A 288,358-nucleotide genomic window follows, 5' to 3' on the forward strand; every position below is an offset into this window, starting at 1 on the left:
TTGCTTCAAACTCATTCTCCTTTTTTGGTATGAATGATTCCAGTATTTAACTAATTTAAGTTAGAGTAATGAAGAAAAGCATATGGTAAACAAGAGTCTTAAGGAGCTCCGGCGGCACAATGGTTAAATGCTTGGCTGCCAACCAAAATGTTTGCAGTTTGAATACACCAGCCGTTCTGAGAGAGAAAAGAGCTGGCGATCTGCTCCCATAAAGATTAAACCCACTGCCGTCCAGTTGATTCCAACTCATAGCAACCTCATAGGGTTTCCAAGGCCGTAATTCTATATGGGGGCAGACTAGCCACTGGTGGTTTTGAACTGCTGACCTTCTGGTTAGCAGTCAACCACTTTAACTGCTATGGCACCAGGACTCCTTTCCCATAAAGATTACAGCCTAGGAGATCCTATGGGGGTAGTTCTACTCTGTCATATAGAGCTGACTTGATGGCACACAAAAACAATAATCAAGAGTCTTATATACAGCCAAAATATATGGAAAAGTAAAATGAGCCAAAAGTAAGATCAGCAAGTTAAAATTTGTGTAAGCTTTATAATTTACTGAACTGTTGATTCTCAGGACACTGGTGAGGGAAGATATCACTATGATGATTTTACTCAGCAGAAGAGGCGAGTGAGGCTCAGAAAGTGGAAATGACTACTCCCAAATCACTCAGGCTTGGAGAAATTGGGACTCAAATCCAAATTGCATGTCCTCCCCATTGTATCACAATACTGCCTTGTAAAAACAGCAATTTTGGGTTGGATTATCATATGAATATGCTGAAAACTTTGCTGTTCAGGGTACTGGCAGTGCTGAACGCTTGGGGCTTTTGGGTTTACACCTGTCAAAGAGGGGTGCTTGTGTGCACCCTAGTTCTGAAATACTCAGCCTTCATTCCTCTCTTCTAAGATAGAAAAGATTTAGGTTTATCTACAATGTAGTGCTTAAGAGTACAGACTCTTGGGCCAGATTATCAGCTTTGCCACCAAATTACAGCTGACCCAGGCGAGTTAATTAACCTCTCTGGTCCTTGTTTTCCTATACCGTAAAATGGGAATGATAATATCACTTACCTCATAGGATTGCCGTGAATATTCGCCAGTAGCTACTGAGTCAATTCGGACTCATGGCAACTCATGTGTGTGAGAGAACTGTGCCCCACAGGGTTTGCAATGGCTGATTTTTTGGAAGTAGGTCACCAGGCCTTTCTTCCGAGGCATCTCTGAGGTGGACATGAGCCTCAAACCTTTTGGTTAACAACCCAGCCTTTTAACCGTCTGCACCACCCAGGGACTGCTTCGAAGATCAAATGCATTTATTTACGGAAAATGCTGTATAAACTTTAGATAGTACCATTCACCAAGCCCTGGTGGCACTGTGGTTAAGAGCTCAGCTGCTAATCAGAAGGCCGGCAGTTCGAATCCACCAGCCGCTCCTTGGAAACCCTATGGGGCAGTTCTGCTCTGTCCTATAGGATGGCTATGAGTTTTACTGGTAGTACTATCCACTGTCATAAACGCACCTATAACATGCTTGTGAAAACCTATGATGGATGATAAATCTATTATAGATGATAAAGCTAAGAAAAGCCTTGCTCCATCTCTGGAGAGCAGAACCCTAGTATAGTCCTTTTATAAATGCACATAATGGAGGCTTACAAACTCTTTACATTGAACTGAGATGAATACCAACAGAGCTGTTAAGTGGTAGTCCCGGAACTTTTAGCCTCAAGGTCCTAATTTTTCAAGTGTTTCCAGACCATCTCACTTGTCTCAAAGAGCGAGAGGCCACGAAAAGGAGGAGTAACCAATTCTCATAAAACTCAGGTAAGAGTAAAAACCGTTCTGAGAAACCGTGCAAACTTTATGTCCTGGTGCCTGACATTTAGGTCACCATGTATATCCTCTGCATAAAGCCCCGGAGGTGATCTTCACCTTATTGCGTCAAAACCCCATCTTTTGATACCTAACAGCCCTCGGTACTAGATAGCCCTCCGCTGTTGTTCTCAATTTTCTTACTTGCTCCCATTCCCAGGATGTCAGGAGATGCCCACCTGCCGGATCGATACTCCTGGGCAAATTGAGTAAGGGTGGGACGCCTCACAAGGTGATCTAGGTCGGGGAAGAAAGAAAGGAGACTACAAGCAATCAAGTTCGGTAAAGGAAAAGAAGCCCTCAACCCAACGAGCAGGTGACAGCCCCTCAGCACCGGCTCTTAAAGGGGAACGGAGAATTCCCACCCCAGCCCAGTCTCGGCCCAGCCCCGCCTCGCCCCGCCTCCGCACCGCCCCTCCAGCGCCAGGCCCCGCCCATGCCCCGCCCCTTTCGACCCTGGGAGCGTCTCAGCGCCCAGTGTTGGCCCGCACAGCGCGTGCGTAGTTCTTAGGGCGTCTTAGCACTGCCGGACTCTAAAGTGAGGGAGTGTGTCTCCGCAGACTTTGCTGCAGACTTCGATACAGCGGCTTTTCGTGCTGTCCTAGAGCTGGTTTAGCCTTTCTTGGTCCCGACAACCCCGATTGTCTCTCCTTGATATGGTTTATGAGGTCATGTTTTAAATTAGGCGATCCCCGGACAGCCCGACTCCTGGCGCGGGGTCCTTGGGCTGAGCCTTGGGGCGACAGCCGAGGAGGCGGGGTCCTTTCCTGGGGCGGTCGCGCAGGCAGCGGCTGCGGGAAGCCGGGAGCCGGGCATCATGTACTACAAGTTCAGTGGCTTCACGCAGAAGCTGGCGGGAGCATGGGCTTCTGACGCCTATAACCCGCAGGTACGGGTCGTGCCGCCTCAGGTCGGACGGAAGAACTGGCGGCTCGAGCCCTCCGCTCCAGAGACTTGCGGAGCTGGAGCCGGGGAAGCTTCTGTCGGCGGTTCGGTTCAGTCCTCCCGTTCCCGCCGGCGCCTCTCCACACCGCCTGCCTCAGTCATCGAGGCCCCTCTTTCTAAAGCTGTTCCCCCGGCAGGGCTGGTCCTGCGCGGATGTTGGGCCTGGCACCCGGCATGCGTCAAGGTGACCCTCGGGGTCGTTGCTTGTGTAAGCGATGTGGCTCGTCGGACCGGCGGGGACCAGAATGTGACCCGACGGGGGCTGAAATTTCGCCCCGTCGCTCTTTTCTAGGCGGTCCGACTTTTCGGTCTCCCCGACGCCCCGTTGCTATCCTCGTGCCACAGCCGGAAAGGCAGCCTCAGCCAAGCACGAGATTGAGGGCGGGGATGACGGCACCTGGGGAAGGCATAGGTTAGGGAGAGGCAGTGGCGGTATGATCCGGGTTAGGAGTCTCAATGTGTGCCTTAAAATGTCCGGGGGAGCCTGGACTAGGTTACAGGCCACGAGCACACAGTGTCCCAAGAGTGAAATGGTTGAAGAATCCTCGTTATTTGGAAGGTCAGAAAAGGTCATTCAGATTCTACCAATGGGAATCCAACCTGAGTAGTGTTGTGTAGAGGAAACCCTGGTGGCGTAGTGGTTAAGTGCTACAGCTGTTAACAAAAGGGTTGGCAGTTCAAGTCTACCAGGCGCTCCTTGGAAACTGTGGGACAGCTCTACTCTGTCCTATAGGGTCTCTATGAGAATTGATTCGGTGGCAACAGGTGTGGTGTGTGTGTGTGAGTGTTGTGTAGAGATGAGGGATTTTAGAGTCCCAGACGATTTGGACGCAAATCCTGGCTATCCTGCTTTAATTATGTGACCTTGTACGACTTAATTTACTGTGAGCTCAGTTTCATGTAGGGCAGTTTTAGTACAGATTAAATGAGGTGTGTGTCAAGTGACTGGCAGTCTCTGGCAGGTGTTTGGTACTGAGAAGTGGTGAGTACTCTCCAGAAGCTGAGTCGGAACTAATGTGTTCATTCCTCAGCCTAGTAGAGGATCCTGGGAAGGTTTGAAGCGATATGCATGTTGGAAAATGACCGGAATAGTAAGGGGCACAGGTGGGGTGTAAAGAATGCTCCATTATTGTTGCCTTTCCCTCTTGTAGGACCCAGCAGCTTGCCCAAGGGGAAGGATATTTAAGAATAATTCCAATCTAAGATTAGATGTGCTCTTAACTAGGATAAGAAGGGCAGGTGTTTTTGCGAGAATGTGGAGAAAGGATCCAGGTTTATAAGTGTTGACCTTGTGATGATTTGCCATGTCTGGTAGCTGGATTTATAAACATGGAGCTCACCAGAGAGATCTGGGTGTCTTCTGCCTATAGGTGGTAGTAGAATTTATGGTGGAGAGGAGATCACCCAGGGAGAGCGTATAGGGAAGAAAGGTGGGACCAAGATATAACTACAGAAACATGAACGGAGGGTAGAGGTGGAAAATTTATCAAAAGAACAGTCCAGGATTAGGAACCAAATTGGTAATGAGTTCTAAAGAGGAATTTTCTGTATTGTTACAATGATTTCTTTTACAGATTATAGGAAAATAGCCATTTCTATGATATCTCCTACTATAAAGAAAGTGTATTTTTCAGGCCACATATCCTAAGTATTACAGTTTGTACACTCTGTAACCCACATCTCTGTGAACCTGTAGGGCATTACATCACCTTCAACTTTCCTCGTAACCCTTTCTCGGCCAATTCCTGCCCACCTTCCCATTCTGACCTCTGTCAGCATACATTCATTTTGCCTATATTTGAACTTCGCGTAAGTGGATCTGCATAGTATATACTCTTCTAATAGGGCTTCTTTTTCTCAGTATAATGTTTTTGAGGTTCATTCATGTTACATGCTAGTTCCATTTAATTGCTAGGTAGAATTTCTTTGTATAAGTATACCACAGTTTAGCTATTCTGTCTGTGGTTGTAGAAGCTCTTTTAATAGAGCTTTAACATAATCTAGGTTCATTGCATAGTAAGGAAAAAATAAAATTTTGCACTAAAAGGTGACATCTTGAAATTCGATTGGCACTCTAAAATTGTATAACTAATAGTAAGGTGGAGGTTTTTGTGAAATTCATTTGGTACAGATGGGGCTTTCAGATTTCTTGCACATCTTGAGTTGTGTGTCTCTTGAGAATTTGAGCTTCTTACTTGAGGATTTCTTAAGCTATGTTGAAAGAAGTGATATTGTGTAAGCTTTATATGAACTGTAGATTTAGGAGTGGTTGTGGCAGATTTCCCCCCAAAACTTTGGTGATTAAGAACACTTCATCTTCTTCCTTGGAAACATTAGCACATTGTGAATGGTAGATGTTTGTAATTTACAGTATTAAGTAACATGAACAGCTTAACATGCATTGAATAGCTTAGTATGAAACAGCTAGTTCTGTAACAGTAGCACAGGTACCCCCAAAAAACCCAGTGCCGTCACACAGGTAAAGATTTATAAATCAACTTGATGGCAAGTCATTGTTGGAAGGATTTTTTCTACTGATTGAAAAGCGTTGTCTTGTTATCTAGTGCTGCCGTAACAGAAATACCACAACAGGATGGCTTTGACAGAGAAATTTATTTCCTTACAATAAAGTAGGCTAGAAGTTCAAATTCAGGGCGTCAACTCCAGGGGAAGGCTTTCTCTGTCTGCCTGTGCTGGAGGAAGGTCCTTCTCATCAATCTTCCCCTGAACTAGGAGCTTCTTTGTGCAGGAACCCTGGATCCGAAGGACATGCTCTGCTCCTGGCACTGCTTTCTTGGTGGTGTGAGGTCCCTCTGTCTCTTTACTCACTTCTCTTTTATATCCCAAAAGAAATTGGCTCCAATCTTGTAGATTGAGTCCTGCCTCATTAACATAACTGCCAACTACCCCCCTCATTAACATCATAGAGGCAGGATTTACAACACAGGAAAATCACATCAGATGACAAAATGGCTCATGCAGTTATAGAGGCTGGAACATCCCAAGTTTGTGAGTCAGGCTGGAGGCTTCTCCTGATTCACATAGCCATGGGGCCTGGTGAACCCAAGATCTGAAGATCAGACAGTAGGGCTCTTGATCATAGTCTGCAAAGACCAACAAATCCCAAGATCAGTAGGCAAGACAGCGGGTAAGCTGCTAGCTCAAGTCCCAAGAACTCGAGGTCAGATGAACAGGAACCAGCTGCAGGATCCAGAGCGAGCAAAAGCCTATGAGCCTTGCCAGAAAGTCCACCTATGTTGCATGCAGGCTGTGCCTTCCAGGGAAACTCCCTTTCAACTGATTGGCTAATCACAGCAGATCCCATCATGGAGGTGATCACATTATATGCAATCTCATGTAGAGATGACCCAACCACATCATCATACGACTGCCAAACTACATCGAAACTGCCAAATTACTGAGAATCATGGTCCAGCCAAGTTGACACACAACCTTAACAATCACAAAGAGTTAATAACTTTTTATCATTTAAAAAATTTTTTTGATAATTCTTATTTCTCTACCCTCCTCCCTCCACCCCAAACCTAAAAAAACAGCAGAGAAGGAAAACTTTGGCCCAGTCAGCTTTGGGTAAAAAAAAAAAATCATGGTTACTTTTTAAAAATCTGGAGCAACTAAAATAGACTGTTAGCAAGAATTCAAAATGTGGTTGGGATTGAATGGCTCTTAGTTGGATTTTGAGATAGTGACTATGTAAACAGCCAAGAGATTTGATATTAAAAGTAAAACCTGTGGTTCCTATTTGATCTGTTATCCACTTATTTTAAGAACAGCTTTTAATTGTTTTCTCACTGAAGCAGGAGGTTCCTGTCGTCAGTGCCAGTTTACATGACTGGTTCTGTACTGTTTGGTTCTACACTGTGGTGACGGTGTTGCCTTCCTTAACATGTATTTGTACGCTCAAATATTTATTGAGTGATCTCTCTGTGCAAGTTGTTTTTCTAGGTCTTGGGACAAAACAGTGATCAAAACATAACAAAATCCTGTCCTCATGGAGCTTCCATTGTAGTAGGAGGAGATACAGTAATCAAAGTAAAACATCATATGTTAGATGGTGATAAGAAAGAGGGGTAGGGAGCTGCAGGAGGATGGGGGAGGACATGCAATTTTAGAAAGGGTGGTCAGGGGAGCTCTCACTTAGAAGGTGACCCGTGGGCAAAGACCTGAAGGAGGCAAGGGAGGCTTGTGGGTACCTGGAGAAGTGCGTTCTAGACTGAAGGAATGTACCTGCTGTCTGAGAGGTTTAAGGAGCTAGTCCAGTGGGCCAGAGCAGAGGGAGGACTGACGTAAGGGAGTGGGAGATACATCTCCTAGAGCCATGAAAGCATTGTAAGAACTTTGGCCTTTATTCAGTGAGCTACGAATCCTTTGGGGAGCTTGAGTTGAATAGTGAGTGACATCTCTGTTTTAACAGAATTGTTGGTTGCTGTATTAAGAGTAGTTTGCAGCAAGCCTGGAGGCAGGGTGGCCAGTTAGGAGGCTTTTGTAAAAATTCACGTGCAAGATTATGGTGACTTGAAACGGGGAGGATTGGTAGAGATGGAGTGAGAAGTGGTCAGAATATACTTTGAAGGCAGAGCCAAAAGGATTTGCAAGTGGGTGAGTGAGAGATGGTTTTTGGCCTGAGTACGTGGAAGGATGGTGGTGTCATTAATTGAGATGTGGAGGAACACGTGAGGCTCACAATTATAGGCTGAGGCAACAACAGTTCTGGAGGTGGCATGTTGTTCGCTGCCATTGAGTCAGCCCTCTGACTCAAGTGGACTGTAATCTAGTGGTGTCAGAAGTCGCCTAACTTCAGGAGGAGGGAGGAGAAGAACCATGATCATCAGCCCAAAGCTGATTCCTATGAGCTGGAGGTCAGACATACCTTCACTCTCCAACTTTTTCACCATTTCTGACACCAGCTGTCTTCCCCACAATACTCTCTACCCCTGCTGGCTTCGATAATTTGTTGCAGTGGCCACACAGAATTCACAGCCGTATTCAAGATTACGTGAGAAGTAGCAGACTACAACTTGGGATCAGGATCAACTTGGAAGTAATAGGAACAATTCAGGAGACAGGATACAGTTCTTCATCAGGATAACTTCCAAACAAGATAGCTCTCAGCTCCTTGGCTGTGCCTACAGGCAGCCTCTGCTACTGGGCCCATCTTGGCCTGGCCTCTGGTGCTGCTGAGGCTAGTGTTACAGCTCATTAGCTTCGCTGAGAAGTGCCCAGAAGAACCCCACTCAGCCAATAAGCCTCCTGCCCAAAGGCGCTCACCTCCTGCCCAGGAAGCCCACTGCAGCCACCTTGTGCTGGTCTCCTGGTTCCTGCCCTCTTGCATCACTGCCGTGCCATCTTGCTCTGACTTCAGTGTTAGTTCTTTCTCTCCTGGGTCTAGGAGTTTCTTAGCTCAGGGACCCTGGGTTCAAAAGGATGCGTTCCGCTCCGGGCTCCCCCTCAACACCTGTGGGATCAGCCCTTTTATAAGCCTGTTCCTTCTACCAAGACCACAAACTGACCAATCCCCTTGGTAGGCCATAGGCACTGTATTTGCATAGTAAACTGCTTGATCCCTTTGCAAGATTGTGGCCTAGCAAATTATCTTGGCAGAACTACAAACCTAGAGCCAGAAAGGCCCTATATAAAGGGAAACCCATTGCACTGCAGGGACCCTGTGGACAATGGAACAAAATGGACTGTTGTGATCCATAGGGTTTTCACTGGCTGGTTTTCAGAAGTAGATTGCGAGGCCTTTCTTCCTACTTGTTTTAGTCTGGAAGCCCTGCTGGAACTTGTTAAGCATTACAGCAACGTGCAAGCCTCCACTGACGATCGGTGGCGTTGCATGAGGTGTGTTGCTGGGAATTGAACCCGTGACTCCTGCATGGAAGGCGAGAATGCTACCATTGAAGGACCACTGCTCTCTGAAGAGGTATAGGTGAAGAGATTTTGCCTGGATCCCTTCCTGTAAAAATAGCTTCCTGGGCAAATCCGCTCTTGAGAACCCTAAGGGCTAGTGATTAGCTTCCATGACTTTGGAAACATGGACTGCCCTTAAATTTTCAGGAGGTTTAATGATGGATAGGTGAAGAACCTCACCGCCAAATTCATTCCTTTTACCTTTGGGGCCAAGACAGCTAAATTACTGGTAGTATGGCACATTAAAAACGTGTGAATTTGAACCCCAGCTTCTTTATGGAATCTCTGAGCTTTGCTTTAATCATCTGTAACATGGGTTGATAATACTTCATTGGCAGGGTTGTTTTGAGGAGTAAATTTAGTGACAGTTATGAAGATTGTATAGGATCCTAAAAAAAAAAAATTATAAACAAAACAGGATGTAGGATTTTAGAGAGACTATAAAGGTATAGGAAACCCTGGTGGTGTAGTGGTTAAGTGCTACGGCTGGTAGCCAAAGGGTCAGCAGTTCGAATCCGCCAGGCGCTCCTTGGAAACTATGGGGCAGTTCTGCTCCATCCTGTAGGGTCGCTATGAGTCGGAATTAACTCGATGGCACTGGGTTTGGTTTTTTTTTTGGTTATAAAGGTGTATATAGAAAAAGATTGCAGGGGAATATATGATTCGTGCTAATTGATGAGGTAAAATCATGGGATTATAGATGAGTTTTTAAAATTCTACATCCCATACTTTTCCAGTATTATAAATGGAAATATGTAAAGTTGTTAAGATGGTCGACTCGCCTCTCTTCAGATGATAGTGTTCAAACTGCAGTGGTTTTGAATCGTTTGATGGATGAATAAACACAAAGCAGTTAGGTGTGATCCCTTCAAAAACGCTCTCGCATTAGTCCTGTCAAAACATGAATTTAATTTCAAACCATTTTTGGAATCGGGGTAGGAAGGTTTTTTAAATTTTTGCATTCAAGGGGAAATGATCTTTAGGAGAAAATACAGTGAGCTCACAAAATGACGGGGTAAGTGTCTAAAATGCTGCAGTTCAATAGATAGCCTTGCTATCTCAGTAGTTAAAAAAAAACAAAACTACAATCCGGTTGCCATCGAGTCATTTCTGACTCATGGGTTACAGAATAGAAATGAGCTCAGTAGGGTTTTTAGTGGCTGTAATCTTTGCAAAAGGAGCCCTGGTGTGCAATGGTTAAGTGCTCGACTGCTAACCCGTTGGCAGTTTGAACCTGCCAGCTGCTCCTCAGGAGACAGGACCTAGTGATCTGTAAAGATTACAGCCTTGGAAACCTTAAGCGACTGAATAAAACTGCCCCATATGGGGCACTTAAGGTCGCCATTGTTGAAATCAACTCTGTTTCCAGGCCTTTTTTCTGCGGTGTTGCTGGGTGGGTTCGAACTACCAGTCTTTCAGTTAGTAGTTGAGTGCAAATCGTTTTCACCACACAGGGATCTCTCTCAGTAGTTAGGACCTGTCTTTCCCATCTCTTAACTCCTGAGTCTCTGACTGTGTTAAATACCAAATGTAGGCTAACAGCTTGCTGGCCCAGCTTTCCCTTTAAATGGATTGTTGTTTTTAAGTAATAGTTGGTGATGGGGGTGATTGTGGTGGTGGCGATGGTGGGATATGGAAAAGCCAGGATGCTGGTCTTTAGAGAGACTTGAGTTTCAGAACTTGGCTGTATCTTTTAGCTGTATTGATCTTAGGCAGGTTACCTTCTCCGATCTGGTTTTCTCCTCTGTGAAATGAGAATAGCAACGTCTTCCCAGAGTTGTTGGCAGGATTAAATGAGATAGTGCATGTAAAACGCTTGGTGTGATGCCAGGCACATTCACGGGCTCAGTAGGTATTACTGCTGGTCCATAGCAGTATCAGAATGGCAGAGATTGTGCCTGTCTTGTTCACCGTGGATTTCTAGTTTAGAATAAATGCTCAGTAATCTGTGTTGAATGAGTGCGTGCAGCACAGAAAAAAGGCCACGGTTCATCCCCGTTTACCGGACTGTGTAAGAAGAAACAGAAGCCAAGTTTACTGGAATACCTTTTTGTTGCCCTGTTGATCCTGATGCCTACTTGGTTGGAGTAACATTGATGTTTTCAGTATGTGATCTTTTTAGAATAAAACCGTTGCCATAGAGTCAATTCTGACTCATAACAACCCCATAGGACAGAGTAGAACTGCCACATTTCAGGGAGCCGCTGGTGGATAAAACTGCCGACCTTTGGGTTAGCAGCCGAACTCTTAGCCGTTGCACCACGAGGGCTCGTCGGTTATATGTCAATTTGGATTTCTTTGAAGAGATTAAGAACCAGAAGCAAGGGGTTTCTTTTTTCATCTTTAAAAATGAACAGACTAGGCTTGAACTCTGCTTTTTAACTTGAAAAAATCATTTTCCTAGTTGAGTTTAATACCAAAGGATGACTTTATTTGTCTGTAGCTCCTTGTTTTAATCTGCAGGTATTTGGGGAGAACTGACTATATTTTACGCCTTCAGCTAGAAAACCAGAGTTCCCCTTAGCTTCTTTTTAAGCCCGTGTGCTTGTCGCTCCTTTATCCTTGTACTTAGGGAGCTGCAGATACCAAATCTGTGTTAACCCAAATCTCCTTAGTTTAAATTTATTGAGTACCCGCGGTGTGCCAGACACAGTTTTAGGTGCACGTTTGCTACTTAATGCAGCCCTTTCGGTGGTAGGTACTGCTGTTCCTGTGATCGACATTTCACAGGTGGGAAAACTGAGGTTTCCTGTGTTGTTTTTACCATATATTTTCTCAGCATACAGCTTTATTAATGCTAGAAAGTTCAGTTACTTTAATTTTTTTTGAAGTTAATATTCTAATTTTTTAAAAATAATTTTTATTGTGCTTTAAGTGAAAGTTTACAAATCAAGTCAGTCTGTCACATGTAAACTTATATGCACCTTACTACATACTCCCATTTACTCTCCCCCTAATGAGTCAGCCCGCTACCTCACTCCAGTCTCTCCTTTTGTGACCGTTTTGCCAGTTTCTAACCCTCTCTACCCTCCCATCTCCCCTCCAGACAGGAGATACCAACACAGTCTCAAGTGTCCACCTGATACAAGTAGCTCACTTTTCATCAGCATCTCTCTCCAACCCATTGTCCAGTCCCTTCCATGTCTGATGAGTTGTCTTCGGGAATGGTTCCTGTCCTGGGTCAACAGAAGGTTTGGGGACCACGACCGCTGGGACTTTTCTAGTCTCAGTCAGACCATTAAGTCTGGTCTTTTTATGAGAATTTGGGGTCTGCATCCCACTGTTCTCCTGCTCCTTCAGGGGTTCTTTGTTGTGCTCCCTGTCAGGGCAGTCATCGGTTGTGGCCAGGCACCATCTAGTTCTGGTCTCAGGATGATGTAAGTCTCTAGTTTCTGTGGCCCTTTCTGTCTCTTGGACTTACAGTTATCGTGTGACCTTGGTGTTCTTCATTCTCCTTTGATCCAGGTGGGTTGAGACCAATTGATGCATCTTAGATGGCCGCTTGTTAGCATTTAAGACCCCAGACACCACACTTCAAAGTGGGATGCAGAATGTTTTCTTAATAGAATTTATTTTGCCAATTGACTTAGAAGTCCCCTTAAGCCATAGTTCCCAAACCTCTGCCCTTGCTCTGCTGACCTTCGAAGCATTCAGTTTATCCCGGAAACTTCTTTGCTTTTGGTCCAGTCCAGTTGAGCTGACCTTCCGTGTATTGAGGATTGTCCTTCCCTTCACCTAAAGTAGTTCTTAGCTACTATCTAATCAGTAAATAACACTCTCCCACCCTCCCTCCCTCCCCCCCTCATAACCACAAAAGAATGTGTTCTTCTCAGTTTGTACTATTTCTCAATATCTTATAATAGTGGTCTTACACAATATTTGTCCTTTTGCATCTGACTAATTTCACTTAGCATAATGCCTTCTAGGTTCCTCCATGTTATGAAATGTTTCACAGATTCGTTACTGTTCTTTATCAATGCGTAGTATTCCATTGTGTGAATATACCATAATTTATTTAACCATTCATCCGTTGATGGACACCTTGGTTGCTTCCAGCTTTTTGCTATTGTAAACAGTCCTGCAATAAACATGGGTGTGCATACATCTGTTCCCGTAAAGGCTCTTATTTCTCTAGGGTATATTCCGAGGAGTGGGATTTCTGGGTTGTATGGTAATTCTATTTCTAGCTTTTTAAGAAAACGCCAGATAGATTTCCAAAGTGGCTGTACCATTTTACATTCCCACCAGCAGTGTATAAGAGTTCCAATCTCTCCACAGCCTCTCCAACATTTATTATTTTGTGTTTTTTGGATTAATGCCAGCCTTGTTGGAGTGAGATGGAATCTCATTGTAGTTTTAATTTGCATTTCTCTAATGGCTAATGATCGAGAGCATTTTCTCATGTATCTGTTAGCTGCCTGGATACCTTCTTCAGTGAGGTGTGTGTTCATATCCTTTGCCCAATTTTTGATTGGGTTGTTTGTCTTTTTGTGGTTGAGTTTTAACAGAATCATATAGATTTTAGAGATCAGGCACTGGTCGGAGATGTCATAGCTGAAATTTTTTTCCCAATCTGTAGGTGGTCTTTTTACTCTTTTGGTGAAGTCTTTAGATGAGCATAGGTGTTTGATTTTTAGGAGCTCCCAGTTATCTGGTTTCTCTTCGTCATTTTTGGTAATGTTTTGTATTCTGTTTATGCCTTGTATTAGGGCTCCTAAGGTTGTCCCTATTTTTTCTTCCATGATCTTTATCGTTTTAGTCTTTATGTTTAGGTCTTTGATCCACTTGGAGTTAGTTTTTGTGCATGATGTGAGGTATGGGTCCTGTTTCATTTTTTTGCAAATGGATATCCAGTTATGCCAGCACCATTTGTTAAAAAGACTATCTTTTCCCCAATTAACTGACACTGGGCCTTTGTCAGATATCAGCTGCTCATATGTGGATGGATTTATATCTGGGTTCTCAATTCTGTTCCATTGGTCTATGTGCCTGTTGTTGTACCAGTACCAGGCTGTTTTGACTATTGTGGCTGTATAATATGTTCTAAAATCAGGTAGAGTGAGGCCTCCCACTTTCTTATTCTTTTTCAGTAATGCTTTCCATATGAAGTTGGTGATTTGTTTCTCCATCACATTAAAAAATGTCATTGGAATTTGGATCGGAAGTGCATTGTATGTATAGATGGCTTTTGGTAGAATAGACATTTTTACTATGTTAAGTCTTCCTGTCCATGAGCAGGGTATGTTTTTCCACTTATGCGGGTCCCTTTTAGTTTCTTGCACTAGTACTTTTCTTTGTATAGGTCTTTTACATCTTTGGTAAGATTTATTCTTAAGTATTTTATCTTCTTGGGGGCTACTGTGAATAGTATTGATTTGGTGATTTCCTCTTGATGTTCTTTTTGTTGACGTAGAGGAATCCAAGTGATTTTGGTACGTTTATCTTGTAATCTGAGACTCCTCCGAACTCTTCTATTAGTTTCAGTAGTTTTCTGGAGGATTCCTTAGGGTTTTCTGTGTATAAGATCATGTCATCTGCAAATAGAGATAATTTTACTTCTTCCTTGCCAATCCGGATGCCCTTTATTTCTTTGTCTGGCCTAATTGCTCTGGCTAGGACCTCTAGCACAATGTTGAATAAGAGTGGTGATAAAGGGCATCCTTGTCTGGTTCTGGTTCTCAAGGGAAATGCTTTCAGGCTCTCTCCATTTAGAGTGATGTTGGCTGTTGGCTTTGTATAATGCCCGTTATTATGTTGAGGAACTTCCCTTCAATTCCTATTTTGCTGAGAGTTTTTATCATGAAAGGGTGTTGGACTTTGTCAAATGCCTTTTCTGCATCAATTGATAAGATCATGTGGTTTTTGTCTTTTGTTTTATTTATATGGTGGATTACATTAATGGTTTTTCTTATATTAAACCAACCTTGCATAGCTGGTATAAATCCCATTTGGTCGTGGTGGATTATTTTTTGATATGTTGTTGAATTCTATTGGCTAGAATTTTGCTGAGGATTTTTGTATCTATGTTCATGAGGGATATAGGTCTGTAATTTTCTTTTTTTGTGGTGTCTTGTTTTGGTATCAGGGATATGCTGGCTTCATAGAATGAGCTAGGTGGTATTCCTTCATTTTCTATGCTTTGAGATACCTTTAGTAGTACTGGTGTTAACTCTTCTCTGAAAGTTTGGTAGAACTCTGCAGTGAAGCCATCTGGGCCAGGGCTTTTTTTTGTTGGGAGTTTTTTGATTACCTTTTCAATCTCTTTTTTCATTATGGGTCTATTTAGTTGTTCTACTTCTGATTGTGTTAGTTAAGGTAGGTAGTTTTTCTAGGAATTCATCCATTTCTTCTAGGTTTGCAAATTTGTTAGAGTACAATTTTTCATAATAATCTGATAATGATTCTTTTAATTTCAGTTGGGTCTGTTGTTACTTTAATTTTTTTGTTTCGGTTTTTGATCCCGAAACACAAGTTTCTTACAATCACGGGCTCTTCCAGGTTAAGATTTTTTTTTTTTTTACTGTGTGTCTGGGGAAGTTTCTGAAGTTCACTTTGGGGTAAGAGATTCCATGTTAGTACGTCAGCTCACCCAGAGGAGAAGAGGGACAGCCAGGTTTGGCGAATCTCTAATCAGAAGTACATATAAATTACAAATGTTTCCCTGGATTATTAAGAAGACAGGCATGATGGATATTTCTGGAAGCTCAGATTGGGCCTTTGCTGTTCTTGTTTGCTTACCCTGCCGATCTTAATGGCAGGGAGTTCTTGACAAGCTTTGCTTTGGGAAAGGGAAGCAGGGTGCTGAAAGTTTGAGGACCAGCTAAAGCCTCGTAATGCAGAGTTGGAGAAACTGGCCTCCCCTCATGGGGCTGGGTGACTGCTTCCACTATTCCAGACAGTCTGCTCCTTGAAAGGCGTGTTCAGGTGCCCAGGCATACTTCTAATTTGACATTTGTCTTTCTTCCTGCAGGGGTTAAAGCCTGTGGTATCCACAGAAGCACCGCCCATCATATTTGCCACACCAACTAAGCTGACCGCCGATTCTGCGTATGATTATGCCGGGAAAAATAAAGTCCCAGAGCTGCAAAAGCTTTTCCAGGTGAGCAGGGCAGCCTATGAAATAAAGGGGCTTAGAAACCCCTTATGAAACTGAGTGCTGATCCAGCTCACTATCCATCTCTCCTCTTTTTGCTTAATCAGAACTTCCTTGGTCTTAGCTTGAGCCATAAACTAGTAGAACTCTATGCAGGTGGAAACTTTTAAAAGAGGGGAGGATGGTTAATTTTCTCATTATTTAAGAGTATGCTTTTCTAATTACATATGTAACTTTTGATCATCCACTGGCGGGTGAAACAGTAGCATGTACAGTGACACTGAATAATTCAAAAGGCATATATATATTTGGCTTTTTGGTACGTGTAGTGATTTTTGGCAGTACGTTTTCTTCTAATTGTTTTTTGCTTGCTTGATAATTAAAATTCCCCGAGGCATTGCTGGAACCAGAGGAAGCCCTCTTGGGTTTGCGAGTCGACAGAGGGAAGGCAGAATTGGAATTTAAAATATTATTCAAGTTAAACCTAAAAAAAAAAAAAAAAAAAAAATAGTTAAATCTATATACAGATAATTGAGAGGTTAGGCCCTGACTAGGTCTTAGGTGCCATGGGGGCGGCAGTGGCAGTTACTGCTGTTGCTAGAGGCGAGCTCCCTTTCCTCAGAAATGGCTCCAGATTCAGGCCCAGCTTAGGGATAAAAAAAACATGCTTATTTTGATCACTTTAATCCCTTTTTATCTGATAAGTAAGACTGGAGAGGGTCTTAAGATACAGTGGGGGAGTGTTTTGGAGACTGTGTGAAATAATGGATTAAACATCTGAGAGTCTTGTTAAACGGGTTTAACAGCTTAACGGAAAGAAGGCAGTTGAATTCAGAATGGACTCGAACCTATCCGTTGTCCTGGCGTGGTCAGATTTCATCCACTTACGATCAGAAGTCAGATGAAGTGTTGAAGCGAAGGTGGAGCGTTTCCTGCACCTGCAGCCCTTTGTTCAGCTGCTGAGTGCCTTCGCCCTGAAAGATTCCCCGGTGCTCCTTTCCTAGTTAAGCAACTTGTGGGAAATTCCTTAGAAATTTGAAATTCGTGGCATGGGTGTTGCTTGGGGCTGCATTTTGGAATGACTTTGGACTTACTAGCTTTAGCTACGTTTATAAGAAAATACACCGGCATTTCAGCTGGCCTTCTGATGGATTAGGGCTTTTCCCACTGCGGTATGTTGATGGATTCATTACAAAGTAGAGAAATTTGTTCTTTATTAGCCTAATATTGTAAATTTTTTGTCTGGGAAATGGTGCTTGCTGTTACCGCCTGTGTCTATGTTAATTCTTTCCTTCAAGAAGTCCGACGGTGTGCCCATCCACCTGAAGCGAGGCTTGCCTGACCAGATGCTTTACCGGACCACCATGGTGCTGACGCTGGGAGGGACCATCTACTGCCTGATCGCCCTCTACATGGCTTCACGGCCCCGCAACAAATGAGCTAGGCGGCAGAGGAATTTTTATTTTGCATTGTTTCTGATAAAAGTTTTTTTTTTTTTTTTTAAACTCGGGTGGGCTACCTAACATTTTTGTAAGAAAAATGGAAAGATTATGAAAATATTTTGGTTTGTTTATGAAATGCATATGGTCTGCCAGAGTCCATCCGACTGTTAAAACTGATGCTTAAACAAATGATGCTGCTCTGTGCCTTTGGGCCCCTGATTTCCCTGGAGGTGTCAGATGAAGGCTGTACACATGCTCCTTAATGGCAGTCTGGGCCGAGGTTGTGTTTTAGAGCACGGGGTGCAGAAGCCTTTCTGGATTTCCATGTGACCGAGGAAGGAAATCAGAAGCCAAGACCCGAGGCATGAAATGAAGGGTGTGAGTTAGTAGCCACCTTGGGGATTTTTCCATCTTGCTGTACTATGTTAATGGAAATTATTTGCAGCCCGCCTCTATTCATGGGCAGTTTGTTTCAAAGGGGTATTTGCCTCATCTCAGATCCTATTGAAATTTTCTGTGTAATTGTTATGTATTTATTCCACCATGGGAGCAGAGAACACCTGTTCAGTGCTGCACTTTAGACTGAGGTCTGTGTTCTTAACGCAGCTGTGCCACACATTCTCCTTTAACTCGTGAAAATGTTCTGGCTTTAAATCATATTTTGGCTGTGGAATAAATACGTGAATGAAAAATCTGTGAAGTTTGAAGTTCTCTTAAATAACCTTTCAGAATAATTTCACAACACTAGAAGTGTCTTACACCTGAGTCTGATTTCTTTTTTTCAGTTAGGCACCAGATAATCTTTACAAAATGGTTCCTCAGAGTCAGGTAGCAGGAGGCTGATGGCATATTGATGATTACCATGTGATTCCATGTAAGAAACCTGCCTGCCCCGTAGTGAGGTGTGCCTGTAACACACAGTTCATTTCGATGTTAATTTTCTGTGCTGTCAAGATTGGTAGACTTCACTTATCCCTATTTTAATGCTGAAAAAAGGTACAATTTCATCATCTATAAAGTGGTGGTCTGTATCTTGCCGTAGCAAAGAACAGTGACTTCTCACTGAGGATGAAATAAGATGTTTGAAAATACCAGTAGCACTGTTTGGAAGCCATTATTTGTCTGTACAGGTCTAAACTTTGTTCTCGGGTGTTTCCCCCAAATTTCTACTTTGAAAAATTTCAGACTACAGGCAGATTGCAAGAACAGCATAACGTCCATCCGTATGCCTGCATGGAGATTACCAGTTACCAGCATATTGCCACCTTGGCTGTTTCTCGCTCTCTCACGCAGTGTGCGTGTGCACACACACATACATTTGGTTCAGCTGAATCATTTAAGATTAAATTATGGAATTATAATAATTCAGCCATAAATACTTCAACAAGTTTCTCCTAAGAATAAGGACATTCTGCTACGTAGCCATAATGCATTTATCACACTCAATAAATACAATAGTGGTAACAGTACTTAAACTACATCTACGATGTAGTCTGTGTTCAGATTTCCCCACGTATCCAATAATGTGTTCTTTATAGCTGTTTTTTTAGCAACAGCTTTATTGAAATATAATTTGTCATTGTATTTCATGCAGCTCACCATGCAATTCATCTGTTTAAAGCGTGCAATTTAGTGGTTTTTACTATAGTCACAGAGTTTTAGAACATTTTCATCACCCCAAAAAGAAACCCCATACCCATTGGCAGTTACTCCTCTACTATATTCCTACTACCCGGTCCTAGGCAACTTTCTGTCTCTATGGATTTACATATTCTGGGTATTTCATATAGATGGAATCATACAGGATGTGATCTTTTGTGACTGGCTTCTCCTGCTTAGCATGTTTCTGAGGTTCAGTCACATTGTAGGATGTATCAGAACTTCATTTCTCTTTATGGCTGAATAATATTCCATTGTGTGGATATACCTGGAGTCCCTGGGTGGCACAAATGGTTATGCACTTGGTTGCTAAGCAGAAGGTTGGTGGTTTGAATCTGCTCAGAGGCACCTCAGAAGAAAGGCCTGGCAGTCTACTTCCAAACAATCACAGCCATTGAAAATTACGGAGTGCAGCTCTGCTCTGACACACATGAGTTGGAATCGACTCGATGGCAACTGGTATGGACATACCACAAATTGTCTATCCATTAATCAGTTGAATATTGAGGTTGTTTCCATTTTTTGGCTCTTGCGGATAATGCTGTTAGGAACCTTGGTGTACACCTTTTTATGTGGACATAGTTTTCATTTCTTGGGCATACCTAGGAGTGGAATTGCTGGATCATATGGTAATTCTGTGTCTAAACTTCTTAGTAACTGCCAGACTCCCAAATCAGCTGTATCATTTTACATTTCCACCAGCAGTTGTAGCTGGGTTTTTCGGTTTTGTTTTGTTTTTCTTTTGGATCTGGGATCCAGTCAAGGATCACACTTTTCATTCAGTTGCCCTGTCATTTAGTTTCCTTTTATCCAGAACATTCCCTGAAGTCCTTCATGACATTGAATGATTTCAAGAATCCAGGCCAGTTTTGCAGAATATCCCCCTAATTTAGATTTGTCTTGTTGTTTCCTTGTTGATTCAGATTAACTATGACTTTTTTTCCATAGATGATGTGGTGTCCTTATTATTTCAGATGGCATTTGATGCCAATTTGTCCCATTACTGGTGGTTTGAAGTTAGGTCACTTGGTTAAGAAAAATTGTCTACCAGCTTTCTCCCTTGTAAAGATACCCCTTTGTAATTAATAAGTCACCTGGGGAGTGATACTTGACCCTGTGGATATCCTGTCCACTACAGACGAGGGCGCAGTGTTAGTGTTCATTGCAATTCTTGACTGAATCAGTTATTATGAAGGAGGATGTGAAAAAGTGGTTTTCTGTTCTGTCATTCCTTCTACCTTTAATTGTCGACATTTTTATGCGAAAATGAGCACCCTCTTCTCAAGTTATGTATATGTATAGCCATGTCCATCCTTGTTCATTCTGATGCTCAAATTTACCACAGATTTGGCTCCTGTGGCCTAGTGTGATGTCCCTGTTAGTCTTTGTGTGCGTCCTTGCGTTCTGACACACAAGGTGCTTTCCATGAACCATCTACTTCCTTCCAGATATTTCATTAGTGGGCAAGAGCAGAACTTCTCAGGTGCTAGGGATCCAAAGATGAATCGGATTCCCTTGCCCTTGATAAGTACTGTGATGATGTTTAAGGAGATTCTGTTAGAAATTATTTTCGGGTTGTTCAGGTTGTCCCTCAGTTGGTTAGGGTCCAGAACCCACCTGGCTGAGATCCTCTTGGTACTGAAGCATTCTGCTTTTAGCCCCACCTGTTCTTGTCCTAGTGACCGGTAGGCTTGGTTGCTTTGGAGCAGGCTGCCGCTGGGTGGGGGAAGCCTGGCTGTGGCTTCTGGGGAACTCGTGTTGCCCCTCGACAGTAGTAGGTCATCCCCTGTGGTTTTAGGGGCAGCATCAGTTGACCCCTGCTCCCACTGCACAAGCTAGAGCAGTTGGGGTAGCTCAGCCAGGTACTGAGGCTGGAGGTCATTTATCACCTCCTCTGCAGTCAACAGTTGTCGTTTACATACCCTTAAATCATGGGAATCCTGAGTTTATGTGGCTTCCAGGTGCCCAGAGGCCACTGCAGGGTGCGTTGGGACAGTGGGTTGAGAGCAGATGCTGATTGCTCAGGGCACCGAGTTTGTTGGAGCTGATTCCAAGGGAGCTGATGCAAAATACTAATGGAAAGTGGGGCAAGGTGAGAAGCTGAGAACAGCATTCTTTAGATAATAGTTTTTCCTCAAGCTCTGACAAAACCCCCTGGGAGGTCATGCCTCCCCTGCCCTGATCCCAAGTGTTGACCTTGTCCATGACGCTAAGGTGTGTCACGGTCACGTGGCTGGGTGGAAACCCCAGGTTCTGCTCGGTGCGACTTATCTCAGCCAATAAATGAGAGACCGAGGTGGGAGACTAGAAGTGCACCTTTATTTTGTTGCGCAAGGAAAGGAAACGGGGCTGCTGCCACCAAGACTGCTCAGCGTGGGTGAGGGAAAGGTTCATTTTAAGGGTTTTACAAGTTTATACCAGTTATGTCAGCAACATCCTTAATCATACTATGCAGGTGCAGTGGGGTTTATGTATAACATCATGTGTTCAGAAAACGACGGTTAAACTCCACCCAGAGGTGGGGAAGTTACTATGTATGAGGTCTAAAAGTTATCCTGAGTGTCAGCATGGCACCTAAACTGGTTTCTGCCAATTTCCTCTAGTTTTGGGCAGCAGTTAAGGAGAGGGGAACAGGATTTTAATGTAAAGCTACAGGATGTGCCAAGCAAGCTGCTTGAAAAACCCAAAAAAACCAAACCCACTGCCGTCGAGTCGATTCCGACTCATAGCGACCCTATAGGACAGAGTAGAACTGTCCCATAGAGTTTCCAAGGAGCGCCTGGCAGAGTCGAACTGCTGACCTCTTCGTTAGCAGCCGTAGCACTTAACCACTACGCTTCCAGGGTTTCCAAGCTGCTTGAGGCAGTGGAATTTTCTGCAGCCTAGGGACTTCTGTTTTAGTCACATGGCTGTACCTCAGGGCCAGACTGGAATCTGTGCCAACTCCAAATATCACATTCTGATGGAAGTCACTGCTGAGGCTGCCTCAGGCAGCAGGAGATGGTGGGATTGGTGTTCAAATGCTGGGAAGTAAGTTCCGAAGCTGAGGCATTTCCTGAGGAGACTGGCCAGCCAGGAGGCCAAGCCAGGGCTGTTCACACATTGGAGCTCTCCTAAGGGGAGGGAGGAGTCCGTGGGTGGTACATATGGCCGACCCACTTAGCTGCTAACCAAAAGGTCGCAGGTGGGAGTCCACACAGAGATGCCTGAGAAGAAAGCCCTGACAGTCTGCTTCCAAAAAACGAGCCATTGACAACCTTAGGGAGCGCAGTGCTACTTTGACACACGCGGGGTCACCATGGGTCAGAACTGACTTCGAGACGACTGGTTTGCTTTGGTTTGGGGGAGGGGGCAGTTAGCAGAAGAGAGTGGTAGAGCTGGGGTAGGGGTCTTCTGGCCCAGGGCCCACTTCCGGGTCCTGGCTGTGCCAGGCTTTTGCTTTAGTTGCTGAGGGAGTGGAGCCCTAAGCCAGGAACTGGGGGAAAAGCCAAGGAAGGAGGCAGCCAGGTGGTTCAGCTCAGTGAGGTCCCCTGTCCTGAGGAGGGCCCTGGTGGGTTATGGAAGTGCCTCGCCAGTAGGGTGGGTGGGAAAGACGGAAGATGTCCCAGAATCCTTAACACCTGGCAGGCCCCAAGCCCATCTTCCCCTTTTCCCCCACGCTCCTCTGCTTAGACCATAAACCACATTACACAACAGATTAATTTGAAAATTGAGTTGCAGCAGAATGAGTTGATGTCAGCTTCAAAGTTCAGTGATGTTTAATCAGAGCCATCCAGAGACTACCCCTGCTCCCAGGAAATCATTCTGACCGAGTAATTACAGAGAATAAAGATTAGAATTGTGTTTCTGGCAAAGCTCTGTTGCATTCAGCATCTCCAAAGCATGAATTCCATTAACCTTCCATGAACCAACGTTAAATTGCTTTTAATTAGTTGTCATTCTAATTAGAGTCACACGGAGGAGCCTTTGTTTATACTTGGTGTCTGTTCCCTTTTCTTCTCTGGAATTATGTCCTCTTGAAACTGTCATTTGGAAAACCATCGTCATAACCTATGTGTCCGTCCATCGTGCTGAGTCGGGACCTGGCACTGTTAGGCTGGGGATTTGTCCCATCTTTACCAGCACTCACCTTTAAAGCACAAATCATTCATTCTACATCACTGTGTGACAGACTCTGCTGGGTGGTGGGGACACAGATGACCTTGCCTTGCCCTCTTGAGCTCACGGAGTGCAGCAGGACCAGCTGGGGCAGGGCCAGGATGACTGCTGGCTCCCCAGGAGGGCTCGGGGAGGAGTGTGGGAGGCTCCCAGGGCACAATGCTTACACTGCATATCGAGTGAGGTGGGTTACCAGGGACCTACAGTGCGGAGACATGTGACTGAGAGCATCTTGGCTGTGCTGAGAGGAGGTGGGACCAGGCGAATGGCAGGATGCCCGTGAGAGGAAGGCTGAGGCCCACTCACAAGGAACCGTCTTGGGGCCAGGCCAAAGAGCTTGGGCTGTGGTCAGTAAGTGGCCATGCATGTGGGTGGCAAGAGGTTCAGATTTTCTTTGGTTCCTTGAGCCCATGATAGCAATGTGCAGAGGTAAAAGAGTCAAGACAGTTGGAGTAGTTAAGAGTAACTGTGAAGAGTCCAGGTGAGAGATAGTGAGGACTGGGAGCAATGGCAGTGGACATGGAGAGAAGGGGACTCCAGGGATGTCAATGCAGAATGAACGTGACTTGATGACTACTTGGATATGGGGAAGGAGTGAGGAGGGCTTACGGGGTGCTCCCAGAGTGCCTGCCAGCTTGGCTTCTGGTGAGTGGAGGGGCAGAGACTGGAGCTAAATAGGGCAGGGCATGTTTTGTTGGAAAAACGGATTCCGTTTTCGATGTTGAAGTGCTTGTGAGATCTCTAGGCAAAGAATTCCAGTAGGCATTTGGGTCTGGAGATAAGGCAGAGGGTCTGGACTGGCGGTGTAAATGTGAGGGTTAGCAGTATGCTGGTGACAGGGGAGACCATGGGGGTCTTACATGGGTCAGGGAGGTATAGAGGGAGGAAATGGAATGTGGGTGATACCAGTACTTCAGGAGTGGTAGAGAGGAAAAGACTCTGTGGTGGCTTATAGAGGTCCAAGAACAGAAGGAATGCAGATGTAATATTGAGTGAAAGAAGCCAGACGAGAGAAAACATACTGTATGTCCATTTATATGAAAGTCAAAACCAGGAAAACTAATCTTCGGTGATAAAGGTTAGAATAGAGGTTCACCCTGTGAGGGAGCCCTGACTGGGAGGGCAAGGTTCTAGAGTACTAGAAAAGTCCCATATCTCCGTATGTATGTTTGCTGACCCTCTATTTTACCTAGTTTGATGTCCTTCTCCAGGGACTGGTCCCTCCTGATAACATGTCCAAACTACATGAGATGAAGTTTGAAATCCTTGCTTCTGGCTATACTTCTTCCGAGATACATTTGTTTGTTCTTCTGGCAGTCCATGGTATATTCAGTATTCTTCACCAACACTGTAATTCAAAGGCATCAATTCTTCTTCGTCTTCCTTATTCATTGCCCAGCTTTCGCATGCATATGAGGCAATGAATTACCATGGATTGGGTCAGATGTACATTAGCCCTCAAAGCGACATTTTTTGCTTTTTAACACTTTAAAGAGGTCTTTTGCAACAGATTTGCCCAATGCAATACATCCTTTGATTTTTTGACTGCTGTTTCTATTGTGGATCCAAGCAAAATGAAACCCTTGACAACTTCAGTCTTTTCTCCATTTATCATTGATGTTGCTCATTGGTCCAGTTGTGAGAACTTTTGTTTTCTTTATGTTGAGGTGTAATCCATACCGAAGGCTGTAGTCTTTGATCTTTATCAGTAAGTGCTTCAAATCCTCTTCGCTTTCAGCAAGCACGGTTATGTCAATGCATATTGAAGGTTGTTAATCAGTCTTCCTCCAATTCTGTTGCCACACTCTTCTTCACATAGTCCAGATTCTCAGATTATTCGCTCAGCATACAAATTGACTAAGTGTGGTGAAAGGATACAACCTTGATGCACACCTTTCCTGACTTCAAACCACACAGTGGTTTAATAGAACAGAACAGAAACTTTGTTCTGTTCCAGCCACAGCCTCTAAGTCCAGGTACAGGTTCCCATGAGCACAATTAAGTGTTCTGGAATTCCCATTCTCCACAATGTTATCCATAGTTTGTTATGATCCACACAGTTGAATGCCTTTGCATAGCCAATAAAACACAGGTAAACATCCTTCTGGTATTCTCTGCTTTCAGTCAGAATCCACCTGACATCAACAAGGATATCCCTTGTTCCATGTCCTCTTCTGAATCTGGTGTCAATTTCTGGCAGTCCCCCGTCGATGTACTGCTGCAGCCGCTTTTGAATGATCTTCAGTAAAATTTTCCTTGTGTGTGATATAATGATAAAAAAATAATAATAATAATAATAAAAAATCATTGTAGTGTTCAATAATTTACTCGTTTTGTTGGATCATCTTTCTTTGGGATGGGCACAAATATGGATCTCTTCCCGTCGGTTGGCCAGGCAACTGTCTTCCAAATTTCTTGGCGTAGACGAGTGAGCACTTCCAGCATTGCACTGGCTTGTTGAAATATCTCCACTGCTATTCTGTCAAAAAAGGATAATGGTGACAGCTGCAGAACACGATGGATGTAGTGTCACTGAACTGTATGAGTAAAAATTGTTGAATTGCAAATGTTACAAGTCATGGATTGAATTGTGTCCCCCCAAAATATATGTCAACTTGGTTAGGCCACAATTCCCAGTGTTGTGTGGTTGTCCTCCATTTTGTGATTGTAATTTTATGTTAAACAGGATTAGGGTGAGATTATAACACCCTTACTATAAGGTCACATCCCTGATCCAATGTAAAGGGAGTTCCCATGGGTTGTGGCCTACACCACCTTTTATTTTACAAGAGATGAAAGGGAAGGAAAGAGAGAGTGGGGACCTCATACCACCAAGAAAGTAGTGCCAGGAGCAGAGCGTGTTCTTTGGACCCAGGGTTCCTGCGTGGAGAAGCTCGTAGTCCAGGGGAAAATTTATGACAAGGGTCTTCCTCCAGAGCTGACAGAGAAAGCCTTCTCCTGAAACTGATGCCCTGAATTTGGATTTTTAGCTTACTTTACTATGAGGAAATAAATTTCTCTTTGTTAAAGCCATCCACTTGTGGTATTTCTGTTGTAGCAGCACTAGATGACTAAGACATTATATGTATTTTTTCCACAATTAAAAAAATGGGGGCGGGGGGGGAAGACCCTGGAGTGTACATGGTACCAGGAGAGGGTAGGGGTTTCAAGAAAGCAGGCGATCACCATGTCACTCAGTGGTCCATGGCCACACTGTTTGGCTGGCTTTGCAGAGCGGGGGCTGTGTTCTTACAAGGCCTGCCCTCCTCCCTGCTGGCCTGTGAGCTCCTGGGGGGACCGTAGCCCTGTCGAGTGTGACACAGCAGACCCCGACATGGACCCCGCACATGAAGGAACAGAGATACTGTGGTGAGGTCCTCTGGCCCAGGGCAGAGTCCGTACGCGCTTTGCCCACAGCTTACCTCAGTGCAAATGACCCTGTCTTTGGCTTCCTGAGTTCCCTCCCAAACGCCTGTGTTTCAATTTGATAATGCTTAATAAAAAATGTAATTAACTAGTATAATTTAAAAGAACTTGTTTCTATTTCAGTGTGAGGGTTTCCCATAGAAACCACTTCAGCTTTGGTGGCTGTGAATGGCAGCTTTATTAATGGAGCCATCTGCAGGCTTTCCTAGCTTCCTCACAATCTGTTGTGTTGCTCATTGCTTCCAGCGCAAACACCGTTTATTGTGATGGGGGCCCCCATTACCTGGAGGGGACAGCCTTCCCTGTCCCCTCATGCGAGGACAGCTTCTTTGCTGTGCTCCATGGACGCCAGCCTCCTCAGAGCAGTGGGAACAGAGCCCATGACCCACTGGGATGCCTCTCTCCTTTGGATAGGAGGCCTGGGGGCAAGAACCCTTTCACATCGTTCAGACTGAGACCAGGGATGGGGCCTTGGGGCGGCACAAACCCAGAACCCGGTACAGGTGGTGCCTAAACTCACCTAAACCCATGATGGAAAAGGCTTTTACAGAAATCAAGCGTTTGCAATTATCCTAGTTGATTTATTGGGGCTTCTCATTGCAGCCCTTTGTTAGGTTAAAAAAAAAAACAAAACTCCAAACCAAACCCATTGACCTTGAGTAGATTCCGACTCACAGCAACTCTACAGAACAGGGTAGAACTGCCCCATAGGGTTTCCAAGGAGCAGCTGGTGGATTCGAACTGCAGACCTTTTGGTTAACAGCCCAGCTCTTAACCATTGCGTCAGCAGAGTTTCCTTCTGAGGTCAAATTCCTCACTTTTCCCCGGGAAAGGTCTGGCTTGTCCAGGGCGGGGTGAGTGGGACTGAGCTCCGGGGTCATGTGAGGGCTACGGGGTGCTGTGAGGGCTAGAGTCCCTAGGCATTCTTCCAAGAGAGGACTCTTGGCCCAGCTCAGAATTAATTTATCTTACAAATGAAAATGTCAGAGCCTGGCAAACATTCCTGCTAATGATTCTGGTGATGAGATATCCGTGCGCAGCAAATAGGAGGCCACCCGACAGGGATTTTTGCCGATGAACCGTGGGGCATCTGTTGGGGAGGAAGCCTGACCACCTCCTCTCATTTCTGTGGCAGTCTCACGAGGGGCCTGCCAAAGGAGACTCCCATGGTTGTCCTTGTCATTTTATTAATTCTGGACAAGCACCTCAGGGAAGGCTGGGGCCGGATCGCTTCGGAGACGAATTCCAAGAAAGGAGTGACAGCAACGCCACTCGAAGTAGAAGAGTCAGAAGCAAAACGAGTGAGAAACAAGTAGGAAGGAGAAGAGGTACGGAATGCCCCAGCAGAGAGGGACAGCAGCGGCAAAAGCCCCTCTCCTATCTGTGGCAGGGGACTACAGAGTTACGTTGTTACACATGGGGACTACAGAGTTACGTTGTTACACATGGACCACGTGTTAGGTGTGGGTGTGGGTGTGGAGGGACAGCTAACCAGAGGATGGATTCTGAGTGCTCTCAGCCCCTGCTGTCCCAGATGCTGAGCTTCGCAACCACACCTCAGACCTACAACCCTCCTTGCCTGGGGCCCCTTTACGCCCACACTAGAGCTAGGGGTTCTCCCACATCCGCCTGGGGTGGAATCACCTTGAATTCAGGCAACATCCCAGCTTCACCATCGGCAATGTTTTGTTTGGCCTGTAGGTGGAGCACTCTTAAGTGCACCCCGGCAGAAATAGTACCCAGAAAAAAAAAAAAAAAAAAAGGACTTGGCTGTATTAACGGGCGTTTTCTTCTGCATTTTTCCTTCAAAAGCATGAAGGGAAGGTAAAGTTTCTACATCATTGTTTTTAACTTTATTTTGAAATAATTATAGATTCATAGGAAATTTCAAAAATTATACACAGAATTCTGTGAATGCTCCTGCCAGCTTGACCCAATGGAGAAATATAAGTGTACAGTATCAAGACCAAGAAACTGACATTGGTATATAATACTGTGATCTAGACTACAGAGCATATTAAGTGTTCATGTTTTGCATGTATTTGTGTGCGTGTTCTACCCAATTTAATCCCATGTAACCCCACGTAGATTCTGTAACATTATCACAATCAAGATACAGAACTGTTCATCCCACAGAGCACTCGCCTTTATGGTTGCATCCTCTCCCCTCCGTCCCTGCTCCCTTGTTCCCTATAGTTTTGTCATTTCGCGAATATTCTATAAATGGTGTCATACAGTGTGTAACCTTTCGGACTGGCTTTTTCCACTAGGCAATAATGCCTTTGAGACCCATCCAAGTCTTGCATGTATCAATAGTTCATTTCTTTTTATTGCTGAGTTATATTCCATTGTTGAGTTCTACTTAATTTTTTAAATATCAAAACTTAACCTTCTTGATGTATCTATTAGAGAATTTAAGCAATGGCTGGGTGGTTCCAGTAGAGGACCCATCAAGATTAGTAGGAATAACTTACTTTTCCCATTCAAAATCATATACTACATATAGCCTGTAGTTAGAATTTTCTAATTTTGAGGGAACCTAACCTTGCTAATCTACTAACTCTAAAATATACACGGCTTGTTTCTCCTTTCTGGACTGTATGCCTCATGAAGGCAGGGGCCATGTCTTTCTCAGCTCTGGATTCCCTGCTGAGCCCAGCACAGTTCCTGACACTAGGCAGGTTTTTAATACATACTAGAAGAACGGATGACTCCTTTGGGTCCTCTACCCCACACAAACTCCCCAGGATTCAAACAGGTCACCACTTTGAAGGTGGCAGCAGCACAATACCCTTTTATTGTAGAAAGAGCAGTCTGTAGGGGGAAGAGGGCTTCCTTTATCTGAGAATCCCATTTAGTGGAAAGAGTTCTACAGTGTACAAATTAAGAGGGTGCCAGCTTCTGCCTGCTCCTTTCAATCAGGTTACCAAGTCCCTCGGCCCAGTGTCTGCTCAGTGGGCTTCGCTGTGGACGGGGTCTGCGCAGATGCTGGCTCCTGGGTATCCTGTGACCTTCACAGGATGCACTCTGGCTTGGTGACTACACATTCAGTCAAGAATGAAACGAGATGGCCAGCTCTGAAGGCTTTGCTTGTTACTAAAAAGTTCATTTTTTCCCCGAGGTCGTTTCTCATGGCCTGTTTGTTTTCAGTTCCTTTAGTGAGATCTTATGAAAGTAAACTTCATTGGAGTTGAATCTGGCTCTGGAGCCGATTTTGCTTAATCCCACTGAGATGTTTAAGTCATCATCTCCAACAGTCATCCATATTCATTTCTGTCAATGGATGGCTCCCTAGGAAAAATCTATTTTCAGGACTGAGTACATTGCTGAAAGGGAAAGGAGACATCAAGGCCTGCGGCTGGACGTGGGGCTGGCAGAGCCCCTAGGCTTGTGACGGAAAGTGGGATGGGGAATAGGGACAAAGTGGAAAAAGCACTTGGCCAGTGACAGAAAGAGGCTGCCACGCTAGACTCCGTGAAGTGGAAATTGCCCAAAGCTGAGAAAGCAAGGGAGCAGCATCTCCACACAAACAGGCTTGAATTGAACATTAGGGACCAGGAGGTCTTACGCATCTGACGGTGGTCGGAGCCAGCAGCAGGGGCAGCAGTTACTGGCAGTGATGCCACAGCACAGCAAGAGCCTGGAGGCGCCTCTGCCACTCCCTTTGGCTGTGGGATAGCAGGGCAGGGGCTTTGTGTGGAAGAAGGGCCCCTTCAAGTTTGTGACACTGTGGAGTCCAAAAGCTGCCTTTCCCAAAGTCTAGTTTTTCTTTATGCTAGTCTTAAATTCTCCCTGCGACAAGTGTAGCCCATGTCTTTCCTATTATTAATAATTACTAATGATTATTCTGGAACCCTAGCGGCCCAGTGGTTAAGCATTCAGCTGCTAACCAAAAGGTTAGCAGTTCAAATCTACCATCTGCTCCTTGGAAACCCTATGGGCAGTTTTACTCTGTCCTATAGGGCCGTTATGAGTTGGACTCAACTCAATGGCAACTGTTAAAGATTATTCCGCAGTAAACACAGTCAACTGCAGAATGGTGGTTAGCTGCATGGATTGTGGAGGCCGGAGGGCCTGGCTTCATATCACATCTGTCACTTGCTGGTGGTGTGACCTGGGCAAGTTACTTGCCTTCTCTGTTCCTTAAATTTCCTCATCTGTCAGATGGCGATAATAGAATTTAGGATTGCTGAAAGGGTTCAATAAGCTAATACATGTAAGCACTTAAGTGCTTAATACTGTGTGAGCCATTATGTTGAACCACATTTAGTCATTTGGATGTGCCATATTTTAACTGTTGAGTACTTAGGTTATTTTTTGTTTTAGGCGCCCCCCCTCCTTTTTTAAGTTTTTGTCCTTGGAGACACAAAAGTGGTACTCTTATAAAATTCTTTAAAAAAAAGTGCTCAGGAAGAATGAAGAACAAAGACACAAGGTAATTATGAGCCTAAGAGACAGAAAAGACCATATAAACCAGAGACTGTATCAGCCTGAGACCAGAAGAACTAGATGGTGCCCAGCTACAACCGATGACTGCCCTGACAGGCAACACAACAGGGAACCCCTGAAAAGCAGCAGAGCAGTGGGATGCAGACCCCAAATTCTCATAAAAAGACCAGACTTAATGGTCAGACTGGGACTATAAGGACCCCGGAGACCATGGTCCCCAGACCTTCTATTAGCTCGACAGGAACCATTCCCAAAGCCAACTCTTCAGACAGGGATTGGACTGGAATATGGGATGGAAAATGATACTGGTGAAGAACAAGCTTCTTGGATCAAGTAGACACATGAGACTATGTTGGCATCTCCTGTCTGGAGGGGGGATGAGAGGGCAGAGGGGGCAGAGTGGAAGGACTGTGCTGTCTCATTAGGGGGAGAGCCATTGGAGTATATAGCAAGGTGTATGTAAATTTTTGTATGAGAGACTGACCTGATTTGTAAACTTTCACTTAAAGCACAATAAAAATTAAGAAAAAAAAAAGTGCTCAGTTTAACAAGCCATGATCTTCTGAGGACCCCACTATGGAGACAGAAGACACAGAAATGAAACAGGTTGACATTTTCAGAGATGATGAAACTTTCCTCTGGGGTTATTTGAGTCTCTCATTGTCCCTTTGGCAGGGCATTTTGTCGTCTTTTCAGGTTATTGTAGGAATCTACTAATGAGCTTCAGGTGTCCTTGGAACAGGCAAACCAGTCAGTACAAAATTAGTAACATTATCTGAGCCTGTGAGGAGAGCAGAAGCTGTCCCATTACAAAGGGCTACATTTATTTTTGGGAAAAACACCTGGACACCTTTCTGTGGTCCCTGAAGACTGCAGTCCTGGGCCCCCTGAACACAGGCTTCCCCAGCAGGACCTGGCTTCCGCAGGGGGTAGCACTGAGGCCATGACAGCGACACAGGTGCGCGGCATCACCACAGGCAGGTACCCGCCACTCCTGGACTGAGGCTGACACAAGCCCTCATGCTTCCCCTGACTGCCTTTGTAAAATCTCTGTGAGTCTCTACTTTACCTCCTCACTCCCTGTTTTTAAAGTGTAACTGTCTTTCTCCCAGTGTAATGAAAGCAGCACAAGCTTCCAAGTTATAAAACCTGAAGCCTTGGCCTGGCCATTACCTAAAGAACCATGGGCCAATTACTAAATTTCCGGGCCATTTCCTCATCTGTAGGGTGACACTCCCCACATCACTAAATAGGAGCTAGGGTGTTGGGTGCAGGCTCGGCCCACAGCAGGTGCTCCTCCAATGGCAGCTCTCCTTGATCCAGTCCTATACATCTGCCCTGCAGCCCATCGTCTTTGTCTTAAAAACAGGTCCGTGTGCCTACTCTCTTTACAACAACCTGGTTCCTTCTAGAAGTTAACACCAAATGCCTCGACGTGTCCAGTATCTAATTCACCAGTATTCCCACAAACGTGCTCCTCTTCTGGATTTCCTTATTTCCATCACATTGTTTAGCGGGCTTTTCTGGTGCCTGTGGGCCATTCTGGTTCAGATTCAGTGAGAGGAATTGCTATCCCAGGGCAACCTCTCATGGGTTATTGTGTCTGAGCTGCTGTGCACACCTAGTCACCAAAGATCAACGAGGCAATAATGAAAACCCCATCGCTGCCATGACTCTAGATCATCCAAAGTGAAACATTAGAGAAAGTGTAGACATGAAATAAAATAAAACTAAGCTATTTTCCTATTAAATGGAAGCATAATTCAGAGGTGATTTCCCCCAACATTATGAGATGGAGTTTGTTACTAACAGAATGATTCTATCCATAGCAGTGGCAGTGGTCAACCAACAAATGTCTCCTTCGGAACGGTCATGGTTTCTGGTAAGTGAACAGTCATGGAAACCAGCACTATAAAGGAAGAGTTAAGACACATTTAGGGAGACAAAGGAAACATTTTGACTATTTTATTGTTTAATCTTCAAAAATTTCTGCCATGAGACAGGAATGCATGATAGAAATGGCTCAACATCTTCACATGGAACACTTGGATTCATTTTCATTCACAAGTTTTTCTAAAAACATCTAGAATTTCATAATTCTGCCCACTTCCAACCATTATCACAGATTTAATTGACCATTAGACAGTAGTTGCCAGCAACAGATAGCTGGAACGCTTTCTGCATATTAGTAGTGTCTTTTGAAACTACCACCCAAGAGTATCACAATTATCTCATTGTTTTACATGGCAACCCCAAAGGTGACTGATGTCCCCAAAGAAACTCCCTCTTTATCATGAAGAGCTATATCCCCCAGGTACTTAAAGAAATGCTGGTCCTTCTCCTGGAACTTGTTTATCTTACAGGATTTTTCTTGTAGGGAACAGCACGTGCTGACTTGATGAGTTCATCACCGTTGCTAACAGGCAAATACAGAGGCCTGATACTTACCAATGCTCTCTGATGACCATGCTCACAACGTACTAAAAACAGACGGGTTGCTTGGAATCTATATCTCCTCGTCTGAAGAGAACTACTTTGAGGTTTTGTTTTTGAACAGTTGTAAACAAAAGGAAAGAGATATACATGGACATACACCTATACACAGAGATAAACACTGAATAGTTTCAATGTGGTGCATATCTTATATAGAGATAAACACAGAATGCCTCACACGTTCACACATACCCGCACCCGTACATACAGCGTGTGATATAAATGTCCTTGGGAGTTCACTGGAGTTGTATATTACCAAATGATGATGATACCTGATCTGCATTACTCCTGAGAAGATACTAGAAGGGAATGACAGTCCTGATGCACTGCGGAATGGCACAATCACGTAAACACTTGCATACTTAAGACTTCTGAACTCACCCGAAGTTTCTAAACATGATCCAACCAAAAAAAATATCAAAACAATGCAGCAAGGTAAAAAGTAAATCAAAACAGAAATGTTTTTATATTCGAAGTATAAACAGGAAATGCATATTTGTCAGTAATTATTTTTAAAGTAGGAAACACGTACTTAAGAAAAATATAAGTTGTCTGACAAAACTTAAAAAAAACAAAAACAAAACTTTCCAATGCATAATCATATACGCATTGCCCATAACAGCAGAGGATAGCCACATTAGAATAGCAAGGCTTATAGCAACTCCGCCAGAGAGAAATTTACTATATATAGCAAGTCTGTTAAGCATGCAATTTATAAAAAAAAAAAAAAAAAAATCACCGTGACTGTTAATCACATTTCCATAAAAAAGAATTTGCAGTTTGTTGAGTATCTTATCCCTCAATATAATAAAACTGTATAAAAATTATAACTAAACCAATGAATTTCAAGCACCAATTCAATCATTTAAACTTCCTGTATTTATATTTCTCCTATTATTGAGGGGACAAATTATGATGAAGGCTAAACTGAAATTAGCCAGGTAGTTATTACAGCTTAGTTTTACAGGCATGTGGTTTTCCCCTCCCAATTACTTGAATGCCAAACATTTGAAAATGTTTAGGCCAGGAGGGGGATCCCTGGAGAAATCCGTTATTTCTGAGTTATCAATGGTTTAATACACACTAAAAGCTCTTTAACAAACCAAGGCGTTCTTAGTTTTAGGCTTAAACAGATTGGCACCTAAGAAATTACAGGACCATTCCTCATTATGGCTTGGAAAAGCAGCACCTATATAGTAGACTAACAAGCATATCTGGCTACCTACCAGTAGTGTAAGAAAACGGCATTAGGCAACACCATTGCACATGGCAATACTGAAGTTTTTCTTAATTAAAAAATTTCCTTTAGACACTTGGGCTGGAGGATAGATACCTTAATAAGAGCACATTTTTTTTTTTTTTCTGGTTTCTTTTTCTGCATCAGGAGAAATAAAAAAGTAGCACAGTTTGAGCCAGTAGATGCGTAACAGTGTTTGTGATGCCTCTGGTTGTTCCTGAAGAAAACACGTTCAGATAACAAGGGGGTTATTTTAAATCAACACAACTGCTGTTTGTTTCCAGTATATACATCATACCACTTACATACACAGTCATCTCTGAGACAGAACTAAGGTTTCAGTCTTTTCCTACTGTTGAGTTTGGTTCATTTTCAATGCACACCAAACCGAACCTTCAGAGAGACTGCATTGGAGACTGAGGATAAGACGACTGAAGAAAACAATCAATGCAGAAACCAAGCATCTCGATCAAAGGCAATCCTCCATGACTTCTCATCCTGTTTTCTGAACTCCACCACAAAACGCATGCAGCCGAAGGAGCGAGCCCCCTGCAGTCACGGTGTTAGCACAGGGGTGGGTGGTCTTGTGGGCCCTCAGGAAGCGTGGCCTCGCTCTGCTCCTTGCTTGTCTCCTGGGGAGCCACTTCATCGACAGGCTCCCCGAGGTCTTCGCTGCCCCCTTCACTCTGCCCTTCACTGTGGTCTTCGCTCGGCTCCACAGTCTGTTCCAGGCTGTTCTCCAGAAGTGTAGGAGAACTGCTGATTCTACTTTCTTCTTCTACTGTCTCATTTATGGGCTGGGACGGAGGTGGCGTGGGAGTATTAGATTGTGTGGCACTCTCAATGGAAGCGACGGGAGCTTTGGTTAGAGAAGTATCGGCTACAATCTCATTCTGAGGCAAAGGTAACTTTTCCACAAGTTTCCACTGAATGATACTCATGTCTTTGCCACCAGTTGAAATCAGGTGACTGTCATTATAAGTAAAACTGACATTGGTGACATGGCTGCTGTGGGCGCTGTACTTGTGACTGGGAGCCTACATGAAATAAGCCAGACAAAGGAAAATTAAGCTCATTCTTCACATGCCTGCTTACAGCAATGGAGGCGACTAGTTAGGGGAGGTAAGTGAGCTTGTGAAGCAGGTGAAGTCACACGAAAGCCACAGTACTCAAATCTGAGGAATAAAGGCGGCAGTAATTTCCCTTTCCTGGCTGTTTACATAGGAGAAACACAACCTGACTGGACAGGCTGTATGGGTAAAAACCAACCACAAGTCTGTCTTTCCTGAATGTCATCTTGGTATACTAGTTAGAGCTTAGGAACTATTCTACTGGGATGGCTTGGGGGTGGGGGGATGACTAGGTTGGCAGGATCACAGGTGACTTAGCAAACAGTTCTATTAGTATTATGTTGATCGTGTGTAGAACAAAATATTTTAATATGCTTAGAAGACGTTTAAAATTGCCAAAATATCAAAATAAAAAACAACTGGACAACAAGCAAAAAGGAGTAAATCATCGCCAGCTGGCCCTTCCCAGCCGTCTTCTCCTTACCCGCAATGAGGAAGGAAAAGACAAGTGAAGCCTGCCTGGATGCTCAGGCGTGGCCCACCTCGCTCTACACACCGCTGTATCACAGAGAGTTAAATCAGTGATCCCACAGATACTTTCTTGCCATTGCCAAATCACCCAAACGAAAGGTCCTGTAACGTTAGCTTCTATCAAATGAGCTTACCTTTGGTTTGGAGCAAGGATACTGAAACAGATGAACTTTGCAAAAGTCATCAGCGACAGCTATGACCTTCCTGTTGTGGGACCGCACCAGTGCGTTGATGTCTGTCCCATCGGATCCTTCTGGCCAGACACCTTTGATATGGAAATATGAGGTGTAGAAAGAAAATTAGCCTGAAAAATATAACTGCAGCGCTACATACGTTTGATTTTAGAATATGATTGACTTTCATCTGTGTTCATTCACACTCTTTGTTGCAGACGTTTCTCTTACAAATTTCTCTGCGACTCAATACTGTTCTTCATTCAAATGATGGAGTTTTATTCTAAAATTTAACTAATAATAAAATTTAACCAAAGTAGCCTCAAGACGGAAAACATCCAGACCTAGAGTACTTAATAGTAACCAGCAGGTGGTGCTAATAAATGTAGTGTCAGCTTGACTCACTTCAGCAACAGGCTCTTCCTTTTTGAAGTTTCAGTTGGAGGGAAAGTTATCAGCTGCTTCTACAGTGAAGTACAAAGCAAAGCAAGAACACTCCAGAGGAGACTCTAGGTAAGCTGTGTAAAATCTACACAAACTTTCACTGCTCCCTTCTAAAGGAAACCTCATGGAGACTTCTTCTTAAGTAAATACACAGGCCATCTGCTAGCGTAGCATGCTGTCCCACAGAATTTTCCTGGAGGTATTTACGGTCAAAGCTAAGACATATCAAATTTACTTCTCCTGAATCATTATGAGGCACTGGTGGTCATGTTCAACGTAACTGGCACAAAGCCGCATTAGGCTAGATCAAAATTATGGGACATTTAAGAGTTGAGATGTTGGCCTCCTGTGGCTGAATGCTTCTCTAGGACAAAAATGGTTTTGGTAAATTTACTAAAAACAAGCCAAGATATTTCTTAATTGACATCTCTTAACAACTAAATAAATACTACCTGCTTAAAATAACCAGGTAAGTTATCAGCTTTTTGGCCACTGCTTCATTTTACTCCAGAATAGTCAAAATGACTTTGTTTTTCAGTTTCTTCCTATCCTATCAGGATTCTCCATCTCTACAGCAGGTGTGTTTAGAACAGTTATGTGTTTAACAGATTATTTCTGTAATACACATCTGAACACAGATGTTCAGATCTATGATCAGGCTGGAAGAGATGGCCCAATTTTCAGACGGCAGGAATATATCATTCAAGGGAAAATACTGTACTGCTTTAGGTACTGGTGCCAAGTCCACACCTGGTATTATAATTACTGAGTATAACATCTCTTTTTAATTCTTTGCAACCATGGCTTTATTATATTAACTTCCCATCTTTCTTCTAAACTTTTCAGAGGATACCTAAAGACTGGGAAAACTTAGGCAACTGTTACAGAGGATAGATTTCTAGCAACGTCCAAAACATCAGATTACGAATGATTCCCAGATTTTATCTTTAAATAACACTGATTAAAAAAACCTTCATGTTTTGACAAATGGTGCTGGGATACCTGGCATCTACAGGCAAAAGAATGAAATTGGACCCTACCTCATGCCATTTGCAAAAATTCACTCAAAACAGACCAGAGACCTAAAGGTAAGAGCTAAAACTATAAAACTCTTAGAAGAAACCTAAGTATAATAAACTTTCATGACCTTGGATTTCTTAGATACGACCAAAAATACAAGAGACATACCAACATGAAAGTGAAAAGACACAGAATGGGAGAAAATATTTGCAAATCATATATCAAAAAGAGTCTTGCATCCAGAATATATAAAGAACTTTTACAACTCTATAATAAAAAGACAAATAACCCAATTTGAAAATGGGCAAAGGATCCAAATAGGCATTTCTCCAAAGAGGATAAACAAATGGTCAATATACATATGAAACGGTGCTCAACATCCCTGTTTTTGTTAGTTGTCATGGAGCTGGCCCTGACTCCTAGTGATCCCATGTGTTAGAGGAGAACTGTGCTCCGCAGGGTTTTCAATGGCTGATTTTTTAAGAAGTAGATGACCAGGCCTTTCTTCAGAGGTGCCTCTGGGTAGACTCGATCTATCAACCTTTTGGTTAGCAGCTGAGTTAACTGTGTGCCATAACCAGGGACTCAACATTATTAGTTATCACAGAAATGAAAATCACAATGAGTTACCACTTCACACCCACGAGGATGTCTATAATAAAAAAGGTAATCACAAGTGTTGGCAAGGATGTGGAAAAACGGGAACCCTTATACATTGCTCCTGGGAATGTGAAATGGTGCAGCCACTCTGGAAAACAGTTTGACAGTTCCACAAGAGGTCAAACGAAGTTACCATGTGATCTACCTAAAATGAAAACACGTCCACACAAAAACTTGCACGAGCGTTCATAGCAACATTAGCCATAAAAACCAAAATATATCAACTGATGATAAATGGATAAACAAAATATGAAAAATCCATACAATATTATTCAGCAGTAAAAATCCTCAAAATAATACAAGCAAACCAACTCCAAAAGCATTACATACCAGGATCAAGTGGGATTGGGCCCAGGAATGCAAGGGTGGTTCAACATTAGAAACTCAATCAATGTAACTGTTGTCACTGTTGCTAGGTGCTGTCGAGCTGGTTCCGAATCACAGTGACACTGTGTACAAAAGAATGAAACAGTGCCCGGTCCTGTGCCATCCTCATAATCATTATGCTTGAACCTACCGTTGTAGCCACTATGTCAAACCATCTCCCTGAGGGTCTTCCTCTTTTTTGCTGATCTTCTACTTTACTAAGCATGATGTCCTTCTCCAGGGACTGATATCTCCTGATAACACATGCAAAGCATGTGAGACAAAGTCTTGCCATCCTTGCTTCCAAGGAACATCCTGGTGTATGTCTTCTGAGACACGTGTTTGTTCTTCTGACAGTCCATGGTATATTCAATATTCTAGGCCAGCACCATAATTCAAAGGCATCAATTTTTCTTTGGTCTTCCATATTTACTTTCCAGCTTTCACATGCATATGAGGTGATCAAAAATACCATGGCTTGGGTCAGGCACACTTTAGTCCCCAAAGTGACATCTTTGCTTTTTAACACTTGAAAGAGGTCTTTTGCCCAATGCGATATGTTGTTTGATTTCTTAACTTCTGTTTCCATGGGTGTTGATTATAGATCCAAGTAAAATGAAATCCTTGACAATTTCAATATTTGTTCCATTTACTATGATGCTACTTTTTGGTCCAGTTGTGAGGATTTTTGTTCTTTATGTTGAGGTGAAGTCCATACCAAAGGCTGTGGTCTTCGATTTTCCTCAGTAAGCGCTTTAAGTCCTTTTTGCTCTTCAGTGTTGTATCCTTTGCATATCGCAAGTTGTTAACGAGTCTTCCTCCAATCTTGATGCCATGTTCTTCTTCATATAGTGCAGTCTCTTGAATTATTTATTCAGCATACAGAACGAATAAGTATGTGAAAGGATACAACCCTGAAACACACCTTTCCTGACTTTAAATCACAGTGTATCCCCTTGTTCTGTTCAAATAGCTGCCTCTTAGTCTATGTACGGGTTCCACCTGGGAAAAAAATCAAGCGTTCTGGAATTCCCATTCTTTGCAATGTTACTCTAAAGCTACAATAATCAAAACAGCCTGGTATTGTATAATGATAGATGTATGGACCAATGGAATAGAATTGAGATTCCAGAATTAAACCTATACATCTATGGTCATTTGGTTCTGGACAAGGGTGCTAAGTCCATTCAGTAGGGGAAAGAAGAGTTTTTAATAAATGGTGCCAGGAAAATTGGATTTCCACATGCAGAAGAATGAAGCTGGATCCATACCTCACACCATATACAAAAACTAATTCAAAATGGATCAAGGACCTAAATCTGAGAACTAAAACCATAAAACTCTGAAAAGAAAACAGGGGTGTTGCTTTAGAACCTAGTTTTTAATAACGGGTTCTTAAACATGACACCAAAAGCACAAGCAGCAAAAGACAAAATAGATAAGTGGGACCTCATAAAAATTAAATACTTTTGTCCATCAAAGGGCTTTATCAACAAATTGAAGAGGCAACTTACTGATTAGGAGAAGATTTTGTAGAACCATGTATCTGGTAAGAGTTTAATATGCAGAATATATAAAGAATACCCACAACTTTAAAAAGAAAAAACAACCCAATCAAAAAATAGGCAAAGGAATTGAACAGACATTGCACGAAAGAGGATATATAAATGCCCAATAAGCACATCCAACCAAAAAAACCAAATCGCTGCTGTCAAGTCGATTCCGACTCAGAGCGACCCTACAGGACAGAGCAGAACTGCCCTATATAGTTTCCAAGGAGGGCCAATCTTTTGGTTAGCAGACGTAGCTCTTAACCACTATGCCACCAGGGTTTCCAAGCACATGACAAGATGCTCAATGTCATTAGAGATGCAAATCAAAACCACAGTGAGATACCACCTCACCCCCACTAGAATGGTTATGATGCAACAACAACAAAAGGGAAAATAACTGGTATTGGAGAGGATGTGGAGAAATCGGAACCCTCACCCAGTGCTGGTGGAAATACAAAACGATAGAGACACTGTGGAAAAATTTTGGTGGTTCCTCAAAAAGTTACACACAGAACTACTATATGATACCACAATTCTACCCCTAGGTATATACCCAAAAGAACTGAAAGCAGGAATGCAAACAGAAACCTGTATCCCAGTGTTCACTGCAGAACTTATCACAATAGCCAGAAGGTGAAAACAACCTAAAGGTCCCTCAGCAGATGAATGGATGAACAAGACGCGGTACATCCATACAACGGAATACTACTCAGCCCTAAGGACAAATGAAGTCCCGATACATACTGCGACATAGACGAACCCTGAAAACACTTCGTTAAATGAAAGAAGCTACTCACGAAAGATCACATATTTTATGATTCCATTTATATGAAATGTTTTTTTAGTCCAGAATAATCAACTCCACAGAGACAGACAGTAGATTGGCTGGTGCTGGGGGCAGGACAGAAATGAGGACTGACTGCTGAAGAGTGCAGGGTTTCTTTTCGGGGTGATGAAATGTTCTAAAGCTAGATGGTGGTGATGGCTGCACAACTCTGTGAATGACTAAAACCACTGAACTGTATACTTTAAACAGATGACGTTTATGGCATGTTAACTATATTTCAATAAAGCTGTTATTTAAAAAACACCCTTATAAGTTTAAAAGCTTCAATTTTCACTTGGAGGAAAAGATTGGAAGGGTCAGTATTAGCAATTTGCACTATTATGTAAATTCCTTTCCTTTTAATTATCTTTTATATTAACTGGGAACCAAAAGTCTGTTGGATTCTGGAGGGAACAAATCCCATATTGGCTCACTGTTAATACATTTAATTTCTCTGAATCTGGCATTAATAGTGGTAACACTAAAGAACACATGTAGAATATATTTCATTTAAAAATTCAGGCAAGTAAATATTATATAAAAACCTCACAAAGCATCTCATCACAGCAGGTGTTGTGTCCTTACCAAAGACGTGAAAGCCTAGCACACAGGTGTACGTCGTCCAATCGATGTCCTTACAATCTGACCGATTCCTGATCAGTTTACAGCCACTTGGAATGTCCCCTTTAAAGATAAACACAGAAAGTATAATCACAGTGACAGTGAAAGTGTGTTTGGAAACTACATTCCAACTCATTATAATCCATACACTGAAAAACATTAAGACACATTCAAAAAGGAAAAGAAAGTGTTTACTTTTTAACAGCGTTTACAGAACTACAGATTGCTTCCCACTGAATTTGTTTTTTTAAAAGCATAACTGCCCATCCATTATACCCCTCTTTGCCTCTATTTTTTTTTTTTTTTGCCTCTAGGGAAGTTAAGTCCGAAACCATTCTGCATCAGTCTCAACAAGGAATTTCTTACTGCTATATGTGCCTTCGTTCTACACCATTAAATTCATTCATTACTTTCTCGGAGAAGTGAACGACATTGGAGATTCTCATTACTTAGCTCGAAGTAACAGATGCTTTATCAGGTTACAGGGGCCAGCAGGCATTCTCTGCACCATTCAGATTCCCTGCAACAGTCCATCAGTGCCCCCGACAGACAACTCTGAGCCACATGTCATCATTCATACTTACAGTAGAGTATCTCATAGTCTCCCGAGTTAGACATTATGTACTTGTTGTCTGGGGACCAGTCAAGATGTGTGATATAGCTGGAATGTCCCTAAGGAGTAACAGATCCGTTGTTAAGAAGCAGTTAGAGTTTAGAATGATAAATACTTAAATAGTTAGTCAATGCAGTTTCTTGAGTACCCATTTGTTTGGAATTCCTAAAGGTCAGGGAGCAGTATTATAGCCTCTAGAACTGAACAAGACCTACAGCAGGTCCTTAGCTATTTTTAATTCTGTCTTTTTGGGAGGCGAAGATGCACGTATATGAAGAAACCAGTGATATATGGAGTTCTGGCAGAACTCGGGAACTCAAGGGACCTCACCACGATGGAGATGCTAAGCACTCAGGTCTTGGCCTCTCCACCTAGATCCAGCAACAAGCACCTACTTCTGGGGCTGGAGTCTTCCAGGAAAGACTGTCTCTTACACTTGTGTCTTAGAGGACTAAGGACAGTGCCACACATGCCATACCCTCAGGCCTTATTTCAAGTCACTGGTATCCCCCATTGGAGTGACTCTGCTTTTGAGAATAAAGGATTAGTTCCAGGTTGTGTACACAGAGTAGTTCTCCCGTGCTCCCTCATGGCACATCTCAGGGGCTGAGGAATGTGGCACTCGTACTTGGACACATGGAAGTCTCCTAAAAAACTCCTATCTTCCAAGAATGTTCTGGGGAAAAAGTCACTCAACACTGCACTCCTTCAGAACAGCTAGGCCCAACATAATCATCAGAATCCTCAAAACATTGCCTCAACGGGAAGACAATGATTTGTTTCTGCTTGGGTCTTACTAACACTGTGGGAATTAAAATTGAAAAAACAAAACAAAAAGCCAACTATTAAATGCTACATTTTGTTGACTTCACATGTAAGCATTTGATTATAGACTATTTTAGATAAATTACATGGGTCTATGGTTCACCAAAACCAGTTGAGTCTCAGGCATTCATTTTTACCTCCTGTAGTCTGTGATGAAACAGTTCAACTTCTATTGTACTTTTTGAAGTTTTAGCTTTCTGCTCACATGATTTTATTTTTTAAGTTAGTCAGTTCATGTCCCCTAGGTATGGTTTTAATATTTACACAAAGTTTTCTTATTATTCCAGTATCCTCTGAAGCCTAACGCAGTGTCCTAAAACCCTTCTGGAATTACGATCTCCACCACAGTGCTACACTTAAATGAACTGGTTCTGTGGATCTGAGAACTCTGAGGCTTCCTAAAATCACTAGAGATTAGGTGGTATGTTAGAAAACGGGTTGGGGGTCACTTCCAGGCACACACTGGCTTAACAAGAAGAACTGATTTTCAAAGCCAGAGAGACCTATGTGGTTACCAGAATTTCCTGAGGAGGCAGGAGATGGGGCTCACACAAATACTTTCCCTAGTGCACCTGAGCCTGATGCCTTGGCTCCGGTGTCTGGAGAAGCCGTGAGGAGTTAACCAGATTTAACCAGATTTAGTCCTCCAAGAAGTATTATTCATTCCAATGTAAAAGTACTTAAAAATATTATCTGAATTGTTATGAAAAGCCTTTAATAGCATACTTAGCAGAGCCACAAAAGCACTTCATATATACATTATATTCCTGTAACTCACATCTGTGTTGGATATAGAATGTGTTCAGAAGGTACATCAAGTATTCTCAAAAAGGATCCCTGGGTAAGAGAAGTGCTCGATCGTAGAAAAGACCTTGCAAAAATTATCAACTCATACTGGAAAACGAAGTATTTTTTCCTAAGTAGGTGTCCAGGTGTCCCCTCGCTGTCTAGAGCACTGTTACCCGACTGAACAATGGTGGCCATACTGTATCATCTGTACAGTCCACTGCAGTAGCGGCTCGCTATCTGTGGCTTCTGGGTGCCTGAAACGTGGTTGTGCTCCCAGGGAACTAAATTTATGAACAGAAAGCTGTGGATTTTAGCTGTTACACTGGATGATGCAGACAGAGAACAGTCCACACTTTCTCTACTGTTTGGAATATCCTCCTTTTATTGTACAGTAAATTCCACATACACATAGCTCAGTCTCTGGACTCTCTTCTGTTCCATTGGTCTATCTGCCTATTCTCAGCCAGCTGTGGTAGTTTTGTGGCATATGGAAAATTTCAGATGCACTTTACAACTACTTTAGCAAGCCCACAAATATCACGTTGAAAACTTAAAGGAGACTGCATTACATTTAGAGAACAGTTAGTAGAGAAGAGACATCTATCAAGCTTTTTCATCTAGAAACTGTATGTCTATTTTTTCAGCTTAGTTTATGTCTCTCAGTAATGTTTCACATAGCTTTCTGTGCTTTTTCTTGCTGTGTTTCTTCCCAAAGCTTCTACAGTTTTCTGATGCTACTGTGAATGGGATTTCTTTCCATCACATTTTTGATACATTTTTGCTGATTTGAGGGAAAGCCAATCCTTACTTAGCGACTGACGTGTAGAATACAGGCTGCCTATCCAGTCCACATTCTCCCCTTTTGTTAAGTGCCCAGCCTGAAGACTGTACTTCCAGCCTCCTTTACAGCTCGAGGAAACCCTGGTGGTACAGTGGTTAAGAGCTACTGCTGCAAACTAAAAGGTCGGCAGTTCAGATCCACAAGGCGCTCCTTGGAACCCCTATGGGCAGTTCTACTCTGTCCTTTAGGGTTTGCTATGAGTCGGAACCGAATGGATGGAAACGGGTTTGTTTTTTTTTTTTTTTGGTTATAGCTAGGGGTGGCAGAAGCCACTGATTGGGTTTCCAGAAAAACTTAAAGAGTATCGACTTAGCTGGGAGGAGTGCCTTTTTGCTCTTTGCTCTTGTCCTTTCTGCCTGGAACTAGGATGTGATGAGTGGAGTCCCAGGAGTATCTGATGATGAGGAGGATGGAAGCAACATACTAAGGATGATGGAGTGCAAAGAAAGAAGGATCCCGAGTCCTTGATGATTTATCTTAACTGAGAACAAATCCTTATCTGTTTAAGCCCCAGGGTACTGCATGTAATTCCCGTTATTATAATAGGGATCCTGCTACTCACTGAAATTCTGCATTAGTTACACGGTTTATTTTCTTGGAGATTTCTAGGTAGACAGTTATGAAGTCTGAAATAGTTTTTCTCTTTTTGGTGCCTATTTTCTGTTACTAAAGTCTCTGCAAAAACCACTTTCACTAGCACTTCTCGTCTAATCTAACAGACTTTGTAATGCTTTTTAAGTACATCATTGCAGCTCTAGTATACTCTCTCTCCTGGGCTAAGATCTCTGAGTAGCACTGTTAAAGGTACACAGGAGTTTGAGCGAAAGAGAAAGCTATTATGCTAGCACTCAGGTGTGGAATACAGCAATCTTACTTAGCCCTTGAGGTCAATCAAAACACTTCAAATACTTCAAGGAAAAGGCACAATTACCTATAATTAGAAAACTATTTTTTGCCTGTCACAGATGAATATTAAATGCTGAAAAAAATCCCTAGTACGAGCCAGGGCTCATCCAGTGATTAAGAAAAATGTACAGTAATAACACCTACTGTTTACTGAATACTGTCTCTATACAGGATATTAAGTTTAAGTACTTTGCATACATTATCACATTTAAATCTCACAGCAACTTTAATAAGGATGGCCACTTAATAGGTGAGGAAATTTAGGAGGGACAGAGATGTTAAGTAACTTTCCTGAAGTCACATAACTAAGAATTGGTGGAGTCAGGCTTCAAACACAGGTCAGAGGGTTCTGGACCAAATTACGCACAGCATTTAAATTATGCTTATCTTCTACTCATTTCTGTAATAGCAGAGATGAGCAGAAAGTAATTTAAAAGAAGTACTTTAAGAAAAGGAATTTATAAGTATGCAAGAACCTTTCCAGTACATTTCAAATAGTACAAGAAAAGCTGACATGAAGAAATACATTGTGCTGAAAGTAACAGAACTATAAAACCTCTCAGCACCAGCACTGGAAGGGATCTCTGAGATAACCTATCAGTAGTTTCCAAATTCTTTTCAGGTAGAAAATCCTCTATCCTATTAATCTTACTTGAGAAGTCCAAATGTAAAGCAAATAAAATCTGATCTACACCAGCCCAGTTCAGCCCCACCTCTCAGTTCTTAGGCTTTGTAAGACACAAGTTAAAAAGATCTCCTGAATCTAAAGGCTTCCCAAAACTTTTGTCTAGCCACTGTTACAAAACCATATTCTTTACACAGTCAATAGACAACCATGAATCCTATAATCCAACCCTTTTACCTAATATTTACTAAGCATTAAAAAAGCAAACAACAAACCAAACCTGTTGCCATCAAGTTGATTCTGACTCAGAGTGACCGTATAGGACAGAGCAGAACTGTCCCATAGGGTTTCCAAGAAGTGGATGGTGGATTTGAACTACCACACCCTTGGTTAACAGCTGAATTCTTTAACCACTGCGCCACCAGGGCTCCTACTAATTTTTTTTTTTTTTGAAGAGGAAAATTCTCATGAGTAGCAGCAGAAAGGAAAAAAAAAGTGGGCGATAAATTTTAAATGATATGGAGGCCTGATGGTGCAGTAGTTAAGCACTCAGGCCATTAACCAAGAGGTTAGAGGTTCAAACCCACCAGACACTCTGCGGCAGAAAGATGTGGCAGTCTCGTTTGGTAGAGATTACAGCCTTGGAAACCCTGTGGGGCAGTACTACTCTGTCCTGTAGGGTCGCTATGAGAATTGACTGGACGGCAACGGTTTCATCTATGCACGAGGAACAACATACCACAGACGAGGTTAGGCAACTTGGAGTATGTGCTGGAGAGGATGTGGAGAGCCCAAGGGCAGCAGAGAGACAGTGTGCTCCCAGGGGCAAACACAGGAAGTGAGAGGGCAGAGAGAGGCCACAGACAAAAATGAAAGCCTACCATGCATCAACAGTGCATAGGGCTGGCTCCATTCTACCTCGCTTTCCCCTTCTATCCCTCTGCCAGCCTGCAGTGGTCAGGCTCATGAAGAGCAAATTACTTCCTGGAAGATGACGCGGGTTTCTTCAGAGATGGGCCAGGACCAATGCCGTGCCGTAAACAAACCTGTGTGAGAAGGCAGCCTTTGCCATATACGAGCAAGTATAAAAGCAGCTCCAGATGAAAACCTGCTCATTCGCTCTTCTTACATGGCTCTAAGGCTAGCACGTGTGAACGATAATCCACAGCAAGCAAATACTGAGTGGGGCTCCATCACCTCGTTGCGACTGCTTTCACAGGGAATGCAATTTATGTCTTTCAGCAGAATCCGGGCTTGCCAAACTGCTGTGTCACAAGCAATGACCTAATCACTGTATTCCAGTGACATAACGAGTGACTAGTCTAAAACACAGGCAGATATACCAAACTAGTTGGTGTCCATGGTTCAGAAAAAAGGCTTCCTGTTTGCAGATTGGGATATTTCAGAAATAAGCAAAATGAAGTGCCTTCCCCTTCTCTCTATACCACTTCAAAATTAAGAGATTCCTTGAAGTGTTACTTTGTATTGCACCTATTTCTGTTTTGTTTTTTAAGTGACAGATTGTGCAAGACTGGAACTAACAGCAAGGCCTAGAATAGGAGAGAAAAGGGAAGTGAAAGACGACTATGCCAAAGGGCCCTCGGCTGGCTCTTCCAGCTGAGCATTTCCAGAGCTCTACGGAGCGATCGGAGACCCATCAAAGTCCTGACTCTGTCTTTATCACCTTCTCTGTGTATTTATACTGTAAAGTAACTGCGCTAATTGGGATTGGCTTGATTGGACATGATAAACGAGCTCTTGGTTCAGCTGCCCCACTTTGCTAATGCATCAAATGAGGAAGTCGACCAGGTAATGCTCACTTCTGTCCCTTTATATGTGGAACATTTTATGGTTCTAAATGTAAATAATATAACTATCTTGAGATCAGACTTAACATTTTTAAAGAATACACACAAAAAAATCTCCAAATTTCCACTTTTTACTAAGTTTTTTGAAACACTGAAATTTTAGGTAGACAAGGATTAACTTCAGGAAGATATCTGGGTCAGTAGAAAATGGCAAGTTTCAAGGAACAGAAGAGCAATTTTTTGTGTTTATAGATGTCCCCTGCCTCAGTTGTATGCCGAGTCAGTTCTGACTCATTGTGACCCTATGGGACAGAGCAGAACCGTCCCACAGAGTTTCCAAGGCTGTCACCCATGGGAGCAGACTGCCAGGTCTTTTCTCCTGGGGAGCTGAGTATGAACCGCTGACCTTTCAGTTAGCAGCCCGTGGAACTATTGTGCCACCAGGGCTCCTTGGATGTCCCCTAGCCAAGCCAAGCCCACTGCCTGTCAAGTATGAGTGGATGCCCCCTAAACCTAAAAACCCAGTACCCAAGGAACCTGGAAATAAGATCAGGCTCTGAGAGCTAAATTTTAGAATGAACATACAATAAATCATAGTGGAAAGGGCTAAAGTAAGTGCCACAATGGCTCCAGGGGCAGCAAGTCTGGAGTACAACCTGACCCATGTGTGAATCTATCCAAAGGAAGGGTTAATCAGACGGGGGCGATAGGGTGGTCACAAAGAAAAGGGTGCATAGAGGCAAAGGTCGGCAGTGTCCTGTGTAAAGGGACCTGACCTGCTGTGGCTGGGGCACCAGATTTGCTCACCTTCTGATTATACTCTGATTTCACATATACCTAGCCATGAGGGGGAGAATGTGTTGGCTGGAGGATAGTCATGTCCCCTTGCATTGGCATTTACATATCTTACTTTAAACGAATAAACGCATCTCATTTGGTATCCTGAGGCTTAATTACAGACAGAAAACTTGGATGGCCAGAGGAAATTAGAATTCAGTTCCCTTACGGTTATAGTTCTTACATAAATTGATACTCTGCTTTATAAACAAGCTTTGCAGAGCTTGGTTGATAGAAATCCAACCCTCTGAAATGGATCTTCTCTTGTTTCTTAGCCTACAAGGTTGTGAGCAAGGCCCTGGCCTGTAATGACCTCATCAGCCACAGCCACTCCCTAGGGACCCGTGCACGGGCCAGCTGCTCTCGGCCAAGATGTGCCCCTTCGTATCCTTGACATTTCCACGTAAACTGATGCCAGAAAGAGGGACAGGCTCCAATTGCTTGGTGACAATTTATTAGAAGGACATTTCCTTAAGTTCCAAGCCCAGTACATGCTTCTGTAGCTACAGTGGTCACTAAACGTTGACTAGTAAACGGGGAAATGACTGGAAATAAAACAGAAAATCGCATTTGTGTTTGGAATTCTGAGAGTGGTTCCAGGTGCCGCATTTTAACAAAGGTCTTCGTAGCAATTCTATAAAGGAGGAGCTATTATTAGCTCTAATTTTAAGATAATTAAAATTAAGAACTCAGAAAGGTTAATTAACTTGCCTAAAGTCACAAACTAGTAAGCGGCACGGCCAGCATTAATCCAGTTTTGTCTGTCTTATATCAGAGCAGACAGTAGATAAAAGCAGTTAACATGAGACTGTAAGACCAGCTGGTGGGTGGAAGCAGACAGCAAGGAGAAGTGACAGTTGGAAGCAAACCACAAAACAAAAGATAATTAGAAAAGCAAAGTAGTTGAGCCTTTCTTTATAGCTTCAAACGGTTCTATAAACTTTAACAGTTCCTAAGGGTATTTCCAAATAATACTTTGAAACACTCAAAAGACAAAAGCTGCCTAACTGGAGAAGGCCAAGTCTCATGAAATTGATAGATTTGCCATTTCTCAGCACTTCCAAGGTCATCCTGATTACCCAACGCCGCACAGTGCTCTGTTTCCTTTCTTGATCAGTTGTTACACTGTCACAGCACTGTAAAATACTACACATAATGCAATCTCTGAGGCCTTATCAAAGTTTGCTATTCTAGGAGTTAGAAGAACTGGGTTCACATCCTGGATTTATCACTAAGTTAAGATGTGGCCCAGGACAAATGAAGTATCTTCTCTGGACCTCAGTCTCTTCATCTGCAAAACGAATGCCACAGTCTATTCCATCTGTAAAATTTTATGATCTCCTAAGATTAAATCATATTTGAGATAATTTGTTCATTCAACAGACACGGATTTAACGAAATATTTTTAAAAAGACTGAGATAAAATAATGTAAAAAATTTGGTACCTAGTGGAGTAAAAGGAGCCCTGGTGGTGCAGTGATTAAAGCGCTCAGTTGTTAACTGAAAGGTCGGTGTCTGGAACCCACCAGCTGTTCAACAGGAGAAAGATGTGGCAGTCTGCTTCAGTAAAGATTTAAAGCCTTGGAAACCCTATGAGGCAGTTCTACTCTGTCCTATAGGTTCACTATGAGTCGGAATTGACTTGATGGCAGTGGGTTTTGGTTTTGTTAGTAGGGTACCAAAAAAACCAAACCTGTTGCCATCGAGTTGATTCCAGCACACAGCGATCCTATAGGACAGAGTAGAGCTGCCCCATAGGGTTTTCAAGGAGCAGCTGATGGATTTGAACTGCTGACCTTTTGGTTAGCAGCCAAGCTCTTAACCACCAGGGCTCCAGATAATAGGGTAAACTTCAGTAATCTGTAAATTCCTCTCAGTGGGACATTTCCCTTGATCATGGCGCACAACGAGGCACTGTGTGCTATTCCATATCACAACTATCACGCTGAGAAACAGGTTAGAAAATGGATTTAAATTAGTGGATTATGATTCATAACGGGTGGCCAAGGCATACATGAGTATTTTGGGTAAATTCTAAAACTTTGAGGTTGCATGTAGATCAGTGCATAAATGGGCTGGTTTCTGCATATGGTATGTAATATGCAAAAAACCACATATACAAGTCTCTTCCTTGAATAGTAAATGGCCTGGTGTTTACTTATATATAGTACAAAACACATTTCAGATCCATACTGAAGTTTACTTTGCTTATTATTAGATGTACATGCTTCTAAAATAATTCTTTTGTTCATTCTCCTAAAATTATTTTGTGATGAAAACGTTAGAGGATCTGTGCCACTAATCCATCAAATGATTTGCTAATCTCAAATTCATTTCCTAACGCACAGAGCAAGCCACTTCAGTTTTCAGAAAAATAACAGTTAATATTTATCGAGCACTTATGATTTGCCAAGCACTTTTTTATTCTAAGAACTTTACATGCAGTAATTCGCTTCAATCCTGTGAAGGAGAAACTACTCTCGAGCTCACTTTATAAATGAGATGCTGATATAGGAGGTTTAAGTAACTTGCTCAAGGTCACTCTAGCTTGTAAAAGTGGTGAAGCAGGGATTCAAACCCAGGCAGTCTGAGCCAATCTGTGCTCTAACCACTAAACACACTGCCTACCTTTCCCATCATGTCCTCATTTTGACTGTACACCTCTTGAGGACACAAATCTTACCCATATTTCTGGTACCTGGACTATTTCTCTAGTGTCCAGCAGAGTACTGCCAGACAGTGAGTACTCAGCATGTCTACAGAACTGAAGCTAATCCTTATCCTATAATGATAATCTTACCAAGTTAGATACGGGCAACAAATGAGAGGAAACATTACATGCTTCTGTTAACTCTTAAATGCAGAAAAATCTCCATATAAATTAATTGTTTCATTTTTAGTGGTAGAGAAATGATACAGGACATTGCAGGGTGTGTGTGTGGGATGGGGGCAGGGTCGGCAGGGACATGGAACATTGAGATTAAAAATGTGAGAGACACTTTCATTTCTGACTCACTCTATTTTCACAAAAGTTAGCCCAAGAGTTTCCTATAAATATAGCCTCAGTTTAAGAAACCACCTTAAAATTAGTCAGAGAGAGAGAGAAATTAAATTCTCACCAAAAGGAGACTCCTTTCTAGAGTACACAGGCAGTCAGAACACTCCGCTGTCGGGTAACCTCAGTTTTCAAACACTGAGATTGAAGTTTACAACAGCTAACGACAGAAGACAGTGGGCATGCTGATGTAAACATCTGTACTGGGTTGGACAGTGTTCCCCCCAAAAGAGCGTCCCTGGCATCTCAGAATGTGGCCTTATCTGGAAACTGGGTCTTTGCAGACACACTTACTTAAATTTAAGATGAGGTCACACTGGATGAGGACGGGCCTTTGATCCAGTGTGACTGCCGGCCTTACAGGAAGAGGAGAGTACACACACAGGGAGGAAGGCTATGTGACCACGGAGGCAGAGATTGGAGCGATCCGTCTACAGGCCAAGGAATGTCAAGGACTGCCGGCACACCCAGTAGCTAGGAAGAGGCGAGGAAGGATTCTTAACTAGAGCTGTCAGAGGGAGCATGGCCCCGCTGACTTCTTTGGTTTTGGACTTCTGGCCTCCAGAACTGTGAGAGAATACACTTGCTGTTTTAGGCCACCAAGTTTGTGGTAGTTTGTTACAGCGGCCCTAGGAAACGAATACAACATTTAACTCCCTTTTAAACATCAGTAAAATTTTACATTTTTTTTTTTTAACTTCACTACTTACAGTGCACTTTCCGTATCTGCTGTATTTTCTTCCATTTTCTGAGACTACATAGAGGTAAATAAAGTTGTCATGAGATCCTACAGCCAAGAGGGTACCATCTAGAATAAAACAGGAAAAAGTGTTGAGTAGAGAAATATACTGACAAATTTATTTCCTGTTACTTTAGCGGACCTATACCAAATGAGGGAAACCCTGGTTGCATAGTGGTTAAGTGCAACGGCTGCTAACTAAAAGGTCAGCAGTTCGAATCCACCAGGCGCTCCTTGGAAACCCTATGGGGCAGTTCTACTCTGTCCTATAGGGTCGCTACGAGTTGGAATCGACTTGACGGCAACGGGTTTGGTTTTTTGTTTTTGGTTTATACCAAATGATAGTTTACGAACGTCATTAAATCTCATCAATTTGACCGTTATCTGGCATTTGGTGAAAGAGTTATTTCCCATCTCCCATCACTCAGAGACTTCTTGAAGAATAGCTGGTCACCTAATCCACTACGCTGTGGGCTCCACCCACAGCTCCTGCTAGTTAGTCAAAAACTGGCCCCTGGATTCACAATTAGGCTAAAAGGGACTTGAACCTACTTTTATGGATACAAGTACACAGTATTCATACAGCAAACTGAGTGTACAGCTGCTCATTTCAGCTGAGCACATAGGATCTTTCCAACTACAAGAGTAGGTTCTCTTGGGCAGGGACCATGATCTCTTCTTGTATGGTCTCCTCCATTGTACCTACAGTGGGATTTCAATTGCTATATTTGCACTGGTTATTTTTTACTACAGCACTGAAAAAGTCAAACAAAACAGAATAACTTTCTGCTTCAAGGTAACTCCTGCCAGGCTTATTAAAAAAAAAAAAAATTATAGTTTGAAGCAAATACTCTTCTATCCTTGGACCCCATGCTGACCCCAAATTATTGGAATATACTTTCAAATATAAGACAATGTCACTCAGACAAACTCCAGGGAAGAGTGATGTGAACGAGAAACTCACTAATAAGGGGGAGAGGGAATCAGAGTATTATTATGGAAACTTAATGAACATTTTGAGTAAAATACAAATAATTATTCAAACAAAGCTAAAATGAATTTACCAAATTCTCATAATAAATTGCTAAGCATTTTATCTAACACACCAGTCATTACTATGTGAACAGTAACAGTCTAAACAGAATTCTAAAGAACTGGAAGGACCTATAAAATGTGCCCATTTTGAATATTACTATAACTTGTTTAATACTCTCTTATACACAGAGAAAAGGCTGCTAAATAGATGTAACATCAACCTAATACCTTCTCAAAATTCTAAGACTGTGCAGTTCAAAAAAACAGGCTTTGACTGCACTGTATCCTGCTTTCAGTTGCAAATGCAGTTGTAACAGTTTGTTCTAAATTTATGTTTGCTTGATGATTTAGAATGTTGTTTTACTTTAGCAGTTCTTTTGCAGTTGCCCGCGGCAGATTTTAATCTGATGTTGGGGGAAACATATTCAATACCGAACAACTCTAGAGATGAAAAAAAAAAAAAGTAGCCAGCTTTATCAAAGCAGAAATATGCAATTACAGTGAAGAGCTGTGAACGCCAGCCTGGGTGGCCCATCTGCCTACCTAGTGAGTAGCGCATGACAGAGAGCTGCTCGTTCCCGTCTGTGTGGATAGAAACAAGATCTCTGGTCTCCGCATCCAGAACAAACCACCTGTTACGAAGTAAAAATCAAAATCTTCTTCAGATATAAGCATTTAGAGAGAGAGAAAGGCTTTTCGCCATTAGAAAAAAACATTAATAGCCCTTGAGTCGGGTATGTTTTTCTCTTCTAATGAAGGATGAGTCCATTTTAAAAATGATACAGTATAGCATAGGTCTAGGCATGTTCTCATTCACTGAATGCCAACTGTGTCCCTTTGCTGGGGACAACTAAACAGCAAACACGAAGAGGACAGGATCAGTGTTCTTGAAGATTACACTTCAGTTTGGGAAAAGGAAACAAGCCACTGAAACAAAGGATCATTAAATGCCAATCTCAGTGATGGTGGCTAAATATCAGAAAGGAACGCATCAAGAAAAACGAAGGATAGCAGATACAGAAAAACCTTTAGGGAGGAGGCAGGATATGGGCTGAGCTGAAAACGGAAGGAAAGAGTTACAGGCAGTTCAGGCAGGAGGAGTGGCAGCTGTAGAGCTGTGGCGCTGGAAGGAGCATGGAGACTGTGAGGACGAGAGGATTTCACACCAGCAGGGGGCACTCTGCCTCCGCAATACTCCCAGCACTTGTATCTTGAAATTCTTTGAAAGGGATAGCTTTTCATTCACATTTAAACCAAAAAAACAAACAAACCAACAACAAAAAAAATGAACCCAACCCAGTGCTGTCGAGTTGATTCTGACTCATAGGACCCTATAGGACAGAGCAGAACTGCCCCATAGAGTTTCCAAGGAGCACCTGGAGGATTCGAACTGCTGACCCTCTGGCTGGCAGCCCTAGCACTTAACCACTACACCACCAGGGTTTCCCATTCACATTTAGGGGGAAGAAAACCATAATGCAAACGCCTCTTCAGAGGTAAATCCAACTACTATATAGATGACTATTATCAGACGTTTTTCTGATAAGCGCTCGTGCTTCAACAGAGCACGATGACATAGAGGGTATACAGCAAACACTGGGAACTGCGGATGGGTGGGTAGGAGGATGGCATGCAGAGTTGCTTGGAGGAGTTTAGAGCTGAGCACTTCCTGGCTCAGAGTAGGCAATAAATATTTGTAGAATGAATAAATGAACAAGTAAGTATGTCTTGAACATGGCAAAAGACAAGTTTTAGCAAGCGTTATTAAACAGTAGTGCAGCGTGCAGGAAGAAATGGTTGCAGTGGAGAGAACAGGACAAGACTAGAAAAATAAAATCACCCTGGTGGCACAGCGGTTAAGAGCTCAGGCTGCTAAGCAACAGGTCAGCAGTTTGAATCCACCAGCCACTCCTTGGAAACCATATGGGGGCAGTTCTACAGGGTCGCTATGAGTTGGAATCGACTTGATGGCAATGAGTTTGATTTCTGGTTTTTATCTTAATCTCATATAACTGGATAGGGCAAGAGCAGCAAGTTTTAATTATTCATATGGGGAAAATGCCACCACTAAAATAAATCAATAAAAGGAATCATAATAGTTCCTTTTAATTTTAAAACAATACAGCCAATACCTAGAAAGAGACTGTTTCTCCTCTAGAATAAAAACATAAAAGAATTTTAACGAGAGAGAGAAGCTAGTGATGTTATTTAAAATGCCCTAGTGTTTTCAAGGGACAAGATGAAACACTTAAGATCCCAACTCCTTAGCTATCAATGAAACCTGTCTCTAAACAGGTTTATGAATGAATTTTAGTGACTTGTGAGCTGTAGCCTCTAGGCAGATAACCTAATTCATAAATTCTGTCATCGACTCAGGTAAGAGAAAAAGTTTCTATATGGCAATACTTGAGTTTAAAGGCCAGTCGGCACTTTGAAGCCATATACTGCATGTTTATTGATGGTTTCCGCTTCAAAAGGTGTGGAAGAAACACACTTTATTGCAACTGCACAGCACTCTTAGATTATAGGTTTCTTCTGAGGATGTAATTCATTGATCGATTTTTATGAAATTCCTCGGGCTAAGAAATGCCAAGGCTGATGCCAAGTTACGTATCTTTTGAAAAGAAGGTAACAAAATGGCATTCCAGCTCAGATTGAACAGACACACCTAAAGAACCATGAGATACGGCACCACTCTGTGGCTATCAGGCTTCAAATGTCAACGAGTTTATGGAAACTTTACTACACCCTCCTAGACATTTAAAAATTATCATCGATTTTTATTTTGGAGAAGCCACAATTGATATTGTTTTTAAGATTGTTTCCAGGTCAGTTTAAACTTCCTAGGAAAACTGCATACAATTTTATCTTTTTGGAAACTCCCTTTAAAAATAATACAAAGGCAGAATGTCTATTGGTATGAAATGTGGAGAAATCTAAACCTCTTAATCATTTACTGATTAGAGATAACAGCTACCAAAAAAGTAAAAGCACTGCCTGCTTTTCTGTTTCCTTAATTACATATCCAAAATGAATTCTGCTTTGGGCAACTGGTTTTTAGTAATAATTCAATCACTTTGTTATTAAAAATGGACCCCAGCAATGATGGTTAAGCCCCCACTCTTCACTGCATGGACTATGCTCTACCTTCAGAGAAGACTTTTGGGCTCAAAACCTCTGTCCCTAGCAATGTATGGAGAGGACAAACAAATCCTCTAGCAAAGGGGATTTTCTAGAAACAAATATTTAAGTCTTTACTCTGTTTAGTTGTATTTTTATTCCAGCCTAGAGCATATACAGTAAAACTATGCTTCTTGCTTCAGGGTAACCTGCCATCATTGTTGTTAGTTGCTGTTGATTCCAACCCATGGCGACTCCATGTGTGCAGAGTAGAACTGTGCTCCGTAGGGTTTTCAAGGTTGTGACCTTTTGGAAGCACCTTACTTCCAAGGTGTTCCCAAGTGGGTTTGAACTGACAACTTTTCAGTTATTAGTCCAGCGGTAATCCACTGGGCCACCCAGGGAATCCTAATACTAAACTACTACAATGACACTTAAAAAAAAAAAATCTTTTTATGTAGTATCTAAATAGGTTATAATCTGCTTGGGGGAGGGGCCATGTCTCAGATTTCTTTGTACCACTCACTGCAGTTACTACTGTACCGCGCAAGTCGCAGTGCTCAATAAGCTCAGTAAGTGATTGAGAAAGGGGCCGTAACGAGGAAGAATCCAGGCAGACTCAGGCTGATGGAGCTCAAAGGCACTGCGCACTCTTGAAAATGAACTCATATGAAGTTAATACTGACAGTCACGCCCTTCTGATCAGATGGCCTTGGTATCTCCCCTTCGGACCAATGGACATTTCTTAGGCTCAGAATCTTTATCACCACAGTATCTAGCAAGTACTTAGTTTCTGTTGTATTTGATCTTACATTCTATTTAAGACAAGTAATAACATTTTTCTATTTATGGTAGTGAGAGAAAGCTTCCCTTTTAAGGATATTTATCTAGATTTAAAAAACCGACTCAAATTAAAAAAACATAAGTAACACAGACGAAGATGGCCAACATTATGGGGATGTGCTGGATGAGCCTGGAGGCTTGGTCTTAACTCTGGTTTTGCCCTGCTCCACTGCTGACTTGTCCAGGGCTACAGTCACTGCCAAAACCAACTGAGTTGAGCTCAATCAGTTAAGGTCTCGCCATGTCTAGTATTTTGTGATTCCAAGTCAAAACCTATGTTAAATTCTTTACCTGCTCACTCACTAGGCTCATTTCCACAGCTTGCCTCCTTGTCAAAGCTGTCACTCTCACTGTAGACCAGAAATTTTATGGTCTTCTTTGAAGTCCCCTTCCTCAGTCTGCCTACTCCCCTTTCCATCCCCATATGTTATATATACCAAAAAACCCAAACCCGTTGCTATCGCGTCAATGCCAACTTACAGCAATCCTAAAGAACAGAGTAGAACTGCCCCATAGGTTTCCAAAGAGTGGCTGGTGGATTCGAACTTCCAACCTTTTGGTTAGCAGCCAAGCTCTTAACCACTGTGCCACCAGGGCTCCATATGTCATATATAGTATGTTCTATATGCTGGTTCAATTTTTTGCATTTCTTTCTTTAAAACATTCTTCAGCTTTACCTTTCGATTTTTTATTCTCCCTGTCATTACTTCAAGCCTACTGACGTCTCTAATGCTGGGTGTCTCGCTTCCATGTACCAACCTATTAAAATACTGTGGCAAAATCTCCACCCCCTTAAATTCTGTATATTAGTTTGGAAACAGAGCTGGGTACAGACAAGACTGAGTACAGAATAAGTACTGGACAAACTTCCTGGAGAACCTTGTCTGAGCTGATACGGACCTGACATTCCCATGGGATGGTAAATGTAGCTGTGGTTTCCTGAGGTCTGGAGGTGGTATGAAGAATAAATACTTTTTGAGAAACTGGTTCGGAAAATAGGAAGGGGAAGAATAATTAATTGGGGTCTTGGAAAAATGAAGCAGAATGTATTTTTTATCAGTAATTTGGAGATTATGAATGTTCTGATTCATAATGGTATAGGTTCACATATATTGTGACCTTTACGAAGAACGTGAATCTCACCAAAAGAACAAAATTTAAAACAAATGGGGAAATGTTATATTTGAAAATCATGTGTGGTATTTCTAAATGTAATTTATTCATTAAATAGTTTACAGTCATTGGTTCAATAAATCTACGATTTTGGTAACCAATGATCAACAATCACTAGTATACGCCAACTTTGATCTATTTGTATGCCTTACATCTTCATTTCAGTTGAGAAGATACTATTCTTGTAAAAATTCCTTAGTGCCAATTTTACCGATACCAAAACCAGACGAAGTATGACAAGGAAACTAGACACTAATATCCCCTTACGAAGATAAGATGTAAAAATCATCAACAAAATACTAGCAATCTGAATCCAACAAAAAATAAAAAGATTATACACCATGACCCAGTGGAATTTATTCCAGGAATGCAAGGTTGATTTAACATCTGAAAATCAGTTACAGTAATCCTCCCTATTAACAGAATAAAGGACAAAAACTGTATGATCATCTCAATGGACCAAAAAAAAAATCTGACAAAATCCAACATTCTTTAATGATTACAAACACTCAATAAACTAAGAATAGAAGGAAATTTCCTCAGCATGATAAATAGCATCAACGAAAAACCTGCAGCTATCATTATATTATTTAATAGTGAAAGATTGAATGCTTTCCCCCTAAACTTGGAAAAAAGTCAAGGATGTCCATTCTTATCACTTTTGCTCAACATTGTACTGAAGGTTCTAGCCAGGATAATCAGGCAAGAAAAAGAAATATAAAGCATCCAGATTGGAAAAGGAAGTAAAATTATCTTCATTTGTGGATTACATGATCTTGTATGTAGAAAACTGTAAGGAATACAATAAAAATTATTAGAACTAACAAACAGTTCAGCAAAGCTACAGAAGAAGATCAATACACAAAAATCAATTGTATTTCAATACACCAGCAATAAACATTCCAAAAATGAAATTAAGAAAACAATTCCATCTACAATAGCATCAAAAACAACAAAATACTTTGGTAGAAATTTAACAAAAGAAGTCTGAGACTTGTACACTGAAAACAACAAATCACTGTTGAAAGAAATTGAGTATCTAAAGGAAAAACACCCCTGTTCAAGGACGGAAAGAGGTAATATTGTTAAAATGGCAACATTTCCCAAATTGATCTACAGATTCAATATAATCTCAATCAGAATATCAAGTGCCTTCTTTCCAGAAATTAACAAGGTGATCCTAAAATTCACGTGGAACCTGAAGGGACCCTGAAAGCCAAAGAACCTTGAAGAGGAACAAAGGTGGAGGACTCACACTTCCTGATTTCAGAATTTACTGCAAAGCTACGGTGACCAGGACTGTGGCACCAGCATAAGGACAGACATACTGATCAGTGGAATAGAACCGAGGGGTCCGGTGTAAACCCATACATACATGGTCAGTGGACTTTTGACAAGGGTGCTAAGACAATTCAATGGGGTAAAGAATAGTCTTTTCGGCAAATGGTGCTGGGAAAACTAGATATCCACGTGCGAAAGAATGAAACTGGACCCCTACTCGCCTATAAAGAACAAAAACCTATAAAAAAACAAAAGTTAAAACGGACCAGAGACCTAAATGTAAGAGCTAAAACCACAAAACTCTTAGAAAAACACAGCAGTCAATCTTTGTGATCCTGAGTTTCTTTGATAGGACACCAAAGGCACGAGAGGAAAAAAAAAAAAAAAAAACTGGACTACATAAAAATTAAAAACTTTTGCGCTGCACTGATACCATCAAGAAAGCGAAAAGACAACCCTCACAATGAGAGAAAATACTTCCAAATCCTGTATCTGATAGGGACTTTAACCCACTAAAACCACTGCCATTAGGGACTTATATCAACTGTAAAAAACTACAGAAGCCAGAACCTGTGTAAGGCAGAAGCCAGTCAGAGAAGGAAAACACAAATATTTTTCACTAAAAGAAGCGATCGAGAAGTCGTAAGACTGCATCCTGTCAAACATGAAAAACTTTCCAGACCCAGAAAAAAAGCAGTCCCACTGAGTTCTGGCTCCCAGGTTTCACTGTAGAATACATAAAGAACTGTTACAACTCAACAATAAGACAAAACGGGAAAGGATTTAAATACATATTTCTCCAAAGAGGATACACAAACGGCCAATAAGCACATGAAAAGATGTTCAGTATTATTAACTATCATGGAAATGCAAATAAAAACCACACCCACTAGGATGGCTATAATCAAAATACAGACAATAGTAAGTGTTGGTGAGGGTAGGGAACCTTCATACATTGCTGGTGGGACTGTAAAATAGTGCAGCTGCTTTGGAATACAATTTGGGAGATCTTCAAAAGGTTAAACATAAAGTTATCATATGGCCTGGCAATTCTACTCTTAAGTGTATACCTGAGGGAGCTGAAAACACACATCCACAGAAAACCTTGTAAACAAATGTTCATAGCAGCCACAATGGGGAAGCAACCCAAATGTCTACCAACTGCTGGATACGGCAATAAAGAGAAATGAAGTACCAATACATACTACGACATAGATGAGCCGCGAAAACCGTATGTGAAGTGAAGGAAGTTAATCACAAAGGATCACATATTGTATGTTTCCTTTAACATGAAATGTCCACAATAATCAAATCTATAGAAACACAAAGTAGATCAGTTGCCTAACGCTGGGGCAGGGGCAGCGGGGAGTAGTAGAGGGGAAGAATGGGGAATGACTAGTAAGCACAAGCTTTCTTTTTAAGGTGATGAAAATGTTCTAAAATTAAGATTGTGATGATGTTTACACAACCCTGTGAATGTACTGAAGACCACTGAATTGTCCATTTTAAATGGTACTTTTAATTGTACGCTTTAAAAGAATTGTATGGTATGTAAACTGCATCTCGGTAAAGCTGTTTAAAAAATCCTTAGTATGTACGTATTAGCATGCTGAGGAAGTACTATGTTCACTTAAGGCTACTCATTTAGTATTTTTCCTTTAAAATTACATTAGCAGCGTTGCTGTTAACCCCCAAACCCAGTGTTAGTTGCCATCAAAAGCTGGCTCTGACTCATGGCAACCTTACGTGTTAACAGAATGAAACGTTCCCAGTCCCGTGCCATCTTCGTGATCACTGACATGTTTGGGTACATTTTTGTGGCTATTGTGCCAGTTCATCTCATTGAGGGTTTTCCTCATTTTTGCTGACATTCTACTGTACCAAACATGATGTCCTTTTCTAAATAAATGTATCTTAAAATACGTTATTTATACTGTGCTTATCCCTTGATTTCAGGAAGAAGAATTCTAGATGTGAACATGAAGTCATCTTTAAAAATTCTGCTAGTCCCTCTCATCTGGATCATGTACAATTTGGACATGGGTTGCATTATATTCCATTAAAAACAAAACCCTTGCCCTAAGTGTAGTTTTTCTTCAGGCTTATGATCACTGATAATAATCTGAATAAATGGCTAAAGAGCCCCCAGTTTCAGACAGTATAGCTGTGTGTCTACAGACCCATGGCAAAAATAAAAACAAACAAGAAAGCTCCCCAAGAATCAACACAGCCTAACCAGATAGGAAACCAAAGACAGAACTTATGTACAGAGTTAACACTGACAACTACGGCTTTCCAAGATTCTAAACAATCCCTGACTTCACACCAGGATGGGCTGCCAGCCATCTTTTAGTTATCACATCATTCTCACTTATAAAGTGTCTTCTTGCAACTCCAAGAGTAAACAATTGGCTTAAGTTTAGCTTAAGTCACTTAATTGAGTGCCTTCATTTTAAGTTTGTTAATGACGACTTCACAGCCACATAAATGTTAGAAAGTAATTTCAGCTGAGATTAAATCAGGTCAGCTTCTCCTTAAAAATTGGAGCTCTGTATGTATGGATGGATGTGTACATGTACTTGTACACACTCGGACACCACGTCTATGTCCATCCAGTCAAGTGCTGTATCATCATGACTCAAACCCCTCTAGGGGTCCACTCGGTGTTTAACTCCCTCATATATATATACTATATATAGTGTATACTTTTAGAATATGTCAGCCAATGATTTAATCTTCAAAGCCCAGGCTTCCTTACAACATTTCTAAGTACTGTTATAAACACCATAAGCAACTCTCAAAGTGTATTACTGGAGTCTTGGAAAGGCACAGGGTTTGGAACCACATAAAACCTGAGTTCAAAGTCCATCTCAGTCACAAATGACTGAAACTCTCTGGGTCTTGGTTTTCTCTTGGTGCAATAGAGATGTTAATAAACACTTTGCTGGGCTCCTGTTAAGATCAGAAGTGCTGTATAAGAAGAATTTAGCACAAGGACTGACACCAGATGTGCAATAAAAGGCTGGCTCTTAAGGCTGCAAGGACTTTAGCACCTGTGGTATCTATTCAGCTGCCAAACAGAGAGATCTAAAGTGAACCCCTCTGTGATTTTCTGAAAACCAGATCACTACTACAGCTTAGGTTGTTCCCTGTGTGCCTAAGACAAATTAATAATCTATGTAACAGTCTACTATGTTTTGGAGAAGTCTCAGACAGTAAAACAAATTATCAATTGCTCTCCTAAGGAGCCTAATTCTAAAATTCAATTATTTCAAAGCTGCTCAAATAGCATCTATAGTCACATATCCAGATCTCTAGGTCTATCTTTACTTTAAAGATCTGTTTTTCCATGATTCTGAAAGACCGAAAGCACTATATACAAGCAGGAATTTGAATGTTTTTGACTTTACAGAGGAGTTAATTTCTACCCAATAGCCAGAAGGAAAAACTTACTACAAAAACTCTAAATGACTAAATTCTGTGTGGGGGGTGGGAGGGGGTGGGGAGGAAGGGTGGAGAGAGTTGTTTAAAGTTAAATGAACTACCCAAACAACTAGCGGATTTAAAATATTTAAGTCACATAAAGAAAAAAACGATATTTAGAAAAGTGTGTTCATTACAGTTTTACCCCATTACAAATCACCGTTCCACACCTTCTATGGGTTTAACTTTTGGAAAAACTATATTTTTTTCCCCTCTGCTTCCTTAAAAAAGAAATTACGTTTTATGTGATGAGATGTACTTACTAGCCGAGGCAATAAATAGGAGTCAATTAACAATATACAGAGAATGAACATACGTTACTTAATAACCTTGGAAAGGTACTATTAGAGGTCTGTAGTCAGGCAATTAACGATGTCAGGAAATACACCTTTATTACGGATCTGTGTAGCATTCAAAAAGGAAGAGATGACAAAAGCTAGAGCACAAACAGCTTTTAAATGCTCATGTGGGTTACATTTAGCTTCAATTCCCTTCCTTACATTAAACATGAGAGAGAGTTTCTGAGACCTCCATCATTTCATGAAGGAGAGTCAAGCCTTTAATCATCACCTCTCAGTGAAGTCTACCCCAACCACCCTATTTGACCACCCTATTTACCGTCTTGCAGCTGCACCTCCCTCCAAGGTGCCTACGCTCGATGTCCCCTCCCCCTCCAGGGCTCTTGTCATTCGCTGACATAATTAGTTAGAATGTGTTTTTTATTCTGTCTCCCCCGCCCTCACCCCCACTAAAATATGGACTCAGCAAAGGCAAGAATTTTTATTTTACTCTCTGATGTATCCTGAATGCCCATAACAGTGTCTACCAAATGGTAGGTGCTCAGTAAATAATTATGACTGACTGAATGAGGATATGTAACAGAGAAGGGCAACCAGCACCTCAGCGTGCCACTTAAGAGGTGAATTCTCCACAGCAGATTGAGAATATTCCTAAGGAACAGTTTACACATCCCACCACTTCAGATTACTCAGCTCACATTTTCCCTTCAAGACCCTACCTGCCTGAGTGCGTTCCTATGGCCACCACTGTGCCACCTGGATGAAAGTCTGCACAGTGTCCTGGTTCCTAGAAGAGAGACAGACAGCTGTTGGGGGTCCATCAGGAAGTCTCCCTAGATCTATGGGGACAGTGGCAAAAACATATCTGAAAATAACTTGTTTCATATGATCATGGAATTCCAATCCACTTTATCATAGCCAATGGCAAATAACACATGGATATAAGAGGAAAAAGAATCTCAGAGCAGGAAGGGAATAAGAGCAATACACTGGCAGAGTGGTGAGGAGAAGGGACATCTTTACTGCTAGGCAGTGGAACAATAATAAGGATAATAGAGTCCTTCAGAATCTAAAAAGAATTTGCGTACATCTTGGGCTGCAAAAGGTGGTATCTGGGTGGGGTAGGGAGAAAACACAGTAAGAGAGCAACTCACAAGGAAGACAGTAAGGAGAGCCTGTGAGTGAGCAGCACTCACTGAATACAACTGCACCACCACCAGAAGCCCAGATAATGTCCTAACAGTTAATGCTGCATGAATATGGAAAGCCTTAACTATAGGATTTTTTAAGACTGACATGGACAGAAAAACTGAACTTTTACCCTGCTAATCTGCTTCTTTAAAATGGGTTTGTGTTATATTTGCGACTAGACACTTTCTCTTCCCTCCCACTCCCTAACTAAAGAGTTCTGTAAGAACACACGGTTAAGTCAAGGCTTAATCTTTTTTCCTCTGCTGCTCCGACTACCAGTTTGGGGCATTTTCTGCGGGGTTCGCAATCACATCTGCTTCACTCACGTCTAGGAGCCTGGTCCATTCCAGCCTGTGCTCCACGGAGTTCCACATGCACACCTGCCTGTCCTGAGCACATGTCAAGAGCAAATCTTTGAAGGGATGTGTGGCAAGACCCCAAAGCTCATCTGTGTGACCCTGAAAATGAAATACACCCACTGTTATAAGAAACAAAGGACATCATCAAAAATATGCAGTTAATGAAAACCATACAGCTTACCTGTACTTCTATTTGGAAGCCATCATTAAATGTTCCCCGTAAAATAAAATTCCGTGACGTGCCTACTAAAAACTGATCTGCTTTTCCTTCTGCTACAGCTCTGATTGTTCCATACTGATCAGGAACCTAGAAAAAATAAATCCGTAAAGTCACCATAACCCAGTGCCGTCGAGTCGATTCTGACTCATAGCGACCCTATACACACCCTGAAAACCAAAATCCAGACCCAACGCTGTCGGGTCAATTCTGACAAACAGCGACCACAATAGGGTTTCCAAGGCTATAAATCTTTACAGAAGCAGACTGCCACACCTTTCCCCCACGGAGCCCCCTGGCGGTTTTGAACTGTTGACCTTTTGGTTAGCAGTCTATTGCTTTACCCACTGTGCCACCAGGTCTCCATGCACTAATTACTACCTGAGGGCTAGATTTATAGCTGTAAGCAATTATACCAGTTGCTTCCTAGTCAATTTTGACTCATAGTAACCCCGTGTGTGTCAGAGTAGAACTGTGCTCCGTAGGATTTTCAATGGCTGAGTTTTTGCAAGTAGGAGCCTCGGGGTGGACTCAAACCTCCAACCTTTTGGTTAGCAATCTTTGTGTTAACTGTTCACACCACCCAGGGACTCCTCCGTAAGCAACTTCGGGGTGGTAATTGATGCTTAAGACTCCAAATCTGAAAACAATATAGTAATCTTATATTAATCATAATTTATTTGGAGTCCATGTTCAGACAATTAAGTTTTACTGCACAGAAGTTATAATGTATTATTATCAATATCCTTTGCTTCTGTCAATTTTAAATCTATTTTTTATACAGTTTCAAGATTTAAGGGTTAGGGGTAGGAGAAAAATGAGTAAGACCTATCAGATCTCATGAAGAATGTGGTCTGGTTTTGTTATGTTACTTTGGGTCAGTCACGTAACCTAAGCCAAGCTTCTTTACCTGTAATATGGGAATAAAAATACTTGCCCTGCCTACTTTTGCCCCATCTACTATTCTAAGGATCGAAATATAAAAATAATACACGTGAAATTTGTTAAGTAAAAAAGCATTTATATTATAAAGTATTATAACTGTCATTAACATGACTCCTCGGGAGATGAATCTCATTTAATGCACTATACGGTATATTCTCAGTAAATGTTACATAGATATTTTAGTGATCCCCCTAAATGACTTTCTGAAATAATGCAATTCTTTCTCTTTTATGAAACTGGATCCAAAATGGTTCCTAAAAGCAAAAAGAATTGATGTCTAAAAATAATCCAAATTTATGTTAGAAATGACAAAGGAAGAAGTGAACTAGATTATGTTGCTTTGGACTACAAAGAACACGAGTTATCTGTGGAGAAAAGACATAGCAAAGGAAGTAGAATTTCTACTATGAACTTAAGGCTGTCATAAAGCAGCTCATTATTTTCTGTCTTCTTGGGAATGATACCCAAAAGAAGTACTATCAGATCCTCTTCTTAGAGAAGATTTTGCCTGAGATGCATATTATGTGTAGAAAAAAACACTGAGCAGAAATTCAAATTTTAAACCACCAAAAAATACAAGCAATGTTAAACTCTGTGATAATGTGCTACTGTTTTGAGAATCACTGACCTAAAATACTGTTCTTAGTCATTTCGCTTTCTGAGACTTCAATGCAATTAGCAAACTTTCACTGAGCATGTAATAGTTAGGTAGTCCTGGTGGTACGAATGGTTAAGCGCTTGGCTGCTAACCAAAAGGTTGGCAGTTCAAACTCGCCCAGTGGCTCTGTGGGATGAAGACCTGGTGATCTGTTTCCGTAAAGATTATAGCCAAGAAAACCCTATGAGGCAGTTCTATTCTGTCACATGGGGCCACTACGAGTTGAAATTGATTAGATGGCACCCAACAATGGATACACTTGGCCCATGCCATGAAGCAGCCACATACACAGATAATTAGTGATTATCATTAAGCCCACTGTTTTAAAGATCATTTTCATATTTTAAAATTACACTGGTCATCTTGTATACCCGGGATTTGGATAGGGTACTTGATGAATCTTTGTTGAATTTCAGCTTTGCATGGTTAGATTTTTGGACCTGAGACCACTAAAAACCAGGCTCAGAAGTAGATAAGCTATTAACTCTGCCCGATCCCTCTCCCAGAAAAGTGTAAGTTGTTTTAAGGTGGGATAAGATACACGAGTGTAGAGGGTTTAATATTTTTACATTGTACATTCAGTTTCCATCCTTACCTCTATTTCTCTTTCAGGATTCAGATCATGGTCCCACAGAATTATTTTTCTGTCTTTCCCTCCTCCAGTTAATAACATCCCATTTCTCATCTGACAAAGTGTGAACACACTGCCATCATGAGCTTTGATCTGTTTGCTGATTTGATATACACCTAAGTCAAAAAATCAGAAAAATAAAAACACTAGTGATAACATTTCTCATCAGACTTTAGTGTCTATTTGGAAGAAAATTTTAGTAGAAACGCAAAGTGAATAACCAGAAGGTTCATCTGACTCAACAATCAAAAACCAATTTTCAGCACGTCTGGTATAAGGCAGGCATCAAAGCTTAAGACTTAAGACAAATACATAAAATGAGAACAAAATGAGAAAAAGAGAGGCATATTCCCAATGCCAACATTGAACATGGACTGAAAGACTGTCCTGAAGCTTCATTTAAAAAAAAAAAAAAAAAAAGAATCCTCTGTACTCATTTTTCTTTATCCATTTTTAATATATCACATAAATTGGTATGTAACAAACTATCCCTTATTCCAATTAATATCTGTTGAACAATACTACAGTTAGCACGAAATAGCATCAGCAAAGTTTAATTAAAGGAAGGACCTGTATAATAAAAATATTTATGTTCTGGTTTGAAGAGAACAGAGAAATACCACACATTTTTCAGGTCTGTTAAAGAGATTTTTCTCCAATGAATAATTTTTAAAACGTGAGTATTTTACAAAGGCCCAGTGTCAGTTAATTGGGGAAAAGATAGTCTTTTTAACAAATGGTGCTGGCATAACTGGATATCCATTTGCAAAAAAATGAAACAGGACCCATACCTCACACCATGCACAAAAACTAACTCCAAGTGGATCAAAGACCTAAACATAAAGACTAAAACGTTAGGAGCTCTAATACAAGGCATAAACAGAATACAAAACATTACCAAAAATGACGAAGAAAAACCAGATAACTGGGAGCTCCTAAAAATCAAACACCTATCCTCATCTAAAGACTTCACCAAAAGAGTGAAAAGACCACCTACAGACTGGGAAAAAATTTTCAGCTATGACAGCTCCGACCAGCGCCTGATCTCTAAAATCTATATGATTCTGTTAAAATTCAACTACAATAAGACAAACAACCCAATCAAGAAATGGGCAAAGGATATAAACATGCACTTCACTAAAGAAGATATTCAGGCAGCTAACAGATACATGAGAAAATGCTCTCGATCATTAGCCATTAGAGAAATGCAAATTAAAACTATGATGAGAGTCCATCTCACTCCAACAAGGCTGGCATTAATCCAAAAACACAAAATAATAAATGTTGGAGAGGCTGCGGAGAGATTGGAACTCTTATACACTGCTGGTGGGAATGTAAAATGATACAACCACTTCGAAAATCTATCTGGCGTTTTCTTAAAAAGTTAGAAATAGAACTACCATACAACCCAGAAATCCCACTCCTGGGAATATACCCTAGAGAAATAAGAGCCTGCACACGAACAGATACGTGCACACCCATGCTTATTGCAGCTCCGTTTATAATAGCAAAAAGCTGGAAGCAACTAAGGTGTCCATCAACGGATGAATGGTTAAATAAATTGTGGTATATTCACACAATGGAATAGTACGCATCGATAAAGAACAGTGACGAATCTGTGAAACATTTCATAACATGGAGGAACCTGGAAGGCATTATGCTGAGTGAAATTAGTCAGAGGCAAAAGGACAAATATTGTATAAGACCACTATTATAAGATCTTGAGAAATAGTATAAACTGAGAAGAACACATACTTTTGTGGTTACGAGGCGGGGAGGGAGGGAGGGTGGGAGAGGGTTATTTACTGATTAGTTAGTAGATAATAACTACTTTAGGTGAAGGGAAGGACAATACTCAATACACAGAAGGTCAGCTCAACTGGACTGGACCAAAAGCAAAGAAATTTCCGGGATAAACTGAATGCTTCAAAGGTCAGTGAAGCAAGGGCGGGGGTTTGGGGACTATGGGGCTTAAGGGGACTTCTAAGTCAATTGGCAAAATAATTCTATTGTGAAAACATTCTGCATCCCACTTTGAAATGTGGCGTCTGGGGTCTTAAATGCTAACAAGTGGCCATCTAAGATGCATCAATTGGTCTCAACCCACCTGGATCAAAGCAGAATGAAGAATACCAAGGTCACATGATAACTATGAGCCCAAGAGAAACAGCCACATGAACCACAGACTACATCATCCTGAGACCAGAAGAACTAGATGGTGCCCGGCCACAACCGATGACTGCCCTGACAGGGAGCACAATAGAGAACCCCTGAGGGAGCAGGAGATCACTGAGATGCAGACCCCAAATTCTCATAAAAAGACCAGACTTAATGGTCTGACTGAGACTAGAGGAATCCCGGCGGTCATGGTCCCCAAGCCTTCTGTTGGCCCAGGACAGGAACCATCCCCGAAGACAACGCATCAGACATGGAATGGACTGGACAATGGGCAGGAGAGAGATGCTGATGAAGAGTGAGCTACTTGTATCAGGTGGACACTTGAGACTGTGTTGGCACCTCCTGTCTGGAGGGGAGATAGGAGGGTAGAGAGGGTTAGAAACTGGCAAAATTGTCACGAAAGGAGAGACCGCAAGGAAGGAGCAGGCTGACTCACTGGGGGAGAGTAAATGCGAGTATGGAGTAAGGTGTAATATAAGCTTATATGTGACAGACTGACTTGATTTGTAAATGTTCACTTAAAGTTCAATAAAAATTACTAAAAAAAAAAAAAAAGTGAATGTTTTTTGTGATAATTGTCCACAGAAAACCTAGTGTCAAACCAAAACAACCGTGTGCTTACAATGAATCACCAGAGAGGAAGAAAGCCACAGAGCTCTTCACAGATTTATGCATCAAGCAACAACTATACCACTTCCTACACTTTATACTTCTTCAAGCTCTCCATCGCCCCCACCAGAAAGTCCACATGAATTCTCAAACCTGTCTTACAGGAGTTTAGATGAGAACAAACGTAGAGGTGAAGATATGCCCACCTACTTCTTACTGGAGTAAACTCCTGTCATTTCTGAATGCACTTTAGCGATACAAGACCCGGTGGTTTCACATCCAGATTCAGAGCCCAGGAATTGGATTCTCTTTTTTTATGTCAATGTTTACTTACTCTGAAAATATCTCAAAATATTTTCTCACAAAAGGTAAACTAAAGTAGCTGTCTTAGTCATCTAGTGCTGCTATAACAGGAATACAAGTGGATGACTTTAACAAAGAGAAATTTATTTCCTCACAATAAAGTAGGCTAAAAGTCCAAATTCAAGGCATCAGCTACAGGGGAAGGCTTTCTCTCTCTCTGTTGGCTCTGAAAGAAGGTCCTTGTTCTCAATCAAACCCTGGTCCAGGAGCTTCTCAGGTGCAGGGACCCTGGGTCCAAAGGACGTGCTGTGCTCCTGGTGCTGCTTTCTTGGTGGTATGAGGTCCCCAACTCTCTGCTTGCTTCCCTTTCATCTCTTGAGAGTTAAAAGGTGGTGCAGGCCCCATCCCAGGGAAACTCCCTTTAGCTTGGATCAGGGAGGTGACCTGAGCGAGGGTGGTGTTACAATTCCACCCTGATTCTTTTAACATAAAATTACAATCACAAAATGGAGGACAACCACTCAGTACTGGGAAGCAGGGACAAAACCAAGTTGATGCACACATTTTTGGGGGGAGGGACATAATTCAATCTGTGACAGTAGTGATAACAATTTCACAGACAACACAGGCTACGTTAGGGTAGGTCTTAACTTCTCATTTTAGAGCTGAGGACACAGAAGTACAGAAATGAAATGACTTAGCCAAGATCACACAGCTAGCTCGTAACAAGGCGGTGATTAGGACTCCGGACTCCGCATTCAATGATCCTTTAACTTTACAAAAAGCCCTTCATTTTCTACTATGGTGACTAACAGTCATGATATTTAACATCTAACCACCACTGCTGACCTGGAGGCCTTCTGATGTACCAAGATTGCCCCCTTTAATTGTTGAGATATAGGGGAACCGGGGAAGGTACTGGGGCAGAAGTGGATACTGGAGGCTTGGAGCAGTGGCTTTTGACCAATCACTGGAGAAAAATAGTTCAAAAACTGGTCCAGGTGTAGCAGGGTGACGGCTAAATGACAGTCTCGCTTTCGTGTACGCTCACAGCACTTTACCAGTACCCAGTGAAAGATAAGGCAGGTACATAAAAAATCTTGTAAGTAAATCCAATGTGGAATAAGTGATATTTTTTCCCCTTTAAAGAAAAAGTCAGCTCCCGTTTCTTAAAGGTAAGGATAAGATAACGGAGCTCAACCCTTATTCTCTGGTATTCATGCCACCTTGCTGAGAGCAGCTCTTCAGCTGGCAGTGCAAGAGCCAACCTTGCAGAATGTTACCAGGTTCAAAATGGGAAGGTAGGGCCTTGATTAAACACAGCCAAAGTGGGTTAATAAACAGGACTCTTGGAAAAATGAAAAAATTATGTTTAAAAATTGTTCATTTTCTAAACGTCCATCAACTCAGGGATAAACAAAATGTGGCAAATCCATACAACGGAATCTTATTCAGCCTAAAAGGAATGAAGTATGGACATATGCTACAAAATAGATGAACTCTGACAACATCATGCTAAGAAGCCAGTCAAAAAGGCCACATTTTTAATGATTCCATTTATATGAAACGCCCAGAATAGGCAAATTCCAGGGACAGAAAGTAGACTAGTGGTTGCTGGGGCCTGAGTGCTGAGCAGGGGAGAATGGGGAGTGACTGTGAATTAGTTTCTCTCTAGGGTAATGAAAATGCTCTCAAATTAGACAGTGGTGATGGCTGCACAACTCTGTGATGATACTAAAAACCACTAAATAGTACACTTTAAGTTTATTTTATGGTTTGCAAATTATATCTCAATAAAGCTGTTGTTGAGATTGTTCATTTCTACTCATCTTTCTACCTAACCGGTTTAAAAAATTAACTAAAATGTGTACGACTTTGTATCCTTGATAAATTCAGCTACAGCTGACTTAAAATTACTTTATCTCAGTGTGAGAGAGCTAGTGGTACAAATACTTAATAGATGGGTGTACTTGGCAGGGAGAAAGGAAAGGACTTACCTGATTTGGGGTAGAGTTTGCCCCATCAGTAAAGCTGGGAGCAGAACCCCAGCAAACTTGCTATTCAGGTCAACTGCCTCCTCTCAATCAACATTCATCACCTAAAAATGCTTTAAACACTGAGCAACACAACTGTGTCCAGCGGGACAGCCAGCTAATTACTATCACTATTCTCATGTGACCAACAGATAAAGGACATCTAATTTTCTAGGTATTGTTGGCTTTATTTGGCATTAAAAAAGGAAAAAGCAAAGAACTTATTTTCCCATGCGTGGTCAAATTAACAAGATATTCTGAAAACACCACGTAAGCAATTACAAAAAGTAGAGGCGTGGGGTTTCATAGTTGTCCATCAAAATGTAGGAAAATAAAATTTTTCTGTTCTTAATTCAGCCTTCCATACTTTTAAAGAAGCCCTGGTGGCACACTGCTTAAGAGCTCGCCTGTAGTTTGAATCCACCAGCCACTCCTTGGAAACTCTATGGGGCAGTTCTACTCTGTTCTATAAGGTCACTATGAGTTGGAATCAATTGGACGGCAACGAGTCTAAACATAACAAAAAACGTGGTTCAATACTAAGATCTTCCAAGAAGGACGGAATGTTAGAAAATAAAATTGAAGAACGAATGCTTCATCGGAAATAAAAATATTCAAGTGACCAACTCAGTGAGATTCCTACCCCCAAATCCCACCACCCAGAAAGTCACCTTCTAAAGAGGACGTAATAGTAATTTAGCTAAAAAAATTTTGTGCTTCAAGTTTAAGCAAATTACCAAAGTTTTCTTTTAGATAATATTTACCTATAAAACAGATTTATAGACAAAGATTTCTCTCTCATGGGCCTGTATTTCTGGTATCCCAGTTTAAGCCAAATAACATTTGAAATGCCTGCCAAGGAAAATAATTACCCTTGAATTTAAAAACCTACTGTAGCTCCAGGCTTAATCACAGTCAAGTCTATCTAAGCGTAATTGCAACCCCCTCCCCCCCTCTTTTCTTCTCATCTCTAACTGAAACAAAGGTTACCACAAAAAGCAAATTTATCTTGTCTGCCAAATAAAAGATATTTGGAGGGCTTTCTGGGCCTGTTTAACTACAGAATCAAATGTCAAAGAAACTTTGAAATTTATGTTATATTCTTAGCAACTGGACAAAAGGGCCAATGTTGACTATTTGAAGAGCAGGTAAAATGGTAGGACGTCTTAGTCCCTTAAAGAAACTTGGCAAAGGTTTTAGAATGGTTGAATATTTTAATGGCACCATAGTTACTCTCAAATTTTCCCATGCGACTTAAAAAATTATGAATTATTTCATACATAAAAAAGTTTTGAACTATTTTACATTAAGTAGGAGATAAATAATAAACACTCTGATACCCACTAAAAAAACAGAAAATACTAATTACTCTGAAAATTACATTGGATTTACATTTAAGGTAAGAAAAAAATTAGAAATAAGAGGAAAATATACAGAAAGCTTAGGAGACATAAAATACGGTTTTGGTTTGTCTCCTATTTACCAAAGTAAAAGGGTTAGCTATGGAATTATACTGCTGCTATCCAAAAATGTCCTTTCATCAGACATGATATCATAGTATATTGAAAATTTGGCTGAAAAAACTGCCATGGGTGTACAAATGTCACACTTGAGAACAAGTAAACTGGATCAATTCTTGGCAAAAATTAGAAAATGAAAATTTAGGGCATCTGTTCTGGTCTGGGCTCGCACATTTACTTCATTGCACTCACCAAAAGCTTCCCAGCCATACTTAAGGAATTTAAACCCCAGACAGAAAGAAACAAAATTCTTGGCGAGGTTGCCCGTAACAGGGCTGTGTTGTGTAGCCTAGCAGTTTACAAGATTAGATTTCCTGTTTCCTGTTTGTGCATATACAGATTTTTTTCTGCACAGAGGCTAAGCCACAAGTTTCTCAGATACTAACCATAATAAAAACAACCCCTCTTTGCCTCCCACCTCCACACAAACAGTGAGGCTAACGAAGAGTGCATTTATACCCAAACGTGCTCAATGTCAGAGGAAAACATGTCGGCAATTTAACAGCAACTATATTTTGAGATCCAGTGCTGTTCCTGTCATTTCTGACACTGAACAAACGAGCCCAGGAAAGAGAAAAGAGGGATCAGTGGGAAACACAGTAGCCAATACTATTGTTTTAGCTTTATTTTTTCTGAGAAACTCTCAACCCACTGCCATCTTTCTCATATGTGAATTCTGAACCTAAACCTAATGAAAGAGCCCGAAATGCACGGCCAAGGATTGAGATCAGGGCTGGTGGTAATACAACTTAGGTAATTTTTTAACTTCTGAATACTCCTCATTCAATTGAACTGCCAAGCTCAGAAATTCAGGTGAATGGATTTGGGAAATACTAATGTATCTTCTAAAAATTTCAGAATAAGAATCTGGACAATCATAAGGCAACTATAACACTAAATTCCAATTCTACAATTCAGTGAAAATAGTGCATTTATCAATACAACTCAACTTTTACTCCTACACTGAGACCCAAAGGTGAGACTAGTCATTTCCTTAACAAAATGTTTAACAAATCATTTTCAAACAGCCAGTACCAAATGACAGACATTGTGCTCCTTCTTGGGACGTCCATGGAGGTAGACAGACATGTGAACAGGGTCTTTCCCTCTGGGCAGGGGAGCAGGGTTTCCTTATTCAGAAATCACTTAAGGTGACTTCCAGGGTCTGATGCAGGGACTCCAGAAAGACAGAGGCAAGTGCGCATTTAGGGTGAGGCGGGTGACTAAGAACAATTGGGACATGCTGTTTTGTCAATCCCCAGGGGAAATTTCTCAACCACAGGCTGGTTCCGCATCACCTCTTCTCTCCGTTTTTTCTCTCCTAGCCTTCTACTCTGAAGGAGGATCATGGTCCTCTGGATAATTCCCCCCAAAGTTTTATTGTTCTTAAACAGTAAGGAAAACGGGGGGTGAAAAAAGGTTATCTTTGATGCCCCTCCTCTGATTTTTTCATCTATCATAGAAAAGGGCAAGGTAGACCTGTGTATCTGGGTGCTACTGGGGCTTAAGAATAAGTTTATTTCTGAGGAAAATCCTGAGATTTGGGGTAAATCTGAATGACTGCCAAGATCTAGTGGTAGGGCTGGGAAGAGGGACTTTAATGAGAAAAAGAACAAGGAGAAAGGCACTAACTGTGAGTTTATTCTTTTCTCTCCTCTCCCTTTCTATCACTCATCATTCTGCCATCACAGATTTCTCTACAGCGAGTCCAGGGGAGAGTTAACCCTGTCGTCTGTTACTGTGTTGGGTAAAGAAGAGCTAATCAACAGCAGTTAAGAAAAGGTCTTTGGACACATGCGTTAGTAAGCTCATAAGGATGATTTTCATCACTAATTGTTTGGGGGGAAAAAATGCACTGCCATCAAGTTGATGCTGACACAAAACGACCCTGTAGTACAGAGTACAACTGTCCCACAGTTTCCAAAGAGTGGATGGTGGATTCAAACTGCCAACTTTTTGGTTAGCCAAGCTGAGCTCTTAACCACTGTGCCACATTTGGAAAATAACGCCCCTAAATTTGTATGTCTTTGGTCAATTTCAGTAGACAAATCAAGGATTTCAGCTAGATAATCTGAATTCTGATTGTGATGTTTTACTATATTACTGTTGTTGTTAGTTGCTGTCAAGTCAGCTTCAATTCACGGCGACCTTATGTGCGACAGAATGAAATAGTGACCAGTCCTGCACCATTTTCATGATCTTTTTTATGTTTGAGTCCGTTGTTTTTGGCCACCACGTCAATCCATCTCACTGAGGACCTCCCTCGCTGTCACTTTACTATCATATCCTTTTCTAGGGGTTGGTCTTTCCTGATAACATGTCCAAAATAAGCAAGCTCAAATCTCGCCGTGCTCACTTCCAAGGAGTATTCCTTCAAATACTGATTTGTTCATTCTTCTGGCAGTCCACAATATATTCAATATTTTTCACCAATATCACAATTCAAACGCGTCAATTCTTTATTACAATTCTGTATTACTATTGTTCTCATATTACCCAGTAACAACAAAAACTTCAGTGTTTTTCACAGATGCTGCTTTTACTGAGAGCAATGCCTTTCTGCACGACCTCCATCACTTACCCACAGGAGGCATCTCAGCCCTCTGAAGCTCCAGCCTCGGGATAAGATACAGGCTATTGCTTTTTTTCAAGGACAACCTTTTCTTTGATGCCCAATTCGCCCACTCTCTCTCTAAGATTGTTAATCTTCTCCTTTCCACTGTACCCTCAGGCTTCAGACATTCTTAAAAAGACCACTGACTGATTCTGGTAACTCTTTACTTTCCATTCTATTTTTCAACTTGGAGTCTCGAAATTCTCCATTTTGAAATTGGTCATTCTGTGCTTAATCTCTCCCAGTGCAGCGATGTTCTACTGAAATTGCAAACTACCAAATATAATGGTCTTTCCTCAGTTCTTATTTCTCTTGACCTTCCTATAACACTGATACTTCTAGAAACTCTCTCCTCTTTTGTTCAGTGACACCAAATAGTTTTATCCTCTTAACTTTTTTTCTTTTTAAACCTCACTTTGCAATCCCTGCAGGCTCTTTTCCAGTCACCTAACTATGGATGTAGATAAAGGCACCTCAGCCCCTGTAGCTCTTATCTCTTCCATGGTGACCTCACTCAGTTTTAAAAATTCTTGTGGATGACTTAGAAAATTCGTATCACTGATACCTACTTGAATTTTCAATGGTGTAGTATATAATAGTTTAAACCAGTAAGAGAATTTATAAAACACTTTTTTAAAAAAAAAAAATCGTATTTCCTTCAAATAGACTGTTTCTTGTTTCTGTTAATATTTTTGCACGACAAATATATTCATAATATCCTGGATGTCTGTCATTTGTTTCTCTCTTCTTGCCTTTCTTGAATTTTTCCCAAAACTTGAATCAAGGTTCCATATCTACCGCAGTTTTGTAGATTTATCATGGCTTTGCTTAAACGCCATCTCTTCTGTGAAGGCTTCATAAAACACTACAAATCAGGATGATTGCCTTGTTGATCTTTATACTTTTAAATTAACATATATTCACAGCCTCTCTATTTTGTAATAACCTTGTTGAGGGAAAGGACTCTACTTGGTTCAGAATAGCAGATGAAGGCCACGCTTAACAAATAGCTGGATAAGTAGTATTTTATGTATAAATACAAATATAAATATATAGATAAAATAAAGATCACTATGAAGAACCTTAAAAACAAGAGGTATGCTGGATGGTACTGATCTAATATTCTTACATTGTTCCACTGCAGCTCTCTTTTTCCAGGTTAGGGTGAGAGATGAAACTGCAATAGCGCTATGTGAAAATTAAAAGAAATGACTTTAATATGACCATACCGTACCTTTAGGGCCTTTCCCAGGTGTGGGCTCTACAGTAGTTTTGCTCCATATAAGTATGACTCCACCCGAGTCTCCAGTAAGAACATCTCCATTTCCCAAGAATGCTAAACACTGCACAAATTTTGGTTTTTCATATTTCTACAATGAAACAGTAAGTTTTAGTTTTCCCTTTCAGCATGATGATTTTATGCTTACTCAACAATAAAAAATTAAAATTTTACATAACTCCTGAACTTATAACATTTTGATTCTTACCCCAAAAATTCCCTGTTTTCTTGTGAGTGAATTGCCGCTCCAGGTCCAGAAAAAAATATGAGATTTGCCACATGTTATTATGGTATTTGCATCTGTTGGATGGAATTCCACAGCCAAAACAACTTCATTTGTTGTCTGTGAAAAGAGAAATAAAGCTTTGGATGAACGTATATTCTTATCTCTGTCAAGAGCCAATTACAGCTACTGACAACCAAAGACAGGAAAAAAATTTTTAGAAAATGCTCTTTCTTCCAGGATCCATTTTCCTAAGAAATTTTAATAGATTTTTTGAATAATGACTTAAACTTGAAGTCTTATACATTTATATCACCTTTCATGCTATGTATTTATAATAACTATCTTAGGAAAAGATTTATAGGAACTTCAGTTTTAAATTATTTTAATTTCCTACACATTTAGGAGAAAGTATACTAAAACTATCAAATGCAACCACAATGTACATCGTCTTAAAGATACTGCCATTTCAACCAAAATAAAAAAAAGAGAGCCCTATCTTTTTTGTACTAATTTTACTGACCATTTTTCCATTCATTCAATAAAGTATTAATTTAGAGATTCATACTTTAGAATGAAGCCTTAAAAAAGCAGATATAGAAATACCATTATTGATTTTTGTAGAAATGGAAAACAAAAACGAAGCAAAATGAGATTTTATGTTTTTCTTAAAAAACTTGAAGATTTGGAGGGAAAAAGGAAGAAAGCACGCATGAGACTCACAAAGGAATTAATAGTTCTTTCACTGAAATTATCTTAACTGAGAATATTATTTTCAAAACAATATTTAGGAAATCGTAACTAAATTCTTACTAAACTCATATTTTTGGTAAAATCACCCATTCAAACTTAATACTGCAGTGAAATCTACATGCCTGTGAAGCTGTTCACTGTTAGCTGGTGCACACCTGCAGAGTGGTTACTAATGTTCATTTTTTTTTAACTTAGCAAAGATGAAGAACTTCATGTGTATGGAAGCATTTCCTCAGTGCAAGCCAACATGGTAATCTTATAAATGAAACAAGCTAAAAAAAATACATCTTATGTGTCTTAGTCATCCAATGCTGCTGTAACAGAAATACTGCCAGTGGACGGCTTCAACAAAGAGAAATTTATTCTCTCACAGTCTAGTAAGCTACAAGTCAAATTCAGGACACTGGCTCCAGGGGAGGCTTTCTCCTCTTGGCTCTGGAGGAAGGTCCTTGTCACCAATCTTCCCCCGGTTGAGGGGCTTCTCAGTGCAGGGACCCTGGGCCCAAAGGATACGCACTCCTGCTCTTCATTCTTGGTGGTATGAGGTCCCCCGTCTCTCTGCTCACTTCTCGCTTTTATATCTCAGAAGAGATTGGCTTAGGACACTCCCTAATCTTGTAGACCTCGTCAATAAAATTGCTGCTAAACCATCTTATTACATCACAGTGATAGGATTTACAACATACAGGGAAATCACATCAGAAGATAAAATGGTGGACAATCATACAAGGGAACTGTGACCTAGCCAAGCTGACAGATATTTTGGGGGGACACAATTCAATCCATGACACTATGTTTCTACATTTAAAAAATGACCCTTGAAAGGGCTCTAATTTTTTTTTTTCTTTTCCATGGCTCCAGCATTTCTGCAAATCCTAAACAACAAAATCTAATCTGAATGCTTCTCCTCCAGTAGCTAGGACAGGTTATAAGCCGAAGGAAAAGTAACATCTTTTGCCATATAACCCTCACGTTGACTAGTATGGAAATATAGACACACTCAGCAGATCTAAGTAAAGCTTAAAGACAATGTGTTCATCTCAAAGCAAAAACATTTATCACTCTTTTAGAATGGCGCTGTCTTTTAAAAATTGATTCAACAGTCCTTCGTTTTCAACCTGGACGAAGACTTCTTAACCATTGAATCTTATGCCAAACTGAGATGATCAAGGGTTATAAAACTAACTACAAATATTCCTAGTATACACACTCATGGTGTTAGTGGTAAGACACACAAGATATAAACTGAAGTATTTATGAAATTAAATCACCTTGATTATGGATACAGCCTTATATTTTGATTTTTTAACTTTTTATAGAAGTATAATATACATACAAAAAAAGCACACAAATCATAGTACGCAGTGTGCTAAATTTTCACAAATTGAACCCACCTCGGTACAGCAACCACAGTAAGAAACAGAACATTCCTCACATCCCAGAAACACCCCAGGTACATTTCCCAGTCACTACCTCTTAACCCTGCTCGAGTAACCATGATTCTGACTTCTAGCACCAAAGGTTATTTTCCCCTGTTTTATTTAAATGGCATCATACAAAATGTACTCTTTCATGTCTGACTTACTTGCACAATATTACATTTGTGAGATCTGCCCATGTTGTGATTTATTCATTCTAGTTGCTATAAAGTTTGTATAAGGAGACCACACTACTGACTTACTCATTTTCTTGCTGAAGGGTCTTTGGGTAGTTTTTCTTCAGCTATTATAAATAGCGTTGCTACTTCTCTTTTGGTGAACTTATGTATGTATTTGTTAGGTTTATACCTACGAGTGGAACTGATGGGTCAAGGTATAACCATGTGTTCAGCTTTAGTAGGTAATATCGAACAGTTTTCCAGAATGGCTGTACCAACTTACATGCCCAATAGCAGGATATGAGAATTTCAGCTGTTTTATATCCTCAGCAACCTTGCTTGGTATTTTTGTCTTTTCCACTTAAGCTACTGGCAGATGCATACTGGTCTCTCACTGTGGTTTTAATATAGATTTTCTTGATAACTAATGAGGTTGAATGGCTTTTCATATACTTATTAAGCATCTGGGCCCCTTGTTTTGTCGAGTGCATTTTAAAATCTTTTGACTTAAAAAAAAAAAAAATTGGATCATCTGTCTTTTTCTCACAGTAGTTTTCTATAGAGTCTAGATATGAGTGCTTTGTTGGAAGTAAGTATTGCGAATGTTCTCTCAGGCTTTGAATGTTTTAACGGTGTCTTTTGATAAAGGGAGTTCACAGTATAGTTTATCTTTTTTTTTTTTTTTTCACTCTATGTGTCCTGTTTAAGAAATCTGCTTATGAAGATGCTCTCCTATATTTCCTTCTAAAAGCTTTGCTTTTACCTTTCATACTCAGATCCATCTAAAACTGATTTTTGTGAATGTTGTGATGTAGGGGCCAAGACTACTTTTTTTCTACATCCATTGAATTCCGTACAATTCACTGAAAACATCATTTTTTCCCTCACTGCACTACAGCGTTACTTTTGCCATAAATCAAGCGGCTGATTTGTGTGGGTCTGTTTCTGCACTCTTCATTCTCTTCCATTGCTGTTTGTCTGTCCTTGTACCAACACTACAATATTTTAATGACTACAATAACTACAAAATCAGTTTTGATATCTCATGGTTTAAGTACTCCAAGTTTAATCTTCTTCTTTCAGATTGTCTTGATTATTCTTACCCCTTCATATTTCCACATATATTCAGTTTGTCAATTTCTACAAAAATCATGCTGGGATTCTGACTCTAGAATGTACAGATCAATATGCAGAGAAATAATATCTTTACAATACTGAGTATTCTATTCATGATTATGGTATATCCTTCCATTTTCAAGGTCTTTAATTTCTGTCAAGAAGGTTTTGAATTTGTCTTACTAAATCTTAAACTTACATAAATTAAAAACTTACACTTGAGCCTTCCCTCGCAAATCCTTGTGACTTAATCAAGGAGAGAGCCCATTTAGAGTAATTCTACTGTAGAGGGAGAAGAAGGTCAACACACAAGGGGAAGACAAGAGGGGAGAATGAGAATCCAGTGATCTAGCCCCTGAATCAAGTTATTCGTGAGGTAAAATCCCTTCCTGACCTTTACTAGAGATTTTCTTTTCCTCTCTAAACATGATCAATCAATGCATTGTTTTGATTAAGTTACCTTTAGCTGTTTTGCAGTCACTTACAATGGTAGCCTTTACTACAATGGAACAAGGCTCACATAACTCACTTCAGTCAACTTCTCTACGTTTCAGTGTTAAATTACTCTGAATGATGGCTGAAAGATAATCTGTCTTCATTTATGTTTTTTAAAGTCTGTGATTTTATGACATTTTATAGTCCTTTCAAGTATAATAAGATCTACTCTACTTCTTTCAGAGATTATCCTACACATGAGAACTCAAGAAGTAGCCTCTTTTCAACCAACAGGCTGAAAATTTGAAGCTTATACAAAACAAAACTGCTAAGAGAGGGCAGCTGAAGAGGAATGTGATGTTGTTTAAGGGTACAGCAAATGTGTCACAGGTTTATTTTAGCTCACTGTCACTCTGAATTCCTTTGAAAGCCTGTCAGAGGTAGAAGGCCATTTCTGACCCATATCAATGAAGCTGCAATGCTCACCTAACATCCTCTCCTGCAAGCCACAGTTCTAGCCTGACCCACACTATTCTACACAATTATAAGTGTTGTAGGATTTTACAAAAGAATTCCACAACCATAATCAAGACCAAAAAACTTACCACTGCATATGCGTCTCAGTTATATCACCCATATTCATAAAGTTAAATTTTTCCCTCCAGATTTTCAAAACCTCAAGAACTGAATTAAATAATGTATGTTATTCAAGAAGCAACCAAGCAGAGTGTTCAGTCTTAATTTTGAGATTAGACATCCACCTACTTGAGCACCTCAATAGCAACAATATGTCCGAAATTTCACTGAAATTGCTTCAAGTTGCTTGACTAGTTTATCTTGTATGAGTGTGGTGTTAACACCATTAAGAGTTATAACAAATCAATAAGCCTGAGGGGTTGGGCCAGTATGGGTGTGCTCATGCAACTTAAGGATATGCAATACAGTCCCAAAGACCTGCAAAGCAAATAATGTACTCTGTAAGTTAGTACTCAATTAAAAATTTTTTTTTTTTTATTTACCTTTATTTCTGCTACTTTTGATTTTTTCTGCAAGTCCCATACAGTTAGCATATGTTCATTGGAGTCATCGATTACACACAAGTAGACACCTGAGTCCTACGGAAAAGGCAATTAAAGGCATTCTAAAACTCCTAGATGAGGTGGTCTTTCAAAGAGATAAATATCATACTATTAAAACTGTCAAAATTAAGACAATCAAAAACCTTTTAAACTCATGGCTCTCTGAAACACAACAGTACTATTCACTAAAACTATTTCCTTTAGACAACATAATTAAGGTTCTCTAAAGAAATCCTTTCTATTTTTTAATTTTTTCCCTGGGTTGACATCCTCTTGCCATCTAGACTCTTCTACCATTCAGAGATAGCAAATAAATCATTCTGAAGACACCCTAGCTCCTTCTGCATTTATGCTTCCATCTTGCCATCTGTACGCGAGTTATTTTCCCTTGAGATAGGTGGAAAGAAACATACATAATTTCAGGGAATAAGCTTAATGGCTAATCAAAGTTTGTTGATTTCAGTTTTCCATGATATATCCGATTTATATTAGCATGAATAAATAAGATAAACAATATATTAAATTCTTTTCTATTTTTCTGAAACCATTTTCATTCATATAAGTCTCCCAGTTTAAGAAAAAGAACTGTGGGTGATAGTAAACAATTTTTTCCCCCAATACCATTTGTGATCTATGCCTTACAGTGTCCATGGAAGAGAAACACCGTGGTGAAGACTAAGTGGTAACGTGCAGTGTGGCAGCACTTACTGGGATGATTTACTGGGATGATTAACTGAACGAGGAAAAGTTTGAGTACGAAGCAATCCATGAGGGTCTGCATGGTGCAACAACAGTATCAACAACACTATTAACAGCTGCTGTTACAGATTTTTGAAAACCAAAGTAGTAAAAGTATTGCTGTCGCTTCTGCCATTTTCCCTGCTTTTCTAAGTGTTTTTCTCCTAATTTCTGACTCCTTTTGGTGGTTGACATTCAGTGCCCTCAAGTCAGCAAAATTCCTCCTCTTCCTTGTCCCCAAGCAAACTTCCATAATTCAGAATATAGTTGCTGACAGCTAGGAACCGAAGAGATAACTGAATACTGAGTATTACATTCTAAAGCATAAAAGGGGCCCAATAAGACCTGAAATTAGAAAGTATTAATCCTAAACATGTAGAAGATCTCCTGTATACCCTATAATTATATATAATTCAAGAAGAAACAGAATGCTTAAATGAGGCACATTCTGTCTTATTTTTTCCCCAGGATAAGGCCTAAGGCTTAGATAAAATTGCTAGACACTGAATTTTAAACCCACGGGGTCATCAATTAAGAACCAAGATAATACATGATTTCAGTGAATTCAAAGGTTTGATGTTTCCCTTGCTCCAAAATGACACCAAGAAAAGCTAATATTTGTGCAGAATTGGGCAAGTTTCACATCTGCGAATTTTCTAAATGAAACAGATCTCTCGATTCGAGCTGAGGCAGAAACGTATCTTACTGCCTGTCTCAAACTGTACTCGGCGGTGTGGGCACTCCTCTGACCATCTCCTGTGACTACGCGGGGACCCTAATTCAGCACAGAACAGAACTGAGTGTAAGTAAGTGTAAGATCTTGCGCTGTACCTAAACTAACGTACTTCAGCGCTTAGGTTAACACGCTGGCCAGAGTTAAGCAACAGCTAACACTTCATTTTTAATCCAGGGTTAGGGTGTTCTATGCACACACAGACAGAAAACTGAGTTTAGCATCTTTCCTGCTTCTTCGTTCCACTTGTTCATGTCTTTAAAAATGGTTACTCACTGCTTTTGAAAAACTCAGGCATCCAACTCCACGCTCAAAAGTTCCAAGTCCAATAACTTGCAGTGTGGATAGACTAACAGAATCCCACACTCTGACATGGGGTTGCAGAGGCTGAAAAACAAAAGGAGAAACGCAATAGCAGGACTAAATGGTACTTTTTTTCTTTTTTCACCAGTTGCCATGGAGTTGATTCTCACTCACGGGGACCTCACGCGTGCAGAACTGTGCTCCACAGAGTTTTCAAGGCTGTGGCCTTTTGGAAACAGATCTCAGGCCTTTCTTCCCAGGTGCTTCTGGGTAGGTCTGAAGTGCCAGTCTTCCAGTTAGTACCCAGTGCTTAGCCAGCCGCACCACCCCGAGACTCCTAAATGGTACTCAGGTGGATGCACATAAATACCACTACCACAAAGAACTGCCTGCTATCTTTTTAAAGTAATAGGGCTGGGTAATCGTCTAATAAAAAAAATAACTACTATATTTAAAAATGCTCCAAAGAATCTTACACAGGTATTCTCACACTATGAAAATAAGAAAATAATAGTGATAGTAATAGCAGCAGCAAATACTCTGAGTGTTTACTTTATGCCACCCATTATTTTAAGTACTTCACATGCATTAACTCAATCAATCTTCATACCAACCCTGCGAGCTAGGTACTATTCTGGTCCCTACTTAACAGATGAGGGAACTGAGACACGGAGAGTTAAATAACTGCCCTGATGTTATACAGTTATTAAATGATACAGCCAGGATTCCAACCCAGGCAAACTCGACCTGGATACCCTGCTTTTAAACATTACCTTCATTCCAAGGGAAAAAGGACAGTATAAAATCAATGTCCAATAAATTGCTAATAGTCCTTAAAAAGAATTTGGAACTGAGTCATAGAAGTCATCTAATATAACCCCTCCACTCCTTTTCTCTAAGCAAACTGAAGCCACAGAACGTCAGGAGTACAGCCATACATATCCTAACAAAAACCAAAGGAAAAAAACAAACCTGTTACCACCAAGTTGATTCTGACTCACAGTGACCCTAACGGGACAGAGCAGAACCGCCCCATATGGTTTCCAAAGAGTGGTTGGTGGATTTGAACTGCTGACCTTTTTGGTAAGCAGCCGAGCTCTTAACCACTGCACCACCAGGGTCCCATATCCTAATAAGTAATCATCAATCAATATTTACTGTTGATCCTTAGAAAGAAGGGACTTGCTATAAGCCAATTTAATATTATTGAACAGTAACTGAAATTCCTTAGGTGTTGTTAGTTTCAGTCCTGTATGAAACAAAGAGGTCTATGAACTTAGGGAAACTACAGTAGATGCTGGGAACCATTAGTTTTTATAAACAAAGAGAAGTGTAACAAGTATATCAGTCCTCCCATTTTTACAGGCAAATTAGAGGGAACACCCACTTTTTGAAAAAAATATTTACACAGTTTGATTCTCTTAAGTTTTATCTCCCCCTCTCCCCGCTTGTATTAGAAATTTTTTAGTAGTTAAATCTTAGAAGAATAAAATAAATGGGTTGTGGTTAAAATTACAATCAGTTCCATTCCAACAGCAATTTTACCAGGTGTAGAATGCATAACTCACCCTTCCATCTTTATCCACTCCAGCTATTTGTCCAGTTGCAATCCTAATTTTGTCAGGATGTATAGCAAGGCTAAAAAGCAGTATTAACAATAATTTTAAATACAGGAAATATGTGAAGCAGCAGAAATCTGCCTTTGTATCAACATTTTTCTAACAGAAATCATTTTTAATCATAAAAAACCTCATTTTGGGAATTTTTTCCTTTAGTTAATCAAACACCTCTCAAACATCATTATCTGAAAGATTTCTTTCCTAAGCTTTCAGCTGCACTTTTTCTTTTGTTAAACTAAACAGACAAATTAATGGAACACTAAATTCAAAGAAAATGTTAACCCACAACTGAGACATGTTAACAAATTAAACAGTTTAGTTGTTCAAGGTCATTTCTAGTTCATGTATATATGTATACATGGACATGGTTTTATTATAGTTAAGGTGCTGTTTTGTAAGTAGTGATTTAAATCTATTAAAACAAGTATTTTAAAACGGAACAACCAGAATGAAAACAATAATGTTCACACACTGTGAAGAATGTAGCCAATGTCACTGAACAACTTGTGTAGAAATTGTTGACTGGGAACCTAAACTGCTGTGTAAGCCTTCACCAAAAACACAACAGTATATTATCGGGGGTGGGGGTGGGGGGGGTGGGAACACAAGTATTTTCCCATTTTGTTACATAATTCTTATGCATATTCCAGGCTAAACAGCTTTTCTACAAAAAAAAAATCGCTGAACACTTAACACACATAGTGCCTCTAATGTTTTAAATTATTTTTTAATGCTGAACTCCTTTAATTCAAACTTGGGACAAGAAATTTTTAAATAAAAATTGGAAATAGCGCAATATATATGCCCAAATTGCATAAGAGTGACTGGCAAACATTTTAAAAAGATGTCTCCATGTCTATATCTAGAACCTTTCTATGTCTTGCAACAAGAGGTAACCTCAAATGAGAATATAAATTTTTTTTTTATGTTTCTTGATAGGTATTGCTCATTACTTCCCAAAATAGGATCAGTTAAAATTGTCATAAGAAATAACGATGTTTTAAAGGTTTTGCTACAACTTCTCTATATTAAGTATCATATTTTTTGAATACCTGATAATTTGACTGGTATGGACAATCTTATTTTAATTTCTTTGCTTACTAAAGAGGCTAGAGTTTATCAATATTTCTTTTACTCCACTGCCTCTGATTTAAATAGTTTATGTTCTGTATCTACTGAGGTCAACTACACTAAAGGTAACTAAAAATCTAACACCTTAACATTTGGCCATATTAAGATACTGCTTTTTAAACAATTTTTAAAAAATTAAAACCTCTAGCTTAGGTAATACATTCGCATGGTTCAAATATCAAAAGCTAAAAAAAGACATATTTAGAAAAGTTTCTTTCCCACCTTGTCTACATCTGCTAAGATCCCATTTGCCTTATCTAGTTTCCCAAACAGAAAACATATTTGGTTTCTTCTTATTGCTCATTCTAGAAAACTTTTAAGTATATAGAAGGCAGGGTAAATATATATTTTCCACTTTTACACAGATGGCAGAACAGTGTGCACATATTCTGCTCGATATTTTTATTTAAGAGTATGTACATCTTGGGGATCTTTTCACAATAATATGTAAAGAGCTTCCTCATTCTTTTTTACAGCTATAGAGTAACACATGGGTACTGCATAATCCACCGAGGTCTAACTGAGAGATGTTTACATTGTTTCCAATCTTTACCATCACGAACAATAAAGCAACAAATAACCTTGTACATATATTACCTTCTAAGTATATAAGGCAATATTTAAATAATCTCTAGAAGTTTAACAATATCTGTATCATATCCTAACAGTCATATATTAATTTTTTTCAAGACAGAGTTGCTGGAATAGTTTAAACATCAAGAGGAGAAGCATTTAAATGTTGCAAAACAATGTATCTAAGCAATAAATAAGTGAATTCAACTAAAGAGTAACAAAATTCATTGAGCAGTTTTAAAGCCTCCCTAAGCATTTAAACGGAGTTCTCAGAGTCTTACAGTTTGATGCTCTCTGGGATATTTATAATCCTTATTCAACCATGATTTCTTTATAAAAAAAAAAACAAAAAACAGAAAACAAACAAAAAAACCCCCTTAAGTCCAACGTTTATCTGCATAGAGAAAATCCTTAATAAATATTTAAAAACCAATAACCGCTCTCAGAAATCTGTCAAACTCTGGTGTGCCCCACATACATTTGACACTACCGGCCAGAAGAAATGAAACATAAGGGAACTGAGGAAGCAGACGTGGTCCTAATCTATATTTATGAGGGATATATGTTACTGTTGCTGAGACTACGCAAACCATTTTTGGGGCCTATAAGTCCTTTTCGCTTTCAAAAATTTATTCTATAGAATGCCCCATGTTGTTGCTGGATACTGCTGAGTTGGCCCCAACACAGTGGACCCCATGTACGAAGAACAAAATACTGCCCAGTCCTGCACCATCCCCACGATTGGTGGCAGGTCAGACCATTGTGATCCACAGGGTTTGCACTGGCTGATTTTCAGAAGGGGACTGACAAGCCTTTCTTCCTAGTCTGTCTTTGTCTGGAAGCTCCACTGACACTTGCTCAGCATCATGGCAACACACAAGCCTCCAATGACAGACGAGAGGTGGATGTGTGTAAGGTGCACTGGCTGGGAATCGAACCTGGGTCTCTCGCGTGGAAGACAAGAACTCTACCACTGAACCACCACTGCTCTCCTATAGGATGCCGCATAATATCTGTAAATCCTGAGCTCTCCACAAGAAATAATTTCCCAAAAAACCTAAATTTAAAAAATACAAAAATGAAAAAACAAAATGAAGAAATGTTAAATGATACCAACCATTTCACGCAGTCTTTATGACCCAGGTAGTGTCGTTGAGTTCTCTCCTCATAATTAAATAGTACAACTACTGATGCTATGAAATAAACTATTTCCCCGGTAGGAAGAAGGTAAACATTAGCTCGACAGTCCTTTCCTCTATAACCGTATCTTAAAAGAAAGAGAGTCAAGGTTTTTAATAAATACAATTTTCAAGGTATTAAATTAGTAATTGTTTCATGGGTATTTGAAAGGGAATTGGACTGGACTAGATAACTCATATCTTGTCATTATCTTATTGTGCAACTCTGCATCTTTTAATATGTTTAAATCTTAGTTTCTCCTCTTTTATCAAATACATATGGAGTTCTTCATACATCAGACAGAGTAAACATATAGTGGTGAACAATACAAATGTGGAACCTATCTCCCTGGAGCTTAAAATAAGCTCTGATGGGGAAGACAGAAATAAAGCCAAATATATCACTGCAAACGGTAGAAAGGAAAATAACAGGCTACTAAAAGAAAGCATAAAGGGAGGAACTAATTTAGATGCAGGGAAAGAAAGGAGAGATGGAAAAAAGGCCTCTCTGAGAAAGTGACATTTATGCTGGACCGAATCATGACTGAGGGATAGCCAGGCAGAGTTCGGCAGGCAAAAGGTTAGAAAAAAGTTGCAGAGAATTACAGAATTGACGAGTTTTCCCAAGCTGACTTCTGCCTGGGGTGGGGGATAGCTCGAGGTGGAGGGGGTGGTACGGAAAGGTAGAGGCAGATGGCACGGTTCAAACCAGCAGCTCCCTTCTGCTTCATCAAGAGTTCCTTAGAGGTTATGAGAGAAGTGAGAATTTTTAAGTGAAATTAGGAGTCTTTTTAAGTCATTAAGAAAAAAAAAAAGTCTGGCTGAGGAGGAGTAAATTCTGGGATTAGAATCAGCCTTGTTAATTTGAGCTCTTAATGATTCACATTATTTCAGAGTTTACAAAACAGTTATATTAATTCTTACAACAGTTTTTTTTTTTTAATAAATGAAGAAAGCAAGCTCCATAGCGGATAAGTGGCAGAGCCAAGACTCCAACGCTGGTCTCCTAGTTCCATCCTAATGCCGTTCCTAGCACACCAAGCTCCTCCTGTGGTGCTCATGGAATACTTTTTGTCCCACCCAAAGATACTACTTTTGATGGCTTTAAACTGCTAACAGTGAATGTATATGAGAAGGGATTAGCGAGGACAACTCCTCTTTATTTTTGCAATTCTCTATAATGTGGTTCTGTTATGTTTATACCACAAACGTTAATAAAAGAAACTCTTCATAGAGGTGAGGTAAGCTAATTTTTCTTGAACTAGAGACAAAGCAAACAACTTTTCTGTCATGGTAGAAAAGGATACACCCACTCCAGTTTGAGTTTCTCAGGAGGCTGTTCTGTTCTGATGTCATCGTAATTGTCAACATCAGAAGGAATGAACATTGTGATTGGCCGTCCTCGCATAAACATTTTAATATACTCTCCTTCTGTTGAAACAGAAGACAAAAATTTAGTCACACGTACTTTCTGAATAACCATAGAAAAGTGGTTCGTTAATATGGCATAATAAAAACAGGACACAAAAAGCTACTCCGGTTTTCTCCCCAGTACACGTAATTGTTTTTGTCATGTATTATTATAGCATGTAAAAAACAAAGTATACTATGAAAACCTAGTCCGAAACATTGTAAGAAAATAAATCGCTGGTCATTTTCTTAAGTAACTATTTTCATACTTAAATATAATTTAATTGGTGTAAGCTGGTACTCCTCTACAAGGCAGCAAGGAAGGCTGAAGTATAAAACGCAAAAGAAAGTAATTTTCAGGCAGTTGAAAAGAAGAAAGATTGTCTGGGAAGACAACAACTATGTCCAACACACCAGCTGACTAACACGCTGAAGTGCAATGACATGTAAAAGATATAACCTAAGAATATACCACAGAAGAGGGTAAAACACCTTCACAGTTAGGAAGAGGAAGGCAACAGAGGGACCAGGAGCTCTGCTAGGCAGCACGTGAGCAGAGCTGGGAGGTAGAGAGGGCCAACTTCCCTTACTTCACAAGTGTGCAAACAAACAATCAGCCTTGGGTCTAAACGATTAAATCCAATTACATTATACTAACATTTTCAAGACACTGCTAGGATACAGTTTTCTAATTAGTAACGTAGGTTCTAAAACATCTTTTATTTATACAAACCAACAGTTGTTTCTAAGATCTGTACCAGTCCAAAACAGAAAAGGTTCAAAAAAACAAGTCTAGAATCAAACCAATATTTCTTGCACATCTTTTACGGAAGGAAACTGCGCTTCACTTACCTAGACAGACAGGGTTGCTTCTCATGCCTTGCAATTTTTAAAAACCTTCTCACTGTCCCCTAGCACTTCACTAACCTACATACTGACAGGCTTCATTAATGCTGATAGTGACTGTGAAATGGTTCCAAACGGAACCTACACACAAAGGAGAAAGACAGGAACTGACCACAAAAGCACAGAAAATGCCCAGGGCTTGCCAACTTGTCTGGTATGCTATGAAAATAGCATCAGACCCCAACTGAAACTGTGGTTACTGCACGGTTAGCCAGAGGCCGCAATACGGCCCTATGACACCGAATAAGGACCCCAGCTACCTCAGGAGAGGACATAACTATTGAATAGTTTATATAATGCAAACCATGGAACAGGAAGGAAAGATAAGGGTAGATCACTTGCTGAGAGTCTTCAAGTACTTCTTCAGAGTCAGGTTAATTGTGCTTGTTACGGGTGAGAAGTTCAAGTTATTTTTGTTATTATTACTCACAGTGCACTCGGCCTCACGGTTTGATCTGAGAGCAGGCAGAGACCTCCCACACTATGGTGTTACCATCACATGACGTACGTCCTTATTACTCCTGATCTGAGAGTAGGCTCTGCTTCCTGATGACTTTCAGCATAATAGGTCTTTGATAATAACTAAATGATTACCAGCTGCAGCCATCCCGCTTCCACGATAACTCCCTATCTCTATGTCCTTGTCCTTTTTTATCACTTGCCCTCTTACAGGTATCCATTTGTTATCACATAATTTTCCTGCTAGTACCTTTTTAAAGATTATAAATTCTTGAGTAAATGCTTCTATTGCCATTTAGAAGGGGTTGGATGTCCAGCAAAAGGAAAAGGTTTAGAAGACAAAAATCAAAGAAAAAACATGCTCTCCTTTGCTAAACAGAACAGCTCTGAATATTACATTGATTACTTTATCAATTGTCAAGCAACACAAGCAACTAAGTGGAAAAGCAAAGGGAGTTTTGCTTGTCAACTTCTCAAATATGATATAAAAACAATAACGCATGTTAGGATGAAAATGTCTTCTCTCGCTATAAACTGGCGGTGTATACGCTGAAGGCCAAATACGTAATCTAGGTGCTGTGGACAACTCCTGGGACTTGGAGGCTATGCATTATAGTGGAAAGAACAGGAGCTTTGGAAAAAAACTGACTTGGTTTGAATCACAGTTTCACCCCTTGCTATCTGTGTGACTTTGGCCTCACTTTCCCTACTACATAAAATGATACTACTACTTACTGCCCTGGATGATGATTGATTAAATAAGACATCACACTGTAAAGCTCAATATGAAGTCCTCAACAAATACTTACTCCTGTCCTTTTGAGGAGTTGTGATGATTCTAAACACTGCCTAACCCACTGCCATCGAGTAGATTCTGACTCACAGTGATCCTATAGGACAGCGTAGAATTGCCCCATTTGGTTTCCAAGGAGCTGCTGGTGGCTTCGAACTGCCAACCTTTTGGTTAGCAGCCAAACTCTTAACCACTGCGTCACCAGGGCAGTGGACCTGCTTGTAATACATGACTTAATACAATGTAATATCTCTTCACAAGCTTTAAAACGATCATCTACAGAACAGCAGGTGTAGGCAGATAAATTACAGTTTTGTAATTGTGTTTTACAACAGGGTCCACAAATTTAAATGCCCACAGGGCCAGACAGGAAATGCAAATAAGACAAGCAGGAGACTACAGGTGGATTGGGGAAGGGAGGCACTGGCCTATGCTACATCAGGGAGACAGCAGCTCGACCGCCCCATGAAGGATGTGGGCCCAGTGTTGCTAAATCTTCTCACTTTTCAAAAGAAATAAGAAATCTATAATTTATTGCAAAATCTCCCAACTTTTAAGTGTTTACTCCTTTACCATAAACAGGAAAACACTGGTGGACCAAATATACACTTCTTTGCATAGTGACCACCAGTATGCAATCTATCCATTTAAGAAGACAGCTTTTACCTTGGGGGTTAGGTAAAATACACAGATGAAGAAGAGCCTATTTCCCCCCAATCACTGTAGAATCACATTCTCACTACGGACTTTTTCTTGAGGCTCCCAGGTTTCTTGATCTTACTTACAGTGAAAGGACTTGTCGATCTGTTTGTCTTACCACACTGCTACTTTCCAGCTGCCCTCACTCAAAAGTACCACAAAGTCCAGGAGAGAGAGATGGGCCATGGGACTGATCAAAGCAGAAAAAGCAAGGAAATCAAGAAATTATTAAATTACCCATCTCATGACAGTTGCTAAACACAATATTAGAGCTCTCAGTATTCAATAATGAAGCTCCTGCTTATGGAAATGTAATTAGCCTCAACATTTTGCCTCCTACCTGGGCCCTGTCAGCAATCCCTGGGACTAAGAGGGAACCTCTACAGTGTAGTGGGGAGAACACAAGCTTTGCGATACAGACAGGCCTTGACTTGAACCAGTTCTACTAGCTTATGTGCAAACAAAATACATATTCTTACTTGAATATGATCAGTGATAGAGTAGTTTAATTACAAATGAAGAAATCCTGTAGGACACTGTTGATAAAAATATCGTAAAAACCTTTAATTCATCCTTCTAGACTCTTATAACATTGGAGCTACCGTGAGACTTAAAAGCTCAGCTAGTCCAACCCCCTACTTTTCAGGAGGGGAAACCAAGGCTCAGAGAGGTTAAATCAGGTTTTAAAACTATGTTCCAAAATTCTGCATGTTATTTAGAATCTGGGAACCATTTTCATTCTAAAACCATGTTCTTGGCCTGCACTATCCAAAATGATACCCACTGGTTACTGGACACTTCGAATGTGGCTAGTCCAAACTGAGATGTGCAATAAGCAAAAAATACACAGAGGAATTCAAAGACTTAGTAGGAAAAAGAATGTAAAATAGCTCATTGATTTTTTTTATATTGATTGCATGCTGATACATTTCACATATATTAATTTTATTATTAAACTTAACCTCACCTGGATCCTTTCACTTTTTAAAATGTGGTAACTAGAAAATTTTAAATTACATGTGTTATGCATTATACTTCTGTTGGATGGTACTGTTCAGATAACAGTAGAGAGATCCTCAGGCTAGTCCACAGAAGACCCATTGTCTGACAAGGTAACTTACTTATAATCCAAAAAGTACTAGCTTGAGTTCTGGATCGTAACAATAGGAAAAAAAGAGAGTATAATAGAAGAGGAATAAAATATTTCCTCTCTCCTATCTTTGGGAAGAGTGAATGCCAGGCAAGATTGTGAAATACCTGACATTGCACTTTCCTCTCTGTGTCCTCCTCCCACCTCCTAGCACTTCCCATCCAGTCTCCTCAGGTTTTGCTAACCCTTCTACTTTAGCATCTCGCCTAGGCTGTCCTATGCTCCAGAGTGCTCCAAACTGTGAAATGATCTCCATATTCCCTAACAAAACTCCTGCCCTTTAGGGACAGCTATCTCAAGTGCTTGGAGAAAAGCAATACTGTTAAATGGATTCATACTGATGTGTACACAACTGGCTATTAAAGTTATATATATATATATTTAAAAGGCGTTTAACAAAATTTATTAATCTTTCACAGACTGGTGACAAAGTAAAACGAAAAATTCCGGCTGAGTGGAGAAGGAAGATCGTACTAGGCATACTCTGCTCCGAGGTCGGTTCTTCTAGTGGTTTCTGCCTTTTTCGCAGCTTGCTCTATTTCTGGAATTAGAGATTTTTAAAGAAAAATTGCCTTTCCATGGTATCAGCAGAGCTTAAGGAGTTTGGACTATGCTTATAATTACCTGTATAATGAGTACTGTTTGTAGAACACCTTTTAAACTTCTAGAATGCTCACAGTTTAAAGCATCTTTATCCCCAAAATTTACACTTTAGAAAGCCATTATTATTTGTATTTTACAGTATTTTAAATATAAAAATTGAATTTTAATATATTAAATTATGGCGGTGTGTGATGGTATCCAAATTCTTGTAAACAAATAAAAAATTAGAGTCTTCACTTAGATTGAACCTTTTTTCTCTGATCCTACCAGTTCTGTTCCCCAAAACGACAGTGCTAAAGAACAGAAAGATTATGAAGATGCTAGGAATACTGACTGCGATTTTACAGTAGAAAGTGACAAGGGCCATTTTAAATTGGATAAAGTATCTTCTTAAAAATATCTTTTTCAAAAAAAAAAAAAAAGATTTAAGTTCCAGTTATTTCGTAGTTAACAGCCCAAGATTTTAAAAACCTACTTAAACAACGTAATTTGGAAGGGTATTTGACTTTGAAAGTAAGACTTGATTGGTACTATCCATAAAGTCTAAATTTCACCCACTTTCAATGGTCTAGCTGTAAAAACAGATGATAAAATGTAGATTCCCAAGTCAAAACCTAAAAGGAAATTTAGAAGGATATAATCTTACCCCATTTCACAGATTAAAAAAATTCCTAGTTATGGTGCTTGCCAAGTATTACACAGTTGATTTTACCCGCTAGGACAAGAAATTAGGTCGGAAATACTTGACTTACTACTAAAAAAGGTTACTCTACTTTTATTTACTCTACAGTCAGAGTTCTATTGGCTGTGAATTTTGTTGACTACTTAATTAGCACAGCGGGAGTGAGGGCACACAATGAAGGCATAAAAGACTTAAATCCAGCCCTGGAAGAGGCTTACAACAGAGATAGAACCAAGCTCTGGGCACATGCTAATCAACTCTTATACTAATTAATCAGGTTTTCTTTGCTGTTTTGTTTACAATTGGGATCCCCATAAAACAACTTGAAAATATGCAGATACGGGAGTCTGCTTAAGCAAACATTTTAGATTATTTTTACTGCCTGAAAAGAGATTTCTTTGGGAAAAGATGGAAAAGAAGTCTATTTCTAACATCATCAGATATATAAAACTTCTAAAAGACTTGCTATATTGCTGAAAACCTCTCTGAACTAGGCAAAGTCATGGCTGAATTTTAAAAGCTCCTTCAAATCACTCACTTACATCCTCAGGAAAAAATATTTTAACCCTAAATAAATGAACTGAAGTTCTTCATTTTATCTGAGTATATTATCTTAGAATGAGTCATTTAAAAAAATAAGACAGTCAAAAAAGAAACTTGGTATCTGTATCTCCCTAGCTGTGCTTTCTCAATTGATTATATTAGAAAGAGAGTCAGGAGACCCTGGGGGGGGAACAATAAAAACCAGTGTATGAAATTCTGATTATATAAATTAAGGAGAGGCTTCAACTTTAATGTTTTAATTCTTTAAAAAAAAATCTAAGTCGAATAAAGCAAAATGTGAAGACTCTGATAAATCTCCGTTGTCTGTAGAGGTACTTACTATACTATTGCATTCATTTTTGGAAAGAAATATTTCATGATCTTTAAATAAAAAGTGTCAAACACATTATTTAAGAGACATAATCAATACAATAAGGAACGCTGGTGGCACAAAAGGTTAGCGGTTGGAACCCACCAGCCACTCAGCGGGAGAAAAGACCTAAAGATCTCCTACCATGAAGACTAAAGAACTACAGCCTGGGAAACCCTATGGGGCAGTCCTACTCTGTCAACACAGGGTCGTTAGGAGTCGGGATCAACTTGACCGCACATAACAACCAATGAAACATTTTTAGTAAAACCGTTCCTTCTAACTAATTCTGAATATAGTTCAGGGATGCGGCTGGTGATTTATCATGCCTCTTCCCTTCAATCTTGGCATACGTCACTGATCAAAAATCATGCCTCTTTCCAGCTAAGCAAAATCACAAGTTTCAGAATTCTTTTCAAAGTGCTTCAAGAATACAATACTCAACAGAGTTAGCAAGACAATATGAAGTCTAATCGTCATTTCTGAATTTCTAACTATAATACATTGTAATATAACTCTATTTCTAACTACAATATCTCAGTTAACTGGCTTGCTTGAAGAATGGAAATTTTCTGGTTAGTGGCATTTTCTGGTTTAGATTTTATAATCTATGCCTATTGTGAAGATACAGTATGGGTGAAAAGTCTTAAAGCACAATATAATAAATACGCATGAGACTAGTAAGACTTTCTCTTATGAAAGGTCCAGAAGAGGCAGTCGGTGCTTTTTTCTCAGGTGAAAATGAGGAAGGAGGATGCCAAGAACACATATTCTTAGAAGGTGGGTTATATTTAATAAAAACTGAACAGCCTTTAAATATATTTTTAATCTAGAAGATGGCTATCACCAACCACAACATTAAGAAATCAGATCTTTGCTTCACAGGGTTTTGTTTTGTTTTGTTTTTTAAATCTCTAACAAAGGAAAGCTCCCCTTTTTGGGGGTGGGGGTGGGAGGAGAGGAGAGTCTCCTTGTAAAATATAGCGACCCAGGGAATGGTTATATAGCGCATTTAAAACGGGCCAGTACCTACTACATTTTAGAACTAAATTGTAAGCATCCTTTGGAAATACAGCATTTGGCTTCCTACCCTTCCTGTTTATCCACACTAAAACAGACTTAAAGCTGGCGCCTTTCTCCCTAAATTCTGGAATTGTAAAGGTTCTGATACCCTCTAAGTAACAAGGAAAGAATCCTAACTGTAGTTCAATTAAGGTTTTTTTGGTTGTTTCAACTGCACACCTTCTCAGAGGACACAACACTCACTCTGTATGTTTTACAGGCAAATTTTAGCTGTTCTTTCAGATACAACGTTCAGTTTACACCCAGACTGGTCAGGTTTTAGGCCAGGATGTGCCTGGTGCCAACAACTCAGAGAACACCCCAGGCCGGGACGGATTACCCAATAAGCAAAGTATGCATGGGCTTACTTGTGCTTACTCACTAATCTGTAGTATACAACCCGTGTGAAACTGTTCACTACAGATTAATAAGTAAACACAATTCAGCCTGGGAGTACCTTGCTTACTGGTTAATCTGCCCCTGCCAGGCCCTGAACAGGAGCATTTGCATTCACGTTCTTTCTTTAAAGGGTAGTTTACAAGCCAGTTAGCATGGTATGGGGGTGGAGTGAGAGGCCTGTCCTCCACTTTCTATTTGCCACATGAAAAAGCTTTCACAAAGTTATTGAAGAAACCCTAGAGATGTCTAATCTAAACCTAATCATATGTGAGGAAACTGAGGCCCAAGGTCTCAGGGCCTCCAGGGAAAATTTATTTTCAGAAGAACAATGTTTCTTTTCTTTTTTACTAATTTCCTTTGGTAAATGGAATTTTGTTCCTCCCCAATGCACGTTCATAATTTTAGCCATTGTACAAAGTGATTCTTTACTCTTTTACCTTCTGTGATACAGGTCCTCTCACCTCTAGGTTCCATGTCTGTACCACCTTGCTTCCCTTTTCCAAGTGAGCTGCCTAAGGCAGCTTCAGTGGCTTAGGATAAATCTACATTTTATCAATGTAATGGCCAACAAATACAAAATCGTATGCACACCTTACTGTTCTTACCACAGCTAGCAAGCTCCTACCTCAGAGCTTTTGTAGTCCCCACTGTTCATAAAGTTCTTTCCCACATGTCCATATATTTCACTCACTTCCTTCAGGTGACTCAATGTCACCATATCAGAAATGTCCTCCCTTACCACCCTGTATAAAACAGCAATTCTCTACTTCACTTTTTTTTTTTTTGCAATATATATCACTTTCTGACATATTAAGTACTTATTATCTGTTCCTTCCAGATTAGAATATAAGTTCCACACAGCTCAGACATCCTTTAATTTACCTGTTGTATTAAGGGTAGGGGTGATAAAGTACATACTCAATAAATACATGTTAAATGAATGAATGTTTACAGTGTGCATCTGATAGAAAAAAAATTTTTTTTTATCTGATAAAGGACAGTAAAGAAACAAATCAGAACTGTAACAGCTGTTAGAATGACAAGATTCTTTTTCTTTCCCTAATTTTATAAATGAGTTTGTATTATTTGTTTTAATATTACTTGGACTGTTTGGCTACAGTACTGAGAGATTTTAAGCAGTATATATTTCAAAATGGCTTTTAAAGTATTTTTCATCTCAATTTTTTTTTTTTTTTTGGGTCAGAAAGGTAGTTAGGCAGCTAGTAAGAAGTAGTCAATTACTTCTCAATTTCCTAACATAGTACAATAACATCTTAATACACCTATACAGTTAAGATATCACTGCACGGATTTGGTAGTTAAGCAAGAATGGATCCAAGATTAGAGCAGCGAGGCAGCACTACAGGAGGAAGTAAGAGTGTGATTTGGTGACTGATGAGTTTGCTTTTCCTCAATTAAGCAGATTTTCCTCCCATAGGGATCTGAGTCATTCAGGTTCTCAGCAAGACGAGACAAGTGGTGACGTGCTAATTCTAATTCTAAACAGTAAGTCTGCTACGAGAGAAACATGATTTAAGATTATTCAAGCCTGAAAAACAACAGTAACGTGCCATAATTTGAGGACGTTTAGGCTGAGCTCTAGAAATAATGGGGATGCATGACATTCTTCCCCTTATGTTAAAAATGCAATACACTAGATAACTATTATATGGATGGGCTTATAGGCTGTACTGATTTTATTTATTACAAAATTTGTCAGACTGTTACCTATTTTCTCTAATTTTATAAAACATGCTTATATCCGCCCCCCAAGTTAGCTCAAAAACATCAATAGCCCCCAGATGGAGAATACTGCACTAAGACCAACTGCTGCATCTAACAATAAACACTCCTACAGGAAAACACATTCAAATGTTAACTTGATGTGCTAGGACTCTAGCTCTGCCCTTACGGGAACAAAACTCAGCAGAATTAGGGAGAAGAGGAATGAAAAAAGGTTTAGGCTTCAGGGATTTGGGTTAGACAAAGATCGGAGTGAGAAAGAGCCTTTCAAGTGATATAACACGTCCTCCTTCTCCCAGCTTCGCCTCAGAGATCGCCCTGCGTACAGCCCATTCCGCTTCCTGTTGCTTTTAACCACATTTTCCTCCTCTGCCTAAGTGATGAGCAGAAAATGCAGTCTCATAGCTCTTCTCCTGCTCTGCTCTGCCTTAATGACACAGGCCTCTTAAGTAACGTTTTTTCTGCTACCACTCACCTAAATGTACCAAATGTTAACAGCCTTCTTCCCAAGTCAAAGCAGATGCCTTGGTACAATTCAAAGTTGGCATTGTCAAAAGAGGGCTAAAGAAATTAATCATATTTTTAAAAAGGTTTCCAACATGACAGATATTTGGGATTAATACCTAAAATAAAAGAATACCTGAAATATGCTATGCAAAATGAATACCAAAGTGTTAAAATATATCTAAAATGAGTATCATCTCTATAACGGCCCTCTTTTCATCTCACTAAACACATCTGATTGCAGGGTTTTACTGCCAGCCCCATATACATTAATAACAAAAATCTATTTGGTACTACATGCCAGATACTAAGTTTAAGCGTTTTATTATTGTCTTGGAAACCCTGGTGGCATAGTGGTTAAGTGCTACAGCTGCTAACCCAAGGGTCGGCAGTTCAAATCCACCAGGCGCTCCTTGGAAACTCTATGGGGACAGTTCTACTCTGTCCTACAGGGTCGCTATGAGTCGGAATCGACTTGACAGCACTGGGTTTGGTTTTTTTGGTTTATTATTGCGCCAATTATAAATAAGAAAGCAAACACTTAGGGAGGTGAAGAAACCTGCTCAAGGTCACACAGCTAAGCAAATCATGGAACCAATCTCTGAACACCAAAATCCATGAGTTTACACATCTATATAATTTGCCTGCTACGCCATGAGTTTACACATCTATACGATTTGCCTGCTACGCAATTCTACAGAAAACACAGGTGTGACCTGCCCCAAAAAACAAATCCCTATTCTTTTCCACACACCTACTCCTCCTCAAAAGTTCTCTATTTCAGTAGATGCCACTTACCTAATTGCTCAAGCCCGTCATCCTAGATTCTTTTGTTTACATCCAACAACATCTAACCAACCAAGTCCAGATTCTATCTCCTAAATCACCTAGAATCCATCCACTTCTTCCTACAGGCCTTGCCACAATCTCAATTAGGTCAGAACTACAGAAAAGACTGAAGCACAAGAGGTCTCCTTTGCAAAAATGCTCTATGATTAAAGCCTATTCTTCAGAGAGGATATAGCTGCTTGAAGAGGCAAAGCAGTAGACTCAGATCGCACAACTAAGGCTTAATCCAAGCAACGTTACCTGTTATCAAATTTCAACATCTGAGATAATCTCTTCGAGTTAAAATTCTTGTAATAGAATTTAACTTATTTTTCTATATCCTTTTCAGCTTTCCATTCCACCTTTCTTCCCAGACACTGGCCAAAAACCTTTTAGTGATGCTTCAGTAGCAATTCTCCTCCTTTTAAACACACTTTCCTACTTCTTTACCTGAATGGCTTTGAAAACTGTGTCACCAACACCAGCTGCTTTTATATACCAATCCTAAATACCTTTTTCCTTTTAAAGAAATTACTACAATAGGAAAGAGGCAGACAGCCCTTTTTTATTCACTCTATGAGGACTTTATAAATATTTGGGCTCTTTAGAAAAATATCTAATAATAATGTCTTTTTATAGTTAGTGTTTTCTATTTTTAAGGTTTTTTCATATATACTAGTTCATCCTTCAGCAGCTATGTTAAGTCAGCTTTCTAGTTTTTATTCTCAGATTAGAAAACCACTCAGAGATACTGTTACTTCGCCAGGACCAAATACTGAACACAGTGATTCCTCACTCATTGCTCTTTTCACTATACATCAATGCCTCTATTAAAAAAAAAAAAAAGTTTTGATACATAATGCAAATGAGAATTATCCTAGTGAATAAAATTTCGTTCCTTCCTTAAACTGCCTCAACCATTACTTATCTATACTTATTACATATAAAGGAGGGAGAAGGCAAGGCCCAACTAAAGAATTCTAGTAAAATTCAATTTATTATTTAGAATTTCTATGTAAGAAAAGCTCAAAGAAGATTACATCTTCTCCTCATTTATCAACTGTCTTGTTATCCAACATTCTGTATTTATGACAACAGTGAAAAATCTACTATTTGACTATTTTGCACATTAATGATGTACATCTGGCAGTAATGAATGGCAAGGTGGGGCAAGAGTACCACTAGCTTTGGTGGTTGAAGTTATGGGCCATGATTCTCAGTGGTTTGGCAGTCATGTAATGATGACATTTGGCAGTTATGCAATGATGTAGTCATCCACCATTTTCACATAAGAACGATTTCACAAACAACCCTGTCTTTGGAACCTAACCACATTGATAACTGAGGAGAGGGTATACAAATAAACAGTTCTTTTCTTATTAGAACCAAAGTCAAAATCCACAGAAATTCAGATTAAGTCTCTAATAAATATTTTAACCACATCGTAAGTGGGTAATATAAAAGCCAGAAAATAAAGATAACCATCATACATAGAAATGAGCAGCAAAAAGCATGCACAGAAAAAACATGCTTTCATTTAGACTAAAAAAAAAAAAAAAAAATTAGACTAGCATGCTTCAAATTAAATTTGCAGGCAATCTAAGGAGAATGTAAAACTGATATATAAAACTTACCTACTTTGTAATTAAATACACATTTATAAAAAGTCTGCTCTCTGTTTTTGGTCAGAACAAGCCAACAACAGCAAGTAGCCAGAAATTACCATTAATATAAAAGGAAAATTTAAGAGGAAATGATTTGCTAGACTCAATATATTTTCAGTCCTAGCTTCAAGAAATGAGTGATTATTTGCAATGAAGTTGGCAAGACAGGAAATTGAGTTAAAATTTATCAATCTTTTAAATGGCTTTTCTAAGTAAAACTTTTTTTTTTTTTTAAAGGGGAAAAATCCCTTTAGTATTCTATACCTCTTTGTAATGGTGTATTTATTTCTACTATTCACCTTGAATCTTCAGATTTTACAGTAATAAAATAGATTACTTTTTAAGGTAGTCAAATTCATTAGTTCAAATTACCAGGTCATTTCCTTTTATTAAGAGGGAAGTCAGGTAGTATAAATAATGAAAAGCCAAATAAGAGATCCAGGAAGAAATTAACTTAGAAGGCAACCAACTGCGTAGCTTATTCTTACCTTGGCTGTTTTTTTCGCGGGTTGACATTTTTGCTGGTTGAGACAAAAATGACATATCTTACAATAAAAACTGGGCATTTTCTTAAGTAACTATAGTAACACATATCTCCTTGATTACTATGAGCTAATAAAGTACACTCAATTAAAATAAGTCAACATTCTTATCAATTACCAGTAAGAATTAAACTGATGTAGAAAAGCAAGATAAGTATTTTTTTAAAAGGATTTGTAATTTACCTTGGTTGATGATGACATCTTTATGCCTAAAAAAGGAATTCAAAGAACACATTTATTTTATAATTTTATTTGGCTGACCATTAAAATCATCTGAAGAAATTATAAAAGCTTCAGTGCATAAGCTACCTAACCCCAGACAATCTCTAAAAGTAAAATCAAGGCATCAGTACTTTTTAAAGTCTCTCATTGGTCTCAACTACTAATATACTGTATTAAACAATACTGAAGATTCCACAAGATCACCTAAGTAGTGAAAGTATAGAAAAAAATTATGAATAGCGCTCAAGTCTCATGGGATTACTGAGATTTACTATTTGAGTAAGAGAGCATTAATAGGAAGATACAGCTTTTCTTAGAAGACTTAGAAGAAAAAAATAGATAGAAAAAAGATACAAATTATAATACAGATTTTTTTTTAAAGAGATCCAAACCAGGCATACAATTGTACATGCAAAAATAGTCACAGAATTATTAATTTTGAGGAAGTATAATACTTACTTGTCTGCATTTTTGTAACTTTGATATTTTAAAAAATTACTGTGGTAGAATATATATAACATAAAATTAGCTATTTTAACCATTTTTAAATGTATACTTTAGTGGTATTAATTACATTCACTTTGTTGTGTAATCATCTATACTATTTCTAAAACTTTTTCATCACCCCAATAGAAACTCCATACCCTAATATTAAGTAATAAGTCTTCATTTCGTTTTACCCTAACCCCTGGTAACTTCCAAACTACTATGTCTCTACGAATTTGCCTATTTTAGATATCTCATAGAAGTGAAATCACAACATTTGTGCTTTTGTGAATGGCTTAGTTAGCATAATGTTTTCAAGACTGATCCATGCTGTAGCACATACTAGAACTTCATTACTTTTTATGACTTAAAAATATTCCATTTATGTGTATATAACATATTTGGTTTATCTACTCATCTGCTGATGGACACTTAGGTTGTTTCCACTTTTTGCTTATTGTCAATAATCATGTAGAACACTGGTCTACAAGTATTTGTTTCAGTCTCTGTTTTCAATTCTTTGAGTATATAACTAGCAGAGGAATTGCTGGGTCATATGGAAATTCCAGGTTTAAGTTCTTGAGAAACCAACAAACTGTTTTCCACAGTGGCTGTCCCATTTTATACTGCCACCAGTAATGCACGACAGTATACTGTCATTTTCTGCTTTGTTTTGTTTTTTGGTAAGAGTCATCCTAGTGGGTGTGAAGTGGCATATCACTGTGGTTTTGATTTGCCTTTCCCTAGTTACTACTGATGTTGAGCATCTTAGCATGTGTTTATTGGCCATTTATACATTTTCTTTGGAGAAATGCTTATTTAAGTCCTTTGCCCATTTTTTAATTGGGTTATTTTTCTTTTTTGTTGTTGAGCTGTAGGAGTTCTTTACGTATTCTGGATATTAAATCCTTATTAGGTATATGATTTGCAAATACTTTCTCTCATTCTGTGGATTGTCTTTTCACTTTCTTGATAATGTCCTTTGATCCACAAAAGTTTTAATATTGATGAAGTCCAATTTATCTATTTTTTCTTTTGTTGTTTGTGCTTTTGGTGTCATATCCAAGAACCCACTGCCAAATTCAAAGTCATTAAGATTTACTCCTGTTTTCTTCTAGGAGTTTTAGCTCTTTTGGTCCTTGGTCCATTTTGAGCTAATTTTTGCATATGGTGTGAGGTAGGCGTCAAACTTCATTCTTTTACATGTGGAAATTCAGTTATCCCACCACCATTTATTAAAGACACTATTGTTTCTCCATTCAGTGGTCTTGACACCCTTGTAGAAAAATCAACTGGCCACAGATGTATGGGTTTATTTCTGGACCCTCAATTCTATTCCATTAGTCTATCTGTCTATCCTTTATGCCAGTACCACACTGCTTTGATTACTGTAGCTTTGTAGTAAGTTTTGAATCAGGAAGTATGAATTGTCCAACTTTGTTCTTTTTTAAGACTGCTTTTGCTAATCTGGGTCTGGCTATTGAGGATTGAGGATACTGAGAACTAGCTTTTCCGTTTCTGCACAAAAAGCTGTTAGAATTTTGATAGGGGCTGCGCTGCATCTGTGTATCATTTTGGGTAGTACTGACATCTGAAGTCATCTTGACATACTAAATTTTCCAAATCATGAACACAGATGTCTTTCCATTAATTTAGATCTTCTTTAATTTCTTGCAGCAATGTTTTGTAGTTTTCAGTGTACACATTTTTCACCTCCTTGATTAAATTTATTTTAGGTATTTTAATTTTTATATGCTATAAATAGAATTGTTTTCTTAATTTCCTATTCTTACTGTTCTTCGCTGATATATAGAAACAACTGATTTTTGTGTTCAGATATTCATTTTGATGTTGAAGCTGCCCTCAATAATTTATTATGACTATCATCTGAATTGTCCCATGAATTACAGGACTTTTTAGCTGGTGGCTTTGTTTTATGCTAGAAGAAACACTAATTTCTTAAGAGAATAACAATGACATGTAATTGACAGTATAAATATAACACGAAAGCAGCACTTAACATTTCCTTAAAGCTAATTTATAAAAGAGAAGAAAAAATTAGTTGAGAGGTTCTGCCTGGATGAGCAAAGGCATTTAACAAGGCAATTACCAAGCTGTTTTATAATTTTCACTACTATTAAAAAAAAAATTCACTAGGGCAAATATTACTTGATATAATATCTATACTTTCTATTGTTGTTAAAGAAAAATCTCTCATTGCTTAATCTCTGGTGTATGGTGTAATCTCTGGGTATTAATATTTCTCATAATGTGCAGTTACAAAAAACCTGCACCTTTTTCATAGTCACTGAATTATTAGGCCTCCACTTTTATTTTTTATGTACTCATATAATCAAACTATGTACGGTATGAATGACAATTTCTAAACAAATTGTGAGATTAAAAGTAAAACTTTTATCTGTATCATTAGATACAATTTTACCCATGATTAGAAGTAAACAGGAAACCCTGGCAGCACAGTGGTTAAGTGCTACGGCTGCTAACCAAAAGGTCAGCAGTTTGAATCTGCCAGGCACTCCTTAGAAACTCTATGGGGGTAGTTCTACTCTGCCCTATAGGGTTCCCATGAGTTGGAATCGACTCAATGGTAGAGGGTTTGGTTTTTTTTTTTTTTTTTAGTTTAGAAGTAAACAAGATCTAATACAAGACTGTGATATCAAAACTGATTCCTTACATTTATAACTGAAAATTTTAAATTAATAAATGATTTTTTGGCTGCATTGCTAACTACCCTATAACTCATCCACTCTTTAATACTTCATGCAACAGTAAATTCAGTGAGCAATTTAGAATGGCAAGCACATTTCCAGGAGCCCTTAGAAGCTTAAAAAAAAAAAAGATTCTGGAACTAAGAAGATATCAAGTCAAATCAGAGCCTTGAAGAGGCAGTTATAAAAAGCCATTTTTATCTGCACAAAATGCAAAGCCGCATAACGTTAATAAGCTATATTCACGAAAAACTCCACGAGACCAGGCAGAAGAATTACAAACCATTTAGATAGTGTAAGAATCTGTGTTAGACACACAGACAAAGAAGCATTTTGTAAATGTTAAACATGCATCAATCAAGTGAAGGGTGTTTTGTTTTCCAAATCTCCGTTAGAGAAGGGGCAAAATATTAAACTGACCAAATAAAAATGTTTTATAAATCTTTTAGGAATGATTGTCATTTATTTTACTAAAATCCTAACCAGTTCTGGAATGGTTTAATATTTTCCTAAGATTTCCAAAGTATGATGATAAAATATATTTATATCTGATCATAAAGCTTTAATCAGTATTTCCAAAACAGTCCAATTTCGTAAAATTGGTGTAAATATTTGATCACAAGGCAGCTGTCAGCATTTCTGACAGTTAACTTAGCTAGGCTACGACACTTAGTGATTTGGCCAGATAGTGGGCTGGCTGCCCTTCCATAATGTAATGTAATGCAGTGTAATCACTGTCCATGATGTGAACTGATGTGATCAACCAATCTGCTGAAAGAGGCGCTTCCTATGGCCATGGTCTGCCTCCAGGATATAAATGGATATTCTGGCAGAGCTCACTCTCTCAACCTTGCACTTTTCCTGTCTCCTGACCTCCAGATTTTGGGACATAAGCCTGCAGAAGTCTCCAGCTTGTTGCCTAACCTGCAGATTTTGGATCTGCCAGCCCCAGAAATCCCGTGAGCCAGCAGAGGTCTCCAGCCTGCTGCCTGACCTACGGATTTGGGATTTGCCAGCCCCCCGTTTCCTGAAAGTAAATCTATCTCTCTCTCATGTCTCACTGGTTTTGCTCCTCTAGAGAACCCAACTAAGAGAGCACTGAACTCCCAGCATGCAGGTTCAGATGCCCAATTTAGGACCACACACATAGAATGTTTCTCCCTTCTCCCCTTCTCGTAACTTGAAAATATTAATTATTACAGACACAGAGAGAAGCCCTCAAGCAAGCCTTTAGCATAGAAAAGATCAGATGAAATAGATTCATTTCTCTACTCAAGCAAGAACTTATTCTCCCAAAACCCAAAATTGAAATTGAGATGCAGCCACAATGAAGAGCCATCTGTTGAGAAGAGCCCTTGCGAGTCGAAGGTTGTAATGATGCCAAAACATGGTGAGGATAATTACATACGGCAGTTTTGTATCCATGGCTATAAATTTAGTCATGGTTATAAAAAAATTTAAAAAGTATTCTATAATTTTATTATGAAAATGTTCTGTTGTGGTTTTAGCGGAAGTTATTTTTGCCTGTCTTTCATCAGATTAAGTTTATAACTTAGTTTATTTTTTAAGGTCATAACTGAGAAATTTTGAATATGATCTTCACTTCCAAATGTGCTAAAATACAGATTATAGCAACAAAGATGAAGGGGGAAAAAAAAAGCCACCAGGCTTTTCTCTCAGAATTCATGGATAGTTAACTTTTTCCCACGTCACAGAATTTAGGTATCATTACAACATTCTCTAGCTCTGAACTCAGGAACAGTTAAAACCTTTTGGTGGGAGTAGAATTCTTGCTTTCTTGAGTTTGTCTGTGTATTTGGAGAGGCTGTGAAGAGGGCTGGGGAGAAGGTGATGCTCGAATTTGTGGACTTTGATCATTAGAATGAGATTCCTCTTTTTTTTCTCTCTGTCCTTGTGGTTTTTCTTTCTTTTTTTCTGTACCGCTGTAAAATAAAGTATAACATGGAACAACACATATTTAAACAAGTAAAAAACAGAAATCAAATGATGGAAAAATTATATAATTCAAAGCTCTAAGTCATATAGCTAAAACAATTCACGCTGCTTTCGTTCAATAACGAAAATAAATTTCTTTGAAAATTCTGGAAGCTGTTAAAATCTTCCATGAAGAAGTTATAAGAATTCTTAAGCAATACAGCTTATGAAGACTACCCCTTTAGACTGAAATGGCCTGTAATGAATTTTGCCATCTTAGCAGATTTTGGGGAACAAGAGCGTTCTTTACTGACCTCAACTTACCCAAACCAGAAGGCAGCTTCCATGTCCTCTGTAAAGCATACTGACTAACACCCAAGGCCCACTACATGCTCATGTTTAGTGGGTTATTCTCTAACTAAATCTCCTATTTCCCCTGTATACTTCTGTTTCCGCAAGTTGGCTTTTAAAGTTACCAAGAGTCAGCTGTCTTTGCTGTTTATGCCAGTTGTACTTATTTTAATTATGTAAGTTACTTAAGTAAAAAGGAAATGGACAAAATATATATAAAAAAGAGAACTGTAATTGCTATGAAAACTAAGTTGAACGTTCTGGAAAGACTCCATAAAAATGAGTTGCTAAAAAAACTGCTGTCAAATTTGGGTTAAGTGAGACAATTACAAAAAGTTGAGAGAAAATACCATACAAAAAGAATCCTAATGCATATTTTTTGCAAGTTTTAAATTTCTTAATCTGCTTTAAAAAATGAAACTAAAAGTTATTTTTAAATGATTTGTAGGTGTATTTGATATAAGGTATTCAAGAAGGAATCTGATCAGAGACTCAATTCTAGAAAAAACGGGGTGGGAAGCTTGGCCTTTCATTTAAAAAAAAAAAAGACAAATGAATATATTTCAAATTAAAAAAATTAAGATATTTATGTATCAATGTTTATGATCCCGTACTTTGACACCTGATAAACTAACTGCCATTCCCAATCATACTGGATAAGAGTGCTTCCCCTGCACACTCTTGACAATATTACAATGCAGATGGAATCAAGACTTGAATTCCAATGTTGGAAAGGTAGAAAAGTATCAATTGTTTATACGTCTTAATTCAGAGACCATTTTACAATTTGACTATGAAATGCATAATCTATGAGGAAGTATGTTCAAGAACATTTTTAACAAATATACACGGTGTATACTATTTACCTATTTCATTGTAAAGGTTAAAAATGTTTTAATACAATTTTGACTGTGACATTTCTTCATTTGATTTGGTACTGACACCTTCTGACTTCAGACTGGCCCTTGATTATTTCATGTTCAATTTTATTAAAAGCACATGCTAAGAAATACAATTCTAACTTCAAAATATCAGATTAACCTTGAAATAAAAGAAACTTAGAAGTTACTTTTTTCTTGTTGGTGTTCCAACTATCCTGAATGCATAGGCCACTAGTTTTACATGGGCCCAGTACAACCTAAAGAGATTTTCCTCTTGGATTATTTAAAAGCAGAAAACAGAACTCCTGCATCATAAGGTAACAAACTTGGATTTTTGCTAGTTTTAGGTTGCGCATAATACTGATCACTATACCCAACTCTAGCTATGTAAGAAAACGGGCTGAATCTGAACCATTAATGGGCAGAACATGAAAGTTTATTTAAAAAAAACTCATGACAATGACTTCAAAGACTGAATTCTGGAAAGGATTTTTAAAATACCTAAAGACCTTATTGTTTCTTCACCGTTTCTGTAGCCAACTGTTTTGTTAAACATTTCAATCCATAGTCACTGGCACTAGTTTACAGAGGAAACCATTTTCCATCTGTACTTTGTTAAATATTATTCTTAAGGTTTTTCCTCACTCTTTGAAGAAAACAATTTTAAGATTATATAGTTGATTTCCTACAGCCTCTCCAAACTCTATGTGGAATAATCTGCTAGGAATTACACAAAAGGGGAAAATCCTATGAACAATTTTAATGGAACAACAGACCAAATTAATTAGTTCATGAAAAGAACATATGGAATCCAAATCTGTAATCTACTGAAACGTTTATATCTCAGTATTTCCACTGCCTCCCTGCCCACCATCTCCAAAGACAAACACACACATAACACAGTACTATAATATTTTGAGTTTAGCTTTGATTTTATAAGTCATGGCCAAAGAATAAAAAACGTATAATAACATTTAGCCTCTCACTAATGTAGATACATATGGATGATTCTATTTTCCTTTGTAAAATGCTACATCAAATATATCACTTGGAATGGAAAATTCATTTATATAATTTCACTAAATGTAAGGAGGCGTATCTCATCAATTAATGCTTGTTAAAAAGAAAGCAAAACAAAACCAAGAAAGGAAATCACTTTCCTTCTTTTAGTCAGAAACACAAGCTTCCTCACACCGTCTGGTAAGAGTACGATGAGCACAAATTGAAAGAGTATAGGTTGGATATCTCTACATTTAGAGTTAAAAAATTCAAAGGACAGACTCACTCAGTTTCCATACAGCTCTATTTCATACTCTTTTCAAAAGCAGGCTGCCTTATCAACTCATAGAATTTTGCACTGTTAGCTTTTTCTACCCCTTGCACATAGGTACCTTTTAGCAGCAGATGAAAAAGTTTCTTTTCTTGCAATTGAGACAGAGCTGGTGTGACTTGGTTTTCTGTTTCCACCACTGCCATTGGTTATACAGGACACAGAAATAGCTTCTCGAAGGCTTGGCTGACCTAAAGATGGTTAAGAAAAAAAAAATTCTATCAAACTTCAAAATCCTCCTCAAAGACTGGAGTTCTGAAATCAAGTCCATTAGCGTTTGGAGTTGGTAAGCAGACTGCCACCCTGCTATGCAGCATACAATATTATTATCTGGAGATTTGATCTTATTAAAACAGAACTTTAGAAAAGCTGTGCTGAGTCGCCAAATTGCAGCTGGGCTCGTTCTCTAGCTAAATGGCTTGTCCTCTGTACACTATCAAGCTTTAAAGCACAGCATTCAAAGTCCTCGAGTAAACCACGATCCCCACATGTCATGGATCTTCAGAAACAGCTCAGGCACTGTTGAAACCATAAATGTTAAATCCTAGAACCTTATCACATATAAATAAAGCAGAACTACATCAAGTAACCTCTGCTTTCTTAATTTACATAGCAGAAGAGTTGGATTGTGTGGTGGGCACATTTGGTATGTCAGTAAGACTCAAAGTCACATGATAGTCACATCTATCAAGGGTCAAGTCTATGATTTGGGAATACTGAGTACTTCTGAATTTTTGGACCCATTGTTTGTACATGCACACACGAGCAAAATCTAACTTATGGATGTGGCCAATCTCACGTCTGTTTTTCTTCATAAAAAAGCCCAGAGGGTAAAAACATTTTATGTATAAGAACTAACATATTTGACACCCTAGAGTATGCCAAACAGGGTGGTCTTAACTGCATTTTACAAGAATAGGTGTAAGATGTTGGGGGCCACCTGTACCACAGTCACCTATGGTGTTTCCCTATATAGCGATCCCTACACCAAAACTCAGACCTAATCAATCAGAAGAGAGGAGGAGGGCAACCACTGCATTTATTTTTTCAAACCTCCCAAGAGAATTTTCACGTATTATGCTAATGTCATTGGTCACTGGATCCAGTTCTAGTCAGCCAAAGAGATTACTTCTTGTTATACAGACAGCTGTTGTTTTTAAAATTGGGATAAAACACATATATTTACCATTTTAAAATGTACACCATTATTTAGTACATTGACAATGTTGTACAAACTTCGCCACTACTGAGAACGCCTGCATCACTCCAGGGCAGAAACCCTGTGCCCGTTAAGCAGTCACTCTCTCTCCCCAACCCCACCCTCTGGCAACCGTTAATCTGTCTTCTGTGTCTACAGATCTGCCTATTCCCGTTGTTTCACGTAACTGGAATCATACAACACGTGGCCTTTGGAGTCTGGCTTCTTCCACCTAGCACACTGTTTTCAAGGTTCATCCACATTGTAGCCGGTGGCAGTACTACATTCCTTTTCACAGCTGAATAATATTTCACTGTATAGCTGTATCAAATTTTGTTTAACTATTCATCAGTTGATGGACATTCATGCCGTTTTCATCTTTTGGCTGTTGAGAATACTGCTGCTATGAACATTCCTGTACAGGTTTTTGTTAGAACACCTGTTTTCAGTTTTTCTGAGTATATGCCTAGGAGTGGAATTGTTGAAGCATATGGTAATGCTATGTTTAACTTTCTGAGGAACTACCAAATGGTGTTCCATAATGGCTGCACCACTATACGTTTCCACCAGCAATTGACCAAAAAAAAAAAAAAAAAAAACACAAAAAACAAAGCTAATGCCATCAAGTCAATTCTGACTCATAGTGAGCCTACACAACAGGGTAGAACTGCCTCATAGGGTTTCCAAAGAAGAGCTTGTAGATTTGAACTGCCAACCTTTTGGTTAGCAGCTGAGCTCTTAACTACTGCACCATGAGGGCTCCAAATTCTCCACGTCCTTCCCAACACCTGTTATCTTCTGTTGTTCTGTTGCATTTCTGTTTTGTTTTGTTTTTAATTATAGTCATCCCAGGGAGTGTAAGGTGATATCTCATTGTGATTCTGATTTGCATTTCTCTAATGATTAATGCGAGTCCCTGGGGGGTGTACACAGTTAACACACTGGGCCACTAACCAAAAGGTTGAAGTTTGAGTCCACCCAGAGGCTCCTTGGAAGAAAGGCCTGGCAATCAACTTCTGAAAAATCAGCCACTGAAAACTCTACACAGTTCTACCCTGACACACGTGGGGTTGTGCAGCTGGAGCTGACTTGGCAGCAACTGGTTAGTGACTAACGGCATTAAAAACCTTTTAATGTGCTCTTTGGCCATTTGTATACCTTCTTTGAGGAAAGGTCCATTCCAGTTCTTTGCCCTTTTTTTATTTGGGTAGTCTGTCTTTTTGTTGTTCAATTACAGGAGTTCTTTTTATAATCTGCATATTAAACCTTTATCAGATATGATCCGTAAATATTTTCTTCCATTCTGTAGACTGTCTCTTCACTTTCTTGGTGTCTTTTGACACGCAAACATTTTACATTTTGTTGAAGTCCAATTTATCTGTTGGAGAAACCACTGCCAAGTCTAAGGTCATGAAAATTTATATATGCTTCCTTCAAAGAGTTTTATAGTTTTAGCTCTTACACTTAGGTCACTGATCCATTTTGAATTAGTTCTTATATATGATACAAGGAAGGGGTCCAACTTCATTCCTGTTTACATGCGGAGAGCCAGTCGTCCAAGCACCATTTGTTGAAGAGACTATTCTTTCTACTTTAAACGGTCTTGGCGTGCTTGCTGAAAATCAATTCATCATAGAGACACGAGTTTATTTCTGGATTCTCAATTCTATTCTGTTGATTTATATGTCTATCATTATGCCAATACTACAATCTTGATTACCACAGCTTTGTAGGACGTTTTGAAATCCGGATGTGTGAGTCCTCCAACTCTGTTCTTCGCCAAGATTGTTTTGGCTATTCTGGTCCCTTGTATTTTTCCCATATTTTATTTTCCATATAAATTTGTCCATTTTTGCAAAAAAAAAAAAAAAAAAAAAAGCCACTGTGATTTTGATAGGGATTACGCTGAATCTGTAGATCAGTTTGGGGGGTACTGGCATCTTAATAATATTGTCTTCCAATGCAGAAAGTCTTTCCATTTATTTAGATCTTCTTTCTTTCAGCAATGTTTTGTAATTTTCAGTGTAAAAGTCTTATACCTCCTTGGCTAAGTTTATTCCTAAGTATTCTTTTAAACGCTATAGTAGATGGAATTTTTTTAAAAAATCCTTTTTTGGATTGCTTATTGGTATAAAAAATACCACTGATTTCTGTGTTGATCTTATATTCTGCAACTTTACTCAATTTTTGTGTGTGTGGATTCTTTAGGATTTTCTCTTGCCTGTGAATAGTTTTCCTTCTTCCTTTCCAATTTGGACACCATTTTATTGTTTTTTCTTGACTAACTGCTCTGCTAGAACTTCTAGTACAATGCTGAATCAAAGTGGCAAAAGCACACATCCAGGGGGAAAGTTTCTGGTCTTTTATCATTACGATGTTAGCTGTGAGTTTTTAAAAAACACCCTTTACCACACTGGGGAAGTTCCTGTCTATTTCTAGTTTGTTGAGTGTTTTTATCACGCCACGGCATTGGATCTTGTCAATGCTTTTCCTGCATCAATTGAAATGACCCTGTGATTTCTTTCCCCTTCATTCTATTAATGTTGTGTATTACACTGACTGCTTTTCATGCTGAACCACCCTGACATTCCTGGGATAAGTCCCACTTGGTCATGGTGTCTAATCCCTTTAATACGCTGCTTGATTTGGTTTGCTAGTACTTTGTTGAGGACTTTCGTATCTATAATCATAATGGATATTGGTACACAGTTTTTTCCTGTGATGTCTTTGTTTAGCTCTGGTATCAAGGTAATGCTGGCCTCATGGAATGAATTACAAAGTATTCTCTTCACTTCTATTTTTTGGAAGAGTTAGAGAAGGACTACTGTTAATTCTTTTTGTTTAGAAGGAGCCATCTAGCCTTGGGCTTTTCTTTTTTGGGAGAGTTTTGACTACTGATTCAATCTCTTCTCTATTTAGATTTACTTGTCTCTTTAAAATTTCTCTTTCTTCTTGAGACAGTTTTGGTAGTTTGTGTGTGTTAAGGTTTGAATTGTGTCCTATAAAAAGATATGTTGGGAAGTCCTAACCCTTGTACCTGTGAACGTGATTTTGTAAAAATAAGGTTTTACTTTTGTTAAGAGGTCATCCTGGAGTACAGCGGGTCTCAAACCTAATCTTTCTAAGCAGTGTCTTAGAAGCCCAGTACCACCAAGGACTGTTGGCAGCAATCAGAATCTGAAACAGGCAAAGGAGGACCTTCCTCTAGAGCTGATGCTGAGTTCAGACTTCCAGCCTCCTGAACTGTCAGAAGGTAAACTTCTATTCTTTAAAGCTACCCATTTGTGGTATTTTTGTTACAGTCGCCCTAGGAACCTAAGATAGTGTGTTTCTAGGAATTTGTGCACCTAGCTAAAGGTTTCTTAATTTTGTTGATCTTTTCAAAGAACAAACTTTGTCAAGTGCTTTTTCTGCATTTGTTTTGTTGATTCTTTCCAAAGTTTTTCTATTTTCTACTTCCTTTATTTCCACTCTAATCTTTATTTTCTTCTTTCTGCTAGCTCTGGGTTTAGTTTGCTCTCTTTTTTCCAGTTCCTCAGAGTGTAAAGTTAGGTTATTGATTTTAAGATCTTTTTTCTTTTAAAATGTGTATAGCTATACATCTCCCTCAGTAATGCTTTTGCTGCATCTATAGTTGGTTTTTGAAATACAATTTTTTCTTTTACTTTTTGTTACACAAAAATACCACTAGCCCCCAAATCAATTCACTCCCTTGCAAAAATATATTTTTAAAAATACATTTTAAAATACTAGATTACTGTGATTGGATTATTCATTTACTGACAAGTTTACTGGATGGTGTCAATTCAGCTAACAGTATCACTCCTTCTTTGAGAGAGGTCATCTCTCTCCACCCCCAGTCCGTAACAGATCCACTGGATTATGGGTAGATACTTGAGCCAAGATGGATTAATTAGGTTCTTTCCTTTGGGAATATGTGATTCAGTGGCAATCTGTTAGTCTGGCTAGTTTTCCCTGAAAAAAAGGAAAAGTAGTACAGAAAGAGGCAAAATGAGAAACAGACAGGCATATGCTTGAGAATTTTCTAGTTCCAAGTACCAGCCCTTTCTAGGAGATCGGTTGTATTTTTATCCTTGGACTCTGTGAGCTCCCTGTACATTCTCATAATATATCCCTCTACCCCCGCCCCAACACCTCAGATCTTTTTGGTTAAGCTAGTATAGGTTGATTTCTATTAGTTTCAATCAATATACCATAATGAATATAATGCAAACTTAAAATTTATATTTTAAAAGGGAAAAATGGATTTGGGGTTAAAATTCAAAATTTACAGCACAAGTTTAAAATGACAGAAGATACACACAATAGAGAGGGAATTTTGAAACAACGTGAAATCACACTCTCTGAGTCTCTGTGATAAGCTTCATGAAAGATACTATTAACCCTCAGCAACAGCTAATAAACAGTATTATTCACACACTAAAAATGGGATGCACTTAGTTACAGGTGGGTATTTAACACATAATAATTAAAAAAAAATTTTTATTGTGCTTTAGGTGAAAGTTTACAGCACAAATCAGTTTCTCATTCAAAAATTTATACACAAATTGTTTTGTGACATTGATTGTAGTCCTCGCACTGTGTTTGCACTCTCCTCCTTTCCCTTTACACCCTGGGTTCCCCGTGTTCAGTTTTCCGACCCTTCCTGCCTTTTCTTCTTTGCTCTTGGTCTCATATATTCGATTGAACTCAGAAGCACATTCCTCACTTGGGTTGTCTGTTTTATAGACCTGTCTAATCTTTGGCTGAGAGGTGGACTTTGGGAGTGGCTTCAGTTCTGAGTCAGCAGGGGGCCATGGTCTTGGGGGTTCTTCTAGTCTCTCTCAGACCAGTAAGTCTGGTCTTTTTTTTTTTTTTTTTCGCAAATTTGAGTTTTGTTGTACATTTTTCTCCCGCTCTGCCCAGGACTCTTTATTGTGATCCCTGTCATGGCAGTCAGTGGTGGTAGCCGGGCACCATCTAGTTCTTCTGGGCTCAGGCTGGTGGAGGCTGTGGTTCATGTGGTACGCTAGTTTTTTGGACTAATATCCTCCTTTTGTCTTTGGTTTTCTTCATTCTCCTTTGCTCCGGGTGGGATGGGACCAATAGATGTATCTTAGATGGCTGCCTGCAAGTTTTTAAGACCCCAGACACTATGCATCAAAGTAGGATGTAGAACATTTTCTTTTATAAACTATGTTATGCCAGTTGACCTAGATGTCCCCCAGTAATAATTTTTAAAAGCATTCAACATATGAAGAAACATTAATAGAATTTTTTTTATTACAAATAGAAAAAAAACTTTTTTTTTTCCAAAGTAATAGAATGCAAAAGTAAAACTATAACTGCCTGAAGCTGTCTTCAAGGTTTCAGAAATATTTTACAAGGTAGAATTTACATGTGAGGAGACACTCTGGTAAAGCTATACATTACAGATATGACAAATAAATTCTAAGTCAGAATTGATAGAAGATTTAGCAAATAAACGGACTTTAATGTTAATTAAAATTCAACAATAGAAACAACTGCTACTAGAAATGGAAAAATATTTCCCTAGCACATTCTGAGTGACCATGGAAAGGGAACAGAATGAAAGGATAACATGTTTAATAGCAGAGAAACTCCAGCTTTAATAAAGAAACAACAAAGGCTTTACTTCAAAGTCTTCAAATAAAATCCGTAATGCTTTTAAATTATGCCAGTAATTTATCCCTGCCAAAATAATTTACTGTTTCTATACAAAAAGGCAATAACTTAAGCAGATTACGGAAGACTATTGAGTGAGCTAAAATAATAAAATTTCTTTTCAACAGCATATGCCATCAACTAAAAATCATACCATTTGTCAATTACTAATAAGAACAATCTAGATGATTTTAAAGTGAACAGTACAACTTTATCTCTTGGCTCAGAGGCCAAGTTAAAAACAAGCCAAATATAAAAGAAGATTCAAGAAATGGTGATCCAAAAAAAAGGCAAACTGTCAGAGATCAAGTGGTAAAAGTATTTTTATGCACAACAAATTTCATTTTCAAAGAAAATTACCTACTGAATGCAAGAAAACTTTTATGAAACTAATTCAAGTGAACAAATGTGTGAATGAAAGACAAGCAGAAAAGAAGACATGTGTGTTTCTTTTAGAGAAACCCATATCATTTCTCCTGTCTCACTGAAAGAAAGAGAAGAAAATTAGGTAGAAGAAAGTTAAGGCCGGCGCTTACCCTGAAAACAACTTTTACTTATACTAAATACAGAGAACCATGGTCGATTTGTTCGGATAGCGGGCCCTGAGTCAAGTGTCTGCACCAAACAACAGGCAGTCCCCGGGTTACAAACGAGATCAACTCTAAGTGTGTCTTTAAGTCAAATTTGCAGGTAAGTTAGAACAGGTACATATGGTTCTTATTTGGCCTCATTTTAGTGCAAAAAAATGCTCAAAGCCTTTTCAATGATTTAAAAGCTGCACGTGAGGGTGGCTGTGCTGAAGAATTTGTTGTTAGCAGGGGTTGGTTCCTTAGTTTCAAAGTGAGAGCAAATTTATATAACATTAAAGGTCAAGTATGTAAGAGCTGTATGTAAACCTGACGCTGGTAACCTGGGGACTGCCTGTTGTTATCAATTCACAAGGACAAATTTGGCACACAGAGCTCCGGTTACAAGAATTTGCCTTTCCGCTCTCAACACAGTACTTTTTTTTTTAGTAGCATTTTATTTTTGGTGGTAATATACATGCCATAATTTCTTGTTAACAGGCAAAATGCAGTCCAATGCATGCACCATCAAAGGAATGATACTTTCCCTTATTTGTATAGTGCATTATATTTTGTATCTTACCCTCACATCTTTTTAGGTCTCAGAAGAAATGAGCCATCTGAGCTACGCTTTCACTGACCTCATCTTTTACTGGTTACAGGCAACATATTACAGAAATCTCAAACTCAGCAAAGAGACTATACCCAAATGGTGAGAAAAGGTAGTGGTCAGACTGTCGATGATAAAAGGTCATGTTTTTGCAGACACAATGTCAACAGCTGCGGCTATTATTAACGGAAAGGTAGATTAGTTGTAGAAGAATACTGATGAGGAAAAATCTGATCCTGGCTGCAAAAGCACAGGGCTTCACAATGCTACAATTTCAGAGTTAAAAGATACCTTAACAGTAGAATTGCCAGATTTAGCAAATAAAAATATAGGATGCCCAGTTACATCTGAATTTCAGACAATGAGTATACATCAGTGTAACACACACTAAAAAAATTATTTGTTATCTGAAATCCAAATTTAACTGGCGTGCTGTATTTTGTCTGCTAATCCTACTTAAGAATTTGACACAGGTGCTCTACCCTGAAGTATGAATCAGAATAACATATATGGAAAGATATATTATTTGATCTCATCTTGGGCATGGCTTCGAATTACCATGTAAATGACACAAAATTATTGGTGGAAAAATATTCTAAGGTTAATCCTGTAATGGAGTGTAAATTTAATCTCTTCAAGTCATGGTGACTTAAAAGTCAAGACTAGACAGGGCCTGCTGCACACGCGCATACTGGCCAGGCTCAGTGCTATCTTCTGTCACTCGTAACTGGATAGACTACAACAGGGTCCATTCCACAGCACTAGCCTCTAGAGTCAAGGTCAAAGGAACAGGTGCCTCACTTAGACTTCAATCCAGTTCATTATCAAGCAGCCCTGAACCAGGAGGTATTAAGTATTTCTCCAAATATTAACCAATGGTACTCTGATTCCCAATCTTTTTCATATCTTCCATACTCAATTTCTCAGAAACTATTTAGTACGATTTAGAAATTGCTTCATCAAGTTTTCTTAGTACAAGTGGGTGCCGAGCAACTGGGTGGCACACTCTTTAGGGGGGCTTAAATTTTTCTTTGTGTTATCTGCTCTGCCATTTGCGATTTCAAGATCATTCTTTTGAACATGAAGAAGGACACAAATTAGGAGTTGAAGGGTTGGCTTCTTCTATTAGCAACATATATGCCAACTAATGAGCCTAACTGATATTTTGTTAGAATGATTTAAATTCTTTCTTTCCTGAAGCTTCAAGTATACAACCAGTTATGCCTAATATTCCTATAGTGATTTTCTGAACTCTAAAATGATCAATTTCTTCCGAAGATTTTCAGTCTCCATTTTACCTATTAAAAAAAAATCCCCCCCGCCCAAAAAAAGTAAAAAAAAAAAACCCCACTGCCGTAGAGTCAGTTCCAACTCATAGCGACCCTACAGGTCAGAGTAGAACTGCCCCACAGAGTTTCCAAGGAGCGCCTGGCGGATTCAAAATGCCATCCTCTTGGTTAGCAGCCGTAGCACTTAGCCACTATACCACCAGGGTTAGGCTTCCTTATATAGATGCCGGAAACCCTGGTAGCGTAGTGGTTAAGAGCTACAGCTGCTAACCAAAAGGTCAGCATTTCGAATCCACCAGGTGCCCCTTGGAAACCATATGGGGCAGTTTTACTCTGTCCTATAGGGTCGCTATGAGTCGGAATCGACTAGACAGCAATGGGTTTTTTTTTTTGGGTATATAGGTGTCATAAAGTAAATGGGACTTAGAAACTGGGAAATATGAAATATTACTCCCATCCTTTTTACTTTTTATGTTTTCCAAATCAGGATGTCTCCGCTCTCAAATTTATTTTGAATCTGTTTGAACATTTTGGTAAACATCTTTTTGGTGTTATTAAACTGCCTGTCACAGCCCATTTGTGGGTTGTAACCAGTACCAGGAAGGAAGAGATGGAGGAAAAAAGAGAGGACGAGAGAGAGAAGGGAAGGGAAGGAAGAAGGGACTAGAGAAGTATTGTTTTGTGAAACCTTTGTTTGAGTCAAAATATACACAGCCATGTGTGTATAGGTCACAACGTAAACTGTGCAAGAGAAGCTTGAAAGACTTTTTCTTTTGAACAATAAAGTCTTCCCACAACCATATTCCAGTGTGAAGGCCCATGTAGTCAAGTTTTGGTGATATTTATAAAACGCACCTCCTTATTCACTTGGGTTAAAATGGCAAACTTAAGAAACACAAACTCCAATTATTATTCACTCTTCAAAGTTATTTAGTATCGACATACAAGCATCTATAATGGTAAATACTGTTTCCAATTCACTTTCGAAATCTGCTAATTACAAGATTCAACCCCCACTATATTTGCCTTGGGTCATGCCTGAGGAGAACTCCTTAAACTCAACCAGTTTTATAATTTATATATTTTTTTACATCCCATTTTTTTTTTCTCTTTACAGCCTTTTAGATTGTTTCTGAACAATTATCTTCCTTCTTTCTTCAAAATATTTATACTATTTCTAGCCTAACACCTATCGTCTTCCAGTCTAGAGCACTGTTTTCCAAAGCAGGCTCCAACGAACATTAGGTTCCTCGACACATTTCCCAAAAGAGATGACCCCAGGGAAATGCTATATATTAGATTTTCTGCTTAGAAATAATAGATATTATTTATGAAAGGCTTAGAGATCCTGCAGTAAATAAACCTGTTAAACCCAGTGTTTTCCAAACGTACATCCCCGGAGAATTCTTTCCTTAAAATACCTGTTTCGTGCTATGAAATGTGGTTTAAGAAATACTGGGCTGACGTAATGCTTCTCAAGGTGGGGTCTATAGATCACCCATATTAGAATCACAAGGGATTATGTGTTTAAAATCCAGATTCTTAAGCCCTACCCCTGGGCTACTAAATCCTAGTCTCTGAGGTGGTGCCCAGGGATACGCATATTTTACAAACCCTTGGGTAACTGGGATGTGCACTACAGTTCTGATACCACTGGTCTAAGCCTTGCTACCCTAAGAGTGGTCCCTAGACTATGAGCCTGGGCATCACCTGGGAGCTTATTAAAATGCAGATTCCTGGGCTCCACCCCAGACCTACTAAATCAGAATCTCCATTTTAACAAAATTTCCAGGTGATTCCTATGCACAGCAGTTTGAGGATAACTGCTCTGATACAGAGAACTAAAATCAATTTTTCAACAATAATGATTTCCACTCATAGCAACTCTATAGGACAGAGCAGAACTGCCCCACAGGGTTTCCAAGGAGCAGCTGGTAGATTCGAACTGCCAACCTTCTGGTTAGCAGCCAAACTCTTAACCACTGTACCACCAGGGCTCCACAGTGACATATAAACCCAAAAAAACCAAACCTGTAGCCATCGAGTCGATTCCGACTCATAGCAACCCTATACAACAGAGCAGAACTGCCCCATAGAGTTTCCAAGCAGTGCCTGGTGGATTCGAACTGCTGGCCTTTTGGTTAGCAGCTGCAGCTCTTAACCACTACACCACCAGGGTTTCCACAACAACATACAGAGTCTGTAATTCACTTCTCATGCTCTCTTCTAATGCCCCAAACCTCATCTCAATATTTCTAAGTCCTAGACTTACTGTCTGTAATGGTTAAGGTTGTGTGTCAACTCGGCTAGGCCATGATCCTCAGTGATCTGATAGTCATATGATGGTGTGATCACTTCCATGATGGGATTCGGTATTATGTGATCACCTCCATGATAGTGTGAGTAGCCAATCAGTTGAAAGGGAGCTTCCTTGGGTGTGTGGTCTGCATTGAATATAAATGTATATTCTGGCAAGGTTTGTGGGATTTTGCTCGTTCTGGATCCTGCAGCTGGCTCCTGTTCATCTGATCTCTGGTTCTTGGGACTTGAGCGAGCAGCTTACCTGTGGTCTTGCCTGTCAATCTTTGGGATTCATCAATCTTCACAACCTGTGAAGAAGGGTCCTGTCCTCCGACCTGTCCAACTTGGGTTCTCCAGAGCCTGTGGCTATGTGCATCAGGAGATGCGTGACCCACGGACTTGGGGCATTCCAGCCTCGGCAACTGAGTGAGTCATTTCCTTGATATAAATCTCTCTCTATATATACATATATTTATATGCTTTACTGGTTTTGCTTCTCTAGAGAACTAAGACACTGTCCATATCTTCAAATGCTTTCAAGATATCTTACGAATTATCCCGTGAATTATTCATCTTCACATGACTAGATGGCAGTGATAGTTTTGATCAGTCTCAGCAGGCTCTCCATTCCCAGATGCTTACTCAGAAAAGACAAGACATGCTTCGATTGGCCATTTTTTGAGGCCTTCTTCAGTCAACAGAAAGTCTCCATTTACTTAGCCAGTCATGGAGTTTACTCACGTAGAAATGTCTATGCAATTATCTGAATGTTTATTACACGTTTTTAAAAAATAATGGAATAGAAAAATGAAGGTACTCATATGAGCAAAGAAGCAGATCTCAAAAACGTTGTATGTACTGAAAATTATCAAGTACTATATGTTGAAAGAAACCCTGATGTAGTGGTTAAGAGCTGCAGCTGCCAGCGAAAAGGTCAGCAGTTTGAATCCACCAGGCGCTCCTTGGAAACCCTGTGGGGCAGGTCTACTCTGTCCTTTAGGGTTGCTGTGAGTCAGAATCAGCTCAAAGGCGACAGGTTTGGATTTGGTTTTATACGTTGAAAATGACAAATCTTCAGCCTAAACTGAACCTGCACTGGGTTTAGTTGATGTGTAGTCACTTGTGAAGGAGAACAACATGGGAGAAATTCTGGAATTACACCAGACTGAAGTACAAATGATAATGATATTTTTTATTTTATTTATCAGATCCCTCTCTTCTCCCAACATACACACACAATGTTAAGCCTGGCAGGAGTGAATTATGTACGAATGTTCAATATCTGAACAACTGGATGCAGTAGTAAGACAGGCCATAGATCAATAGTTACCTGCGGATTTCCTGTTTAAGTTATGTCAAGCCCTCTCTGATAAACAAATATATAAATTGAGAGAAAAGAGTTCTTCATGCCCTTTTACCTTTCTCTCAAGAAGAAAGAAGACCTTGTATTTTATACACTCAAAGCGAGCAACTGTCTCCAACAGGAACAAGCGTACTAATTACATTCCCAGTAAGTATAAACGGGATAATTCCTTCAGCTTCTAAGTATTAAGATTAGGGTCAGAATTTACATGAGGAGTAATCATAGTCCTCTGCAACGCATGTGCAATTTAATAATATGTGGGTCTGTTAATGCCTAAACACCAACAAATCCTGGCACTGTTCAAAACACATATACATAATTCTCTCTCTGCTTTTCACACATAATACAGTTGTTTCACTTGCTCTTGAATATTATTTAAAAATATTATTTCAGGTACTTTTTACCATTCTTTCACCAATGCTTCAAATAGTTTATCAGTCTAAACTTAGAATTTCTACCTAAACTGACATTTTATATTCATAGTGATGTGACTGCTGGTTCCTTGCTCAGCAATTTCAAGTTTATGGTAAAATTTTGGGTACCAATTACAAAATATACTCTTCTGAATACTAATATATCTATAAGAAGACTGAGCCAGGATATAACCCTAACCGATCATTTCTTAAAATGTTACTGTGAAGAAAAAATTAAAAAAAAAAAAAATGGTAACTAAAACTTTGCAGAAAATCTTCCAATCTTGTTCAAATAATCCCATGCTGTAAGAACGGCCAAGTTTATAGTTAAAGAAATATAAAGGAGCTTATTCAGCCATTATCAGAAACGAAACCTTGATTTTGACTTTTAAATCATATAAATATATTGCCATTTGAATTCAGTCTCTGTGTTCCCCCACCTGGATTACCCCCCTCCTCCTGCCAAGAGGGTATATGACTTAGTTCAGGTGCTTCTGATTTACAATAATAAAACCACCTAACATGAGAGAGTAACTTTCCAAGTATTTGGCTAGCGTGGATAGCTACAGTCATCAAAGACAGAGTGTGAAAAAAGAGCTATAAGAGGGGAAAGAAAAACAGTTGGTAGAAAGAGTATCCTTCAGAAGCAGGTTGGGGATGGGTCTCGGCAATCAGAAGGCAAGACTGATCTCCAACAAAGGCATAAAGGTGGGTTAGGAGCAGATAATGGGCACTGTGCCTCATCTATTCTGTCATTCAAGTTATAAATCAGTTGTTTCCGACTCCCTCCCCTTACCAGCTACCCTCTCAAATCCTGTGGGTTCTCCTTTGTGTGTCACTCAGGGCATCTCCATCTTTCTGTTCTGTACTGTCATGGTTCACCTTCGTCTAAAACCCTTGCCTTGCCCCTCCTATCCAATCTGTCAGATTTGTCTTTCTGAGACATCAGTTTGATCATGTTTGCTCCCCAGTTCTTTCTTGGTCCAATTATTTTCTGCCTTTTTTTTTTTTCCCCGTTACTGTGAGTTTTCATTAATGGAAGGATGCTAAATCATGAACTGTGTTTCAATTTTGGGTTGGTAATATGGATTTTAAAAAATATGTGGGAATACATGGTTTCCACAAATCTTGGGTGCCAGAATTAGTGGGTGCCCATCTGTCCAACCGGTCATGGGAGGCAGGATGTATTGTGGGGTTCCTTCCATTAGGTTACAGGGGGTACCTCTGGTTTTCCAAATATCACACACACACATACCCCAAAACCAAGCCTACCAGGGCTCCCTAACTATCACACAGGAAACCATAAATATGCTCACAAAGTTTATCTGGGGGCACGAGAGAAAAATAATACAAACTTTTTACCCAATCATACTTCCTGGATCCACTACCTCACATTTAAGGGTCATACCCCAGCTGTTTTGCTTCAGTGAAGGTTTCTTTCGTCTTTCACCATGACACAATTCCCCATTGGAGGGCAGCAATACTTTTAGCAGGAAAAGTAGACTCCCAAGAAACCTGAGAGTCAGAAAAAATGCATGGGCAACCATATATCCAACAGACTAAGAAAGAGTTAAGTTAAAGCTTTTGATGGAAAGAGAAAAATACGACACTAATACAGTAAAATTTTGGGTCAACTTTTCTTCTAAAATTCTTTAATGTTGTTATGTTATTTGTATAATATTAAAAACCTGACTAAAACCTAAAAATTAATCAATTATCTTTGGTAATGATCCATTGCTGGTAGAATTCATGTTCATTATCTCATTCAAAGCTCATCTGATTCTAACCTACCTTTATATCTTTGTTGAAGACCAATCTAGCCTGTAGACTTTTCAGCCAGCAGTCTATATTTTACCTTCTGCATCTCAACTTCTACAACTTCGCTAGCCACATTACAGAAATTTTTCTTACCAAGGTCACCAATGACTTGACATTAAATTCAATGGATACTTTTCATTTCTTACCTTGTTCAACTTTTCTTCAGCATCGAATCGCTCCTGACTTAACACCCTTTTCCCTTCATTCCCAGGACATCTTCCTTGCCTGAATTTCTTTGTAGCTTTCTAACCATTTCTTCTCACTCTCATTTGATTACTCTTCTTCTCTTGCCCAGCCTGTGTATCTTGGCTCTTCAGCTCTCGTCACTTCATACTCTTCTCAATATTAGTATATCTAATTGCTATTGGACATCTCCCCATGAAGTGATGTGCCTCTTCCGTCCCAAAACAGTTCAAATTGCTACTCTATAACATACCTTATAATGGTGAAGGATATCACCATCCAATCATTGTACAAACCAGAAAAGTGGGAGTCAGCTTTAATCCCTCCATTTCCTTACTGCCACCATTCAATGGGTGGCCAAGTTCTTTGTTGGTTCATTAAAAAGTTTTTTTTTTTTTTTGGATTTGGGTTTTCCCCCCAGCTTTATTGAGATATTAGCGACATATAATAAGTTGCACATTTATAAAGTGTACAACTTAATAAGCTCTGGAAACCTCGATGGCGCAGGGGAATCCTGGCGCCGTAGTGGTTATAGTGCTACAGCTGCTAACCAAAAGGTTGGCGGTTCGGATCTACCAGGCGCTCCTTGGAAACTCTATGAAGCAGTTCTACTCTGTTCTACAAGGTTGCTATTAGTTGGAACCGACTCAATGGCAACGAGCTTTTTTTTTTGGTCATACATGTGAGACAATCACCACGCTCAAGCTAATAAACATATCCATCACCCCCAAAAGTTTCCCTGTCTGTAATCCATCTTTCCCTTCTCTCATCCTTGTCCTCAGACAACCACTGATCTAGTTTCTGTCATTATAGATGCATGGATTTTCTGGAATCTTACATAAATGGAATAATACAGTATGTATTTTTTGCCTAGCTTTTTTTACTCAGCATAATTATTCTGAGATCCATTCAAGTTGATAAGTATATCTGTAGATCATTCCTTTTTATAGCTGACTACTACTCCACTGTATGGATATACCGGAGTTTGCTTATCCCGTCACACACGGATATTTTGTCCAAATGACATGTTGATGGACATCTGGGTTGCCTTTTGACTACTACAAATAAAGCTACAATGACCCTAAGTGTACAAGTCTTTGTGTGGATATACACTTATATTCTGCTGGAGTAAATACGAGTCGGAATTGACTCGACGGCACTGGGTTTGGTTTTTCTTTGGTTATGGTAAGTGAACGTTTAACTTTTTAGGAAGGAGTCTTTGGGTGGCCCAAATGGTTAGGTGCTCAGCTACTATTCAAAAGGATAATAGTACAAACCAAACCAGAGGCACCTCGGAAGACAGGCCTGGCAATCTGCTTCCAAAAGGCCACAGCCTTAAAAATCCTATGGAGCACCTCCACTCCATACACATGTGGTCTCATGGGGTTGCCTTGAGTCAGAATTGGCTCAATGGCAACTAACAACAACAAACTTTTTCAGAAGCTGTCAAATTGTTTTTCGAAGTGGCTGTACCATTTCACATTCCCGCCAACAGTATACAAGAGTTCCAGTTCCTCCATATCCTTGCAAATACTTGGAATGGCGTCTTTTTAATTGAGCCATTCTGGAGGGTGTGCAGTAGCATCCTGTGGTTTTAATTAATCTTTACCAAATCCAAGGTCACTAAGATTTTCTCCTATGTTTTCTTATAGAAGTTTTATAGTTTTAGCACTTACAATGAGGTTCACGATCCATTTTCTATAATTTTTGTAAATGGTGTGAGATTAAGAGTCAAGGTTCTTCTTTTTTGGGGGGTGGGCAGATATGACCTTAATAACTCCTGGATTTGTTTCTCCCTACCTATCCTTCTTGCACCTTAGCTTCTGCATCATCTGGAACGCTCATCTCCATCCCTCAAGTTGAAACTTAAACTCATTATTACTTCCTCAAAGAAAGCTTTCAATATCACTTTATCTAAACTGCCTCTCCTAGTTTACTCTCTCACTATCCCCTTTATTTCTTTCGGTCCTTATCTCCATGTAACTCTATGGGGACACATACCTTGCTTGTTTTGTGATTCCTGTATGTATCACCAGGCTTAGCACCATGCCTGGCACATGGAACACACCTAATCAATATCTGAATGGCTCACTAAACAAATACATCTTCACCACTACTGCCTCTAATTTTTCCTCTGGATTATGTTCAGTTTCCCCCTATTCTCCATTCTTGCAGTTTTATTCTGCTTGAAGTCATCCTCTACAGTATGCCAGAATGGTCTTTCTAAAACATGCTGTACGTTTTATGTCCTCAATTATAATATGTACCATAATTTTAAGTTCCATTAGAAAGAAAAAAGCATTGCCTATTAGAGCTGTAACGCACCATCAATCGTAAGATACACTGCAATTCCAGAGACATTATAATGGAAAAATATTGGCATCTCAGGATTAATGAATTACTGTAAATCTGCCTGTTACTCCTCAGTTTAAAATCCTTTAATCGCCCTCTACTGCCTTCTGGCTAAAAACCAAATTCCTTAGCAAGACATACAAAATTTTTCACTATGGGCCCTACCTACAAGTCCAGGCTCATTTCTTGACACTCCCAACCTCAGACCCTGTGCTCCAGTTTATTTTGAACTCCTAAACTAAACACTTCTACTCCTTATGCTTCTGCACCTGGATGGTCCTTCTCTCTGGCATACACTAGTCCCACTACCTGCCTAAGCTAACATGTATTCATCATCCATCCACCCATCAAATATTTACTCAGGGGCTATTATGATCCTAGCCTTTTGTTTGCAAAAGTGAACATGGCAACCACTGACACCAAGGAGTTCAAAATCTCGCACGGGAACTACACTGGCAATGAAAACATGTGGTAAGTACAGCAAAAGAGTGAAATCAACAGAGTATCATGGACGTACAAAGAAAGGACAAACAATCCTGTAAGGATGATCAGGGGCACAGAGCTCAAGAAAGGCTTCCTGGAAGAAATACAGCACGAAGTCTTAATGGATAAGTGAAAGATAGGCAGGTGAAAGGGAGGTGGTATCTGGACCCTATTCTAAGCTGGCAGGATGTGTAATGGAATGGGAAGAACACAACAGCAAAGTGTGTGGTGGAGGAGGGTGGCAGGGGACAAGAAGCTCTTTAATGTGGGCAGAATGTAGAACAAGAGAAAACAGAGTCCACAGAGGAGAGGAAGCAGTAAGCAAGAGTAGATCACAAACACTTTACCCATAGAGGGTAGAGAACAACTAAAGGGTTTTAAGCTGAAAAAAGACTTAGTTCAATTTGTATGTTAAAGGAATTCCTCTACTGGCTATGTGAAAAGCAGATTTCAAGGCAGCAGTCTAGGCAGAAGATGACAGGGACAAGAGCTGGGGAGCATGAATGGAAAGGAAGAGGCAGTTTTAAAAAATATTCAAGACTTAAAAGATATCAGGTTCAGTTTTGGAGCATGTCACATTTATGAAATTTGAAGAACATACAAGTGGAACAATCTAGCAAGTAAACAGATAATTCTGAAGTGCAGAAGTCTACAATATACATAAGAATTTGGGAATCAGAGCCAATAAAACAAAAAAAAACCCTGTTGCTGAGGAATTTTCAACCCCAATTTGAGTTGGCTATTTATTCTAGCTGCTCCCATAACACCCTAAATTTATGTTTTTTTTTTTTTATGCCAGTTATCACATCAAAACAACTTGTTGCCATCAAGTCACTTGTGACTCACAGCGATCCTACAGGACAGAGTAGAACTGCCCCAAATGGTTACCAAGGAGTGGATTTGAACTGCCCACCTTTTGCTTAGCAGCCAAACACTTAACAACTGTGCCACCAGGGCTCCAGTTATCATACAGTTTTATAATTATTGACTTATCTATCTTCTCATTCACCAGGGTCCCCAGGTAATTATATAAAACAGCAAGAAGAGACTAAAACAAGATTTTCATGGTCATTTTCTCTTACAGTTTGAGATAACACTTAGTACTGGGAATCCTTAGCATTTGGGTAAAAGAGTAAATGATCTCCCAGGGTGTAGAGAGAATGAATTAAGTAAAGTGGGGGGGGCGGCGGGGGGGGGGGGAAATTGTACGTGAACGTTTGTTTTCCAGCTGGGAAGTCTAAAGTATATCCTTTGAAATTTATACTATTAGAAACTAACTGGGAGGAAGGAACATGGAACTGATTACTGAATGTGCACAAATTTATGACATATATATATGTCTAATATTTTATAAGGGAACCATATTTCGGGGCTTGGACATTATAAAGCCTGAGCAATCAACCTCTCAAGGTCTAGACTGCAAGACTGGAAACAGTGACCTCCAGGGGCCAAAGGTATGAAAGTAGTTCTCTTTCTGAGCAGCTACGTGGCTGAAATAACAGAAATTTAGGTTCAAAGTCTGTAACAAAAAAGACTAAAAACCAGAAACGTACTAATTTAGTTTTAATCACAGTGGTAAATTATCACAATGTCAGGGTTGGGGCCCAACAATAACTATTATACTTTACCTTATTTTATCATAACATGAGCAAACTGATCACTATGGTTTATAGTCCTTGATGACAGACCCAAAGAGAAGAACTTTCTGATACCTCAGCCACACAGTTCCAAATCCTAAGAAACTTCATTTGTCCTCTAGACTTACAAAGTAATGCACTGGGAACAGTTCTACATTCAAAAGCTCCAATCTGAAATCCTTGTTACCCCATCTGTAATATCCTCTTATTCTTGCATTTATTCCAGTCCATCCCTTTAAAAGAGCAATTTTCATTCATCATTCCTTCCTGTTTCTGTAATTTTTTTCCCCTCCTGCATTTAATAAGCATTTACTGAGTTATTCCAAGGCTAACTATATTAACAAGAAACTGTGCCCATCTTCAAATAATTCATAATCTAGCAGAAGCAACAAATAATATACATGCCAGAAGAGACATAAATTAAAATAATTTCAGGTAGAGACAAAGAGATAGATCACTTTCAGGAGGTAATGCCTAAGGCCTTAAAGGATGGGCAAAATTATGATCAGGGGAAGGGTATAAACAATAAACAGCCTTTGGTTCCAAGTGTATACCTCTTCCACTCTCTTCGCATTTTTAAACTTCCAGCCACTCCTCTCAATTTCTGTAGTTTACCTTGCTTCATCCTTTGAGAAGATCAAGGCATACACAAGTGCCATCAAATTTTACCCTCTCCATTTGGAATTCTCCTTTCATCCTGTCTCACAGGAAGATGCACCCTTAATCCCTTCAGTTCCTGACCACTAATTTTTTAAAAGTATATCCTCAGTGAGGATGACCAAGGACATATTTGACTCTCATGGAGAAACGGAACTTTATAAATGGTAATTACTACCTGATCTGATGCAATACCAACCCATACCCTTCTATATACAAAGAGCTGCTTAGAAGTCTTTGAGCTTTTGTCAAAATAATGAGACACTCCTATCCCTTACCATAATTATGAGTCATTTTAGCCTAAAGGTCCCACCAAGGAAATTCACACCTTCCCAACCTGATGAATGCATTTTACTTATCAACATTTACAGCAAAGCTGATATAATCCCTGCTTCTTTCAGATGTCACTTGGGGTAAGATCAAATGATACAAATCTGTGCCTGTATACTACCCTAGATTCTACATAATTAGAAATGTTTCTTTTAGAGAACTGACATCCTCAACATTTCAATTTACGCTAAAAAAAAAAAAAAAAAAAAAAAAATTTTTTTTTTTTTCCCCTTTGGTTACCAGCAGTGCACTGGCTTAAATGCCTGGTTTCCCACCTTCAGATAAATCTGACTCCTTTACTTTTATATCACCGTGCACTAACAGCTTGTCTCCACATAGTGCCACTGGGCTACTCTCAAATTACATTCATTTGGTCTCCCCAAGAGGTCCTAATGGGTTTCCCAGGCACCAGCTGCGACATAATCTGTCTTCCTGGCAGTTAAAACTGCCAAAGTGTTCTCTGCTCCTTCCCTTTTGTTCCAAAGTGCAGGTAATTTTTTTCCCCCTTTTGGCAGGGATTCAGTTGCAACTGGTGCATATGTTATGAACATATGCCGTCAAAAGGAAAGAATTCTCTGACAGAGGACATGGTATACGAGAAATTTAAATGACTGACCACCTTAAAAACGATTGGGAAAACTTTCTACCTCAGTTAAGTAATATGGCATGATATACTCGAAACAAATGGGGATTGGCTTTCAATACTGCTGGCACACTGGGGAACTAAAAATACTGAAATGACAAAAGTAGGTGTGTTTCTGATTCGGGCATTTATTGACTAGCAGTACTTCTAAGAAGGTCCTTAAGCCATTAGCACACGGATTATTGCTGTTTAATTTTAGCCGTACTGAAAAGCCAAGTCATGTCCCCCCACATCACTACCATCTCAGAAAACTATATAATAGCTGCCTTCATCAGTAAGGAAGTTAATTTATCCTGTTAACTACAGCTTCATAAAAAGGCTCTACCCTATTTACCCACAGAGCCTGTCTCACTGCTAAAGAAAATTCCTCGAGAAATGTTAATTATCTTAAGAAGATATTAGTGATTATTTCCTGTCGGTAATTTATCTGAAGGTAAATATTACGAATTATAATTTCACAGCTGGCCAAAAATCTCACATATTAGAGAAAATTGTCCACAGTATCAGAAACAGCTTTACTTCTTAAGGGAGGAAAAAAAAAAAAAAAAATCCCTAAGAAGGAGCCATTGCTTTTAAAAGCATTAAAAAAAAAAAAAAAAAAAAAAGGAAACTCATTTACTTGAAAATACTTTGCTTAAAATGTTTATTCCAAATATTAGTACCATTAATATATTAATCCTGTTTAATGTCAAAAATGATATTTGATCTATTTTAGCCTGTACACAAATGCTGACAGTTGAGAAGTCACTTAATATTTTTTTTCCAATTACTTTCTATGGTACACCAGAAATACTCTAAGATAAAGTTGCCAATAATAAAATTAACAAAGCTTTAAATGTTTCTCTTGATGTTTTAGTATTAATATAAGAATACATAATCGGACAGGCAGTTTTTCTTCACTAAAGGGAAATCCAGTAATTTCTAACAATGAATGATGCTCATTGTAACCACTTCCCCAGATTACTGTATAATTAATCCCCTCATCAATCCACTTTACAGACAGCAGTTAAAGCTTGTGTCCAAAGGTTACAAAGTGATCCCAAGAATAATCACTAGTGGACCTCATTTCAACATGTAACTACATGAACTGTCAAAGTATACTTAGGAAGCAGAATTTTATAATCAACTGAAAGGAACTTATTATCCCTCTAATTAATAACGTTATTTTAAAAAGTCAGCACTACGTAGAAAGAAAAAGTTCCAACGTAGCAGCTCCAGGTGGCTCTGAGGCTCTAGGACCAGGTAATTCTCCACTAAAGTGCCATAAACAAAACTGATCCTAGATTCACTTTGAAGACAAAGGAATTACGAACAAAAACAATTAGAAAACCAAGATGAGACAGTTTATCCAGACTTGTTTCGAGACTTTTAGAGAAAAGGCACCATAAAGTCCAAGGCAGCATTATCCATATATAGGCAAGTGTTTTGAAAGAGTGGCTATATTTGCTGCCCTCAATCCCACAATTCTTGTCATCTGCTGCTTCTCAAAATACTGCTTCTCGAAGCACTGCAATTTGATTTACAATCCTATAACTCCACTAAAATTGCTTTTGGGGAGGTTTCTAATGTTCTCATAAATGCCAAATCCAGTGGTCACTTCTTGGTCTTTGTTTTATTGGACCTCTCTGTAGCAGCTGGCAGCATGAATCACTCTTTTCTTTGCTATATATTGAAATGTCCGGGCTCCCAATGGAACTATCTTGAGTTTTTTTCTCATTGTACATCCTGTTTCCGTGGCTTCAACTATCATTCACAAGCTGAACGTTCCCAAATTCTAATTCCTAGCCAAGAGGAGCATGAGCTCTAGACCTGTAATTCAACTGTCTATACGTACCTATCTATTCACATCGGGGTTTGGTTTTTGGCTTTATACAACATAACCCCTTGCCGTTGAGTTGATTCCAACTCATAGCGACCCTATAGGACAGAAAAGAACTGCTCCACAGAGTTTCCAAGGAGCGCCTGGTGGATTTGAACTGCCAACCTTTTGGTTAGCAGCTGTAGCACTTAGCCACTACGCCACCAGGGTTTCAAATCTACCTCAAACTGAATATTCAGAAACTGAACTCATACGCTTCCAAATCTGCACCTCAAATTCTGGTTAACATAGTGGTTAAGTGCTACAGCTGCTAACCAACAGGTTGGCAGTTCAAATCCACCAGGCTCTCCTTGGAAACCCTATGGGGCAGTCTGCTCTGTCCTACAAGGTCGCTATGAGTCAGAACTGACTTGATGGCAACGAGTTTGGTTTGTTTTTTTTGGTACTATCTTCTATGCAGCTAGAACCTGGAAGTTACATAAGACTCCCCCCAGGTTAATAATTTGCACTTAAGTGCTGCACGCAGTGCGTAGAAAGGCAACAGGCCTCCTCGCTTTTCTCACTGCCGTGATAGGGATAATCATCCCTCTCCCCACCCACTCCACCTAGAAACCGGTGAGGTGTCTGAAATGATATGCTGAGCTGTCTGATTGATGTGAAAACATTTTAAATTCTTTCTGGGTGGGTGGAGGAAGGCAAAGGCCACACACATTACATCTGTTCGAAACTCAGAGCAGTGGGGTCTTGGTGACTGTTTCTCTCAACCTATGAAGACCCTCGGAAACCCTGGTGGCGTGGTGGTTAAGTGCTACGGCTGCCAACCAAAGGTTCGGCAGTTCGAATCTGCCAGGCGCTCCTTGGAAACTCTAGGAGGCAGTTCTACTCTGTCCTATAGGGTCGCTATGAGTCAGAATCGACTCGACGGCACTGGGTTTGGTTTTTGGTTTTATGAACACCCCTATTATGTAGAAGTTAGAATTCCTATTGTACTGGGGTTGGCAGTAAGTTTCAGAATTTAAATGAAATTCTTCAGGATCCTGCTGACTAATGGGCATGAAGGGCTACTTGCAATAATGAAGCTATTTCACTATAATGAATTTAATGTTTCTGTAATGATAACAACATTGATTAAAAAAATAAATGTATGCGAGTGCCCACCTGCTATGTTCAAAATACAATGTGAAGTAAGAACTATGTGAGACACAAAAAGAAGATTCATTTCCTGCCCTCAATAAGTTTATTTTCTAGATGGAAAATACTAAATTCATACAAACGCTGTGGCACAAAAGCATGGAAATGATTAATCAGTGAGATTACACAAAAATTCCCAATTTAAAATAATAAAGAATCAACTTGACAGAATTTCTTAAGAATAAAAAAAAAGGAAATGGAAAACAAACTACAATCATAACCAATCCAAAAGAGAAAATACAGTTTTATATACCCAATTTGATGTCATTGGTAAAATACATTAAGTTTTATATTTTATTACCAAGAAAATGTTGCAAAAAGCAAAACACTTCCAACTTGACCACACATTTAATTACCTTTACTTGGGACCGATTTTTTCACCGAGGCCACATGATCTTCAGAAATTGCAAGCCGCCTCAAAACATCAGCCAAAGCCGCCTTCAGCACAGTGATTTCATCCTCTTGCTGCTGAACTCGTAACTCGAGAGCTGACAGGCGGTCCTGAACATCGGAAGTGCTTGCAGCAGAAATACTATCATCTATTAAAATAAAAAAAGGAATATTTTTAAACTAAACTGCTTGAGAAAGAATCCAATGACAAGTAAGAAAAACTGTACCAGATTAAAAAATTTTAAATATAAGGAAAACTGGGGCGATGGGAGACTCTCTCTCTTTTAGACACATTAATTCTGTAAAGATTTTCATAGCTATTTTAACTAATTTACAATTATAAAAGCTAATATATATGATTAAAATAATGAAAAATTTCTCCAAGGCCAAAGTTTCCCTATTTTTATAGTATCACCTTGATTAGTTTTCTTATCAAAATGTTCCCTCAACAGACGAAGAGCAGATGAAGTTGCTAGTGGGATGGAAGCACAACGATCTCTTATCTCATTATCCAAGGTGACATGAGATAACAGAGTAGCCTTAGATTTTTTATTAGCCCAAGAAGGCAGTCTGTACTGTAGCAAATACCTCCTGTTGCATTTGGATAAATAACACAGAAGAAGTAAAGCAATATATACATAAAATTAGACAGCGACCTATTTGGTTACACACTGTACCACCCTTACAAACACCAGATTTATTTGGTTGGTTCCTGTCTTAGTTATCTAGTGCTGCTATAACAGAAATACCCCAAGTGGATGGCTTTAACCAACAAATTTATTCTCTCACAGTCTAGGAGGCGAGAGGTCCAAATTCAGGGTGCCAACTCCAGGGGAAGGCTTTCTCTCTGTTAGCTCTGAAGGAAGGTCCTTGTCATCAATCTTCCCTTGGTCTAGGAGTTTCTCAGCACATGGACACTGGGTCCAACGGACAAGCTATTCTTCTGGCTCTTGTTTCTTGGCAGTATGAGGTCCCCTATTTCTCTGCTTGCTTCTCTCTTTTGTATCTCAAAAAAGACTGACTTAAGACACAACCTAATCTTGTAGATTGAGTCCTGCCTCATTAACATAACTGCTGTTAACCCTGCCTAATTAACATCATAGAGGAAGGATTTACAACACATAGGAAAATCACAGCAGATGACAAAATGGTGGACAACCACACAATACTAGCAATTATGGCCTAGTCAAGCTGACAGTTATTTTGGGGGGACACAATTCAATCCATGATAGGTAGCATCGGGAATAAGTACATGGGTGAGATTACTATTGTAAGGGATAGTAATATTCTTAGGCTGTATCCTGATAGTATTAGGCATAATAAAACTTAATCTTCTATTGTCTCATACACTTTAAGGCAAAAGAAGGCCTCAGGCTAAAATGTTGATGTACACTGAGTCTGCTCATTTTGGCAATGCAATTGATGGGAACATCGCCCTTAAGATCCTGGTGAAGAGCCAGATGGTAATTAGTGGAAAACCAACACCGTGAGTTTAAAGAGCCTGCCGTGGCCACCATCTAGGAGCCCAGCTAAGTCCGGGTGTTGATCACAGAAGTACTATCTCCAATCTCTGATCAGAAAGAGAGAATGATTTTAGGAGATAATATTGGAGCCATTATTTCCTGTCCTTGAGCACCAAGAATGTGACCCAGCTGGAGCTGGACTCATAAGGACCCACAAAGACTCACAAAACACACTAACTGGGCCTTGAGTTATAAAGACAATAGCTAGGACAATCTCGGAAAACTTTTTTTAGGGAACCTTTCACATAAACAAATCATAAACAGCACAAAAGACCCATATACTTTCCACTCTTATCTTTTTCTATTAGTATTTAGTGAATAGTAAGATTTGTTGGACCAATGAAGACACTCCTGACTGTCGATACTGAAATCTGTTAACCAATGATTAAGACAATTCAAAATGTAGAATCATCTGACTCATGGTGAAGAATACTGAATATACCATGGACTGCCAGAAGAACGAACAAATCTGTCTCGGAAGAAGTAGAGAAAGAATGCTCCTTAGAAGCCAAGTATGGTGAGACTTTGTGTCATGCACTTTGGACATGTTATAAGGAAGTTATCAGTCCTTGGAGAAACACATCATGCTTGGTAAAGGAGAGGGTCAGCCAAAAAGTAGAAGACCCTCAATGAGATGGACTGACACAGTGGCTGCAATTATGGGCTCAAACATAGTGACTGAGAATGGCACACAACTGGGCAGTGTTTCATTCTGTTGTGCACAGAGTAGCTATGAGTTGGACACAACTCCACAACATCTATAACAATATTTTTGTTAATTCAGATCATACATGCCTACAGACCTTCCATGAATATTCATGTACTTACTTCAGTCTTTAGAGGTATTTCAAGGACAATATTTAAGAAGTACCAGTATAGAAGGAGAAGTTGGGTTGTATGTTCAATTTAGACTTCGAATTCTAGCTCCATACTAACTAGGTGTACAATCTTAGCCAAGTTACTTTATCTCTTTGAGCCTCAATTTCTTCATGTTTAAAAAGGATTGCTATAAGGAAGGTGCCTGGGACACGTTTAACATTCAGTAAATGCTTAACACATAACACAAAACACAAAAGGTGTAATTTGAGAGCTCTGGGCACATTTGTTACACAAAAGGCAGATCTGTCCAGCCCTGAAAAGCCTATGGAAAAGATTGGTAAGAACAATTCAGTCTCTCACCTTAGAAGTTTTTTATATTTGAGGTCTATTTCATTACCATGGTGGTCCAGTTGAATTCTAGCTCACCCATGCTTTTTTTTTTAAGTGTGTTAGACTATGGACATTATTATTTTTGACTGCCCAGGATGCATTCTCATTTTCCTTCTCCTGGTAACAGAAGCTCTCTTCTGTGGAATGCCACAGTTTCTTAAAGTTCTATTAGGGCTGTCAGTCTATGATGCCTTATTCTCCCCTCCCCCACACCATATGAGCCATATGAAATGGCCCTTTTTTGTTGGTAGAAAATGGCCGAATGTCTGTAATTTCATATAATTCAATCTAATACTACCACGGGGTGGGTGGCAAGATACAGACTAAGCCAAACGGAGTCCTCTCAAGTTTTCCAGAGAGGGAGGTGACATCCACCTTTTTTTTTAGTTCACCAGCTATGAGGATGTAGGCCTAGGGCTGTCAGTGTGCAGAATTCCAGTTCTAGACCCGACAGTCCTGGAGTTTTTGTAGCTCTCTCTACCTTCAATTCCGAGAGCTACACTAATAGCCCTCCCAACTTATCATGTAACCTAGTAAATTTCCTTTTTGCAAGTCATGACTTATAAGCTGAAGCTCTCAATTAAGTCAGTAAAATATATGGATACACCTTTCTAAATCTTTCTTAACATATGAATTAGATCTTTAAATTACAATCAGAGATAAATATTTATATGACTACCATAAACACAGAACCTGTTTAATTCTGCTGGGAAGGCAGCAGGACCTAGTGCAAAGATTATAAGGCTATAATGCCAAGCTGATACTCACAGGTTTTAATATCAACGTTTTACCCTTGGCAAGTCACTGAACTTTTATGGTCTTTGACTTAAAAAAAAAAAAAAAAAAGACTACAGTTTCCATTCTGGGAAACTCGTAGAGTCACAAAAGGTGGTTCAGCTTGTAAAAATCCTACCACAACCTGCTAGATACTGTGATGGGACACAACAACAATTTGTCAAAGGGCATAACAGGTACAAAGGTAACTACTAACAATGTTCTGAGTTTATACTGTACCATTCATATTTATTAACTCATGCCCCTCCTCACACTACCTATATTTTATATTTGAGGAAACTGCGTGGGAAGTTAACTTGTCCAAGGGCACCAAACTAATCTTGATATTTGAAACTCAAAAACAGGCCTCTTGACTCTCAATTTAAGTGCCCGAACGCTATTTCACACGGCTCTTTCACAACAATCACACGAGGACAGAATAAAATATGTCCTTTCACAAAACCATGGAAACGGTTTAAACAGCTGAGTGATATAATCAGGTTTTATTTAAAAGAAACCATTTTGGTTGCTGTGAATGAATGGATTGGATGAGGGTGAGAGCAGTAACCCACATGGAAAGTGATGGCGGCCCAGGTGAGAATTAAAATATCCACAGGTCTCAAATGGCCCAGTACCACAATATCTCAGATAATTCTATCTCAGTATCATGGATTGAATTGTGTCCCCCCAAAATGTGTGTCAACTTGGCTAGGCCATCATTCCCAGTATTGTGTGGCTGTCCACCATTTTGTTATCTGATATAATTACCTATATGTTGTAAATTCTAATCTCTATGATGTTAATGAGGCAGGACTGGAGGCAGTTATGTTAATGAGGCAGGACTCAATCTATAAAATTTCATTTTGTCTTGAGTCAATCTCTTCTGAGGCATAAAAGAAGCCAGCAGTGAGGAGAGGGACCGCATGCAATCAAGAAAGAAGTGCCAGGAGCAGAGTGCATCCTTTGAATATGGGGTCCCTGCACTGAGAAGCTCCTAGGCCAGGGGAAGATGGATGACAAGGACCTTTTCCCAGAGCTGACAAAGAGAGAAAGCCTTCTCCTAGAGCAGAATGCTCCTTAGAAGCAAGGATGGCGAGACTGCGTCTTACATACTTAGGACATGTTGTCAGGAGGGATCAGTCCCTGGAGAAGGACATCATGCTTGGCAGAGTACAGGGTCAGTGGAAAAGAGGAAGACCCTCAAGGAGGTGGACTGACACAGTGGCGGCAACAATGAGCTCAAGCGTAACGATTGTAAGGATGGCGCAGGACAGGGCAGTGTTTCGTTCTGTTGTGCATAGGGTCACTATGAGTCGGAACCGACTCGACAGCACCTAACAACAACAGAGCAGGCATCCTGAATTTGGACTTCTAGCCTCCTAAACTGTTAGAGAATAAATTTCTTTTGGTTGAAGCCATTCACTTGTGATATTTCTGTGATAACAGCACTAGATAACTAAGACACTCAGTGTAACTATTACCCTAATGCCCTCTCTTTCATACTCAAGTTTCCCTGTTTGGACAATCAGTTACAGGATCACTCTAGCTAAAGCAGTCACAATGGAGATGGAGAGAAGCACAGTAGTTGATGGCTCTGAAATTCTTTAATTCTTTCCTGTCTAAAATCTTGGCTCCTAACCTTTCGAGCGGCATGAATCTCTGAAAACCTCATAAAAGCTCTGGTGGAATAGTGCAGGAGCTCTGGTGTTTGTTACCCTGCCTGGGTCAATCTGTTTGCTACTCATGAGCTCTGTGACTGGTTTCCTCACATGTAATTTCCTGGTGCTAATTAGTACTTATCTCAGGCTTGCTGTGATGATTAGATGAACTAATGCACAGCACTGGCACACAGTGAGGGTTCAGTAAGTTACTATACTGTATACTGATCTTCTTCACTGCACTATTTGTTACTGCCACAAAATTGGAAATGGCCAAAAGTCCATGGGTGGGGTAAAATAAACTACATGTTCACAACACAGAGTACACTATGCAGCAATTAAAAACAATGAATTAGGGACAACAGCAACCTGAAAGGAAGCTCAGGGGCCAGTGAGTTTGTATTAAAGATGGTAAAACCATTTGGAAAAGGTTGTCAATAAAGGTGGTACAGCTTGTAGAATGTAACTCGTGTCACTCAATTGTATATGCAGAAATTGTTCAAGTGGTATGTGTTTTGTTGTGTATATTTTCACACACAAAAAAATGTGAGGTAGATCTATAACCAAAATTTGGAAAGATCTACAGGACAGTAAGTAAATTAAGCAAGTTGTAAAACAATGTGTACTGAATAATTCATTAAAACTCATGCACCCACCAAAACCACACTTCTAAAATATAAAATAAACACAAAAAACATATTCACATATGTACATAAATACATGGTTTTTTGTTTATTTTATATTTATTTATATACGTATATAAATATGTACATAGAAGAAGGTCTAGAAGCACACATCCAACTAGTTGTTGGGTTATTATCTGGCTAGCAGAGTGAGATTAGAAGGCTAAAGTGGGGGTAGGTGCTGTGGATTAATTACTTCTGTGTGTGGCCTTTCTAGCCACAGTCTTGTAACACCCACCGAGGTGACTATGTGACAGCAGAACCATGGCCTACCAATGGGATTGGTCAGTTTGCCTTTAAAGAGAGCCAACTGCAGAGCAGAGAGGAGGAGCCCACCATCAACAAGGAAAGACAGACCAGCAGGAGATACCCAGCAGCAGAGACCGCCAGCAGGAAACAGCGCGGTGGGCTTCCTGGTCCATGGAGAGAGGAAGCAGAGTGCCTCTGGGCAGAGACTAAGGGTCAGGGAGAGGTGTGCCTGCAAGCACGGCTGGGGAGAGGCTATCCTGATGGAAGAACTGTATCCTGAGTGTTCCTGAGCCTGCATTGTAACTGTTACTTCCCTAATAAACTCCATAATCGTGAACATGGTCTTTGAGTTCTGCGTGGCCACTGCAGTAAATTATCAAACCTAGTAGAGAGTGCTATAGGAGGGACAGTCAGTGTCAGAATTAGTAAAGATGGCAGGGAGAGGAGGCATGTCCTCATGGGAATCAGCCTTGGGCTGTTGACCTTTCCCCGTGTGAAGTGACAGGAGGTCAGACACTGCCCTCAGGCCGTTTTTTTCAGTGGGGTAAAGAAATTTTTTACTTTTTAGTCTTTGTATTTCTGTATTATTTGAATTTCACAATGAGAATGTACCATGTGTTACTCACATGCTTTGTTTAAGCTAAAATGAATTGCTTGATTTCTTAAGTTTCCTCCGGAAACACTGTTTCAGTTTTATAAAGGAACATATTAGAGTACGATGCAACTAACTTGACTTTGCATTCATAGATAGAGCTAGAAGAGTGACTTAAGAGTCCCAAAACTTCTACCATTTACTGTTTTAGAAACAAAAAAAAAAAAAAAAAAAAAAAAAAAAAAAACAGGTAAGACCCTGAGAAATCAGGTGAGTTACTCATGGTCACACCACAACTTGGGAACAGAGCTCCCTCCTTAGGTAACTTTATATAACTCACTGCTCTTGCTCTTTCTAGTTTGAAATCTTCTCTCAGTATTTTTTTCTGTCTCTGATACATGACATTATCATTCACAATAAAATTCTTAGGACTACATCTGTTTAGTAAATAGAATATATCTATTTTCTGGGGGCTTTTTTACTCTTCTCTTCATCCAAGTCTATTAGTTCCTTTTACTTGTAACAGAGTATCTCTCCCCGCCTGCCCCGCTTTTTTTTTTGGGGGGGGGGCTCTCTCAAAATAAGTCTCTAGTCTTCATGGGTAAAATATGAACCACAAATGAACTCTCAAGGGTTCTTAAACTCATGGGGGGGAGAGGGAGGCCTATAAATCTCTTATCCATCAGTCTAAATTTATTTATTGGCATAAAGAAGTCTCCTTTATTAGAGGTGCAAATTCATATGTGACTAGCAAAATTAATATCCAATAGTTTTAAAAATAAAAGGATGTTGTTGTTAGGTGCCATCAAGTTGGTTCTGACTAATAGCGACCCTATGTACTACAGAAACAGTGCCCAGTCCTGTGCCATCCTCACTATCGTTGCTATGTTTGAGTCCACTGTTGTAGCCACTGTGCCAATCCATCTCGTTAAGGGTCTTCCTCTTTTGTGCTGATCTGCTTTACCAAGCCTGATGCCCTTCTCCAGGGACTGGTCCTTCCTGATAACATGTCCAAAGTACATGAGACAATCTAAGGAGCACTCTAGCTGTACTTCTTCCAAGACAGATCTGTTTGTTCTTCTGGCAGCCCTTGATATATTCAGTAATCTTTGCCAATATAATGATAGCTATTCATAATGCTTTTATCACACTGAATCATAGTCTTCTGAATTGTCAAGAAATACACTACCTTTGCAGAAACAAATATATCGCCTTGTGTTATAAATATCTAAGAGTTGGATTGCCAGCTTCACACCACAGGAGATAATGCCTACACATTTAAGCACCTTTTGAATAAGAATTTTATGTAAATTTTCCTAAAATGGAATACTTACTTCATTGTCTTCTTAGCAGGGACATACATTATAATGTAACCACTTCTTCACTGAGAATATTAATGATTATGCTGCAAGCACTGTGATAAAACAATGCCTTTGGAGGCTATCATATTCCTAATTAAGTAAGTGAGAGTACTACATTTTCAAGTATCTATTCCTTCTTCACAGCTTTTCTGTTTCCCTGTTTGCAGTTAGGATTAACTGTGCCGGTCTATAACAAGACTCCTCCCTTCTAAGCTAATTTCTTACATTATGAGAAACTGGATAATGAAGCTTATTAGAACTGTTTATAAGAAGAGAAAATAGCTTTGAAATGAGAACCTTTTCTATTAAAAAGATACACTGTGGTTGTTATTGTTAGGTGCCGTTGAGTCGGTTCCAACTCATAGTGACCCTATGCACAACAGAACAAAACACTCTCCAGTCCTGTGCCACATTCACAATAGTTGTTATGCCTGAGCCCACTGATGCAGCCACTATGTCAATCCATCTTGTTGAGGGTTTTCCACTTTTTCGCTGACCGGCTACTCTACCAAGCATGATGTCCTTCTCCAGGAACTCAACCCTTCTGATAACATGCCCAAAGTATGTAAGAAGAAGTCTCACCATCCTTCCTTCTAAGGAGCATTCTGGCTGTACTTCTTTCAAGACAAATTGTTTTTCTGGCAGCCCATGGTATATTCAATATTCTCTGGCAACACCATAATTCAAAGGTGGCAATTCTTCTTTGGTCTTCCTTATTCACTGTCCAGCTTTCACATGCATATGTCCATTTTTTGCATGCATATACATGGGTATATATACATATGTATTTATGTATATAGGTACATATATATTTACATATACGTGTGCATACGTATATCTGAACTGTATAACAAAGGGAATTTTAAAACTAGAAAAAGGTACAAGAAAAAAATCAAAATTAGTACCCATTCTGTGGTAGGCAGGCACTCTAACAGACACTTACTATGCAATTTTATTTATGGCTCTCAATGATCCCATGAAGTGGGAGTACCACTGTTTTAAAAATAAGTACACTGAAGCCTTGAGAAATAATTGCCTAAGATCACGCAGCTCATAATCTGGAGAGTTGAGATCTGACTCAAGTTTGTCAGATCTAAAACACAGCTCTTTTCCATGCCAGATGGCACATGACATTAGGAAGTGTACAAAGACATTCAGAGCTAAATTTAAGGCTCATTTTCCCATGGCAGAATAACATTAGAACCAAGATCTCCTGATTTCCAATGCAGCTGTCTCATATCTTTATTTTTACTGTTAAAAGAGCTTCGTTGCTTACGTTTTGGTCCTCAGGTAGTTTCCAGATAGTCAGGGTTGCTGTGTAACGGCCTTTAGGATAAATGAGGGGTTAAAATATACATGGTAAGGTTTCTGGTTCCGATTAAGATGGCATGGGCACCGTCACCCTGTCTCTTCCACTAATTACAACTAAAAACTCTGAGCAGAAAACATAAAACAACTATCTGAAGCCTCTGAAAAGAGTAAATATTAGCAGGTGGGCTGAAAAGGAAAAGCAAACTTTGAAGAACAACCCATATAGCAATAAGTTCCTTGGTTTTTTATTCTCCTTGTACTGCCTAAGTTAAACTCCAGAGCAGCTTGAATCCCAAGACTGTGTACAGAAAAAACTTCAAATAAAATCCTTTTTATGATCAGAAGACTAAGAAGAGGGGAGAGTGTTGCAGGACTGTCTTAGGCTGGGTTCTATAGATAAGCAAAATTAGTAAAGCATATATACACACACACGTATATACATACATATATACATACTGACATAACACACACACATACACAGAGAGAGATTCATCTCAAGAAAATGGCTCACATGGTTGTGGAGGATGCCAAGTCCCAAAGTCTGCGGGTCAGGCGTCAGCTGGAGGCTTCTCCTGACTCACATGGTTGCAGGGGCTAACAAACCCAGAACTGGCAGGTCAGACAGTAGGGTCTAGGCTACAGCTGCAAGGAAAAGTTCCTTACAACTGATTGGCTAATCACATCAGATCACACCATGGAAGTGATTATATTACTTATGGGACATCACAAAATGGAGAGTAATTACATCGGATCACAAAAATGGGAGATAATTACACAGTACCGAGAATCATGGCCTAGCCAAGTTGACATATAACATTAGCCATCAGAAGAATGAAGCTCTCTGGACCTTAAATCAGGTCACCCCAGTTACTAAGTTGCAACACCACAGAGGTAGTGGTACCGGGAGCAGGTTGGCAGCCCCGCATTCTCTTTTCTCTTACCACTTCACCCTGAGGCGAACTGAGTTACAGGAAGTGCATAACAATGCAGCGAGGGTAAAGCCCTGTATTTCTAGCAAGAGTACATGGAAACTGGGTTTGTTATCAGAGAGTGTGGGGGAGATCATGGGGAGGAGAAAAGTAGCAAAAGGGAGACTGTAAATCTGTGCATAAAGTCCTAGGTTCATCCATCAAACTGTCTATGCATGGAAACGATCAGGATCAACACAGCAAGATGTTGAGAACTGAAATGGTGTAGGCTACTGCTCAGGTCCCAGACTAGTCCTTGGGTGGTACCCCCACAAGGCAGATAAGAATAGCCCAGTAAAAGCTTCGGAAATTAACATAGGAACCACAGAGCACAGGTCAGGACTACGGTCTGAATTTAGCCAAGTTGACTGCCTGATAAAACAAAAACATCATCAACATTCTCCAGAAGATTCTAAAAGAATCCAGAGTCTCATAATGTTCAAAATGCCCAATATACAATGCATTTATTGACATTCAAAGAATCAGGTAAATCTAAACACTCAAAGGAAAAGATAATCAACAAATACCAACCATGAACTGACACAAATATTGGAATTATCGGACAAGGGAGAAGAGACAGCTATGAAAACCATGCTCCATAAAGCATGGGGCAAACATTCTTGAAATGAATAGAAAGTTCTCAACAAAGAAATAAAAATTATAAGAAAAAGTCAAATGAAACTTTCAGAATTGAAAAATAACAGAAGTAAAAAAATCTACTGGAGGGGCTCAACAGCAGAATGGAGATGACAGAGAAAAGAGTCAGTGAATTTGAACAGAACAATAGAAATTACCCAATCTGAACAACAAAGAGAGGGAGAAGAAAATTAAGGAAAAAAACAAAAAAAAACAAAGCATCAGGGACCTAAAAATTTGTATCACTGGAATCCCAAAAGAAGAGGAAAAAATATTATATCAAAAAATAAAATATATAAAGAAACAGAGGCTGGACATACCAAATTAAGTTAAATTTAAATTTACAAATTCATTGTCTTTTACATCAAGCATATATTCAAGCTTTGACACACAAAAATAAAATCCAAATAGATTTAAGAATTAAACACAAAATTATAAAACTTTCAGGAAAAAAATAAAGGGTATCTTCATATTCTGAAAATAGGAAAGATGTTCCTAAACAAGACACAAGAAGCACTATCCATAAAAGTAAAGACTGATATATTCAACTAAATTAGAACATATGTTCACTAAAACACATAATAAAAAGAAAAAGCAATCTACAAACAGGGGAAAAAAGATAGCTGTAACACATACAAATAATAAAGGATTAGTTAGTATCTGGGATAAAGAACTCCTGTAAGCCAAAAAGAAAAACAACCCTGTAGAAAAAAGGGCAAAAGCCTTGATTAAATACCTCATAAAAAGGAAATATAATGGCCAAAGAACATGAGATGAGGTTCAAGCTCCTCATTAATAACCTGGGAAAGGAAAATTAAAACCACATGAAATACTATTTTAAGCTCACCAGATCTGCAAAAAAATTTAAAGTCTAACGGTACCAAGTTATCCCAAGGACATGGAGTAACTTGAGCTCTTACACACCTGATGGTACCGGATGCCCTCGAGTTAGTTCCGACTCAGACCTTCATAGCAACCCTGTAAGACAGAGAACTGCCCCATAGGGTTTCCAAGAAGTGCCTAGTAGACTGGAATTGCTGACCTTTTGGTTAGCAGCCATAGCTCTTACACGTGGCTGCGAAGCAGAGTTTCCTAACCTCTGATCTAGAGAAACTCTTGCACACACATGCCAAGAAACATGCTTAAGAATTTTCACGGCAGTATAGTTCATAATACTCGTCTGTTCGTTGGTCACACTGTGGTGGCTTGTGTGTTTCCGTGATGCTGGAAGCTATGCCACTGGTATTTCAAACACCAGCAGGGTCACCCATGGTGGACAGGTTTCAGCGGACATTCCAGATTAAAATAGTAGAGTCAACCTTAACGATGGGGATGAAGTCAAGCTTTCAAGACATTCATCTGGTGATGCGGCAGGACTCAAAATGAAAAGAAACAGCCACACACACACAAACCCAGAAGGTGGAAGGTACGAAGTATGAATGTAGGAAAATTGGAAGTTATCAAAAATGAAATGGAACACAAAAAGATTGATATTCTAGGCATCAAAAAAATCTGTTGCTGTCATAGCGACCTTATAGGTCAGAGTAGGGTTTCTAAGGAGTGGCTGGTGGATTCGAACTGCCGACCTTTCAGTCAGCAGCTGAGCTCTTAACTGCTGTGCTACCAGGGCTCTATCCTAGGCATTAGTAAGATGCAATAGATTGATACTGGCCATTTTGAATTCAACAATCATAAGGTCTACTATGATGGAAATGACAAATAGAAAGGAATGTCGTCATATTCACTGTCAAAAAGAACACTTCAAAATCCATCCGGAAGTACAATTCTGTCAGTGACAGAATAATTTCCATACACCTACGAGAAAGACCAATTAATATGACTATTATTCAAATTTATGCATCAACCACCAATGCCAAAGCTTAAGAAAACTGAAGATTTTTACCAACTTCTGTAGTCTGAAATTGGTCAAACAAGCAATCAAGGTGCACTGATGATTACTGGTGATTGCTGGAAACAAAGAAGGATGGGTAGTTGGAAAATACAGCCTTGGTGAAAGAAACGATGCCAGAGATTGCACGACAGAATTCTGTAAGACCAAAGACTTCTTCATTGCAAATACCTTCTCTCAACAACATAAACTGTGACTATACACGTGGACCTCGCCGCATAGAATACACAGGAATCAAATAGACTACATCTGTGCAAGGAAACGATAGAAAAGCTCAATATCATCAAACAGAAAGTCAGGCGCTGACGGTGGAACAGACCTTCAATTGTTCATATGCAAGTTCAAGCTGAAGCTGAAGAAAGGTAAAACAAGTCCATGACAGTGAAAGTACAATGTTGAGTATATCCCACCTGAATTTAGAGACCATTTCAAGAATAGATTTGGAACACTGAACACTAATGACCGAAGACCAGACAATTTGTGGGATAACATCAAGGATACCATACATGAAGAAAGCAAAAGGTCGTTAAGAAAAAAAAAAACAGAAAAGAAAGAAAAAAAACAAAATGGTTGTTAGAAGAGAGTCTGAAACTTCCTCTTGAACACAGGGTACCTAAAGTGAAAGGAAGAAATGATGAAGTAAAAGAGCTGAACAGAAGATTTCAAAAGGCAATACAAGAAGACTAAAGTATTATAATAAAATATACAAAGACCTGGGGTGAGAAAACCAAAAGTGAAGAACATGCTCAGCATTTCTCAAGCTGAAAGAATGAAGAAAAAATTCAAGCCTTGAGCTTCAATAGTAAAGGACTCTATGGTCAAAATGCTGAATGACACAGGAACCATCAAAAGAAGATGGAAGGAATACAAAGAGAGTCACTGTACTAAAAAGAACTGGTCAACATTCAACCATTTCAGGAGGCATCATATGATCAAGAACCAGTGGTACTTAAGGAAGAAGTCCAAGTGGCACTGAAAGTGTTGGCAAAAAACAAGGCTCCAGAAGTGACGGAATACCAGTTGAGATGTTTCAACAAACAGATGCAATGCTGGAAACATTCACCCCTCTATGGCAAGTAATTTGGAAGACAGCCACCTGGGCACTCAACTGGAACAGATCCATATTTATTTCCATTCCAAAGAAAGGCGAACCAATGAAATGCAGAAATTATCAAACAATACCATTAATAACACACACAAATGAAATTTTGCTGAAGATAATCCAAAAACGTTTGCAGCAATATATCAAAAGAGAACTGCCAGAAATTCAAGTCGAATTCAGGAGAGGATGTGGAATGAGGGATATCAGTGCTGATGTCAGATGGATCTTGGCTGAAAGCAGAGAACACCAGAATGATGTTTACCTGTGTTTTACTGACTACAAAAAGGCATTAGACTGTGTGGATTATGACAAATTTTGGATAACACTGCAAATTAGAATTCCAGAACATTTAACTGTGCTCATGAGGAACGAGTACATAAACCAAGAGGCAGTTGTTCCAACAAAACAAAGGGATACTGCATGGTTTAAAATTAGGAAAGGTGTGCCTCAGGGCTGTATCCTTTCACCATACTTATTCAATCTGTATGCTGAGGAAATAATCCAAGAAGATGGACTATATGAAGAACGTGGCATCAGGATTGGAGAAAGATTCATTAATAACCTGCAATGTGTAGATGACACAACCTTGCTTGCTGTAAGTGAAGAGGACTTGAAGTACTTACTGAGGAAGATCAAAGACTACAACCTTCAGTATGTAAAGAAAACCAAAATCCTCACAACTGGACCAATAAGCAATATCATGATAAACGGAGAAAAGATTTTACTTGGCTCCACAATCAATGCCTATGGGAAGCAGCAGTGAAGAAATCAAACAATGTACTGCATTGGACAAATCGGCTGCAAAAGACCTCATTCAAGTGTTTAAAAAGCAAAGATGTCGCTCTGAGGACTAAGGTGTGCCTGGCCCAAACCCCGGTATTTTCAACTGCCTCCTATGCATGCAAAAGCTGGACAATGAATGAGGAAGACTGAAGAAAAATGGATGCCTCTGAATTACAGTGTTGGCGAAGAATACTGAATATACCATGGACTACCAGAAGAATGAACAAATCTGTCTGGGAAGAAGTACAGCCAGAGTGCTCCCTAGAGGCAAGGAAGTCAAGACTTCATCTCACATATTCCAGACAAGTTATCAGGAGGGACGAGTCTCTGGAGAAAGTCATCTTGCTTGGAAACGTGGTGTGTCGGCCAAAAAGAAGACCCTCTGAGAAAATGGACTGACACAGTGGTTGCAACGAGGGGCTCAAGCATAACAATGATTGTGAGGATGGTGCAGTGCCGGGGCAGTGTTTCGTTCTGCTATACAAAGGGTCACTATGAGTTTGTACCAACTCGAAAGCATCTAACAAAAACAACATAGCTCATAACAGAAAGAAAATAGAAAAACCTAAATGTCCATCAACTCTACCAGAAAAATAAACTGTGACATAAACATCCACCACAGTACTACAGAGTGGTAAAAATAAACTACGCCTACAGGCATATAATGTGTGACTTTTAGCACCATAATGATCAGTGTAAAAAAGCAAGTCGGATGAACTTTTTATTTACAAAAGTTTTAAAAAGCATACGATGTAAACAATATATTGTTTAAAATAAAACTATAAAGGAATGATGTACATGAATTTCTGACTGTAGTTATTTCTGAGTCTAGGGCAGAAAACAGGATAGGATAGGGAGGAGTACACAGACAACGTGCACAGATAATTTTTATGTAATTAAAACATATTTTCAGGGGAAGGAAAGAAGAATGATTTTTCTCTCCTGCAAAAGTAGATGGGGGATGAAGACAACTAGACTACAAAAGTAGTTTACTCACTTCCGTTCTTAGAGAACAGTGAAATCATTTTTGCAAATTCAACCCAAAAACAGATAAAAATGAAGTTGTTACAATAAAGAACAGTGATTAATCTGCAAAGCATCTCATAACATGGATGAATCTGGACAGCATTATGCTGAATGAAATAAGTCAATCACAGAAGGACAAATACCGTATGAGACGACTAACATAAAAACTCATGAAAAGGTTTACACACAAAAAGGAATAATCTTTGATGGTTACGAGGAAGGGGAGGGGTAGGGATGGAAAAACAGTACACAACAGGTAAGTGGTAACTTTGGTGAAGGGTAAGACAGTACACAATACTGGGAAAGTCAGCACAACCTGTCCAAGGCAAGGTCATGGAAGCTTCATAGATACATCCAAACTCCCTAAGGGACCAAAATTACTGGGTTGAGGGTTATGGGGACCATGGTCTCGGGGAACACCTAGCTCAATTGGCATAACAGTTTATAAAGAAAATGTTCTACATTCTACTTTGGTGAGTAGCGTCTAGGGTCTTAAAAGTTTGTGAGCAGCCATCTAAGATTCTCCACTGCTCTCAATCCACCAGGGGCAATGGAGAATGAAGAAAACCTAAGCACAAGAGGATGATTAGTCCAAAGGAGGAATGGACCACAACTAACACAGCCTCCACCAGACTGAGTCCAGCACAACTAGATGGTGCCCAGCTACCACCACTGGCTGCTCTGACAGGGATCACAATAGAGGGTCCTGGACAGAGCTGGAGAAAAATAGAGGACAAAATTCTAACTTGCAAGAAAAGACCAGACTTACTGGCCTGACAGAGACTGGAGAAACCCCAAGAGCATGGTCCCCAGACACCCTTTTAGCTCAGTAATGAAGTTACTCCTGAGGTTCACCCTTCAGCCAAAGATTAGGGGGAAAAAAAAAAAACCAAACCCACTGACATCGAGTCGATTTCGACTCAGCGACCCTATAGGATAGAGCAGAATTGCCTGATAGAGTTTCCAAGGAGTGCTTGGAGGATCTGAGCTGCCGACCTCTTGGTTAGTAGCCGCAGCACTTAACCACTATGCCACCAGGGTTTCCCCAAATACCAGACAGGCCCATAAAACAAAACAAGACTAAATGGGCACACCAGCCCAGGGGCAAGGACTAGAAGGCAGCAGGCAACAGGAAAGCGGGTAATACGGAATCCAAGGTTGAGAAGGGAGAGCGCTGACGTGTCGTGGGGTTGTTAACCAATGTCACAAAACAGTGTAATTATTCAATGAGAAGCTGGTTTGTTCCGTAAACCTTCATCTAAAGTACAATAATAAAAAATAACATAAAATAAAAATGAAGTTGTGTACTTTCCAAGAACCCTGGGACTTTGAGAAGAGGGCTAATGGTATGACATTAAGGTAGTTGTTACCTATGAATCTTTTGGGGGGGTGGGGGACTCCTTCATTTAAAAGAGTTAGTACATGATATAAGATACAATTACCTTCCAAAGAACAAATATTAAAAAAAAATTAAAACCGGTCTCTTATCACCCCAAAGCACACGTATTGAGACACCTGGGCAGGTCTTACTGGGTAGAATGGTAATGCAGAAGAGGAATAAGAAGAACGAATAAGGACAAAGAACCATGAGAAACCAGTAACAATACCCTGCATTGTTTATAGCTTTTTGTTGCTGTTCTTTTTTAAAGGCCAGTGGCCTAAAAGAGTATCACTAGGGAACTGACTAAATAAATGGCTGTACTACAGAAAACCACGTAGCTCTTTAAAAAGATGGTATATATTTGTAATCACAAACAAGACAGTTTAGTAAGAGTAATGTCATGCTATGGAGAGGAAAAAAGAAAACAATGTACAAGGAAACATTTATAGTGTAGAACTAAACATCCACAGGTATGCATACACACAGAGATACAGAGATTGGAGGTACGTCTCTGGGAAGCAGGATTTCAGTAGATTTTTGCTTACTTAATTCTTTTGTTTTATTTGAATCTTCCACCAAAACAATCTTTATAAACAAAATGTAAATATTTTCACAGTAAAAAAGCAAAGCTAATTCAGGGTATGGTGAAAACCTATTTAGTAATGTACCTAAATTTTCAGTATAAATTTGGTTAATTTGTATATTTTATGTATAGTGAATTAAAGTAATTCTGTAGAAGTGTAAATATGCTGTTTAAAAGGAATATTCCCAGAGAATGAGATGGAAAAACCAACACAATACATTCAAAGGAAGAGCCAGCCTTTCAACATCAGTCTTTACAAACCAAAACTACAACTGATTTGTCATGTTAGTGAATTCACATCAGAAAGCATTCGGTAACAAATTATTTTTATCAATTTTTTCCAAACTGAAATTGGTGTCTTCAAATATTGTTGCACAAAGAGAAAGACTGAAGTCCATGCATTATGTATTCTGCAACAGATAGTATTTATTTTCTGAAATAAACCATAAGAAAGTATATTCATAAAAACAGGGTAGCTCATACGGAGATAATATATAGGAATTAATGTTTCCTATTTATCTTTTTTTTATCTTTAATATTCTATTTTTGAAAGTAAGAATTTTCTCTCAAAGAGGTTTTAAATAAATAAGATATTTTAATTGTTAAAAGCTTGGCAATTTTATTTCTTTAGTAAATGGCAATATTAAATACCTCCAGTTAGCAAGATGATTATATGAGGATAAGACTACTTAGTTTCTGGCTGCAATAACACAAGTAACATTCTTGGCTTGTTTTCTTTTCTTTTTTAACTAAGTCTGTTTTTTTTTCCTTGTAAGATATTCTAACTAAAAATTCATCTACTGATATAAATCATAAGAGAAACTGTGCTAAATAAAAGAAAATGAAAAACTTTTTTGTTACTGTACTCTGAGCATAATGGTTAGTCCCACAGAAGGACTTTACTTCCCTCTACCACCAAGAGTCATTCATAATTAAAGTGGTCTTTTTTCAAAATCTTACTTAACATAGATTAAAAACAGATAATCAGGTAATTTTGTTTTTGATAAAGTGTTTTGGTTAGACGTCAGAGAAGCAAAAGTCAGGCTTGATTACATAATTTCTAATTTACTATTATTTAAGAAAGGCACTTTTTCGTTAATTTTCATTAAAAGCTGCTGTTTTAATTTTTTTTTCCCTCAATTTATTTACTACAGGAAGAATAACATATGTCATACACATGGTCTCCTTTTTTGGAGGGGAGAGGGGCAACTGAGCAGAGTCCACACTGCCCTCACAATGGAAATGCATTTGTTTGTAAAGTAGGTATAGTCCAAGTATTTTTTTTAAATATGTGGGCAAATATTTATGCCATTATTGACACACATGTTTAAACGGACAAGCAAGAGAGAAAGAGAGGAAGGAGGGAGGGAGGGAGGGAGGGAGAAAGGAAGGAAGGAAGAAGCAAAAGCAAGCAAGGGATTTAGATTCCTTTTCAAATCCTCAGACTTCTTTTGTCACACTCACTCACGTTTGTGAGCCAGGTCTGCGTTCCCAGGAAAGGAGAGGTTCCTTACCCATGCATAAGTTTCCTAAATGCAGAGGAACCACAAACCAGGCAAGCTGTCTTCCATTCTCGCCACCTACGTTACAAACAAAATAAGCCAGTTCTGTCTGCGTTTCCTGTTGCCTTCCCAGATAGTTCCAGAGCAAATCCCAACTCTCTAAATCTCACGACATACTTTACATTCTGAGGAAATCCTCCCAGTCCAGATGGCCTACAACAAAGCACTTCTATGTTGGCACAAATAAAAACTTCTTAAGATAGCTCTTCTCCAGCCCCTTTGCTCTCTCAACTAAAGAAAAGCTTCTTTTTATTTATAAAAGGAGACAAAGATACTGAAGGAAAGACAGCAAATAGAGCACACGCAACGAAAAAGAGGGTAGGATACAGACAAAAAACTTGGGCAGCTTTGGGGCGTGGCTCAGCTCCAGCCTGCAGAAACACATGAATTAACACACCACGGGAATATTCCCTACAATTATTTGGTTGTCCTGGGCACTACCATTCGGCTCTTCTTTTATTAAAAGTAAGAGAGAGTTGCTTCAGATGTAAAACCTAATTTTTGCATTCTGAAACTAAAACACAAAATGTACTAACCAGTTTCTACAAACAACCGTTTCAAGCCCACAAAGTGAGTATTTTTCCTAGGAGGAAATAAAATAAACAATGGGTATACAAAGTGACAAGTCAGTCATGTTTCCGTTTCTCTTTGCTTTTGTTTAAAATAAGGTGAAATCCACACAGAATGAACACTTTTCATTGATTTTTAAAATCTAAATGTTAAGGCTATGGCTGATTTATTATAACCATCTCACTGAATAAGATAATAAACATAACAATGAGAGTAGTCATTTTTCTAAATTCACTAGTTTTCTAGATTACTTAAAACATATAACTACACTAATAATAAGTAACCCATAATAATAAACAATTTACAACTGGTCAGATATTCCAGTTTTAAATCACCCATGCTTACAATAATATCAATCTGCTTTGTTTAAGGGAATTCGAATTACAAATGTCTTTAGTCTACCTTACAAAACCATGTAAAAAGCAGGTCAAAGTTAATGACTGCAATATATATTCATTCTTTTGATAACCACTTCTAAAGCTAAATAAAGAATAAATTCACGAAAATAAGTGTCAAAACAAAGCTATCAGTGGTTTGTCACTTCAATTTGTTGCCTTTAAATAAGCCTTAGGCAAATTTAAATCACCCCAAACAAACAAAATGACTGCTATAAACACATACACACAAACACATGTACCAACAAAATACTGTGGCATGGATGAAAACGAAACCAGACTGAACATGGAGACCAGACTTGTGCTGCAAAGACTAAGATAAGGATCAATTATTAGCAAAGCTGGTAAAAGAGGAATGAAAATGATGCAGATTAATATTTGCCAAAAGTCTTTAAAAGAGTTTACACAGGTGAGGCTGGAGAAAATACTTCTCTTTTGTTTAATATCTGTACATCTTTTGATTAATACCTGGCGTATTCATCAAAGTACAGGGATTTACTTGAAAGGTTATGAGGGGTTAAGTGGGCTGGGAAGTGTGCAAATGTGTTTGAAACAAAAGATGTTTGGGAGAGATGTAGTAGAATAGGAGTAGACAGGGCAGGAAACGTAATGACACAAAAGAAATGTGGTATGCCAGACAAAGACTAGTAAGGGCTTCAAATCCTGCTAGTAGTTGGTGAAAGGCTCTGAAGTAGATCGTACGTCTATAATTCATGTTTCAACTACTCTTCCTTACCAGAAACGTAGCCCAATTAAATCACTGCTCACAGCCTCCTATGGTTAGAAAGGCTGTCAAGAAGTTCGATAACCAGGTGCTTTCTAAGTTGTTGTTATTGAGTGCCATCAAGTTGATTCTGACTCAGAGCGACCTTACAGGACAGAGTAGAAGTGCCCCACAGGGTTTCCAGGGCTGTAATCGTTACAGGAGCAGACTGCCACATCTTTCTCCCACGGAATGGCTGGTGGGTTCAAACTGCCGACCTCTCCGTTAGTAGCTGAGCACTTGTCCACTACGCCACTAGGGCTCAAAAAGACAGCACTTACACATCGTACAATTCTGGCTTCTTTTTTATCACCTCTCAATTGTAGATCACTACAGATTTATAGGCTATACACCCTGGGCATTCCTTTCTTCTCAAATCAAAATCTGATTTCAGGGCAGAAAGCCTGTGGTTCCTATTCTCAGCTTAGTTTTTACGCTCAAGCATTACCTTCTCTCTTTACCATCACAGTCAAGTAGCTTTTCTAAAAGGCGTATTCATCGATTCGAATATTTGAATACTACTACACGAAAAACTTTTTCAAGATGCTGAAAAGAATCAAAAACAATTTTACCAGCAGAAATTTACCCACTAGAAGTTAGAAATGAGAGGATAGATTCAAGAGGTGTTATTCAAGACACAGAACGGATGGAATATGGTCACTGATTAGACGAGGGAATGAAAGTAGAGAAGGATCCTATGGTTCTATCTGAGTGACTGAGTAAATGGTCAGAAACCATTCGCTGAGATAGGGAATAAAGAAGAAGAAACACAGTGGGGAGCGGAGGGAGTGTCATGATATGCAGTTTTGGACCTGCTGAGTTTGCGCTAACTGCAACAAAAGTGTAACTAGACCATGGGCTTACGATAGAGGCTTCAACTAGAGATGTGCTTTTGGGAACTACATCGGGATGTAACTGATAGCTGGAGTTGTGAGAATTGGTAATAGAGTCAAGGTTATTTTAAGGGCAGGCCGAAGAAAAGGAGCCTGCAAAGAAGACAGAATAAAAGCTGTCAGAAAGGTAGTCACAGAATCAGGAAAGAAGACAATGTCACAGACTACGAAGATATCGAAAGACAAGGACAGAAAATGATCCACTGCATTTAGCCATTATTAGGGAACCTTTACCAGAGAAGTTTCAGGGGAGTGGTGAGGAGAAAAACAGGACTACAATGAGATGAGCTGTGACTGAGGGGTAAAGGAGTCTTCTAAGGAATTTGGTTGAAGATAGAAAGGGGAAAAAATGGGACAAGGGGTGGGAGCGTGTTGTGCAAAGTTAACGATGTGGTTTTTGTTCAAAATGAAAGAGTAGTGTATTTATAGGGGTTGGGGAGAAACCAACACATTGAGAGAGCGATTACTAACACAAAGGGCATGCAGCAGAGCTCCAGCTAGAGAAGATGTGAAGAGCTAAAAGAGAAAATACAGGCCACAGGCTGAGCCTTCAAAAGAAACACCATTTTATCCAAGAATGAAGAGCAGAGCAGAGAGCAGACACAGACGTTCGTTTTCCTACCTGGATTTTCATCTGTGAAGCAGGAGACTAGGTCACTTGCTGAGAGGAGGTGGTCAGAGATCTTGAGCTGAGTGCTAAGCGTGGAGTAAACTACATCATCTGCCTCATCATACTGCAGGAGGTGGTTAATTATCTGTCTAAAAAGCTACACTTCAAATTCCTAACTAGATCCTAAAGTCCTCTAGGGGAGAAGCTCTTTGTTTTTCTTTTCCTGGGTACCTCTCCCAACACTGGTTGTTTTGTTATAGTCTCATTCTAGAACCAGCGGCAAAGACAGGAAGAGACTACTGTTACTGCCTTGGAGACATGCAGAAGATCAGGGCTGCTAGAAAAGAGAACCCCCAACATTAGATGTCTGGCAGAGCTGGGAAGGAGATCCAGAAGAAAAATTTTCTCCAATGACTATATGTAATAGAAAAGACAGGTATCTTTCCCCTGCTTCTCTCACTGAGCTAAACATTTCCTCCTTTGGCTTCTTTCTCACTTTTTTGGCTCTGGATTGACCTAGTGCATGCTCTCGTGCTTACTCACTGACACACTCCCGCACTACTGGGTCTCAACCTAGGACTGCAGACTTACTTATTTCACTGTGTCCTTCTTTTCTTATCTTTATAATTAACTGAGCTAAAATGCTTATATTTATCATTTTAAAAAATCTACTCGTTCCCCTGGTTCCTCTGACAAACTTAATACTGCTTTGTACATATATTTAGTCTTAAACTCACCCACATACATCCACCACCACCAGATCAAAATGAACATGTAACAACTTGAACAAATTACAAAACAATAATGTTAAACATTAAAAAAAAAAAAGTAAACTGTAGAAGGATATATATAGTACAATCCTTCTACTATATCAGTTTGTCATACTGTGGGGGCTTTGCGTGTTGCTGTGATGCTGGAAGCTATGTCACAGGTATTCAAATACCAGCAGGGTCACGATGGCAGACAGGTTTCAGCTGAGCTTTCAGATTAACACACTCGAGGATGAAGAATCTGGCATTCTACTTCTGAAAAAAATCAGCCCGTGAAAACCTTACAAACAGCAGTGGAACACTGTCTGATATACTGCTGGAAGATGAGATCCTAAGGTTGGAAGGCACTCAAAAGATCACTGGGGAAGACTCGCCTCCTCAAAGTGGAATCGACCTTAATAACACGGATGGAGTCAAGTTTTTGAGACCTTTACCTGCTGATGTACACGACTCAAAATGAGAAGAAACCGCTGCAAACATCCATTAATGATCAGAACGTGGAATGTAAGAAGCATGAATCTAGGAATATTGGAAATCATCAAAAATGAAAGAGAATGCGTAAACATCGATATCCTAGGCATTAGTGAGCTGAAATGAACTGGTACTGGCCATTCTGAATAGGAAAATCATATGGTCTACTGTGTGGGGAATGAGAAATTGAAAAGGAATGGCACTATACTCAACATCAAAAAAACATTTTAACATCTATCCTGAAATACAATGCATCAATGACAAGATACTATCCACATGCTTACAAGGAAGACCAGTTAATATGACTATTATTCAAATTTTCACACCAACAGTAAGGCCAAAGATGAAGAAATTGAAGATTTTTACCAACTTCTGCAGTCTGAAATTGATCAAACAAGCAATCAGGATGCACTGATAACTACTGGTGACTGTAACACGAAAGCTGGAAACAAGGAAGGATGAGTAGTTGGAAAATATGGCTTTAGTGATAGAAATGATGCCAGAAATTGCATGATAGAATTTTGCAAGACCAATAACTTCTTCATTGCAAATACCTTTCTGCACAGCATAAACAGTGACTATACACATGGACCTTGCCGGATGGAATACACAGGAATCAAATCGACTACGTCTGTGGAAAGAGACAATGGAAAAGCTCAATATCATCAGTCAGAATAAGGCCAGGGTCTGACTGTGGAATAGACCGTCAGTTGCTCATACGCAAGCTCAAATTTTCACACCAACAGTAAGGCCAAAGATGAAGAAACTGAAGATGTTTACCAACTTCTGCAGTCTGAAATTGATCAAACAAGCAATCAGGATGCACTGATAACTGCTGGTCAAGTTGAAGAAAATTAGAAAATGTCCAGAGAGCCAAAATACGAACTTGAGTATATTCCACTTGAATTCAGAGACCATCTCAAGAACAGATTTGACACATTGAACGTTAATGACCAAACACCAGACAAGTTGTAAAATGACATCAAGGACATCATACATGAAGAAAGCAAGAGGTCATTTAAAAGACAGGAAAGAAAGAAAAATCCAAAATGCAAGTCAGAAGGGACTCTGAAACTTGCTTCTGAACACTGAGTAGTTAAAGTAAATGAAAGAAATGATGAAGTAGAAGAGCTGAACCAAAGATTTCAAAGGGCAGCTTGAGAAGACAAAGTAAAGTATCCATAATGACATGTGCAAAGAGCCGGAGATAGAAAACCAAAAAAGAACACACTTAGTGTTTTTCAAGCTGAAAGAATCCAAGCCTCGAGTCCCAATAGTGGAGGACACAATGAGCAAAATACTGAACAACACAGGAAGCATCAAAAGAAGATAGAAGGAATACACAGAGTCATTGTACCAAAAAGAATTGTCGACGTTCAATCATTTCAGAAGGAAGCATACGATCAAGAATTGATATTACTGAAGAAGTCCAAGCTGTACTGAAGACATTAGCGAAAAACAAGGCTCCAGGAATTGACGGAATACCAATAGAGACGTCTCAACAAATGGATGTAGCACTGAAGTGCTCACTCATCTATGCCAAGAAATTTGGAAGTCAGCTACCTAGCCAACCGACTACAAGAGTTCATATTGATGCCTATTCCAAAGACGAGTGATCCAACCGAATGCAGAAATTATTGAACAGTATCATTAATATCACATGCCAGTAAAACTCTGCTAAAGATCATTCAAAAGCAGTTGCACCAGTACATTGACAGGGAACTGCCAGGAATTCAAGCTGGATTCGGAAGAGGACGTGGAACCAGATGTTATCACTGCTGATGTCAGATGGGTCCTGGCTGAAAGCAGAGGCTACGAGAAAGAGGTTTACCTGTGTTTTACTGACTATGCAAAGGCACTCAACTATGCGGATCGTAACAAATTATGGATAACACTGAGAAGAATGGGAATTCCAGAACGCTTAATTTGCTCATGAGGAATCTGTACACAGATCACGAGGCAGTCATTTGAACAGAACAAGGCAATACTGCATGGTTTAAAGTCAGGAATGGTGTGCGTCAGGGTTATATCCTTTCATCATACTTATTCATCTGTATGCTGAGTGAGTAATCTGGGAAGCTGGACTATATGAAGAAGAATGTGGCAACAGGATTGGAGGAAGATTCGTTAAAAACCTGCGATGTGTAGATGACACAGCCCTGCTTGCTGAAAGTGAGAGGAGTTGAAGCACTTACTGATGAAGATCAAAGACCACAGCCTTCAGTATGGATTACACAGCAACATAAAACAAAAATCCTCACAACTGGACCAATAAGCAACAGCGTGATAAACGGAGAAAAAAACTGAAGTTGTCAAGTATTTTATTTTACTTGGATCCAAAATCAACACCCATGAAAGCAGCAGTCAAGAAATCAAATGACGCACTGCATTGGGAAAATCTCGTGCAAAAGACCTCTTTAAAGTGTTAAAAAGTAAAGATGTCACTTTAAGGACTAAGGTGCACCTGACCCAAGCCATACTGTTTTCAATCACCTCACAGGCATGTGAAAACTGAACAATGAATAAGGAAGACCGAAAAAAATTGACACCTTTGAATTATGGTTTTGGCAGGAATACTGTAAAATACCATGGACTGCCAAAAGATTGAACAAATCCATCTTGGAAGATGTACAGCCAGAATGCTCCTTAGAAGCAAGATGGTGAGACTTTGTCTCACACATTTTGGACATGTTCTCAGGAGGGATCAGCCCCTGGAGAAGGATATCATGCTGGGTAAAGGAGATGGTCAGTGAAGAAGAACAAGGCCGTCAACCAGATGGACAGATATAGTGGCTGCAACAACCAGCTCAAGCATAACAACGACTGTGAGAATGGCCCAGGATAGGGCAATACCTTGTTCTGTTATACACAGGGTCGCTATGAGTCGGCAATGACTTAATGGCACCTAACCACAAGAACGTATACAGTATGATACCACATACACAGTTTTAAAACACAGAAAACCAAGTGACAGAATTAGACATTACATGTTTTTAAATGTGATATAATAATACACAGCACCAACTGTAAATTATTTCTCCAAGTAAGTAAATAAAGCAGATATAGCCAGTATCTGACCAAGCATATGAATAAAACTATTAGTTTACAGGAAATGGAGAAACATTTTAATGACACCACAGATGGGAACATTGGAAATTCTACAGGACAAATAATCTAGTTTCTTCAACAAATACATGCCAAGGAATAAAAAAGAGGATGAACTATTGTTGATTAAAAGAGACATAAGAGACACTAACCAAATCCACTATGTGGACCTTGTTTGGATCATGACTTGAACAAGCCATCTGTAAGAAATCAGGAAAATCTGGTTATTGAATATTTGGAGATATTTAAGGAATCATTAAGAATAAAATATGCTATCTGAGATTTGCTTTTAAATTACCTGGGAGGCAAGCAGAGAATGGAGAAAAGTGGGGGGTATAGCACAAACAAAATTGGCCACATGTTGATAATTACTGAAGCTGGGAGATGGATAAAAAAAAGAAATTTTTTTAAAGGGGTTTATTCTATTTTTGTTGGTTTGACTGAAATTTTCCATTAAAGTGGTTTTTTGGCAAAAATTTAAAAACAGACAAGAGTACTTGCAAAGTGATAAGAGTGGAGAATCCTTCTAGATTTTATGACCTTTCTCAAATTTTTTAGAATGTTTCTTATCCACATTTAATTGGACAGAAATTTTTTAAGCATCTCACTTTGCTGTTTCCACAACATTTGTTTTGTTCTATTCAAAATAATTGTTCTCCTTTTCATTTCACTGGACTAGGTTAATATTTAATTAAATTATATAAATAGTAAAACAAGTACAGGTAGTCCCCAATTTACCACATACTGAGTTAGGACAAACCACACTTAGAACCTTTTTTTTTTTTTACATCTTATCATTAGTAATATGCACTACATACAATGGTGCGCCATGTAATTTGCTGATGTTATCATTCTCAGATGTTCAAAGGTCGGATTTATAAAGACACTGATAATAAAAGGCAATAATAATAAAAACTAAAAAAAACTTTTAAAAAGAAGTGTCCAACTTACATTAGAACTAACATGACGGAGTCATTGAAAGGGAACCCCATCGAAAGTTGGGGACTGCCTATACTTGCTGTATAAACATGTCTGGAAACAAATACAACAGATTTAGTAAGTCAGAGTTTGACTGTACTTCTGTTTATTTCAACTAGAAGGAACAGAAGTGTGTGAGATGAACAGTCTATTAGCTGTAAGCATTTTATATGCTGTGGGCATACTTAATACGTTTTATCAGAGGAATAGGGAATGTTATTAATCCTACAAGGTGATTAAATGGAGGCTGGTTAAGGGAGCTTCTACTGTTCTTATCTACAGAATTTTCACTCCTATCAAGTCTTAAGTTTCTTAGGAAAGGTTAAGCAACCCGTGTTCAATTTAAAAGATAAAAGTATTTAAAGGCATATCCATAATATATAGAGAACTCCTAAAAATCAACAAGAAAAAGATAACCAAAAGACCAAAAAAAAAGGAATATATATATAAGTAACAATGAACAAATGAAATAGTGCTAAATTTCATTGCTCGTTAAGAAACTGCAAATTAAAGCCACAATTCAACACTCCTACCTACCCACTTGAATGGCTAAAATAAAAGACATGTAATACCAAGTATGATGTGAAGCAAATGGACTTCTCACACACTGCTGGTGACGATGTAGAACGGCATAAACACGCTGTAAAACTGATGGTATCAATTAAAGCTCAATATGTGCACAAGCTATGATCTAGCTATTCCATTCCCAGGCATAAACAAAAGAAAAGCCTATGTTCACAAATGTTCTCAGCAGCACTAGTTATAACAGCCCCAAACTGAAAACTACACAAATGCCCACCAACGAAAGACTGGACAAATTACAGTCTATTCACAAATGGGACACTGTACAGTAATAGTAACATAACAAATGCAACTGTATGCAGGAAATGCACAAACGATGTTAAGTCAAAGAAGCCAGATCACAAAAAGAATACATACTCTATGACTTCATGTATGTTAAAGCAAAAAAAAAAAAAAACCCCTAGCGGTTACTCTGCGTGACTAGAAGAGGACGTGAGAGGGGGTTCTGAGGGACTGGTGTCATCTAGTTTCTGATTTGGGTGTGCTGGCTTTGTAAATATTCAACTAGTTACATGTCTACATTTGTTGTACTTTTCTGTATTATATACTTCAATAAGAATTAAAAATTTTTTTTTGTTAAGGTGCATAAGCCCAAGAAGGACCAGGTATTATCTGCAATTACAGCTAGTACTCTGAGACTTTCTCCTTGATAAGAGTTTCACTAGGGGATCTAAACGTATTGTTTCCTCAGCCAAGAGAAAGTAATAAAGCTCTTAGATATAAAGAAGGAAGACGGTGACAGGCAAGATTAAGAAGAGAGAGAAAAATAAAAATGCTCATTGGGAAAATTCACTTCATCTTTAACTTTCTGCCTTGGAAATGAAAAAATGTATTGTGCTCAGGGAAGTCTCTGTCTCAGCAATAGCTGCGATTTCAAACTAAGAAAAAAGTATGCTAGTTGTCAAATTACAGTGGGAAGCATTATTTTTATCCTAGAAATAAAACTGCTAATAAATCTGCAAGTAATCTCTTAATCTCAACTGCATAAGGAATATAGCAGAGGAAGAAAAAAGTGCCACAGAAGTTTACCCTTAAGTTATCAATGAACACTTCCATATGAATCTAGCTTATGAATCAAACATTTAATTAGGAATGTAGTATATCCTTTTCAGGAAAATCTACCCTAAAATTTCAAAGTGAAATGTTAATAAATTTAGTATTAAAAAAGATATGCTCCTCCTCGTGATGGAAACTGTGATAGCTCTGAGGGGGAAAACAGCATAGTTAGCAACAGAGAGACATTCTTTATGACTTTTACAGTACAGACTATTTTCCAAGGAATGGTATACCACCCTCTCTTGCAAGAAAATAATAAGCACGTGACTGAAATGAATATTTATTTTGAAAGGTCCATTACATTACACTAGAACATGTACACATTAATTGGATAAACGACACAAAACAACAGCCAAAAACCTAACTTCCAACACAGCAGCAGTTCACTGACAGGTATACCGCGTTTTTTTAGCTGATCTAATAGGAAAAAAAAAAAAAGTATTATCAATTTGGAATTTTTTTAAAAAGAAAAAAATCACAATTATGATTTTCTACTGATACGATAAACTCAGTAGAGAGACTACTAAGCAAGAACAGAGAAGGACCAAGGAAAGAATTTAGGGGGACATCAGCATTCAAGGGATAGGAAAAAGATGGCCCAGTCAAAGAAGCTGCAAATAAATTATCCCAAAGATAGGAAGAATACCTAGAAATAGTACCACAGAAACCAAGGGAGAAAAAAGCCTCAAAAAGGAAGACACACTGAACAGTGTCCAATGTTGCACAGAATTAAAATATGGTAACGACTCTGAAATCTCCATGAAGAAGACACAGAATCTTCCCCAGGGCGATTTCAGTGACTGGTTGGGACACTAGTAAGTTTAAAAAGTGACTGGGAAGACAGAAGGTAGAATAAAGACTATTTGTTAAAGAAGCTTGTCTGATGAAGTGAGAAAGAACAGAGTATTAACTAGAGAGAGACCCAAGACACGAATTTTCCCTCCATTTTTTTTTTTTTTTTAGCTTTGCTAATACCACTCTCCTTTTCTGAAATGTTCCGTTTTATCCACTGTTTAAATCCCAGCTGAAGTCTTACTGCTTTAAATAAACGTTCCATGAATCCCCAAGCCCACACTGACCTTTCTCTAATTCAACTAGTTTAATTTAGGGAACAAAAATATGAGAGCTTAGAACCTAAGACGCTGTGAGGAAAAGGAGCTCCCACACCACCACTGAAACGCTCTTCAAAGGACCACAATCTAGTCAAGCTGTCGAAGAATCAGCTGGATTAGTGATACAGTTTAAGATTTTCCAGTAATGCAGATTTAAAATATCTTGCTACATTTTCGTATCGCTTATTCTAATTTCGGGTTCAGCAAACATGGTCATTATACTGTAAATTCAAAGGTCTTCACAGAGAGGATTCCACTTTCTACTAGTTATTATGTTTATCATTAATTTTCCATCTCCTTCCTCCACCTGGCACACACTTGAAAGTAAGCACCACAATGATATCTCTACATTGCCTTTATTCAATAATATATCTACATTGCCCAGAAGAGTGCCTGGCACACAGCAGGCACCCAATGTTCGGTGAATGAATGAAATACTATCACTTTGCAACTCCTAATAAAATAACACATTGCTCGTAGCTTTTTCAGACTGGCTTCTTTGGCTTAGTGATATGCATTTAAGGTTCCTCCATATCTTTTCATAACGTAATAGCTCATCAATGTTTATCGACAATATTCCATTTATGGATATACCAGAGTTTGTTGCATCTACTCATCTATGGAAACATCTTGAATGTCTCCAATTTTTGGCCCTATGTGCAGGTTTTTCGTGTGGACATCTTTTCAATTCATTTGAGTTAAGGACCTCGGAATACAATTGTTGAATCCTATGGTAAGCTTGAAAACCCTGGTGGCGTAGTGGTTAAGTGCTACGGCTGCTAACCAAAGGGTCAGCAGTTCAAATCCACCAGGCACTCCTTGGAAACTCTATGGGGCAGTTCTACTCTGTCCTATAGGGTCGCTATGAGTCTGAATCGACTTGACAGCAGTGGGGTTTTTTGCTGTTTTTTTTTTTTTTTTTTTAATGGTAAGCCTCTGTTTAGCTTTGTAAAAAAACTGCCAGACTGTCTTCCAAAGTAGCTGTACCATTCTGCATTTCCACCATCATTGAATGAGGGATCCTGTTGCTCCACATCCTCACTAGCATTTGATGTCGTAGTTTGGATTTTAGTCATTCTAATAGGTGTGTAGTGGTATCTTATTGTTCTAATTTGTAATTTCCTAATGACAACGACTATGTTTTTGTATGCTTATTTGCCATCTGTATAGCTTCTGTGGTGAGGTGTCAGTTTAGATCTTTTTGTCCACTTTTTAGTTGGGTTGTTTTTTATTGAGTTTTAAGAGTTCTTATATATCTTGGATACAAATCTTTTATCGTATACGTGTTTTGTAAATATTTTCTCACAGTCTATGCCTTGTCATTTCACTGTCTTAACAGCGTCTTTTGCAGATCAGAAGTTTTTAATTCTAGGGAAGTCCAACTTACGATTTTTTTCTTTTATGGATTACGCTTTGGTACTTTATCTAAAAATTCATTGCTAAACCCATGGTCACCTAGATTTTCTGTTATCTTCCATAAGTTAGATGGCTCTGTATTTTATATTTGGGTCTGTGATCCATTTTTAGTTAATTTTTTTGTGAACGGTGTAAGGTCTCTATAGATTTTTTTTTTTTTTTGCATGTAGATATCCAGTTGTTCCAATACCATTTGTTGAAAAGACTATCTTTTCTTCATTAAATTGCCTTTGCATCTTTGTTGCTAATGTAAATGGTGTTGTGTATTAACTTTCAAATCCAATTGTTCATTGTTGATATACAGGAAAGCAATCACCTTTTTGTATATTAACTTTATAGCCCACTACCTTGCTTTAATCGCTTATTAGTTCCGGGAGGTTTTGTTGTTGTTGCTGTGTTTTTGCTTGTTTGTGTGTTTTGATTCTTTGGAATTTTCTAGACAATCATATCATCTACAAACAGTTTTATTTCTTCCTTCCCAATCTGTATACCTTTTATTTCCTTTTTCTAATTGTACTAACTAAAATTCCAGTACAATGCTGAATAGGAGTAGCGAGGGGGAACATGCTTGACTTATTCCTATCTTTGGGGGAAAGCATCTAGTTTCTCACCAGTAAGTATGATCTTAGCTGCAGGTTCTCTGTAGATAGATGTTCTAGAACAAGTTGAGGAAGTTCCTCTCTAGTCCTAGTTTGCTGAGAATTTTCATGTGAATGAATGTTGGATTCTGTCAAATACTTTCTCCGCATCTACTAATATCATAAGATTTTTCTTCTTTTGTCTGTTAATGTGATGAATTATATTGATTTCGAATGCTGACCAGCCTTGAATACATGGGATAAATTCCATTTAGTCATGGTGTGTAATTCTCCTATACATTCGTTGGATTCAATTTGCTAATATTTTGTGAGGATTTCTGCATCTACGTTCATGAGAGACACTGGTCTACAATGTTCCTTCCCAGTAATGTCTTTGTCTGGCTTCAGTATTAAGGAAATGCTGGCTTCATAGAATGCGTACGGCAGTGCTCCCTCTGCTTTTATTTTCTCAATGAACTTGTAAAGAATTGGTATCATTCCTTCTTTAAATGTCTGGCAGAATTCACCAGTGAAACCATCTGGGCCTGGCGCTTTCTATTCTTGGAAGGTTATTAACTGTTGATTCAATTTCTTTAATAAATATAGGTTTATTTGGCTCATCTATTTTTCCTTGTGTGAGTTTTGATGGATGTGTCTTTTAAGGAATTGGTCCATTTCATCTAAATTATCAAATTTGTGACCATAGAGATGTTCATAATATTCTTCTATTATCATTTTAATGTCCATGGGACCAGTTGTGATGGCCTCTTTTTCATTACTGATATTAGTAATTTGAGTCTTCTCTCTTTTTTTCTTGGTTAACTTGGCAAGAGGTATATCAATTTAATGATCTTTTCAAAGAACCAGTTTTTGGTTTTGTTGACTTTCTCTATGAATTTCCTGTGTTTAATTCCATTGATTTGAGATCTATCTAATTTTACTATTTCTTTTCATCTGCTTACTTAGGATTTAGTTTGCTCTTTCTTCTTTTTAGTTTCCTAAAGTAAAAGCTTAGGTTATTGGTTTTAGATCTATTTTCTTATGTATATATTACATATATATATATACATTCAATGCTGTAAATCTCCTTTTAAACACTGCATCCCACAAATATTGTTAAGCTGTATCTTCATTAAGTTTACAATATTTTAAATTTCTTTTGAGACTTCTACGTGACCCATGTGTTATTTAAATGTGTGCTTTTTAATCTCCAAATATTTTGGGATTTTCTACCTAACTTTCCGTTACTGATTTCTAGTTCAAATAAATTATGATCTGAGAGCACATTTTATATGATCCCTATTTATAAAAATTTGCTAAGGTGTGTTTTATGGCTCAAGATGTGGTCTATTTTGATGAATATTCCATGTGAACTTTAGAAGAATGTGTATTCTGCTATTGTTGGATAAATTATTCTATAAATGTCAAAAGGATTCAGTGGATTTGGTGGTGTTATTCAGTCTGACTGTATCCTTACTGATTTTGTGCCCGCTCAATCTGTCCATTACTGATAGAGGGGTGTTGAAGTCTCCAAAAGTAATAGCAGATTTGTCTACTTCCATTTGTACTTCTATCAGTTTTTGCCTCACATCACATATTTTGGCACTCTGTTGTTAGGTGCAGACACATTCAGGACTGTTATGTCTTATTTGAGAATTGACCTCTTTATCATTACGTAATGTCTCCCTTGACCCCTGATAATTTTCCTTTCTCTTATGCAGATCTTAGTTTCTGACCTATCATTTTCCTTCTCTCTGAAGAACTACTTTTAATATTTCTTGCAGGCAGGTCTACTGGCAGCAAATTACCTCAGTTTTTGTCTGTCTGAGAAAGTCTATTTCTCTTTCTCTTTTGAAGGATAATTTCACCATATACAAAATTCCAGGCTGGTGGTTTTTTTCTTTCAAGACTTTAAATATTTCGCTCCACTCTCTTTTGGTGGATTCAAATTGCCGACTTTTTGGTTAGCAGCTGAGCTCTTAATCACTGCACCACCAGGGCTCCAATTCTTGCTTGCATGGTTTCCGGAGAGAAATCAGATGCAATTCTTATCCTTGGAGGTCCCCCCCGCACCACTTCTTTCAAGAATTTTTCTTGGTCTTTGATTTTCTGCAGTTTGAATACAATTCTCTGACGGATCTAAGAAGTGCTGATGATTTTCGGTTTTCTTGCTTTTTTTCTTGTTGTGAGGACAGAAGTGATGGCTTTTAAACTCTTTTCATATCAGACTAAAAACTGGAAGTCTGAATTTCTTTTGGAGGTGATGAAAATGTTCTAAAATTGACAGTGTTAATGGCTGCACAACTCTGTGAATATACTAAAAAACCACTGAATTCTGTACTTTACATGAGTGAAATGTACGGTATGTGAATTACATATTAATAAAGCTGTTACCCAACCCTCAAAAAAACTTATTCAGTAAGTAATAAAAGCTTTTATTCCATAATTTAAATTGGGGAATTCCTTTAGGAGTTATGTATAAGTAGAATTTAAATTTTCTCAAAGGTATAGGGGACTATGGGCATTACTGGTTATTTGGAAAGGGCAGAAGATCTTTGGAGTGCTAAAGGCAACTTCAGCTTTTCCATAATATAGCGAAGTCAGCACTGCTTAAGAGACGATTATCTATATTTATTCAAATTGTCCAAGGATAAATGAAAATGTAATGGCCTTTGTAAACAAAGACATTACTCCCTGTATCTAGATATGTTTTAGTGGGGATGATTTTCATATACCGAGACAGATCTGGGTCAAGTAAGTCAACATCTTTCACATGGTACTCTTGTAAAAGGGATACACTAAAAATGGTTGCTTCCTATAAGCAAGGAGAGGCAAGATGACTGGCTACAATAAGGTCTGCAACTTGTGACTGGTGACATTTAAGATCTCTTTAAAAATTGGAAACAAAGACAAAATTTGAGATAATAATTAAACTTTCACCCTTTTAGTCTTTGCAGGTACACATGGCTAAACCTCATTAGTCCCAGAAGACTACAAATTTAAGTAACTTTACTGATCTTATGGTCAAAATAAAAAGAGTAATAACGATAGCAAACACTGGCCAGGATGAAAGGACATTTGGGCTGGTGCATATGTGACCTGCTACGAACATTCTGAAAGATAATTTGGTAACAGCTATTAAAATTTAAAAATGTGCGTTCATACTCTGACCCAGGCTGTATGCAGGAGGGGAAAAAAGAACTATGAACAAACCTAAAGGTCTATCAAAACAGGATCAGATGAATGATATGTGGTAGCTAAATACAGGATATTGTGCAGCTAGAAATTAATATATTAGGTCTCATATTAATATGAAAGACTATCCATGAGCAAAAGTGGAAAAAGCTACTTTTCACTAATCAAAAGATAATGTGTATTTACTGTACACACAGTATATTGTATGTTCTGTTTGTGAACGTGACTGTACATGTAGAAAGGGGCTGACAAACTTTTTCTGTAAAGGGTTGAATAGTAAATATTTTAGGCTTTGTAGGCCAAAAGGTCTCTGTCCTAACTATTCAACTCTAATACTGTAGTACAAAAGCAGCCACAGACAGTAATACCTATACGAATAAAATTTTATTTATGGACAATGAAATGAAAATTTCATACAATTTCCCTGTGTCATAACCTATTACTCTTCTTTTGACTTTTTTCCAAACATTAAAAAATACAAAAAACATTCTTAGCTCTCACGGGCTATACAAAAACAGCGGCTATGGCCCGAGGGCTATTATAGTTTGTCAATCTCCAATGTAGACACGTACAAACTAATAAGGGCTGTTTTGTGCAAAGCTGGACCTGTTAAAATGAGCAAGTATGTACTTATAATTCAGAAATATAAACTATTTTTTAAGTTTCTCTTCTCAAAGGAGAGGAATTAATTTTATTGATAAAGTGACTTCTATTGATAAGGCTGAGGAACTGTTTTCTCCATAATTGGAGTTGCCTGTGTGTTAATTTCATGACGATTCCTCCGTGGATACAAAGGAGGAAGAGTAACGAGAGAATAAGGAAGCTAATTTGAAATTTTTATTTAGCCCCAAATTAGAGAATCTAGCGTTTCATGGTACTTGATGCTTCAGAGAGTAAAATCTTTGCTTATTTATAATAAGGGTCCTCAAGCTGGTAGATATGACAAAGATCTACAATAAAAAAACATAATACTTCTGAGAAAAAATACTGAGAGACTACTCTGAGTTCTATGAAAGGATAGATATGCTTGCATTTTCAGAAATCCGTCCACAACAAAGAATATTTTAAAAATGAGTCAACAACACAATAGTATCTGAAGGATTTGATATTGTGGGTAAGTGACCACAAGACAGGAAAAAAAGTTATTTTCCAAGCATCTATCATAAACTCAACACTATGTTAGGCTGTGGTAGGATACAAAGGCCAAGACTATGTTAGGCTATGATCAGATATAAATCTAAGACAAACTCCTCAAAGAACTTTGAAAGATGCAAAAAATCCTCAAGAAAATATTAGCCAAATGCAGCAATATATAAAAAATAAATGACAACTAAGTTGAATTTATGCAGCAATATAGAAGTAATACATCAAAACCAAGTTCAATTTATTCCCATCAATGAAATTTATCACAATAGAAAATACATTCATTTCAACAGATACAGGAAAAAACATTAGATAAAATTTAATATCCACTAATAATAATAAAACTTTAAAAACACAATGACTAAAAGAGAATATCCTTATTCTGATATAAAGGTGTTATGGTGGATCGTATTTTCTATATTTCTCTCTCTCTTTAGCCAGACACACACATATACAAATATATATACATACGTATGTATGTATGCCATCCCACCTGCTCTTCTTACAATGTGACTGACAAAAACTCCTTTCATCGAAAAGTGGGGTTTGTGCTTCCTCCTCTTGTACCTGGGTGAGGACTTTGACTGCTCCTGTCAGTAGCCAAAAAAAACCCAAACCTGTTGCCATTGAGTCCTTTCTGACTCATAGGGGCTCTATCAAAAAGGGCAGAACTGCTTCATAGCGCTTCTAAGAAGTGGATGGTGGATTCAAACTGCCCACCTCTTGGTTGGCAGCCGAGCTCTTAACCACTGCGCCACCAGGGCTCTGCTCCCATCAATAGAGTACAACAAAAGTGATGCTTAATATGACTTCTGAGACTACATCATAAAAAGGGCACAGCTTCTGCCTGGCCTTCTCTGTGGGAATGCTTGCTCTGGAAAAAACTAGCCACCATGCTGTGGGGAAGTTCACACTAGTTCACACCATATGGAAAAGCTAGCATCAATGACCAGAAAGCTGAGTAAATGAGCCTTCAGGTGATCAGCAGGTTGCTCCCACCCCCACCCCCTGCATCTTCCAGCTGAGGCCCCAGACAACATACCCAGTAAACCCACCCAGTGCCCCAGACAACATAGAGGGAGAAAAGTCTTTCACACTGTGCCTCGTCTAAACTTGTAATCCACAGAACCCACGTAATTCTGGAGTAGTATGTCACGCAGCCACAGCAACTTGTACAGGCGTATATAAAAATCTACAGCAAACATCACATTTAATACTAAATGTTGAAAGCTTTCCTTCTGACATAGGGAACAAAACTAGGATGCCTTTCTCACCACCTCATTCTGTACTGGCAGTCCTAGCCAGTGTGATAAGATAAGAAAAACAAAAGATATAGATACTGGAAAAGAAGAAATAAAACTATCATTACTTACAGATAAAAAAATACCAAAATATAGAGATGGCTTATTAGAGTTAACAAATGAGTTTATCAAGGTTGATAGACACAGGTCAATAAACAAAAATCAACTGTATTTCTATATACTAGCAACAAAGAAAAAATTTTTAAAGTACCATTTATAAGTAGTATCAAAAATGCAAACACCTAGGAATAAGTACAATAAAAGATATTCAAGACCTCTACACGTAAAGCTATAAAATGTTACAGGGAGAAATTAAGATCTAAATAATTAGAGGAATATACCATGTTCATGAATTAAGGACTCAATATTATAAACATGCCACTTTTACCCAAACTGATCTGGAGATTTAACGAAACACAATCTAAATCCCAACCCTGTGTGTGTGTGTGTGAATGTACGCATGTACATGTGTGTATATGTGCATGTACGTAGAATGTGATGAGCTGATTCTAAAGTTTATATGGAAAAGTAAAGGTCAAGCACAACCAACCCCTCTTGAAGAAAGGGAGGAAGGTAGGCGCACTTGCTCCACCAGATACCAAGGCTTATTTTGTAACTACAGTAATGAAGAGTAAGACACCTTCGCACACAAAGGCGGCACTGCAGAGAGGTGAGGAAATCCGAGTCACGTCAATAAATGATGCTGGGTGTCAAGTGGATCTCCATACGGGCAAGAAAAATACAATTTGACCCTTATCCCACAGCATTTACAAAATCAATGCCAGGCGAACTGCAGATCTAAATGTGAAAGGCAAAACAATAAAGCCTTTAGAATTTACTTCAACAATACATAAACATGGAAATGAATACTGATAAGCAAAAAGACTGACAGCTGGGCCACATTGAAACTGAGAACGTCTGTGATAAAGCACCAGCTGCTATGACGTGGACTCCAGCTCCTGCAGATACCACGTGCGTCAGAAGACAACTCCTCGATGGGGTTCTCAATGGTTGACTTTTTCAGAAGAAGACGGCCAGGTCTTTCTTCTGAGGTGCCTCTGGGTGGACTTGAATCTGCAATTTTTCAGTTAACAGCCAAGTGTGTTAACCATTTGCATCATCTGGGACTCCTGTATTTATTTAAAACAAACGAAAAACCACTACCACTAGGAGAGTGAAAGGGCAAGCCAGAGTAGAAAAAAGTAGTTGAAACTTATAACTGACAAAGCTCTCATATCCTTAATATATAAAGAATACCTAGAAATCTATTAGAAGAGTCCAAGAGAAAAATGTGCCAGAGGCCCGAATAGAAACTTCACAAAAGAGGATCTCCAAATGGCCAATAAACACGTGAATAGGTCCTCAACTTTATTAGAAATTACAATTTAAAACCACAAACAGATATCACTACAGCGGCTTAAATTAAAAAGACTAATAATATCTAGTGTTTGCGAAGGTGTGAAACAGGAGCTCTCAGACTGCTGGTGGGACTACGCACTGGTATAAACGCTCTGGCAAAGCTTCCGGCGTTACGTATGAAAGTTTAACGTACGTATTCTCTAGGCCCCAGCAATCCCAGTGCTGTGACTATACCTAACAGAAATGTGTGCACATACGTACCAAGAGACATTACATGAATCAGAAAGGCATTACTAATAGTGAAACAGTAACAACCAAAAACTGAAAACAAACCAAGTACCCGTCTATATTAGGATGCACAAATAAACTGCGACACACTCATATAACCGAATTATCACTCAGCAATGATACTGAACTCAACTACAACTACAGTCATGTGTCACTTAACGTCCACGATACAGTCTGTGAAACAGGACGTTCTGTGATTTGGACATTGTGTGAGCACCATATTATATACAGGCAGTCCCCAGATTATGAACGAGTTCCATTCCTAAATCTGTCTTTAAGTAGAATTTGTAGATAAATCAGAACCAGTAGGATTCGTATCTAACGTCAGTCAAATGTTTGTCTTAGTACATAGCGTATCTTTCTATAAATAAGTGGTGCCCTGGTGGTGCAGTGGTTAAGAGCTCGGCTGCTAACCAAAAGGTCAGCAGTTCGAATCCACCAGGCGCTCTTTGGAAATTCTACGGGGCTGTTCTACTCTGTCCTATAGGGTCGCTATGAATTGGAATTGACTGGATGGCAACAGGTTTGGTTTTTGGTTTGGGTGTCCTTAAAAGAAGAGAAGAGACAGAGAAAAGCCACACAGGGAGGATGGCCACGTGAAGACAAAGACATTGGAGTCCTGCTGCCTCACGCCAAGCATGCCTGGGGACACCAGAAACCAGTAGAGGCAAAGAAGAAATCCTCCCACAGCACCTTCAGAGAGAGCGTGTATGTCTCTGCTGACTCCTTGAATTCAGACTTCGAGCCTCTGGGACCGAGAGAGGATGTATTTCCATTGTTCTGAGTGGCCGGGTTTGCGGTACTCTGTCACAGGTTACAGGTTAAGTGGTAATCACTGAGACCGCATGAAAGAGTGAGAGCTCCACTGTGAAGTCCTGCCAGTGTGGAACCCCCACTCTTCCTTCTGTGCCTGACACACACCCAACGCGGGGTCGTGTTAACCATCCTATTCAGTGTTGCCAAGCCTTCATTGCCTTCCTGTATCTTAGGTTTAAAAAGTAATTTTTTTTTCTTCCTGTACTAATAAACCATCTTACACACCTCACTCTGAAGACTACTGTCTTGGAGGACAGCAGGAGAGTGCCCAGATCAAATTTACAATTTAAATAGTCTACCTTCCGGGGACTAAGCAGAATTTAAGGCAAAGCGTGGATTTGAGTGGGATGAGACTCAAAGCACAGCAATGGGAGGCTGGAGCTGTGCTGTGCAGGTTAGAGATAATAGCAATTGACAAAGTATATTTTGAATATTTTTCAATTATATGTGTATGTATGCATTATGTACGAACAAAACCATTTTAGAGAACTTTGCTACTTTGGATGATCTCTCACATACAGATAAGTGAAAATAATGTGATTATTCAAAACAAATCTCCAAGACACTGCCCCAACCAAACTGCCACCTTTAGGTTCTTCCTACATAGAAATTCAGAAGCAGCTACTCTTGGCTGCAAGGGGGTTTCAAATGTTTCTTCATCAAAAAACCAAAAAATACACATACAAACCTTAGGAATATTTTCAAGCTTTATGCTAAATGCAACTTGTCATTTTTCTAATTTATAAAAAGCTCAAAGAAAAATCCAACGGTGAAAACTAAACCAAGTTAAACATTGGTAAAAACTAGAAACTGTAAGTGAGAACTTTAAGGTAGACCTTTCCAAAGACATCTGTTTCCTCATAAAAGGCGCTCTTCCTCATTTGGTGCTGTTGCTGCTGTTAAGTAATCAATTCTTAGCTTTACAATTTACTTATCTGTATGTATTTACCAGGAGCTGCTAAATGCCACAAGCCATCGGTATTTAAATTATGTCATCAATGAAAGAGGCATCTGTAACTCAGTTAATTTTTGGAAAAAAAAAAATGCAGGCCAAACAGTACTCAATTATGCTCCTGGCATGGTGGTTAAGAGCTATGGCTGCTAACTAAAAGGTCAGCAGTTCGAATCCACCAGCCGCTCCTTGCAAACCCCATGGGGCAGTTCTACTCTGTCCTATAGGGTCACTAAGAGTCGGAATTGACTCAACGGCAATGGATTTGTGTTTGTTTTATTAGATGGTTTTCATTGACTTTGGGGGTGGGGGAAGAAACCACAACCATACTTTAAAAAAAAAAAGAATTGCTGTCAAGTTGATTTCAACTCACAGTGAACCCACAGGACAGAGCAGAACTGCCCCCCATGGGGTTCCCAAGGGGCGGCTTGTGGCTTTGAACTTCGGACCTTTTGGTTAGTAGCTGAGCTCTTAAACCCTGTGCCACCGGGGCTCCACTACCATACTACTAATATCCAAAACTCAAGTATTACAGTTTCAGTAAAGTATCTTTAATATTTAAAGGAACATCCGTGTACCCATCGTATGGAATTTTACTGTGCTCTGGACAGGAACCAAGTATGAAAAGCTAGCACCAAATATGATGGAAGAAATTTAATTCTCCTTTCCTCCACTCTTCTTTTCAGAAAGACTCAGGAGGATCCACATACGAGAAGATCCAAGCAGTAATTCTGAAGTACAGACCATGTGGGATGTCCTACAGCTCACTTTGTAGAGGCCGTGCAACGTTCTAGGACCACCCCAGATCTAACTCAGACCCATAAATTAATCTCAGCATCAATCTAAAATTCCAGGGATTTTCCAAAAGTGGGCCCAGATCAAATTACCATGTCTTCCCCCAAAGTAAATCAACATATTTAAAAGTCAGATAAAATCCAGACCATTTTCTCTAGTGAGGCATTTTGCTGTATTTTTTGGTAGATGGATCTGACACTTGGGCATATGCTCACTCTAAAGACAGCCCTAGCAATCACGCAATATAGTTCAAATTACCTAACTGCTCGGTAAGACAATGAAGATAAGCACACACTAAGAGAACCACATTTTTATCTTCCTGAGTAGGAAATCAACACATAGCAGAGGGAGGGAGGGAGAGAGGGAAGAAGGGAAGGGGGAGGGAGGGAGGAAAGGAGGGGGAGGGAGGGAGGAAGGAAGAAACAGGAGGGAGGGAGGGAGGGAAGGAGACAGGAAGGGAGGAAGGGAGAGAGCGAGGAGGGGAGGGGGAGGGAGAGACGGAGGAAGGGAGAGTGGGAAGGGAGGGAGGAAGGGAGAAAGAGGAAGGGAGGGGGAGAGAGGGAAGAAGAGGGAAGGGGAGGGAGGGAGGAAGGGGGAGGGAGAAAGAAGGGAGAAGAGGGAGGGAGGGAGGGAGGAAGCGGGGAGGGAGAAAGAAGGGAGAAGAGGGAGGGAGGGAGAGAGGGAGGGAGAAAGTAAGGAAGAAAAAGGAGGGAAGGAAGAGGCAGGAAAGGAAGGAAGGAATAGCATTAGTACAACTCAGAGTTGAATGTGGTCTGTCAACACAGCTACCACTCATCCTATCAGCTTTCTAGTTAACACATTTTATCTTTCTCATCTGCTGTTGTTTTCTCCACTTGCCTTTTTCTCTGTGTGTTTAATTTTTTTTTTTTTTTAACATGACTAAACGTACTTACTCCAGAAGCATATTTTAAGAATCCTGGGGAAGAACTTTTTCATGGGCAGAAATCCCTATTTAGGTGTGTGTGTATTATGTAACTGAAGCCCTGGTGGCAGAGTGGTTAAGTGTTTGGGTGCTAACCAAAAGGTCGGCAGTTCAAATCCACCAGCTGTTCCTTGGAAACAGGAGGAAAGGAGCCTTACCCTTGGGTCAGTTCTACTCTGTCCTACAGGGTCACTATGAGTTGGAATCAACGACAGCAACGAGTTTTGTTTTTTGGTTTTTGGCATTATGTAAATAACTTAATTCAAGCACAATGAAGCTTAAAAGACAAATGTTAGGTTTCAAATATGAAAAATTTACTAAATGAAAAATAGTAACCATCTGTTTCCACAGAGGGCCAAAGAGGAGGAAATACAGAGAATCTATAGCATAAAGAATCCAGACCGGACAACGTTTTCTTTTTTGGAGTAAAGGTTAATTCCAGGAAGAATGAATCTTGACCAACAAGAACTGTCCTCTCTGAAAAACCTTTTAATAAAACAAGAGATTCAACTGCCTTGATAGATAAGCATAATCCCATCTTAATGTAAGCGGACTAAATTAAATTATGTTCTACAAGGCTCTGTATCCTTAAAACTATGGCATTCAATTCATCTGAATGTCCCTCTCTAGTTAGCTAATTATGCTCAAGCCAGGAAATAAAGTGAAGCTGCCACTTACTGAAGACACATGAGCAGGTAGCAGTGAACTGGTTACAGCCTCCTGAAGTCAGTGAACTGGTTACAGCCTCCTGAAGTTCAGAGAAGAGGTCCACCACAAATAGGAATAAAGCTCATAGGAAATTTAATATACTAAATATTTAGCCCTTCCACTTAAGTTTGCAGGCAACCTTTAAAAGAAAAATCAACTCAATTTGCTAGCCCTATAACTGTCAGAATACTGCTAAAAACGAACATTTACTTAATTGACATCTTTCATTAAAGTTGAAAATATAAAATTTTTGTTCTAACTTCCCCATTTGCTTCCAATGCAGCTTCAAAGTTATCCAGGAATGAAGTTTTAATCTATTTTCTTTTATTATTCCTCCCAACTACTTTGCTTCTCTGCCATTCCAACAGTTTCATTTTAAAGTTGTAAGTCGGAAAGGGTGGGATAAACTAATATTACCAATTTCAGACAATAAGCAATCATATTTCCATTAGTTTTCTCAACTGAGAAAATAGTGTTTCTCAATTAGCAACTTACTTGTCCAATAGTGGCATAGTTAAAAATGGTGGTCTAGCGATTCAATGAATATCAAGTACTCGTAATTACCAAACTATATAATAATCTTAAAAAGCCACATATTTTTAAAAAGATTTTAAAATTATATATACACACTAGCAATAACTAAGTAAAAATACATGCAAATGGAAAAAGAACAGAGAACGTATCATTGAGTAGTTATACTGGGATTGTAGATGATTGTTTTTATAATACAAATAATCCCCAAGGATTAAAAAAGCTACTTGACGTTCTCAATTTCAGTGTCGCTCAACTTATCTTTTATTATTATTGTTAGTCCAACAGGAGAGTGCATAAATCAACTGTGGTATATTTCACACAAAGGAACTCCACACAGTGAAAATGAACAAACTACAACTAGTAAATCTTAATATATAAAATGCTGAACAAGCCTGACACAAAAGAGGACACCACTTAATGGTTCCCAAATCAGCCAAACTCATCTGTGAGGCTGAAGTCAAGACAGTGGTTACCCTTGGAGGAGGAGGGGAGTATTGACCAGGAGGCACCGAGGAGCTTCAGGGTTCTGGTAATGTTCTGAGATCTATGCTCTGTGTTCTCACGGTCTGTGTACCTTTTCTATCCTTGTGTTACACTACAATAAAAAGTTTACATCAAAAAAAGGAAGAGATGAAGCTAAAGATGATAAAATTTTACATGTGAAACGATACTTCATTCTGGATACTTTATGGTAATACGCTCATTTGATTGCAGAACCGTGGCACAAGTGACATAACTTCAGAAAGTGGCCTGAAGATGACATAACCCAAATGAAGATGCGGAAGCTCATTTCCAATGTTTCATAACAAATGGCCAATCCAGACTAGAGCACAGGCCTCCAGACTCCTAGTCCAGTGCTTTATTACTGCACAATAGTGTCATCTCCTCTTTCTCTAGTAGCTATTTTTAACATAATGCAGATATGCTTTCCTATTCCCAAGCCCTAAACGATCCTAAACCAGCTGCTGTGGAGTTCCTGACCTGAACAATTCAATGGTATAATGCTGCCCTAGAAGAAAGAAAGGAAAATGTTACGAAGACACAGAAATGCATGAATGGGATAACAATCTGCCTTACTGTAGCACTGAGTAATGTACACATAGTTCCTGGGTGGTGCAAACGGTTAGGCCAAAAGGTTGGACGTTCAAGTTCATCCAGAGGTACTTTGGAGGAGGGGCCTGGGGATCTATTTCCAAAAACCCTATGGAGTACAGTTCTACACTGACACACATGGAGTCACCATGAATCACAATCAATTCAAAGCCAACTGGTTACATACGGTTAACGTTATCTGTTAACGTCATGTCAATATAACTGTTAATCAGACAGAAAAAAGTTCTAACAAGAAGAAAATTAAGATCAAATTTTAGCAGTGACTAGTCGGGAGGACCCCCACGTGTCTGTCAGTTTGTAGTACTGTGGGGGCTTCCGTGTTGCTGTGATGCTGGACGCTATGCCACCAGTATTCAGATACCAGCAGGGTCACCCATGGCGGACAGGTTTCAGCTGAGACAGACCAAGACAGACTAGGAAGAAGGACCTAGCAATCTACTTCTGAAAAGAATTAGCCAGAGAAAACTTTATGGAGAGCAGCAGAACACTGTCTGACACAGTGCCGGAAAACGAGCCCCTCAGGTTGGAAGGCACTAGAAAGACGACTGAGGAAGGGCTGCCTCCTCAACATAATGATGTGGATGGAGTCAAGCTTTTGGAACCTTCATTTGCATGACTCAAAATCAGAAAAAACAACAGCAAACATCCATTAATAATCACAACCTGGAATGTACAAAGTATGAATCTAGGAAAATTGGAAATCGTCAAAAATGAAATGGAACACATAAACATCAACATCCTAGGCAACGGTGAGCTGAAATAGATTGGTATCGGTCATTTTGAATCAGACGATCATATGGTGTACTATGCCAAGAATGACAACTTCAAGAGGGATGGTGCTGCACTCATCATCAATAAGAACATTTCAAGATCTATCCTGAGGTACAACACCGTCAGTGGTAGGATAATATCCATTCGTCTAAAAGGACGACCAGTTAACATGACTATTATTCAAATTTATGCACCAACCACTAAGGCCAAAGAAATTGAAGATTTTTACCAACTTCTGCAGTTTGAAATTGATCAAACATGCAATCAGGATGCACTGATAATTACTGGGGATTGGAATGCAAAAGCTGGAAACAAAGAAGGATCAGGAGTTGGAAATACGGGCCTTGGTGACAAAAAACAATGCTGGAGATCACATGATTAAGTTCTGCAAAACTATTTTTTCACCAACATAAACAGCTACTATACACATGGACCTCACCAGATGCAATACACAGAAATCAAATCGACTGTATCTGTGGAAAGAGACGATGGGAAAGCTCAATATCATCAGTCAGAACAAGGCCAGGAGCTGGCTGCGGATCAGACCATCCAAGCTCAAGTTGAAACTGAACAAAATTAGAACATGTTGACGAGAGCCAAAGCACAACCTTGAGTATATCCCACCTGAATTTAGAGACCATCTCAAGAACAGATTTCATGCGTTGAACACTAATGACGGAAGACCAGGTGAGTTGTAGAATGACATCAAAGACACCATACATGAAGAAAGCAAGAGGTCATTAAAAAGACAGGAAAGAAGAGACCTAAATGGATGTCAGAGGGGACTCTGAAACTTGCTCTTGAATGTCGAGTAGCTAAAGCAAAAAGAAAAAATGATCAAGTAAAAGAGCTGAACAGAAGATTTCAAAGGGCGTCTTGAGAAGAAAAAGTAAAGTATTATGATGACATGTGCAAAGACCTGGAGATAGGAAATGAAAGGGGAAGAACATGCTCAGCATTTCTCAAGCTGGAAGAGCTGAAGAAAAAAATTCAAGCCTCAAGTAGCAATACTGAAGGATTCTACAGGGAAAATATTAAACGACGCAGGAAGCGTCAAAAGGAGATGGAAGGAATACACAAAGTCACTATACCAAAAAGAACTGGCTGACATCAAACCCATTTCAGGAGGTAACATATGATCAGGAGCCGATGGTACTGAAGGAAGAAGTCCAAGCTGCTCTGAAGGCATTGGCAAAAAACAAGCCTCCGGGAACTGACAGAATATCAACTGAGATGTTTCAACAAATGGATGCAGCAGTGGAAGTGCTCATTTGTCTATACCAAGAAATCTGGAAGACAGCTACCTGGCCATCTGACTAGAAGAGATCCATATTTATGCCTATTCCCAAGAAAGTGATCCAACCAAAAGCAAAAATTATTAACACCATATGCAAGCAAAATTTTGCTGAAAATCATTCAAAAGCTGCTGCAGCAGTAAATCAAGAGGGAACTGCCAGAAATTCAAGCTGGATTTAGACGAGGGCGTGGCACCAGAGATATCACTGCTGATGTCAGGCAGATCCTGGCTGAAAGCAGAGAGTACCAGAAAGATGTTGACCTGTGCTTTATTGACTATGCTAAGGCATTCAACTGTGTGGATCCTAACAAATTATGGATAACATTGTGGAGAATGGTAATTCTGGAACATTTAATTGTGCTCATGAGAAATCCGTACATGGATCAAGAGGCAGTTTTTCAAACAGAACAAGGTGATAGCGCATGGTTTAAAGTCAGGAAAGGTGCATGTCAGGGCTGTATCTTTTCACCATATCTATTCAATCTGTATGCTGAGCAAATCTGAGAAGCTGAGTATATGAAAAAGAATGGGGCATCAGGATTCAAGGAAAACTCATTAACAGCCTGTGTTATGCAGATGACACAATCTTGCTTGCTGAAAGTGAAGCGGACTTGAAGCACTTACTGATGGTGATCAAACACCACAGCCTTCAGTATGGATTACACCTCAACATAAAGAATACAAAAATTCTTACAACTGGACCAACAAGCAACATCATGATAAACGGAGAGAAGACTGAGGTTGTCAAGGATTTCATTTTACTTGGATCCACCATCAACACCCATGGAAGCAGCAGTCAAGAAATCAAACAACCCATTGCACTGGGCAAAAAAAAAGCGGCTGCAAAAGGACCTTTTTAAAGTGTTGAAAAGCAAAGATGTCACCTTGAGGACTAAGCTGCACCTGACCCAAACCATGATGTTTTCAATTGCCTCATACGCATGTGAAAACTGGACAATGCATAATGAAGACCTAAGAAGAATTCACGCCTTTGAATTGTGGTATTGGCAAAGAATATTGAGTATACTGTGGATCGTCAAAGTAACGAACAAGTCTGTCTTGGAAGAAGTTCCTTAGAGCAAGGATGGCGAGACTATGTCTCAAATACTTTGGACGTGTTATCAGGAGGGATTAGTCCCTGGAGAAGGACATCATGCTTGGTAAAATAAAGGGTAACTGAAAAAGAGGAAGACCCTCCACAAGATGGATTAACACAGTGGCTCCAACAATGGGCTCAAGCATAGTGACAACTGTCAGGATGGCACAGGACGCAGCAGTGTTTCATTTTGTTGTGCACAGGGTCACTATGAGTCGGAACCGACTCGGTGGACCCTAACAACAAAGTTGAGAGGGGGTGAGCCTTCTAGCCAGACTTCTCCCTCGCAAAAATGCTTTCAAAGATATTATAATTTCTTGTGATAAAACATACGTAGCTAAAAACATTTACCGTAGTCTGTTTTTAGTATATTTTCCTTCTCTTTAAAATGCTGAAGTGATTAAAATTTTAAATGGTTATTAAAATATAATTTGAGAAGTCTAATATTTAATTGAATTCATTAAGGGACTTTCAATGTATATTCAAGTTTCAAACACCATACGTTATTTTATCAAGTAAACAGTAAATAGGAATTTTTTCATTAAATTAAGAATCAACAACAAAAGCATTTTCATCTTAACAGATGATCAAAAAGGCCCCAAAGTAGCCAAGTACCACGATAACTAAAGAAAGCCATTATATATATTTACATACCATTTTTAAGTGGGTTATTGTGTGCCTGGAAGAAAATATCACCGTTTGCTGCCAACCTAAGTTTACATTACTCACCAACAGCAAGGGTAAATCCTACCCTAGTCAGAACACTGGCAACACACTATGTAGTAAGTAACAGGAGCAAAGTTATACAACTTAAATTTCATTGTTTCAATGGGAAAGTATGTAACCTTCCTGGAAGAACAAAGATTCAAAGTCTCCAGTGACATGTTATTTATAGATTTTAAATACCCAAATCCTTTAATAATTAGAACTGATCCTTTTAGGCATACCATACCTTAAAACAGTAACTTTAAACTTTATTGCAAAAGACAGAGGGGATTAATCCACTGGTTCAATATTTTTAATCAAAATACTACAGAATATTCCAACACATGGTTCCACCCAAACCAATTTCCTCACTGTTCTGCAAACAGACAATGCTCATTCAGCCATTCTTCAGGTCCTACCTTCAAGATCCACTATGGGTCTCACCTCCAAGCATGTTTCTCCTTTCATTCCACTTACCACTGAGCCTTTCCTTGCCTAAACTCTTATAAGCCTCACTCATATCATTTAATTATTTAATACTCAGCTACATATGATTAATTTTTTTTCCCAACTGTGCTTACGGACATCAACTGAACCCAACTGTAAGCCTCTTCATGATAAAAAAAAAAAAAAAAATTGTGACCTCAAATCATATTTTTATGTCTTCCATGGTACAGCTGGGAAGGAAGCAGCATACTCTAGAGAACTACTTTCTTTCCACAAATAGCATGCCCACGTAAATAACGTGTGGAAATGATGAAATTAAGTAGAACAGTTCTTGCATAGCACGTTCATGCATATACTGCACGTGTCATGACATTTCCAAAAGTGAATTTTGGCCTCATTCACCTGTCCTTTGATATTACAGGTAAATCATATTGTTCTGTTCATTTTCTTTAACCTCCTGCTTATGTGTATAAAAATAGTCTGAAAATGTTACTTTTGGTCATAATTGTATAATAGAGGTATAAGCCATGGTCAAGAAGTCATGGATCAAGTATGGCGGCCCCCAGTAACTGGAAAATAATCAGCTGAAACCGTGCATTTGTTTCTATTAATTTAAGTTGATGATTACAGTGCATTAGCTCAACAGTTGAATATGAAAGCCCTCTCAGGCAGTCTTAAGTGAAACCATTAGGTTATGTTAGTTCTTCTTATTTCATTGTTTAATTATGTCTTCTCAGTGTCTACTGAAGTCAGCAACATGTAAAAAAAAATTGGCATATACACTTTCGAAAATAACATGGGGTGGGGGCGTTGCGCAGTTGGCAAAAAAAATATAACGCATGTGTTATTTGAAAAAAAAAAATACAGTGTATGAAAGAATATAAGAATCAAGTTTCCAGTGGTCCTCCTTCTGGTTACTTCAAGGATAAATTCTCCGTTTTCAGCATCTTCTCTAACACCTGGGTAACATTTAAATATAACCAGTTTTGAAGACAAACATGAATTTCCCATAACCTGATTTTCTATCTACTGAGTGAAATAAAAGTTTTATTTTAAAATAAACTTGTTTAAAAACTGTCATTTTATAGTGCCAGAAAATAAAGAAGTGCTTAAAAGAAACAAATAAAAAATTGATGGTGATATGTCTTAGGGACACAGGAGCCAAATGAGAAAGCTCCCAGTGGTCAAAGCCGGAACAATTTGAACAACAAAATAAAGCCGTGCTGAATTATAACCCAGTGTATAACATAAATACCCATGAGTCCACACTGATATAAATAAACAGTGAAGTAAATTAACCACTGGGGGTGGGGAGAGAGAAGAGACCAATCTCCTGGGCAGAAAAACTGTAACAAATGTACCACACTAATGTAAGATGCTAATAATAGGGGATGCTGGTGGGACGTGCTGAACGGGGAAATGCTCTGTACTAGCTGCTCAATTTCTATATAAATCTAGAACTGTTCTACAAAATGAAGCATATTAGCTTAAAAAACTATCAATTTAAATAAAAACATTAAGTAAAATGCTACCAATTTTAAGAAGCTGGGAAAAAATGGAAAGTTTACTTCAAAATCTGAATACTTACTGTATCATTTATATATATTTTATACTCTTAAACAAATCACTAACTTTCCTACTAATCAGAAGGTATGGTATGACTTCCTTTTCTCCCTGCCAGGGTAACTAGAAAGAATAAACTGAATAAATACACAAATGGGTTAAAAACCAAAGTGGCAGACAAATGTAATTTCCATCTGTTCACTGAAGAAGAAGAAGGTATGAAATCTGAGTAGACGTCCCAAAGCAAGGATCTTTCATACTGATGTACGACTGATGTATGACTTGAGTGACTGTCAATACTGTAGAATGTTCATATTCAACGACTGTTGTTTTCAGGGCTCACCCTCATCAATCTGTGTCGCCACATTTAAGAGAAAACTTCCTACAAGTAAAGGTAATAAAAATAATTGTCTAAAACATAAAACAATTAGAAAATTAATTACTCATCAGGAAAGCAAAAGTGAATTAGTGTTTTATTTTATATTATGCTAAAGAGAAGTCATTTATTATTTGAAACTTCGGCCAACCAGCCAAATACTAAAAAAAAAAAAGTAAGTACTAAAACCACTTAATTTATTTTCAGGAAGGTTCCTCTGGCTCTCCTAAATTGCTCTTAACTGAGCTTATTAGAACTGTGTACAAACCAGAGTAATCTGGTTTTCCAACTCACAGCAAATGAAAAGGAAAAAATTAAAGAGGTTCAGGTGAAGCTGCTAAGGCATGCCAAAAACTGCCAACTTAACAACAAGAAGGCAATTACTTTTTAAAGGATACAAGAACTTAAAAAGCATAGATAGGGTCCAAGGTCATTCAACGCAGAGGCAGACAACTCTGACATCTCAGTCACCCTTGAGGTATTAACTATATTTTAAAAGTTACTTACGTGAAAATTTGTTATATTTGATTATTATTGTATCATCTATACCTATGGAGGCTGTGTATGTATATATTTATATATATATTTAAAGGAGTCCCTGGGTGTCACAAACAATTAAGTGCTAGATTACTACCGGAAAGGTTGGTGGTTTGAACCCGCTCAGAGGCATCTCAGGAGATAGGCTTGGTGATCTGCTTACAAAAGGTCACAGCCTTGAAAACCCTATGAACAGTTCTGCACGCATGGGGTTGCCTTGAGTAGCAATCTAAGGCAACTAACAATAACAACAAATGTATATATCTAATACATACTTAGTCACATATATTTCTATAGTTATGCTTAAAACTTACTAACGAAAAACTACAGAACACCAGATAGATGAGGTGTTATACATCCAACTCAAAAATAATGATTTCACTTTAGAATGTTACCAAAAATCATGCTGACCTATTTTTACAGAACATTGAGAAATAACAGTAACAATATATTGCTAATGTGTACTGAATGCGTCCTAGGTGCTACATGCATTGTCTCACTTAATCTTCACGAATCTGTTACTACTAAACAGAACCTACTAAATAGGAAATTGCCAATGTGCAACTGTTTTTGATCAAAAAAACAAAAGGTATTTAAATTATCTTCGTATTACAGATACATGAATCAAGCACAAAGAGAGGTTAAGCCCAAAGTTATATAACCAATAACCCGTAGGGTCAGAATTTTGAACCCAAATCTATCTTGATCTCAGTACCATCCAAACTCACCAATAACTATTATAACTTACTGTGATCATTTAAATTCTATTATTTACCAAATTAAACACATGTTGATCTCTCTCAAGTTAATGCAGGTAATGTCCTCAAACACATCTTAAACACTCCCACTGTGGGAGAGCCCTTAGGCTTTGTTAAATTGAAAAGGAACCACCTTAATCAAATGATCAAAGAAAACATCGCAAATAAAGATGCAAACAACTATCACGTCCTCCTTTCGTGATGCACTAAGGACACATCCCACACAGCATGAAAAAACCAAAAACCAGTTAGCATTGAGCTGATTCTGATTCATGGCAACCCCACGTGCCAGAGCAGAACTGTGCTCCATGGAGTTGTTAGTGGCTGATTTTTTTTTTTCTGTTTCCCAGAAGCAGGTCACTAGGCCTTTCTCCCCAGGTGCCTCTGGGTGAACGCAAACTTCCAACCCTTCTGTTAGCAGCCAAGTGCATTATTACCATTTACTTGCATCACCCAGATAAATGCATAACCTAAATCTAATCACCATAAAACATCAGACAAATCCAAATTGAGACACATTCTACAAGATAAATTGCTGGCAATCTTCAAAAATTGTCAATGTCATAAAAAAGGAAGAAAAAAAAAAGAATCAGGATAGGTTCTAAATTAAAGCAGACTAAAGAGACATAAAACTAAATGAAATGCATGATCTTGAACTGGGAAAAAAAATGCTATACAGGACAAGTTAGTGAACTTTAACACCTACAAATTGAAAAATAGCACTGTACGTGTTTTAATCACTGTACTAGGGTTGTGTAACGAATGTTCTTATTCTTAGGAAATACACGTTGAAGTACTTAGGGATAAAGCTAAAAAGCCAAACCTGTTGCCGTCGAGTCGATTCCAACTCATAGGGACCCCACAGAGCATGGTAGAACTTTACAACTTACTTTCCAGTGATTCAGTAGGAAAAATGTAGAGAAAGAATGATAAAGCAAATGTGACAAAATGTTAATGACTGTGAGTCTGAGTGAAGGGTATTCTGGAGTTTTTTGTACTACCTTACAGCTTTTCTGTATGTCTGAAATTATTTCAAAATAAAAAGTTAAAAAAGAAGAAAGAGAAAATACATTTTAGGAAAAAATTTCTATACACATGAATATGGAATTCAAAAAGTACTTATTTTTCTTCCAAAGTTCCAACACACATCAAATGTTTCCTGAACATTTTGCTACGTGAAAACCAATACAAAAGAAGTACATGATATGGTCTCCAACTTCAAGGACATTTCCTTCTCAGTGAGGTGACAAATAGAAATATAAAATAGTTATGACTTTCATGATATTATAAAACTTCACAAGGTAGTAGAAGAGTAACTGTCAAATGAGTGACAGAGGTAGTACGTGCTAGGAATTTAGAGAGGGGAAAAAAACCCACAGTCGTCAACAATGGTCCTCTGAAAAAGAAGAGACTTGATTTCGGTCTTGAAGCCTCAGTGGAATCTGACCAGGCAGAAAAGAGGAAGAAGAAAATTCCAATGTGGGAGTACATTTGTGGATAAGTGAGTGAGTAATAAAAACTAACCACACTCTGTTAACACAGAAGAATGAAAATCAAGGCTGAATAAGAGGGCTAGGGCCAAATTATGAAAGGCCTTGAATCCAAAGAAAACTGGACTTCATACTACTGGCAACAGCCAACCACCAATGATTCTGGGATTACTAGCCCAGATAATTTGTCCATTTCTGTCTGGAATCTGACTGATTAACTCAACTTGATGACTTCTAAAAACAACCTTTCCCTTTGAGCCTACGTGATCTGCTGATTTCCTTCATTTGAGTGTCTGCGGATTCAGGTTGCACTGCACAGATTTGGTCAGCATTTAACATCAAACACTTATTGAGTGCTTATCATGGATTAGACAAACTAGGGACTTAGCACCAACCATGTATCCCTTGGAGCCCTTGTCACGCAGTGGTTAAATGCTCAGGAGCTAACCAAAAGGCTGGCCGCTTGCTTGAATCCACCAGCCACTCCGCAGGAAAAAGATGTGGCAGTCTGCTTCTGTAAAGATTACAGCCTCAGAAACCCTACGGAGCAGTTCTATTCTGTCCTATATGGTCTCTATGAGTTGGAATCCACTCAACAGCAGGGGTTTTGGTTTATGTATTCCCCATAAAGACTACTTAATCCAACACCATCTACACCTATAATTAGTTGCTGACCAAAATGAAATTTAACTTTGTGCATCTCTTTTCCTGATAAACGTCGCTATGTGCAGGGACGGATTTTTATTTTACTAGTGTTGATTCTTCAACACTAAGTTTTCATTAAGCATTTTAATTCAGAATCGTATTATCTGTGTTCACATCTGGAAGTATTTTTCTTGCACATAAATAAGCCAAACATATAGTAAATTCATTCTACAAGGTCAAGTTTATAAATGTCAAATTGTAATCCAAGAAGCCAACTTTGTAAATTCTGCATGAATCATCTTTTTTGAGAAGCTTTCATTCTATTTCCAACACTCTTTTCCCCTAACAGATGAATCAAATTACCTCAGCACCTAATATACAAAAAGAAAAAGGCTAGAACCAAACAAAATTCTGTTGATGATCATAGAATGAAATGGCAACTTAATACAAATAACTAAGAATTGAACTTAGGATTTCTAAAAACATGGTGTGGTAACTGGAAGAATTATGATATTAAAGGGTCCCATAATCTTAGCATTGAATGAATTTCTACTCAAAAGAGCATTTACCTAGATTTTTTTCTATCTTGTAACCATATATAACAACACTAATTTTTTCTAAAGAACTGTTAGAAAAAACCTCTGCATTTCTGTTATCCTTGTTAAGGGGAAGAGCAATGACAGCAAGCCATTCAGCAGGGGCTTGCAAACCATTGCTCACAAACCAAATCTGGCCCCACCATCTGTTTCTTTCAGGCAAGCAAGCAAGAATGGTTTTTACATTTTTAAATAGTTTGAAAAATTTTTAAAAAACCATGAAAATTAGATGAAATTAAGTATCCATAAAGAAAATTTTATGGGAACACAGCCAAAAATATTTACTATCTGGCCAGTTACAGAAAATGTTTGCTGATCCCTGCCATATGCCATTGTAGACAAGATATTTAGCCTTAGGCTCTGAAATCTGACCAACTTGGCTTTAAAACCTGCCTATGCCACTAATGAGTTGGAACCAACTCGATGGCAACGGGTTTGTTTTTTTTACGCCACTAATTAAGTTATGTAGGCTATCTAAAACTCAATTTTCAAACTTTTTTTTTTTTTAAAGAAAGACAATAACAGTACCTGTCCCATAAGACTGTTTTGAGGATTATAAACAATGAACACGGAGGAGCCAAAACGGAGGCTTGGTCAGACATACCTTGCCATCCCTCCACAGCGAAGACCCAAGAAACCAAGTGAAATCAATACATATGACAATCCTGGAACCCTGAGCATCAAATCAAAGAATAAAGAATTAACCTGAACACCGACTGGGAGAAGAAACTGATCGAACAGGGTGAACAAAGGGTGATACGGGGTAGACGGGCCCTACCAGCCAACCTGGCACAACATAGCCATCTTGACACAAAGCCAACAGCGATCTCAGGTGAGCAGCACAGAAAGTCAACATTGTGGAATTCCCACAGGAGGCAGAAACTGTGCTGACATACCCGGAGTGAAGCGGGGTGAGCAGGACATGAATCAGGTCTAAGGAGGAAGGGTGCAGGAGGGAATGCAAGAACTCCAGCAATCCCAGCGTCCACAGAGCGGGGAGGGAGCTGGGATCCAGAAATAGGGTGCCTCTCCAGTGGTGATCCCTGACCATTGGGGTGGGTGGTGTACACGGAGTGATAGATTTGTAGACTGTTAGCAGGAACCTGCCCCTCCGCGCCGCCCTTAATCGGGGCCAGATCCTGATGGCTGACTGCAGACAATGCAAAGTGCCCAGGCACCCTCGCCAGCTGACCTGTGGAGTGTGCTCCCCCTCACCCACCCTCTTGGTGAGTAGAGACATAAACCTCCCCCATCCCTGCAGCCCCCAACCACCAGGGACACAGTCTGAGTAGAACTGAATCAATACAGAATCAGTGAAATAGAGGACAAATCCCTGGGCAGTAATTTGTTTGAGGAATTATCAGAAAAAAGAATGAAGAAAATTGAAGAAAGCCTAAGAGTTATGTGAAACACTACCAAGACAAATAATTTATGCATGATCAGAGCTCCAGAACCAAAGTCAAAAAAAAAAAAAAAAAAAAAAAACCCCGTTGCAGTTGAGTCAATTCCAACTCATAGCAACCCTACCGGACACAGTAGTGCGCCCCATAGGGTTTCCAAGGAGCAGGCAGTGGATTTGAGCTGTCAACCTTTTGATTAGGAGCTATAGCTATTAACCACTGCACCACCAGGGCTCAGAGACCAAAACCCACACAGAAAGAATATTTTAAGATTTGCCAGCAGAAAACTTCCCTAATATCATGAAAGACAAGAAGACATCCATCCAAGAAGCCCAACGAATGTCATACAAGATAGATCCCCAAAGAAAGTCACCAATACATGCATACCTTGTTTTATTGCACTTCACTTTATTGCACTTCGCAGATACAGCATTTTTAACAAATTGAAGGTTTGTGGCAATCCTGCATCAAGCAAGTCTATTAGTGCCACTTTTCCAACAGCTTGTGCTTACACTGTGTCTCTGTGTCACATTTTGTTAATTCTCACAATATTTAAACTTCATTATATCTGTTATGGCGATCTGTGATCAGTGATTTTTAATGTTACTATTGTAATTGTTTTGGGATGCCATGGACCACATCCATATAAAACAGCAAACTTAATAAATGCCGTGTGTGTTCTGACCGCTTCACTGAGCGGTCGTTCCCCCATTTCTTTCCCTCTCCTCAGGCCTCCCTATTCCCTGAGAGATGACAATATTGAAATTAGGCCAATTAATAACCCTACAATGGCCTCTAAGTGTTCAAGGGGAAGGAGCGTCACACGTCTCTCACTTTAAATCAAAAGCTAGAAATGATTAAGCTTAGTGAGGATGGCATGTTGAAAGCCAAGATAGGCCAAAAGCTAGATCCCTTGTGCCAAGCTGTGAATGCAAAAGAGAAGTTCTTGAAGAAAATTAAAAGTGCTACTTCGGTGAACAAATGAATAATAAAAAAGCAAAACAACCTTACCGCTGATATGGAGAAAGTTTTAGTCATCTGGATAGAAGATCCCTTAAGCCGAAACTGAAACTAGAGCAAGGACTTCTCTCCGATTCTGTGAAGGCTGAGAGAGGTGAAGAAGCTGCAGAAGAAAAGTCTGAAGCTAGCAGAGGTTGGTCTGTGAGGTTTAAGAGGCCATCTGCGTAACACAGAAGTGCCAGGTGAAGCAACAAGTGCTGATATAGGAGCTGCAGCCGTTTATTCAGAAGATCCACCTAAGACGATGCTGAAGGCGGCTACCACGACCAACAGATTTTCAATGCAGACACGACAGCCCTATACTGGGAAAGACGCCGCCTAGGACTTTCACGGCCGGAGAGGAGAAGTCAACGCCTGGCTTCAAAGCTTCAAAGGACAGGCTGACTCTATTGTTAGGGGCTAATGCTGCTGGTGGCTTTAAGTTGGAACTGATGCTCATTTACCATTCCAGAAATCCTAGGGCTCTTAAAATTATGCTAAATCTACTCTGCCTTTGCTCTAGAAACAGAACAACAAAGTCTGGATGACACCACATCTGTTTACGACACGGCTGACTGAATATTTTAAGCCTACTGTTGAGACCTACTGCTCAAACAAAAAGGTTTCTTTCAAAATGTTACTGCTCATTGACAACGCACCTAGTCACCCAAGACCTCTGATGGAGATGTACCACGAGATTGATGTTGTTTTCATGCCTGCTAACACAACATCCATTCTGCAGCCCATGGATCAAGGAGTAATTTTGACTTTCAAGTCTTATTATTTAAGAAATACATTTTGTAAGTCTACAGCTGCCGTAAGCAGTGATTCCTCTGATGGATCTGGGCAAAGCAAATGGAAAACCTTCTGGAAAGGACTGACCATTTCAGATGCCATTAAGAATATTTATGATTCATGGGAGAAGGTCAAAATATCAACAGTAACAGGAGTTTGGAAGAAGGTGATTCCAGCTCTCACAGATGATTTTGAGGGTTTCAAGACTTCAGTGGAGGAAGTAACTGTAGTTGTGGTAGAAATAGCAAGAGAACTAAAATTAGAAGTGGAACCTGAAGATGTGACTCAATGACTGAAATCTCATGATAAAACTTTAATGGAAAAGGAGTTGTTTCTTTGGATGAGCAAAGAAAGGAGTTTCTTGAGATGGAATCTACTCCAGGTGAAGATGCTATCAGCATTGTTGAAACGATAACAAAAGGTTTAGAATACTACATAAACCTAGTTGATAAAGCAGCTGCAGAGTTTGAGAGGACTGACTCCAATTTTGAAAGTTCTACTATGGGTAAAATGCTATCAAACAGCATGAAATGCTACAGAGAAATCTTTTGTGAAAAGAAGAGCCAATCAATCCAGCAACCTTCACTGTTGTCTTATTTTAAGAAATTGCCACAGCCACTCCAACCTTCAGCAATCACCACCCTAATCAGTCAGCAGTCATCAACATCAAGGCAAGACCCTCTGCTGCAAAACAATTATGACTCATTGAGGTTCAGATGATGGTTAACATTTTTTAGCAATAAAAGTTTTTTTTTTTTTTTTATACTTCAGATGAAGGTTTACAGAACTAGCGTCTTACTAAACAGTACACATATTGTTTTGTGACACTGGTTACCCACAACATGTTGACACTCTCCCTTCTCAATCTTGGGCTCCTTATTATCAGCTTTCGTGTTCCCTCCTGCCTTCTAGTCCTTGCCCCTGGGCTGGTGTGCCCCTTTAGACTTGTTTTGTTTTATGGGCTTGTCTAATCTTTGGCTGAAGGGTGAACCTCAGAAGTGACTTCAGCTAAAAGGACGTCTGGGGGCCATACTCTTGGGGTTTCTCCAGTTTCTGTCAGGCCAGTAAGTCTGGTCTTTTTTTGTGAGTTAGAATTTTGTTCTCCACTTTTCTCCAGCTCTGTCCAGGAACCTCTACTGTGATCCCTGTCAGAGCAGTCGGTGGTGGTAGCTGGGTACCACCTAGTTGTACTGGACTCAGTCTGGTGGACGCTGTGGTAATTGTGGTCCATTAGTCCTCTGGATTAATATTTCCCTCGTTTCTTTAGTTTTCTTCATTCTCCCTTGCTTCCGACAGGGTGAGACCAGTGGAGTATCTTAGATGGCTGCTCACAAGCTTTTAAGACCCCAGACGCTACTCACCAAAGTAGAATGTAGAATATTTTCTTTATAAACTATTTTATGCCAATTGAGATAGAAGAGACCATAGTTCCCACAGCCCTCAGCCCAGTAATTTGGTCCCTGGGGAAGTCTGGATGTGTCTACGGAGCTTCCATGACCTTGCCTTGTACAAGCTGTACTGGCTTCCCCAGTGCAATAAAGTATTTTTTAATTAAGATTTGTACACTGTTTTGTAAGACATAATGCTATTGCAGACTTAACAGACTACAGTATAGTGTAAGCAACTTTTGTATCGATTGGGAAACCAAAAAATTCCTGTGACTCACTTTATTGCAATATTCATTTTATTGCAACGGTCTAGAACTGAACCTGCAATATCCCCAAGGCATGCCTGTATATATCTTAATCAAACTATCCAAAACCTAAGACGGAAACAGAATCCTAAGAGCAGCTCGGCAAAAAATGAACTGTCACCTACAAAAGGGAACCAATAAGCATAAGCTCTGATTTCTCAGCAGAAACCATGTTGGCAAGAAGACAATGGGATGATATATATAAAATTCTAAAAGAAACAAAAACTGTCAGCCAAGAATTATATATTCAGGAAAACTGTATTTCAAATAAACCAAACCCACTGCCGTCGACTTGATTCCGACTCACAGCAGCCCTATAGTACAGAGTAGAACTGCCCCATAGGGTTTCCAAGGAGCAGCTGGTAGAGTCAAACTGCTGACCTTTTGGTTAGCAGCCATAGCTCTTAACCACTATGTCACCAGGGTTTTCTTATCTCAAATAAGATGGTGAAATTAGGACACCTCCAGACAAACAAAAATTAAAGAAATCTGTAAAAACCAGATGTCTTAGTTATCTAGTGCTGCTGTAACGGAAACACCACGGTTCAGGAGGCTAGAAGTCCGAATTTAGGGCACCAGCTCCAGGGGAAGGCTTTCTCTTTTTGTCAGCTCTCGGGGAAGGTCCTTATCATCAATATTCCCCTGGTCTAGGATCTTCTTAGTGCAAGGACCCCAGGTCCAAAGCTTGGGCTCTGCTTCAGGCTCTTCTTCTTTGGTGGTAATGAGGTCCCCCTCCTCTGTGCTGGATTCTCTCTTTTACACATCAAAAGAGACTCAAGATATAACCTAATACTGTAGATTGAATTCTGCCTCATTAAAATAACTGCCTGTAATCCAGCCTCATTAACATAATAGAAGTTAGGATTTACAACAAATAGGATAATCGTATCAGATCACAAAATGGTGGACAACCACACAATACTGGGAATCACGGTCCAGATAAGTTGATACACATTTTGGGGTGTTACAATTCAATCCATAGTACCAGAACAACCTTACAAGAAACATTAAAGGGAGTCCATTGGACAGAGAACCAACACACGTGACAGCATCACCCAGATACCAAACCAGATGAAGAAACCTCAAAAACAAAATAAAGATACAAGACTAAAAACTGGGAACCAGTGACATCAATCTGTAAATGACAACAATTTCAAAATAAAAAGGGGGAATAGATGGAGTAGTTACAGAATTTCCGTATCTAGAGGAAGTCAAGGCACTATCAAGACATAACTGACTGTTTTGAAGTTAGAAAGATAAAGGTTACCACAAAGAAAATTACTAAACCTGCCAACCAAAACAAAAATGAAGACGACCATAAAGACTCAGTAAACACAAAGTCAACAGCACAATGGAAATGAAAAGAACATCCATAAACAAAAAGAACTGAGTTGAGAAAAGTAAGTGAAACAAAGAAACCATCAACAGTATAAAAGAAAAAAAGCACAACAAAATGACAGCAGTAAATTCATAACTATCAATAATCACACTGAATGTAAATGGGTCAAGAGACAGAAACAGAATGGATACAAACCACGATCCATCAATGTCTTGCCTACAAGAGACACACCTCTGACACATAGAGAAAAATAAGCTAAAAATCCAAAGATGTAAAAAAATTTATCAACCAAACAGTAACCAAAAAAGAGCAGGAGTGGCAATATTAATCTCTGATAAAACAGACTTTCAGTCAAAATCCAGCAGAAGAGACAAGCAAAGACACTATATAATGATTAAAGGGTCAATCAACTAAGAGGACATAACCATGACAAATTACTTACACACCCAACAACAGAGCTCCAAAATACATAAAACAAACTCTGACAGTACTGAAAAGAGAAATAGACAATTCCATAATGATAGTAGGAGACTTTAACACACTATTTTTAAGGAAGGACAGAACAAATAAAAAGAAACTCAACAAATATACAGAAGATCTAAACAACACAATAAACCGACTTGACCTCACAGACATATACAGAACACTACACCCAACAGTGGCACGGTACGCACTTTTCTCCAACGCACATACATCACTCCAGAACAGACCGTATTTCATGCCTCGAAGCAAGCCTCAATAAATTCAAAAATATCTAAATAATACAAAACATCTCTGATCATAATGATATAAAATTAGAAATCAGTAACAAGAGCAAGGGAAAAAAAATCAAATACATGGGAACTGAATAATCCCGTGCTTAAAAATCTAGAAATTAAAAATGAAATAGAAAAATTCCTAGAATAAAGTAAGAATGAAGACATAACATACCTAAACCTTTGGGACACAGCAAAGGCAATGCTCAGAGGTCAATTTATAGCAAAAAGCACGCACATCAAAAAAGGAGGGTGAACCTTAAACCTACAACTCAAATTAAAAAAAAAAAAAAAAGAGCATCAAAAGAAGCTCACAGCCACCAGAAGAAAGGAAATAACAAAGATTACAGCAGAAATAAATGAAACAGAGAACAAACACAAGTAAAGTGCTTAGCACTATACACAATATATACAAATAAAAACCAAACCAACCAAACAAACAAAAACAGCTGCCACGACAACTCCATTCAGACTCATGGTGACCCCACGTATGTCAGAGCAGAACTGTGCTCCACAGGGTTTTCAATGGCCGTGGCCTTTTGGAAGCAGAGCACCAGGCTTTCTTCCAAGGCACCTCTAGGTGGATTTGAACTGCTAACCTTTCTGTTAGTTGCTGAGCACTTAACCATCTGTGCCACCCAGGGACTCCTACTTAATACACAGTAAGCACTAAATAAAATTTAAAAAAAATAAATAATTTTTTTTTTAAGCACTAAGTATTAGATGATACTGTTATTATATTTTTATTATTATTACTACCATGATACAGTTTCAGGGGAATCTTTCCTCATCCAACTCCTGGGATCCAGGCCTTCTCACTGTACATATGGCAGAGAAGTATAGCGCCGTTTTATCCCCATGCTGACTTTTCTCCCTCTGTATCTCCAGGCAACTACAACTCACACCAAAGCATGTAGAAAAAGCCTTTATAAAATACAGGATGGCTATAAAGTCTGGAAACATAGATACAACATACATTTTACAGTATTAATCTACGCTTCCAGAATTTATGGGCACCCATAAGCAATGATACCATTCACTGAACTCTAAGTAAAATCTACATAAAATACATATGAACTTTGTTATATTAATAACTTTAGTTACTGCTATGTCAAGGCATTAATAAGTAATAATGACAAATCAAACCCATTAAAGCTCACAAAAACTACATCATACTGTATATAATACAGATTCAATGTGTTTTTATTTCAGATCCTATGATGAACAAAAAAGAGCTACCATAGGTGGAAAGATAAACTGTCTATTGGACAATGAGAAAAAATAAACCACCTTTGAATGACATTTATAGGAAGTGTTTTTATAGCACACTTTTAACTTTTTAAAATTTTAAAGGTTGAATAGTCTCAAGCTCAATTTCATAAACCAAGTTAAAAATTTACATACACCTAGACTGAGTCTAGCTGTGCAACTTGGGTCAAGTTACCTAAGCTAAACCTTAAGTTTCCTCCAGGGCTTTGAACTGGTGTAAACCAGTTCAGTCATGGCTGACAAAGCAAAATTGGAACAGACCCAAATTTTTAAAATTTAGATGAACAGGAACCATAACCAGAACGGGAAAAATTACAGGTCAAAGTCCTGGAACGGGAGACGTGGCAGAAGCATAGCGAGCCTTTTCAGGAACCCGATGCCTGAGACTGGATTACTGACCGTGCACAGACAGCAAGGCATTCGAAGCGGCGCCGGTGGCTGCTGTCTTTGAGTGGGGCACCGCTGTTTCTGACTCTGCCGGTCAAGAGATTTGGTTGCATGCAACGTGCACACTGCCCTTGTTTTCTAAAAGGGAGATTAAGTTTCTAGCAGGGCTTCAGCCCATAATTTTTCCCTTTCTGGTTATTGTTCTGGTTCATCCACATTTTAAAAATTCAGGTGTGTTTAGGTTTTGCCTTGTCAGCCATGCCTGAACTGGGAAGCACCAGTGTGAAGCCCTGGCTTCCTCATTCACAAAATGGGGATAGTGCTAACTCTCATATGCTTATTGTGGGGATTAAATTAGTTAATACATGTAAAGAGCTTAGAAGAGAACCTGATACAGAGTAGTGCTCAATAAACGTTTGTTACTTTAATCATACAGTCATTCTGAATCAGTCTGTAAATTACCAAACGTATACACTGACAACTGTTCACAAAATCTTCAGAATTTGGCTCTATTGATAGAAGTTAGAATATAGGTATTCTTCCCTTAAAAGGAATTTACTTCTATGGATTTGAAAAACAAACTAAGTCATAAATCTAATTTAAAGTCTGTCATCTTCCAAACTTGGGAAATTCATTACCACTGCCATGTTGCTGCTGCAGTCAACAATTAAAAGGATACGGTTCACCGCTTTATCAAAGTCATCCCTATGAAAATACAGCAGACAATCAATCCATGGAGAACAGGGAGGTGGCAAAGACCTGGAATAAACCACACTGTGGGTGTATTTTCATTTCCAGCCTGTTTCCCCTGTTTTCCCCTGCAAAGCACTGGAAATTTCAGTCCTTTGCTTTATGTGCTATTTTCTCTCACCAAAGATTTAATAAAAGGTATGCCAATATTATCATACAAGTTATCTGCAAAAACTGTGAAATGCCAAAAAATTAAAACATTCCTTTAGATACGAATTTAGAATTGTTATGTTTAGAGCCAAACTGCTGAACTTGAGGATTATCATCTCTACAAAGAAAGTTTTTGAGTCTGAATTAGTGCCAGAATTTCTGAAATGGTCTTTTTCTATTGAAGAGCGCGAGTTAAGAGCAAAAAAGACAGCATTTTTTCTCATTCAAAAATTCATACACAGATTATTCTGTGACACTGGCTGCAATCCCTGCGATATGTCAGCACTCTTCCCCTTTCCAGACCGTGTTCCCCCAGTGTCCCTTCCTGCCTTCTCGACTTTGGTTTTGGGAAGGTGTTGCCCAGTTGGTCACGTATACTTGATTGAACTAAGAAGCACGTTCCTCACAGTGCTATTGTTTGTTTTTTAGGCCTGTCTAATCTTTGGCTGAAAGGTGGGCTTTGGGTGTGGCTTCAGTTCTGAGTTAGCAGGGTATCTGGGGGCCATAGTCTTGGGAGTTCCTTCAGTCTCTGTCAGACCAGAAATCTGGCCTTTTGTGTGTATGAATTTGAATTTTGTTCTACATTTTTCTCCCACTCTGTCAGGAACCCTCTACTGTGATCCCTGTCAGAGTGGTGGGTGGTGGTAGCTGGGTGCCATCTAGTTCTTCTGGGCTCAGGCTGGTGGAGGCTGTGGTTCATGTGGTCCTTTAGTCCTCTGGGCTAATATTTCCATTCACAAGCTTTGAAGACCTTAGATGCTACTCACCAAAGCAGGATGGAGAACATTTTCTTTATGAACTTAACCAACTGACCAAATGTCCCCCAAGACCATGGTCCCCAGTCCTCAGCCCCAGTAACTCAGTCCCTCACAGTGTCTGGATGTGTCTGGGAAGGTTCTATGACTTTGCCTTGGTCAAGTTGTGCTGACCTCCCCTATACTGTGTTGTTTTTCCTGTTTTTCCCTTCACCAAAGTTAACACTTGTTTACTATCTAGTTAGTGATTTCCCCTCTCATCCCTTCCCTCCCTCCTAACCATCAAAGATTGTCTTTTCTGTGTGTAAACCTTTTCTTAGGTTTTTATAATGATCTGATACAGCATAATGCCCTCCAGGTTCATCCATGTTGTGAGATGTTTTGTGGATTCATCATTGTTCTTTATCATTGCACAGGATTGCACTGTGCATTATGATAATTTGTTTATCCATTCATCTGATGGGCACTTAGGTTGTTTCCGTCATTTTGCTATTGTGAATAATGCCGCAATGAGCATGGGTGTGCACACGTCTCTTCATGTGACGGCTCTTAATTCTCTAGGATATATTCCTAGGAGTGGGATTGCTGGATCTATTTCTAGCTAAAAAAGATATAGCTTGTGATCCTGGTTACCAGCACATAAGAATTCAATAAATACTTGTTGAGGGAATTAATTTGCCTGACAATCACAAGGAAACCCTGGTGGTGTAGTGGTTAAGAGCTACGGCTGCTAACCAAAAGGTTGGCAGTTCAAACCCACCAGGCGCTCCTTGGAAACTCTACGGGGCAGTTCTGCTCTGTCCTATAGAGTCGCTACGAGTCGCAATCGACTCAATGGGAAGAGGTTTGGTTTTCGGTTTGGACAATCACATATTAACATTTGTCCACAGAAGAATTTACACCAATTCATAAAAGACTCCTGTCTATAGGTTAGAGGCCCTAGGTAGTTTTGAAATTCTTACTTCCTTACTCCTGTCTGAACAATGCCAATATTTCTGTTCTAAATCTTAGGAGCCTTATTTACCCAGCCACTGTTCATCTCATTAAGGAATAATATATTAAAATTGTTTTTTGAGACTGGCACAAATGATGCTCCACATAATATTTACTCTTACATCATAGCAAATGGTCTCCTTGTATGCTTCCACAATAACACAGACTGCTTTTGTCTCTCCAACACCTTCACCATCAGACTAGTCAATGACACACTTTACACTCCTGTAAAACTCAATTCCTTTCCTTTCCTGTCCATCCTCTCTCCCAACAGGTTGCCCTCCATCCCAACCGTTATCACTGTGCCCCTTGCAATGCTTCTTCTTTAACAAGCTTCCCTAGACTTTTTACAGGGCCCTCATCTTACCTGTTTGCACTGCCTGAGACCAGCTTTCCCCTAGAATACCACTTCTTTTCCAGCTAACTCAAAATGGAAGCAGTTCTCTCTCACACACCTCTCAGACTGGGAGATAACTGCATTCTCCTATCGTGGCACATATACATGATTACTCCAAAAGTCTCCTATAAAACCCTTCCTCCTTTACTTGTCATTAAGCTCTAAAGAACCATCATCGTTATCATCAACTAACCCCCCAGTCACTGCGTATCTTACTACCAAACTTGCATTTCCAGGCTCCATCAACCTGGGTGACTTCAAGGTCCATGTGAACATTCTAGCTGCTCTGCTCCTCATGGAGTGAGCAGGTTCCCAGCTACAATGGTCTTTACCACTACTCACCTGAACAATTCACCTCTATGACCACTGTAGACCTTATCATGGAGAAGAGTGACTCATCTGAAATCTTAAAATTTATTACCTTGGCCTACAACCACAAGCTCTTATCCTTTAGCTCTTTTACCACTTTTTCCCATCATACTTTACTTTTTAGCCTCATAGAAACTTCTGGTGTTACACTCCTCCATTTTATTCTCACTTACCAGCAGTATCTTAGCTTCTTTCCCTATCCAGCCTAGATCCTCAAGACATATCATTTCAACCACTCTCAGTGCAATATCCTCAACTCTTAGTCCTTGATTCTCCCCACACCATTCTCTTCCTTTCTCAAGTCCTATCCCCTCAATACCAGGTCAATTCAAATGCCTGGTTTTTCTGCTCTTACACAGTGGCTGCACAGTACTGCAAAGAATGAAAGGGGCAAGAAGAGGAGACAGCAAAAAAAGAGGGAAAGGAGAAAAGAAAGGGAAGGAGGGATAAGGGGAGGGAGAGGGAACACATAACAGAGGCCACCAGAAAATCCACGGTCATCAAACTTATTTGGGTCCTTCTCCATTTTCCAAGTGAACTTCAACGCCCCCTAACCTCAGTAACTATTTCAGATCTCCACAACTCTTCTAGCTTCCAACTCCTCCACTTTCACCTCATACTTACTCTCAGAATGTGCCCTCACCTTTTCATTCAAAGAGAAAATAGGAGACCTCAGGTAGAAATACCCCTTCCCCAAATTAGCGTACTTACCTCTTTCTTTTCTCCCACTTGTTGACAGAGGTCCCTTCAACTGAATACTAATCCTTCTCTCACTGCTCTGTAATGCATCCCCATCTGTAGGGACCTTACTCCATCAATCACACCCTCTCTGCCCCACATCTGGCATATCCATTAGTCATTTGCCCTCAGCATATATCAACTCAAAAAATTCATGTTCAGTTCTAAGTCAGACTCACTTTAGCTCCCACGGCATGCTTCTGGTAGGAGTAAGCTGCACTTGTTGTTTTGACATCTTTGCTTCATTTCACTCACCACCTACACTGTCATACACTGGTCTCCACAGCTCCAATGAAGTCACTAATAGCCTAATTTAATCCTCACAACAAGTGTATGAACTAGATACTTTTATTACCTCCATTTTACAAATGAAGAACAGAAAGATTAAATAACTTGCCCAAGGACATAAAACTAGTAATTGGCGGAACAGTATGACTCTGGAGCCCAGATTCTTAATCACTATCCTATGCTTCAAATTACAAGCACGTATATTACTTCTCTAATTCTATACTGTAAATCCTGGCTAGAGGAGGAATACAGAAGTGGGAAAAGTAGCCACATTTTGAATTATTTTCATAACTGTTTAATACTTGTTGATAGTTAATGGCACACTGCCTAGCTTAAATGACATTTATTCATTATTCTGATTTGTGTTCACTGCCTTCTTCTCAAGCGTCAGTAAATAATTACTTTCAAAGCTTTACTTTTTAAAATAAAATATTCACTACTAAAACACATTTCACAGACTTTTAAAATTACTCATTTATTGAATAAATACATAATTTATGTTGAGGTTCTACTACTCATCTTCCTTTCTTCCTAAAAACCACGGTTTCTGGTTTGCTGGTGGACACTTTGTTTTTAAAAAACCTTTGATTATTTGGTTAAGTAGATGTCTTAAATATATCTTTGCAAACAGAACTCTTATCACCTGCTGGCAATAGGTAAACGGTGATCTTATTGCCTACATTTATCTGTTTTGGGTTCTTTTTCTTCTACCATCACCGACTGTTCTATCAACAAGTTAGAAACAATTAACTTCCTCAAACAATCATTTCTAATGGGGCTGCTTTTCATTTTCACATAGCTCTTGTATTTTATTTAATCTATGGCCTACAAAAGCACTGTATACAAATAACTGAAATTTACTTTTTCACTATAAAGAGGCACTCCTATACTAATCTTTTCAATTATAATGAATGGGATTTCCCTTCTCTTTCCCACAGGAGAGGGGGTGGTGGGGAATAGGGACGGAAAAAGTAGTTATTATATTAGGTATTACAGAAAACTTCTAGGTTCTCTCTACTCCACAAATTAATGCCTCCTCCTGGGGGGAGGAGCTACTAATTTGATTGGTTAGAGTCCAAAGTATTCCTTGGATCTTATTTTGCATAGAAACAGAGCCATCTCTCCGTTTCTGGCTCTCTGGCTCTCGCTCACACTCTTAAGTGTGTAGGCAGACCTGTAATTTTTCAGTTGGCTGTCAGGTTAAGTACATTAAGAGTAGCCGTGACCTATCCCCATAGATGGGTTCCACAGAATGGATTTGTTGGGGGATGGTAGCAGACTCCCAGTTTGTCCTTAGATCCAAGTTGCGTTCTCCAATTCCACTATTGTTTGAGAGCCTAAATTTTCGGAAGACATGTGGGCGTTTACCTTATGCTGTGCCCATTATTTATCTGTTAGAACCTGACAAGAGGAAGGCTAAATGATTAGCATCCTTAACACCAATATTTAAACTAGCAACAGCAGGTGACCATCCTCATAACAATGCTACACTTGATTAATCACCTGTTAAGACTAGATACTCTTTTACATGTCCTTTTTACCAAGCTCTTGAAGGTAATTTTTATACAAATTCATTAATAAGAAAACTAAGGCTCAGAGAAGTTAAGTAACTTGTCCAAGCTTCTAAAGCTAGTAAAATTTACAACCAGGGTTCAATATTTCAAATCTCTCTGAGGCCAAAATTCTCAATTACAAAACTCAACTTGATGAAAAGAAAACATCCCATTTAAATGTACTCAAAGTATGGCATGAAGTATGGCCAGTATTTAAACAACCATCAAAGATATATTTGTGTACCATGGAAAAGGAATAACTATATCCCGTAACATTTAGTTAATGAAGTACTAGGTTCTACCAAGAATTCTGCCATCGAAAAATAATTAACTTTAATAACACTTGGTGCAATAAAGACCGGAGAAAAAAATCTTCAATGACCCGATGCTCCATTTCCTTCCAGGCTTCCTGTAGTAAATATGTAATGTTGCAATAAAGCTCCTTGAAAAATGAGTCATCTCGAATCAACATAATCAACAAGATAATGATTAACCAACAGCTGGCACAAATCCTAGCAGAGTAATAGAATTCAAATTCAGCCTCTTAAAAGATAACTCAGGTTTAATGCTGATATCTCAGAAATTGGACCCAATGATTGGGTTTATGCAATATGTCTGTATGTTGACACAAACGTGTAGACCTACATTTTAAAATTTTGTATGTCTTAAACTTCTATAATTATTACCACTCACCCACAAAACATTAACAACAAATGGACTTTATATTGTGATATCTACATTTCCCACTCTACCCAAAACTGTGGAAAACAATTTCCTACTGTTTACTAGAATTGATGTATTTCTGCTTCTTTTAATACGGCATAAAAACACTGAGCACCACTTTAAGACGAGTACTATATTCTTAAAAAGTGTTAAGAATGTACTTACTTCTGTTAAAGCAAAATTAAATCAGTGAATGATCGTATAGCGCATATGCTCTAATGTTTTATCTGGTAGCACAAGGGTGTTTCCCTATACCCTCTTCAGAACAATGATTTAAATCTACTAAATGGCTAAATCAGGTGAGGGGAATACATTCCAAGGCCACAGGAGCTAAGTGAACTGGATCCTGAGAGAATTAACCCATAATCCTGTTCTTAGAAACACAGTATTCTATAACTCATGGGCTAGCTAACCAAGTAACTGCTTGGAAAGAACTATTTTATAGTGTAAAATTCAAAACTTAATTGGGAAGCAAAGGGAGTATCTAACAGTGCTGTAACAATAGCATATTCATAACGGAAAAAATTAACTTTAACGCTTACCTCACACCATATATATAAATTAATCTTAAATGGATCACAGACCTAAAAGTAACAGCACTAGCCATAAGGAACAAATAATGAACTGAAATTTATCAAAATTAAATATTCCTACTCATTAAAAGACACCATTAAGAAAATAACTACTCAAGCCACCATCTGGGGGAAAATCTTTACAGCACATATTAGCTGACCAAGGACTCTATCCACAGTATATAAATCCAACAAATCAACAATAAAAATATCCAATGAAAACATGTGACGTGAAAAATTAGGGAAATAATTTAAAAATATGCAAATATACCTTGCCTAATCTTATTTAAGGAAACCCTGGTGGCATAGTGGTTAAGTGCTACGGCTGCTAACCAAAAGGTCGGCAGTTCAAATCCACCAGGCACTCCTTGGAAACTCTATGGGGTAGTTCTACTCTGTCCTATAGGGTCGCTATGAGTCGGAATCGACTCGACTGCACTGGGTTTGGTTTTTTTTTTTTAATCCTTTTTAAGGAGCCCTTGTGGTCCAGCGGTTAACAACTTGGCTGCTAACTGAAAGATCAGTGGTTTGAACCCACCAGCTGCTCTGCAGAAGAAAGATGTGGCAGTCTGCTTCCGTAAAGATTACAGCCTTGGAAACCCCATGGGGTAGTTCTATTCTGTCCTATCGGGTTCCCATCAGTCAGAATCAACTCAACAGTATTAAGTATGGGTGGGACAAGCGTTAAGCACCCAGCTTGCTAACAGAATGGTGGGTGGTTCTAACCTACCCAGCAGCTCTGCAGGAGAAAAGACCTGGTGATCTCAAAACCAAAAAAAACCAAACCCAGCGCCGTGGAGTCGATTCTGACTCATAGCGACCCTATATGACAGAGTAGAACTGCCCCACAGTTTCCAAGGAGCGCCTGGCGGATCCAAACTGCCGACCCCTTGGTTAGCAGCCGTAGCACTCAATCACTACACCACCAGGGTTTCTGGTGATCCCCTCAGGTAAAGATTATAGCCTAGGAAACCCTATGGGGCAGGTCTACTCAGTCCTATAGGGTACTATTAGTCAGTACCGACACGACGGCACACAACAACAATCTTACTTAAAAGGACTTGATATCCTTCACTAAATACCGTCAGATATTCCAGATTTCAATAAACCATTAACATCACATATGAAAAGTTTATGCTGATCATCTTTCTATGTGCATTTAAATGGATCGTAAAAATAATAAATTATCTATTTCAGGTATCACCTACGATGAGCGAAACATGAATTGCCCTAAAAAAAATGGCAAAAAGGGTTTGAACTGCAGAGCATTCAGTTAGCAGCTGAGCGTTTTAACCACTGTTTAAACATATAATCGTTTCTACCGGATCTCCCGTCCTCCATGGCAGCTCCTCCAATTCATCTAAACGGCAGTGCAAAGTTAATCGTCCCAAAATGATGCTTTTTCCAACAGCTTTCCCAACTCACATTATTCAAAGACCACCTCAAGTTTCATATTTATCTGTTCAGTAAGTACTATATGCCATGCTCTGGTCCTCAACGTCAGTAATAAAACAATAGTCTAACCCTTATAGCACTTGCATTTTCAATTCTAGAGAAGAAAAATAAATGCTTCTTATAATCTATATGACAATCTAGAACTGAACTAGTTTGTCAAGTATTATTATCCTCCAGGCAGCTGGATTTGGTTTGTTTTGCATCTGGCTGTAAGGGATAAGTATTACAAAAGGGGAAAATATTCTCTAAAACCACAACTACCCTCAAAGGAATGTGGCGCCTGTTAAAAGAAAGATGTAGGCTCCATACTGGCCATTCAAGCTGCTAAAGAAGTAAAACGGACCCTTTAGTTGGCACAGTGTAGAAGGTGAACTTTGTATATGCACAGAAGGATTTAGAGCTGAGTTTAGGACGGAATTTGGGGAGGAACGAGCTTTCCAGCTTCACATTTCAGCACAAGAAAGTGAGGAGATGAATTTCTGGGGACAAGCTGGGAGGGAGAATGTAAAGAGGCAATATGGAAGTAAAATACCATGGTCAGGTGGCCAAAACCATTTTTTGGAACAAGGATACCTACCCTTTCAATTTTAACTTGCTTCCAATTCTACACTGGAAATCCCTTCAGTCTCCCCGAACCTTCAGTGAAGTCTTCTACACATCAGAGGCTTTTTGTTAGTGGAAGCATGGGACACAGAAACTTAAGAAAAAGGTCGAATTCCATGCTGAGACCAAAGATGTATAAGATAAGAAAAGCAGCACACGGGAGACAGGAAATTGATCCATAACATGAATTCAGTGGCACCAAGCACGTGGAACCAGAAGCAACCATGAAAAGAACGTAGCTGGGACATCTCTATCAGTTCATAAGCATGGTACGATATGTCCCATTTAAAGCTTAAACAACACCCCCCCCCCCAAAAAAACCCCTAAGCTTATCCCACTCCGGCTTTCACCTCAATTATCTGCTTCATTTTATACCAAAATTCCTCAAAGATATCTATACTCAGTGTCTCCAAATCCTTTCCTCCCATCTAGACCCCACTCTATTCAGATTTTCCTCTCTTATCTGTCTACCAAAACCGCCCTTGCCAAACTCAAGGTTTATTTCTCAGTACTCGTTTTACTCATCTCCTCAACAGCACTTGAAGCAGCTGACCATTCTCTCCTTCCCAATATGCTTTCTTCATTTGCCTTCCAAGATGCCCTGTTCTTCTGGTTTGCCCTGAACTTCACTGGCCAGTCCTTCACTGACAGCAATTCTTCCAAACAGGTAAACTTCGGAATGTTCTTTTTTAGGACCTCCTCTGTAGTCTCATTTCCTGGTTAATTTCATCTAATACCACAGGCTTTTAAATACCATCCATATTTTGTTGACTCACAAATTTATATCACCGGCCCTGATGTCTCACCTATCTATTTGACATATTCACTTTTATGTCTAGAAATTTCAAATTTGGGTGTCAATAGCTAAACTTCAATAACCCCCAACACTCCTGCCTTCTCCTTCAACCTTCTTCACATCTGGAAATAGTACCACCAAGTTGATCAGGCTAAAAAACTGCAAGACATCCGTGATTCGTTTACCTTCTTCATCTCTTAACATCCATCCATCAGCATATCTATACCAAAACCAAACCAAACCCAGTGCCATCGAGTGGATTCTGACTCATAGCGACCCTAAAGGACAGAGTAGAACTGCCCCATAGAGTTTCCAAGGAGCACCTGGTAGATTCGAACTGCCAGCGCTTTGGTTAGGGGCTGTAGCACTTAACCACTACACCACCAGGGTTGCCGCAGCATATCTATAGGTCTTTCAAAATATATTCCAAATTTGGCCACTTCTAACAAAACTCCAGTCACCATCATCTTTACCAGTTCTCCTGCAATAACCTCTTAACCTAATCTGAGGTTGTGGGGGTGTTTTGGGGTGGGAGAGGGGTAAGTAAAGGGGCTTACAGTTGTAAGCTTTGGCAAGGGAAGAGAACACAGACAATTCACACACACTCAAATAGTCTAAAACTTAAGTTTTATTTTCTTCTAATTTTGGCAAAAACATCTTCACTTCTTAAAACAAATTTTTTCAAGGACTCTTTCTTTCAGTTAACAAATATTGATTCTTCTTTCCTGCATTTTTAAATTTAAAATAAGCTTGTGAATACCTATTCCGGTTGTAAAACAATACCACCGAAAAAAACGAAGCCCAACTTTGACTTCCTAATGTGTCTTATGATATTGGTGATCCAGAAAATGGATTAACTGCTCTCATATTGCTCTGTGCTTTAATTAAACAAAACTCAGTGACTGAACTATTCATAAAACACTCATTTGCCAATATTTACCATAAAAGAACGGTAGGAAACGAAAGAAATATGGTATAGCTGAGAGAACACAGAGATCTGGCCTCTAGTGCTTGCTTTATCATGCTGCATGATCTCCTGCCATTCCTCTTAAACCTTCCTGTTCATCTATAAAAATACAAATATTAATGCCTGCTCTAACAAATCCATAAAATTATTAGGAATCAAGGGAGGAAAAAAGTAAATTCTAAAATGCAAAGTAAACATAAAACTTTAATAAAAACCACTGAAATGTATCATTTTGTTAGTCTGTTAAGCTTTAAAGTTAAATTGCCTTCCTCTATTTTTCAAATGAGGAGTATTGATGGCAAAGCGGTTAAGCGCTTGGCTGCTAACCGAAAAGTCAGCGGTTCTAACCCACCAGCCACTCCATGGGAGAGAGATGTGGCGATCTGCTTCCATAAAGATTTACAGCCTTGGAAACCCTACGAGGCAATTGTACCCTGTCTTATAGGGTTGCTATGAGGGAGAATTGAGTTCCTGGCAATGGGTGGATATTTTTCAAATACAAAGAAAAAAATTAATTGAAATCTTTACTAGACAACTAACCAAGACAATATGGTTAACAATAAACAGAGATCAATGGAACAGAATCCAGAAACAGACCCACACATACATGGTTTAATGATTTTCAGCAATGGTGCCAAGGCAATGGAGAAAGGCTAATCTTTCCAACAAATGGTGCTAGAACAAAAGGATATCGACGTGCAAAAAAATGAACCTTGATCCTTACCTCATACCATATATAAAAATTTACCCTAAATGGGTGTCGGACCTTAAAATAAGAGCTAAAACTTCCAGAAGAAAATAATATGAGAAACTTTGTTAGCTTGGGCTAGGCAAAAATCTCTTCAATAGGACACAAAAACTAGGAAGTATAAAAGAAAAAAATTATAAACTGGACTTCATCAAAATAAATTTAATATATTGAGTTTCATCAAAATAAAAAACTTCTTCAAAAGACACTATTAAGAAAATGAAAAGGTAAGCCACAGAATGAAAAAAAAAATATTTGCAAAACACATCTGACAAAAGACTCACATCCAAAGTATATAAAGAGCTCTGAAAACTTAATAAAACAGGTAAGACAAATAATCCAGGTTTCAAAAAAATGGGCACCAGATAGGCAAATCCAAAGAGACAGAAAGTAGATTAGTGATGGCCAGGGTCTGGGAGGAGACATGTACTCCAGTGCGCACTGCAGCTTTAAAGAAACTGGGAACAACTGAAATATCCATCAACTAGTGAATGGATAAACTAATTGTGGTATACTCATAAAACGAAATACTTCTTGGCAATGAAAAGGAATAAGCTACTGAAATGTACAACAACATGGATGAATCTCAAAAGCATTATGTTAAGTGAAAACATAAAAGACCACACACTATGTGATTCCATTTATATGAAATTCTAAAACCAAATCTGTTACCGCTGAGTCAACTTGGACTCATAGCAACCCTATAGGGTTTCCAAGCAGCGGCTGGTGGGCTGGAACTGCTGACCCTTTGGTTAGCAGCTGAGCTCTTAACCCCTGCACCACCAGGGCTCCAATATAAACATGAAATTCTAGAGAAGACAAAATGTAGTGACAGCAAGCAGATGAGTGGTTGCCAGGGACTAGGGACAAAGTGAGGGGATTGACAAAGGGAAGGGACTGACAAAGAGGTACAAGGGAGCTTTTTGGGATGACAGAAATGTTCTGTATCTTGATTACAGTAGTGGATACACAGCTACATAAATTTTTCAAGACCTACTGTCCGTTTAACATTGGCGTATTTTATTGTAGGTAAAGCAGAGCTCAATAAGGCTGATTTCTAAAATTTGAAATCTCTAAACTATTCTGTAGTTCTACAGCTTTTCATTAAAACCAAGATATGATAATGAGGTGCTCTATCGTGTTTTAAAACAAACAACTGTGAGAATTTGCTATCAAGAGTGCACAGGATTTGACAACAAAAATGCCAAATTCCCAAAGGAACAGAGTACACCCAGTTTTAAAGAAGTCCAATGAAGTTTGATAAACAGATTGGCTTATCCAAGGTTACACACTGATGAGAGCTAGGCACAGATAAACAAACAGGGCAAGAAAATGATTCTTAAAACCTTGCTCTAAAAACAGTTTCTCATACAACTCTTAGGAATGTGCTTTTATCTTATCTATCCGTTTCCAAATTCCCTAACTTCCCCTAGGGTATATGGCAAGTCTGTCAACTAAAGGCATTAAAATATTTACCTTCTACTTAAATAATTTTTTTTTCAAATATAAATGCAGGACTTTGAAAAAGTCAAAATAGAATTTTGGACCCAGAATGGATAAGCCTTGGCTTACCACAGTGAGAAAAGGTGCACTGTAACATAGCTCAGGACCTCCTTGAAGTTACTTTGGCTATGTATTTTTCTGTAGCAATTATAAACTACTTAGAAAAAAGGAAACGTGATTCATCCAAAGCAGACAGCATTATTCCCAGGTAAAATGAGACATAGCGAAGTTCAGTGAAAAGAACAGAGGCTTTGAAGTTCAAAGCCCAGTTATTTTAACTTCTCTAAGCATTTTTCGTTTGTTAAATAGTGGTAACATTTCAATGTTACCATGAGCACCCGAGATAATGTGTATAAAGTGCCTGATTCCTGAGTCTTGTCATATTTTTCCTCCTTTTAAGAAGTCTGTCCATATCTTCCTACCCACTCCTGAGGGAAGGGAGGTGGAGGGAGCCAGGGGGATGTATTTCAGGCCCTTTTCATCTCTCACCTACATTACTGCAAAAGCTCCAAACTGGTATTCCTACCTTCAGTACTGCCCACTCCAATTCACTCTCCACAGTGCCAGCACACTGAACTTTTCAAAATCCAAATCTACTGTCTCTCTTCTGCTTGTCTTCAGGAACAAATCCAAACCTTTAAACATGACATTAAAGGCCTTGGGTGACGTGGACCTTGCTTACCTCTCCAGTCTTCATCTCTCAGCACTATACTGAATTATTAGTATTTACTTAGCTGTTCCCCAAAGGACCCATTCTAACGCTTAGCAGAGTACAGAGGTAGAAAACATGGGCTCTAAAGTAGGATGAAAAATCAGTTGTTGTTGAGTCAATTCTGACTCACGGCGACCCCATGTGTTTCAGAGTAGAACTGCCCTCCATGAGGTTTTTCAATGGCTGCAACCTTTTCGAAGTAGATCGCCAGTACTACCTACGATTAATTTCTGGCTCTACCACAAGTTTATATGTTAAGCAGGAGTTGGAAAACATGTTCTATAAAGGACCAGATGCTAAAGATTTTAGGCTTTGCAGGCCATTTGCTCTCTGTGCCAGCTACTCAACTCTACCATCATCATGTGAAAGCAGCTATGGACAATATTTAAACAATACGCATGGCTGTGTTCCAATGAAATTTTATTTATGGACACCGAAATCTGAATTTCATATAATTTCCACATCATAAAATACTATTATTTTGAATTTTTTCAACCATTAAAAAAATGTAGAAACCATCCTTGGCTTGCGGACAGAAACAAAACACAGGCAATGGGCCAGATTTGGCCTGCAGGTGGTAGTTTGTCGACTTCTAATCTTGAGTTCCTTTACCTCGGTTTCTTCATTTATAAAATGAGGAAAACATTAAGATCTACTTAGGTACTCAGGTGCCCCGGTGGTACAGTGGTTAAGGCAACTGACTGCACTGAAAGGTCGGCAGTTTGAAACCACCAGCTGCTCCAAAAGCAAAGACGTGGCAGTCTGCTTCCATAGAGATTTACAGCCCTGGAAACCCTATGGCGTCGCTACCGATCAGAATTGACTCAAGGGCAGCGGGGGTTTGGGGACTTAGGTATTATTGCAGGAAGCCTCCGGGTTATGAATGCCCAACTTACAGACTACTTGTACTTACTTGCCCTTTAAAGCTATGTAAACTTGCCCTCACTTTGAAGGGACTGAACCAACCCCCTTCATCATCACAATCACTTTCGCTCACCGCTCACGCAGCTTTTAAATCACTGGAAAGGCTTTCAGCCATTTCTTGCACGGAAGTACGGCTACATGAGAACCGTATGTACCTGTTCGACTTACCTACAAATTCTAAGACACATTTAGTAACACATCTTGTTTGTAACCTGTGGACTGTCTGTATTTGAGAGACACAGAATCACCTTGCAGAAAGCCATCTGACCTTTGTTCTGGGTTCTTTCTAGCCAAATCACCAACTGAGGCTAAAGAACGGAAGCTGACCAGACCAAGAGGGACCACCTGGGGGCTAGATGCTAACTAATCCTCATGAGGCATGATGTTATCTATCACGGCCACCTGATGAGGCCGATAAGAGCCCTGAGCCCTAAGGCTCAGATGGAGCTTCCTGACTGGTGACCGGGCACCAAGAGGGTAGTATGTCTCTCTATGGGACATGGGAGCTCTGTGCTGTGACCCCTTCCAAGCGTCACATTATGTGTCTCTTCATTTGTATCCTTTTTGGTTATAAGAAAGTTGTAGCCACTAGTACACTCTCCACAAAAACTCTGTGAGTTGTTCTAGTGAATTAACGAACCCCCCAGGGCAGTGAGAGCCAGCAGGGGCTGGCATCAGCCTGTTTGGCAGTCTGATGGAAGGTGTCCCTCTAACATGTAAGTTCTGGCCCAACTCTGGGTGGCTAGGGCTGGAGGGAGAGTGTGCTGAGTGAAAATCTGGCAGTGAGAATGCAGAAGTGGGGAGGTGAGGGCTGGACCCGTTTCTACACTTTGAGGATTAGATTCATGCTGATCCTAACCCAGCAGTTAGCAACAACGGTGGAATTTGGCTACTGTGCCCCTTCTTCAGTGCATACTATTACCCCAGGACCAGTGGTCTTCTAACTCTGTCACAGATGACTTCCTTCACTGTACAAGGGATAAAAAGTTAGATTACAGAAAAGGAAAATTTTAAGATAATTATATCGATTCACCAACTCCTTATTTTTTCCCCGCTGGCCTAAGTAAGTGGTTCGGCACTAGTTATGAGAGCAGTTACCACGGAAAAGGGAGAGTATTAGGGCCAATAAATACTCAACCAAGTATAAGACACATTCCTGTCCATAAGAAGCTTATTGCCTAATTGAAAAGTCTAGATATATAAATGTGAAATAGCTAAATAACAACGTGAGGCTATATGTGACGGAACAATTTAAGTCAATTTATGATTGGTTTTTGTGAGTAAAACCAAAAGTGTTAAGAACTCAGAAATGGGGCGGTGGAATCTGTGGATTGAAGTAGTCAAGAGGAGAGGCAGTACTTAAAGTGGTTCTTGACAGATAAACAGTAACTATAAAGTAAGAAAAAGGGAAGATACTAAATAAATTATGGTATAAGAAGAAGCAAGAAACAAAGCAAGGAACGGGATACAGAGGGGATCCACTTAAGTTCAAAAAGAGGGCAGCAGTAGGAGGTGAAGCTAGAAAGGTAAGTCTGAGCCAGGCGGTGGGGAAGCTTGAACTCCAAGCTAAGCATCTATCTTATAGAAACTGGAAGTGATTAAATGTTAAGCTGGGAAGTGACAATAAAAATGGTGTGGAAGAAAGAATAATCTGGTGGTTTTACACAGGTTGAGTGAGAGTAGGCTAAGACCAAATGCTGAGAGGTACCTTTAGAGACATTAAAACAATTGCATAAAGTGAGTCAGAACACTTAAAACTACACCAATGCTTTTCAAACTATTGAAACAATTCCTCCGTCATTGTAGTGACATAGTAACTCCCTCAAGATCGAACATTATCTTATAGGTGCCACTATTCAACAGCTGCTCAGAGCACAGTAAATAGCCCAGTCTTCTTCTAAATACCAAAGCAGGTGTTAAAGACCGGAAAGAAAGAAGGCCAGAAGGTGGAAGAGGTGACCTCATCCCGGTCACACAACCCACTGTTTGCCTCCACCATCACCACCACCCACAAACAGCTGTTCAGAGAGCTCCATAGCATCCTGGGCGCTCTCCTCAGGAACTGGCCAGGGGTCCTGAATCCAGGCTGACCAACACTGACCTATGGTAATTAACCCCCCCCCCCATAAGACTGTATTGAAATAGGGGCAAATGCTCTCATTTGAAAAATATTAAAGCTGAAATATAATAAACAATAAAACATTATATATTATGAAACAAAAAATAATTAAGACTGAGAATGGCAAGGTAAGAAAGCATGTGTGTGTGTATATATATACATATTTCATAAACTTATTACAAGATCAGGAGCCCTGGTGGCACAGTGGTTAAGAACATGGCTGCTATGCAAAAGGTCAGCAGTTTGAATCCACCAGCCACTCCCTGGAAACCCTAGGGGGCAGTTCTACTCTGTCCTACAGGGTCGCTATGAGTTGGAATCAACTCAATGGCATCGGGTCAGGTTTTGGTTTATCATAAGATCAGGTACAGTGACCAAGACGTAGGATAACAAAGTAGCACTAGCACAGCTGTCAATGCTTTAACAAGCTGTTTTTGCATCCCCAAGGTTACTTTCCTCTAAGCGTATCTGACACAACCAAACCCCACAGAGGTAAATGGCTTTTATCACTAACACCTATTCTTAAAAAATAAGTAAATAATGTGTTCACATTAACAACACAGATAATAGTGTTTATATGGAGTCACTGACCTTCTAAGAGTGAAAAATTCAATGAAAAGTGTTTATTGTCTGTCTCCCCTCACTATGAACTTCATTAAAAAAGGGATTTTAGTTCGTTTTGTTCACTGATATATCCTAAATATGAGAACAGTGTCTGGCATTTAGCAGTTGCTGAATAAATATTTGTTAAATGATTAGACTGTCATTCTGGTAGCTACAGTTCATTTCAGTCACCAAAAAGGTGACACAGGTATTACCACAATTACTACCCCCAAATGAAGGGCTGCATAATAGGTTCAGCCTTATTCAATCTACTGAGCTCCTTCAGAATATTTAAAAAAAAAAAAAAAAAAGGCTGAAATTAACATATACTTTTGGTCTTTGAGAAAGTTATTCCAGTTAATTTACGCAAAATGTCTGACATAGTGCCTGAAACCATAGCTCAATAAATGTTAATGTCTTTCCCTTGCTATTGTTGTTAGGTGTTGTGGAGTCACTTCCGAATCATAGTGCCCCCGTGTACAAAAGGGCAGAACGCTGCCCCGTCCAGTGCCATCCTCACAGTCATTGCTATGGTTAAGCCCACTGTTGCAGCCACTGTGTCAATCCATCTTATTGAGGGTCTTCCTCTTTTTCACTGACCTTCTACTTTATCAAACATGATGTCCTTCTCCAGGGATTAGTCCTTCCTGATAACACGTCCAAAATAATCGGGACAAAGTCGTGCCATCCTTGCTTCTAAGGAGCATTCTGGCTGTACTTCTTCCAAGAAAGATTTGTTCATTCTTCTGACAGTCCATGGTATATTCAATATTCTTCGCCAACACCATAATTTAAATGCATCAATTCTTTAGTCTTCTTTATTCGTTGTCCAGCTTTTGCATGCGTATCAGGTGACTGAAAATACCATGGTTTGTGTCAGGCGCACCTCACTCCTCAAAGTGACATCTTTGCTGTTTAACACTTCAAAGATGTCTTTTGCAGCAAATTTGCCTGATAATATGTCATTTGATTTCTTGACTGCCACTTCCGTAGGCACTGATTATGGGTCCAAGTAAAATGAAATCATGATGTTGCTTACTGGTCCTATTATGAGGATTTTGCCTTCTTTATGTTGAGGTATAATCCATATTGAAGGCTGCTATCCCCTCTCAGTAAGTTTCATGTGAACAAAATTTCTTGAAATGTAATCCATAAACTACAGTGTCAAAAAAGTATTTCCTAAAGCAAGTATACTGCAGATCACAGGCATAACAGTCACAATACTCACACTCCATCAAACACTTAGGAAAAACAAGTATCTCAGAAAACTATCACTTACTTCTTACACTGAAATCACCGCCATAAAGCAGAATTACGCCAGCAGGGCACAACTGATAACACCCCCTTCCCCCTCCTCCACGTAGGTTGAAAATCACAACCAAAGCGAGTGCTGCTGGTAGTCTGTAATTTTCTCAGGTGTTTGTGGGAGTAAGAAAAAAAAAAGTACATGTCATTCCTCTAAGCTGTTTCCAAGAGCTTGGCCGGACACTGTGACCTGACCTCTATTTTTCTAATTATACCTTTAAACAAAGACATGCATGGGGAGGGGGGGAGCTGCATGATGGAGGTCTGAGTTAACCCTCTGTGCTCCCAAAGCATCCTACACTTCACCATCACAATTCTTATTATGCTATTTTAAACGTCTACATTATAAGCTCCATAAGAGCTTTGTTTATAGCTAGACGAGTGTGGAGCACATACCAAGCATTCAATAAATATTTCCTGAATAAATATTGTCTGAATCCCCCACAGGATTATAAATTTCATGAGAACAGGGACTTTGAGTGTTCTTGTTCACCAGTATTCCACTGCCTTTAGCACAAGATTTGATCCAAATAAGGTAATCAAAAACTATTTATTTAATGAACTCATCTATGACCAAGAAACTCACACACACAAATCAGTGTTTTACTTTTTTTTAATGTAAGACTCAAACCCATAACTTTAGTCCCATATAGCATGTACTAATGAACCAAGATAATAGGTTTCACTATGTGCAAGTTTCAGTGTGCATATAATTCTAAATTCCACTCACAAACATTCGTGAATAAAAACTTAAAGAAAAGTCAAATACTGGTTACTTTTTCAATCATCTCTATTTTAAATTTTGTTCCCCAATATCTTCTCTCAAATAATCCACAATACTGGGTCATAAAAATTGAGAAACAGTTGTCTGTGCCAAAAACTTATCTGCACTAATCCTAACTGGAGAGGATCAAAGAAATAAGATGAATGCCAAGAGATACTAAAAGCATTCAAAGAAAATCAAAGACTATGACCCATTTCAACTGAAAACAGGATATTCTTCAAAATTTAAAAAAACAAAACCAAAAAAACACCTCCCACTCACCCATCAACAGAAGTCAACTAGGATAGTTTCTGGAACAAATGGCAAACAAATTTGGTTATTTGCTCTGGTGTCATTAAATATTAGCATACAGGAGTCAAAAAATTACTTAGGTAAAGATGTCTAACATCAGGACTGAGCAACTCTGTTTTAAATCAGGTAAGTCACCTTGATTTTAGAAACTCCTATCACTTTTGGAAAAGTCAGGAAGAGTACATTATCTGGAAAAAAATTGAAAAAGGGAAAAAAGAAGTACATCCTAATTAAAGAGCATGACAAATATAACATAATTTGACTCTGCAGTCACTGAATTTGACTGATTAAGAGATTTATCTGCTAATCTTAATACAAAATACAGGGAGCATAAATGGTCTCTAATTTAAAAAAAAAAAAAACAATATATCATCAAGTTTGTGTACTTTAAAGTTCATGCATTTTATTAAGGGTCTCACTCAGAGCTTTACAAGGAGCCCTGGTGGATTAGTGGTTAAACACTAGGCTACTAACCAGGTCAGAGGTTTGAACCCACCGGGTGCTCTGCAGGAGAAAGATGTGGCAGTCTGCTCCCATAAAGATACAGCCTTGGAAACCCTATGGGGCAGTTCTATACTATAGAGCCACTATGACTCAGGATCAACTCAACGGCAATGGGTTTGGATTTTGTTTTGGTTTGGTTTTTCAGACGTCTCTTTTTTTTACTCTGAGGCACATTTGGTATCCAGTTATTTACATTGCCACCAACATCAGCAATATTTATTAAGTATGAACCTGTCCACGTAGGTGCTACACCATACAATTTCAATAGGCATAGGTCTTGGTCTTTGGGCTCTCCTTGAGGTTCAAAATGTTTCCTATGTTATATCGAACAAGTTTTGATATGTAGTTTCCCAGCCCACAGCAGATTCAAAGTTGGAAATAAAAAAAAAAGGCTAGGCTAGAAATAATAACCAATCTAGTACCAACGAGCACCTCTAGAGTCTAAACACCATTTCCCAATGAAAGGGAACCATGGCTTCTTGCAGAAATAACTGATTCTCAGACTAGAACAGGAAGTGTAAAAGGTAAGCTTGGAACATCTTATTAGAAAGCAAGGAAGCGACCAAAGACCACAAGGATCAGGACTCAGGAGCTAACGTGGTGATGCTCTCACAGGCCACCAATGAGAAAATATGAGCATGAATTAAGAACAGTAACCGTAGCAAATTTAAACATACCAAATATATAAAATCCACGAATTTCAATCTGAAGACCATACAGAAGACACAGAAACATGGTAACACCAAGGAACAGAATCAGCACTTGCGGTAAACTGTAAGGACAAAAGATCCAGTTTCTTTTACAAATTGCAGAGGGAAAAGGAATATATGGATTAAAAGAGATTTAAGAAACAAAGCAACCAAATGGAGCCCTGGTGGTACAGTGGTTAAGAGCACAATTCGAATCCACCAGCTGCTCCCTGGAAAACCTATGGGGCAGTTCTACTCTGCCCAATAGTGTCGTTATGAGTTGGGATCGACTTGACGGCAGTGGGTTTGGTTTTTGGTTTAGCAACCAAATGCAATATATGGATCTTGTTTAGATCTTGATTTAAACAACTACCGTAAAATGGCACTTATGAGACAATGAAGGATGTATGACTGGGTATTTGATAGTAGGAGCCCCGGTGGCGCAGTGGTTAAGAGCTTGGCTGCTAACCAGAAGTCTGGCAGTTCGAATCCACCAGCCACTCCCTGGAAACCCTACGGGGCAGTACTACTCTGTCCTATAGGATTGCTATGAGTCGGAATCCACTCGACAGCAACAGGTTTGGTTTTGGTTATTTGATATTAAGAAATCATTGTCTAATTTTAGGTATGACAATAAAAGGAGAGCTCTCTTTTAAGAGATACAAACAAAATATTTACGGATGAGATTTTTAAAATAATACAATAAAGAGGGCAAGGGTAAGGTATACTAGGTGACAAACAAGGAAGCTCGTCAGCAAGAAAGATGGTTATAATGAAACTATCTGGAGTCAATTACTGTACGGTGCAAACAGACCTACACAAACAGCTCTTGAAGGCACCACTGTACTGCAACACAGAACCATGTCTAATGTCCATAATAACCACCATCAGTCATCAAGAATAAACTAAATTATATTCTATATACACAGCTTAAGAAGACCAGATGTCCAAATAATGGAATATCATGCATTAAAGATTATTTATATTCGTACTTGCTGAGAAGGAAAGATGATCACAATATTTTAACTGAAAAAACATATGGTTGATTTTGGTGCTTAAATATATTTTCTTTTACCCACCTAAACCCCTGCACCACCTAACAGTACTTCACGCTAAGATAACTGTTTATTGTTTAAATATAGAAACACGACAGTAAGAAATACGATCCTTAATGGCTCCTGACAGAACCAAAACCTACAAACTAACTTATATTAATGTTCTAGCCCACATGTTCAACACATTTACAACTGTAAAATAGTATACAGTCACAAAGTTATTAAAATAGAAGACCATAAAAAATGTTCACTAACTTAAAGTGACATAATTTAAATTCTCACCTGAACTCTATTTAAAATTAAATAAAATATGTATGTGTGTAAGTAATATTTGGGAGATAGTAAAAAGTGAAGAAATAGTTGTGCTATTTGGCAGAAACGCTAATTTTCAAGTTTTTCATTAATGCTGTTTTCTCTATCCATATATACACGTAGTCTTTTTTTTTTTTTTTTTTTAAAACAGCTCAACCTCTCCCTTCCCCAAGCAATTCAGTCCTAAAGCTATTAGGTAGGGCAGGACAAGGTAGGCATGTAAGGAGGTCACCCCGCAGAGGAGCAGCCAGCATGGTGTGCAGAACCCAGTGCAGGGTGTCAGCATCCAGGTGAGAAGGGTAGTCTGGAGCCCAGGTGGGGTGAGGAGGATGTCTGAGTAAGACAAGTGGGCAGCCCAGCATAAGGAGGCTGAATCTGAGCAGGGTGAGGCAGGAGGAGACAGTGGAGACAGGAGATTACTTACATATGGGGGACTGATCAAATAAATAAATATGTTAAGGACAATGGAAGTCAAGTCTCTCATGGTTGGGAAAAAACAGTTACAACTATGTAAAGGTAGAAAATTAAAATGAACCCGATGGTGATATAAAGATAAATACAGATGTATGTGTGGATACACAGATTAAGTACACATATATTCCTTAGCTCTGACTGTTGTGAGGGGACCTGTGATGCTTCAACAGCAATGAGCACAACTAGTGAACAGAACCTGGATCCCAGCGTCCACGGAAAGGAGCTAGGGCTCCTCTGAAAAATGGCAGATTCCAGGGCTGAGGCAGGGAGAGTACTGGATGAGCCTGAATCATTGTGTCAGAAAGCACTAAAGTACTCAGGGAATGTTGGGAAACATGTCAAAAAAAAAACAGAAGCCAGCTTGAATGGGCAGCCACTGGCCAAAATGGGGCTAATTTGAATATCAGCATAAATAGTAATAGATTATAACGCACTGAAAAAAACAGGAAACATGAGCCCATACAGATATAAATCAAGTGAAGGTTTGATGAAGAACACGGTATTTGTGCAGTTTCAAAACACCTCTCACCAAATACTTACTAATGACAAATTTTTTTTTAAAAAAGCAATTTTAAAGCAGAGACGCCTGGCAGGCACCGTTTTGACCAAATAAAGCGATCATCATCAGTAATGGGACAAATTAAAATTGTGTACCACCTGATAGGATGCAATGAGAGGAACAGAGCTTCACTTCAGTGGCATTCCTGCCAAAGATGCATAACCTGAATCTGACCATGAGAAAATCGCAAATTTAGAGACATCCTACAAAACAACTGGCCTGTAATCTTCCAAAGTGTCAAGGTCATGAAACCCAAGGAAAGTCTAAAGAACTGTTCCAGGTTGAAGGAGCATGAAGACACAGGACAGTTAAATGCAACATGTGATTCTGAACTGGATTCTTGTTATAAAACACATATCTAAGACAATTAGTGAAAACTTTAATGGGTCTGAGGATTTGATGTATCAATATTAATTTCCTGATTTTGTCGGTACTAACATGCTTATGTCAGAGAATGTCCTTTGTTTATAGGACATACACACAAAGATGTTAGCATCAGTTCACCAACTTAATCCTCAAATTGTTGACTACAAAGAAGACTGATACCCTCACCACCTCTTGGGCTAGGTACAGCTTGCAAACTCACATGTCTACAGAGGCCAGGCAATAAAGTCAATGACTGAAAAAAGCCAGGTGTAAGCTGAAGACTCAGGCCACTTACTACTTAGTGAATATATAACCCATCTGGAATGCAAACCCAGAGCGGTCAGCTCGTTCCATTTTTCAATAGAAACCAAAGATCCAGATTTTTACATGAAATTTCCCAATTTTTTAAACCACTGAGGAATGCCAAGTAATACATGTCTGTCAGCTAAACCTTGAACCACTGCTGCGTCTGGCCCAGAGACATGCTTTCCAAACTGAGGCCTAGAGATAAAGGAAGCCACATGATAAACATGGAACATATCTTGGAGCCACAGTTTTCCCCCATGGTTTTGCGTGGAATTTTCTGGGAGAAAGGGTATTTCTATAGTTTTTAAACACTATATTATGGAATATAATGCAAAGTTCATATGATTTGTTAAAAACTTGTTATTTGGAAAAATTTCACACTTACAGAAAAGTTTAAGAACAAAAATAGTACGAAGAACATTCTTTTACCAAGTTTACCACTGTTAACATTTTACCCAATTTTTTATTTGCATACGTGTGTTCACCGCCCCCCCACACAGACAGACACACATACATATAAATATACAGCATATTACTTCTGTCTGGCTGGGCAGTGTAAACAGTTAACACACTCAGCTGTTAAAAAAGCTGTAGGTTCAAGCGTCACGAAAGAAAAGCCCGGTGATCTATTTCCTAAAAATCAGCCACCGCAGACGCTATGGAGCAGAGCTCTATTCTGACACACATTGGGGAGCAAAGAGTCAGAACTGACTAGACAGCAGCTGGTTTGGTTTTTTTTGGGGGGTGGAGAAAGGGAGGTATTGTTCAGTCACCATGTTAAGCATATATTGACCCTCTCACCTGCTCTCTCAAGGGATTACCCACTAGAAGTATATCTTTCAATCTGATTGTGACCATATTAAGAAATAAATCTTAGGGTGCAATCTAGGGCAAACAAACACACATATATATAAATGAAAAAAGAAGTTTCATGAGGTAATATTATTTGAAGCACATCAGTATTTCATATTCTTCTTTCTTCCTCTTTTCCCTCTCCCCCCTCATTCTCTTTAATGTTGGTTTAGACCCCAACTAAATTGATTTCAAGTGTACATGACCGGCACCTGAAAAACACTACCTGAGAATCTGGCACAGAATGCTTTATCAGATTCCCAACAAAGTCTGGGACAAAGTTTTTACTCATTTCAGGTCAAGTGAGAAAAATCAGAACACGGTGAATTGTCGTTTAATTTTTTAATGACTCTTATTCAGACATAGCGTACTTCATAATTTTTTGGTCATCAAATGTCATTTCTTTTCTGAAATGATGGTGAAAATACAGGTTATAAGCTGTAAACTGTACACTGGTTCTCTAATTTTTTTTTTCCTCCAAATTCTACTGGATTATGAAATCCCCACTACTCTGCTCTGAGATTTCAGAGACACGTGAGAGGTTCAACCTTCAAGAGGTTTATAATTTGGCGTGGAAATAAAGCTTGCGATAATTTTAAGACCTGTAATAACTACTTCTACCTTATAATTATAAGGAAAGACATTCTGTGATAAGTGCCCTAAGACTGTATCTATATTAAAAGTTCAAGGGTGAAGGGTTTGGGCTGGGAGTGCAGGGAAACAAATAAGGGTTTTTAAAAAGGAACCAATATTTGAGCTGGACGCTGAAGGGTACTAAGAATATCACAGGGATGAAAATGTGCCAAGCAAATTTGAGGAACAAAAAATAGGTCATTTTGGCCAGAACATATAAAGAACACATTAACATGTAGAAAGACAAATAATACGTTTTTGCAATGATAATGGAAGACTGTGAGAACAAGGTCAAGGTGTTTGAATTTAATAATTAGGACAATGAAGCCATGTGAAAGGGTGAATGGCACATTGCTTTAGGAAGATTCATCTAAGTCCCCCCTACAAAATAAACTGGACAGCTGGAGAGTCTCAAAGCTATGCAATAACCCAGGCACAGGATATTAAGGAAAAGCAAGGAGCGAGAAAAAGAAACAAGAATCGGCAAGTATAAGAAGAGATTTTAATGTGGTAGACGAAAATGGGGAGAAATCAAACATAGTTCTGAGATTTCAAGTCTGGGTAATATTTAAAGACAATGGGCAAGAGGGAGAAGAAGCTAGCTTAAATGGAGAGGAGTTTAGTTTCAGGGATTCTGGATGTGATATACCAGGAGGGTATAAAGTGTCAGTCATGGGGTAGAGGAAAGAATAGTGGACTCCATCAGAAAAATCTGAATTCGAATGAGGAAGAAAAAAAAATTAAGAAAAGGTTAGGAGCCAATAAAAAACAAGAGAATGCAAAATTGTATCTATAATATGATTTTAACGATGGAAAAACTAGGCACAGAAAAAGACTACAAACAACTACACCACCATTAATAACAGTTACACATGGATGGGTAATTTATTTTTTTATTCTTATGTACTGTATTTTCATTATTTAAAATTAATATGGGTACAAACCCCTCAAGTTAGTCCCCCCTCCGAAAAAAGAGAAAACCTAGACTTAAATGGCCTTTTAAAAAACTACAAACTCTCTGGACTTCAGTTTCACCACCTATAAAATGGGAATAAGTTATCTCCTAAGGTCAGTGTAAAATGAGATAAAAGTTCTGTGTAAACTATATATCAATATGCAAATAGTCTAAAACAACTACAACTATAGGATAAGAGATCATATACAGACCTGGAAATATACTATAGATTTGGGAAATCTCCCACACCAAGGTTAATAATTTTTTAAAGTCTTACAGTCCATCTATTTTAAAATCAAAAGTCCTTCTCAAATTTCTCACGAATATTTTAAGTTTTACAAGCTATAGAAATGGACTCATACACATAAAATTAATAGTACTTTTTCTACGTGTTATTCGAACCTACACATAAGGCAGAAAAAGATCTAGTAATATTTTCTACGATTTGGGCTGTTAAATGAATTACTGCATTGTTTTAAAGCCAGGCTCTATAGAGATAAATCTATCGATCTTCGAATGTTTTCTTTCATAAATAACATGTGTAGAACATGAAATAGCATTCTCAATCGTGCTTCGCTCCCCCACTCCCATTCCTGGTGCTTCACTCATGGTTAATCATGAACGTGTCTATGTATCTATTTAAAACCAGACAGTAAGCCCCGAAAGGGCAAGAAGTGTGTCTTTTATGTGTCCTTCCCACAGGGAGAACCAAGCACAGTGCTGGTCACAAAATAGGTCTTACTCCACATACACGCTGAGAAGCCCTCTAGCTAACTCATGCCATGGCTGCTGTAGTAACCATTTAACAGTCACTGCTCATATCACATGACGTAATTTCTGCTTATATGCAGCATTTTAGGAGGCAACCAATAAGAAACGAAAAGCTATTTAAGAAAAAGTTCCTCAAATAAGGTTATTACGTAAGAAACAGTCTCATGTGAGTAATATATACTACGTTAATATTTAAAAACTACATATGGTGGGATAAGAAATCGGAGTTCTAACATTTCAATGTTAAAAAGCTACTATTCATATTTATACCCTGTACCCAGAACGCGATGTTTTCTTGCAGATACTAACCCTCATTCATTACAATTTTTCTTAAAAAGAAAAAGTGTTTGAGTTTTTTGGGTTTTTTTTTTTAAACCTCTGTGGCAGAAACAGTTAAAATTGACATGGTTATAGATATGCTTTCTTTTAAAGTATAAACACTGACTAACTTCTAAACTAACTCCTAGATAAAAGTCTTCTACAAAAAAGAAATGCTAAAAAGACTAAGCATGAAACGCACACAACACCTGCCTTATGACAATCGATTAAAAAAGCTATACCAAAACTTTCCCACATTTGCACATTCGCCTAAGATTAAAATACATATACACACACTGGATACACATTTTGAATATGTGTACATGGATACTTATGTACAATGGTTTGGAGGCAGGACATCAAGACAGTCTGGGGCACTTCCCACTCCCTAGGTTTAAAAAAAAAAATCCCAAGTCCTGCTTTTTTTTTTGATTACCATGAATGACCTATATACATAAGGGAAATCCCAGAGTACAAGCGGCTGCCAGTCAAACTGTCTAATATTCATGAGATCCAGGGATTAAAAGCATCCTTCAGTGGTTTTTACATAAGACAAAAGTAATCCAACAGGTACATAACTTCAACGTGCCACATGAACATGGTCATCACCTAACATTCCTCTATGATTTCAGAAAAACCACTGTATAGTCTAACTGCCTCAGACATCTTATAAAGTAAGGCACACAACACGGGTATCTTCCTTCTCTAAACACCCAAAAGTCAAGGGTATTAACTGAATTTCTGAAGTTGTTCACTTTACAAAATGATTTACCAAAGGATTACCTTAAATAACTGGCTTCTCTAGAATCAATCTGCTTATAAAGCACTCAACTTTTCGGACTATAAAAATGTAGTTTTCTCACAATTTTTCAAGAACTCATCTAACAGTATTCCAGTTGCCATCGAGTTGATTCTGACTCACAGTGACCCTATAGGACAGAGTAGAACTACCCCGTAAGGTTTCCAAGGATTTGAACTGCTGACCTCTTGGTTAGCAACCATAGCTCTTAACCACTACGCCACCAGGGTTTCCAGAACTCATCTAGTATATAACAAAAGGAGATATACATGTATACTTCATTGACTAAATAAATGCTTTCAATATTCATGACTCCAGAAGAACTTCACATGTTTTGAATTGTTTGGTTTAAAAAAAAACAAAAAAGTTTTTAAACATCTAGTAGAGTTCAAATGCATGGCCCTCTTGATGACAAAATAAAGATCAATGTAACTCTAAGCTCTCCCCTAATGAAGTGCAGGGAACAGAAACAAGCAATTTGGCAAGAGCTGAGCGAAACTCTGCTTAAAAGCTACCAGTAAAATATACCAGCATTAGCCCTCCTCCACCCCCAACCCTTTAAGGTTTCAATTAAGATCAGGCCTAGTTTTACTTACAAGGGGGACAGAAAGAGAAAGCACAGAGCTCCTGCTGAGAAGTATCCTCCTCAGGAGCAGCTCCAGATACACTGCCAGGAACCATTTCCTTCCCTCTTTGCTGACACAGGTTCCTCTCTTTAGAGACAGGCATCTTTCCTGCTCCTGATCAGCTCAAGTAGCTAAAAAACCAAAGAAACCAAACCCATTGCTGTCGAGGCGATTCCGACTCATAGCGACCCTACAGGACAGAGTAGAACTGCCCCATAGAGTTTCCAAGGAGCGCCTGGTGGATCTGAACCGCCGACCTTTAGGTTAGCAGTTGTAGCACTTAACCACTACACCACCAGGGTTTCCCAAGTAGCTAAAGAAAGGAAAAGTCCCATCACATGCCACCCAAGGAAAGGCATCAGATGAGTTTTTTTAAAAAACGTAACATTAAGGGCCAACTATAAAAGCTTTCTGAAAAGTGGGAGACCCAGCTACAATTCATCTTATCTTTCAGTCTCTCCTACCAGATGCCTCAACAATTAGACAAGACAGGATAACATTACTTAACAAGGCATATTCACTGTCTTCAAAGAAACTTATCTGTTCCAACTGGTGAGAAAGATCCCTCAAAACACAGAAGATGACGCTTTGGCAAGCCCTACAACCAAAACCCGCTGCCGTCGAGTCGATTCCGACTCATAGTGACCCTACAGGACGGAGCAGGACTGCTCCACACAGTTTCCAAGGAGTGGCTGGTGGATTGGAATTGCCAATCTTTTGGTCAGCAGCCGAGCTCTTAACCGCTGCACCACCAGGGCTCCAGTAAGCCCTCCAGAAGTCAACTTTTCTTAAGTCCTCAGAGCTAAGTAGAGAGAAGTAAAAGCTGACTCTTGTGAGTAGTAGCGATTCCACCATTCCTACAGGCTGAGCCAACACAGTGCAGAGACATCACGCGCCACAGCATCGTCCAAGACACTTGATTTCTCCCCTAAGACATAATCACCCCTTTAGTGGACAAAAGGACAAATGTTTCACACCAGTGTGAACTGGTGAATAAACTCAGGCATGAGGCTAAAAAAGAACTAGTGAAAAGTTGAAGCCTCCCTGTAAGGAGTCCAAGAATTGAACAATCCCAATACGTAAGGAATTATAAGACATCAAAGGTTAGATAATGGACAACAGGTGCCTTTGGGGAGGAAAGAGTAAAGCTCAGTTGCCTCCTATTTTAGGATTTCCACTCTCTAAGCACTCTAATAACAATGACCTCTCCTCCAAAAAAAAAGTCAGGGCCAACATTATGGTTTTACTGTTGAGTACCTATAATGGGCCCATTACTGCTCAACTTAAAAAAAAAAAAAACCAACATGTCTGGATAGAGCATGGCCTATGGCCAGATGGTGCACTGAACATTAACCGAGCCGGAATTTATCCTCAAAGAGGCGCTTAATACAAGCTATCTCCACATAAAATACTGAAAATACAAATCCAGCAGCAGGTATCACATAACTCCAGAACGGGCCAAAGCAGTAACTGTTTCTCTCACCATCGTAACAGTTGAGCTCAACCTTTACAGTAACCAGATTCCAGTGGCCTCAAAGAATAGTAATTCCAGACACAGGTTATAGGGCACTCAGTACCAGTCTGGAGTTCTGATTTCCCCAGCCGGTTACAAAGGTTACTACCTTTATTCGGGTGGAAGGGAACACTGAAAGGATACTTCACCCACTGGATAACCTCCTTCCCTTTCTCCATTCCACAAAGACAACATATTCCAAAAATGGAGAATCCCTGCTTTCCCTGACAGAGGCCCCCTTTCCTATGGATTCCTTGAGCAGGATTACTTCTCCCCAGCAGTGCTTGCAGAGCCAGAAAAGGCTTCTGCTTTCACTCTTCTCTTACAGAGGGTCCCCAACGCGGGCGCACCTCTTCCTTCCCTGCACTAAGCAAAATGATGCTTCAGGGCTTCTGCTTCTCGCCACCGCTGCGAGATGTTCAGGGACGTGGAGGGCGTGAAGAGGGTGCCAGTCGCTCCGAGGGACATTTAAAAGGAGTCTCCAAATTCAAAGAGGAGACTGAGTGGGTACCCCCTCCCTGAGGAGGGGCTGGAGGTTCTTACTCTAAAAAGGAGCCTCTGTGTGGGTAAGGGGTGCCCCCAACTTGAAAGCTCGGAATATGGAAAGGGGGCCAAGTGTCGTACCCTGTAGACGGGTCAGAGTTTGAGAAACGGGTGTCCCAACCCTGAAGGGGGGTGCGTGGTGGAGCTGTGATGCACGGAGACGGGTCATGAGCTCTCGGGGCCTCGGAAAGCGGACGGGCTCCCACGTCCGGGGAGGGAGGGCGCCGCACTCCAGGGGCCGCGGGACGAGAGGAGGGTCTTGATTGGAGGAGGCTGGGCTGGGGGAGGGGTTGGCAGTCCCCGGAGGCGGCGGAGGGGCGCAGCCTGGAGGAGAACATGTGCGGGGGAACGAGTGCCACCCCGAGGGGCAGGGTGGAGAGCAGGGCCTGCGCCGTGTGCGGAGGGAGCGAGATTCCCACCCTGCGCGGCACAGAGAGGGCTTCGCAGCCGTACTCACCGAGGCTGCCGGCGAAACCGTCCATCTTGCGGGGAAAGCGCCGGGCTCCGGGCTCAGCGGGGCGGACACTTCATTCAGCGCCCCGACAGAGTGGCCGACGCTGAGCCTGCGCCGCTGGCTCCCTAGGTCGCCCGGCTCGGCTCCCGGCCCCCGCCTCCGTCGTCCGCCCGTCCGCCCTGGGGCCGTGCGCCACGGCCGCCCGCGCCACTTCCCCGTCGGGTTAAGAGCCGCGCCGCTCCGCCGCTGGCCCGGCCTCCCTCCTAGGCAGCAGCCGCGAGCGCCGCGCCGCGCCCCGCCCCCCGCGCCCGCGCGCAGCGGTAGCCCCGCCCCCGCGCATGCCGTCACGCTTCCGACTCCGCCTCCCACGTGACGACACGGAGGCGAGGTCTTGCCGCCCCCCCACCCCCTCACCTTGCCTCCGCCCCCGAGTCCGTCGGCCTCGCGCCCGGCCCCTGGCTGCGCTTGCGCGGTGGGCCTGCAATGTTGGAGCTGAAGGCCTGGGACTTCGGTCTTGGCGCTGGCTCCGAGTGGGCGGGGCCAAGGAATGGCCTTCGGCCTGGGTTCCTCGGATGCATGGATGACTTTTCTCCCCTCACAGCCTTTGGGCAGCCCGCGGAGGCCCAGAGGAGCCCAATTATGGAGCCCCCTCGACGGGAGATGGCCACTCCCATGTGTCCTACAAGGACACAAAAGAGGCGGACGGAGTTCTCCCTCTCCCCGGTGGACTGAGGGACAAATGGGACGAGCCTGCTTGGCTAGCACGAGGCCACCACCACCATGACCACGGGGCCTAAGAGAGGTCAGAAGCAAGGAATTTTGGTGCTGGACAGGATCCAAGAATTCATCTTGTCCAACCCCTTCTTATGAAAGAGGACACTGAGACTTAGAAAGGACGTGACCTGCCCAAGGTCATAGAGCCTGGGAGAAGCAGAGCTAGAACCAGGCTTCCTAACTCCCCCTGGTGTTCTTTCCACCAGGGGTGTGAAGCCACCCGTATATGCTGGATTGAAGAATTGCCTACGAAGGAACTATACACAGGGTTAAAATGAAGTAAACCAAGTTCTAAACCCAAAACCATGTGACTCAGTAGGTGAGTGTCAAATCGCCTAACTTATTTGGGCTTATTTGCAGATAGGACTGGACTTAAAACACCCTCCATCTTCCTCATTCCTCCTCCACCCCTGTTTCTCATCTTTGTAAAGACCTTCCTTCCTGTGATTTGCCAAGGCCTTCCTGGGAGTTGGTTGTCTAGATCCCAGGAACAGTTGAAGAGAATTGAATGGTGCTATGGGCACTAAGGAGTCCCAGTGGTGCAGTGGTTAAGAGCTCAGGCTGCTAACCAAAAGGTTGGTAGTTCAAGTCCACCAGCTACTGTTTGGGAACTCTATGGGGAAGTTCTTCTCTGCCCTATAGGATTGCTATGAGTTCAACTGTTGATAGTGGGTTTGGTTATTTTGGTTTTTACAGGGACTAAGGAGCCCCACTGCTAGCCAAAAGGTTGGCAGTTTGAACTTGGAAATCCTGTGGAGCATCTCTACTCTGTCCTGTAGGGTCTCTATGAGTTGGGATTGACTCGACGGCAATGGGTTTTGGACAAGGACTAAATTGATCTATGTAATAGATCAATATTATAATAAATATTAAAGATATTAATAAATAAAAGTAATAAATATGTCTGTGAAGCTTAATCACTTAATCTTTGAGGGGACCTCAGTTCTGACAGCTGCTTTTCTGTGTCTATATGCAATACTTTTTGCCTTATGTCAATTAAAAGAATAAATAGCTTACATCAGTATACCAATATATATGTGTATTTCATTCAGAGAAGAATCCACGTTTTGTGGGGCCTGAAGCGTTTATTTGTCGGGCCCTTTTGAAGAAAAAAATACAAATACATAAAAAAACCCAAACCCAGTGCCATCGAGTCGATTCCAACTCATAGCAACAATAAGGAGTAAAAAAATAACAAGCAACTGAGTTAGAGAGGGGATAATAAAAGTCATACTAGGGGGAGTCCCTGGGTGGTGCAAACAGGTAATTCGCTCAATTGCTATCCAAAACGTTGGTTGTTCAAGTCCACCCAAGGTGCCTGAGAAGAAAGGCCTGACAAGCTACCTGCAAAAAATCAGCGTTTGAAAACTCTATGGAGCACAGTTTTACTCTGACACACATGGGGTCACCATGAGTTGGAATCGACTTGACAGCCACTGTTTTATTTTGTTTTTTATTTTTTTACTAGGGAGAATGACAGGAGAGGAACAAGCTTGAGAAGGAAAACGAAAAATATGAGACAGTGGCTTTCTTGACGAGGAATTAGATGGTTGAAAGGACTGTTGGTTTGTTGCTATCGTGCAGTATATGCCCCACTTTAGTGTCTCTTTAAAAGTCTCCCCTAAAAATCTAAATTACTTTTCATTTGGTTTTTGGACCTAGGTACAGTGTTTGTCCTGAATAACATACTGTGTAGAGACTGGCCATGAAGCAGCCAAGATAAATTTAGGTTACAGGCTAAGTGGTGTCTAAAGTTTCTTCCTTCTTCAAAATTAAGTGCTTTACCTCAAGTTTCCTCTGCTCTGGGCATTTTCGTGTCCGTAAGTTTCTATTAAGCCTAGTCATTTAATCTTTGAGAAGACCTCGGCTCTGACAGTTCTGTGCCTACATACAACATTCTTTGCCTTGGGTCAATTAAAGGAATCAGAGCTTGCATTGGTGTATTGGCATGCATATGCGTATGTATATTTGTAATTCAGAGAAAGATCCATGTTTTGTGGGGCCTGGAGATTTTACTATTTGTGGGGCCCTTTTGAGAAAAACAAATACAAAAATTATACATGCAAAATGAGGTTAAATGGACTATTTATTTAGACTGAGAAAAGAAATCATAACAGATTATACAATTTAAAAAGCCTGTATATCAACAATTGTATCCTTTCTCCATACTTATTTAATCTGTATGGAAACGTTGGTGGCATAGTGGTTAAAATTTACGCTGCTAACTAAAAGATCGGCAGTTCGAATCCACCAGGGGCTCCTTGGAAACCCTGTGGGGTGGCTCTACTTTGTGCTGTAGGGTTGCTTTGGGTTGGAATCGACTCGAGGCAATGGATTGTTTTTTTGGGGGGTCAGGTGCTTTTATTCAATCTCCCGGGCAAATAATCCGAGAAGCTGGACTATATCAAGAAGAACGCAACATAAGGGTTGGAGGGAGTCTCTCGTTAACAAGCTGCCATATGCAGATAACACAACCTTGCTTGCTGAAAGTAAAGAAGATTTGAAGCACTTACTGATGAAGATCAAAGACTGCAGCTTTCAGTCTGAATTATACCTCAACATAAAGAAGACAAAAATCCTCACGACTGGACCAATAAGCAATGTCATGATAAATGGACAGAAGATTGACAACATCAAGGATTTCATTTTACTTAGGTCCACAATCAGTGCCCATGCAAGTGGCAGTCAAGAAATCAAACAACGTATTGCATTGGGCAAATCTGCTGCGAAAGATCTCTTTAAGATGTTAAAAAGTGAAGATGTCACCTTGAAGACTAAGGTGCGCCTGACCCAAGCCATGCCAAAAAAAAAAAAAATCTTTTTTCATATGCATGTGAAAGCTGGACAATGAATAAGAAAGACTAAAGAAGAATTGATGCCTTTGAATTACAGTGTTGGTGAAGAATATTGAACATAACATAGACAGCCGGAAGAACAAACAAATCTGTTTTGGAAGAAGTACAGCCAGAATGCTCCTTAGAAGTGAGGATTAGAAACAATCTTGGACATGTTATCAGAAGGGACCAGTCCCTGGAGGATATCATAAAGCAGAGGGATCAGCAAAGAAGAGGAAGACGTCAAGAAGATGGATTGACACAGTGGCTGCAACAGTGGGCTCAAGCATAACAATGATTTTGAGGACGGCCCAGAGCCAGGCAGTGTTTCTTTCTCTTGTACATAGGGTCCTCTGTGAGTTAGAACTGATGCCATGGCACCTAACAACAACAACATATCCACACCAAAAACACAAATAAGCAGCACATGAAAAGATGGTCAGCATCGCTAGTCATTAGAGAAATACAAATCAAAACCACAATAAGATACCACTTCACCCCCATTAGGATAGCTGTGATCAGAAAAAATGGAACAACAAGCATTGGCAAGGATGTGGCGAAACCGGAACCCTGGTACATTGCTGCTGCGAATATAAATTGGGCAGCCCATTGTGGAAAACAGTTTGATGGTTCCGCAAAAAGTTAATATAGGATTACCATATGACCGAGCAATTCCATTCCTACGTGGAATTTTCACCTGAAAGAATTGATAGCAGGGACTCACACAGATACTTGTGCACCAGTGTTCATTGCAGCATTATTCACAAGAGCCAAAAGGTGGAAATAACCCAAGTGTCCATCAATGGATGAATGAATAAACAAAATATGGTATATCCATATGATGGAGTATTATTCACCATAAGGAGAATTGAAGTTCTGATACATACTAGACACAGATGAACTTGAAAACATGATGTTGGATGAAATAAGATAGAAAACAGTAAATACTGTAAGATCTCACATGACATATCTAGAATAAGCAAATGCAAAGAAATCAAAGTTTATTAGTGGGTACCGAGGGCTGGGGGAGCAGGAAGTGGGGAGTTATTGCCAAAGAGGTACTGAGTTTCAGTTAAGGGTGATGAAAAAAATTTGGAAACAAAAAGTGGTGATGGCTTCCCAAGATGTGAACGTTTAACTAATGTCACTGAATTATACATGTAAAAATAGCTGAAATGGCAAATGTTTGATTATATATGTTTTAGCATAATAATTTTTGAAAGCCTACAAGTGCTACAAACATCACAAAAATCGAGAAATATAAAATTTACGTAACTGTCCAACACATCTCCAATACTTTTGTCCTAAATTTTGTGGCTGTTTACTCTGTCTCTTCATATGTCAATTGTTTTGTTTTCCTTAAGTAGATACTGGGATCCTACTGTGTGGCAGGTTTTTGTATCCAGGTGCTTCATACGCCATACCCCATTTCAGCATCACAGCAAGACTATGCTATCAGTGTTAATGACTATTACAATCATTTTTAGAATAACTTTTTTACCAAGAGGCTGGAAAGATAACTCAATTTTTCCTGTAGCATAATTGATCAATTTTTTTTTTTTACTGTTGGTAGTTGGGATGCATAAAACACGACTTCACACATATAGTACGGAATGTGAATTGTGATTCTATTGTATTTGATTCCTATTTTAAAAAAAGGAAATAATATATATGGTACATTTAAAATTATACATGCTTTCTTATCAAGTGTATTCCTGACAGGAGAGAACTCGCATTTTGACTTAACATCAATGAGAATTAAATTCTCCGGTTACAATTGTACGTGTCTGGTGATTGGAAGAATTGCCCTAGACTAGCTTCCGGCTCTGTACATTTCAAACCTTGTTTCTCCCATACTCCGCACATACTTGCAGTGCCAACCATGCGTTCATATCATATTACAGCCCCTGGCTCTGCAGCACCTCCATGCCAGGACACTGGGCGAGTCAGTGCAGTAGGCAATCCATCGCTGTACAAAGACAGCCAGCAATAACTTAACTAAATGGAAATGACTGTGACACATGTAAATATAATCTCGCTAAGTCTAAAATAAATGTACCCCCAACTCAGCTTTCCCTAGGCCAGACCCCAAAATATCCAGGGCCATGCCAATACCATGAAGAGAAATGTGACGAAGGGGAAATCACAGTGGAAAGGCACACTATCCTAGAGTCTTGGAGGGGGCCCACACAAGTTAGGGGACCTGGAGCTTAAGCTTCACTAAGTTCATGAGAAGTCTGCCTCTGTCTTAGTTGCTTTTATTTTTACAAAAGTAATCCATGCCCATTGTAACTAGTAAAACCAACCGGAAGTATATAAAAATGCAATGAATGGTCATTCAGAAAGAGACAGGGCAGGAAAAATGCAATAAATGCTTATTAGGGAAGAGAACAAACAGGAGAGGCACAGTCATCATTTGTCCGTAGCAGTTCTGGAATCCTGCTGGGATAGGTATTATAAAGGGTAAGGAATCTAATCATTGCTGTGAGGCTGAGTTCAAAGAGTTTTTAACATATTCTTATCTGAATGTCTAGAAGTAGTTAGCATTTCCAATATTTTAGCCCCCCATTTTTTTTAACTTCCCCTATTCTCTTTTATTTCTGCTTGCGAACCAGCCAATTCTTACTTAAGCTTTTCTTTTTTCTTGTAATACTTTACTGAGGTCAACAAACAATAGCCAACATACATTAGTTCTCTGTTTCCAGTAAGTTTCTCTAGAGCTACAGGCTTACTAGGTAAGTAGTGTGATGCTTTCTAAGTTGTCACAGGCAACGGCTTTAGTAAATATTTTGCCATGATATAACAGGGTTCTCAAGTATTTCAATCTCCATCCCTGACCCAACTACTAATTCAATATCGCATGTTTTGGGTTTTTGTCTTGCAGCAATATTCAACTTCCAGGTTTCATTTTCTGCATCAGCCAAGGTAGGCTGACCGCTTTTACAAACAAATCCCAAGTTTCAGAGGCTTAACATAGTAAATTATGTTCACTCTCATAACTGTCCGATGCAGATCATTAGGGGACTCTGCTCCATAAAGTCATTCAAGGATCCAGGCAGCTTCCACCTTGGAGCCTATTGTATTGAGCCAGTGAAAATAGGGGTGGTGGTGGAAGAGAACATAAAGGATCAACCAGGAGGCTTTTATGGTCCAGGCCTGGAAGTGTGTACTTTACTTTTATCCCCATTGGCCAGAACTCAGCGGCATAACCACATTTAATTACAAGGGAAGCTGGGAAATGTAGTCTAACTTGTATAACCAGAAGGAAAAGAGAAACATTTTAGTGACAAGCTTCTGCCACACTCCCCTTCATGGCACTTATCAGAGTTAAAATTTTTCGTAAGTCCCGAAGTGGCACAAACTGTTAGGCATTCAACTGCTAGCGGAAAGATTGGCAATTGAATCCATCCGGAAGCACCTTGCTTCCAAAAGGTCGCAGCCATGAAAATCCTATGGGGCAGTTTTACTCTGCACACATGGGGTCGTCATGAGTCAGAATTGACTCGATGGCAACTAACATCAACTATAGTCTTATCCATTAGACTGTACACTTATAAGGATACAGAAAAGTTGTACATCCCAATGCTTAAGTGTACAAAACTGGGATCATACCACCTGGATTCAAATCCCAATTCTATCACTTAACAGCTATGTAACATTGAGCAGATTACCTAACGTCTCTGTGCCTCAGTTTCCTCATCTGTAAAGTGAAGAGGATAACATTCCTAATTCCTAGAGTTGTTGAGGGAATGCAATGAGATAATTCATGTAAAGCACTTCGAACAGGGCCCAGTGTTTTGTAATTAACTCAGTAAGTATTAGCTGCCATTATGATTATATGCAGGCTTACACTGTGTCTGCTTTTGCTCATCAGTATATATTCAGTTATAGTACAGAGTAGCTGTTCCATATGTATTTATTGAATAATGAATGAGCGTAAAAGAATTCTGAAAACTAGTCAATCTGAATATATTATCTCAACAAATGACGTTCAACTGTTTTAAAGCAGTATTAGCTATACTGTTAAATGTAGATATACAAAATTAGATCTTATAAGCTAAAATTATTCAGTACTATCATAATAAAATGAAAGATTTAACATAAATTCCTCAAATAAAAGCACAGCTACGCATATTAAGCAAACACCATACATGAAAATCCGAAGTTTTCTAAAAAGTTGCCAATTACTGAGGAATGATTTGGATTCTTCACCTTGACAAAGGATTTATCTTTAGATACTTTTCCATACAGAGCCCCTTCCTCCTGCCCATCACTCTGAGTCCTGAAAGTATAATTTAATTCAGGCAGATGTAAAATATGCACTATTTTTCAAAAGCCCAATTATTGTAGAAGACTAAGCATCGTTTTATCAAATAATAAAAATTTAGAACATTCTTTTTATACACAGAACCTTCACTCTGCCTCGTCACCTTCCTCTCCATGCCAAGATGATTATATTCTGGGAGGAGTTTCAGGATACCTGTCACGACACACAACACTTGTTGCCAAAGCCTCGACCTGACATTCGAAGAAAAATAAAATATTTCTGTACTGATTTCTTTGTTTTGCTCTCACTGTCTATCTGACTTCGAAAAGTAACTATAAACTCTTTGTCTGCTTGACTTTCCCTCAGACATTTTAAAAGACGTATTATCAAAAGAAATTAATTTTTTTTTCTTAAGGTATACTGGACTTTCAGCTCCTTTCATTTTACTGTTTGAATTTTTAAAACTAAACCTTACAGTAACAGAATTGTGTACAGTGTATACACCTGTAGTTCACATAAGCATAAATATAAAAAAAAAACCAAACCCAGTGCCGTCGAGTCAATTCCGACTCATAGCGACCCTACAGGACAGAGTAGAACTGCCCCATAGAGTTTCCAAGGAGCGCCTGGCGGATTCGAACTGCCGACACTTTGCTTAGCAGCCATAGCACTTAACCACTATGCCACCAAGATTTCCAAGCACAGGTAAAGAAAAAAAAGTAAATGCTTTTCTTTGGTTTCCAAAATTAAAAATTAATAGTATCTGAGTGGCAAAGAAGGATTCTTTGTTTTCAAAAATGTTTAGCATAAGCAGTGCATGAAAGAGTTCCAGAATCTTTAAGAGGTTAAATAGTAGTTTTGTTCTAGCTTCTAACCATAAAGAATGCCTAGAGATAGCTTTAAAAGTATTGCCAGGAAAGAAAGAAAAAAAAAAAAAAAGTGTGTGCAAGGATACATCCCAAAGGGCTAAAAGTAGTTACTTCTAGAAAATGCACTTGAGTGGAGGAAGTAAAAGGTGGGGAGATAGGGGATTTCACTTTTGTATTATTTTAATTATATCATGAACATGTGTTAATTTTAAAAATGCTTAAAGATGAAAAAAAAAAGATTAGTGCATGTTAATTCATGCATTTACCCACAAACTATAATCTGTACAGACTGGTATAAAATATACTTACTAAGTAAGTGTTTTACCAAACTTGGAATGATTGCTATCTTTCACTTAAGACTTTCCAGACTTACTGACCTAAGAAAAGAATCAAGCAATTAGCAGTGCAGTAAATTCTTGGCAAGGGCCTATGAGACTGAAATCTATCGTGTGAAGATCACCAAACGTGCCTCACTACGTGGATGCGTGAGTGAGTGAATGAACATCGACCGAGTTAACTTTGGTAAATCTGCTGGTGCCATTCGTGACTCTTAGCAGCGAGGAGAGACCCGGCCTGAGTCGTGGAGCTACGTTTTCCCAGCGCTGACCCAGGATTTATGCGGTGAAGCGGGGTTTAAAGCTGTGGAGATTGCAGAACCAACTTTAAAGTTTCTTTTTGTATGCTGGAGTTTTACCACATTTACTGGAGATTGAGCAAGCCCTTGAGATAATAGCTAATAATTTTCATGTGTCCACCATAAATATACAGTTTTCTCCACGAGGAATTCCTAGCAGCTTCTCACACACGATTGAAATTCTGCAGGGGAATACTTTGAAATTGCAATATTATAGTGGAAAGCAGCCAATCGGGGAAACTCAACTCTTAAAATTAATAATACAGGAAGTTCTCTGCTTCCAAATAAAGCGTTTCCAAAAGGTCATTTGTAAGTTTGCTGTTCGAAATGAAGAACAATGCTATAAATGGTGCTTAGATTGCCACTTAGCCCCCAAAACATGTAGCATGCTGATCCTAACCTGCCTGCGTTAAAACCACATTGATGACAGCCTTACTTAAGGTTTTGAGCCAGACAGGTCTGAAACTGAATATTGTCCAAGCATCTGTGGGTTGATGGTTGATGTTGCAACCTAAATACAACTTATAACACCATTCCAACTTCCAAAGAGCTGACTTACAAATGCCCTAAAAGGTAGGTTTTATTATCCTCATTTTTCAGGCCAGTACGTAACCAGAGAGAAGAAAAACCCGTTATCAGTCTGCGCCTGAAGGCCAAGTTCTTTTCACTGCACCACTTGGCCTTTCGTTCTCACTGGGGTTCTATTGTGGAGAGCTTTGAACTCCAGGTGGAGATATCCATCAGAATTTTGAGTTTTAGTATCAAAGCGTTGCTTTAGGAATATTAACTAGTAAGTGAATAAATCAGAGGAGGCACTGGAAATGGGGAATCCAATTTAAAAGTAGCTGTAGTGGAGAAGTAGCTGCAGAAAGGTTCAAGAAGAAAATAACGTGAAGAAAAACAATGAACGAATAACAATGGAAACCTTCGCAAACCTGGGTAACTGCCTCAGACTCCGTGGTAGAGGAAGAAGTAAAAGGGATTACCTAGGTTCAGCTCCCAGTGATGGAGAGAAGCCTGACTGTATTAAGTGAAACTGGGAGCTTGAAGACTATGAAGTAATAGGAGAAAAGAAAACATAATGGTCAGTTGCCATTTTGGGGCTGGCCTGTATTGAAACCCCTTTTCCCTTGTGGGAAGCTGAAGTGAATCAGTGGTCACTTTTGGCGGCTGGGGCCCAGGCACATGACTTAGGCCAGTTGAATACTTCAGCCCTGGTCTTTGAATCTAGGAGAAATGGCATAAAATCGCAGTTAGGGGCCATGCTTGAAGGCAGCTGAGAAATTGGAAACCAGTGGTAATTTGGGGGTGGGGGCAGCAAGCCCCAGGGCAGCGCGTTCATCAGACTCCTCCTGTGGGGTGAGCTTGGCCATGCTCTCTGCGGACTAGACTGCCTGGGTTCTTGCTCCTTTTCCCATGTGTTTCACTAGCTTCCCTGTCGTTGAAGTTCCACCTTCCCAGTTAATTTGTATTCGGCTTGAGTTAGCTGAATGGGTTTCTGTTGTTTGCAGTCAAGAACCTTGAGTTGTACAAACACTGACTGCAGTTTTAAAATCGATTGTACCAGGTGTCATAACCAGATGCCCAGATGGAAAGCTCTAGCACACAGTTTGGAATGTGGGACTAGAGTTTAGCAGGGGGTCAGGTCTTAGAATACAGATTTAGGAGACTTCTACATAGAGCTGTGAGGAATCACCAAAGGAAAAGACTAGAGAGAAAGTGGAAGTGAGCCGAGTGTAGACCACCAGTATACAGAGAGATGGCAAAAGAAAGTCAGGCAAAGAGTGGTAACAGTAGTAGGAGGCAAATCACGCTGGAGCCATATCACAGCATGCAAAGGAGCCAATTTTTTTTTTTAGTGAGGGAAATTGGATACTATTAAATGCATCGGAGTTCAAGGAAGATGAGAACCAAGAAAGGCATTAGATTTAGTGACTACATCACAGATCGCTTAGAGAGCTGTTTTGTCATGATAGTGGGCAAAGAAACCAAGGTGCGGGGATGGGGGGTAAAGACTAAAAGGGTGGTGTGGAAGCAGGGGCAAAGTACAAACTACCATTTAAAAAAGACTGACAGGATTTTTGTCTGTTTTGTGTACTGCTGCATTCTCAACTCCTAGAGAAATACCTGGCACATGGTAGGAGGTGAATAAATACAGTGAAGCCTGTGACAGCCGAAATTCGACTTTTCTGGGTGTTGAAAGGTGTCTGCCATTGACAGGGTATTGTCACCACTTTTCTATCACTCTCTATTTAGTGGAAAATATCCACCTTACACAGGTTCCTGGTGGCTCAACGGTAAAGTGCTTGGCTGCTAAATGAAAGGTTGCCAGTTTGAACCCACCCAGTGGCTCCTCAGGAGAGAGACTTGGCTATATACTCCCATAAAGATTACAGCCTAGAAAACTCTATAGAGCAGTTCCACTCTGTCACGTGGGGTTGCTATGAGTCGAAAATGGACTCAGTGGCACCTGACAACAACAATAGTATCATGGATTGAACTGTATCCTCAAAAATGTCAACTTGGCTAGGCCATGATTCCCTGTATTGTGTGGCTGTCCATCATTTTGTGATGCGCAGTGATTATCCTATGTGTTGTAAATCCTAACCTCTATGATGTTCATGAGGCAGGATTAGAGGTGGTTATGTTAATGAGGCAGTACTCAATCTACAGGATTGGGTTGTATCTTGAGTTGATCTCTTTTGAGATCTAAAAGCCAGACTTTAGCAGAGAGGAGAGGACCTCATGCCACCAAGAAAGAAGTGCCGGGAGCAGAGAGCATACTTTGGACTCAAGGTCTCTGCACTGAAAACTCCTAGGCCAGGGGAAGATTGATGAGACGGACCTTTTCCCAGAGCCAACAGAGAGAGGAAGCTTTCCCCTGGAGCTGGCACCCTAAATGCAGACTTCTAGCATCCTAACCTGTGAGAGAATAAATTTCTGTTTGTTAAAGCCATCCACTTGTGGTATTTCTGTTACAGCAGCACTAGATAACTAAGACAAATACTATGGTAAAGAGTCAGAGTTTTAGAATTGGGGACATTTGTGTATCCCTGCAGGCAAATGTTATGAAGTCCTCTTTCCCACTTCCTCCTTCAGTACAGATCATAGAATAACAATCTGATTTCCTAGACTCTCCACTGGTTACTAGATACTTCTTCCCCATACTATATATCCATGCTTGTTACTGTAGTATTCAGCGTGTTTGTGCTACTAATATAATTACTATTCCCTAGTTAACAATTTCTAATTCTTATTCACATCTTCTGAGAAAATTCTATCTTTCCTGCTAATTTATGTGCCATACAGAGACAAGTTAAATCTTTCTAATCCGTATTTATTTGTCCCATACTGCAGTCATGTAGTAGTGAACTAGTTGTGAGTGATCTGATGAAACTAATTCTGATTAACTAGAAACTTAATTTCAGGGGTATCATTATATGGTACCTCAATTGTACATTTTTAGAAATTTACTACTCTATGGCCCTTTACAACATTAAAAAAATAAAAAATTTTCCAACATTTGGAATTTTAAGTCCAGTAATCAAATTATCAACCACAGTATATCAAAACACTTGTGAAGAAGTCTTATAAAAACGAAGCTAATTTGCCACTGATATAAATAACATGAAATGTAAAATCCATTTTTATTTTAAATCTTTCTCTAAGTCTATGAGTAAAGAACAGGCATTTAAAAAATAAATTTTAACTAGACATGTAAGAAGCCATAAGTGGTTCTCATGTGCGATGAAACACTTGGACTGTAATAATGAGATTAAAGACCTGGAGGTTTCCCACCCCTTGTTATGGTCCTTCATGGATGTAATTAAAGCCTATAATGTCTTTCTAATTAATTTAAGAAGTAGTTTCCCTTTTGCCTACAGACTTTAGGGAGGCAGTCTTTGAGTTCCTATCATGGGTTCATCAGAGTAGTCAGCCGTAACTTTAGGGTTCTGGTGGGTGTTACTGTATTAATTTGCCTTTAAGCAGTCTGAAATCATTTTCAGAAAAAGTCAGAAGAAATATAAAAATGCTTTTGATCTTGTCATTCCATCTAGTTTTTTTTTTTTTAATAACTTCATGGGCATATTTGTGCAAACAGAATGCGTGGGTGTGTACATGTGCGTGTGTGTTTCCAGAAGCTTTTTTGAATTATTCTTCACCCTCCTCCTAGACTAAGACTTTGCTTGGCCCACACCGGGTGCTTGATCCAACTGTGAACGGTCTGTAACAGCAGAGCATTTCCAGTCGCACAGGCCAATGATGCTCATCATCAAAGTCCTCCCAGTCTGAGTAGGGAGTTTTCCTTCTTTGGTGTCTGGAGGATTTGCACTTAACTGAACGGTCCTTTTTAGATAAGGCCTCCCTGGCCACTTCCATTTGTTTAAACTAGAAAATTCATGAGGATCTGTGATTTTATGAAGTAAAACGAGTAGGAAGCTACCTCAGAACTGAAACCTTCATTCCAAAATGGTGGCATTTTTACATCAGCCTGTGGGGTGAGACTTGATTCAGGGACAGAGAGGCCATGGTGTGAGATGGGCTGTCCTTGCCCAAGAGTGAGAAGCCCTTCCTGTGGACAAGCTCAGGGCCTTTCCAGGGCTAAAGGTATGAGAAAGGCATCGTCCTGTTCATGTGGAGCAGTCTTCAGTCTCAGTCGTCCAATATCCTGCACAAAACCAGGTTCACCATGTTGGCTGACTTTGCAGGTCAAGAAATGACAAAGGATATGAGCAGGCATTTCACAAGAAGTACAAATTAAAATGAGGAGATACCAGTTGTTAGAAATCAAATTAGGAAAGCTTTTTAAAAATAACATTTAGCATAGACAAGGAGGCAGATACACAGGTACTCTCATAGACTTCTGGTAGGTATGTACATTTGTCCACATTTCTGGAGGGCGAGTTTGCACTTTTTTTCAAAAGCTCTAAAAGGTAACTACCTCTAACGCAGCAATTTCACATTGAGGAATTAGTGCAAAGGAAATAATCAGAGATATAAACAAAGATTTATCTACCAGGAATTCTCATCACAGTATTTTTTTTAATGGTGCAAGACCAGAAACAACCCAAATGTGCAACAAAAAGGGTCACAATTAAATAAATTATTCTATATCCATAGGTAAGAATACTACCCAGCTGTAAAAATCATATTGTAAAAGAATGTTTCATATGAAGTAAGTGTTGATAATATTTTGTTAAATAAAAAAGGAGATTGCCAAATAATATTACTGTATAATTTTAGGATTGCGAAAGTGATGATTACATATATATAAAAACTAAAAAAGAACCAAACCCACTGCCTTTGAGTCAATTCTGACTCATAGTGACCCTATAGGGCAGAGTAGAACTGCCCCTTAGGGTTTGGAAGGAGGGGCTGGTGGATTTGAACTGCCAACATTTTTTTGGTAAGCAGCCATAGCTCTTAGTGACCCCTAAAGGTTATGGATAAAAGAGTGAAAATGTTAATATTGATTGTCTCTTGGTGGTGAGATTATGGATAATTTTTACTTTACTCTTCGTGCTTTTTTCCACGTATATGAAGCACATGTATTATTTTGGTAGTGGAAACAAATAAAACAAGTAAAAGGGAACAAAGGAAAACAAAAGGAAATGTACGGCACTAGTCCAAGTTATTTTATGATTTAATTATGACCCAGGAGATGCTACTAAACTTCTTGCTTGGTTTTGATTTCTGTTGAGAGGAAGATCTGTGATACTAAGTGTTTAAACAGCAGAACAGAGCTTTAGCATACTTGTAGAGAACTACTTCCCATGAATTAACGAAGTCAGAGAAAAACTACTTCCTCTAAAATATGCTGATTGAACAGCCTGCGTAGGTGTCTTTCCTGAACCACATTTGCCCATTTGGGAGCAGGGTCATTGACATAGTAAATGTTTCAGAGTGCACCGTGCCCTGCCCATTCTTGCCTACCTGGGATGCCGTGGGCCCTCTGAGCCACTCATTGTTATCCTTGAACTGAGACACGCACTTAAGGGAGAGCCAAAACTGCTGGTGAGAACACATCTTGTAATGTGTTGTAATGCACACTTGTGATACTCATCTCGTGGCTGTGACGTCAGGTCAGTCTTGAAACTCTTCGTGTTCTAGTGGACAACATTAGATAAGTCAGCCTGGCCTAGTAAGTGGTCTCCCTGCCCCTGTCACATGCTCCCATTTGACACTCCCCTCGAGGGCATTTATTCTTTCTAAGGTAGAAAAAAATTGGGGAGAATATTGGTTCTGAGTTTCCTTCTATTGCCATTTAATACAGGGTCATAGTCACTGCAAGTATGTCATTCACGTAAGACCTAGTTGGCATTTGCCTAGAGCCAGAAATCCCTCTTGTAGAGTAAACTTGAGAGTGTTGGAGAGAAGATCTCCCCTCCGTCATGCCACCAGAGAATGACGGATTATTTCACCTTGTCTTCAAAGCTCTGGTGGTGCAGCGGTTAAGAGCTCAGGCTGCTAACCAAAAGGTCGGCAGTTCGAATCCACCAGCTGCTCTTTGGAAACCCTATAGGAAGGTTTTGCTCTGTCCGGTAGGGTCGCTATGAGTCGAAATTGACTCAGTGGCAATGAGTTGGTTGTTTTTTTTTTTTTTTTTTCAAAGTAGAAAGGGAGGAATTAATAGTAAGATCCCTTGGAAGGCACCTAGACAGTTCTCTCTCTAAGGAATGTTGATGTTTTTCCACAGCCAAAACCACTAAATAAAGACTCTTCTGGAATTAACAACAACAACAAAAACACTATTCTTTTGACATGGAAATTGAGAGATGTTTCCTTGGTGAGACCTTCCAGCAACTAAGCAAATACCTTTTAGTGTCCGTCATGTTCAGCCTCTTTAAATGAGCACAGCTCATCCCCAAATGTGCAAGTCATTGTGTGGTGAAATGGCCACTCATACAACTCTGGGTGAGGGTATGCAGCCTTCTGGGTATGGTCCTTCTAGAGGCCAAATTGTCACCATGTATCAAAAGCCTGCAAGTGTTTATATCATTTGATATAGAAGATACACACTTCTCAGAACTTATCTTGAGAGTTAATTTTTAATTGTGCAAAGAAGAATATGTAACAATGTTCACTGTAGTATTAGTTAAAAAAATGAAAAACTGGAAAATATAAATGTCCAATAATCAGAATCAGTTAAATAAATTATAGCATAATCATACTGTAGGTTACGGTTGTTGTTAGGTGCTGTCGAGTCAGTTCCAACCCACAGCTACCCTGTGTACCACAGAACGAAACATTGCCTGGTCCTGTGCCGTGCTCACAATCGTTATGCTTGAGCCCGTTGTTGTAGCCACTGTGTCAATCCACCTCATTGAGGGTCTTCCTCTTTTTCCTCTGACACTGTACTTTAACAAACATGATGCCTTTCTCCAGGGACTGATTCCTCCTGACAACATGTCCAAAGTATGTAAGATGCAGTCTTGCCATCCTTGCTTCTAAGAAGCTTTCTGGTTGTACTTCTTCCAAGACAGACCTGTTCATTATTTCGGCAGTCTGTGGTATATTCAATATTCTTTGCCAACACCACAATTCAAAGGTGTAAATTCTTCAGTCTTCCCTATTCATTGTCCAGGCTTTGCATGCATATGATGCGATTGAAAATACCATGGCTTGGGTCAGGCACACCTTTGTCTTCAGGTGACATTTTTGCTTTTCAGCACTACAAAGAGATCCTTTGCTGCAGGTTTGCCCGATTCAGTGCGTCTTTTGATTTCTTGACTGCTGCTTCCATGGATGTTGATTGTGGATCCAGGTAAAATGAAACCCTTAACAACTTCAATCTTTCCTCTGTTTATCATGGTGTTGCTTATTGGTCCAGTTATGAGGATTATTGTTTTCTTTATGTTGAGGTGTAATCCATACTGAAGGCTCTGATCTTTGATCTTCATCAGTAAGTGCTTCAAGTCCTCTTCACTTTCAGCAAGCAAGGTTGTGTCATCTGCATAACGCAGGTTGTTAATGAATTTTCCTCTAATCCTGATGCCATGTGCTTCTTCATATAGTCCAGCTTCTCAGATTATTTGCTCAGCATATAGATTGAATAGGTATGGTGAAAGTATACAACCCTGACTCACACATTTCCTGATAAAGATTGAATAGGTATGGTGAAAGTATACAACCCTGACTCACACATTTCCTGACTTTAAACTGTGCAGAATCCCTTTGTTCTGTCTGAACAACTGCCTCTTGATCTATGTACAGGTTCCTCATGAGCACAATTAAGTGTTCTGGAATTCCCATTCTTCGGAATGTTATCCATAGTTTGTTAGGATCCACACAGCCGAATGCCTTTGCATGGTCGGTAAAATAGGTTACTGTGAGGCTATTATTCATTACTTTCTGGAACAATATTTAACGGTATTAGGAAAGGCTCATGCTATAAAGTTAAATGATAAAGTAAGATAAAACCTATGTATATACTTTTTTTTTTTATATACTATAAACCCAAGATGTATATGGGTAGGTATATATTTTACACACACATACATGTATACATATACATGTACCTACCCATACATATAAGCATATATGTACATAGGTACATGGTGTGTGTGTGTGTGTGTGTGTGTGTGTGTGTGTGTGCTGTTGTTGTTGGGTGCTATCAAGTCAATTCTGACTCATGGCAACCCCATGTGACAGAACAGAACTGCCCTGTAGGGTTTTCTAGGCTGTAATCTTTATGGAACCAGATTGCCAGGTCTTTCTGCCCCAGAACTACTGAGTGGGTTTGAACTGCCAACCTTTTGGTTAGCAGCTGAGTGCTTAACCAGTGCCAGAAGGGCTGTGTGTGTGTGTGGAGAGAGAGAGAGAAGCAAGAGATTCCCCAGGTTTCCCAGCCTTACTGGATCATTCTTTCCTTTCATACACTATATATCTAGTCTCCATCTTGTATGACTACAGTAAGTCCAGTCCTCCCTCCAGGTATCTCAGAGAATCTCAGAAATGTTTACATGTTTCCCAATCCAGCCTGGTTACACTGGTCACCTCCTACACAGCAGCCCTGCTCCAAGGATTCTTCTGCAATCACCTCTGGCCTGCTCATAATGGCTTTTCCAGATGGCTGTCACTGTCTATTATCTACTTCACCATGAGGTATGAAAAACTTCTATTTCCCAAGACAGAACTAACATAAGGTTGCAATTTTAACAAACTGTAGGAAGGCTTGAGGATAAGGGAATTACAGTGCAGAAAAAGAAAACTTAAAACTGGATATCGAATATCACCGTTCCTAATTTTTTTAAAAAACTCTCCTGCCAGGCTCTGTCCCTGGGCTCACCACTGGAAGCTCCTCTCCTTAGCTCTTAGCCGCTCTGTTGCTGGGGCTTGTGTCATCCTCCTGATGGGAGTCCCCTCATAGTACTCTTGGCCCAAGTCCTGGAACTCTAACTTCTGATTTCTGACCATCAACAGGGGGAACAAAAGAAATCACAACAGACTGGACAGAGTTTACACAGATTTACCTACTGCCCATAAAAATGGCTCATTATGTTATTAAATAGAAATTTCAGCACCCCCTGAAATATCTGTCTTTGGATCACTCCACTGGTCCAGGCCTTCCCTTGGGAACAACTGGAAGCTATTTCCTTTGAGTCCCCAAGAACATAAAAAGAGTTGTCCCTAAAGGTGAAGTCCAGTTTCCATCCTTAGAACATTCAAGAAAGAATTTAGAAGAATTGGAACGCAGTTTCAGATTACATAATAATAGCTAACAGTCAGTGAGTGCTCATTATGTGCCAGGCACTATACTAAGCACCTAATACGTATTAACTCATTTAATCTTCTTAAGAATCCTATGCAGTAAGTGGAGTCATTAACCACATGGATGGGAAATTGAGATGGAGAGTCACAGAGCCAGAGTTCTTCGTAAAGCCAGGACATGAGGCAGGCTGTCTTATTTCAGAGAGTTACCCACTTTTATCTACTGTACTAGCATTGAAGCCTCATCTCCATAATTCACACGGACCCCTCCTACTTAACGACTATAACCCCATTTGGGGCTAGCCGCTTCCAACTCATAGCGACCCTATAGGACAGAGTAGAACTGTCCCATAAGGTTTCCAAGAAGAGGCTGGTGGATTCAAACAGCTGACCAATAGCTTAACCACTGTACCAGGGCTCCTAAAAACTTTAGTAGATATCTTTTCCTAAGAAATGCGGCAAACTTACATGGGTAGATCCCTAGGGAACTGTCTCTCTGCACCCTATATTTTTACCTGTGGCTTCATGCCCTGGCCCTAGTTGACTAAACCAGGGAACACTTGACCCAGTTAATGTCATTAAGATTTTTTCAGTCGGGGATTCAAATTGCAATTGAGAGCCAGCCACTAAATCTAGATTAGTCTCCTGTACAGAGGACATACATGTATTGGTCAGAGCAGGCTAAGTGGTATAACAAACAATGGCCAAATCTCAGTGGCTTAGGTGGTGGCATAGTGGTTAAGTGCTACAGCTGCTAACCATAAGGTCAGCAGTTTGAATCCACCAGGTGCTCCTTGGAAACTCCATGGGGCAATTCTACTCTGTCCTATAGGGTCGCTATGAGTCAGAATCGACTGGACGGCAGTGGTTTTTTTTTAACCAGTTTATGAGGGTCAGTGGAGATGGGGGAAATGTTCTGCTCCAGAAATCTATCAAGTACGCACCCAGGCTTGTTCTGTCTAGTGACACAACTGTTCTCTAAGGCCTTAGTCAAAAGAAGAGGGAGAACATGGAGGGGTGCACAGAAGTTTTTTTATGGGTCAGGCCTAGAAATTGTATGCATTTCTTCTGCCTACATTCCCCTGGCCATAGCTCTGTCAGCTGGCTCTACCTAATTGCAAGGGATACTGGGAAATGTAGTCCAGTTATATGCCCATGAAGAAGAAAAAATGGGTGGGTGAGAATCTAGTTAGTATCTGTAACAGCGTATACATTTTGAACTGTGGGGTAGCTACGTTCTGTCTACTATGTTCGTAAAAAATCTACGAGGCTGGTTTGCAGAGAGACAAGAATGAAGCAGATGTCCACAGGAAGCAGAGATGATAGTCTGAGAGCCAGAGAGAGAGAGAGAGAGAATTGTTTGGTTTTCTCATGGCTTTCCACTTTGTGGTACTAATTTTTGTTTTGTTTTTTCATATATATAATTTTTGTAATAACAGTTTATTGAGATATAATTCACATACCCATAAAACTCACCCTTTTAAAGTGTATAATTCAGTGGTTTTTAGTATAATTAGAGTTGTGCAACCATCTTCAGTATCAAATTTCAGAATATTTTCATCACTCCAAAAGAAACTCCATACCCACCAGCAGTCACTCCCATTCCCTCCTTTCTCAAGCCCCTGGCAATCACCAATCTTCTTTCTGTCTCTATTATCTATATTAAAAAAAAAAAAACCAAATCCGTTGCCATTGAGTCAATTCCAACTCATAGCGACCCTCTAAACCCAGAACCCAGTGCCATCAAGTCGATTCCGACTCAAAGCAACCCCATAGGACAGGGTAGAGCTGCCCCATAGAGTTTCCAAGGAGCGGCTGGAGGATTTGAACTGTTGACCCTTTGGTTAGCAGCCGTAACACTTAACCACTACGCCACCAGGGTTTCCGATTAGGATACTCCTATTCTGGACATTTAGTATAAATGGAATCATACAATATGTGACTTTTGCGTCTGGCTTCTTTCACTTAGCGTAATGTCTTCAAAGTTCATTTGTATATCAGGATTTCATTTTTTAATGACAAAGTAGTATTCCCTCATGGGAATATACTGCATTTTATTTATCCGTTCATCAGTTGATTAATTGTTTCCACTTTTTGACTGTTATGAATAATGCTACCGTGAACATTCATGTAAAAGTTTTTGTGTGGATGTATGAATCAGTCTTAAAAGAAATAAAACCAGATGCTCCTTAGAAGCAAGGATCATTGCTTAGTTTGGACGTGTCATCAGGAAAGACCAATTGCTAGAAACAGACAACATGTTTGGTAAAGTAGAGGGTCAGCAAAAATGAGGGAAACCCTCAATGAGATGGATTGACACGATAGCCACAACGACGCGCTCAGACTTACCAATGATCATAAGCACGGCACAGGACTGGGGAGTGTTTTGCTCTGTTATACCTAAGGTCGCCGTGAGTCAGAGCCAGCTCAACAGCAACAAGAAACAAGTTTTCCTCGGAGTAAAATGCTGGGTCATATGGTAACTCTAAGGAGCCCTGGTGTTACCATGGTTAAGCACTCAGCTGCTAACTGAAAGATTGTCGGTTCATACCCAACAGAGGCTCCATGGGAGAAATTGTCCATAAAGATCACAGCCTAGGAAGTCCTACAGGGCAGTTCTAGTTTGTCAAGTGGGGTCACTATGAGCCGGAATCGACTCAAAAACATACAACAACATGATAATTCTATGTTTAACATTTTGAAGAACTGTCCATTCTCCTGGTTTATTCTTTCCTAATCCTTCAGTCCTCTTTATCCTGGCTCCACTTTTGCCTGCCTATTTGATAATGTTACTTTGGCTGTCCCCCCCCCCCCCCCCCGCCAGGATCAGAGACCTTTTCCAGTTAGCTGAATGATAAGAACTTTATTTTAAGAAAATAAGGACAAAAGCAGGAGCCATAATGGCCTGGCTTCAGGAAAACTAGTGCTAGAAGCTACTTCTTGATTTGAGAGGGCTCTATAGTCTTCACCAACAGAAATTCATAGGCCATTACTCTCTTTCATTAGCCACACTTCATTCTGTCCTGCTACTGACTGGTAACTTCTCTCTTTGTTTTCATGTCACCTCAAAGAGGTGGTGTACTGGTTAAGTGCTATGACTGCTAACCAAAATGTTGGCAGTTCAGATCTACCAGGTGCTCTTTGGAAACTATGTAGGGCAGTTCTCCCCTGTCCTATAGGATTGCTATGAGTCAGAATCAACTTGACAGCAATGAGTTCGGTTTTTGGTTCTCTGGAAGAGGGTCTCTGAGTGGCTCAGCTTATCATTTCATATCTGACTGCAAATCATGGAATCTAGCCAAACTATGGATTGACTGCCCTTGAATCAGGTGTCTATCTCTGGTCCAGTCAACTGTGGTAGGGAGCTGAATCACACAGTACAAAACATGGATGCTAGGCCTCCTTCTTCAGCAGAGGTTAATGGGTTACAGCAGTGTTTCCCTTAGATGATATTGGAGCAAGAGGGCACAGCGATTGATGTTTTTAATGAAAAATGGATCATCTGTTTTGCAATCAACTTCTGTCTCTGGTTGTAGCAGTTCTGCCAGGATATAGTTTCCTTATTCAACCTTCAGCTTTATACACTGCAATTAGGGGTAAGACAATCCCATTGTCTCATCCCAACCCAGTCCACTCCTTGCTCAGCTACTTCCCTGTAAGAACAGTTGGATTAGACATATGTTGAAAAAACAATTTCTCCCCATGGATTGTGGAAGTGTGAAGGAGTAGAATTAAGTCCCTAAGAAGGCCCCATTTCCTGTTCCCATCAAGCCTTCCTCCATTCCTTCTCTATCTCCTACCTTATCTCCTAAAACGCAGAGAGCCAGAGCCACAGCAGAGGCTCAGAGAGTGTAGCAAGATGTCTATAATTGCTGGTCTACTTTGAACATGTTACGGCTGGAACAGGACAGGAAGCATCTTGTGCCAAAACTTAAGTGTTGGGACGGGTGGAAGACTGGCCTTAAGTACTTTCTTTCGTTCTTTCAGGACATGACACAATGGTAGAACTTTATTTATAAAAGGAAAAAAATGTAGCTTTTAATATGTTAGAATGAGCATTAACTTCTGAAATGGAAATTTAAACACTTATCATTAATGTAAGAATGTTCCAGAATGTTGTTACACGCACATGTATATGCATATTTTTTTCTTATTAACAAAGAAAAAATGTATATATATACAGTTTCTTAAAAGTCTTCCATTTGGAAAGATATCCTGATTTCTAAAGAGGGTAGACCCGTAAGTGTGCCCTAATTTTATTTCTCGTACCTCTGATTATTTTTTACATGCTTTCTTGTGGCTAATGCCAAGTGTGGATTTGCCAGATTTTCTGGAAATACTCCAAAAGAAATATCGTACCCATATCTTTAAAGAAAAAGGTATTTAGTGCACACATCTAAAAACTAAAGTAGCTGGAGGGTAGAGAGGGGGCAGTGACGGGGGATGGAGGAGACAGGCTTTTATATTATACTAGCAAACTTTTGACCAGACTTTGTGAACCTTAGCATTTTAGGAATTTGAGTTGGCCAAGTCGGTTGTGAAAGACTCATACGCAGCAGGAATCAGAAAAAGGAAAAATTATTTACATGAGTTTTGCACTACCTCATTGGATATGAAGGAACGATGGTGGCACAGTGGTTAAAGCACTCAGCTGCTAACTGAAAGGTTGAAGGTTTGAACTCACCAGCCGCTCCTCTGGACAAAGATGTGGCAGTCTGCTTCCAAAAAGATTACAGCCTTGGAAACCCTATAGGGCAGTTCTACTCTGTCCTAAGGGTCGCTAATGAGTTAGAATTGACTCAGTGACAATGGGTTTTTTGGTTTGGTTAATTGGATATGTACTGCTCCTTAACCAGGCACAACACACATGTGTTTGTTTATTTTAAGGCCGTCTGCTGACCACCATGCCATAGGAAGGCAGGGTTCAGAGCTCAGACCAAGGCCTCTGAAGGCAAGTACTGGTATCATTACTGAAGGGCTTTCTCAATGCTGGGTGGCTATTCTCAGAGACAGTCCTTGGACAGGCTTGCTCTTGGTAGTTTTAGTGGAAGGAATCAAGTTGATTTAGCAATCACGTTGCCCTTTGGATCACTTGTATATTCCAAAGAGGCTGAATTCCCATCCACGGTATTAGTGTAAAATGTGACAAGGCTCGAGGTCTTATTGAAGTGTAGGCCGTAGGTCTTAGTGGGGTTATGAAGAGATGCAGGGTGTAGTGGTTAAGAGCATGGCCTTGGGAGTCAGACTGCCTTGACTAGAAACCCAGTCTTTCCCTGCCTAGCAATGTCATCTTGGGCAAGTTACTTAACCCTTTCTGTGCCTCAGTTCCCCCATGTGTAATATGGGGATTAAATAGCCCAGACCTCATAGGATCATTTGAGGACTAAAGGAGTTAACCTTCGTAAGGCGATTAAGATATTGTCCGGTATGTAGTAAATGACATGGATGTTCGTTAAATACATAAAGTGGAATATACTGGTGGCTAGTACTTTGTGTTAATGGGCCCCAGAGCTCTGCACCCCTACATAAGAATGGGCACGGATGCTAGAAACAACCCAAATTGGGACACCTGTCAGTATACTCCAGTGTGGTTGTACTATGAAACACCACGTAGCCACTTTTAAGATGATGAGGTATGTCTGTGGAATATTCCCTAAAATATATTAAGGGAGGGAGCAAGTCCCAGTAAAGCATATGCAGGAATAATTACTCGAACTAACATTTAGTGAGTATTTTCTATGTGTCAAGCACTGCTTTATGAGCTTTACATATATTAAATCATTTAATCCCCATAACAAGGAAGTCACTCGTATTTTCCCAGTTGTAGAAACACCTGAGAAAACCAAGTCTCAGAGAGGCTAGGTAATGTGTCTAAGATCATCCAGTTGGTAAGTACATGGGCTAGGATTTAAATTCAGACAGTTTTGATCTAGCATATACAGATAAATGCATTAAAAAAGAAAAAAAATGTTTGGAAGCATAGACACCAAACCATTCACCTCTAAGGAGAGGAAGGCGAATGAGTGCAGCTGGGTAGGGGCAGATGCTTAAGGTGAAGGGGGACTTATATTTTTTTTATTATATTTGCTTCTGTGTTGTTTGAATTGTTTGTATAAGCATGAGTTCATATTTCTTTTGGAATTAAAAAATTTTTAAAATAAATGAATTCATTTATTTTACTTAACACTTATGAGGGACTTATTCTGTGCCAGGCAGTGTTCTTTGCGTTTTACAAATATTAAATAAATAACTTAATCCTTTTAACAATCTCCATTTTATAGATGAGGAAACTGAGGTGTACACCACACAGTTGGTGAGAGACAGAGCTGGGATTCGAACCCAGAGAGTCTGGCTCCCAATTCTGTGACCTCAATCACCACATTATCTATGTATACGTGTGTAGGCTGAGACCCGAACCAAAGGTCCTAACACACTTTCAAATGCTAGACCAGGCTACCATCTACCCAATGTCACGGGGAACATGCATGATTGTAGTATTAGGTTTTGGAATCACACCAACATAGACTGGAATTTCTTTTCCACTAGTTGCTAGCTTTGCAACTTTGGGCTTGTTATTTACGAGTTCTGCTCTCAGTTTCCTCATCTGTTAAAGTGAAGATAATAGTAGTCATTATATCATAAGATTATTAAGAGGTTTAAAAGACATTAATACCCACAAAGTGCTTTGCACAGAATCTGGCCCGGAGTATGTTAACTATCACCATTATTATTATTAGTTTATTATACCCCCTTCCCAACTCCCACTGAGGTTGGGAGTAGGCTTTTTCTTCCATCTTTCTTTGGGACACAAAGGTACACACCTCTGACCCAGCAATTCTACTGCTAGAAATTTACCCATTGATGTCCTGGCAAAAAATACGCCAAGGTGTGTGCATGAAAATGTTCTCCGAGGCATTGTATGTTCAAACAACAAACTGGAAGCCACCTATACATCCATCATTAGGAAACTGGTTGAATAAATTTTGATACATTCAATTAAGGAGTAACATTTGAGGGCCCTGCAAGGGTCCAGTAAATAGCAGCCTTTATCCCGGCTCAGATTCTGTACACTTTGAAAAATAAAGCAAATGGGTGGCTAATGGAGGGAGGTCTATTTATCTCTGATAAAGGCCGAGTTGGATAATGTATGGTACATTATGCCACATTAAGTGAGAAACAATAGGCTTTCTACTACTGAAACCCAGAATGTTCATCCAATTCTCACACCTCAGGGGGAGTGGAGGCCTACTCCTTACAGGCAACTCAGTCCTAAAGGGAAAGGGCAGAGATGGACCTAGCCTGTCTACGTTATTCCTCTAAACGTGTTAACTCTGTGCTCTGGTGGTGGAGGAAGTGAAGCAACAGAAAGCGGCCATGTGTCGCAGTGAGTGTCCTTCACTTGGAAGCTACCTTCTCTTTTAACAAAGACTATGCAGACAGTACAACTAGGGCTATCTCTGCAGTGCACATGTGGAAAGATCTCTGAGGTAGTGTTTAAGGTGTAAAAAGTAAGATGCAGAATGATGAGTAAAGTAAGATTCCTTTCATGTAAAAATTCGTGAAAGGATATACATAAACAGGTAGTGGAATCCCTGGGTGGTAAAAATGGTTAACTCACTTGGCTGCTAACTGAAAAGTTGGAAGTTCAAGTCCCCCTAGAGGTGCCTCAGAAGAAAGCCCTGGCAATTTTCTTTTGAAAAAGCAGCCACTGAAAATCCTATGGAGCACAGTTCTATGCTGACACACATAGGGTCACCATGGGTCAGAATCGACTTGATGGCAAGTGGAAAAAAAATTGTAACAAGGATACACAAAAAATAGTTATACTGGTTTTCTTCTGAAGAGAGATTCAGGGGGCAGAAGTGGGAGCTTCTATTTTTTCCTTTTATACATTTTTTTACTGTTTTAATTTTCTTCCCAAGTGTTAGTATTAAAATACCATCAGGGTTATCTGGAGTGTGGGATTAACGACCGTTATTGTTTCCTCCTTTATATTTCTGTGCAAAAATAAGTTATAATAAATGTTATTTTAAAAAATAAAAATAAGGCAGCATAAAAACAAGGGGGCCTTCTAGCTCAGGAGGCCTGATGAACTATAATCATAGAGACGCCAGACTAGTCAAAATTGGAAGAAAGAGCTATAATCACAGGAAAAGAACTCTCTCCGCCACTAGAAGTATCCCAGAAAAAGCCGCAGTAATGACAGCACGCCTGACTTCAGGAAAAGAAGAGACAAAAGTAGCCATGGTGGGACCCGCAGTGACTGGGGTGGGTGATAACGTCAAATGACATCAGAACACAAAAAACTGCCACCCAGGACTGGAGCACCCGTGGAAAGGGAGAGACTGGAGGGTCTGGGGTATAAAAGAAATAGGAGGCGAATTTAGGAGTAAATGCTAAAGTGATTATGACTCACAGTCTGATGGTCCTCAAGGCTCGCCCGGCCTTGGAGAAACTCGGTCACAGTTGTGTAACCGAGTTACTGTGCTGGAGAAACACAGTAGACGACAGAGCTGCTTCCTGCAGCCCCAGGTAATCAAAACGAGGTCAGTATGACAGACTGTGCAGCGAGGCAAGATCTCTGCCTCGGACAAGAATTTCACCTCTCCTGCTTCCGCCTGCCAAGGCTCTGGCAGAGAGGAGCAGTCATTACAGGAAAGCGTGGCTGTGGCCTAAGGACTTGTCACACTGATCTCACGCTAGACCAGACCCCATAAGAGCATTCCCAAGAATTGATTTTCATGGTAACAAAATACAGTAATTCATGTTGCAATCCAGCCCGAATCACTGAACGGATACTTTAAGACCCAAATTCCTTAAAAGAGCTTTGATTTACCACACACTACACGTTCCAACTAGCGTTTGAGGCTGAACACAGCTGCCCACATGAAGCTATTTCTCACTGTTCTCTGGCAAGAAGTGGTGAAGAACAAACAGAGTTCTTCAGCTTCCTTGGGTTCTTAGAAAATGAAAGCAGCCATTCCATAGGAAGGCACGTAGCTCCGTGGGTTAAGAAGTCCCTGCTGGCTTTCTTGCCTTCAGTCATTTTCTTGATTCAGAAACAGGGAAAGTTCATGAAGCAAAAACATCTCCAAGCAGGAAAAGTATGAGTTAGTCAGCAGCTAGACTCACTCATATGGCCATGAGGTTGTAACTTAATCTTGACAACATGGTCTTTCCTGGAAGAGATTCGAGCAGCGATTTATCATTTTATAATTTGTGGTTTACATTTGAGCCATAAACCAAGCAGCTGTATTGGTTTGAGGTAGTTTTGATTCTTTTTAAAACCCCAGGAGGCAGGAAGACAGCTTCAAACTCCAGGCCCCAAACTCTTGGGGTTTAACAAAGAGAGCACAAAAGACAGAGTTTCTGTAGCCACGCTCTTTTCTTAGGAAATACATGGAATGCATGCCTTTGTTTGCTTTAGACTTTAGGAAAAAAGCAGACTTTGATAGCTGGAGCCATGAGCTGGCCCCTCATATCTTACATTGGCGGGTTTTCATATGTTGCTGGGCCCCCTGGGAAATGAGGAGCTGGAAGCTGAGAGGGGGGAAATGGGTGGAGAAAGGGGAAGCAAGGAGGAAGGGAGGGGTGCCAGAGATAACTCTGCTGACTCCACAGTTCCACCAGGGCCTGCCCTGCCTACCTCTGTTGACATCAAAGTGCACTAAGAGCCTCTATACGCCTGCTCAGGCAGCCCTGCCTTCTGCCAGTGGGAGAAGGAATTGGCTATTGGCCCTAGAACAAAACTGAGAACAAATTTTCTGAAATTAACTTTTCCTTAAAAAAAGGAAAAAAGATTTTTTACCTCTCTGTGGCAGCTCTACCCCTCCCCCGCCCCGCCCCCCCCCCCCCCCAGCCCCATGCTGGGGTTCAAGCATCAGCCAGGGAGAAAGACCACTTTTACAGAGACATCTCCAGAAACTTGGGCGGTTTACCAAGGTGTCTCACTGGTTCTGCAGCGGCTCTGGCAGTCTGTGGGCTGATGGGTGTGGCTCTCGCAATCATGTTGGGGCGCCTGGATTTGGGAAGACGTGGCTCCCCTCCTCAGAGCAGTGCAGGGCATCAGATTTTTGCTGGCAGCTGAGCTCTATGTCTGTTGCCATTCCGTCTCCTCCCTGCTCCCCCTGCTGGGATTTACTTGTTTTCATTCCAATCTCTCTTTTCTCTGGAGTCCTATCGCTTCTCCCCAGGGAGGAAGCAGGGGAAATAAGATGAACATCCTGTCTGCTGTCACTTGTGACCTTCAAATCTGCTTATCACTCTGAGCCCAGGACCAAAAGCACCCTCACTGAGCAAAAACAGTTGCTGTAGACTCCATATGTTAAAATTAAGTTGGTCAGCCAAAATTCAAAAAATATATATATACGTGGGGGGGGGGGGACCCTGGTGGCTTAGTGGTTAAGTGCTACGGCTGCTAACCAAAGGGTCCGCAGTTCGAATCTGCCGGGCGCTCCTTGGAAGCTCTATGGGGCAGTTCTACTCTGTCCTATGGGGTCGCTGTGAGTCGGAATAGACTCGACGGCAGTGGGTGTGTGTGTGGGTGTGTGTGTGTGTGTGCACGTGTCGGATTTTCACAATTCCCTCCTCCATCAGCCCCAGGCAGCATAGGAAATGTTCCCCATCTCCTACTGTCCAATGTGAATTTAAAGATAACCCTGAGTTAGAAGTCAGATCCCTGGAAACCCAGCTCCAGCAGCAAACCTAGGCACTAAGAGAAGTTAAGAGTTCCCTAAACCTTGGTGGTTCAACAATCAAGCGTTTGGCTGCTAACTGAAAGGTTGGAGGTGGGTTAGTGGCTCCATGGGAGAAAGACCTGGATATCTGCATCCGTAAAGATTACAGCCAAGAATACCCTACGGGGGCAGTTCTGTTCTGTCACGTGGGGTCGCTATGAGTCAAACCCGACTCACGGCACACAACAACAACTATTCTAGTGTGCACACATGGAGTTGCGGTGAGTGGAAATCCACTCTGTGCCAACTAACAACACATGTTTACAGATTGTAGTTATAGATCAAAGGGTGCAGCATTCCTCACCTTTTGACTTCGGCACTGCTAACCATGGGTTCTGACTCGAGAAAGTTCCAAGGGGATTCTAGCTTAGGCTTTTCTGAAGCAAGGCCATTCTGAAGGCTGCCTGTTCTTGCTCTGTCCAGCTGCACTTGGGCTTCAGGGCATATTCAAGAGGATCACGTGATTCTTGCTCTTAAGAGGAATAATAGAAAGGTAGCATTTTAGACAGTAAAATAGTCCAACCCTATATTTTAAAACCAGACGTTTTAAAATTGGGAAATGAAAGTTTAGAAGAGTTAGTTAAGAGACTGGCCTAAGGTAACGTTTCACTGGTGAATCCTATAAACAAGAATTAGAACCCGAGTTAGCTTGTAGCAAATGCATCCTTGTGGACACAAACCCAACAAGAATGTTACTCAAAATCATATATTTTTTTTGCAAGAGATGCACCAAAATTCTTTTATGGTTAAAGTAGCTGATGGAGAAACCCTGAGTTAGTTTTCTAGACTCAGATTAACTCCCCACCACCCACAATTCTGGGGTCTCAACCAAGTACTTGTCAACACATTTGAAACTGATTCAAAATGCTTTCTGGAGAGCCATTTTGTTTCAGCTTGCAGATAGTCTTGGAGCCCTGTTCCAAGTGGACCAGCATTGTGTCTGGGCTAGACTCAAGTCAAGCTCTGCCTGCCTGGGAATATGCTGTCTCTGTCTCTGATTGTCTGATGGCTAGAGCTCCAGACTCTTGCTCCTCAATCAACACCACCAAATATCTGTAATGTTGGCTCGACTCACAGACCTTAACCTTTAGGTCCCACATAATTGAGAGAATTCTTTTTTAAAATGACATTAAGGATATTTTAAGCTTCTCTTCTTTGAATTCTCTTTCTCAAACCTCAATCATCATTTCTTTACTACTATATGTTGAGTACCTAGGTTGGCCTAGGTGTGTGTTGGGAAGTAGAAGGCTGACTTGATCCGTGTCCTCATGGATCCTTAACTGCCATGGGAAATCATCGTATGACCAAGTTAGAGATAAAAAATAATAAAACATGATAGACGGCCCACAGCTTTCTGTCCCATTAATCCTGCATCCACCCCACCTAACAAAGTCGGAGATGTAACATTCAGGCTCTTTGGCATTCTCTTGGCTCACTTCCCAGCTGTGGTCAAATTCTCTGCGTGCTCGCTCCTCCTTTTCTGGATTACTTTTGGAATTACTTGGAGGGCAGAGGCATGAAGAATGCAGGCGGTAAAAAAAAAAAAAAAGAAAGAAAGAAAGCATCTGCAAACGATTGACATAAAGCCAGTTGCAGTTGGACAGAGCCTGGGTTCTTAGTTGCAAGCAACAGAAACCAATTCTGTCTGATTTAAGCAGAGAAGAAATTTCTTGAAAGGCTATCGGATAAAGCATAGAATCATTGGGAAGGCAGAAACGCAGGAATTAGGAACTCAGGACCACAGGCATGGCCACAGCCAAAATCATAAGACAGAACGACTAAGATGAGGACATGACTGCTGCCACTGCCCAGTGCTAGACCACTGCTTTCAGTGCCACCATCTTTAGCCCTGCACACTAGATACCATCATGAGCATCGCTGCCCCTGGAGCCTGGATGCTGTTAGCCCTGCAATCTTCCCCAGAAAGGATTATCTACTCCTCCTCTTTGTTGGTGTCAGTGGCTTCTGATTCCATCTGTAGTGGGTAAACCTGATTTCCCAAGTCTTGGTTATGTGCCCATGTCCCAGCTGCAAAGGAGACTTGAAAACAGAGCATCTGGACTTTGGGGCTCGTTCTTAGGCACCCAGGTTAATAAAATGGTGAAAATCCTAAACATGGGAAGGAGTTTACATGCTGGGTAGCGAAAGATAAAAAAGATAACCTGGCCTAAACCCTCTACGTCTTATCCCATGTGAAGAGGAGGGCCCGGGCCAACATTGCCATTCTGCTGGAAAGGAAGTCCGGTACATGTTTTAGCACTAAGCCTAGTGGCCATTGATCTGAGAAGCAATCCATCTAGGCAACCAAGGACAGCACAACCAGGTCCTCGCAGTCGAAGTTTCTATCCCCGACTCCCCTCAGGAAGGAGGGAAAGACTTCTCCTTGGCTGTCCCCTCTTTCCCACAGGGCCCCCTGCCAGGCTCAGCAAGGAGATGAGAGGGAGCGATGGGAGGGTGCCCACCTACACTTGGATTAGCTCTGCCTCCTTCTGCTGTCCTTTTCACACCAGCAGGAAGGAAATCAAAGCTGCCGTCATCCAAACACAAGAGACCAAAGCCTATGTCAGAGATTGTCACCTTTGGCCTTGGCCTCTCATTCCAGAACCACTAGGGCAGGTATGTGCAACAGGAGTGGGCGGGTAGGGAGAAGGGCCATGTGTGCTAATCAGTGACCCACAGCCACTGGACTTCAGAGCCCCAGGTCACAGCTTCCTCTCACTGTGGTTTATTTTTTGTTTCTTTTAATTTCCCTCCCATTTAGAGAGTTGGTTAAAGAAAAAAAAAAAAAAAAAAGACCCCAAACAAAAATGGAAGCTTTTCTTGAGACATCTCATGATTAGTTCCCTGCTTTGGGAGGCAAATCAACTCCAAAGCGTGTCATTCTTTCAAACAATGATCCACAAGGCAGGTAGTCCCTCAAGTCATTCTTAGGTCCGTTCCCTTGGGGGTGGGGGCAGGTCCTTGTGACACACAGCTTTCCTTTATCCCTTTCCTGGGGATGTGGTTGGGAAGAGCCTCCTAAGCAGGGTGGGAAATTCTACTGTCTGGTTCTAGCTTGGGGAGGGGGTAGGGTGGGAAGCAGAATATGGCTGTTCTCAGTCATTTTTCCTCTACCCTACCCCACAAATCTAGCTTCCACTCCATCTGCACCTTTTCTTCAAGGCCAAGGTTCAAGACTTAATAAGTTTCTTGCAGGATAAACATAAGAAGTCAGATGAAAATAACATTGTTTTATATCTTCTGAAAACTCACTTGAAGACATTACCCATTATATTTCTCAAGTTCCGTCTTTCAGGATCTATGTGATAAATCAGAATTTTGTATCAAGAAAAGTATTTACTCTTTTTTCTTTTTTTTTTCAGATAATAAGAGTAACATGAGCAATTGTGTTTCCCTTTTTACATTGACTATCAAGCAGCCCAGACTTAAATTTAGTGCCTGTTTACAAAATTATCTTATCTCTGGTTCCTGGTCTTCTCCTTTCTGTATATGGTTTCTAGTCTCCCTTTTCATCTTTACTTTAACTGCCTTGCACGTAGGTTTAATTTCAGCTATGCCAGAGCTTTTTTAGAAGCAGGTAAGATGTAATAAACAGCAAAACCAAGCAACAAATCAGTAACTTGACCAAGGTTACCCAGAACTTGATCTCATTCCCCTGGTGTGCCCAGGCTAGTTGGAGAGACTATTAGAAGAATATGTTCAAGTATTAAATTAGAAGAATAAGGGCTTTAGGGACTGATAAAACATATCAGTGAGGACTAGAGCAGTCAGAGAAGGATTCCTGGAGGAGACGGTACCTATGGGCTTTGAAGGCTTGAAGTTAGTTCTAGGGGTTCATTTTATTGAGCCAGCTATATGTTCTGGTTTGACTGAAGGAGGCATTTCCCCCAGGTATCTGTCAGTTTGTCATACTGTGGGAGCTTGTGTGTTGCCGTGATTCTGGAAGCTGTGCCACCAGTATTCAAATACCAGCAGGGTCACCCATGGTGGACAGGTTTCAGCTGAGCTTCCAGACTAACAGAGACTGAGAAGAAGGAACTGGTGGTCCACTTCTGAAAAAAAATTAGCCAGTGAAAACCTTATGAATAGCATCAGAACATTGTCTGATATAATGCCATAAGATGAGCCCCTCAGGTTGGAAGGCACTCAAAAGACAACTAGGGAAGAGCTGACTCTTCAAAGTAAAATCGACCTCAATGGCATGGATGGAGTCAAGCTTTCGGAACCTTCATTTGCTGATGTGGCACGACTCAAAATGAGAAGAAACAGCTGCAAACATCCATTAATCATAGGAATGTGGAATGTACGAAGTATGAATCTAGGAAAATTGGAAATCTTCAAAATAAACATAGAAATCCTAGGCATTAGTCAGCTGAAATGGACTAGTATTAGCTGTTTTGAATCAGACAATCATATGGTCTACTATGCCAGGAATGACAAATCAAAGAGGAACGATGTTGCATTCACAGTAAAAAAAGAACATTTCAAGATCTATCCTGAAGTACAGCACTGTCAGTGATAGGATAATACCCATACGCCTACAAGGAAGACCAGTTAATACGACTATTATTCAAAGTTACGCACCAACCACTAAGGCCAAAGATGAAAAAATTGAAGATTTTTACCAACTTCTGCAGTCTAAAATTGATCGAACATGCAATCAGGATGTATTGATAATTACTGGTGATTGGAATGCAAAAGTTAGAAGCAAAGAAGAAGGATCGGTAGTTGGAAAACATGGCCTTGGTAATAGAAGTGATGCCAGAGAGCGCATGATTCAATTTTACAAGACCAATGGCTTCTTCATTGCAAATACCTTTTTTCAGCAACAGAAATGGTGAATATACATGTGAACATTGTTGTATGGAATACACAGGAATCAAATCGACTACATCTGTGGAAAGAGATGATGGAAAAGCTCAATATCATCAGTCAGAACAAGGCCAGGGGCTGACCGCAGAACAGACCATCAATTGCTCATATGCAAGTTCAAGTGGAAGCTGAAGAAAATTAGAACAAGTTCACGAGAGCCTAAGTACAACCTTGAGTATATCGCACCTGAATTTAGAGACCATCTCAAGAATAGACTTGTCATATAGAATGCTAATTACTGAAGATCAGATGAATTGTGGAATTACATCAAGGACCTCATACATGAAGAAAGCAAGAGGTCACTAAAAAGGCAGGAAAGAAAGAAAAGACCAAAATGGATGTCAGAAGAGACTCAGAAACTTGCTCTTGAAGGTAGAGTAGCTAAAGCTAAAGGAACAAATGATGAAGTAAAAGAGCTGAACAGAAGATTCCAAAGGATGGCTTGAGAAGACAAAGTATTATAATAACATGTGTAAAGAACTGGAGTTCAAAAAACCAAAAGGAGAACACACTCAGCATTTCTCAAGCTGAAAGAACTGAAGGAAAAATTCAAGCCTTGAGTTGCAATAGTGAAGGATTATCTGGGCAAAATACTGAACGACGCGGGAGGCATCAAAAGAAGATGTAAGGAATATATAGAGTCGCTGTACCAAAAAGAATTGTTCGATGTTCAGTCATTTCAGGAGGCAGCATGTGATCAAGAACCGATGGTACTGAAGGAAGGAGTACAAGCTGCACTGAAGACACTGGCAAAAAACAAGCCTCCAGGAATTGACAGAATACCAATTTAGATGTTTCAACAAACGGATGCAGCGCTGGAAGCACTCATCTATGTCAACAAATTTGGAAGACAGCTACCTGGCCAACTGACTGGAAGAGACCCATATTTATGCCTATTCCAAAGAAAGGCGACCCAACCAAATGCTGAAATTATTGAATAATATCATTAATATTACACACAAGTAAAATTTTGCTGAAGATCATTCAAAAGCGGTTGCAGCAGTACATTGACAGGGAGCTGTCAGAAATTCAAACCAGATTCAGAAGAGGACATGGAACAAGGGATACCGTTGCTGATGTCAGGTGGATCATGGCTTAAAGCAGAGAATACCAGAAAGATGTTTGCCTGTGTTTTATTGATTATTCAAAGGCATCCGACTGTGTGGATCAGAACAAATTATGGATAACATTGCAAAGAATGGAATACCAGAACACTTAAATGTGCTCATGAGGAACCTGTACATAGACCAAGAGGATGATGCTAGAACAGAGCAAGGGGATACTGCATGGTTTAAAGTCAGGAAAGGTGTATGTCAGAGTTGTATCCTTTCACCATACCTATTCAATCTGTGTGGTGAGCAAATAATTCGAGAAGCTGGACTATATGAAGAAGAATGGGCATCAGGACTGGAGGAAGATTCATTAACAACCTTCATTATGCAGTTGACACAACTTTTCTTGCTGAAAGTGAAGAAGACTTGAAGTACATACTGATGAAGATCAAAGACAACGGCCTTCAGTATGGATTATACCTCAACAAAAAGAAAACAAAAGTCCTCACAACTGGGCCAATAAGCAACATCATGATAAATGGTGAAAAGACTGAAGTTGTCAAAGACTTCATTTTACTTGGGTCCACAATCCACGGAAGAGGCAAGAAAGCAAACAATGCATTGTATTGGGCAAATCTGCTGTAAAAGACCTCTTCGAGGTGTTAAAAAGCAAAGATGTCACCTTGAAGACTAATGTACGCCTGACCCAAGCCATGGTGTTTTCAATCACCTCATATGCATGTGAAACCTGGACAATGAATAGGGAAGACTGAAGAAGAATTGAAGCCTTTGAATTGTGGTGTTGGTGAAGAATATTGAATATACCGTGGACTGCCAAAAGAATGAACAAATCCATTCTTGGAAGAAGTACAACCAGAATGCTCCTTAGAAGCAAGGATGGCGAGACTATGTCTCACATACTTTGGACATGTTACCAAGAGGGATCAGTCCCTGGAGAAGGACATCATGCTTGGGGAGGTAGAGGGTCAGCAAAAAAGAGGAAGACCCTCAACAAGATGGATTGACACAGTGGCTGTAACCATGGGCTCAAGCATAGCAACAATTGTGAGGATGGCACAGAACCAGGCAGTGTTTTGTTCTGTTGTACATACCGTTTCTGTGAGTCAGAACCGACTTGATGGCACCTACCAATAACATTGGAGGTGTTGGGCAAGAACCTGAGACTTTACTCATTGGTTCTTTCCTTGGGGTCAGGTCTGAGCCTCTCTGAGTAGCTAATACATTGCTTTCTGGAGAGCAACTCTGTGAGGGTGATAGGGCTAGTCCTCAGTAAAATAGTGAAGGAGGTGGGACTGGTCTGGGCGCGAATGGAATTTTAGGTGGGACAGTTCTCCATTGGAACTATCCCACCTACTGCAGTATGTTTAGCACCCTGCTCCCTGCCCACTAAATGCCAGTAGCAATCTCCTGTCATTGGAACAAAGTCAAATGCCTACATACTTTCCTCATGCCCCTGGGGGGCACCATCACACAAGTGAGACCCACTGCCCCCTCAAATGTCTGAGATTTTCCTCTCTATCCTACTACCCACAACTAGGATTGCCAGATTTAGCAATTAAAATTCAGGACATCTAGTTAAATTTTTTTTTTTTTAATAATTTTTATTGTGCTTTAAGTGAGAGTTTACAAATCAAGTCGGTCTCTCACACAAAAACTTATATACACCTTGCTGCATACTCCCAAGTACTCTCCCCTTAATGAGACAGCCTGCTGCCTCCCACTAAGCTCTCTTTTCATGTCCATTTCGCCCACTTCTAACCCCCTCTGCCCTCTCATCTCCCCTCCAGGCAGGAGAGGCCAACATAGTCTCAAGTGTCCACCTAATTCAAGATGCTCACTCCTCACCACCATCCCTCTCCAACCCATTGTCCAGTCCAAGCCATGTCTGAAGAGTTGGCTTTGGGAATGGTTCCTGTCCTGGGCCAACAGAAGGTTTTGGGGCCATGACCACCGGGGTCCTTCCAGTTTCAGTCAGACCATTAAGTCTGGTCTTTTTATGAGAATTTGAGGTCTGCATCCCACTGCTCTCCTGCTCCCTCAAGGCTTTTCTGTTGTGTTCCCTGTCAGGGCAGTCATTGGTTGTAGCTGGGCACCATCTAGTTCTTCTGCTCTCAGGATGATGTAGTCTGTAGTTCACGTGGCCCTTTCTGTCTCTTGGGCTCATAATTACCTTGTGTCCTTGGTGTTCTTCATTCCCCTTTGATCCAGGTGGGTTGAGACTCATTGATGCATCTTAGATGGCCGCTTGCTAGCGTTTAAGACCCCAGACGCCACTCTCCAAAGTGGGATGCAAAATGTTTTCTTAACAGATTTTATTATGCCAATTGACTTAGATGGGACATCCAGTTAAATTTGAATTTCAGATAAAGAACAAGTAAATTTTTAGTGTAAGCATGTCCAAAAGATTGCAATATTTGCTGTTTATCTGGAATTCAGATTTAACTGGGGGTCTTGTATTTTATCTGGGGATTTATAGCAGATTGGTTCTGGCATTTGGTGAGTGGTGATCAGGATGCTAAACACTGCACTAGGTGGGATAGCTTCAATGAAGAATCGTCCCAGCAAAAATGCCCGTAGTACCCAGACCAGTCCAACCCATAAGCTTTCGCCACCACATACAAACCTGCCCCCAGAAGGTTCCATTGAGTTGGTCATTGGTCTGTGTGCTGAACCAGTACCTCTTCTTCCCTGTCAAGACCCATCTACCCCGTATTTCAGTCCCTCGCGTTCATTCTCTGTGCTAAGTCTCAGTGGAATGGTAAATACTTTTAATCAGATGAGCAAATTTTTCTTTACATGTAGGCTAGTGATCCCATCCAGATCACATCTTACCTTAATCTGTTTAGTGTACTCACTAGTCCTCAGAAGGCCCTCAAATTGAATGGTGGGATGAAGAGACAGGGAGATCATTTGAGATAGGAACCACTCATAGGGCTTACTGGGGATCCCATGGAACCCTAAAATCTCAATGATTCCTAACTGACTGCACAATGGGGAACTTCAAATACTACTGATGCCTGGCCGAAGGATCCCTGGGTGAAGCACTCAGCTGCTAACCAAAAAGGTTGGCAGTTGGAACCCACCAGCTGCTTTGCAGGAGAAAGATGTGGCAGTCTGCTTCCGTGAAGACTACAGCCTTGGAAACCCCATGGGACAGTTCTACTCTGTCCTATAGGGTCGCTATGAGTCGGAATCAACTCCACTGCAGTGAGTTTGGTTTTTTTTGGTTTGATGCCTGGCCCTACCTTCCCTCAGAAATTCTGATTGAATCATTCTAAGGTGGAGCCTGGGCAGGGGGATTTTTCAAAACCACACCCCCTCCCAAAGTGTTTCTAAAGCACAGCCCAGATTGAGAATCAGGGCTCTACTTCCTTAGAGGAGAGAGACAGCGTAAGGTGTAGTACTACAGGATGCACTGTAGGCCTTCACTCAGTCATTTCCCTCCCAGCTAGCAGAGAGAGAGGAGCGAGACAGGGAAAGTGAGAACGAGACCAGGTTTCAGGTACTCTGCTTGGCAGTGGTATTTGGAAGAATCACGAGGTAAGCACATTCCAACTGAGCAGGGGAAAAAAAAAAACACTTCAAGGAACATACTCAGAATGTGTTCCATTTTGAGCAAAACACATGTGAAAGCATACTTCCGAAGAACCCAGAGTGCTCCACTTTGTGCCGGACACCGTCCTTAGAGATGTCCCAGCTTGCGAAAACGTCCCCTAGAGAGACTTCCAGCTTTCTTCTTAGCCAGTGATTTCTAACCCGTGCCAGCCCCAGGTTCAGAGCCCAGGCTGCTAGCAAGCGTGGCCTTGCTGGTGTTGGCTGAGGAGCAAGCTTCTGATGTCACCACGGGCACCTCCGTGAAAGAGGCTCCCCTCTCTGCTCCGTGTGGGCTGTGAGCCCGGGATGTCAGCCCCAGTGCCATGGGCACACTCCTGCCTCGCCTCTGACAAGTAGGTCAGTATAGACATGGCTCCAGTCTTCACTGAGAGGTTCTTGCCGCTGGCAGGAAGCTGCTTCTGCAGAATTAAAAACCATCAGAGTTGATCAAAGGAAGTGTGGGGCAGGCTGGCGGGCGAGCCAGATCCTAATCTGTGCTCGCTGGCCTCACACATCACTGCACATGAGTCACCCGCTGAGCTCAGCGGACATGCTGTTTGGGTTAGGCTTTTACAGGAGAGGTTTGCCAAATTGGCCTTTTTGCTGTCTCGCTACACAGAGCAGGCTAGAGGCAAGGGAGGAAGGTGGGGATGTGGTTACCCAGGTGCAGGGGAGGAGACCTTTGGCTCCCCAGGTACACTCCCCAATGAGCGCGAGTCTAGGGCCCCCAGCCCATCTTCTCATCGCTGCTCCATGAGCCCCACCAAAAGCAGTGGAGCTCACACCAGGCCCACACATCCTTCCTCTCCTGCCAGCTCTTCAATTAAGATGTGCTATTACAGGATGCACATTTTGCTTTCACTCAGCCATTTGCCTCTCGACTAGCAGGAATTCTTTTTCTCAAAAGCAGGCAACACTTCACCACTCAGGCATCTTGCCTCCGAAGCAGTGGAATCCAGCAAAAAAAGGGAGGGAAGTCAGAAAATAAAAATTCCTAAATTAAGAGCCAACCCATAAAAGCAGGGCTTCCCTAGTGCCTGGCTGGTATGACATCACCATGAATTACTCAATGAAAATGGTGTCAGAGTAGCAGCTGGATGATATGTGGAAAATGTCCTCAAGAAACAGAACTCTGCAGAAAATAAGTGGGGCTAGAAAAATCCAGCCATGCATTAGGTCTTTTGGGACTGCCTCCAGAGATGCTGATCTCCCTGGGCAGTCAGCAGTGTGGAATTCTCTTCCAGGCAGCACCTAGCGGGGTGTGGGTGCCACTCGGAGTAGTAACGGATATAAGCCCAGTAGTTTGTTTTGCTTCCTTCTGTGGAAGCAATGGTAGGGAACAGGATCAAAATCCTTTGTTTCAGATCCTGCCAAGTTTTGCTTCTGTGCATGGTAACTTGGGAAGAAGCAGCCCCCATGATTTTGTAAGCCAAGGATTCTTGGCTTGTAGTCTATGTTGGGATTCGCTTTAGAGTATTTTAGACTCTCGTTTATAAAAGGCATCTAAATGGAGGTGGCAGTCCTTGGCACTGTCAAAATAAATATTGCCACCGGTCCTCATACCATTCTTGACCCTAAGCTGCAAATTTCCAAACTTACCATTGCTCAATTAGCTATAATTTTTAAAAATGTTGTATTTTTTTTAAAGGTGTTACTGGCTTTTCAGATTTCTTCTCACCTATGTATAATTCTCGTGGTGGTGAAATTTGCTGGTGAAACTTGTGTTTTCCCTCTTCGTTATTTTCACTTTAAAATGGCAATGGAGATGGAAGGTACCACCCTTGACAGCTGTCCAGTTCCTAAAACACGCCAGAGCAGTATGCCGGAGTGGTTACGTTAGGGTCTGTCAGGCAGACCTGTGTTTGAGCCTTGGCTCTGCCGTTTACTTGTAGTGTTATTTTGCAGCAATTTTTTTAGCCCCTCACAGACTAATTTCCTTATCTATAAAATGTGGATAATAATACTCCCAGCCTCATAAAAAAACAAAACTAAACGCATCGCTGTCAAGTTGATTCCAACTTATGGTGAACTCGTGTTGCAGAGTACAACTGCTGCATAGGGTTTTCTTGGCTATAATCACTTACAGATAGGTCTTTATTCCATAGAGCGGTTGAGTGTGTTTAAACCTTTAATCTTCCGGTTACCAGCTGATGGAAAACTGCTTGTACACCCAACGCCATAGGTGAGGATTAAATGAGCTAATGCAAGTAAAACATTTAGTAAAGTCCCTGGCACCTGGTGAACAAATAATAAATGCATTATTAGTAGAATATTATAACAACTACTTTGCAACAAGCATTGTATAGCTAACGGAGGTAAGCTTAATCAGAACCTACAGTCAACAGTTCTTCCTTCAGAAATTTCTCAGTGCCCAGAGAGTAAAATTTTGCTTTAGTGAAAGTATTTGCTTAGGATAGTTGCCTGTGCTTAAGACTAGAGTTTTTCTCATTCTTTTTCAGGGAAAAACATGAGCAAGGAGGAGGAGAAGATCATTCATAAGTGATTAAAAGGAGGTACTCATATTTGGGGGTTCCTTTCCGTAACTATAAGAAGAAAGATCCCATAACTCTTGAAAGCTTGCTCTGGATCGGGGACCAGGGCCAAGGATTCACTTCCTAGTGGGTTTCCCATGGAGACTGTTAGTACAGAGGAAGCCATGCTAGGCATTGATGTTGCTCAATGTATAGAAAAAGTGCAACTACAAAGCTTCTATCAGTTTTCTGGGTAGCAGACAGTGATGGTCACAAGTAAAAGTTTTTCCATTTTGAAAGGCACAGTGATCGGCAGCATTTCTGGTGCGCGGGTAGCCTTTGATCATAGCCTATTTCTGGGCTGATAAAAGGGGAGATGGAGCTGGTCTCATAAAAGTGAAGGCATATCTTTATTTAGTTGGGTGGAATATGTGGCCTGTGGGAAGATTTCACCCTTAATAGGGATTTAGATTGAGACCGATTGTCTTTTAGGGTGTGTGTGTGTGTGTGTGTGTGTGAGAGAGAGAGAGAGAGAGACGTATCGCTAAGAGTCTGTCACAGGAGATCAGAAGACTGCAGGAAGAACAAGGCAGGGATTTTGAGCTCCCACTGGCAGAAGGACCTCAAAGACAACAGGAGCTGGAGAAACAGGGTCTACCATGGATTATTCTGTGTTTTGGGAACCACCTAACTGCGTGCCATGATTCCTAATTGAGTAATTCAGACTTTGAGAAACATATTGCAGTGGGTTATCTGTGTCTTTCATATTATCCTATTTAGAGACAGGGGGAAGATTTGGGTGGGCCCTGTTGGGTGGGGATAGCATGAAGAGGATGGCTTTTTGTCTTTTGTGTTCACTGCTCTATCCCTAGCACCTCGGACAGTGTCTGGCACATAGTAGGTACTTAGTAAATATTGGTTGAATGAATGAAATTATGCCATGGAAGAGAAAAAAGGGGGCTCAGAGAGGAGTAGAAGAGGAAGGTGGACCTTGGGGCTGTCCAGAAAGCTAGGGAATGGCGTATGCCCAAGACGGGATCCTGCTAAGGGTTTTTTTTTTCTTCCTTTGGGCTTTGGAAAAAGTCATACTTAACACCCAGCTTTTTTTTCTGCTACTTATCCTCAAAGTATCAGTGAGGTGAGCTACACATACGTGTTAGAGGAATAGAATTAAGGGCAAGGCAGCAAAGGGGAGAGTGGGCTTGCCTGCATCGTCCCTTCTATTAGCTTCTTATCGCTGCTGTCACAAATCACCACAGACTTAGTGACTTAAAACAACATAAATTTATTACCTTAAAGTTCTGGAAGTCAAAAGTCTTAAAACCAAGGTGTTGCCAAGGCTCCAGGGGAGAATCCATTTCCTTGTCTTTTTCAAAGACTGACTGCATTACTTGACTTGTGGCCCCTTCCTCCACCTTCAAAGTGTATCACTCCAACCTCTGATTCCATGTCACATCTTCTTTTTCTGACTCTGACCCTCTGGCCTCACTACTATAAGGACCCTTGTGATTAGATTGGTCCACCTGGATCATCCAGCATAAGCTCCCTTTATCTCAAGATCCTTCATTTAATCATGTCTGCAAAGTCCCTTTTTTATTTAAGGTCACGTGGTCACAGGTTCCAGGATATGGACATCTTTGGGGGGCCATTACTCTGCCTATCTGTGACCATCAGTGTCCTGTCAAGGGAAGACGACAGCCCTGGAGTCATAGGCCAGGACTCGCAGTACATAGAGCAGATACTCTGCCGAGTGACACGCACAGGCTGCATGCATGTGTGGACTGGCTCTGGAGATGAGAAACCAACTCCCTTTTTGCAAATATACTAAAGGAAGGTGATTCTTTCTTCTTTTTTTTTTTCTTTTGAAAGCGAAAGAAGAAGCTTTATTTGGTTGGCCAAGCAAAGGAGCACACCAGGACTTGCGTGGCCAAGATGGCTCCCAGAACACTAGCTCAAGGGGTTTATATGGGGTGAAGTAAATAAGGCTGGGGTCTTCAGGAATGCCTCGAGGTGGGGCCAGCTTGCTGATTGGTCTGGCCCAAAAAGGAGAGGAAGGTGATTCTTGGTAACAGGAGCAGAAAGATAGGTTCCACCATTATGAATATAGGGGCCATCCAGGCAGCAGACACTCAGGTTATACTTCTTTTCCGGTTTGGGGCTTAAGAATTTGAGACAATTTGTAAAGTGCAGAGCCTGGTATCATACAGCAGGTGTGCAATTCAATAAGAGCCATCTATTATTAATGCCAGAGGAAGGGGGCCAGGGAGGTTCCACACCCCAAAGGATTGGGGAGGCAGGTCACAAAGCCAGCATCCTGGACCTGGGAAAACAGGAAGAATACCCGTCAGAAGGGAATAGGCATGAGGCAGGTATACAGAGGGAGAGTTTCAAAAGCTCTTCACCTTCACTTCTTCCCATACAAACTAGAAGGAAGCATTTGGCTGGTTCTTTAAGGAAACTTGGAACGTACTGCTGTAGCCAAGAAGGAAATATTTTTGTGGTTTTTCTGTGGGGAAAGAAAGTAATAAATCTTTTTGTTGTTGAAGGAACACCTTTCAGTGGTGTAGCTCTGAGAGGGACGTATTGTTCTTAAAGTGTACGTGCTTGAAAGTTTGTGAAAGTCGGGGCATTGGAAAGCTTTACATAGATCCTGAAGGGCAGGAACAAAGCACGTAGTTAGGAGCTGGTGGTCACAAGCTCTGCAGTAGCCATGGAAGATGTAGATCTAGGAAAGAGACATTCCCACTAGAACAGCTAGGTTTTGGGGGGGAACGCTGGCTCTGGAGAGCGCGTCTGTACCTCTGCATGGATTTCCTGATGTGCTCTCCTTGCCAAAGGAGTGCCCTGTAATCAGCGTCCAGTGGTCAGCCGTGTGTGGTGGAAGACGAGGACAAGATTCTGCTTCCAAGGAGATCATTCATTCTTTACAAATGTGTTGAGCCCTTGGAATAAGCCTGGCACTTTCTTGGTGCAGGGAACACGTTGTTGTATTGTTATTGGGTGCAGTCAAGTTGGCTCTGACTCATAGTGACCCCATGTGGCAGAGTAGAACTGCCTTATAGAGTTTTTTAGGATCTAATCTTTACAGGGGAACCCTGGTGGTATAGCGGTTAAGTGGTACTGCTGCTATCCAAAAGTTCGGCAGTTCAAATCCACCAGGCACTCCTTGGAAACTCAATGGAGCAGTTCTACTCTGTCCTATAGTGTCACTATGAGTTGGAATTGACTCAGCGGCAATGGGTTCTTTGGAATCTTTATGGAAGCAGATCGCTAGGTCTTTCTCCCACGAAGGAGCTGGTCTGTGTTCAAATGCCAACCTTTCAGTTATCAGTTGAGCGCTTAACTGTTGTGCCACCAGGGCTCCTTGCAGGGGATACAGCAGTGATCAAAACAGACAATAAAGAAGCAAATATGTGTCGGGGTGACAAGGGGTATAGAGAAAAACAAAGCAGAATAAAGAGCTGGAGAGTGGCAATGAGGGTGTATATGCATATGAAAACAGCTCATTTTTTAGTGAACCCTATGTGAGTGATCTGGGTGGTACAAATGATTAATATGCTCGACTGCTAATTGAAAGGTTGGAAGTTTGAGTCTACCCTCGGAAGAAAGGCCTGGTGATCTACTTCCCAAATACAGGTCATTGAAAACCTTATGGAGCACAGTTCTACTCTGATACACATGGAGTCGCCATGAGTCGGAGCCAACCTGTTGGCACCTTTTCTTTATGCGGCATGCTGGCTCCTCCCTCTCACTACACATAGCCCTCTCTCACAACTCAACTCTGGCAGCCCCCTTCTACGATGCGTCCCAATTCTCTTGGCCACCGTTGACTGGACCCAAGGAAGGCATCCCACTCAGTGGCTCAAGACGGAGCCATTCAGAGTCCAAGACAGATGCTGTGGTAGTAACCTTGCATAAAATGATGAGAACCTGGAGGAATATCATAGCCATAAGAAGGCACAAGAGTTTTTGAAGGGGATGGGTATCGATAGTACGTTGTGACTGTCTAGGAGGCTGACTCAAGGTTTTGAGTTTGGAGACTGGAACTAGAAGGCCCGACCACAGGCATGAACCCAAAGCCTGTGTGGGATCTGGGAGTGGGTTTATCTGCTTGTCCTTGAGGCAAGGACTCCCTCTAAGACTGTTACTGCAGCCCTCACCTTACCGGGTAAGTCAGTGTAGCTACTCTGCTTAAATTCTCTGAGTGGAGATATGTAAATTAGGTGCAGAGATTGCAAAGGAAGAGCACACAGCAAACGGAAACACCTTTACTGAAATTGCTTTTGCGTGAAGCAACACTTCTCCTCTGCTCCATGTGTGCGTATGCCTGATTAGCAGCAATGCAAATTGGCTTCTTCAAAAGTATTTTGCTGAAGAGTGTCTGTTTTTTTTTTTTTTTAATTTATTTATTGTGCTTTAGGTGAAAGTTTACAAATCAAGTCAGTCTCTCATACAAAAAGTTATACACACCCCACTGCACCCTTCCAGCTGCTCTCCCCTTAATGAGACAGCACATTCCTCCTTTCCACCCTGTATTCGCCGTGTCCATTCAACCACCCCCTGTCCCCCTCTTCCTTCTCATCTCGCCACCAGACAGGACTCACCTGCATAGACTCATGTGTCTACTTGAGCCGCGAAGTTCACTCCTCACCAGCATCATTGCCTGTCTTATAGTCCAGGCCAATCCCTGTCTGTAGAGTCAGTTTTGAGAATGGTTCCAATCTTAGGCTATCAAAGGGTCTGGGGACCATGACCATCAGGGTCCCTCTGGTCTCAGTCAGACCATTAAGCCTAGTCTTGTTACAAGAATTTGAGATCTACATCCCACTATTCTCCTGCTCCATCAGGGATTCTCTGCTGTGTTCCCTGTCAGGGCAGTCATCGCTGATAGCTGGGCACCATCTAGTTCTTCGGGCCTCAGGCTGATGGAGTCTCTGGTTTATGTGGTCCTTCTGTCTCTCGGGCTCATACTTACCTTGTGCTTTGGAGTTCTTCATTCTTCTTTGCCTCAGGTGGGTTGAGACCAATTTATGCATCTTAGATGGCTGCTTGCTAGCGTTTAAGACCCCACAAGCCTCTCACCAAAGTGGGATGCAGAATGTTTTCTTAATACATTTTGTTATGCAAGTTGACCTAGATGTCCTCTGAAACTATGGTCCCCAGACCCCCATCCCTGCTACTCTGGTCTTCGAAGCATTTGGTTGTATTCAGGAAACTTCTTTGCTTTTGGTTTAGTCCAGTTGTACTGACTATCCCTGTGTTATGTGTTGCCCTTTCCTTCACCTAAAAAAATTTTGTCTACTATCTAGTTAGTGAACATCCCTCTCCCTCCCTCCCCACCCTCATAACCATCAAAGAATATTTTCTTCTGTGTTTAAACTTGATCTAGAGTTCTTATAATAGTGGTCTCATACAATATTTGTCCTTTTGCAGTTGACTAGTTTCACTCAGCATAATGCCTTCCAGATTCCTCCATGTTATGAAATGTTTCACAGATTCATTGTTGTTCTTAATCATTGCACAGTATTCCATTGTGTGAATATACCATAATTTATTTATCCATTCATCCGTCGATGGGCACCTTGGTTGCTTCCATCTTTTTGCTATTGTAAACAGTGCTGCGATGAACATGGGTGTGCATGTATCTGTTCCTGTGAGGGTGAAGTGTGTCTATTTTTAAGGCATTATCTTTTCAAAAAGGCTGGGCGTTTCTGTCTTGACAGGGTAACTTCAAGTGATAGGTGCAAGGTAGTTAAAAAGAAAGCAATGCCTTCTTAATTCCCCGAATATCCAGGGGGGATGGAGGAAAGTCAGGCTCTGACATGCATCTCCTTCCAAACTCTGTTGGTTCCTGGTCCGCAGCCCTTCCACAGCTTACCTCCAGTTGGCCTAGTTCTCGTCAAGAGTAAATGCAAATAGCAATGCTCTTAGGGCCAGGGCAATTCCTTCTCCTGGGGAGTTGTGAATTGTCAAGGTGTTTCTCTGCCGAGCAGAGATTTCATGAAATACACCGTAAAGACTCTTACTGTGATGCCTTGCGCTAAATTTTAAATATACTCCGGTAGATACTAAATAAATACTAGTGCCTACAGAGGTTATGGAGCCCTGGTGGCACAGTGGTTAAAAGCTATGGTTGCTAATGAAAAGGTTGTCAGTTCGAATCCACCCTTGGAAACCCTATGGGGCAGTTCTACTCTGTCCTGTAGGGTTGCTATGAGTTGGAATAGACTTGACAGCAATGGGTTTATAGAGATTATATTAAAAAAAGAAAGTCCTTATTAGCTAGAGGAAGGTCCCTGGGTGGCACAAATGGTTTGCATGTGACTACTAACCTAGAGGTGGTGGTAGGAACCCATCCAGCTGTGCTGGAGAGGAAAGACCTGGTGATCTGCTTCCATAAAGATTACAGCTAAGAGCACCCTATGAGGCTGTGCTCCTTTGTAACGCATGGGGTTGCCACGAGTCAGAATTGACTCGATGGCAATAGGTTTGGTTTAGTTTTATTAGTTAGAGATGCATGCTGAAATATTTCTGAGTGAAATAAGGCTGTGTTTGGGATTTGCTTCGAAAAATTCTAGTAAAAAGAGAAGAGTGTATATTTGTGTGTGTGTGTGTGTATGTGTGTGTGTGGTGGGGCATGATAGATGAAACAAGACTGGCACATGTAGAGATTATTTAAGCCGGGTGGTAGGTACACAGTGTTTCATTATTCTACTCTCTCTACCTTTATGGTTGAAAATTTTCATGATAAAATGTTACAAGAGAAAGGAAAAATAAAATGTATATACATATATAATATATATAAATAAAAATAAATAAATATATATATACCCGTTGCCATCGAGTTGATTCCAATGCATGGTGACCCTATAGGACAGAGTAGGGCTGCCCAATAGGGTTTCCAAGGAGTGACTGGTAGATTCAAACTGCTGACATTTTTGGTTAGCAGTTCTAGCTCTTAATCACTGCACCACCAGGTCTCTCTCTCTCTCTCTCTCTGTATGTGTATATATATACATATATGTGTATATATATATACACATACATATGTATGTATTAGTGCTTGACCCACTCTTTTTCCTCCTGTCTCTGTTGTTATATAGTATCACCAGAGATCCTGATGTGGGGAATTTGATTATGGGAGTTTTTGAAGTATGACTTCAACGAAGAGAAAAGTTTGATGGATTATTTCTGGAGAGTGGAGCAGTCAGGGTTTCCAAGAAAACTGATGTTGGAATGAATAACGAAGATTTCCTGCTAAGTGATGCAGCCCACTGGGGTCTTGTCAAAGCTTCCGGGAAAATGGCGATGGGGACAGTGGTTGGCATCCATGTGGCTCAGCACTCACTTGTGCAATAAAGGAAAGACCCGTACACTCCCTGCATTTTGACTCCGTCCCCTGAGAACAGCGTGGGATTTGTTTGCACCTTACACCCAGGGCAGTTACTGGGACCATGAGCCCCTCGCAGGCCAGTCCTGCACGCTGGCTGTCTGGACTTAGCATTCTCAGAAGCCTCTGCACCCTCCAGGCAGAGCACCCTTGTGGGAGGTGTGTGCAGTGCACTCGGCTGGCTAGGAGCCAGTCTCCGGCATTCTTGCAGACGTTCTCACCAAAGCCCAGCAAGGAGGACCGGAATGCAACACAGGAAGGGCTCTCCTCTAAGCCCCAGTCACTGGGCCTGGAGGGTGGAGTGGAAATCAGCCTGTGGTGGCCACACCCAGCTCCTTATCCACTCTGTCCAGAGACTTTACATTCTCAACAGCTGCTGTCTGTGTTTGGCTTTCAACTTGGCTGCCTTGACCCAGCTCCCAGAGACCACTTTTCTGAGGACAACTGTGGCACTGGCGTTCCAATTATATCTGACCTGCACCCCCTCCCCACAACCCTCCTTTCACGTGTGCTGTGTGCCTTTATTTCATTTCTAAGGCAAGATTTATCTTAGGAGGTGGGTCATTGGTTTGCTCCATGGCTTTGTTTTAAGAGTTTCTTAAAACTTATTCCAAAGGTGTGTTGCTTAAAATGTGGGAGGAATTAGTTTTTTTTGGTGGGTGGGCTTCTATGAAATAAAGAATAAGATGACGGGACTGTATTTGTCTTGGAGTGTACACACCACTATGTGGTATGAGAGTGGACAGTGAGTGACACTTTAGGAAATTTCTTGACCCATCCATGCCATAGTTAATTTTACAAATCAAGATATGACACAGATTATGAACTTCTGTGGTGCTGTCCTTTTAAACGTTCAACAAAACAAAACCTACTCCACAGGGTCTTCTTGGTGTAATCTCTACAGAACCAGATCTCCAGGCCTTTCTTCTGTGGCATTGCTGAGTGGGTTCGAACTGCCAACCTTTCGGTTAGTAGTCAAGTGCAAACTGTTTGCACCATGCAGGTACCTTTTAAAGTAAAGGTTCACCATCCCTTAAAATTATTCACATCCTTCAACATGATATTAGCAGTCCTGGAAATTTATACAAAGGAAACAATTCAAAAGAAGCAGATGTTTATAGTAGGAAGAGTTATAATTGTGAAAACGCCAAACGACAATGTATAGCAGTCGGGGAATAGTTAAACTATGGCATATCCATGGGAAACCGTGCAGCCACAAAAAATGATAATTATGAAGACTGTGCAAGGATAAGGAAAAGATTTTAATGATGTTAAACAACAAAATAAAATAAAAAAACCATATGGACATTGTAATTATGTAAAATATTTCTATGTTTTACTGAAGACTGGGAGGAAATTTGAGGGGAAGACCAAGTGGTTGTGTGAAGTGGTGAAAATATGAGTGATGTTTTTCTTTTTAAATATGTTTAGTGTTGTTATATGCTGTTTGGGTTGTGTTTGTTGTGGTGTGATGTTGAGTTGATTCCTACTCAGAGTGACCCTACAGGACAGAGTAGAACTGCCCCACCGAGTTTCCAAGGCTGTGAAGAAGACCCAAGAAGAACTGACGTCTTTGAGTTATGGTGTTGGCAAAGAATATTGAATATACCAGAAGAAGGAATAAATCTGTCTTGGAAAAAGTATAGCCAGAATGCTCCTTAGAGGCAAGGATGGCGAGACTTCATCTGGTGTACTTTGGATGAGTTATCAGGAGGGACCAATCCCTGGGGGAGGACAACATGCTTGGTAAAGTAGAGGGCAGGCGAAAAAGAGGAAGACCCGCAATGAAATGGATTGACACGGTGTCTACAACAATGGGCTCAAGCATAACAATGATTGTGAGGACGGCACAGGACTGGGCAGTGTTTCCTTCTGTCGTACATAGGGTTTCTATGAGTCAGAACTGACTTGATGGCACCTAACAACAACAGTCTTTAAGGAAGCAGACTGCCACATCTTTCTCCCGCAGAACAGCTGTTGGGTTCAAACCCCTGACCGCTTGTACCACCAGGGATCCTCAGACCTCTTTTAGAAATAAATGATTCTTTTTGGGGGGTGGGGAAGAATACCCAAGCTCCCTAACTTGTTGTTTTTTACTTTGGGCAGTAACTGAGCAAATGTTAAAAACATGGAGACAGTCGCATAGTAATTATCAAGTTGAGTTCAGAATATGACTTACTGATAATAAGGGAGTCAGGTTAGGGAATGGGAAGGTAACAGACCAAAGAGGTTGAAGAAGGCCTGTCTTGAGGGGAGCACTTGCCTCATTGAATGTTTGTGGAAAGAAGAAAACTCACATAAGTTCATTAGTCTATATCGAAGTTGAGAATACTTGTGAACATGGAAAAAAAGAGAGAGTCAAACAGGCACCTCACAGCTTTCCTTTTTATCTCTTTGGAATGCACACTGCCTCTAAACATTCACGGTTCATTTTTTTTTCCATCTGGAGACAGCTGAGCAGCTCACCTAGAGGAATGATTCAAATAATTCACAACTTTAAAAAGATTAATTCTTGGCCAATTTAATTAATCATAGCATCCCAGAACTTGGAATCCCTCAAACAAAACTGCCTTTACACATTGGAGGGGCATCTGCCCCCAGCTGCTCTTCCCTCATAATCTTGCCCCGAACTTGTGTGGGCAGCTCAGGCAAAATCTCGCCCTGGGCAGCCAGTGCTGTGCATTAAAGGACTGAAGCAGGCCAACCATCTGCAGCCCGAGAGGGTTTTTGGGTTTTTGGAGGAGAGCCTATGTGTCAGGGTTAATTACAGCCTGATTTAAACCTTACATTGCGGATAAAAAAAAAAAACAACCTTACATTGTGGATAGACCATGAAAAAGGCAGATTGATGACTACTATGTGGTCAGACAAACCCAGACACTCAGATATTTCAAGAGGAAAAGGAAAAGCCTTAGAATCATCCCCAGGGTGAAGATACTGTGGTAGGTCCGGTGAGGGGCAGATTATCCAATGGGCAAGGTAAGCACAGTGCTTATCTTGCTTACCAGACCTTTGCCTTTGCAGATCGTTTTTTCACCACGTGGAAGATTTTGCTTCTAGGTATGGCTGGCACCTGTCTCTCTCCCAAGCCCACAGCACCTTCCTACAGAATCAATGCCTCCTTTGAAATCTACAGTCCCTGACAGGGATGGATGACCCAGTAAGCAAGGTAAACACGGGCTTACTTGTGCTTACTTACTAATTTGTAATGAACAATTTCACATGATTTTTACCACATTAAAGATGTGATGAACGCAGGTGTGGTGAAACCCATGCGAAATTGTTCATTACAGATTAGTAGGTAAGCACAAGTAAACCTGTGCTTACCTTGCTTACTGAGTCATCAGCCCTTGTTCAGAGAAAATTATAAGGCTTAGGTTAGATGTGGCTCCTGTCCATAGCCCAAAATACTGTATTAGGGGGACAGGATAGAAATACAGATAGAATTCAAGTCAATAAACACACTTCACAGAAGGAAATGTTAGTAGTTGTGATGTACTAAAAAAAAGCAATAAACTTTGAGTTAGAAAAAAATATAAAAGGTGTTCATATTGAAGAGGAAGAAGTAAAATGGTCTTCATTCTCAGGCAACATAATTATTTATGTAGAACATCCTGTGGAATCTGTCAAAAAGCTATAGAACTAATGAGTGAGTTTAACAAGGCTACAGGATATAACATTGACATTAAGAATCAACTGTATTCAGCAAGTGTTTGGAAATTGAAATTAAAAATAGCATTTACAATTGCACAAGATAGCAAATACTTAGAAATCTCACAAAAGAAGTGTAAAACATGTATCCTGAAAAAACATTTCTGAGAGAAACTAAAGAAGACCTAAATACCTGGAGAGATATACTGCCTTCATGGATTGGAAGACTCAATATTGTTAAGATGTCAGTTCTCCCTAAATAGAGCTATAGATTCAATACAATCCCAATCAAAATCTCAGTAGACTTTTTTTTTTCTTGCAGAAATTGATGAGCTTATTTCAAAATAGGAAACCCTGGTGGCGTAGTGGTTAAGTGCTACAGCTGCTACCCAAAAGGTCAGCAGTTCATATCCACGAGGCGCTCCTTGGAAACTCTATCAGGCAGTTCTACTCTGTCCTATAGGGTCGCTATGAGTCGGAATTGACTCGATGGCCGTGGGTTTTTGTTTTGGGTTTCATTTCAAAATTCGTACGGAAATGCAAAGGACCTGGGGGAAAAACCCCAAAACTTTGAAAAAGAAGAATAAGGCTGCATTTCAAGATTTATGATAAAGCTACAGTAATCAAGACAGTGTAGTATTGGCATAAATATACACAAATAAACCAATGCAACCGAACAGAGAATCCAAAATAGACCCACAAATAAATGGTTGATGGATTTTCAACAAAGGTGCAAAGGCACTTCAGTGGATAAGGAAAGTCCTTTCAATAAATGATGCTTGAACTATCATAAATCCATATGGAAAAAAGTAAACATCATTCTAAACCTTGCATCATATATAAAAATAAGCTCAAAATGGATAATAGACCAAATTATCTAAACTAAAACTAAAACTTCTTGAGGAAAACATAGGAGAAAATCTTTGTGACCTTGGGTTAGGTAAAGATTTCTTGGATACGACACCAGAGCACAATCCATAAAAGAAAAATTAATAAATGGGACTTCATAAATATTAAGAACTTCCACTCTTTGAGATACATTGTTATGCAAATATAAATATTGTGCAAAGTATTTGCCAATCACATATTTGACAAAGGACTTGTATTTATAATATGTAAAGTATACTCAAAATTCAAAACTAAGAAAACAGCAACTAAAAATTCAATTCAAACACATCAATTCTTATTGAGTCTTCCTTATTCATCATCCAGCTTTCGCATGCATATGAGGCAACTGAAAACACCATGGCTTGGGTCAGGTGCACCTTAGTCCTCAAGGTGACATCTTTGCTTTTTAACACTTTGAAGAGATCTCTTGCAGCTGATTCACTCAATGCAATGCATCTTTTGATTTCTTGATTGCTGGTTCCATGGGTGTTGTTGATTGTGGATTCAAGTAAAATGAAATCCTGGACAACCTCAGTCTTTTCTCTGATCTTTCATGATGTTGCTTGTTGGTCTAGTTGTGAGGATTTTAGTTTTCTTTATGTTGAGATGTAATCC

The 288,358-nt window shown here is 39.9% G+C and overlaps 2 protein-coding genes across 4 annotated transcripts; one reads left to right on the forward strand and one right to left on the reverse strand.

The window, feature by feature from the left end:
- The first annotated feature begins 2,626 nt into the window (after positions 1–2,626).
- Positions 2,627–17,980, forward strand: LOC126068063 (cytochrome c oxidase subunit 7A-related protein, mitochondrial). Its single transcript, XM_049870436.1, has 3 exons — positions 2,627–2,764; positions 15,722–15,850; positions 17,143–17,980. The coding sequence occupies exons 1-3, from the start codon at positions 2,693–2,695 to the stop codon at positions 17,281–17,283; spliced, it is 342 nt and encodes a 113-aa protein (XP_049726393.1). The 5' UTR covers positions 2,627–2,692; the 3' UTR covers positions 17,284–17,980.
- Positions 17,981–32,928: 14,948 nt separating this feature from the next.
- On the reverse strand, positions 32,929–234,271 carry EML4 (EMAP like 4). 3 transcript variants are annotated; one of them, XM_049870524.1, is made up of 23 exons: positions 233,983–234,271; positions 137,445–137,627; positions 112,612–112,741; positions 109,823–109,996; positions 104,800–104,825; positions 104,563–104,595; positions 91,567–91,690; positions 90,199–90,348; positions 87,327–87,396; positions 85,732–85,842; positions 83,925–84,020; positions 78,990–79,124; positions 78,737–78,872; positions 68,210–68,361; positions 65,976–66,101; positions 65,762–65,893; positions 64,964–65,031; positions 54,589–54,677; positions 52,982–53,079; positions 42,557–42,644; positions 41,937–42,035; positions 36,444–36,574; positions 32,929–35,745 (listed from the first exon to the last, which is right to left on the reverse strand). In XM_049870524.1, the coding sequence occupies exons 1-23, from the start codon at positions 234,005–234,007 to the stop codon at positions 35,272–35,274; spliced, it is 2,850 nt and encodes a 949-aa protein (XP_049726481.1). In that variant the 5' UTR covers positions 234,008–234,271; the 3' UTR covers positions 32,929–35,271. The 3 variants fall into 3 exon arrangements, with proteins under 3 accessions (XP_049726481.1, XP_049726482.1, XP_049726483.1); XM_049870525.1 differs by lacking the exon at positions 233,983–234,271 and adding an exon at positions 156,741–157,308; XM_049870526.1 differs by lacking the exon at positions 104,563–104,595.
- Between the last annotated feature and the right edge of the window lie 54,087 nt (positions 234,272–288,358).

Source organism: Elephas maximus, chromosome 26, assembly GCF_024166365.1.
Source record: "Elephas maximus indicus isolate mEleMax1 chromosome 26, mEleMax1 primary haplotype, whole genome shotgun sequence".
Classification (NCBI taxonomy): Eukaryota; Metazoa; Chordata; class Mammalia; order Proboscidea; family Elephantidae; genus Elephas; species Elephas maximus.

What these genes read in the sequence shown, in the direction of transcription:
- LOC126068063 (XM_049870436.1), top strand. Translation starts at nt 2,693, where the DNA reads ATGTACTACAAGTTCAGTGGCTTCACGCAGAAGCTGGCGGGAGCATGG. An exon ending in CTGACGCCTATAACCCGCAG is followed by an intron (nt 2,765 to 15,721) that starts GTACGGGTCGTG and finishes TTCTTCCTGCAG; the next exon opens with GGGTTAAAGCCTGTGGTATC. An exon ending in AGCTGCAAAAGCTTTTCCAG is followed by an intron (nt 15,851 to 17,142) that starts GTGAGCAGGGCA and finishes CTTTCCTTCAAG; the next exon opens with AAGTCCGACGGTGTGCCCAT.
- EML4 (XM_049870524.1), bottom strand. Translation starts at nt 234,007, where the DNA reads ATGGACGGTTTCGCCGGCAGCCTCG. An exon ending in GCCTGAGTTTTTCAAAAGCA is followed by an intron (nt 84,021 to 85,731) that starts GTGAGTAACCAT and finishes CCTTTTCCGTAG; the next exon opens with GACTCAGGTGTCTACTTGTG. An exon ending in TGTCATGCGCTACTCACTAG is followed by an intron (nt 53,080 to 54,588) that starts GTAGGCAGATGG and finishes GTTTTATTCTAG; the next exon opens with ATGGTACCCTCTTGGCTGTA.